General features: G+C 42.7%; 2 protein-coding genes across 3 annotated transcripts; one reads left to right on the top strand and one right to left on the bottom strand.

The window, feature by feature from the left end:
* Positions 1-35,318: 35,318 nt before the first annotated feature.
* Positions 35,319-238,421, top strand: CTNNA1 (catenin alpha 1). 2 transcript variants are annotated; one of them, XM_073356004.2, is made up of 18 exons: positions 35,319-35,465; positions 71,321-71,427; positions 78,588-78,783; positions 88,954-89,120; positions 89,886-90,005; positions 95,850-96,116; positions 100,537-100,740; positions 162,144-162,224; positions 163,014-163,166; positions 189,541-189,633; positions 203,997-204,153; positions 212,555-212,755; positions 215,769-215,920; positions 219,407-219,517; positions 223,740-223,921; positions 224,680-224,785; positions 233,186-233,320; positions 237,201-238,421. In XM_073356004.2, the coding sequence occupies exons 2-18, from the start codon at positions 71,323-71,325 to the stop codon at positions 237,486-237,488; spliced, it is 2,718 nt and encodes a 905-aa protein (XP_073212105.1). In that variant the 5' UTR covers positions 35,319-35,465; positions 71,321-71,322; the 3' UTR covers positions 237,489-238,421. The 2 variants fall into 2 exon arrangements, with proteins under 2 accessions (XP_073212105.1, XP_073212106.1); XM_073356005.2 differs by lacking the exons at positions 35,319-35,465; positions 71,321-71,427; positions 78,588-78,783; ... (2 more) ...; positions 95,850-96,116; positions 100,537-100,740 and adding an exon at positions 103,853-104,025.
* Positions 147,599-156,105, bottom strand: LRRTM2 (leucine rich repeat transmembrane neuronal 2). The gene is made up of 2 exons (XM_073356003.2): positions 155,632-156,105; positions 147,599-155,296 (listed from the first exon to the last, which is right to left on the bottom strand). Exons 1-2 carry the CDS (start codon positions 155,633-155,635, stop codon positions 153,750-153,752), a joined length of 1,551 nt encoding a protein of 516 aa, XP_073212104.1. The 5' UTR covers positions 155,636-156,105; the 3' UTR covers positions 147,599-153,749.
* Positions 238,422-243,793: the final 5,372 nt, after the last annotated feature.

A 243,793-nucleotide genomic window follows, 5' to 3' on the forward strand; every position in this document is an offset into this window, starting at 1 on the left:
GTCTCTTGTAAGGTATCATTACAAATCTTATAATCTACTGAGCGTGTTCATCCTATTTGTTTGCATGTGTTATTTCTATGTCTGGAGTTAGAATAATAAGATATGAACTTGTATTACTGATGTAAACATATTAAATGGAAGCCATTAAAGGTGCTTCAGAACCAATGAACTGTGAAAGGGTTTATTTACCTGCAAGCCTTCCTGTGTACGTGTGGGCCAGTCCCTGGGTAATGAAGAATGAGGTCTTCCAGGGACATGTGATCATGTCACCTGATACTGAAATCCATCTTAAATCTTGCACTTTTCCATTTAGAAGGAGGGGTGGGGGGGCCAAGCACAGACAGAAGATTCCCACCGTGTGCCAAAGCTATAAAAGGGGGTGAAGCAGGACAAAGGGGGTGGCAAGTCATGAGAGAACCCCTAGTTAACACCTTAGATGTCTGCTGGAACTAACAAGGACTGTACCAGGCGAAAGGATTGGGCCCAGACTAGGAAGAGATCTAGTCTGTGAAAGAAGCTCATTGGACCATCTCTGAGGGTGAGCTATTACCTGTAATCAGTTTCTTAATGTATTAGGCTTAGACTTACGTGTTTTTGCTTTATTTGGCTTGGTGACTTACTTTGTTCTGTCTGTTATTACTTGAAACCACTTAAATCCTACTTTTGTTTGTTAATGAACCAAGAGTAAATGGTTAATACCTGGGGGAGCAAACAGCTGTACATATCTCTCTACCAGTGATATAGAAGGCAAACAATTTATGAGTTTACCCTGTATAAGCTTTATACAGAGTAAAACAGATTTATTTGGGGTTCGGATCCCATTGGGAACTGGATGTCTGGGTGCTGGAGAGGTAACCTGATAAGCTGTTTTTGGTTAAAGTCTACAGCTTTGGGGGCATGGCCCAGGCCCTGAGTCTGTGTTGCAGCAGACTAGTGTGTCTGGCTCAACAAGGCAGGGTTCTGGAGTCCCAAGATGGCAGGGAAAATGGGCTCAGTGGTAATTTCAGCACACCAGGTGACAGTCCCAAGGGGGTCTCTGTGACCGAACCCGTCAAACTTTTCACTACCCCTTAAAAAAAAAAAAAACAAAGAACCTACTGTGGTTTGTTGATTCACAATGGCTGCTCTGTTCCACACCAGAGGTGGCTGCATTACTGTGGTGGGTGAGGCAATCCAATAATCACAGCATGTAAACTAGTCCTCTGGACCTTGAACAGATTTGGGATCATGGGTGAGAAGGAAAAGGTGACAGTCTCTACAGAGTGAGCTGGATTTTCTCTGTAGGCTTCTGTGGCCCCTGTCGTCATATAGCAGACTGGAAACAAATGGTGTAACAGTGTAAAGGCCAAGCGGGTCCCTATTAAGTGAGGGGTGAACATTGTGTGTTGCAGAGGTGGGAACCTTGTTGCAACTTTGCCATTAAAAAGGCCCAAACTCCCCACAATTTTTACGAGTTTTTTTTCTTACAAGTTCCTTGGGCCCTGGGTCTTGATACTGTCTCTTGAAATTGGCTTTCTTGTGTCTAAGTTTTCTGCTGTGTGTGAGCCTTTGTGATGGGGCACATAGGTTGAGTGGTGCCCCTGCAGGGCAGCCACAGCTGCCTCCCTCCCCCTAGTGCCCTACGAAGATACCCTGCCAGACCAGACAGAGGTTAAATCCCAGCAGGGGCTTCAGAGACACCATTGGTAGGGCCTCCCACCCTGAGTGGAAGCAAGCAGGTGCAGGTGGGTAGAGTTAGCTTCACACCCAAAAGGGTGGGCTGGATGCTCTCACAAGAGGGAGAGATAGGGGCTTGCTAACCAGGACAGGAAGCTCAGGCACCACAAGTGTTACTCTGTTTGGTCTTGTGCTGTTGATCCAGAGGTTAGATTGACTGGGGTGAGGCCTGCGACTCCACTGGTTTGTTTTCTTTTGGGGACAGGAGAACCCGGTCAATAAACCAAAAACCCCAGAGTGGGATTAATTTACATAACTATAGCCTCTTCTAAGGGCTCTCCAGCTGCTCAGACTGTGGCCCTGCCACAGGCTTTCATCGGCTCACACACTTCTGGGCAATGCTACCCCCCACTCCAGATATTGCTGCTGCATGTGGAATGAGTGGAGGGATGGAGATTCCATGTCATAAAAGAACTCACATAGTAGAATACCGCCTTGTTGGCACTCTCAGCAAGGAGACTGAATTACTGCCCTCATAGGGGAGTTTTCCAATTTCTGATCAAAGCACAGGGCTGAGGGGGACAGTAGAAAGCTCCAGATGCCACCCCACCTCTTCTTTGGATATCGAGAGAAGACCAGGCTCCAGGGCTGTCCATTTGTCACCTTCTACCTGCACAAATTGACTTAAAATTTAAAGAATATATATTTTTAAACTGCTGCCTAGCAACAGGTGGAAATCATCCTCAAGTGGTGTTCACGCTGGAACATAAGTTAGCCACGTTTTCAGAGACCAAAACCAGCTGCCTTATACTGACTGGGGTGTGGCATCAGAACTCATGATTTGCTCACAGCTAGGAGATATGGTGCCTTGAGTGTCCTTACTGACAAATGTTTCAAATCAGAATTGTTTTGTTCTGGTTCCCATGTGACTTGTATCAGAATGGTCCAAAGGGACTCTACAGTCCAGAATATTGGGAAGGGCCCATGCTCCATACATCTTGGAGTCCTATCACAGCTCCACTTCACCAGGCCCTGCTTTGGTAACTCGTATGGCAGTCCTGAACCAAAGGAGATAGGAATTCAATTGAAGTTATGTGGTCTTCTGCTAGGCATACAAAGATAAACGAGTCAACAAGTGCATCTCCTAAAGGTTATAATTGAGCTTTCATTTGCCTTCTGGTCCTAGAGTCCCACACAAGTCCCTTGTAGCAAGGCGTTGGCTACCCTGGGCTCTTCGTCTCAAAGCATTACAGGCCTTTTCAAATGTTAATTGGAGTAGGAACTGAGCCTATGATATTCCCCAGTATTTATACCCCTTTTGTGAAGGAGTCACATGTTCCCAAAATATGCTGAAGGATGAGGTGGATAAAGGAAGGGGAGGCAAAGGGGAAAGAGGTCATATGGCCTGTCTGATGCTAAAAGAATCCTGCTCCCAGGATCCTCCAGCGCATTCAAACTCACCAAGCTTTAGCACATTCATGCCAACCACAGTGATTCATAATAATAATTCAACAACACCCCAACAGGGGACAGAGCTGGTATGTCCAAAATGACCTTGCAGTGTCCCAAGGCTTCTTAATTAGAGCAGATATAAATGCCTTTGATGTAGATTTTGAGGATTCTGTCCTGTCACTTAAACCCCAGACTGACAGATGTCAAAAAGGCAAATGAAAGCTCAATTATAACCTTTAGGAGATGCACTTGTTGGCTCATTTATCTTTGTATGCCTAGCAGAAGACCACATAACTTAGATCAAATACATTGGGGGCTGCCTGCCCCTTTTGCTCTCCCCCATCCCAGACCCTTCCGCTCTTTTCTAATGGGCTCTGACGGGGCTTCAGATGAGAAGCCAGTTCCACAGGCCGTGCTCGGTTTAGCTGCTTGGCAGTAGTGAGGTGGCAAATACCAAACAGATGGGGAGAAGGATGGAGAGGATAAAGGAAGGAGAAGCAAAGGGACAGGGAGTGGGAGGAAAAGGAGAAAGAGGAGGGGAGACTTATGGGGATTTAAACATGTAGAACTGATCAATGAAATTGTTTTTAATTGTTCACTTTATTAATATAACTTCATAAGCAAAGTTTTATGAATGAAACAACATTCATTCATAAAACCGGTTGCCGCAATAACTGGCTAATTGAGTTTCACTTTCAATCCAATTGCTCCTTAAATCGCTGAAACGTGCACTGTGTCAACATTGTAACTTCTGTTCACTGTTTGTCATTCATTATACTTGTCTATATTGTAACTTCTATTCACTGTTTGCCATTGCTTACACTTGTCCATGTTGTAACCCAAACTCCATTTTAACTTGTCCCAAACTCCATTTTAAAATGCTCACTTCATTTTTGCAAAACCCTGCTGTAATCTGATTAGTTTCGTTTAGATGTGTGACTGAGGGATGGATGGATGATGGAATCAACCTCCAGCCCCAGCCTGTCCTGATGAAACAAGAGTAAACACCAACAGCTGAAGATGCAGACAACAGCCCTGACAAAGCAAGAAGAGTCCACCCAAAAAGGAAAAGAACAAAAGTACAATTGAAGAAACCTCAAAGCCAGGTCCCAGGCTGAAAGTCATGTCTGCAACTGATAGGTGATCAATGACACCAAACCCAGAGGCAGCGTGACACAGCAAGACCTATTGACTCTGTATTCAAACTAAAGCCTACAAAAAGGATGGGTGAGAGAGAAGATTTTGGAGGGTAACATTCTGCTGTCAACATGGAAGGGCATCAGAGCATGCCCAACAGAGACCCAGCTCTTTCTTGTGCCCGGCTTTCCTGGGCAGTTAGCCGCCCCAAGCTACAAACCCAAGCCATGAACTCAGGCTACGTTCAGGACTGGTAACTATATAGCAGCTGCAGAACATTTGGGGGGTGTGTGTGTGTATAAATTGGTATTAGATATTAGTTATTGGTCTTAAATCAAATTGAGTTATAATAAACGTGACATCTTGTCTTGTCCCCTGAAATGATCCTGGGTAGTTTTGTCAGTATAACAAACACTTGCCCCTCGGACACTCATGCTGTAGAGTGTTGATTTGATACCACCCCGGGCCCTCCAGCACTACATGGTGGGGCGTGCAGTTACCTAGGTAGATCCAAGACTAGTTATAGCTGCAGAATTCTGGATAAGAGAAATCCTGCATTTCATTGTCTACAGGGTCCATCACTTTATACCTCTAACTACAGCACCTAGGTGGTGAAAGGCTCATTAGAAACACAGAGGTTATGATGCGTCTCTCACTCGGGCCACCGTTGCCCTGGTGACTTGTCTGGAATAACTCCTAATTGTAAAAAGAAAAGGAGTACTTGTGGCACCTTAGAGACTAACAAATTTATTTAAGCATAAGCTTATGCTCAAATAAATTTGTTAGTCTCTAAGGTGCCACAAGTACTCCTTTTCTTTTTGCGAATACAGACTAACACGGCTGCTACTCTGAATCCTAATTGTAAGTGAGGCTGAGAGTCTGCAGTGATATCAGTTAATGTCACTACAGCCCAATGGAACTGGTTTCTTTGGCAGGTTTAGATTTTAATCCGTGTGTTTTACTTAAATGTTCTAAAGTGATTTGTCTCTCTTGATAAGCACGATAACACATTCTGCTGCCCCTCACTCTGTGGCTGACAAGCACTTTGGATGTATTACTGCGTTCCGCACCTTGCCCTTGTCAGCAAAGTATTAGTCCCATTTTAGCAATGGAGAAACTGAGGCACAGAGCAACTATGTGACTGGCCCAGCAGTGAATCAGATGCAGAGCTGGGATCAGACACAGTGCTAACTCATTCTTTGCATTAATTGCTACCCCACCCTCCCATTGTTATCTGAAAGGCAAAGCCCAAGTGCATGGTAACTTCACCCTGGTGGCCAGTATCACTTCCTTATATAGCAAAACAAAAGGTTGGACATAGTTTTTAGGGCACCTTGCAGCAGGACTCACTGTTAGCAACAGCCCTCACAAATTTCTTCCCTTTTAGACCCTCTCTGCAGAGAGAAAGCAGCTAGTGAATCCTCCTCCTCCCTCCCCCACTCCCGCCGTCTCTGACATGTGGCTCAATTTTTGTCAGGTTTGTGATGGTGCACACAGACAGGTGATTAGAGTGCTGTGAAAATTAACATTCTGCTCTGGCACAATTGTTTCAAGGTGGATTTGCTTCTTGTCAGTTACACTTACCAGAGAGCTCCATGTTTAGCACATCAAGGTTCAGCTATCTGCTGGCTTTGGAGGCAGTACAACTAACTCTTCCCCAGATTGCTGTGGGTACATCTTAACCAACTCAAGTGGCAGGTAGCTGAGGGCAGGTCCCACCTGTTGCCAGAGGAAGATCATTCTGAGCATGAAATTATGCAGACCAGGCCTGTTCCCAGAGATCCAACTCTGGCTAGAGTAGAAGTCTACTCCACTTCAGAGCACCTCGTTTTTGCTGCTGAGGTCCCATCTGCAGATCAGAACATCTGTTCTTGCATGCAGGCTGGTAAGTTCTAGCTCTCTTGGCACTTGGTGGGGCTATTATTATTTCCTATATTGCAGTGGGGCTGGCGGTGGGGTGAGGGGTTAAATATGGTGGGGACAATCTCAGCTATCAGATTATTTGTTTACTATTTCTGTAAAAGAATGTGTCATCGAGAACAAAATATGGCCTCGTGTTTTTAACCTAGGGCTAAGTTATAACAATGCTCTGATGGTCATAGTGATGGCTTAAGGAAGAATTTATTTTCTGATCCTGATTTTCTGTTTCTCTTCTTTTTTTCTATTCTGCACCTCACATTGCTTGGTCTCTGCACTCTGCTCTCTTTTGCTGGATCAGGCTGGGTTCACAGAGAGCAACACCCCTGCGAGGTGGGTGTGTAGCATTATCCCAATTCTACAGCCAACCAGTAATGGACAGGAAGGGATGGCTGCGTGGTTAAGGCATTGGACTGAGACTCAAGCAATCTGGGTTTAATTCCTGGATCTGCCACAGGTTTCCTCTGTGACCTTGGGAAAGTTGGCTAGATTTTCAGAGGTATTGAATAGCTCCATGTTTCATTGACTTCAGTTAGAGTTGTGTGTGCTCAGCACCTCTCATAATCAGCCTCCCTACTTGTAGTGCTCGATTTCCCTTCTCTCTTGTCTATTTAGGGTGTGCGTGCTTCGATGCAGGTACTGTCTCTTACTATAGGTCTGTACAGCACCTAGCACCACGGTCCCTGATCTCAAACGGGGCTTCTGGACACTGCCGTAATACAAATAACATCTGGTGGATTGTGCTTCAGTTGGAATTGATGTTCTTGGAACCATCCTACACCCCCAAGCTGTGCAATCGCTCCCTATGGCGATCTTATTTATATTATCCCTTTCCTCCTTTTGCCTGTGGCACTTGCGTGTTGGGCCCACTCTCAAATTAAATTGTAAGCTCTTTGGGGCTGGGACTGTCTCTTACTCTAGGGTTGTCCAGCACCCTCCACAATGGGGCTTTGCCCCTGACCTCTAGGCACTACTGTAATACAAATAAATAATAATTAGTACCTTAATTAGGAGATACCTGTGGCTATTGCTTGGCTGCAATTTGTCTCAAGTAGGTCAGTTCCATGTAATAGATTCCTACCAACCCTGGCGATTGGCCAGACTTCTTACTGCTTCTGGAGGGATATGTTAAACTGAGTGACACTCAGAATGACTCCATTATTTTGTGTTCATTCACTGCCTTGGAATGTGTCATCAAGAATCAGTCCTTTGTGTACAACACAAGAGGCTACTTCATCTAGACATGATCAAAAGATCTAGGCAGAGACAAAGCCAGAAGCAGTTACTGTAGGAATTACACAATGCATCAATAGCCACAGGACTGAGAGAGCTGATATTTGCTAAGCTCTCTCAGCTATTAGCAGATATAGATTTGCAAGTGGATTGATTATTTTGTGTTGGCTGCTCTAAATAGTTCCCATATCACTTTCAGAGAGCCCTAGAAAAGACTGTCCCAATGACTTGGAAAGAAATCAAAGTCACCAAAGAAGGTCCTGAGGGATAGCCAGCCTTGAAGGTGCATCTCAGAGCTGCCCAGACAGAGAGAACATAGGCAACTTGAGGGCCAGGCAACAAAAGTCAGACCTTGTTATGAATTTTAATGTGAACACATGAGAACATACTTGTGGTCTCAGAAGGCCTCGTTCTTCACAGCTCTGCCACTGGCCTACTAGGTAACTTTAGGCAAATCAGGTCCCACCCTGGGTCTGAGTTTCCCCATATGTAAAATGGGGCTAATGATACTCTTTTGCAAAGCACTTTGAGATCTACAGCTGAAAAATGCCATCTATGAGCGTGCCATTGTTATGTCCCCATCTTTTCTATTACATGTGCACTCATGGACAGACTCAAATTACACTTTAAATTTAATGGGACATGGTGGTGTTCTTCACTTCCTGCCCTACAAGACTGTGTTGTATTGCTGTGCACCAATAAGCAGCTGCTGCATTGTACCCTAGAGGGAAGATCCTTGGCTGGTATGAATTGGCAGAGCTAATAGAGATACAGTGATCTATAACATCTGCAGGTCTAGCCCCAGAGGTGGCTGCATTTCAGTGGTGGGGGCTGTAATTCCTGGATATAAGGAATGTCTGCACAAGAATGGGACTCTCTAGTTTAATGAAAGGTGTGACTTTAAACCACTTTAGTTGAATTTAGGCAAACACCAGTGTGAACATTCTTATTTTGGTCTGAGTGGTTTATTTTGGTTTAGCTTAAACTGATTCCTAATAAGCTCAAACTAAGCTGCAATAAACCTGACTTAAACCAAAATAAGTGTCTACACAGATTTCCCTAAATCAGTTTAAAATAACACCTTTAGTTAAATGGAACAACTTTCTCGTGGCAAGGCCTACTTGTAAAGTTCTTTGGGATTATGAGGAGCAAGAGATGCTAGTGAAATGGAAACTTTATTCTTACTGCATTTTTCACTTTCCCCAGCTTTACTGGCTGGTGCAGAAGTGGCTTTTGTTACCCTAATTCACATCAGTGTATGCTCATGTGCTTCCTCTTCTCTTGGGACAGAATTTGGTCACTTGTTTCTTCTATGCACAACATTCTGTGTGCTGAATTCTCTTATGCAGTGTGTTGTGACACACAACTGTGCTCCCCTGGTCAGCATGCAGCTGGGAAACGATTAAGGAATAGGTTTGTCCCGATATAAAACTGAGAACCCAGATCCTTAGCTGGTGGCAGTCAAAGGAGGTCCATTGACTTCATTAGTGCTCATGCCGATTCACACAGCTGAGAACCAGATCTGAAATCTCCAAATTGCCAGTAAAATGAAAAATTGGAAAGTGGAGCTAGACAGAGCTTTATAGGGCCTCTTCCTCTCTCTCTCTCTCTCTCTCTCTCTCTGTCTCCCCTTCACAGGAATATTGGAATGGCAAGGCCAGGCTGAACCAGACTCCATCTCGTGCAGTATCCTGTCTGGCAGATGCTGTGAAGGAAAGGTCGAGAAAGCCCCTGATGTTCAATCAGGCTGAGATTCACTCCTTGGATAGGGGCAGCGCAAGGTAGGACTGCTCAAAATAGGATTGAAGTGAAGCTCAGGTGGTGCCACACCTTTGTGCTGGCCTCTGCACAGGGCTGAATCTCACCCATGTGCCAAAACCTGCTCCCAGAGGACGTTTCATCCTAAGGCCCCCTGGGCAGTTGTCGGCTGGCTCAAGCTGTGGGCCACTTTTTCAGCTTGGATGGTTTGGAACTAGTCCCATTCTCCCCTGGTTGCTCCTTTTTACACTGGGAATGGCGAGTGAGACCAGCGTTCAAGGGGGCAGCAGCAGCACTGCTCTGCCTCCTGCTGACTCCAGCAGAAATGTGGTTCCATCTCACAAAGTAACACTGCAGTGTTGGCGCTGGGCTTGATCCTGAGAAACTCTGAGCCCCAGCCACTCCCTTGGCTGAGCCCCAGCCTAGGAGTCTCCAGACAGCTATCACATCCTTGGCTCCTCCCAATGGCTACTGAAACCAGGTGGGCTGGCTGGGAAGCTACTAGGGCTATAGCCCCAGCCAAGGCACCACCTAGGGGAGCTCAGATTGGAGGATCATCCAGTGCCACTGCCTGGTCCACCTATGCTATTTAAGCCAGAAGGAGGCACAGGAAGATGGTCTGAGCTACCAGGAGGTTTCTTGTTGTGGGTGCACTGGACCCTGCTCATGCCTGCCTCCTGCCCCCAACATATTCCTGGTTCCTGCTCTGCTCCTGGCTCCTGCCTTCACTCCTGTTCCCACCAGGCTTCTGCTCCATGCCTGATCTTTGCCTCTCCTCCTGCCTTTATGCCTCATCTCCAATCCTCAGTGACCAGTCCTGGCTCTGACCCTGGCCTTCAACTTCTGCCCCTGCCTCCGGCATGACTCTTGGCTTTGTCATTTTGTATCTGACCTCAGCTCTGACCCTCTGCTTCAATTCCTGATTCTGACTCTGGCTTGGCCCCTGGCTCTGGTAACTGGCAGTTGATTTTGTTGCAGACCCTTGGCTTCAGTTCCCCAACCTGGATGCCTGCTCTGTCCACTAGACATGACTCCTTCTCTGACCATTGGGCTGGACTGCCTACATCCCAGTCCATAACAATGAATGTGTTTAAACTGGAGCGGTAGGTGTATTTTCCAGCTCGAGGAGATGTAGCCATGCTCGCTCTGATGAAGTTTGCATGTGTGATGAGGCTGCCTTAACCTCAGGTAGCTTTGAGGCTGCTTAAGCCTCTAAGGAGAAGGGCCATACCAAATTCACAGTCCATTTTGGTCGATTTCATGATAATAGGTTTTAAAAATCATAAATTTCATGATTTCAGCTATTTAAATCTGAAATTTCATAGTATTATAATTGTAATCTTGACCAAAAAAGGCGTTGGGGGTGAGGGGGTTGTAAGGTTATTGTAGGGGGGGTTGCAGTACTGCTATCCTTACTTCTGCATTGCTGCTCACGCTGCCTTCAGAGCTACGCAGCTGGAGAGCACATTTCCTGGGAAATGTTGGATAAAGTGTTGGGAGGATTGTTCATTGTTCTTAAAATCCAAGGGTCTGGGTCTGTAGTCACCTAAGCAAGTTGGTGAGGCTTTTTACCAAACCTTGTCCAGGAAGTGGGGTGCAAGATTTTGGGAAGTATTTGGGGGGAAAGACACGTCCAAACAGCTCTTCCCCAGTAACCAGTATTAGTTTGGTGGTGGTAGCGGCAAGGACAAAGGGTGGAATATTTTGTACCTTGGGGAAGTTTTGACCTAAGCTGGTAAAGATAAGCTTAGGAGGTTTTTCATGCAGGTCCCCACATCTGTACCCTAGAGTTCAGAGTGGGGGAGGAACCTTGACATGGTGGCATAGTGGTGGGATTAACCTGAAATCATTTTGAGATCCAGCTGAGATTTTTTGAACTAGAAATCATAATCTAACACATACCTAGCTAGATTACTTACTAAAAGTTCTAAGACTCCATTCCTGGTCTATCCCCGGCAGAAACCAGCATATAGACAGACACACAGACCCTTTGTTTCTCTCCCTCCTCCCAGCTTTTGAAAGTATCTTGTCTCCTCATTGGTCATTTTGGTCAGGTGCCAGCGAGGTTACCTTTAGCTTCTTAACCCTTTACAGGTGAGAGGAGCTTTCCCCTGGCCAGGAGGGATTTCAAAGGGGTTTACCCTTCCCTTTATATTTATGACAGTGGTGCATGGCAAAACTGGCCCAATACATGAGACAGGAATTTAAATCCCTTAAAATGGTCTTGCTCCAGACTATGTTGTCATAGATGGGGAAGAAGTTTCCTTCTTTCCTAGCTGAAGGAGTGGCACTCCGAGTCACAGAGCTTGCAATGTAAATGTAAGGGAAGGTGATGCAAGCCAACCATAAATATAGATAAGGGAGCACAGGCTGAGAGAACTGCTCCAGGGCCATCTTTTTGGAATCATTTCAAGAGTCACAGGGTTCAAGGGAGATGAGTTTAGAGAAGTGGTCCCCAAACTTTTTACCTTTTGCCCCCATGTCCCCTTACCGCTAACTGCAGTTCCCCGTTGCTGGTGGCCAAAGTTGGGGCTGGAGCCGTGGCCGGTCCAGGCCCCAGGGCTGCAGCTGGGGGAGGGCTGGGAGCAAAACCACAGCTGGGCTGCGGCCAGAGGTGGGGGCCGAGGCTGAGGCTGGGGCTGCAGATGGGAATGGAGCCATGACTGGGCTGTGGTTGGGGCCAGCAGCCAGAGCCAGGGCTGTGGCTGAGGCTGGGGCCGTAGCAGAGCTGGGGGAAGAGCAGGGCTAGGTGCTGCTCTCTCCCTGCCTGCCGTAGGGGCCCAGCTATGCCACCTGAACATTCCTCTGCACCCCCCAAGCTGGGTGTGCCCTACAGTTTGGGGACCGTTGCTTTAGAGCCAGCAACGCCATCAGAACAGCATCCTAATATTAAGGCCACAGCAGTAGCAGGGGTGAAAGACAAGCTCCCCTGCCAGCTCCCCGCCCAGACCAGCTTTTGGCTGCCTAAGGACAATGGTGCCCAGTGGCTCCCTCTCCTCGTCCCCCACTATGTAGCAGCAGGGGTAAAAGCAGGGTTTGCCAGCTCCTCTTCACAGCCTCCAGTCCTCTGACAACTTCTTCTGAACTCTCCACCATGCTGATGTGGCCAGCTCCTTCCCAGTGCTCTGCCAGGACTCCAGATAATCCCTCTTGAAGGTAGATGCCATTGCCTCGGCCATTAACTGATTGTTGTTAAGTCGCTCATTGTCTGTCCCCAAGTTATTCTAACTATGCACCTTGGCTTATCTTCCTGCTCCTCCTTTCCTTGCTCTCTTTTTCCCACATCCCCTCAGCCCTCTCACCCCTGCTACCCCAGTGTGTCACACAAATGAGCAAAAGGAATAGAGGAGAGAGAGGGAGACTGACTCTATAGCAATAGTTAATGACTTCAACTTTTCAATTGAAAAACAAAATTAAAGAATCCCTAACCCCAGAGCCCTTCAAACCCACTCCAGCAGCCGCATAATGTTATTTACATTATCCTTGTCCTCCCTTCTCTGATCCTCATTCCTTTTCATCTCCTCTTAGCTCTCATTATGCTATACTTAACCTTAGACTGTAGTCTCTCAGGACGGGGGCTATGTCTTTTATTTGTTCTTTAAAGGGCTGTGCACATTCATGGAGCTGCATCAGTAATAATACACAATTGCATTTGCTGACAGTGAGCTGTTCGGCCTTGGAGTTCTTCCTCATCCTTGGTCAGTGAGAGATCCCTTACTGCCCTACTCCCCATACTGTAGTCTAATTAGTAAGCATTGGGTCCCTAGTAAATTCCATCTGTTCCGAAACATTTAACACACACAAAAAGGCAAGTTTAGCCTCACAATCCTTCTCTGGAGAAACTCCCACAGAGTCACTCCTCTGAATTGTTAAATCAATTAAAGCAACTCCTTTACACGTGACAGCTGTAGGTCAAAAAACCCCATGCTCTCATTCTTACCTGTAAAAATAAGCCTGTAATTAAGGACTCATCCATCCAGCATAACTGACATTCGTTAGTTGCTCATAGTTGCAATAGCAACTGTGGGCACTGTTCAAGATTGCATTACCAGATACGTGCCTGCATGAAACCCCTATTCCAACGGTGGTGCTTGCTTTGTATCTGAGGGGCATAGGTCCTTCAGTTGAGGTGACATTGACCATGTTCATGGTCTCCTTGGTTTACAGGCAACAGGCTCTAAAGTTGTTTCTCTTTCTCGCATAGTTCCTGTGATAAATGAAGGGAGGGGGTAGCTCCCTTTTATGGACACCCAGCCAGCCAGTAGCTATATAATCCCTCTTAGTAGCTGTTCTAATTGCTCTACCTATAAAGGGTTAAAAAGTCTTACTGCTATGCACAGGTAAAAGGAAGTGAGTGGGCACCTGGCCAAAAGAGTCAAGGGAAAGACTAGAACTTTTTAAATTTGAAAAAAGACCCCCCTTTTGTCTCTGTGGTTGTTCTCTTGGGAGAGGCAAAGAGGGCAACAGCTATGCTGTTAGAAGCTTGGGGCCAGGTATGAAAAATCTTCAGTATCATACCTAGAAACTACTCATCTAAAACCCCAGATATGTAAGTAGATCAGGAAATGTCTAGGAAGATGCGATTAGGTTTATCTCTTTTTATATCTTTATGGCTTGTGGACTCCTCTGTGCTAACCCCTGGTGCTCTTGTTTAGCTTGTAACCTTTAAGCTGAACCTCAAGAAAGCTATTATTGGTGCTTAATCATTGTAGTTGCTCTTTTAAAATCTAGCAATAGCCTGAGTTCCAAGATGTATTTTCTTTCTTTTATTAATGAAATTTATCTTTTTTAAGAACAGAATTGGATTTTTGTGTCTTAAGAGGTTTATGCACATGTTGTTTAATTAGCTGGTGGCAACAGCTGACTTTCTTTCTTTCTTAGCTCTTCCCCAGAGTGGGGTGGGGTGTAAGGGCTTGAGGGTACCCTACAGGAAGGAATTCCCAAGTGCGCCTTCCTGGGCTCTCAAAGGGGTTCTGCACTTGGGTGGTGGCAGCATCTACCCATCCAAGGTCAGGGAAAAGCTGTGACCTTGGGAGTTCAATACAAGCCTGGAGGGGCCAGTACTAATTTTTAGAATCATTGCGAGCCCCCACCTTCTGCACTCCAAGTGCCAGAGTGGGGAATTAGCCTTGACTGTTCCTCCAGCTGTTATGAGGCTGTGTCTCCTCTAAGAACGTAATATTGCAGGGAGTCATTGAGCCAGTTGGATACATACATAAGAAATTACAAGTGGGCACCAGGGACAATGTGTATTAAGGGGAGGGGAAGGGAAGAAGGAAGAAAAAAGGGAATGATCAGGAAAGCAAACAAGACCCTAACCAGATTATTTAACAAACACACAGTGAAGAGTATCCACCGCTACCCCCCACTGCCACCAGTGCCCAAAGTCCCTACGACCTCACAAAGCGATGCTAGTGGACTTGCTGTTAACCCTGCTAACAGTGGGGTGGGAGGGTGTCCTTGGGCAGAGGGCTATCAGATTGCCATAGGCAGCTGTGTGGGTGTGATGGTGAGAGTGTTAAACACACAACAGTAGAAGATATAGACAAAGGGAACAGCAAGATTAGAGCTTCCTCCAGATGAGCAGTTCAAACCCAGCTCCAATTCCAAGGCCAGGCCTTTGGCTGAGTTCAGGGTTGTAGCAATCAAAATCCTAGCCCCGAGGCTCTTGTTTCCTAAAGGTCTTGTACCTCACTACATGTACATGTCACTGCATGGCAATCCTTGAGGTTCTCGCAAACACAGCACAGTCAGGGCCATCAGGTCATCTCTGGAACAGAAGCCTGCAGGGAGTTAGAGGACAGCAAGCTAAAAACGGTTACTTACTTTCTTGTAACTGTTGTTCTTTGAGAGGTGTTGTTCACGTCCATTCCACATTCGGTGTGCGCACGTCGCATGCATGAGTGTCGGAAACTTTTTCCCTTAGCGGCTCCCGTCGGGCCGGCGGGGCCCCCCGAGTGGCACCACTGCGCCCCGCATATCTACCCCCGCTGGCCCGACCTCCTCCAGTTCCTTCTTGCCGGCGACTCCAACAGAGGGGTAGGAGGGTGGGTGGTGGAATGGACGTGAACACCACATCTTGAAGAACAACAGTTATGAGAAAGTAAGTAACCATTTTTTCTTCTTCGAGTGCTTGTTCACGTCCATTCCACATTAAGTGAATCACAAGCTTACCTCTGGAGGAGGGTAGGAGTCACGGAACAACTGCTCGGAGAACCGCTCTGCCAACCACTGTATCCTCTCTGGCCTGCTGGTTGACCGCGTAGTGGGTTGTGAAGGTGTGCACCGAGGACCAGGTGGCTGTTCTGCAGATCTCCTGGATCGGGACCTGTGCCAGGAACGCCGGGGAAGTTGCTTGCACCCTGGTCAAGTGGGCTGTGACCGCCGGGGCCGGAACAACTGTGAGCTCATAGCACGCCCGTATGCAGCTTGAAATCCAAGACTAAATCCGCTGCACCAACACTGGGAGGCCTTTCATCCTCTCGGCTACAGCCACAAACAGCTGTGCAGGTTTGCGAAAGGGCTTGGTGTGCTCCAAATAGAACATTCAGGGTGTGCAAGCTGCAGTGACTCGGGTCCGTATGCGGTCTTGGGAAGAACACCGGCAGACAAATGTCGTGGCCCAAATGGAATTGGGAGACCACCTTAGGGAGGAACTTGGGGTGTGGCTGGAGCTGCACCTTGGCCTTCTGAAATACTGTATATGGTGGCTCAGAGGTAAGGGCCCTCAGTTCGGACACCCTTCTGACCGAGGTAATGGCAACCAGAAATGCTACCTTCCAGGAAAGGTGGAGGAGAGAACAGGAAGCGAGGGGCTCGAAAGGGGGTCCATGAGCTTAGAGAGGACCAGTTTAAGGTTCCATGGAGGGACTGGTGGGTGGGAGTATGGGAACACCCTCTCCAACCTTTAAGGAACCGTCCCACCATTGGGTGGGAAAACACCGAGCCCGCCCAAGAACCCCGGATGGAAGGCGGAGATGGCTGCCAGGTGCACTCTGAGTGAGGACAGGGCTAGCCCTTGTTGCTTGATGTGCAGGAGGTACTCCAGGATGGCCTGCACCGGGGCCTGGCACAGCCACACCTGTCAGGGTTCACACCAACAAGGAGAACCTTTTTCACTTGACCATATAGGCCACCCTGGTAGAGGGCTTTCTACTGCCCAGCAGAATCTGCTGCATGGGCAGGGAGCACTGGCTCTCCAGGGCGTTTAGCAACAGAGTTTCCATGCCATCAGGTGCAGTGACTGCAGGTCAGGGTGGAGAAGCCGCCCGCTGTCCTGTGTAATGAGGTCTCGGTGAAGGGGCAGGACTATTGGGGCCTCCACCGAGAGCTCTAGGAGCGATGTGTACCAGTGCTGGTGGGCCCAGGCTGAGGTGATGAGGATCACTGCTGCCCTGTCCCTGCGCACCTTGAGTAGGACCTTGTGCACCAAGGGAAGCAGGGGGAAGGCATACATCAAGCCCCCTCTCCATGGGATCGCAAACATGTCCATGAGCGAGCCCTGGCTGCAGCCCTGGAACGAGCAGAACCGCGGGCACTGGGCATTGGCCCTGGTGGCAAATAGGTCTACCCGGGAAAACCCCCACCTGCAGAAGAGTGAAAGCATGACGTCCCCCCTGAGCGTCCACTCATGCATGCGATACAACCTGTGAGGGAGTCCGCCAGCTTGTTTCATACCCCCAGGAGATAGGACGCTTCAAGGTGAATTGCATGGGCTATGCAAAGGTCCCAGAGGAGGAGAGCATCGCGACAGAGTGGCGAGGAACAAGCCCCGCCCTGTTTGTCTATATAAAACATGGCAGTAGTGTTGTCTGTCAGAACTGTCACACTGTGACCTCTCAGAGTGGCGTGAAAGGTCTGGCAGGCGAGACAAACCGCCCTGAGCTCCTTCACATTGATATGGAGCGACTGCTCTGCTTCGGACCACAAGCCCTGTGTCATGAGGTCCCCCAGGTGAGCCCCCATCCATGGTCTGACGTGTCCGTCACCAGCGTCAGGTCCGGTTGTGGGGCAGCAAAGGGGATGCCTTCGCAAACCACAGGCTGGGACTGTGATCACAGTAGGGAGTCCAGCACGTCCCTTGGGGCTGTCACTACCAAGTCCAGGGGGTCCTTCCCTGGGCAGTACACGCGAGCGAGCCATGCCTGCAGAGTCCTGAGTCTCAGTCTGGCATGCCTGACCACGTGCGTGCATGCTGCCATGTGGCCCAGCAGCCGCAGGCAGCACCTGGCTGTTGTTGTTGGAAACTGGCACAGGGAGGCCACCGCTTGCTGCATAGCCCAGAATCAGGATACTGGAAGGCTTGCCCTGGCCTGCACCGTGTCCAGGACCACCCCTATGAATTCCACTCTCTGCGTAGGTACGAGTGTGGACTTGGGGACGTTGACCAGGAGCCCCAGCTCGCAGAACAATATCAGGGCTACCTCTACATGGCCCCACACTTCCGCCTCAGATCGGCCTGCCAGTCGTTGAGGTATGGGTACACCTGGATTCTCTGCTTCCGTAAGAAGGCTGCCACCACTACTATGCACTTCGTGAACACCGTTGGGGCCGTGGCTAGACCGAATGGGAGAACCGCAAACTGGTAATGTTCTTGGCCCATGGTGAAGCGTAGGAACCACCAATGTGCTGGGTGGATGGCGATATGAAAGTACGCGTCCTTCATGTCGAGGGCAGCGTACCAGTCCCCCAGATCCAGGGAAGGGACGATGGTGCCCAGAGCGACCATGGAGAACCGGGCCTTGACCAGGAATCTGTTGAGCCCGTGCAGGTCTAGGATGGGGCGAAGGCCCCCTTTGGCCTTGGGGATGAGGAAGTACCAGGAGTAGAACCCCTTCCCCCTTAGGCTGTGCGGCACCACCTCTACCGCCCCCGCCTCTAGCAGCAAGCGGACTTCCTTCTATAGGAGATGCTTGGGAGAGGGGTCCCTGAAGGGGGACGGGGAAGGGAGGTTGGAGGCAAACTGCAGCGAGTACCCGTTCTGCACCGTGCATAAGACCCAACGGTCCTGACCACGCACGGGAGAAACGGGACAGGCAGTTCAGGAAACAAAGGGACGAATCCGGTGACTGGTCTGGTACGCTGTCCTTGAGCGCACCTTCAAAAGTCTGTCTTAGTGCCTGGCTGGGGTTTGTGCTGGCCTTGGTTCTGGCCCGGCGCATTATTGTTACTATTGTTGTTGCACCGTCGCCTGTTATCCCTGCCTCGTCTACGGTAAGGCTCATGCCTATGGGGAGACTGGTACTGGCGTTGAGGGGAAGACTGTGGCTTAAAGGGCTTCCTCTGGGTCGCTGAGGTGTGCATACCCAGCGACTTAAGCATAGCTCGCGAGTCCTTGAGGCTGTGCAGCCTCGTGTCTGTCTGGTCCGAGAAGAGCCTGGACCCTTTGAAGGGGAGGTTCTGGAGCGTATTCTGGACCTCGGGTGTCAGGCCTGACTCCTGGAGTCACGCTGAGCACCTCATGACCACTCCTGGCACGCCGCATCTGCCGAATCCAAGGAGGCCTGGAGAGAGATCTTGGCTACTGCCTTGCCCTCGTTCACCCAGGCCTTGAACTCCTATTGGGAACCTTGCAGGAAGCTGTCCTTAAGCTTCCCCACCGTTGCCCAGGAGTTGAAATTGTGCCTGTTGAGGATGGCCTGCTGGTTTGCAATCCTCAACTGAAGGCCCCCAGATGAGTACACCTTTCTGCCAAAAAGGTACAGGCGTTTCGCCTCCTTGGCCTTAGGGGCCGGGGTCTGTTGTCCATGGTGCTCCCTTTCGTTTACCGCTGGGAGGTAGGCAGAGGAGTGGGGACAAGGTGTGCTCGGTGGAGCAGAGGGTGAGGGGAGCTATGGTGGGCTGCAGGAAATAACTCTGCGGGCCGCATCTGTATGTTTGAGACCCCTGCTCTACTGGTTTGTGGTGAGTCTTCATTGACTCAGCCCTCTGGCCAAGTCTGGCACTCTCTGAGTGCCCTCTGTAATGTCTCTCTATTTGTCCCTGCTCCAGAATAGAGCAGTGCCCCAGGGCTCCTTCCCTGGAGGCAATGCCTTCGCCCTCTTAGGGCCTTTCCGGCCACAGTTCTCCAGCTGGCCACTGCAGTTCAGTTCCCCCCTCTTGGGGTGCCTCAAATGTCCAGGCCAACCACTTCCCACTCTAATGGGGGGTTGGGGGTGGGGGGACCCAGGCCCACCCACTACTTCAGGTCCCAGCCCTGGGACCCTGTAGGCATCAGCTGTCTGCTGTGTCTCTTGGTCTAAGTCGCAGTGCTGTCTTCACCTTTATCTCAGGGCCTTGTCCTGATGGAGTACCTGCAACCAGATCAGGGCTCCTTCTTGCTCTTCCCAATTTCTGACAGTACTACCTCATCCAAGGTCCTGCTGCTCTAGCTCTAGCAAGGAACTGATCTCAGTCTAGCCCTGCAGCTCTTCTCATACTAGCCTGCTAGGCCCTGATTGGTTGCTTCCCACACAGCCGCTCTAGGAAGCTTGGCAGGCCTCCAGCAGGGGGCCTGAGGGCCTAGTCCACCCCATTACACCTGGGCTTTGAGGTAAGAGCTTAAAATGGTTGTTCAAGGGCTTCTTTCAGGGGGCTTCCTTGAATGGAGCCACACTTACATTAATTGGAGTTTCAGAGTAGCAGCCGTGTTAGTCTGTATCCGCAAAGCTTATGCTCAAATAAATTTGTTAGTCTCTAAGGTGCCACAAGTCCTCCTTTTATTAATTGGAGAGTTTCACTTCTCCTTGCCTGGATTGTTAAAGGGAACCCTTTGTTGCCCCAACAAAGGGGAAATGTAAGCAGCCTCAGCAGAGCCACAGTTGGCCAGAAGGAGGTGCTACAAGGCAGGTGGCCCTTTTACACCGCATAATTTAGTGTAAATGGTGTGTCATTTTGGCGATTCATGTGGGTGGAGCTTAATTTGTGGGTGAAGTTTTGATAAGTACCACCACTGTTTTTGTTCTCATCAGACCCCTGCCTTTAACTGAAAGTGTCATTTGGGAGGCTCAAAAAATGGAACCTGGTTTATCGTTAGCTCTGCATACAAGCTGTTGCATTGAAGAATTTGTAAATACCTAATTTCCAGGCACAAAATATCAATAAGTTGTAAAAGTTGCAAATATTTGCTATGTAAAGACTTTTTTCCCTAAGGGAATGTTGCAGTTTTTTGAAAAAATACATTTGTTAGGAAATTCACAGTTAGAGGTAAATGTGTACGGCTCAGTAGGCCTTCAACCAGGCCTGTAGGGCTACCAGGCAACTAACACACCCACAATACCACCCAGTAGTAGCTGGACTCTGTTCACTTTCTGCCACCCACACTCTGCAGAAATTCAATGCCACAGGAAGTTCCACCTCCAGGGAACTGACTGACAGTGGTCTTAGCGATCTCTGATTGGCTTCTTGTCCCTATATAAGGGCACAGGACATGCCTACAAATGTCCAGATAACAGAGTGTATCCCTAGCTCCTCTGTGCCTGAACTCCTGGTACTGACCTTGGCTCTGATATGGATTCTGACTTCTAGTTGACCCCTGGAACCCCCTGGTATTGACTCTTGATCTGAACCTTGGCTTAACTCTTGACTCTATGTGACACTAGGAACCCCCCTGTATTCATGCTCTATAAACTATTATAATAATCTTTATACAAAACATGCCATGTGAGGTATCATTTGAAAACTAATAACTCACTGGTCAATATTATCATGGTGAAATGTATGTTGCAACATTATATGTAGGATGTTATTAAGAACATAAGAATGGCCATACTGGGTCAGACCAATGGTGAACCTACCCCAGAATCCTGTCTTCTGACAGTGGCCAGTGCCAGGTGCTTCAGAGGGGACGAACAGAACAGCGCGTCCCCTGTCATTCATTCCCAGCTTTTGGCAATAAGAGTCTAGGGACTCCCAGAGCATGGGGTTGCACCTCTGATCATCTTGACTAATAGCCATTGATGGATCCATCCTCCATGAACTTATCTAATTTTTTTTAAACCCAGTTATACTTTTGGATTACACAACATCCCACAGCAATGAGTTCCACAGATTAACTGTGTGTTGTGTGGAGAAGTACTTCCTTATGTTTTAAACCTGCTGCCTATTAATTGAATTGGGTGACCCCTAGTTTTTGTGTTATGCAAAGAGGTAAATAACACTTCCTTATTTACTTTCTCCACACCAGTCATGATTGTATAGATCTCTATCATCTCCTCCCTTATTATCTCTTTTCCAAGCTGAACAGTTGTAGTCTTTTTAATCACTCTCATATGGAAGCTATTCCATACACCTAATCATTTTTGTTGCCCTTCTCTGTACTTTTTTTAATTCTAATATCTCTTTTTTGAGATGGGATGACTAGAACTGCACACAGTATTCAAGGTGTGGGTGTACCATGGATTTATATCAGGGGTGGCCAACCTGAGCCTGAGAAGGAGCCAGAATTTACCAATGTATATTGTCAAAGAGCCACAGTAACACATCAGCACCCCGTCAGCTCCCACCCCGCTCCAGCCCCCAGCGCCTCCCACCCGCCAGCAGCCCTGCCAGTCAGCACCTGCCGCAATCAGCTGTTTCACATGCGCAGGTGGCTCGGAGGGTGGGAGGGGGAAGCAGTGAGTGCATGGCAGGGTTGGGGGAAGGGACATGGGCCTTGGGGGAAGGGGTAGGGTGACCAGACATCCCAATATTATTGGGACAGTCCCAATTTTAACCCATTTGTCCCGATATCGGGGACGGACTGCTCACCATCACTGCCAAAGTCCCAGGGGTGGTGTGGCGGCGCTTCCTGGGGCAGCCCCTGGTGGTGCGCCCGTGCGTCCGCTGGCAGAAGCCTGCAGTGTGGGTGGCCCCTGGGCACAGCGGCGGAGGGGGTCTCTGCGTGCTGCACCAGCTCCCTCCTGCCCAATCAGAGCTGTGGGGTGTGGCTTGCAGGCACCGGCAGCAGGCAGAGAGCCCTCCACCCCACCCCACCCTAGGAGCCAGTGGGACCTGCCAGATGCTTCTTGGGAGCCACCCCAGGTAAGCACCGCCGGGACTCCCCACCACGCCCCCAGCAGGTCCCTCTGGCTCTTAGGGTCGGGAGGCGGGGGCTAGGGGGCTCTGTGGGCTGCGCTCACCTGCAAGCCCCACTCCGCGGCTCCAGCAGGTCCCATTGGTGCTTTTCCTGGCCAATGGGAGCCACAGAGCTCGCACTTGTGGCAGGCGCAGCACGTGGAGAGTCTGGAGACCTCCCTCGCTGCTCTGACCCTAGGAGCCAGAGACCTTCCAGCAGGGCTGGTGAGTGTGGCCAGGGAAAGGGGCCGGGTGTGATGGAGTAAGTGTCTGGGAGGTGTGTGTGGGGTGCTGGGCTGTGAGGGTGTGGAGGGTGCTGGGCATTGGGGGAGGTTTGTGTGTTTTGGGGTGCTAGGAAGTGCGGGTCTGTTGGGAGTTGCTGGGCAGTGGGGGAGATCTTTGTGTGTCAGGGCACTGGGCAGTGGGGGTCTGTGTGGGGCGTTGTTTAGTTGTGGGGGTGGGGGAGGGCACTGGGAGGGAGGAAGGGAGGAGAAACCTGTGCCCCGGGCTCCTTGGCTTCTGTTGGGGGCTGGAGCTGGGGCCATGAGTCCTTGCCCCTTGGCTTGTGGTGCGGGCTGCAGCAGGGGCCGTACACCCCTCTTGCAGCTTCCTAGGGCTGTGTACCCCCTCTCATGGCTCCGGTCGGGGCACATGCACCTGTGGCTCTCTTCTACCCCTACCCCCACCCCGCTCGCCCAATGTGTCCTGATATTTCACTCTTGCGATCTGGTCACCCTAGGAAGGGGTGGAGTGGGGCTGAGCAGGGGGTTGAGCAGTAGGCACCTCCTGGCACATTGGAAAGTTTATGTCTGTAGCTCCAGCCCTGAAGTCAGCGCCTATGCAAGGAGCTGCATATTAACCTCTAAAGAGCCGCATGCGGCTCCGGAGCCACAGGTTGGCCACCCCTGATTTATATAGTGGTATTATGATATTTTCTGTTTTATTGTCTGTCCCTTTCCTAATGGTTTCTAGTATTCTGTTAGCTTTTTTGACTGCCACTGCATATTGAGCAGATGTTTTTGGAGAACTAGCCATGACACCAAGATCTCTTTCTTAAGTGGTAACAGCTAATTTAGAGCACATTATTTTGTATGTATAGTTGGGATTATGTTTTCCAATTAACATTATTTTGCATTTATCAGCATTGAATTTCATCTGCCATTTTCTTGCCCAGTCACATATTCAAAACCACCCAGCCCTGCCTAGGCAAAGGTTGTTAAACAAAGGATTGTGTATAGTAAACAGTGTCCTCTAGACAGCTGGGGAGGAGATGGGAGGAGACACAAGAAATTTGCATTTCAGCCAAAACAGGTGGGGAGAAAGAGCATGGTGCTTCCTTCATAGAATATCAGGGTTGAAAGGGACCTCAGGGGGTCATCTAGTCCAGCCCCCTGCTCAAAGCAGGACCAATCCCCAATTTTTGCCCTGGATCCCTAAATGGCCCCCTCAAGGATTGAACTTACAACCCTGGGTTTACCAGGCCAAAGCTCAAACCACTGAGCTATCCCTCCCCCCCTTCACCACCAGACTCCATGTTGCTGCCTTTACTGCTTGAAATAGTGTGGGTGAGAAGGGCCATCTTGAACAAAGCCTTGAACTGAAATAAGTGATGGTCACATAAACACCACCCTATACCGGAAACCTACTGACCACTATACTTACCTACATGCCTCCAGCTTCCAACCAGGACATATCACACGATCCATTGTCTACAGCCAAGTGCTAAGATACAACCAAATTTGCTCCAGTCGCTCAGACAGAGACAAACACCTAAGATCTTTATCAAGCATTCTTAAAACTACAATACCCACCTGGGGAAGTGAGGAAAAAGATTGACAGAGCAAGATGGGTATCCAGAAATCACCTACTACAGGACAGGCCCAACAAGGAAAATAACAGAACACCACTGGCCATCACATACAGTCCCCAGCTGAAACCTCTCCAGCACATTATCAACGATCTACAACTTATCCTGGAAAATGATCCCTCACTCTTACAGACCTTGGGAGACAGGCCAGTCCTTGCTTACAGACAGTCCCCCAACCTGAAGCAAATACTCACCAGCAACTACACACCACACCACAGAAACACTAACCCAGGAACCAATCCCTGTAGCAAACCTCGTTGCCTACTCTGTCCCCATATCTACTCTAGCGACACCATCAGAGGACCCAACTACATCAGCCACACCATCAGAGGCTCATTTCACCTGCATGTCTACTAATGTGATATATGCCATCATGTGCCAGCAATGCCCCTCTGCCATGTACATTGGCCAAACCGGACAGTCCCTACATAAAAGAATAAACGGACACAAATTGGACATCAGGAATGGTAACTTACAAAAGCCAGTTGGAGAACACTTCAATCTTCCTGGACAGACTATAATAGATTTAAATGTAGCTATACTTGAACAAAAAAACTTCAGAAACAGACTTCAAAGAGAAACTGCAGAACTAAAATTCATTTGCAAATTTAACACCATTAATTTGGGCTTGAATAGGGACGGGGAGTGGCTGGCTCATTACAAAAGCAGCTTTGCCTCTCCTGGAATTGACACCTCCTCATCAATTATTGGGAGTGGACTACATCCACCCTGATCGAATTGCCCCTGTCGACACTGATTCTCCACTTGTGAGAACTCCCTTCTCTTCATGTGTCAGTAAATAATGCCTGCATCTGTAATTTTCACTCCATGTATCTGAAGAAGTGGTTTTTTACCCACAAAAGCTTATGCCCAAATAAATCTGTTAGTCTTTAAGGTGCCACCGGACTCCTTGTTGTTTTTTGTGGATACAGACTAACACGGCTACCCCCTGATACTTGCTAGATTAAGTTTTAGATGAGTGTTTTCATTTTGATTTGCTTGTAATTATTTCTAACTTTATCTCTTATACCTGAATTCATTTAATAGCTTATCTTCATTTGTTCTGCTTTATTTTTTTAATGTAAAGCAACACAGTGCTGTGTTTAAACTCAACTGGTAATGCCAATAAAAGTAGCAAACTATTGAATATTGACTTTTTACTAGATCAACGGATCTTAATATCTGGACTGCCCAGGGGAAGGCTGGACTCTGCAGAATACATGTTTTTGGGAAAATTCAGGACTGGGAGTGTGTTGGGGTCATGCTGCAAGTAGTAACCAAGGCTGGTGAAAGCCAGAGTGTGACTAGTGTGTTGCTGACAGGCAGTTGGGGTCAGAGCTGCTGGGCTAGGCTGTAGCTATACACAGACACTCAGGATGTGACCTGCCCGCTGGTAGGCTGTTTGTGAAGATCTCAGGTTGGGAGTTACAACAGCAGAGCATTGTGAGGCACCCAGGGTTGCCAGGCAGGTGGAGACACAATCCCTTCTTGGTCTGGATTGCATCCCAGAATGTGACAGTGGTGTAGTCAAAGCAGGATTTATACAAAGCTAGATATTTTAATGGAGATTTACACTGGAAGCACTGGTGGAACAGTTTTCAGTGATTCTCAAGCGTGGTGGCTGGAAACAATCAAAATAATGGTTACAGCTTTATTATTTTCTGTTTATTTTGGATAAGGCAAATAGAACAAAAGTAAAGCAGAAACATGAGTGTCAGCAAAGCACCCATGTTGCTAGAGCTGGCCAGGTTGGAGAATGAGCAGAAAGACAAAGAGCATGAACCCCAAATGTGAGAAGCAGAGATGAGAGCCAAGGAGAGGGAGGCAGAAAGGCAGCAGCAAGAAGCAGCACACCAGTGGGCCATGGAGCCAAAACAGAAGGAATCCCAAGAAAAAGAGAAGGAAAGGCTGCATGCCCAGAGCATAATGGACAAGCAGGGTCAGAATCCACCATCTCCCGGTATTCCCTCCATCCAAGGATCACCAAGCTGGGATAAGTTGTACCTTGCATACAAAGACACAGAGTTTATCAAAGAATACCTCACCACTTTTGAAAGGCTATGTGAAGTACATGAAGTTCCAGAGAATAAGAAAGTCCCCACACTGATTGAAAAACTCTCTGCTAAAGCTTTAAATGTATTTAATGAAATGCCAGTTGAAGAAGCTTTGATATATGCTGAGTTTTAAAAAGCTGTCTTGCAAAGGTTTCATGAACTGAAGTGTACAGTTGAAATTTAGAAATCTCAAGAAAAGTGTTGGCATGAGTCATAGTGAGTACGCCTATAAAATGTGTGACCTAATGAGAAAATAGGCAAAGGGAAAGGGGGCTGAGAACTATGACCAATTGTTTGATCTTTTTGCTCAAGAACGTTTCTTAAGCATCGTTCTGAGGAGGTCAGAGACACAATGGGATAAATCTTTAAAATCTGTACAGGAAGTTGTCATTCTGGCTGATTTCTTTGGGTAAGCCTGAATGTCTAGTGAGCGCAAGACACAGAAGCAGTGCACAAACCCAGTGTAAAGGGGGAACTCTGTTTTACCCCTCGGAAGAAAGAGGGTGGTTGGGAGCCCAGGCACTCAATTATTCAGAGGAAGAAATTACAATACATATTTGCATGGCATCAATAACTGAAATCTTAATGATCTTAATGAAGCCACCAATATAGAGATTGTGCACTAAGGTAGTATTTAAATCAGGTGCACCTGTCTTTGCCTTGTTCCGGCAAACTGCGTGTGCCTCTTCTAAAACAATGGGAAGCCACCAGAAAAAGGTTGGCTTTTACATCTCTGCACCAAAACCATCGATATGCAGGATACTCTCCAAAACACGTAGGGTTGTCATGTTCTGAGACTTGGAAGACATGTGGACAGAGGAACCTTGAATGGGGCATCTTGGGCGCTGAGTTATGGGCACTCTCGGGATGGTTCAAAGCAGAGGATGGACAGCACTGGAGATTTGAAAACCTGCTTCCTGCTCTGGACATGGAAGTTGCATGAGTGCTCTGGATCCAGCTGCATGCTCAGTCTTTGGGATTTTCAGAAGCCAGCTGTCATGTGAGGATATGGCACCTGATCTCTGCTGTGCATACTTGTTAGTATCACCTTCTACTACTCTGGGCCCCAAACACTCAGCAGGAAGCAGGAGCTATATAATTGTTTAGATCTGCTCTGAGCAGGGTTAGATGACACAACGTTAGATGACTAGCAGCCCCCTGGAGCCTTGTCTACACTAGTGCTCTCACCAATGGGGCTGCACAAGTATTAGCAGAGGTGGGAAATTGTTACCCGGAGCCCCTAGTGTAGATACAGCAAAAGAGACTGTACTCAGAGTACTGCCAAATGCACAAGTAGACAAACTTAAAAAAATAAAACAAAAAACACAGGGAGGAAATGTTATTTAATTGCTTTCACTCCTAGTAATTGGAGGTGTTACACGGAACAATAGCCGGTGCAACATTTTCCGACAGTGCGATTTTTGTTGTTTAATTATTATTTTTATCAAGTTGATGGTGTCCATTTAATATTTTTTCCAACTCAGGATATGAGAGATCACAAACAATACAGCAGGAGGGCAACAGGAATTTTCTTTAGATTCTGTGTTGAATAGATCTTCCACTATGAATCAAATTAAATGAGAAAGAGTTCTAAGACAAATTATCAGCAAGATATTTGAACCTGACAGCTATTGGGAGCAACCTAGGTCTGTCTGATAAGAACAACCACATTCCTTTTACTTCCCCATCAGTAGCAGCTACTTATCGGATAGATTTCTTGTTGATAATTCTCTTGTCTGAGAGCAAGAGCTCCGGAGTGTACTTATGTTGATAATTCTCTCTCTGATCACATTTTGGTAGCAATTCTTTTCACCTTGGCAACAAGGTTGTTCCTCCCTTTAGATGAAGTTTTGATTCTTAAATTGCTGCATGAGCCCAGGTTTCTAGCTTTGATGAGGCGGGAGGGCTGATTGCTTTTGTCCATAGTACCAGGCACCTTCCAGTAAGATACTGTAGTCTAGAGGAATGAACTCAGAGCTGGGACTCAAGAATACCTGAATTCTACTCCTGGCTCTAATTGATTTCCTGTGTGGCTTGGGGCATGTAATTGAACCTATCTGCCTCAGTTTCCCTCTTGGTTAAATAAGAATAATCTCAGAGACAAGGTGGGTGAGGTAATATCTTTTATTGGACCATGTTCTGTGGATGAGAGAGACAAGCTTTTGAGCTACACAGAGCTCCTGAAGGAAGTGCAAGGAAAGGTAAGATTAGGTGGGTGTGGGGGCAGGTGCACCCATCCAGCTCTTTACAGGCTCCCTATGAGTCCACATTTGTGGAGCAGTTGGGGATGTAGTGGGGTGAGACGATCTGCTGCTATGTGTAACCTCCTGACTTTCCCCCATAGAGGGAACACATTACGGCTTTACAGCTATTCTGAAACCTGGGTGGGAAGGACTCCTTCCCTCAGTGCATATCCCCAGCACCCAACTGAGCTACTTAGCCTGGACACTAAACTAAAGATCTGCCTCACAGTGAACAAGAGGCAGCTATATGTATGCATTACAGAGGCATATCATTAATATTCTTCAGTGTGTAATACAGTAGCAAGGAGTGTTAGAAAAGAGGAGTTTAGAATTGAATTAAATAGAGCTGAGAGGCAGAAAGCAGCAAGAGACATAAAGAGAATGCACTAGTCTGTGATTTGCTTGAAACTTCTCCAAGGGAAGCAATGAAAGTTTACAGCTAGCAATGGTAAAGGCCATGTATCTCTTCTCTCAGGTGGTAGAGGAAAAGAGGCTGGATTTGCACAGAGAACAAGAGAATCTTCACATTCCTCTGCAGCCTTTTTGCATCCAAGTGTTTTGAGCGTTTCCAGTGAAATGCTTAATGAGAGACTAAATCTGCAGCTGAGGTTCATTTCAGTTCCCCTCAGTATAACAATGGATCAGACCAAACTCATTTGCAGACCTGCCTCCCCCCGTCTTCGACATTTCAGATTATCAAAAGGCAGAAGAACAGAGCAATTTGACTGGTTTAGGGATTAATCTTTTAATGTAGGAGTGAAGGGATTCAGGCTGACTCAGAAGTTGTCCTAACTCTCTTTTGGAATCACTTGGCAAATCACTTCCATGTGGCACCTTGGGAAAGAATGTCAGTTTCCATGTTTTGTTACCTATTGCTTAATTGAATGTTTGGGGCTAGCTTCTACCCTTGCTTAGCTCCCATGCAACTCTATTGACAGAGTTCCATGGAACATGCTATGAAGTGTAAACAAATTTGGAGTCTTTATGGAAGGACAAAAATTATATGGATTCAAGGTGGACGCTATTTCTTCCACTGACTTCTGCCTCCTAGCAACTTGTATTTGTACATGGGTCATCCTTTTAGGAAGGAAACAAGCTTTCATGAAGTGATGAATCAATTGTATGACATTGGTTTGGGATTCGTACATTTCCTGACATGTCAGGTTCACATCGTAGCAGTGTTGTATTAACTTATCCTGAAGTAGATAAATAACCCAGTGCCATGAAGTTTGTTCTTTAGATGACACCTGGAAAACCAAAACTATCCTGTCTGCTCTGTATGGACATTAAATATCCCAGGATCCTATGGTACTTGATGTAAAAGTTAGAGGTTTTCTCGGTGTCCTTGGCCAAAATTTCCTCTTCTCCACAGTTGGCTACTGTGTCCCACACCTTTGGTGGCTTCACTTCAATGGTGCTTCATGCCCTTAGGCCATGAAGCTCTTTGGGATCTTTCCAGATAGGTGCCATAGAAATGGAAAAAAATTATTAATTAGAAGGTCAAGTAGATGCACTGTGTGGAGGCCAACTCCTCGTATTCTTAGGCTTTTGCTATGCATTGTCTCAGGTCTTTTTTTTTAAATGTCCCCTTCTCTGTGGCTATGATGATTCATTATACTAAAGTTGCGTGAACCTGAGTTGAATCCTAACTGCTCCAACTACACTCTTCAATAGTTGGCAAAGCAGCACTAAGGCTTCTCCCTGTGCCCTTTGGAATGGCATGATAATTTGTCCTTGTTTGGTTTTCACCTGTTTCCTTCAGGATGAATATGCTCTAGGAAGCTGAGGTGCATGCTATTAGCTCCTGCACTTGCTGTTGAATTAGCATTATAGATCACATCTGGGCATTTGTGTACTATTTTTTCCCCTGTGAATATTCAGCTGAAGATGATGCAGTCTGTTTGGATCAATATCCAGCTGTTTCCTTGAATTTGCACTATGGCTTATTTCTAGTAGTCTACCTTTCTTGGGGGTGGAGGGAAAGAGTTATGGGTTGGTGGCTAACCAGGTGTTTTTGTATCAGCAAGTATCATTAAGAGGAAGAATGTTCTTGTGATTGAGGCACTGGACTAAGATTCAGGGACTCGGCGTTCTCTTCCTGGTTCTGTCACAGACTCCCTCCCCTGGTGATCATGGGCAAAATTACTTACATCTGTATGTACGTCCATTCCTCCTCCACAAAATGGGAATGTTCATCCCTTCTTCACAGGGATGTTGTGAAGATAAATTCATTGATGATTGTGAGGTGCTCAGACACTGGTTCCATAGATACTGTGAGCTCACACAGCATGCACCAGAATTTCAGGTGTGGCCACTTTATACCACAGTGAGGGCATCATCAGGCCCTGAAGCCATCTAAGCTGCCTTTGGAGGATCACCCCATTCTAATGTAATCCCTCTCCTAGCAGTACACAACCAACCCAGAGATTCTTACCCTATTCACAACCCCTGCTGCTGATATAGCAAGGAAAAGGGAACTTGGGAAGAAAAAGGAGAGGGGTGGCAAGGATCCTTCTGTGATGCAACTCCTTGGCTGAATTTATTGTCCAGCTGTAGCAGTCCAGGGTACATTAGAGAAACCCTGTGGATGCTCTAAAATAGTGCAGAGCAGCAGCATGATTGGGGGAGGGCCTCTTGCCATCATCACTTATTCACCTCTGAAACTTGGACTCTGGATTCCCCCTGCCCCACATTTGCTGTCTTGCCATTAACTGATCTCCACCCCACCTCTCCTCCAGCGCTGCCCCTCTCTCCATGTTACCCACTGTGCTCCTCTCCCTCCCTTCTCTCCTTTCATCTGATTCCTTCTTCCTTTTCCCCATCCCCCTCTTTCAACCCAACCTTTCCTCTCCTGTACTTCAACACTGAGCTCCTTCACCAAACAATGAAATGAAAACATTTATTCTATAAATAAAAGATCAAATGTATATTCAACTAATGGGCGCTTACTATGCAGCCGACCACTCTAATTGTATGTTGTACCTGTTTCCTACTATATGGTCTCTTTTTTTTATTGTAAATTCTTCAGGGTAAAGATATCAAATGCCCAGCACAGTTGGGATTCTACTGTAATATAAGTTAAAAATAAACTTTGGTCTAGAAATGTTTTACTTATTGTTATAACACCTACAATTACTGTACCTGAAAGAGGCTGGAGAATGAAAGTATTTATGGTCAACTTCGCTTCCATTATGTAATAATCAGTTTCCCCTGTTTCTGGGTGTTTTTCATATAGCAAAAAGAAGAGAGGAGAAAAAGGAAAGTGTGATTACAAAACCACAAGTCTTAGGAGTGGAAACTCAGGAGCAAACGTACCATCTCAGACAACTTTTAACTAGTGTTTTGTTTTGTTTTTTAAACCTTGACTGGTTTCCAAGTTGCTAGTGTTGTTTCACTCTCGATGATGATTTCTCTTCTGGGAGTTTCTGCTGTTGTTATGGGTCTTTTGTCTGATCAACACCCTCTGTTTTATTCAGATTGATAGAGTTCCCGGTTATCGTAATCCAGGGAGAGCTATTAATCAGGAGACAAACTCCAGTCTAGTCCCCAAGGTGACTATTTTTATATCTTTTGCTTTGATTGCTGTATCTTTAAACTTGTGATACATGAACCAACAGAACTGTCACTTAATTTTCTATCCTTGGTTAGCTAAAAGGGATTGTTGCCTGCAATGTTGTGCTGATTTCTATCCAGCATTTGTCTCAAAAAGCATATGAGATAAGTGCTGAATGCAGAAGCCGGCGCAGGAGGCCAAGACATAATATTAAAAGAATTAATGAAAGAGAGTAAGCCATTGAAGTATAGACTACATTTTATTAAGAATATGTTACAGATCAAAAATAAGTGATTGGATTCCCTGGTTTGGTGCAAACTGAATACCCAAAGCCCTTAAAAATCTGTCTGTTAAAGAGCCGGTTTGTTAAGAGGACTGACAATGAACAGTTCATGCTATCTTAATAAATTGTCTCTCAGCCAAGGTTACAGTCATGGAATTAGGACCTGATCTTCTTTCCATTGACTTCCGTGGGAAAACTCAAATTGACTTAAATAGCAACAGGATTAGCCCCTTGGTGCATGGGGTCTATTTTCATTGAGGACTCTGGAATGATGGTCTATGCTCCTTTCTCTGTCCTAGGACTAAATGCTCCCTTCTCTTGGTTAAACCCATGAGAAGAGAGAAATCTGAAAACTCTTCCAGGTGCATTATCTCTTCCAGGGCCAGGGACTTGTTAATATTGGGGTGGGGTGGGAGTGGAGGGGGTCCATGATCTAAGGGGAAATCTACCTTCATCCTTGCAGAGAATGAATAGGTGCCTCCCCTGTGATGCTTCCTGGCCCCACAGCATGGCTCCCATGGGCATCTGGATGAGAAATGCTTTGTTCTCCCGCTAAATCATACAGGGCACATCTATACTCTCTTTGAGAAGTGTCTCTCTTGTTTTGATTGACATCAGCCAGACAATAGAAACAGCAAGTAGATTCGGATGACTCAGTCACTAACATGTTTGAGATACGAAAATTTAATTTAATTTAGTCACTATTACAATGCAATCATAATTTCTATAGAAACGTTCATATCAAAAGTTATCTCAAGGTGCGCTACAAAAAGCAATCAAAAAATAATTGAATATGGCATAGAAGGGGTCAGTTTCCTCACACAGTACTGGTACTTCGTGAAAAATTTTGGGAAAAAAAAGCTATTTAAAGACAACTCTTCTCATACGCAACCCTGCCAAACCTACCTCAATTAGATTAAGTCAGGTCTTAAAAGTCTGTTTTCTTCTGATGAAGGTTCTTGCTCTACGTGATTCAATTAAACATTTAAAATAGTATGCATCATTTTCTGAAATCTTCCTTGTTTGCATTATCAAAGCTTGACAATCCTTTTATGACAAATTTCCAGTATTTTCTGTATTTAAGATACTTGCATGAAAACAGGATCTTTTTGTAAAAGCAACACCGTCAAAAATATTAACATATAACATTTAGATTTTATAAAGGGAAAAAAAACAATTAACAAAACCCTGAGAGAAATAAAAGAGTTTGTGACATTTATTTTTCAAATTTCAGTGAAAAGGTTTTTAAAATGTGTGTGTGTGTGTGTATATATATATATATATATATATATATAAAACCACCACTCACTACTTTCCACTTTGTCATAAACTGTAAGAACTAAAGACACACCAAACTCTTATTATGGAATTTGAAACACATTAATCATGCCTGGTATCAGGCTTCAAGACAAGTTCAAAGCTCTGCCTATGTTTGTCAAATGATTCACTAAGGTTCAGAAACCATGTAAGTGGAGGAATGCCCAAATCCAAAAGTCCCAGTGTGAATTTTGAACACTTGGTCTGAACCATTCCAAAGCCATTACACATCTGCAAAGTTCACCTAAACCTCTTTTCTGGTTTTGGTTCCTGTGGTTTTGCACCCCCTCTCCCTGGGATTTTACATTTAAAGAAACTCAGTAAAAAACAATCTTACTGTATCTGCTTTTGTATCAGCACTGGGCTAAAGGGCAAGTTTCCCATGTATTTGATGTGAAATTTTAAATTAACCCAAATTTTGTGGAAACTGGGATCAGGTTCACTCAAAAGTAGAGATGGGCCTGAACCAAAAACCTCAAACCCAGATCAGACATGAGAAATGCACTCTTTTGCCCAGTGCTCATAGGAAAGCAGTTACAGTAAGACTGATTTTGACTGAGTTTAGCTTTATTTAAATGTGAAACTCCAAAAAGTGTGCTGTGAAACCACAGCAACCAAAACAGGAACAGAAGTTTAGGTGAATCCATACAAAACAAATCACACTATTATACATGCCTTTGCTGAGAAAGTGAAATTAAGCCCTTGAGTTTTCTTTGCCCATATGAAGATGCAGAGTGAAAGAGTATGACCAGCTCATTCAATAGTGGAATGTAGTTGGGTTTGACTAATCTCCAGTGATCCTGGATCAGAGGAGGTGTTTGAAGAATGCAAGTGTTATGTATAGGTTTATCTAAGTAATGTCCATCATTGTAGTATTGGGGTGGTGGGTTTTTTGTGTGAACCAAACACTCCAAACTTTAGGAGGAGGGTCGGAATCTGGACCTGGCTCCTGATTTGAATTTCTCCTCTGGTACTTCACACTGGAATGAGCCAAACTCCAGATCCAAACTCCTTCAGTGAACAGGAGGTTGAAATCTGAACCCAGATTAGATTCCAGCGTCATGAATGAGCATCAGTCTGTAAAAGGCTGAACCAAATCCCAGGTCCAATGTTTAGCCTGATTGCTTTGGGAGTTGAGATCCAGACCGGAACTCTGATCCATGGGGCAGGCCCCTGTCCCATCCCCCTTCAGCCTCATTCTACCTCCTTTGGTCTATCCCTCTGCAGCCAGGCACCATGATGCACCCCATTCCCCTAGGGGAGACCCTGTTGGCAGCTCCAAATCCCTGTGCTCCAGGGCCAGGCACTCTGACCACCCAAGTCTCACCCCACCCAACATCCCCTGTACCGCATCCCTCAGCCTGAGCCTTCTGCTCCCACTCCACTCCCCCAGGCCTCACCCCACCCCCTTAGCCCTCTACCCCCTCCAGGTCTCACCCCACTCCCTAGCCCACTCCCCCCCATCTCCCCACCTGACACCCCAGGCCTCTGCCCCCCCGAACTCACCCCACCCTCCGGCCCACTGCACCCTCTCCCCATCCGAGACCCCACCCCGGCTCTCTACCCCTCCCCCAATCTTCCCACCTGACACACCCCCCGGCTCTCTACCTCCCCGGCCGGGCCCTCCCCTGCTACCAGCGACCCAGGCACCTTCCTCTCACCTGAAACTCTGACTCACTCACTCTCACACCCCCCTCAGCTCTTCCTGCGGCGGCCGCTCCGCCCGCAGCCGCTTGGGCAGAGCTCCCAGCCTCTCACCTGCGCGGGGCGGGCGGTGCCGGGAAGAGCCGGCGGAGCTGCAGAGGGAGGTGCCAAGAAAAGCCGGCTAGGCCGTCGGGGGAGGTGCCCGGAAGAGCCCATTTCCTCCTCTCCAGTCGGGACGGGTGCGGCGCAGAGACAAAGCGGCTGAGGCGGCTCGGGGCTCAGGATCCACCGGCGCCTCCTTCCCGTCCGGGACCCGCAGGTAACTTCGTGGCCCGGACCCCCTCCCCTCCCACCGAGTTGGAAACTTCTCCTCCGGCCGCTAATGGGGCCTGGCCCGCGGCCCCACCCCCGGGTTACCCCTCCCCCCGCCAGCGGGCCTGGGCCGAGCAGCTTGTCCCGCCCGCCGCCGCCAGTGGGGCCCGGCCTCAGGAGCCCCCACTCCCGCTAGGCCCCAGGGCGCCTCACGGTGCTGCGGCCCCCAGGCTGGGCTGCCGCGCTCTGAGCAGGGCCCCTTGCCCCGCGGGAGCCGCGCTGCCCCAGCCCCGCCCAGGCCGGGGGGGCCCGGCGGCCTGGCGCGAAGCGGCCCGCACAGCTTCCTGGGGCCGCCTCCCACTGTTCGGGGGGCCGGGCCCCCGGCGGGGGAAGCTGCTCCCCGGCCCACGCCGGTGCTGCCCTGGGCTTGAGCCCCGGAACGGCCGTCGCCGCCTCTGCCACAGAGCCCGGGGGGAGGAGGGGGGCGCCCGGCCCCGCCCTCTTCTCCCGGGAGTCTCGGGCGTTAGCGCTGCCCCCAAACTCTCGTCGCTGGTTTTGTTTTAGGAAGTTGTAGCCGCGTTGGCCCTAGATGTGAGCGGGCCAAGTTTGGTGGGGGAATATTTCTTATAGGCCCCGCTGCTGTTGGCGAAAGAGACCCGCTTTCGAGCACACACAGCTCTTGTCTCTGTCACCAACAGCAGTGGGGCCAAAAAAGAGATTCACCGCACCCACTTTTTTTTTTTTTTTTTTTTTTTTTACCAACACGTCCCTACTCACTGTGTCCAGCTTCCCTGCTGGAGCATGAAAGACCTGCACAAACAGGAGGAAACTAACTATTGTGAGGGGCTGTCAAAGCATAAGATAACAAAATAGAAAAATACTTGTCCTTAATCTTTCAATTATAGTGATTTTTAGATATTACAGTAACGTTAGTGGGGAAAAGTTTTCACATAAATATAACTTGTTTTGTAAGCTGACATTGTTCCTTTCCAGTCTCTATGTACAGAAAATAGTCTGTTGGTACACAAGTAATCCTCGACTTTTTAGTGGGGTGTCAGATGGCCTAGTACTCTGTATCCACTTACACCACAGCTATATTTTGTCCCTACTCCCACTGATGGAAGTTGTGCTAGCTAATAAGAGGACTGGACTTAGCCCTATATGCTTAGCTCTCAAGGGCAGCAGTTGTAAGGGGAATGTGTTGGCATTGTCTTTCATTATCTGTGGAGGACTCTGTCTAGTGGATTTTGTTTTGTAGTTGAAGATGTGTGGCTGGAATGAGTAATGTTAGGCCTGTAGTCTGCCAGGCAAATACAGTGCTTCCATTAAGGCAGGAGCTTAATCGTCATGTAGGCTGCATGCCAAAATCGACACATTGCTGTGTTGTCTTGAAACTGTGAAGTGGTGTTTCTATGCTGTGTTCACTGTAAGGAATGAGAGAAAGTGTTACATAAGAAGAGCCTGCAACTCACTTTATTTTATAAAGAAGAATGGCTTGGATTGGTTTTCACTGGATTGGTTTTCACTTTAGGCATCAATAGCTTTATTTTAAGGCTGTCTTGTTGTGTAGTCTACCTCTGACTTGCAAAAGCAGTAAAACACATGAGAACTCGTGTAACTTTATTATAACAACTATGTTACTCAACAGGTTCTGGGTGGGTATAGAGCAGGGGTGGGCAAATTTTTTGGCCCAAGGGCCACATCGGGATTGCACAACAGTATGGAGGGCTGGGTAGGGAAGGCTGTGCCTCCCCAAACAGCTTGGCCTCTGCCTCCTATCTGCCCCCTTCCACTTCCCACCCCCCTCAGAACCTCTGCCCCATCCAACCGCCCCTGCTCCTTGACCCCTGACTGCCACGACCCCGTCCACACCCCTGCCCCCTGAGAGGGCCCCCGGGACCCCACCCCCTATCCAACTCCCCCTGTCCACTGACTGTCCACTGACTGCCCCCTGGGACCCCTTGCCCCTTATCCAGTCCTTGCTCCCTTACCATACTGGAGCCAGCCATGCCGCTGCACTGCCTGACACGAGCGGCAGGCCAGAGCGCTGGTGGCACAGTGAACTGAGGCTGCGGGGGAGGGGCCGGGGGCTAGCCTCCCCAACTGGGAGCTCAGGGGCCCGGCAGGATGGTCCCGCGGGCCGTTGTTTGTTCACTTCTATTGTAGAGCGTAGGGAACCTGATACAAGATGTATTTCTCTTCCAAAGTTACTTATACAATATCTGTACAGCTACCTGGTGATCCCTCTGAACCCTTCTATTTCTGGTCAGTAGTGCTGAGCTGGTCAGTTACTCCCACTGGTCACCTGCTGTCAAAATCCTTGTCTATCACTTGACTACTGCACTAGTCTCCTATCTGGCCTTGATGCTTGTGGCCTGGCTCCCCTGAAGCCCATTCAAAATGTGGGTGCAAAGATGAGAACATAAGAGTCGCCATACTGGGCAGACCAAAGGTCCATCTAGCCCAGTATTCTGTCTTCCGACAGTAGCCAATGCTAGGTGTCCCAGAGGGAATGAACAGAACAGGTAATCATCAAGTGATCCATCCCCTGTTGCCCATTCCTAGCTTCTTGCAAACAGGCTAGGAATACCATCACTGTCCATCCTGGCTAATTGCCATTGATGGACCTATTAAGATAAAGAGCAAAGGCTTGTTAGTCTCTAAGGTGTCACAGGTACTCCTTTTCTTTTTGCAGATACAGACTAACATGACTGCTGCTCTGAAAGGCTTGATTGTCATTCTCCCCTTCTCACTCTACCATTAAGTATCTTCATTGGCTTCCCCACCTCCAGTCACATCATATACAAACTTACCCTGAAAGTTCTTCTCAGTTTTGCTTATCTTTACTCAGCCAATGATTCTAGCCTTAATACCACAAGAATTATCCCATCTTCATGCATGTGGGGTAGCAAAACTTCCAGTCCAAACTTGTAAAATCGCCATATTTTCCTCCAAGTCATTCCTCAAAACATACCTGTGTCCTAGTAGGTACTGGAAACCAATCTGAAAATTACTAAGCAGGTAGTGCTTTGTAACTACTGTCCTTCTCTTGCCTAAGAACTGTGCATATCTTGTCTGTTTCCCAGTCTCTTCCTCCCTCCTGTCTCTTCCCCCCCCACCCCCTCCCCACCCCTTGTATGTCTCTGACCTGTTTTATGTGGTCTATTCGACTGTAAGCTTCTGGTGTCAGACTGTTTACTGTGTCTGTACAACATCTAGTACAATAGGCCCATGATTTGGCTGATCTCTAGGTGCTAGAATAATGTAAATACATAATGAGCTGCCTATGTCTTTGAACAAAGTTTTTTGTTTAAAAAAGGCCTCTTTTGAAAATGAAATGCTTTACATAAATGTTCTTAAGAAGAATCATTGTGTCCTTTCTCTTAAAAATATAGATAAAAACTAAAACACAAAACAAATTATCAAAGGCTATTAAAAACTTTGTCTAGTTTTATTTTTCAACCAATTCTAATAAGAATCTGAAGTGGAGTAAATGTTTATGTAAGGAGGGCAGAGTTGGGATTAGAACTCTTATCCTCACACTAATAACTAAAATATTCAACACAATTATTTTAATATTAAATGTAAAGTTTGTAAGCATCTGGAGGCCCAGAAACTAAAGTAGTGAATTAGTATATTCACTTTGGTTTCTTCTTGTGAATTTTGAGATGCTGTTAGACATGGGTAATGGCAAGAAATTCATACAGTTATGTTTCTTCATTCAGAGAAGTTCTATAGTCCAAATAAAATTAATTGAAGGATAACAGATTTAAACAAGAATATTGCATAGATCAACTATTTGAATGCCTCCCTTCTTGCAACTCATTGAGAAATTGATCTTACAAAAGAATCAACAATGGCAATGTTTAAACTAGAAATATATTTAAGTAGACTTTTAATATGAATTGAAATTAGATCCTGTTGTCAAACTGTGGTAATGGTTTCTTAAATTCCTTTCTCATGCAAGGAATTAATTGGAAATGTTACTTACCATCTGTGATGAAACTGAAGTAATCCATAGATATTAAGATAAGCCTGGAGTGAGGACTTAAGTGATGATAAAATGCTTGTTTTATCAGTAAAACAGTGTTGGATATTAAATTGAAGTTACTACAGCTTTTGAATTAACTGGACATCAAATAGAATATGGCCGGAAGAATACTTACTGAGGTGTTAACCTGAAACTGGACTGTAGGCCCAATGAATGTTTGTGTTCTTTTCTCTTGTAACACAATGCCTTTTTCTTAGAAATCCCCAAATACTTATTCTGCTGAACTTGAAAATTTATGCACGTAAGGGTTTGTCAACACAGGAAAGTTTTATACCAATATAAGCTAAGGCAGTGGTTCTCAACTCTGGTCCACTGCTTGTTCAGGGAAAGCTCCTGGTGTGCCGGGCCGGTTTGTTTACCTGCCGCGTCTGCAGGTTCAGCTGATCGCGGCTCCCGCTGGCCATGGTTCGCTGCTCTAGGCCAATGGGGGCTGCAGGAAGGGCGGCCAGCACATCCCTCGGCCCGCGCCGCTTTCTGCAGCCCCTATTGGCTTGGTGGCGAACTGCGGCCAGTGGGAACTGCGATCTGCTGAACCTGCTGTCGCGGCAGGTAAACAAACCGGCCCGGCCCGCCAGGGGCTTTCCCTGAACAAGCAGTGGACCAGAGTTGAGAACCACTGAGGTAAGGAGTGAATTGATACTGGTGAAGCTTCCAATGTGGATAGACTTTCTCATGTGGTCTAGCTTTGCTTGCTGTGCAAGGAATTCAAGGTAAACCAAAAATAGCCATTCTTATTTCAGAATAAATCTCCACAAGACCAGTTATACAGATTTAATTTTTAGCTGATACAACTTTCCTGTGTAGACAAGCTCTATGTTACTTTTCAGGGTGGATTTGATTTAAATCACTAGTCAGGAAGACTCGATTTAATCATGAATTTCTTACATAAAAGTGCGTTCTTGTTGGTTGTTATAACCTTAATACATAGTCTTCACAATTCAGAGACAGATGTACGTTTCGTTTTTTAGAAGGTATACACTATATATTTTTAAAGTGATTTATTTTGAAAACCTTTCAGATTAGTTTTACAGCTATATGAGAAAGTGAATGATTGTTTGGTTATTTCATTTACCAAAGGTAATTGAAGCAGATAGTTCACCTCCCAATGACTTCATAAATATCTCCAATTCAACGGGTTAATCATTAAAACAGGAGGATTTTCTTGCCATGGTGTATTAGGAGGAGAACATCACCAGCGCTGGTCTTGACCTGCTGCTCACAAACCAGGAAGAATTAGTAGGGGAAGCAAAAGTGGATGGGAACCTGGGAGGCAGTGACCCTGAGATGGTCGAGTTCAGGATCCTGACACAAGGAAGAAAGGCGAGCAGCAGAATACGGACCCTGGACTTCAGAAAAGCAGACTTTGACTCCCTCAGAGAACTGATGGGCAAGATCCCCTGGGAGAATAACATGAGGGGGAAAGGAGTCCAGGAGAGCTGGCTCTATTTTAAAGAATCCTTATTGAGGTTACAGGGACAAACCATCCTGATGTGTAGAAAGAATAGTAAATATGGCAGGCGACCAGCTTGGCTTAACAGTGAAATCCTTGCTGATCTTAAATACAAAAAAGAAGCTTACAAGAAGAGGAAGATTGGACAAATGACCAGGGATGAGTATAAAAATATTGCTCGGGCATGCAGGAGTGAAATCAGGAAGGCCAAATCACACCTGGAGTTGCATCTAGCAAGAGATGTTAAGAGTAACAAGAAGGGTTTCTTCAGGTATGTTAGCAACAAGAAGAAAGTCCAGGAAAGTGTGGCCCCTTACTGAATGAGGGAGGCAACCTAGTGACAGAGGATGTGGAAAAAGCTAATGTACTCAATGCTTTTTTTGCCTGCCTTCATGAACAAGGTCAGCTCTCAGACTACTGCACTGGGCAGCACAGCATGGGGAGGAGGTGACCAGGCCTCTGTGGAGAAAGAAGTGGTTAGGGACTATTTAGAAAAGCTGGACGAGCACAAGTCCATGGGGCTGGATGCGTTGCATCCGAGAGTGCTGAAAGGAGTTGGCGGCTGTGATTGCAGAGCCATTGGCTATTGTCTTTGAAAACTCATGGTGATCGGGGGAAGTCCCGGATGACTGGAAAAAGGCTAATGTAGTGCCCATCTTTAAAAAAGGGAAGAAGGAGTTATCCTGGGAACTACAGGCCAGTCATCCTCACCTCAGTCCCTGGAAAAATCATGGAGCAGGTCCTCAAGGAATCAATTCTGAAGCACTTAGAGGAGAGGAAAGTGATCAGGAACAGTCAGCATGGATTCACCAAGGGCAAGTCACGCCTGACTAATCTAATTGCATTCTATGACGAGATAATTGGCTCTGTGGATGAGGGGAAAGCAGTGGACGTGTTGTTCCTTGACTTTCGCAAAGCTTTTGACATGGTCTCCTACAGTTTTCTTGCTAGCAAGTTAAAGTCCATTCATTCAGCCCATACTATAAGGTGGATAGAAAGCTGGCTAGATTGTCTGGCTCAACGGGTAGTGATCAAAGGCTTCATGTCTAGTTGGCAGCCAGTATCAAGTGGAGTGTCCCAAGGGTCGGTCCTGGGGCCGGTTTTGTTTAATATCTTCATTAATGATCTGGAGGATGGCGTGGACTGCACCCTCAGCAAGTTTGCATAACACTAAACTGGGAGGAGAGGTAGATACGCTGGAGAGTAGGGATAGGATACAGAGGGCCCTAGACAAATTAGAGGATTGGGCCAAAAGAAATCTGATGAGGTTCAACAAGGACAAGTGCAGAGTCCTGCACTTAGGACAGAAGAATCCCATGCACCGCTACAGACTAGGGACCGAATGGCTAGGCAGCAGTTCTGCAGAGAAGGACCTAGGGGTTACAGTGGACGAGAAGCTGGATATGAGTCAACAGTGTGCCCTTGTTGCCAAGAAGGCCAATGGCGTTTTAGGCTGTATAAGTAGGGGCGTTACCAGCAGATTGAGGGATGTGATCGTCCCTCTCTATTCGACATTGGTGAGGCCTCATCTGGAGTATTGTGTCCAGTTTTGGGCCCCACACTACAAGAAGGATGTGAAAAAATTGGAAAGCGTCCAGCAGAGGGCAACAAAAATTATTGGGGGACTGGAACACATGACTTATGAGGAGCGGCTCAGGGAACTGGAGTTGTTTAGTCTCCGGAAGAGAAGAATGATGGGGGGATTTGATAGCTGCTTTCAACTACCTGAAAGGGGGTTCCAAAGAGCATGGCTCTAGACTGTTCTCAGTGGTAGCAGATGGCAGCATGAGGAGTAATGGTCTCAAGTTGTAGTGGGGGAGGTTTAGGTTGGATATTAGGAAAAAAAGTTTCCCTAGGAGGTGGTGAAGCACTGGAATACGTTACCTAGGGAGGTGGTGGAATCTCCTTCTTTTGAGGTTTTTAAGATCAGGCTTGACAAGTCTCTGGCTGGGATGATTTAGTTGCGGATTGGTCCTGCTTTGAGCAGTGGGTTGGACTAAATGATCTCCTGAGGTCCCTTCCAACCCTGATATTCTATGACCAGACAGACATTTCAATTGTTTTATTTAACTAAAACAACGTTATGTATTCTAGTTTTTTTTCTTCAACAGCAAACATATAATATTATAACAAACAAGCATATGAATTTTTGAATTTAGTTAAACATTCAAGTTTTTTTTAAATCAGGTTTGTTTTTGTTAAAATTGTTAACTAAAATAGTTAATGAAATATTAAAAAAAAATTTAAATTGACTGTGTTGGCCAGGTCAACATGAGAAACATAAAATATTGGCTTCTCAGTCGTCTTTACCTTCATTTTCCTGTTTGTTCATAACCTGGAAAAGAAAAACAAGCTTTATTGCTTTTTCAGGTCCCAAATGATTTCTCAATTTGGAATGAATTAGTCCAAAGGAAGAAAATATTCTTTCTACACTGATAGAAGGAGCTACTGCTGTTAAAAGTGAGATTATCATTTCCACCAGTTCACTGGTGTGAGTTTCTTTTAAAACATCATCAGCAAACCTGTATTTCTTGAATGGTTCTTATTTCCAAACTGGGTCTCTCTTACGCCCTGCTGCCATTATAAGTTTTCCATTCTAGTGAGAGAATGGTATGGTAGATCTCAAATCAATGAAGGGTACACTTCTGGAATATGCTGCTCAAACAGTTTCACTTTTGTTTCTACTGCCTGTCCATCTCTTCTCACATTTATCTCCAGACTTCTTCTCCTTGTCCAGATCTATTCTGCCCCCAACAATCTTCTTCTATACATTAAACTTTTTGAAACTTTGCACTTTTAGAGAGAGGTAAGGGATTGACTATGTACACAAATTTGCAGATTTGCACAGTGTTGAGGTCTGTTATTTCTCACCTCTGTATATTTATTTATTTATTTAAAAACATTTTTGCTGTTAACAAGCATGTTATCTCTGGAGACACAAATCCACAGTTTGAGAACTGCAAAACTAAGCATCTCTGAATATGGTATCTTCTAGACTGAGCACTGAGTCCCATTGGGTAGATAGAAAGATTAACCTAAATAATCTATACAGAAGCCCCTGGAATCCCATAAGATTCGGTCCCTAATCCATGAACTATTGGAACTCATTTACAAAACTTTTCTTAAACATTACATGAATATATAGTCTCATACTGTTGAATTAGAATTTGTAATCCCTATTGCATGAAGAGATATCTTTGAGCTATAATGTATCTTTAACTTTAGATTGTTTTTCCTCAAAAATCATTTGATCAAAAAAATCCAATTTAAATAAAAAATCCATTGTTTTTTTTTTTAAATTGATTTTTATCCACCCTGTTACTTTTCAGTACTTAAGTGGCTGAGCAGCTATGGAAAGAATCATTCTAAGAAATTGGGTATATTCTGGAATTGCTAAAATTGTCATATTCTGAATATCCTTTTTGAAAGGACTGGACTGTTGATTCCAAAATGTGCTTCTGTAATGTGGAAGTTTGGTAGGAGATTATTACTTCCATTTTCTTTATAACAGCCTTATGCTAGTGCTGTGTCTAGTTATATACCAGCCAAGATGATTTAAAAGAACAAGTTGCATACTTACCTTGAAATACTAACAAATTGGGAGTTTTATAGTGTTTATAACAAATTTAGTGTTATCGCTAGTTTGGAGTAACTCCACTCAATGGATCTACAATTCAGATTTTGTTCCTCAAGGATTGGTTTGCAGCTTTGGAGAAAGGTTGCAGATGTTTGAGACTACAGCTTTAAAAGTAGTAATTAGCTTACCCAATGTACAAGATTACAATTCTGTGGGTGGTTATTTATCCCAATACTTATTACTGGAGGAACTAAACTAAACAGGGAAGCTTTTGAGAATCACTTGTTGTGTCATAAAGCAATGATAAAAGTAGAGCATGGAGTTTAACAGACGAAGAATAAAAAACAAAATTTCAGATCCAGCTGCAGATTGGAGTCTTTCTGGTTGGAAAATGAGGTTACATCAGCCTTGTTCCAGGATGAACAGGGAATGTAGTGAAGACAAGACTAACATTCTTTCTGCCCCGACTACCCTTCAAGAAGAAGGAATGAGGTCAATAGTAAACTGACTTTCTGTATTGCATGCAGTACTGATAAGATACAAATAGCTTTCCTACTTACGTGTGCATGTGACCTTGCCATTCTCCAGCAGAAGCAAGCGGGTATCTTGATTTAAGTTTGACTCCCTGATTTGCCAAAGCAAGATAAAGTGTGGGTGGGAACCAGGTGTGTTGAATATGGAGGAAATCAGACAAATGACAAAAATGGAGTGATTGTCTGACTTGTAGATTTAAACCTACTATGAAGCTTTCTCTTAGTGAGAAGTTGTAGGATGTAGAAGATCAGTAATTCTGGGTTGCTTTATGCAGATGGCTTGGATGGGGGTTTTAAGGCCTTGTCTACATGGGAGAACTTATGGGTATAAATCTATTGATATGTCTCCATGTGGATGCTCTTATTCTGGAAAGGGTGCTTTTTTCCAGTTTAGCTTATACTGCTTTCAAAGTGACATAAGATGAGCTGGAAAAAGGCACTTTTTCTCCTGAGTAAGAGGGCCCAGATGGGGATTCATCATGGGGAAACTTCCTAGTATAGACAAGCCCTTATTTTTTTGGTCTTTGTATAGCTTTGTACTGTAGAAATATGTAGCTCCTCTAGGGATTTAAAGCATTCTAAAGACACAAGGAAAATGTTGTCTTTTCGTTCCTTGGCCTTATTGTCTCTCCCTGATATGTCTTCTGCTGTGCCACTTATTAATTTGTATTGCATTATGGCGTAGAAGTTTCAGACCCATTGTGCTAGGCTATTGCAGGAACCCTCTGTTATGTTTCTATCTTGGAGAATTTTTAATTTACTTATTCAAATCTAATTCTCCACTCGTTTAATATGGAATGGCTCTGAATAGTGACTGGCGAAGATCTACAGCAGGGGTTCTCAAACTTGGGGTCATGACCCCTCAGTGGGTTTCAAGGTTATTATGTGGGGCTCACAAGCTGTCAGCCTCCACCACCAAACCCTGCTTTGCCTCCAGCATTTATAAAAGTGTTAAATGTGTGTTTTTAATTTATAAGGGGGGTCGCACTCAGAGGTTTGCTGTGTGAAAGGGGTCAGCAGTACAAAAGTTTGAGAACTGCTGATCTAGAGAAGGTAGGCATCAGAACTGGCCTCTCCTGTGCTCCTACAGTTCTTAGGGAGGGAGGGGCCATATCCATGGATGGGTTTGGGGGGACTTAACTCTGCTCACTCCAGGCCTTGGTTGAGGATGTGGCAAGTAATGCAACAATGAAAGTGTAGGTATGTGTGCTCAGTCCCGCAGAGTGGATCCCTCAGGTGTCCAGTCAATAAGCCTAGCAGCTGGCAGTCCAGAAATGAGGAGCCGCTTGAGTTGCTCCCTTCTTTAGTCAGTGACCCAAAATAATGGGTGAGAGCAGAGTAAGCCACTCAGCTGCAGGATTGGGTACTTGTGTTGGTAACAGTGCCCTCTCTCCGGACGCACAGCTCAAGTAAAGAGACTTCTTTAAGAAAGAAGGCAAGGTTTGTAGTGGATAGCGTGAGAAATGTTTTTCCACTTCTACTAGGTAGGTTGTCTTATGCACCTTTGCTACTGATAGTGTGCCTTTTACTACTGTCTCACCCTGCCTTTCGTGAAAGCTTCTGCTTTCAGTGACAGGGATGTTGAAAAATGGATAGCAACTCTCCAATGTCTTCTCTACACTGAGAAAATGCATCCTATTAAATGCCTTACACACATTTTAATATAACTTAGGCAAGGACAAGTTGTGTATAAAATGACAACTAACATTTTAAGGCATGATTAACTTTAGCAAAATACAGTCTCATTAAAAATGACTTCTATATCAGAAAACTGGAGGATAATAAGTGTTGTACCTATATTTTAAAAAGGCCCTATTGGTAATCCAGGGGATTGCTGACCAGTAACCCTTACACTTGCACCTGGTAAACTGGTTGAAATAATGATTAAAAAATAGAATTAAACACCTGAAAAGTATGGCAGGGTCTAACAAGCATGGTTTGTGCAAAAGGGAATTGCATCTTGCTAATCTACTGATTGTGTTCAAAGAATTCTGATAAAAGGAGTGGATAAAGGAAAACCAGTTGATCTAATTTTAGATTTTCAAAGGGTTTTTGACAAGGTCTTTTACAAGAAGCTGCTAAAACTAAGTGCTCATGGGGGAGAAAAGTATTGTCATAAATCAAACTGTCTGGGAGAGAGAAAACAGAGAAGAAATAAATGACTAATGTTCATCATAGCAAAAGGTTAAATGTGATCCCCAATGGCTGCAGATATCCTGGAGCAGCTGAGAACACTGCATCATCCCAGACCCTGCAGCTGGGTGCCACAAGATTCCACGGTAGGTCTGTCTATATATTTATTAATAATCTGGAAAGGAGGTGAGCAGTGAGGTACTAAGAAGACTGACGTTCTTCAGAGGGATTTATAGCTGTTGAATGGGCAACATGATGTCAGATAGAAGTTCAGTGTTGATAAATGGAAAGTAATGCATATTGTATTAAAATTTGAGCTACTCATATGCCATACAGAGTTCTAAATTATTTGTGGCAACACAGGAAAGGGACCTTTGTATCGTTGTAGACGGCCTGACGAAGACTTCGATTCAATATGCTGCTGAGGTCAAAACTGGCAAACAAGGTGGTAGGATGCACAAGGAATAAGAGAGAGTAATACAGATGATGTCACAAGGTCACTATATAAATAGTAGTATACCCTCTTTCAGAACAGTGTGCAGTACTGGTCAGCCCATTTCAAAAAGGATATTGCAGACCCTGGTGACAAATCATGTGAGTTTTTCTACGCCTCTAATCAACAGTAATTGGAAAAAAATGGAATTTATTCATCTCCTTTTTAAGGTGAATAGTGGGGACATAAGTGTGTATGAAAGTGACGAATGTCATAGAGATTGTAGATCTAGCGCTTGTGTCCTCCCCATCTCAACACAAGAACAGTGGAGCATTCAGTGAAATTTAAAGAGTAATTAGTAACCGATAAAAGGAACTCATTTTTACTGAATGCCTAATTGTCATTGAGGCCAAAAATTAATAAGAATCGGGGTGGATAACAATATCCCAGTGTAGACAAGGCCCAAATGATCAAGTGACTTAGGCTTTGTCTATATTCGGGCAGGTTTAATAGTTTACAGGCATAACCCCTACTGTTCCAGTATGAGTGGTTTTTTGTTTTAGTTTCATTTGTGTCATATGGGAAGAGATTTAAAAAGAGGTAGTGAAGTAATGCAACAGTCCCTTAACGAGAATCTAAAAGTGCAGGAGTGGAAGGAGAGTAAAAGGGGGATCTGCCAGCAGAATGAGAAGTGCTGGCACAAAAGCACGGAGCTCTAGCAGCAAAGCATGGATCCGCTGATAATCATCATGGAGTGCCAAGCGGACTCGATCTAGGCGCTCGTAGCCATGCACGTGGAGCACTACCGTGCCCTCCCCCCCCCCCAGTTGTCCCAAAACACTTTCCCCAACATCCAGATTCTTATTGCCACTAGCTGCCTCAACACCTGTAGCTTCACCGCCCAGCCCTGAAAACTACAAGCCTTACTCACTGCACTCAGCCCCCATCACCATGCATTATAGCCATCCTGAAGTGTAGCACTCATTGCACAGCACTCCAGACAGGGAGGCTGAGTATGATAACAGGACATATGCAAATTTGTGATTGTTCTGTTTCCCAAGCAGTTGTTTCTTTTCAATAAATGCATTTTCTTTTCAATAAATGGATTGTTTGGCTTTGAAAACCTTCTTTATTATTGCATTAAGTAAAAGATACCTTAGCCCAGGAAAGAAACAGGCACTGCAAGTCAGCGTAGCAAACACAGATTCCTACTAACATTAGAACCACTGCACTTCACTCCCATGCAGGACACCAGACATTACTGGTGGCTTTCAGCCTCAAATTGCTCCCTCAAGGCATCCCTATTCCTTGCAGCTCCGTGCTAGGCCCCTTTAATAGCCCTGCTCTCTGGCTGTTCAAATTCAGCCTCCAGGTATTGAACCTCTGAGTTTCGTGCCTTAGTGAATCATTCACCCTTCCCTTCACAAATGTTACGGAGGGTACAGCACGTGGATATAACCGTGGGGATGTTGTCGTCAGCCAGGCCCAGCTTCCCATACAGAGAGCACCAACGGCCCTTTAAATGGCCTAAAGCACACTCCACAGTCATTCTGCACCGACTCAGCCTGTTGTTGAACCGCTCCTTGCTGCTGTCAAGGCTCCCTGTGTAGGGTTTCATGAGCCACAGCATTAAAGGGTAAGCGGGGTCTCCAAGGATCACAATGGGCATTTCAACTTCCGCTATGGTGATCTTCTGGTCTGGGAAAAAAGTCCCAGCTTGCAGCTTCCTGAACAGGCCAGTGTTCTGAAAGATGCGCGCGTCATGCACCTTTCCGGGCCAGCCTGCATTAATGTCAATGAAACGCTCCCGGTGATCCACAAGCGCCTGGAGAAAATAGAGAAATACCCCTTCCTATTAATGTACTCGGTGGTCTGATGCCAGAATTGGAATATACATGCCATCTATCGCCACTCCACAGTTAGGAAACTCATTTGTGCAATGCCAGCCACAATGTCATGCACGTTACCCGGAGTTCTGGTTCTTCTGAGCAGGATGTGATTAATGCAAACTTGCATCAACACAATTCCAGCGGTTGACTTTCCCACTCCAAACTGGTTAGCGACCGATCGGTAGCTGTCTGGAGTTGCTAGCTTCCAGATTGCAATAGCTACCCGCTTCTCCACCTTCAGGGCAGCTGTCAGTCTTGTGTCCTTGCGCCGCAGGGTGGGGGCGAGCTCATCGCACCGTCCCAGGAATGTGGCTTTTCTCATCCAAAAGTCCTGCAGCTACTGTTAGTCATCCTAGGCTTGCATGACAACATGATCCCACCACTCAGTACCTGTTTCCCGAGCCCAAAAGTGGCGTTCCACAGTTTGAGCATGTCCATGAGTGCCACAAGCAATCTTGTGTTGTATGCGTTACTCGAGTCAATATCATTGTCGGAGTCCTCACTGTCAGTTTGGATCTTAAGGAGTGACTCGACTGCCAAACATGACGTGCTGGCAAGACTCGTCAGCATATTCCTCAGCAGTTTGGGCTCCATTCCCGCAGACCGAAAGGGAAGAGAGAGCGTGTGGTACAAAAAAACCTTGAAAGATGGCGCAAAATGTGGACAGAAGCACAGGGATTGCTGGGATGCGAACCAGTGCATCACGGGGCATTGGGACAGGACCCAGAATGCCCTACCTCCTTCCCACAAGCCACAGCGCCAGAATGGGAAAAGAGGCTCTGTGGGATAGCTGCCCATAATGCGCTGCTCCCAACGCTGCTGAAAATGTGCTCACGCCAGTGCGCTTGCAGCTCTCAGTGTGGACAGACTGCAGTGCTTTACCTACTGTGCTCTCTGAGGGCTGGTTTAACTCAAAGCGCTCTACATCTGCAAGTGTAGCCATGCCCTCAGTTGTTCGTAAAGTATCGTTGAGGACATCAGAAGCTGCTGTAAAAACAGTTAAGTATTTAAAGCAGAGGTGGGCGAACTGTGGCCCACGGGCCCCTCCTGCTCAGCCCCTGAGCTCCTGGTCTGGGAGGCTCGCCCCGGCCACTCCCCTGCTGTTTCCCCCTCCCCCGCAGCCTCAGCACGCTGTGCTGCCAGCGCAATGCTCTGGGCGGCCAAGCAGCGCAGTTGCAGAGGCGCAGCCTGACCTGGTGGTGTGGGCAGCGCGGCTGTAGCGCCACCAGCCACCGGTGCCCCAGGCAGCACGGTTAGAGGGCAGGGGAGTTGGGGGGTGGGAGGGGGCAGGGTGATCGGGGGGCAAGTCAGGTTGGGGGTGGGGTCTGGAGGTGGTATGGGGACATGGAGGAGGGGGTGGTGGATGGGGCAGGAGTCCTGGGGGGGGCGCTTGTCGGGGTGAGAAGCGTGGCGGGGGGGGGTTGGATAGGAGTTTGGGGTGACACAGCCTCTCCTAACTGGCCCTCCATACAATTTTGGAAACGTGATGTGGCCCTCAGGCCAAAAAATTTGCCATCCCCTGATTTAAAGGCTTAAAAGACTGTCTCTGTATGTGGTGGTTGTATGGAGTAGAAAAGTGGAAGATGGATTTGGGCTAGATCTGTGCCAGGAAGAGCTTAGGTACTGCATTTATAGGTGCTGTAGAAACCCCTATGGTCATGTACAACATGCAAGGTGGCAATTGATGTGCTTTCCAAATCACGCACCTCCCTGAGAATACAAGCACAATTGTACATGTCCTAGTCCCCGTCTACTAACATGGATTTAAGAGCTGCTTTTCCTGTACCCGCTGTTTTGCATGCCTCCTGTGAGGAGCATAAGTCAGTGTTAGTAAGATCTAACTTCTTTGTAAAGACTTATTGCTTAATGTTGAAGGGGGTCTGACCAAAATCTTGGGAGTGACATACCTGTGCAAGCTGTTGATGCTGAACAGGATTTCAGGTCTTTTGAATGAACAGTGTTTTCTGTCATGACTCTACTTCCATTTTGATGTAGTTTTCTATTTTCTTTGTGTAGTTTGAGTTCTTTAATTGGATCAGCTAGACTTCCATTAAGTCTATAGCTGTGTAATTGACCTTATAATCAAATTGCTCCAAAACCACCTCCAGTTGCTTTGCAAATTCAGTGCCTATGTAGAGTTTTCATATACAATGTGTATTGTTTTGCTCAGTCCTCCTCACTCTAATGCACATGTCAACTTATTTAATGGTGGATGGATTCAAATATAGAGTCTGAAAATTCCTCTTCATATCATTGGGAAGCTGTCATCAAAAAAATTCCATAAGGCTTACGGGGTGGGAGAAAGCTGGCTGAAGTTGGAAAATTCTGTGGGACTGTTGAGTATTAGTGACTTTTTTTAACAGAGCTTTAATATTGTGAACACCCATACATCAGAAGTTCAAGGTGACTAAATCTGAAAAATTCTCTTGCTAGTTTTATCATGGGTTTCAGATCATTGAAAAGCAAAGTGTGAAGACCTCTCATACCACACCCCCGCCCCCCATCTTTGACCAATTTTGTGGTGCTATACTTCGTGCTTTTCTTTTCAGATGTAAAATCCCTCCCCCCAGGCATACTTGTAGCCAACAACATGTTACATCTTCTGTTCAGTCAGCCAGCTTGCTTTATATTAGTGTTGGTTCTTCTAGATGTTGCAAGCAAAGAACTAGTAGCGGACCTATGAGTCTAAAGCTGCCAGAAGGAGAATAGTCATGTTGAAGTGCTTCAGTTAATAACTAATTTTATGTTTCATTTAAGTTGATATTCTTAGTGTTGGAGGAGGTTTTAACTTATCAAGTTCATGTCTTTGCCTTTTAAGTTTTATGGCTTGATCACTAAATTCTGCCACTTTTTGTGTAAGACATAGCAGGTTGTTTCTGAATGAAGCTGACAAAGAGCTGCTGAAGTCCTGGGCAGGGCCTTAAGTCATCATTGTGACTTTTGATTATGACAATAGCATAGAAAATACCTTGCTTGCAGGAACATCAGTGATCTGCTCTTTTGCTTCAGTAGATGCTTTCATTCAGTAGCACAACTGATCTTGGAAAAAAAAATTTTCTGCACTATTCATATGACCATGAATCCTTTTGCCTTGCTATTTAACAACCCAGGATAAATTATGTTTTTCTCTAGTCCATTCAGTTGTTTCCTACCGTGTTAAGCATGCAAGTCAAATAACATACACTGATGTTTAGTGATCATTAATACTAATCACTCATTTGCTACATAAATCAGCAGCTTTCACAATTTCAGAAATTAGGTGAGGGCTTAATCTAAGTTTGAAATATAAGTGTTTTCTTTCTCTTCATAGGATACATTATTAGGTGTACCTTATGTAAGCATCTAGATTCCAGCAAACCAAATCCATCCAATAACTCGCAGCTTTGACTCCTGAGTAGTCAATTACAATTGACTGCACACTGGCAGTGCCCTTCTCCAGTCACCAATGACTCTCTATTCTCTTCCAGCTTCTGTGGAGTTGTTTAATTTTTCTTATTGTCTTCTAATAGATATAACACAAACCTTAATCTCACCACTCCATTCTTGTCAGAGTGGTTCGCTTTCATTCACAGATTGAAATTAGAATCTAGTGTTTCTGATGTCCACTTTCAAATATGTTCTGTTTCTTTAAATACTTCAGAAATTTAAAAAAATAGAAAGTGTGGTTTCAAAGATAAAATGTCATCCAGTTGCTCGTTTCCCTTGAAGTGTGGATTTTTTACAACTGTGCTGAACCATTTTTGTGGACTAACCAAATTAATCATCGCAGTGGAGGAATGAAATTGGCTCCCCATACATGCTGACTTCAAATTTAGAGCTTTAAGAAAGGATCTTTCGTATATTGTATGTACTAAAATCATGTCTGCCTCAGGAAGGCTTTGGGGTTAGCCTTTAATTACAGTAGTATTTTGAAGAATGAGGTGATGTTAACTAAAGATTTGCTGTCTTGGGCTCTAACAAACCAGATAACTTCAGTCCGTATATCTTTCTGTATTTAAAACTTCTAATAAACGTCTGGATTAAAAGACTTTTCAGCCAAAGAATGCAGTATACTACACATTCATAGTAATTTAGGAACAAAAAGGTAGCTTTAGGATATGAGTGAGGCCAATCTTCATTATTTCTAACTGCATGGCTTATAGATTGCACTTTTACTGCAGATTGAATGCTTAAGTAGATCAAAACAAAAATACCATGATTTCTTTGCTTCTTATTGCCAGTAATCCGGGTGTGTGTGTTGTTTTGTTTTTTGTTTTGTTTGGAAAGCCAAGCAAGAATTCATCTTGCAGCACTGACAGATTCTTGTACCAACTGATAAAGTTGGCTAATTTGTAGTAGAAACTTGAATCCATGTTTGTTGGTAAAATTTGCTACTCTATGGGTGTCCAAGGATAAGTCTACATGTATGGCACTGCAACGGCATAGCTGTACTGATGCAGCTGTATTGCTGCAGCATGTCTGGTGAAGATGCTCCATGCTGATGGAAGAGAGCTCTCCTGTTGGCATAATAAAACCACCTCCACAAGCGGCAGAAGCTAGGTCTGCGGGAGAAGCTTTCCCACCGACTCAGCGCTGTGCACATGAGTGCCTGTGTCAGTGTAATTTATGTCGCTCAGGGTGGTTTATTCACACCTTGAGCGACCTAAGTAATGTTGACATAGTGGTAATGTAGACGTAGCCCAGACTTCGCTTGTTTGAGGGTTGCCCTTTTTCTTTTAGGATATGTGTTCAGTTCTGATCAGCACCCAGGTTCACCTAGCTCAAGTGTGAGGAGTCACACTGCAAAGCCATACCCCAAGCTACTGGCCAGGTCTACCTTACAGACCTATAGCGGTATCCCTATGTTGCTCAGAGGGTGCGAAATCCATATCCTCTGAGCGACATAGTTATACTGACCTGATCCCTTGTGTAGACACAACTATGACAGTGGGAGAGCTGCTTCTGACATAGTTACCACCTCTTGGGGAGGTAGATTAACTATGCTGATGAAAGAAGTTCTCCCTTCAGCATAGGAGTGTCTTCACTTAAGTGCTGCTGTGGTGCAGCTGCATGGCTCTACATGAAGACAACTGTATCCTCACTAGGGCTGCAATTTCCTGTGTGTTGCTCTGACTTCTGGGGTCACATCCCACAGTTCTTCATGCTGAAGTAAGCTGAGCTGCTCTGATTCCTTCTCAGTGAATAATGGGAGAGCTTGTCTGTACTTCTGGGTACATGGGCATGTGTGTGTAACAGGGTGGCCTACTCCTTTTAAGGGCTAGGGTTCCAGGGAGCAGCTGGCCCTGTTTTGGAATGGAGCCCAGCTGGCAGGTGCTGGGAATCGTGACCCAGCTGGAAGCATTAAGTGATGGGGCTGATAATTTCCAGCGAGGGGATTTAAAGAAGTGCCCCAGCTCTGAGAGGCAGGATTTAGGAGAGGGCTGGGAGCACTCTTTCTTGTGCCTATGGAGGGAGGCTGAGGGAGGGCAGGAAAGACCTGTGTTGGGGGAAGGACCAGCACATTAAGCTATTGACATTCTTAGTTGGAGAACAGGACTGTTGCTTTTTGTTCCAATTTCCTTTTGTTTAAAAAAATAAACAGAGCTGGTCCTCCAGAATAAGGCTACAGACTGAACTGGGTGCAGCCAATTGTTTGTCCCAGCTGTTGGTCTGGTCTGCAAACCGAAGGGGAATTATGAGAAGGCATTGGACTGTCACACGCAAGTGTCTTGACCTTTTGTCCAGTCTGCAAAGTGAGAGGGTTACCAGCCCAAGTGAAAGACCATCCTTGGCTTTAACTAGCTGAGCCAGCTTGCTTGAGTTGAAAGCACCGCTAAACTCAGATGAGAGGGTGAATGTGTGAATGGAGGGTGTGGGGTTTTTTAAGGGTAACGCTTGAGTAAGAGCATGGGCTAACTCTGCAGTGAAAACATATTTGCTGGGAAAACTAATCTGGTTGCAGATCCCCTGGCACCTCTGCTAATAATTGAAGTAGCTCATTTGGCAATGTGTGGATTTGTCTCCGGTGTTAGAAGACTTTGTGGCACTGAGGTTTGTGCGGGTTTGAGCATTGCAGTGTAGGATCAAAATGCACTGGTAGTACTGAGGGTAAAAGTAGCATGCTTTTTCCTTCTGTTATGTGTAGCATGCTTTATTGTTAGCTATTTTTCACTTTTCAATCAACTATTCAAAGTGAATATCCTCTTCTCCCTCCTCTCAAAAGTAGTGTGATGCAACTAGATCTTTAAAGAAGTAGGGTGTCTTCACTTAAGCTTCTAAATATCTATTTATCTTTATGCACTCTCTCTAATAAATCTTGTTGCGTGTTTTTGTTTTTACCTCTAGTAATACCTTCACACCAAGCCAGGCTTCCCTGCATTTGGCTAGAATCCTGCTTGAATAGTTTAACTTTTGGCAACCAATAGTCTAAGAGATTAAATCAGACAGCTATTCTGAAGGACTGCAGTATGGCTTTGAATAATTAAAAGGATATGAGCATGGTTCTGTGCTCAATCTGAGGATGTCCTCTATCAGTTTAAGGGATATTTTAACCGAATGATAAACTAATACAATATCTCCTATGTTTGCTGCAATTGGACTCTCACACAGCTCCTTTAATTCTTTTGAGGCAACATGTTTATGCCAAACAAGAATGAAAAAAGCTTTATGTAAGTAAAGGCATCAGGCTATTGTGTAAGCATTTCAATTCTGAAAATGCTTGCTTTTTGTGAAATCATCATTGTTATGGTCTTGAGAGCATCTTATTAGATGTTTGAGAAGAGCATGTCTTCCACCTCCCCCATGAAAGAATTAGACCTCATGTGCATTAAATCTAACTTTAGAAACTTTGGTTGTACTTATTCTTCCCTGATAAAATGCCAAGGTTCTGATTCTTAAAGTGGAGGGTGGAAAAATAACATACTTTTAAAGTCAAGTTAAATTGTAAGTAATTTGGACCTGTAAAGGAATTACAGTAGAGAAGCTGTCAAGATCTGATAGGCCTTATCCCTGTCCTATTGAAACGTGTCTTGACGGGGAGGGGTAACACACCAGAATGTGCATAGGGGTATATGTGTGACAGGATCACATGTTGAAAAAATGCCTTTGTGTGAGGGCATCTGACTCAAAGGAAGAATGTGACAGGGTTTTCATGGGTTACTGGAGGATTTGTAGCTGGAATGATGACTTTACCTGTTGATGATGAGGGAATAAGGCAGCTGGGAGGGGGTCGGTTAAAGACTTTTTTTTTAAAAGGAAATTAAATGTAAAAAGTTGCTGTGATCAATATGACAGTTTCCTGCACTCTTTGGGAGATTTTATTGAGGGCACGTCTACGCTGGCAAAGTTACAGTGCCACTCAGAGCGCAGAAGGAAAATGGCTATTGTGTGTTCACACTGACAGCTGGCTGCGCAATAGCGTGTTCACACTTGCGGTACTATTTGGAGCGGTGCACTCTGGGCAACTACCCCACAGAGTACCTCTTTCTCTTTTGCTGTGTGGGAAGACAACAGAGGTCCCAGAGCATCCTGGGTCCAGACCCAATGCCCCGTGATGCATTGCTTCACATCCCAGCAATCCCTGTGCTTCCATCCTCATTTGGCGCTCTCTTTCAGTGGTTTGTGTATTGCACCCCCTACCTCTTTTGGGCTGCAGGAATGGATTCCAAACTGCTGACCAGTATGCTGTTTGCTCTGACCAACATGTCACGAGTGGCAGTGGAGTTATTCCTTAAACTACAAAAGAAAGAGGAGTGCAACATTGATCTCACCACGCATGGTAACTTTGACACGAGATTGCTTGTGGCACTCACGGAGGTGCTGACCACAGTGGAAAGATGCTTTTTGGGCTCAGGGAAACGAGCATTGAGTGATGGGATCATTGTCATGCACATCTGGGATGATGAGCAGTGGCTGCAGAACTTTCAGATGAGGAAAGCCACATTCATGGGACTGTGTGATGAGTTCACCTCAGACCTGTGGCACAAGGACACGAGAATGAGAGCTGCCTTGCCGTTGGAGAAGCATGTGGCAATTGCACTGTGGAAGCTGGCTATTCCAGACTGCTACTGATCTGTTGCTAACCTGTTCAGAGTGGGAAAGTTGACCGTTGGAGTTGTATTGATGGAAGTGTGTAGGGCCATTAATCGCATCCTGCTCTGAAAGACTGTGACTATGGGTACATGACATTGTGGATGGCTTTGCCCAAGTGGGCTTCCCTAACTGCGGAGGAGTGATAGATGGCACGCATGTTCCAATTGTGGCACCAGACCATCTAGCCACCGAGTACATTAATTGGAAGGGGTATTTCTCTATGGTTCTCCAGGCACTTGTGTATCTCTGTGGGCATGTCATGGACATTAAGGCAGGCTGGTCAGGAAAGGTGCATAATGCACGCATCTTTCGGAACACTGGCCTGTTCACGAAGCTTCAAGCAGGGACTTTCTTCCCGAACCAGAAGATCACCGTAGGGGAAGTTGAAATACCCATTGTGATCCCGGGAGACCTTTCCTACCCCTTAGTTCCATGGCTTATGAAGCCATACACAGGGCACCTTGACAGCAGCAAGGAGCGGTTCAAAAACAGGCTGAGCAAGTGCGGAATGACACTGGAGTGTGCATTTGGCTGTTTTAAAAGCCTGCTGGCAATGCCTGTATGGGAAGCTGAACAAGGCTGATGACAGTATTTCTGTGCTTATAGATGTGTGCGGTACGTGCCATAATATTTGTGAAGGGAAGGGTGAGATTCTGTGGCCTGCATTGTGCAGGAGGTCAGACTAGATGATCATAATGGTCCCTTCTGACCTTAATATCTATGAAGTTTCACTCAGGGCTGGACCTCTGAGGCTAAGCACCTGGAGGCTGAATTTGAACAGCCAGAGACCAGGGCTATTAGAGGGGCACAGTGCAGGGCCATAAGGCTCAGGGATGTCTTGAGGCAGCAATTTGAAGCTGAAAGCCACTAATATTTGTTGCTATGCTGGGGATTGCAGTGCTTGTAATGTTAGGAGGTGATTGGTGCACATGATGCAAGAAGGGGCCTTGACATAATTGTCTGTTGCTTTGCAGTGCTCTTTTTTTTTTTTCCACTTAATAGAATAAAGATTGCCTTCAAACAGAATTTTTTTTTTAAAAGATAACAACCGGAGGAAAGAGTCAACCAAAAAAATTCATCAGTGGGGAGGGGGATGGGGAAAGAGAAGGTCTCAAGAGGAGGAGGGGTCCTGGGACAGCTAAAGATTTGTTTCAGAGTAGCAGCCTTGTTTAGTCTGTATTCGCAAAAAGAAAAGGGGTACTTGTGGCACCTTAGAGACTAACCAATTTATTTGAGCATAAGCTTTTGTGAGCTCCAGGGATCATACCCAGCCGCCTTCTTTGGAGTACAATGCTGCAGGTGCTGTACTTCAGCAGGGCCAAACTGCAGAGGGATGGGTATTGAGTGCAAATGATAGTGGGAGTGCTGGACTGTGAGGAGGGAGGAGTGGAATGCTGCAGGTAGAAAGTGGAGCCAGGAGGTTGATAAGTGTGTTGGCTGTGTGTGTGAAGCACATAGGAAAGAGTTTTGGGACAGCAGCTGCAGGGGAGGGCCAGTGCAGAGCTGCTCGGTTTAAAGAGCTAGTATCGCCTGGAGCATGTCCACTTGGCGCTCCATAATGTTTAAGAGAAGCTCCGTGGCTTCTTTCTGGTGTACCGCATTCTCCTTTCGGTCCCTCTTCTTGCAGTCCCGCCAGTCCTTCAATTCCTGTTTCTCAGCAGCGGAGTGCATCATAACCTCACGGAGAAAGTCCTCCTTAGTTGTTCTTGGCCACTTTCTAATTCTGCGCAGCCATTCTGCCTCTGATAACAAAGAGGGAGGCTGAGCTCCCAAGGTCATCTCTGAAGTTCAAATGCAACATTTTACAGAAGCAGTATTGTTTGCAACACAGACAACACTGATTGAGGGCTTTAAAACACAGCCATGACTCTCACATCTGTCGCTAACTAGCTGACCACAGGCAATCACACATGATCCACAAGGCCCCCAAAATGGTGAGTAGCCATAGGAACAAGGTAAATTATTCTTCCCGGACCCTGCTGTACACTGGGCATGTGGTTCTTGGGGAGAGCCAGCACTATAGGGAGGGCCCCATAATCATTCCTGACCCCACACTTTCCACAGGAAGTGGTCATTATGGAAGAGATCTCGCTGCTGATGGTGAGCAGGGAATCAAGGGAGGGTCTTCTCCAAAGCAGCTCTGCAGAGGAACCTGAGGCTGTGGATTGCCCAGTATCTCCACACACATTTCCTGGAGATCTGTGAGGGAGATTCCCGTGAAGTGAGGGAGTCTATCAACAGCCTGCTCAGACCAGGCATGTGGGAGACAAACTTGCTTTCTGCAACACTCCTGCCCCCCAACAACTCGCTTCAGCAATTCCCCAAATCAGATCCACTTACCAGGGCCTCCTCTCCTGTTTGTGCTTTGCCATGATCCGACTGCTGTAACTGGCTAGTCTCCTCCAGGGTAAAAATAAAAAAGCGCTCCTGACTGCATGTATCTTTGGGCTTCAAGTTATCCTCTGGGTCCCACTCCCCCTCTTCATCCAAGATTTCCTCCTCCTGGCTTGATCCACTCTTGACTGGCATGCGAGCCAGCAAAATATCCACAGGGGCCTTTGCAGTGGAGCTGGGGTCGCCTCTGAGTATTGTGTCCAGTTCTTCATAGTATCGGCAGCTCGTGGGCGCAGCACCGGAGCAGTGGTTTGCCTCCCGCGACTTGTAATAGGCATTCTGCAGCTCCTTCACTTTTACCCTACACTGCAATATGTCCCATTCATGGCCCCTTTGTATCATGCATCGTGAAATCTGTCTGTAGGTATCAAAATTCCTACGGCTGGAGCGCAGCTGGGACTGGACAGCCTCCTCTCCCCAAATGCTGATGAGGTTCAGCAGCTCAGCATTGCTCCAAGCGGGGGATCGCCTGGTGTGTGGAGCAGGCTTGGCCACTTGGAAAGATGTGCTGAGTCCATTGCATGCATCACCCCTTCATGTTTGCTTGGACTTTCAAATTTGCAAAGGAATGTATGGGGTGAGGAGGCTTATAACTATATAAACTAAGAGCTTGTTTACACAGGCAACTTACAGCGCTGCAACTTCCTCACTCAGGGGTGTGAAAAAACCCTGTTTGAGGTGTGTGAGAAAAGGTGTGTGAGGTTATCTTTTATTGGATCACTTTTGTGGTCAGAGAGACAAGCTTTGGAGCTGTCCAGAGCTCTTGGGTCTTTCCCAGACCTGTGTAACTCAAAAACTCATCTGTCCAATAAGCGATTATGTCTCACCCATGTTATCTCTAATATTCTAGTACTGACAGAGCTACAACATTGCATAAAGGAGTTACTGAGATTCGTGGGGGTGCTAGTTATGAGCTATGAACTTGTAACCATACAAAAATCCCTTGGTGGGGTTTGAAGGATTGATCAGCTGCTGGAGCCCTTGGTGGGGGAGGGGCCTGATCTCTGGTAAGCTTATTAGTATGCATGTAAGCTGACTTGTTTTTAATGTTTTTCTTTGTAATGCTTAACGAGAGATGTGGTTGCTTGTAAAGAGCTGTGTGGTAACTGATAGCTGTGGGGCAATTATACTGTTTATAGACTCTGAGGAGAAAGCAAAGCAGGACTATTTAAGCAGTCTGACTTGCTGGGGAATTCAGTAGGCAAGGTACTGTGCAGTTTGAGAAAAATCATGGGCCTCATCCCAGGAGAGAGGATGGCTGGAGAGCCAGAAGCCTAAAAGTTGGTGCCTTTGCTGGCCCACAGAGGGGGAATACAGGCGCAGTTGCTCTGAACTGATAGTAGCTTCCCTTTTTTTTAAAAGCAGTATCAGTTTTAGAAAATTACTTGGGTAATCTTGGGTTTTGCTTCTAAGTAATTAGCAGGGGTGGCCAACCTGAGCCTGAGAGAGAGCCAGAATTTACCAATATACATTGCCAAAGAGCCAGTAGCTCCCCCTGCTCCCAACGCCACCCACCCACCGGCAGACCCACCAATCAGTGCTCCTCCCCCCTCCCCTATCCCAGCACCTCCTGATCAGCTGTTTCCTGGCATGGTAGGAGAGAGGACACTGCAGACTCATGGGAGGGGGCAGGAAGGGGTGGAGTGGGGGCAGGGCCTGTGGCAGAGCCAGGGGTTGAGCAGTGAGCATCCCCCAGCACACTGGAAAGTTGGTGCTTGTAGCTCCAGCCCTGGAGTTGGTGCCTATACAAGGAGCTGCATATTAACTTCTGAAGAGCCGCATGTGTCTCCGGAGCCACAGGTTGGCCACCCCTGAATTAGAGAAACATTTTTCTGTATTCTAGTTTATCTGTAACTTCAAATTAGTAACTTCACATAATTCCACATGGGCCTTTGGCACATCAGCAATGAAGACAAGCATGTAAAATGCAAAATTGTAAGTGAAGACAAAGTGGATGGGGGGGTATACTTCAAGGGCTGGTATAATACTTGAAACTTTCAACCACTCACTGAAACTGACTAGAGTTGTCTAGCAGGACCTGAATGCTGTGGTCTCTGTGATTTGATATAAATATTCAGTTACTAAAAGGAATAGAGTTAGTACAATATCCTGAGTGGGGGATTTTTTGTTTTGTTTTTTTATATATATTTCAGTTTGTGCTATCCCTAAATCTAGCTACTAAAGATTTCTATAATGAGAAAGCAACTTTACTGTATCTATGCTAGGGTATAGGATCAGAGCAAGGGGGACATCTGAAGGGTTTGACAGATGGGTAGAGGGAATTTGGGGTTGAATAGGAGACCTTTTAACTAGGTGAGGTCCACAGATCTTAACATTGGATTTTCAGCCTGCTTGTAGCATTGCTAGATCTTTCTGCCTCCAATCACTCAGAACAGCGGTTTATGCTGAACATCCTTGCCCAAGGGTGGGCAAACTATGGCCTGGGGGCCACATCCGGCCCTTCAGACATTTTAATCCAGCCCTCAAGCTCCCACCGGGGAGCGGGGTCCGGGGCTTGCCCTGTGCCGTGGCTTGGTGCGGCTCCCAGAAGCAGCGGCATGTCCCTGCTCTGGCTTCTATGCATAGGGACAGCCAGGGGGCTCTGCACGCTGCCCCCAGCCTCAAGTGCTGTCCCCGCAGCTCCCATTGGCCAGGAACCACGGCCAATGGGAGCTGCAGGGGTGGTGCCTGTGGATGGGGCAGCGTGCAGAGCTGCCTGGCCACACCTCCACATAGGAGCCTGAGGCGGGACATGCTGCTGCTTCCAGGAGCTGCTTGAGGTAAGCACCGCCTGGAGCCTGCTCCCTGGCCTCCTCTTGTACCCCTGCCCTAGCCCTGATCCCCCTCCCCTCCTCTGAGCCCCTCAGTCCCAGCCCAGAGCACCCTCCTGCACCCCCAACCCCTCATCCAAAAAGTTTGCCCACCCCTGCCCTTGCCTAACAGGCAGTCAAACCATTCAGAGCGCAACACTTTCTGGTGGCTATAACTGTAGCCAGGTAAGTGTTTTGAGTTAAGGGTATTATCCAGTAACCCCCTTCTCCCTGCCTCCCCCCCCACTCATCCCTCCCCATACTGCATTATTCACATGTATAAAGTAGTGCTCAAAATGGAACCAACTGTTTTTCCCTAAGATTAATTCACTTTTTATACTGAGCTCAAGAGATAGTGCTGCTTTTATTTGGGCTTAAAATACTACAAGTTGAAGCTAGACAAATTCAGACTGGGAATTATGTAAATTTTTTACAGTGAGGGTAATTAACCATAGGAACAATTTACTAAGGGTTGTGGTGGATTCTTCATTATTGGTAACTTTTAAATCAAGAGTGGATGTCTTTCTAAAAGAATTTTGCTCCAGCAGTTGTTTTGGGGAATGTCTGTGTTATAGTCTAGTGTCTGACCTGCTGTATCATAATGATCATCCCTTCTGGTCTTAATCTATGAATAACATTCAAAGGGAAAATGCTTATGGCATATGCTAGATGTGTGTTTTGCAACTGAAATATATCTAACTTGCAGAATGTTGTAGATCTACAGCTCTTTCTCTTATGCCCATCCTTTAGTAAGGGTCAAAAAAGCCTGTCACTGACTTCCAGATGGATTATCTAGTTTGAGGCATACAAAGCATGGAGTAAAATCCCTCTTTTGGTATTTGGAGCATGTTCCTATAGGGTAATGGCTTCTCCAGGGGCGGAATGTGACACATACCAGTTTCTGACAATATCCCTGGGAGACCTTACTTAGTTAAGTATGTTTGGAGTACATTGCATTAAGTGGGAGGGTTATGTATTATAGTGGGCCAGGATTGTAGGTAACCTCTGAGTGAGATGGGATGTGAACCTTGGAAAGTGGTGTTTACAATTGAATAACTTGCCAGATGGGAATGGACTTTTGTAACAAACTGTATCAAGTAGCCACCAGGGGAATGTTGAGGGAGAAATGAATGCAAATTCCTTATCTCCAGTTATGCAAATTTTGAAGCTGCATCCCGAGGAGAGGACCATTCTCTGCTGATTACCTGTTCCAGAGTCTGTGGAAGGCCCACGCTGTATAAAGGAAAGGCTAACCTATTCAAGGATGTGCTAGTTCTAAACTGATGCTGTCATGAATTTGTAACCACAAACTCTTGGTGGGGTAAAGGATTGAGTCCTATCAGAGCCCTTGTTGGAGTTATGGGGTGGTGGGGGTCACCTGTTTTTAATGGATTTTCTCTGTAAGAATAAATCTGTGACGCTTGCTTGCTGCTGGTCTAAAGGAAACTTCAGGTGAGCACAGAAATTTCGGCGGAGGGGGTTGTGGGGCATCCTGGGTCCTGTCCGAATGCCCCATGATGCATTGCTTTGCATCCCAGCAATCCCTGTGCTTCCATTCGCATTTGGTGCTATCTTTCAACGGGATGTGTACCCCACTCTGTCTCTTCAGTCTGCAGGAATGGATCCCAAACTGTTGACCAGCATGCTGCTTGCTCTGACTAACATATCACGAGTGGCAGTGGAGTTATTCCATAAACTACAAAGGCAAGAGGAGTGCATCATTGATCTCTCCACGCATTGCTTTGACACGAGATTGCTTGTACTGAGTGGTGGGATCACATCGTGATGCACATCTGGGAGACTAGCAGTGGCTGCAGAACTTTCAGATGAGGAAAGCCACATTCATGGGACTGTGTGATGAGCTCGCCTCAGCCCTGTGGCGCAAGGACATGAAAATGAGAGCTGCCTTGCCATTGGAGAAGCGTGTGGCAATTGCACTCTGTGGAAGCTGGCTACTCCAGTCTGCTACCGATTTGGTCCCTAACCAGTTCAGAGTGGGAAAGTCAACCGTTGGTCTCGTGTTGATGGAAGTGTGTAGGGCTATTAATCACATCCTGCTCCAAAAGACCATGACTCTGGGCAACGTGCGTGACATTGTGGATGGCTTTGCCCAAATGGGCTTTCCTAACTCTGGAGGGGCAATAGATGGCACGCATATTCCAATTGTGGCACCAGATCACCTAGCCACTGAGTACATTAATTGGAAGGGGTATTTTTCTATGGTTCTCCAGGCACTTTTTGTGGATCACCGTGGGCATTTCACAGACATTAAGGCAGGCTGCTCCGGAATGGTGCATGACGCACGCATCTTTCGGAACACTGGCCTGTTCAGGAAGCTTCAAGCAGGGACTTCCTTCACGAACTGGAAGATCACCGTAGGGGAAGTCGAAATGTCCATCGTGATCCTGGGAGACCCCGCCTACCCCTTAATGCCGTGGCTTATGAAGCCGTATGCAGGGCACCTTGACAGCAGCAAGGAGTGGTTCAACAACAGGCAGAGCAAGTGCAGAATGACTGTGGAGTGTTCTTTTGGCCGTTTAAAGATCTGCTGGCGCTACCTATATGGGAAGCTTGGTCTGGCGAATGACAATATTCCTATACTTATAGCCGCTTGCTTTATGCTCCATCATAATTGTGAAAAGAAGGTTGAAAGCTTCACTCAGTGCTTGACGGCTGAGGCTTAGTGCCTGGAGGCCGAATTTGAACAGCCAGAGACCAGGGCTATTAGAGGGGCGCAGCGCAGGCCCATAAGGATCAGGGATGCCTTGAGGCAGCAATTTGGAGCTGAAAGCTGCTAATATTTGTTATGTTCGGGAGTGCTGAGCTTGTAATGCTAGAAGGTAATTGTGATTGGTGTAGGCGATGCAATATGAAAGTTTACGATATTGTATGTTGCTTTACAGGGCTCTGTTTGCTTTCAGTTAATAGAATAAAGATTGCTTTCAAACCAGCACAATTTTTATTAAAAACACAACCGGAGGGGAGAGACCAACAAAAAAACACATCAGCACTGAGGGGGATAGGGGAAGGGAAAGACCCAGGAGAAGGTGGGGTCTGTGGTTAAAGATTTGTGTATGTCCAGCTATCCTAGACAACCTTGTCTTTTGGAGCATAGCGCAATGGGTACTGTACTTCAGCAGGGCTAAATTGAAGGACGACGGGTGTTGAGTGCAGTGGGTACTGGGAGTCCGCAGTGCTGGACTGTGACGGGGGAGGAGTGGAATGCCGCAGGTACAGACTGGAGCCAGGAGGTTAAGAGGGTGGTGGTGGTGTGTGTGAAGCACATGGGAAAGAGTTTTGTGACAGTGGCTGCAGGGGAGGGTGGGTGGGGAGCTGCTTGGTTTGCAGTGTTAGTATCACTTGGATCGTGTCTGCTTGGTGCTCCATAACATTCAAGAGACGCTCTGTGGCTTCATTCTAGAGCTTCACGTTCTCCTTTCAGTCCTTCTTCTCACTGTCCCGCCACTCCTTCAATTCCTGTTTCTCGGCCACGGAGTGCATCATAACCTCATGGAGAAAGTCCTCCTTAGTTCTTCGTAACTGCTTTCTAATTCTGCGCAGTCGTTCAGCCGGCGAGAACAAAGGGGGAGGCCATTCTCTCAAGGTCCATCTGTGTGTAGCCAAAACGCAACATTTTACAGAAGCAGTATTGTTTGCAACACACACAACAACACTGATTCAATGATTTAAAACACCGCCGCTATTCACATACCTGTTACTGTCTGACCCCAGGCAAGCACGTATGAGCCATAAGACCCTCAAAATGGTGAGTAACCACAGGGACAGCATAAAACAGTGTTCCCAGACCCTACTGTACACTGGGCATGTGGCTCTTGGGGAGAGCCAGCACTGTAGTGGGAGCCTGATAATCATTCCTGTCCCCACGTTTTCCACAGGCCTGTGTTCGTTATGGAAGATATCTCACTGCTGAAGGTGAGCAGGGAATCAAGGGAGGATCTTCTCCAAGTCTGCAGCTTCTGCCCTGGCCCTTATGTGACTCACCTGTTTGCAGCAATGGTTTCTCTTGTCCCATCCCCACCCCTCCAGCGATGGCAGACTGGTGCAGAAAAGTTAATGAGACAAGAAACAAAGCAGCTCTGCCAAAGAACTTGCGGTAGCAGATTGCCCAGTATCTTCATGAGAGTTCTCTGAGGCAGATTCCCATGAAGTGAGGGAATCAATCAACACTCTATTCTACTGCTCAGACTAGGCATGTGGTGGTACGCATATCATACAGACACAGCCTGCTTTCTGCAACCCTCCTGCCTTCAACTCCTCACTTCAGCAATTCCCAAAATCAAATCCACTTACCAGGGGCATCTTCTCCTGTTTGCGCTTTGCCAAGATCCGACAGCTGTGACTGGCTAGCGTGCTCTGGAGTAGAAAAGAGCTCCTAGCTGCGTGCATCTCTGGCCTCCAAGTTCTCCTTTGCCTCTGGGTCTCCCTCCCCCTCCACATCCTTGTCCAAGATTTCTTCCTTCTGGCTTGGTCCACTCTTGACTGGCATGCAAGCCACCGAAGTATCCACAGTGGCCTTTGCAGTCGAGGTGGTGTTGCCACAGAGTATTGTGTCCAACTCTTTATAGAACGAACAGCACCAGAGCAGCGGTTTGCTTCCCACACCTTGTGGTAGGCATTCTGCAGCTCTTTCACTTTGACCCTGCACTGCAGTGTGTCCTGGTCACTGCCCCTTTCGGTCATGCATTGTGAAATCTGTCTGTAGGTGGTATAATTCCTGCGGTCGGAGTGCAGCTCGGACTGGACAGCCTCCTTTCCCCAAATGCTGTTGAGGTCCAGCAGCTCCGCAGTGCTCCAAGCAGGGCTACCTGGAAAGATGCGCTGAGACCACTGCATGCATCACTGAGCAAACAGGAAGGGGACTTCCAAAATTCCAAAGGAATTTACGGGGTGGGGATGACAGTCACCTGAGGGCAGGGCAGTAGAGGTCAAACTGATGACCAGAGAGGCAAGAACAGGCATTGTGGGACACCTTCCATAGGCCAGTCGCCAGTCGACCAGGGTGTCTACACTGGCACCGTGGAACTGTACCCCTGGTGCAGAAAGCTGTACGCCTTTTGTCAGGCTGTATTTGTTTTGTTTTGGTTTTGTTAGTACAGCGCTGCAACTGTGCATTTTCTGCGCAATAAGTGGATTGGCAGTGTGTACGCTTCAGGAGTTACAAAGCAAAAAGCTGCTTTACTGCATAGAAACTTCAGTGTAGACAAGGCCTATATCTCAAACTTTGAAGGATTAGATTTTTTGTTGGTAAATGATTTTCATAGTGTACACACACACTGACCAATTTTTTCCCCAATGATAATTGAAACTTACTGGTAGGCAGAAAAATGTTACTTGAGAACTCAGTGTGTGATTTAAGGATATTTACTTTTTATATTTTGACAAGTGATGTTGGTAATTTGTCTTAACCATTATAAAACCTTAACTTTTTGAATCCTTGAACTTCTGATGTATGGGTGTTCAGCATATTAAAGCAACTGCCAACTCTACCTTTGTGCTGCTACCTTTTCTCATGCAAGAAAACCAATAAAAATCAGATACTTTATCTTAATTTGGGGATGGGAGGAGCACAATCTCTAATTTAAAATGTTGTATTGAAGAATGCACACGCACGCTTACCTGAGATTCCTTCCAGTTCATAACACTCCTCCATACCTACCTGGTGAGACTGATTAGACTGTGATGGAGTCTCAAACAGGTCCTGACTTGCAGTGTGGCTGGGGTCCCATGTTGCATCTTCCCGTTTTACCTTCTCTTTGCTGTTCAAGGCAGGGGTCTCCGTCTTGGGCTTTTTCTGAGGTATCCAGAGTGGTCTGTAGGGTGCTGGTAGGGTTTCTGCCAAGTATGGCATGCAGCCCATTGTTAAAGCAGCCCGTCTGTGGCTCAGAACCATATCTATTGTTGGCTTCGTGATATGGCTGGCAAATTTCCTTTGTGTTTACGTGGCGCTGCTGATCCCTGTTGAACCCCTTTGTACCTGGGATGCAGGCAATCTATTAATAATGCCCATCTTCCTATGGCTGGTCCATATCTATGCTTGCGCAGCTTTTTCTCTCCACAAGTGCAGGAGATCCAGTATCTCCCATCTGTTCCAGGCAGAAGTATGTCTAGTGAGTGGAGTTGTCATGGTCAGTTGGGCAGTTGCATGAGGGTGAGCTGCTACTTGTGCTTGCTAAGGTGGGCAATCAGGAAAAGGTATTTAAAAAACACGCAGGAGTTTTAAGGGGATGGAGTGGCTTCCAGTCTGTGGAACCCCTGGGCAGTGGAGCTTACAATTGTGACCAGAGCAGACAGTGTCACAGGGAATGGGCACATTATGGGACAGCTTCTTGAGGACCGCTAGGGTCAGCACAGGTTATTCAATGTCTACACTTGCATTGTGTCAACCTCAGTAGGTCAGCTGTCGCCGCATTGCTGTAAATGGCTGTTTATGTAGGTCCAAGACAAATTTGAGTAGACATATGTACAAATAGGTTGAGGCAAGGCAACTTATATCCCGTGTGACTTATGGTCCAGTATCCTGTCTTCAGACTGTGTCCAGTGCCAGGTGCTTCAAAGGGAATAGAACAGGGCAGTTAAGTGATCTACCTCCTGTCATCCAATCAGAGCATCTGGCTGTAAGAGGCTTAGGGACACCCAGGGCATGGGGTTACATCCTTGACCATCTTGGCTAATAGCCATCGAAGGACCTATCCTCCATCAACTTATCTAATTTTTCTCTTGAACCCTGTTATGGTTTTGGCCTTCACAGTGTCGCCTGGCAAAGAGTTCCACAGTTCACTGTGCATTGTGTGAAGAAGCACTTACTTTTGTTTTAAACCTGCTGCCTGTTAACTTCATTGGTGACTCCTTGTTCTTGTCAACCTAAGTGTAGTGTAGACCATGCCTCCGTCTTTAAAGTAGTCCCCCAACAAAAACTGGATAAAATTTTTCTGGTACTTCCAAGATAAATATGGGAATAAATGCTTTTTCAAGAGAAGCATGCTTTCAGGCTCACAGTATAAAGAAGCACAAAGGAGACAAACCAAAATATTTTTTTATTTGGAGGTCACGTTTAAAAATAACTATCCTACATAGGAGATCAAAGGGTGTAACGTCAAACATCAGGTATCATTTAAAGCATGGAGAGCCAGAAATTGTGACCTATGGCTTAAAAAGTAACCTGGAACTGGTCTTGCACACCTGTAAATATTTAAATACCGGGTTCCCTAGAATCAAGTTGTTGCTTATCTGTGTGTGTTTGTCTGGTTGTGTCATTGTTTTAGCAATCTGAGTACTGTCGGGAGGTAAAGCTAAAACTGGGTATTTCCTTAATTCATTTTGTCTCTTCAGCATGTTAGTTCTATTCTTGAAACCATGGTACTCTTGGAGAGATGGATCAGGTTTCTTCAGTGTCTTAGGAAAAATACCAAAGAGAATTGTGAAGTGCCACTTGACTGTTCAGTGGGGGTGTAAACATGAAATCTCTTTATGAGGAAGATGGGGCTTAGCTATGGCTTCAAGCATGTACAGTAGAACCTGAGTTACAAACACCAGAATTATGAACTGACCAGTCAATTACACACCTGATTTGGAACTGGAAGTATACAATCAGGTGGCAGCAAATACAGTACAGTGCTGTGTTTAAACATAAACTACTTAAAGGGTGGGGGGGGGAGAGTTAAAAATCTGACAAGATAAAGAAACTGTTTCTGTGCTTGTTTCATCTAAAGTAAGATGGTTAAAAGCATTTTTCTTCTGCGTAGTAAAGTTTCAAAGCTGTATTAAATCAATGTTCAGTTGTAAACTTTTGAAAGAACAACCATAATGTTCGTAACTCTGAAAAAACATTTAGGAGTTGCCAACCTTTCAGGAATGGAGGGGGTTTGTAACTCTGAGGTTCTACTGTATTCATAAAGCTGTAAAGCAGCCTTGTAGTGGGAGATTTTAAGGGAAAGCGTTGGTTCTAGCCATGAAATATTGATAAATATGGAAGTTGTACAGCAGTTGAACATTCTCAAGCTTTTTGGCTGTATGTAGCAGCATTGCTATAGCTGAATGTAAGCTGACTTTGTATTTAAACTGTTAAAAGAAAACAGCCTCAATTTGGGTTTGAGAAGTAACTGGGGGTTGGAGGGAAGCTGGTTTCTGACTCACAGAATATTAGCTAGAGACTGACCTTAGTCAAAATAAGACAAATTAACCACCAAAACACTTTTGATGGGGCACTCTGCTTGGAAATACTATATTTTAGGTAGTTGTTCTAGGCTTATTTAACCTAAACAAACGTAACAATCATGGTGTCATAACTGAAAACACAATTTTGCACTGAAATGATAAAATGGGAAGCGAATTCAAAACTGGTATTTCCAAAGGCAGTGCAAATTTGGCTTTAAGTAGTAACTATAATGTAGCACTTTCATATAATCCTTATGTTTCATTTCAAAATCAATCCGTCATAACAAAGAAGACCTAGTAAGACTGAAGTTAACTTTTTTTCCTTTCTCTCTCTCTCTCTCTCAAAGAAATGACTACTGTTAATGCAGGCAGTGTTAACTTCAAATGGGATCCCAAAAGTTTAGAGATAAGAACACTGGCAGTTGAAAGACTATTGGAGCCCCTGGTAACACAGGTAAGAAATCTGTATATCAAGCTCTCAAGTTTTTGGTAAGTTTTTCAATTTGATGATTAATCCTCATACCTTGAAGTTTGAAGTCCAGAAATGAAAACCTGGTCTGAAATAGATAGGTGGAGGGGGACGTGGGGGATCAAGAACAAAAGGCTTTTGCTCAGTCTGTTGGTGGTAAGCATACTTCTAGTCTTAATCTTAGACTGTGTTTTTTTTGCTTTTTGTCACAACTTAATATAACACAGTCCTTCATTTAATCAGAAGCGCAAAAAGCGCATATCACATTGCTGCTGAAGTTTTATTGTACTTGCGCTCAGTTTATTCTCCCCTCTGTGGTACAGGTTTTTTTTTCCCAACAAGAATCCTTTAGGTGAAACTTATTCAATTGTTCTTGTCTAAATATTGTTCTTTCTAATTGTGTCATTAGAAACCGAGATGCTGTAGAAAGTTCTGTCTTGCATTAGAATTCTGGTGGACTAAAAGCCCTTATGGTGGGAAGAGCAGCAACTGCTATAGTTAAAACTGCATAACAGCTTTCATTTGAATTCCCTGTTAGATAGAAAGCTTTTATAAGCAAAAAGCTCACTTTGGGGAGAGCAGCCAAACAGTGAAAATTTTGAACACAAGTGGTTGTTGCCTGCAGTACAAGGCAACTAGATATTTTCCTATTTGAAAATACTAGAAGCCCTTTTAATACATGTCTATAGCCAGAATTAGTTGGGAGGAGTAAAAGTTGAAATAGGTAATGGAACAAACTCTCATTTAGAAAAAGTGCCATGGTCAAACTTAGTTTTCCTTTGACACAGAACTCTTCGACAATTGCATGCTTATACTTGTAAAATGTCCACTAAACTTTTGTGTAGTGTTCAGCCACTGAAGACTTTGCTTTGTACGTGTGACTAATTACATAATAAAGTGTACTGAAGGAGATGGAGAGGATGGGTGCATACCTTGTAAGGCCTACAGGATGGAGACACCCAGTAAAGATACTTTGGGCACTCTGAAGATTTGCAGCAAAGGGTTTCTCATGCAGACCTCTTAAAGTGCATTGGGGAAAGAATTATAGTAGCATCTAGCCTGTTTAAGAATAGGGAACTTAAATAATTTTGCCAGTTTGTACAGAATGTCACAGTTCTGGAGATCTGAAAAACTTTCTTCAATGTGTGAAGGTCTGCAGATCTTGCAATCAGTCAGGTTCTGTTTCCAAAGCTAAATACCCCATCATTCATTGGCAAGAAGTAGACTTTCTACTTCTTGATGAACTTACCATTATTTTCTGTTTCTAAAGTTGTAAAATGCCATTGGATTTCCTACCATTTAGTTCTGTATCCTTGCAAATTCAGTGTCATTCATAGATTTCTCCCTTTAGGGAAATTCAATTGACATCATCAAAAGAACAAACTTTTTTTCAGGACATTCTGAGTACAGGATAATTTTCTTTCATGAGGTAGTGCAGCAGCAACAGCCTGTACCTGCAGTTCCAAGTGCTCTAAGTGGTGTGACAGGGAAAATAACCGGAAGAAGGTAAAGCAAACTTCCTCTTGCAGTAAATTTAGTGCATGAACTGAGATTATCCGTTGGTGAAAACTGTCCCTAGTGAAGGACAGTCATCACCAAAGAGGGCTTCTTACCTGCCATGGGTCCACTGATAGGCAAGTAGATTGACCTTTGAGGAGCTAGAGCCACTTCATTAGCCCTTGAAGTTTCTAGAGCATCCATTTTGTTTCCCAAAGGGAGACCTGGCCCAGGTGAAATCTGTCAGAGGTCCTGCCACTGAAGAGGAGTGTGCTCTACATCCTGGAGGTTCCCTTATGAAATATAAGCTCGAGAGTGGGCTGTTGATCATGGAGCTGTGCCACAGAAGTGTAGCTGCAGATGAGGAAGATTCCTGTGACCTGTTGTCATAAGTGAATGCTTATGCACTATGACAAAAACTGAACTTAAATCCTAAAACTTAAAACAAAAAACCCACTAGTTGTACCAGTTCAAGTCAAGAATGGCCTAAAAACTTTTGTGTAGCTAGTGTTTTAAAGCTACATGTCAAGAAGTGGGACTGTTACAGTTGAATCTTAAGTGATCAGTTTTGGTAACTTCCTGTTAAAAATATAAGAAGCTGAACAAATGGCAGATCTTGTACCTCTTCAGTTTGACATTTTGAAGCTACTTACTGAGATTACTTAGGTGTAAAGAAAACCAGAATTTATTACCCATTTTAAGCACATTTCAGAATGCTACTAAAGAATAATAGAGACCATAAATCAACAGCGGTATTTGTCTTGCCTGTTGGTAAGAGTCAAGAAAACGTCAGTTGTCTGTATCAAGGTGTATGTGCCCCAGAGTCATGTGCTTCATAGATCAAATAGTATCTTTCTGCCAGTGTCTATCAAGACTTATTTTTCCTTAGAGCCATGGCAGCTTCCTGGCTGGAAAGATTATACTTTTTTGTATTGAGAAATTTGTAAGACCCCCTGTAAGTCCTTGATCTTTTTAAAACTAGATGTACAAGCAATGGTGGATGAAATCTGTTCTTATTGGAGCACTACCAAGTAAATGGCTTTGTCCAGCGTGGTTCCACCTTTATAGTAACACTACAGATGGGATCCTTTCTGTAGGATCTGCAGACATTGCTATTGGAGGACAGTGAATTTTCAGATAGACACTTCCCTACTGGCTTTTAAATTAAACCTCTTTGGGTGCAGGGGCGAGAGAGAAGGGGGGGGGTGTGGTCACATAACTAGACTCTCATAATGCATATGCACAAAGAAGCCAAATTAAGGCTGCACAGACCACTTCAATTCTTTCATTTTCTGACTTGAGTACTTTAGAAGAACATGAAGGCTGCAAAGTAGCTCTTTTACATGTGCCTTACTGGGGCTTTTAAAAGAGCAAATTGCAGGGGGGACGACAAAAAACAAATTCTATCATGGACTTTTGACGCCCACGTGGGTGGTCATGAGGCAAAAATAAAAGCAACAGGACAGTCTGCAAAATATATTTGATGCCTGTATACCAATACAAGTATGGGGAACAAGCAGGATGAACTGGAAAACATGGTATATGAAGAAAAATGTGACTTGGTGGGATAACTCCCATGATTGCAGTACCAGCACTGAGGGATATAGCTTGTTCCAGAAGGATAGGTATGGGGGGAAAAAAGGAGGAGGGATTGTGCTCTATATCAAGAATGTATACACTTGCTCCAAGGCCCAAGAGAAAGTGGGTGGCAGACCTACTGAGAGTCTTCGGATGAGGATAAAAAGGGAAAAGAATAGCAGTGATCTTATGGTGGGGCGGTCTATTATAATGCATCAAATCAAGAAGAGGAAGTGGATGAGGCATTCTACAAGCAGGTGACCAGATTAGCGAACACACACAAGCTAATATTAATGTGGGATTTTAACTTCCCTGATATTTGTTGGATGCTTATTATAGCAAAACATATGTCCTGCAAGTTCGTTCTTGTGCAGGGGACAACTTCCTGATTCAGAAAATTGAGGCAACAACTAGGGGGTCATCCATTTTGGATATGGTGTTGATCAACAGGGATGAATTAGTTACAAATGTGAAAATGATGGGGAACTTAGTGTTGCTGATCTGATAGAATTCAAGAGCCTAATGAAAGGAGGATATGAGAACAGCAAAACAAGGACACTGTACTTCAGAAAGGCAGATTTTCAACCAACTCAGAGAAATATAGGCAAGGTCCCATGGAAAGACCAATTAGGAAGAAAAGGAGTTGAAAGGGATTGGCAGTTCCTAAAAAATGTAATACTAGATGCTCAACATCAAGCTATTCTGATGCAGAGGAAAGATAAGAGCTACAGGAGGCCAATGTGGCTGCACAAGAAGCTGGAAGGAGGGGCATGTCACCAAGGAAGGTATACATGGGAATAGCACGAGCATGTAGGGACAAAATCAGGAAAGCCATGGCAAAGAATGAGTTACCGCTGGCAAGAAATGTTAGAGACAACAAGAAGGGATTCTGCAAATGTCAGACAAAGATCGGGGATGGTGTGGATCCATTACTCAATGGAAACGGTGAGCTGGTAATGGAAGTTGATAGGAAGACAGAGCAGCTCAATGCCTCCTTTGCTTCAGTCTTTTCACAAAGAATAACGTGACTGGATAATTAGTGAAGTTACCATAGACTGTAAAGGGGGAAGGGATGCAGATCTGGATAAGTAAAGAACACTTCAGATCTTCTGACTGATTTGAATGAATTCACGTCACCACAGCTTGCTGAAGAAATTAGCTGAAGAAATCTCTTCACTATTGGCAATAATATTTGCAAACTCATGGATGACGAGAGGTCCCAGAAGACTGGAGAAGGGCAAACATAATGTCCATCTTTAAAAAGAGGGAAAAAGGAGGAGCTGGGGAATTTATAGACGCATCATCCTGACCCCAATACCTAGGAAGCCAGTAGAACAAAGTATAAAACATTCAGTTTGCGAATACCTAGAGGATGAAGGGGTAATCACTAGCAGCCAGTGTGGCTTTATTAAGAACAAATCATGCCAGACCAGCTTGATTTCATTTTTTTTGACCATGTAATTGGTTTGGTGGATGGGGGGATGCAGTGAACATAATATACCTCAACTTCAGCAAGGCTTTTGACCCCCAGATTGGCAGGTAGCGATTGATCTATCGGGGATCGATTTTATCATGTCTAGAGTAGATGTGATAAATTGATCCCCAATCACTCTGCCGTCGACCCCTGTACTCCACCGCGGCGAGAGGCAGAAGCGGAGTCGATGGGGGAGCGACAGCAGTCGACCCCACGCCATGAGGACACGAGGGAAGTTGTGTATCTTAGGTTGGAAACACCCCCCACCCCCGTGTAGACCAGGCCACAGTCCCACATGACGTGATGCCAATTTTTAAAAAGGGCTCCAGAGGTGATCCTGACAATTCAGGCTGGTAAGCCTGACTTTAGTACCGGGTAAACTGGTTGGAAAATATAAAGAACAAAAATGTCTGACACACCTAGCTGAACATAATTTGTTGGAAGAGGTCAACATGATTTTTGTAAAGGGAAATCATGCCTCATCAATCTGCTAGAATTCTTTGAGGCAGTCAACAAGCATGTGGTTAAGGGGATCCAGTTGATATAATGTACTTAGATTTTCAAAAAGCCTTTGACAAGGTCCCTCACCAAAGGCTCTTAAGCAAAGTAAGCTGTCATGGGATAAAAGGGAAGGTCCTCTCATGGATTGGTAACTGGTTAAAAGATAGGAAACAAAGGTTAGGAATAAATGGTCAGTTTTCAGAATGGAGAGCGGTAGAGTGGTGTCCCCCGGGGGTCTGTACTGGGACCAGTCTTGTTCAACATATTCATAAATGATTTGGAAAAAGGGGTAAACAATGAGGTGGCAAAATTTGGAGATGATACAGAACTACTCAAGATAGTTAGTTCTCAAGCAGACTGCGAAGAGCTACAAAAGGCTCTTTCAAAACTGGGTGACTCAAGAAAGAGATCTTGGAGTCATTGTGGATAGTTCTCTGAAAATATCCACTGAATGTACAGTGGCAGTCAAAAAAGCAAAGAATGTTGGGAATCATTAGGAAAGGGATAGGTCAGAGAAAATATGATATTGCTTCCATAGAAATCCATCATATGCCCACATCTTGAATAATGCATGCAGATGTGGTTTGCTCCATCTCAAAAAAGATATGTTGGAACTGAAAGGTTCAAAAGAGTAACAGAAATGATTAGGGATATGGAGTGGCTTCCGTATGAGGAGAGATTAATAAGACTGGGACTTTTCATCTTGTAAAAGAGACGACTAAGGGGGAATATGATTGAGGTCTATAAAATCATGACTGAAGTGGAGAAAGTAAATAAGGAAGTGTTGCTTACTCCTCATTACACAAGAACTAGAGGGCACCAAATGAAATTAATAGGCAGCAGGTTTAAAACAAAGAAAAGGAAGTATTTCTTCTCACAATGCATAGTCAGCTGTTGTGGCACTCTTTGCTAGTGGTTGTTATGAAGGCCAAGACGAGAACAGGGTTTAAAAAAAAAAACTAGATAAATTCATGGAGGATAAGTTCATCAATGGCTATTAGCCAGGATGGGCAGGGATGATGTCCCTAGCCTCTGTTTGCCAGAAGCTGGGAATGAGTGACAGGGAATGGATCACTTGATTATCTTTGTTTTATTCCCTCTGGGGCACCTGGCATTGACCGCTATCGGAAGACAGGATACTGGGCTAGATGGACCTTTGGTCTTACCCAGTATGGCTATTCTTATGTTATAACATTCTGATATTTAAGCTGGAGAAATGCAGGCACAGCAGAACTACCATTAAGTGGATGCATAATAGGTTAAACAACTTCAAACAAAGAATACCTATTAATAGAATGATGCCAGATTGAAATGACCTGTGTTTTGCTGGAACTTTCCAAAAAACTTCAGCCTGAGGCAGACATTGATCATGGAAAAATTGAGCCAAAATGGTTAAAACTTGTTTTCAGTTGCTTATAAAGCTTCACCAGGGTCTTAAAATGGAAAGTGTCAGTCAACCTTACACTTACAGGTGGTGGTAAGAACTGCACCTAGAAAAGTGATTAAATGAGAACTTGATGACAGGTTGCAGCCATCTAATTTGGCTGTAAAATCACTTTGCTTGCAAAGTCCCTCATCCCTTCAGTCTTGGACTGAAGAAAGGCTGTGAAGCTAGCTTTCTGTAGATGTGCCACTTCAATCCTGTTAATCTTTTAAAATGTTTCAAAGTCTTAAAAACGGTCCTGAACTAATTGTTTCAAACTTGGATTCTTCTTGTGTGAAGCCAAATCCAAAATAGCCCTGGCCTCTTGCTGAAATTGTAGCTTAATGATGCATAGAAAAAGATGCACCTAACTTTTAATCAATTTTTGTCTGCTTCTTAAACAACAAACCCCTCACTAAGCACTTTAGCTTAAGTTTATCATACTTGTCTAATTACAATGTCACTATGCTTCTTGATTAAAGAACCATGAAAACTGCTCAAAAATGAATTTACTGGCAATTAAGTACTGCCTACTTGAAGTCAGCATAGGTATTGCAAATATGCTTTTGATTCAGAAAATCCAAGCGATTAGGTTGATAAGCTTGTATCTTGTTTCATGTTACATATACTTATTCGGTATACATCTCAACTATAAATTATCCCTCTTTTCAGGTTACAACACTAGTTAATACCAGTAACAAGGGTCCTTCCAACAAAAAAAGAGGACGTTCTAAGAAAGCCCATGTTTTGGCTGCATCAGTTGAACAAGCAACAGAGAATTTCTTGGAGAAGGGAGACAAAATTGCAAAAGAGAGTCAGTTTCTTAAAGAGGAACTAGTGGCAGCTGTGGAAGATGTTCGCAAGCAAGGTAGGTGACGTATTTTTGTGATAACTTAAATCTGAGTTTCTCTCAAGTCTGTCTTAGCTATTCTTTCTAATGCCCATAATTTTATCTGTGTGCGTTCAGCTTCCAAACTTTGTCCTTCAATTTCCCTCCGTTTAAATATCGCTTTAGTAGTTTAAACAGCACAGGTGCCACAAGTAAATAGTCTACACTACAGAAGAGAGAAATGGATTACATTCTTTAAAGGGCATTTTCAACTTAATTTTATTCACAAAATAAACTTTCTTTAGGAGAGGTTTTCTGTAAAAGCTTAATTTTATAAAGTACAATTCTTTAAACATGGGGAATGTTTAAAATGAAATATTGCCATACCAAGGCAGAGGGCAGGAGCAGCACACGGAAGTGTGGGGAGGGACAGCTGAACTGCTCAGCAATTGATAGCCTGTTGAGCGACTCCACCCTGGTTCCAAGTCCTCACCAGCTAGCTCCAAGGGGCTGCTCTTCCCGCAAGCAATGGACAAAGCAGGTGGCTGCCAAACAGTGTTATAAAGGAGCATTTGGCAACTTTAAACGAGCATGTTCTCTAATTGATCAGCAACTTAACCACAAAACAATATTAACTGGGACAACGTTAAGTGAGGAGTTACTGTAGTTATTAGTGGTGCTGATGATGAGCTACAAATGAAGCTCTGTGCAAAGGAGGAAGAAATTCCTCAAGCTGTGTGCTAGTTGATCTTTCCACAACGTTATAGTGAGCAGTGGTAATAAAGATTGTTAAACTGTATCAATATGACTCGATCCCCCAGTTAACTTTCCAAAACATTCAGCTCTTATAGCTGAAATTTTCTGCACTTGAGTCTGGCAGTGACTCTTTGGGAACAAAATTCCTTCAGCTGTGAGCGTTCTAGAAGGGTGAAATACTACTTTCACCCTTTACGGCTTCTCCATTTCTCCTTCCTTCCCATACCATCAACAACTCAAATTAAACTTGATGTATAACTAGCGCTAATTGGGCTATGGCCACTCTCTGATTTAAAAAAATATTGATAAAGGTTATCCAAACAATCTTTTCTAATTGCTTCTGAGTGCTTATTGGGCATCTGACTCTCTTGGCCCATCCCAATGAAGTTTTGCACTCCTTGCTTTTGATGTTGCATTGCATATTGCCCTGGCATGGCCACGGGGCTAAGCTGTTGGGACAATTTGCACGAAGGAGATTGCATATTTATCACAGTGCACGTAGGCTGGATTAACAGAGCAGCAACAGCCCTTCAGAAAACTTTTTAGGCAAATAACAGTAGATGTTGGGCTCTTCTTCCCAAAATCCTGTGCTACCTTGCTCTTTCTTGTTCCTACAAAATACAGGTATCCTCTCTTGTATATTGAATTGTGTAGGGGCATGCATGTGAAGCAATTGAATGACTTGATGTATTGAAGTGTGTGTATATATAATACACTAAACTTTTTAAACTAGTCTGGCATCCTTTCTGCAGCAGGATGAGAGAATCTTATTTTGTTTTGGAGCTGTGAGGATGTTCACAGCAATTTTCTTTTGCTCGTGCCCTTTTCCTTTCTCCACCCCTTTTCCTTCCCTGCCAACTTTCCCCAAACATCAAGGTCCGATGTATTTGGGAGGTCCCTCTGCCTGATGGTGCCTAGTAAGTTTGCACACCCTGCACTAATGTGATCTCTGGGTTACATATCTCTGGGTTACATACATATATCTCTGGGTTACATAACACTTGGGCTGGCTTAGTGTTAACCTTGCATTTTTGCTTCACGTTGGGAAATCCTTGTTATCAAAGTGAACAGATGCTGGTTTTCCTGAGCCTGCATTTATATTTCTACGCATAAATAGCTGAGGCCTCTACAGAGGTAGAACATACAAGAGTCTGACCAAATCTCTGGGTGCTATTCGTTTGCAATGTTCCTATCTAAATTGCCATCTGACTTTGCTAGTTCTATGTATCTAAGACTATTATAGGGAGCTCTGTCTCTTGAGAATCTGGCTAATATACAGCACGAATATAATTCTTGTTCACTACAATTGATTTAATTTCTAAATTAACAGGACTGGTCTTTTGCCTATGTCACTGCCGAATGACAGTGCTTTGATTTTGTTAGGGACAAAATGTTATGTTGAGGTCAGTAAACTACATCTCGTCCCAATCATGGGTAAGACTGATTTAGAATGGAGAGCTGAATATTAGCATAAAATAGCTCTCTGATTCTGTAGTTGAATTAGTGAACTGTAGGTTCTCTATATTACTGAATGTGCTTTATTAATGCAATATATGGGGTCAATCTTCTACTCAAGAAATGTTGCTGTGCTACCCCAGCACTTTTTACAGAAATGGAAGTGATTCTTCGGTTGCTGTAGTAAATACTCTTCTCTGAGAGGCAGTGGCTAAGTCTTCCATCAACCTAGAAGTGCCTACACCTGGGCTTAGATCAGTTTAATTACATTTGCACATGGTTTTCCACATTGCTGAGTGATGTGGTTAAGTTGACCTAACTTTGTAGCGTAGACCAGCTCTTAAATGTTTATATTGAATAATAAAATAAGACTGGCTGTTGTGTGAGCCTCCTGGATTGTCAAGACTATATGCCTCTTTGTAGAGGTCTGCTTGAGCCTAAGTTTAAAGCCCGACCTGAACCTGAACCAAGCCCAGGAGTGTCAAATTGTTTTCATACCCAACTCATGCCCAACACTTGTAGGGAGTTAGTTTTTGCTCTGGGAGCTATGGTTAGAGGTGGGGTGGTCTATGCCCAGAGGATCAGTGTTGTGTTTTGCCCCACAGAAGCTCAGCCTGCGAGAACTGGTGAGCTTGGCCCCTGCAGCAAGGAAGCCACCTCTGTCACAGGGATCAGTGGATCCGCAGCTGTTTGCATAGATGCATATCTCTGGGATAAGACCAAGCAGCTTTGCCACCTCATCCAGAGCATCTGCTTGCCCAGCAGTGCAAGCCCAGGGTTCAGACCTCTGCATGCAGGCCTGGGAGGCTGTCACCCACCACCCCATTCATTCAAAGGAACGAAAGGGACAGGGACCTGTCCCTGATTTTCTCCCAATTGGCTCAACCTGTCAGCAACACTGGGATGCTCTACGTACTGCAGTGGTGGTACCATTACAGCTTCCACTCCCCTTTGAATCTACCACAGTTGCTCTTTGGGGAGATTTGTTTTGTAGCACTACCAGTGTCATTCCTGCTCAGAGTACCTTGCTACCAGAGGCGGGGCTGTGATGTCCCGCAGGGGTCAGAAGGGCTGGGGACTGAGGATGGAGTTGAGGGAAGGGGAAGAATATGGCGGGGGGGGGGGGGGAGTTGAGGAGAACAGGACCGTGGGGCAGGGGGAATGGCAGAAGAGGAAGGGCTGAGGAGTGGAGAGGAAAAGCAGAGGAGGAGGATAATTGACAGACGAAGTCAGAGGAGTGCTTTAGGAAGTTGGAACCACATGCACAAAGCAGGAAAAAGAAATGGCTGAACCTGAGCCCCTTAGAGGGTCGAATTTTTTTTTTCTTCATACCCAAATCCAGTACTTGTAACCCAACTGGACCCGGTGACAAGGGTCTAGGTCTTGGATCCAGCTTGTTAAAACTTTAGTACATCTTTCTGAAGGGTCATGGGAGTAAAGCTGATCCTGGATGAACTATATTTTGGTTCACATGCACAATTCATGCTGTTCCTATCCACTTCTTGTCAGCTTTATTGTGGTCATAGACCATTCTGGAGTGCCTGCATGCCAATGAATATCAAAGTGTGTAAGTATTTTTTAGAGAAACCTAGCACCCTGAGACCAGAAGAGTGGTATGAATAAACATACTTCATCTAAATTGCCATTTTGGTCCCTATTCCTTATAACTTTCACTGTATTTCTAAAATGTTATTTCTGAACTGCCTGTGTAAATTATCCTTGTCTTTGTTCATCAGAAACAATGAGAAATAGCCTCTTGTCAGTTACTTGCAGTACTTCATCTCTCTGTTCCTGGGCTACTGTCTCTAAAGTAGTGCAGCATTAGTCAGTTGGTTCAATCAGGTTCAGAGTTCTTAAGTATACAGAAGATGTACATATTTTCTGTTAGGTAAAATGTGATCAGCAGTGTCACCTTGGTTCTGTAATCCTATACCTTTTGAGTAGTATGTAATAGATAAACCTGTCTTCAGTAGTGCATACGAATCTACCAGAAAAAAATTAAATAAAACCAAACCCTCTGATCCAGTGGTTCTCAACCTGTGGCCCGTGGGCCACTTGTGGCCCAATCAGCACATAGCTGCGGCTCATGTGACATTCTCAGGATTGTAGAGGTAGTATTGGATGCGGCCCACAGTAGTAAATAGGTTGAGAACCACTGCTCTGATCTGTAACTCATAGATCTAGCTAATGTAATTCTAAAACTTTAAAAATGACCTTGAAACTCAGATCTAAGCTACAACACTTCTTCTAAAAAGGAGGTAGGTTCTTTGACAGTTCTGGCTGGTGGATATAAAGGAACTGAAGAGCGGTAACTTTATATCTTCTGTTAGTAGAATGTTGGGCTCAAGGGATATGGATGTGCCTTCTAAATGGTTCTGTGAAGATAATGTAGTTGATAAAAACAGCAGCTACCATGGTAAGCAACGCTGTAACTAACCAGCTTCTGAAAGGAGCTAGTTAATAACAATACTCCCATTTGAGAGAATATTCAACTAAACATTTTACTTGTGAATGAAGCTATTCTGAACCTGAGCAATGGGACAGATCACGTAACAAAATAAAACATAAATCCTTAATTTCCCTTGGTACATCAGAGTGATACAGTTTAGGAAGAGACTAAGGTAGAATATTTCAAAGGGACAGTGTCCAAATCCCATGGAAACTTAATGGGAGTTAGGTGCCTAACTTGTTTAAACTGTTTCAGAAAGCTCAGCTAGAGCTCTTATGGTTTAAGCAAACTGATTCTAGTTATGTCATGAGAATCACAAATTTGTAAGGGCCTCTGGTCACTTTTTGTAGGAAATAGAACAGTGTGATTAATACTGTTACTTGTAGCCAACCAGGTTTGAGAGTTCAGATTTTTCAGGCTTATTTCAAAGTGTGACTGTTTCTAAAGAGCCCATAAACATCTGTCCGATCAAGCCAGGACAACTGAAATTTTTTTAAAACCAACTATGAAGTCCTTGTTGTCTCTACCTGTCAAGGAAGGCTCAATGAGGAATGGACAAAATTCCATAATTATCAACTTGCGTTTTGTAGGCATGGGGAAAGTGAGTAATCAGGGGAGTTTTGAACAAAAGGTGGTAGCTTGGCAAGCTGCAATAGAAGGCCTTTCAGATATAGGGGACAGTATGGAAAGCCTCTTCTCACTCCATTGAACTGAGCATTGAGGGTGGTATCACTGGCAAGATGTGGGGTTGGATATGTACGCTGGGGTGGCGGTATACAGATGGGGACTTTGATATCAAACTTCTATCCTGGCCTTCAAGTGGTGGAGAATAGGTAGCCAGTGGAACAGATTGGGGGTGGGGGAATGTGAACAGTCTGAGGGAGGAATATGGAGTGTGAGAGATGGCGCCTTGAGGTGTGCAGTAATCAAGGTGGGGGATAATTGGGGCATAGTTTGCGGTTTTTAGCTGTCAGAGGCAGAAATGGCAAAAGCAGACTATTGACACAGGAAAATGATTTTGTCATTTACTTGCATCAGAGGTACACACTCTTAAACTTTTTCCTCTCCTACTATCCATCCAAAAAAAATGTGTAAAAACACTTCACTTAACATTTGGTAGATCTCATATGCAAGTTCTTGCTCTCTCCTTTTTTCTCCTCCATTTAAGAGAGTGTTACTTAAGCTCTTCAATTTTTCTATAGAGGCTAAAATAAGTCTTGCTAGTGGGCCATACTATGAAAGCTTGAATGTAACTGCATATCTTAATGTTGAGACTGAAATATGCCTGTCAGATTTAGTGCTTTCATGCATACATAGTGAGACCTTTTTCTTCCCAGCCTGAAAGTCCCCTGCGGGACTCAAATTGGGTGAGAAATACCTAAGGGCACAAAATAACTAATAATGCTAAATCTGCAACCCTTATGTCAAAATGGCATAACTAACGTTTTGTGTGTGTGTGTGTGTGTGTGTGTGGCAGTCCCCTGAGAAATATCCCCTCCCACCCCCCAAAATCAGTTTTTACCTCTTGTTGCTTTACAAAAACACTAGATGAAGCCATTGTGTTTGAAAGGGAAGGAGAACAGAGAATTAACTTGCTTAAACTTCATAGCTGCCTACTGCAGGGGTTTTTGCACCTTTTTGATGCAAGTTTGTACTGGCTGCTTTTGGATCCGCAGGATACCAAACTAGGTGGACCAGTGATCCAATACAGTTTTGCAATTCATGTGTGTCAATTTAAGATTTTTCTATCCTTAACATCTCCAGTTGGAAATGCCATAACTGGGCAGCTGTAGCTTGATATTTGGAACTGGTTTTGTTTTACAAAAACTCAAAGATGCTTCATGTGGCAAAACACTGAACGCAGCTTATTGCTTATCTTAAATATATTTGTGAAGAACACAGTGGGACCTCATTCTCCATAGTGATCAGACAGCATCCTATTCTAGGGACCATTCTGGGTGGGAGTGAGCAGGGGTGGCAGTTGAGTGCCTTGATGTAAGGTCTAATAGCCCATTTACTCAAGAGAGATGTCCAATCTTACATCATTTAATGAAATATCTAACTTTAACTTTAAAAACTCAATCCCAAAGAACTGCTTACCATTTGGAGACTCTTCCCAGGATATAACACTACTGAACTTGGTTGAGTTCAGAATTAAACTAATTCTAAGCTTTTTAATCTCAAGATTTTCTTTACACATTCCTACAAGTTAAGCTCTTCATCAGTTACTGATTTTTTTTTTTTTCTTTTTTTCTTTAGTAACCATGTCAAGGAGTAGCTGATTAAGCTCCTGTCTGAGGAAAATTGTATTTGGGTTAGATTACTATTGCTACATCTTCACTGAAGAAACTCAGTTTACTATTCCAAGTTCTGTATCATAGTCTCATAGACTGAAATCCTGGCTCCACTGAAGTCTGAGATTTTGTCACAGACTTCTGTGGAACCAGGAGTTCACAAGACTTTATCTTACAGAAGAACTTCAAATCAGTTGCAAGAGCACTGAGCACCTTTTCCACCCTCCCTAAACTTGTAACACTTAATTTTTTTCCTTCAAATTTGCAAAAATAAGCCAGACTTATATTTTAGGTATGACTGTCAATCTCTAAAGGTCTTGTGTCCCCTACCACTCCCCAAAATTCATACATGGTTTATAAAGCTGCCTATGCCAATTTTGGGGTACCTATCACCTCATACATTCAAGTTTAGCAATTGGCTTAGTGTTTAACCATTTATTGTACATTCTGGGATTCAACCCCTGGGACTAGCTCTGTCACTGATTTTTAAGTCTACAGACTAGAATGTCCATGGTGGTTTTAAATCAACTGACTGCACCAACATATGGTAATATGAAGTACTGGTGCACTGGGGAAGGCACACTTGGTCAACCTCATAAAAGCTCCCATAAACTTTGTGGTGAGTGGATATAGAAAATAGAAATCCTCAGTCTTAACTAAATGTTAGCTAGAGGATTCTGAGTTCTTTGTTAAAGTTAACTGATTGTGTCTAGATGTAAAAGGAAGTTTTATGTAGAAAGACACAAAGCATTCATGTGTACTGAATACCTTTTCTATAAATGACTAGTGTTAAATGAAGCAACATTTGATGCTCTGATTCCCAAGTGACTGTTCTCTTAACTCAAATGTAATGAAAAGTAGAGGCTGCTTTAGAAACACCTCTCTGAACATTCACAATTGCATGTTCTTTCTGTGGCAGTTGTAACAATTGAATATGTGGATGAGTGATATTAGGAAAATTCACAGCACCTTTAGGTGTCTCATGATTTATCACCTGGAAATAGACTAGCAAATTTTCTACTGATCCCCAGTGATCCACAGTCCACTGTCTGAGAATCTCTGGCATACTCTGAATTGAAGCAATTGTAGGGGCTTGAGGAAAGGAGGACAGTTGAGATCTTGAAATATGAAGAGCTCCAAGAACCACTTTTATCCCTCATAATTCCAGAAGTATTGTTGTGATCTGAACTACTTCACTGCAGGGGTAGTGTGCAGCACAGGGAAAGAAGTCTAAATGACTCTACTTGCTCCTCTTAATGTGGACGAACTGACTTTTCCACGCTTCTGAATGGCGGTGGAGTCAAACTGAATGAGGGTGTCTAATCACCGAAGTGGCTCTTGCCTCTGCATTGTAATAAGAATAGATTTGTTTTACTTAACAAGTGAAATCCATAGACTACAGTTCAAAAAGTACAGTAGGAATATCACAGTATAATTCAATTTCTTCAATAGACAACTTGCTTGTGTCACTCTTTTTTTTTTTTTTTAATCTTTATACTGTGAACCAATTTGCAGCATATTTGGTCTAAATATCAAAACATTTTGGGGTTTTAACTTCCCTGAAGAGGTAGTTTTTAAGCAGCTTTACATCAGTATTATGTAATACCCAACATACAAAGTAAACACACATTCTACTTCTAGCTTGTGAAAACTAATTGAGATACTTTTTAACAATAAGCTGTGTGGTACATTTTCAAGACCATTCACAGTTTAACTTATAACAATCTTTTCAGCTCTGTTTGGGACAGTGTGTTGTGGCTAGCATTGAAAATAGCCAGGATACCTTCTTTTTCGTCAGTGGGAAACTTCAACTGTCTGAACTGTGGTGGTGTTTTTATAAGGACTATAAATAGCCACACTGGGTCTTGACTGAGAGATCCAAGCACCTAGCTGTCATGTTCGGATTCTAGGTATTTAGAAGTAGAAAGCTTGGGCACTGAATCTGCATCATATAGCCTCTTTCTAGAATGATATATGTACAGGTTTGAGAGATTGTGGTTAAAAACCCTGGAAGTTGCTAGAGACTGCATATGAGCTATTTTAAGCTTGGTGTAGCTGAATTTAACAGTGGGATTGTTGCAGAAATTCCCCAGGGTTAGGCCCTCCTGTACCTTTTGGTAGGAATATAAGAGCCAAATTAAAGTTTTTGTTTGAGGAACTTCAGTTCTGTGTTTCCAGATAATTAAGATAATTGGCTTTTTTCAAAACCTAGACCCTTGTATACACTACAGGTTACTTCGGTACAATTGATGTTGCTCAGGGGTATGAATAATCCACACCCCTGAGCAATGTAAGTTCTATGGACTTAAGCGCTGGTGCAGACAGCATTATGTCAGCTTCTCCTGCCGCCATAGCTACCGCATCTTTCCCGTCAACTTTGAGCATCTCCACCATAAGCGGTACAGTGGCGCAACCATGTCTGTGTGGCTTTACCGATGTAAGTGCAGTAGTGTAGATGTGGCCCTAGCATTAACTGGAAGCCAGGAAATTATAGTCCTGTCTTCCCCTCTCCTCTCTTTCTCCCACGCATGTCGGGTCCCCCCCCACCCTCCGGTTTTTCTTCAGAGATAGTCAACTTGAAATTGAGCCAACTAGTTTAGATACTATATTCTACTTTTAAAACAACACTTCCTTGTGTGGATTTTAAATGTTTTCTCCCTTGTTGCTGTGTGAAAGACCCATGCAAACATGGGACTCTGACTATACACAAAGTATTTGTTTATTCAAATGCTTAGTAATCTTGGCTGTAACTTGCAGCAATTTGTAAGGGAGTGAAATTTCCGCAAGTGTATTTAAGTTCACTGTAACCCTTCAAGTTATTCTAAGCATATTTAAACATGATTAGAGACTTCATGTTGTGTGATGTTTCTAAACTTTGTAAGTTGAACCCTTGCAATACCTTCTTTACTGATGCTTTTAGCCTGCTTGCTGAAACTTTGGTAGGTTTCCCCCCCACCCAAGGTTCTAGTTCCTCTAGTTTGAAACAAAGGCTAAAACTGAACTTTGTGTGCAAAATATGAATCTAGTGTTTGTGACATTTTTAATGCTTACTGTCCACACTGGGAAGAATGAAGTGCAAGTACCTTCAGATTTATAGTAATCACTGGGTACAGTAACTGAGGAGTGAACACTTTCTGATACTTTCTAAGATTGAACCTATTCCAATAAATCCCTGATCTTTCAAAGTGTAATTCTGAAATGAAGTATGTAACATTCTAAACCTAAGAAAAGATAGTCTTGCTAATATTTGTGCAGGTGACTCAATGAAGAGTGCCTCAGGAGAGTTTGCAGATGATCCCTGCTCTTCAGTGAAACGAGGGAACATGGTACGAGCAGCCCGTGCTCTCCTGTCTGCTGTTACCCGGCTGCTTATCTTGGCTGACATGGCGGATGTCTACAAGCTACTTGTTCAGCTTAAAGTTGTAAGTGTGGTTTTTCCTCTGTAACTCAGTATTTCATTTTCCGTTGTCCAACATATGTTAGGCTTATTCTGACAAGCTGTCTTTTTTTGTGTATTGTCCCTACAACTAGGCTGTTCTGCTCCTGAGTCTGTTGCTCCCAATGCAAACTGGGTCTGTGTTGCCATTCTGTATTTGACTGTTTCAGTTGTTCTAAACATTACGCAGAAGATATTGAACTCGTATTTAGGATACAATGAGCTGTTAATTATGTGTATTATGATTCCCCAGCTCCCATCCTTATTGGAATATTCTGACACTTCTGATTGTAGTAACTATCAGTTTTATTTTGCTAAATGACTCTGCTGGATACTGTTTGGGGGAAAATTGCACAAACCTCTTGAGGACAGGAGTAACTAAAAACTAGTCCTAACTTCCTGGAAAAAAGTGGGACACTGATAGGTTTGTTGAGGTTTGAAACAGATACTTGTTTTAACAGGTGTGCCCATCCATAATACCATATGTACATACTTGCGTTAATATTGCTTTATCATACTGTGCTCTGGAATTGCCTTTTTAAACACAGAAAAATATGCAAAAGCATATTTCTTGGAGGAAAAACCCATCAGAAAAAGCAGCCCAAACTTAGTCTGCTAGCCTTTCAAGTACATAAAGTTTAAAACAAAAAACAAAAAAAAAAACCCTGCTTGTTAATTGAGCTATAAAATGTCTTGGATTTTTCTGCAAATTGTACACTGGATAGTTAAATATATCTACGCTCTCTTGTAGGTGGAAGAAGGTATCCTGAAATTAAGAAATGCAGGTACTGAACAGGATTTAGGAATACAATACAAAGCGCTCAAACCAGAAGTGGATAAGCTTAATATAATGGCAGCCAAAAGACAGCAGGTACAGTAACAGTACTTTTTTATTTGGTCTTCAGTGTCTTAGGTGTTCTCTCCCCTGCCGCCCTCCCATCCCCCCCCAAAAAAAGAAGCCAACAAAAAACTGCAACAACAAAACAACCCAACAAAAAACAAAGCAAAACCACATTTCGAAAACATGACTGGGCCCCTCTGCATGACTTCTGAGCCCAAGGCACTGCTAATAAACATTACATCTTTTGTTGGTTGCTATGCACTACACCCACAGTGTTCAAAAATTGAATCTGCATCCTAGTAAGAACTCTGTTGAGATGTACTATAGTATTTATTATAACAAATTTATAGACAAATACATTTATTTTTAATGGAACAGCCACTAATGCAGTACACACACACTCACACACACACTCACACACAATATCAGGGACTTGATTTTAAACTTATGGTTCCCACAGCAACTGTAACTTGGCAACATTGCACAATCTGTGCCGTAATATTTTGGTACTTGTGTACAAAACTATACGTATAAGTAAGGGAGCAGAATTATGGTTTCTGATAAGTAGTAATACTTCTGAGAGGGTATAGTCTAAACCACAATGTTGCATTAATATAGGTATTTGCATTTAATTAGGGTGTTTGTTTTTGGATTGTCTTATTACCTTGAGCAAATAAACGCTTCAGCAATCTCTCCACTATTTTCTAATCAGCCTCCTTTAAAGGACTTTTTTTTTTTTTTGGTAGTCAATATCTGTACATCTGAATAATTTGGTGAACGCGGCTTAATCTTAAATGTGTGTCAATTTGTTTTGCTTAATGGTTTTCCTGTCATGAGTTATTCCTATAGATTAATAAATGTCAGTTACATTGAAAAGTAAAGATGGGTGAATAGTCTTATCAGTTTGAAATGGTGTGGTCTTTCTAAATTAACTATTGCATTAGTGTTCATGCTATTTGTATGACGTAAAACTTCTAGCATATCACTGACTCTCTGTTCATATAAAGGAAGCTAGACTAAGAGACAATTGGATAATGCATATTTTAAAAATGTAATTAGTGAAGTGCAAGACATTTGCCTGAAAACAGTGTGTATATGTATTATAATAAACCTGCAATTGAGATAGGTGGGTGTTTGTGTTGCTAGTCAATCTGCTATGTGAAAGGTTTGTCTTCTGCCACATGAGCAATGTTTGTGCTCATAATGCCTCCTCCGCTTAGTTATAGGTCTTACTTGGCTTCAGTATTATCTATCCCTCCTATATTTCTGCTTGGGATGTTTACTTCACCTTCCCCTTTGCTGTAAGGTATGGCTATTAAACTTAATGTTTCTCTATCAAGTACTTATTGTCCTTCTGAGCATGATGTGACTAGAGCTTTGGGACTCTGAACTTAACAAGACAGTGGCAGAGCTCGGAAAAGAAACTGTGATAGGAGGCCGATCACTGTTTTAATTTCTTCCACTATGAGTAGTGCCTAACTGGTAGCTGACTTCATTGATTTAGTATGTTTTGCCTTTCATAAAGTGCATTAAGTTCCTCGTATGAAAGATGCTGACAAGTATTGGATCTCCTATTTATAATGGTCATACTCCAAAAAGAGTGTTTGGGAAAACTCATGCAGGCATAGTTAAATCCAAATTGGGTGTAAATTGTAGTCACTGGCATAGTGTCTAGATGGAACGAGGCATGGATGAGAGCTAGCTGGTGGAAGCTCAGTCTAAATAAAACTGAAGTGAAGCTGGTTGCTAGAGCATACATCTAGCATTATCTGACCCCCTCATTGTTTTGTTTTGTGCCCATCAAGTATTAAAGGTAGCAATCCAGAAAGTGCTGTTAAGCAACCGCTTGGCAGCAGTGTAAAAAATTTTATTACCTCTTCACTCTAGTTTGGAGATTCTTTCAGATGCAGACCTTGCTACTATCACCTCAAGGCCAGATTCCTGCAACACTGTCCACATGGAACAACCCCTTTTAAATCAGCATGGAAACTGAAGCTAGTCTGTACTGGCTTTCTATGGGTGGTGGAATTTTAAAGTTTGCTTCTGACATATAAATGCACCCTCTTGGGCTAGGTGCTGCATCCAGCTCAATAAATGATGGCTTGGGACTGATTTACCCGAGATGTTTTTCTTCCTTTGCCATACTGCTGCCCCCACCACAGTCACTGAAGGTGCTTGAGCTAGAGCCCACCACACTTCCTATGTACCCAGTCCAAAATAATCTAAACTGGTTGGGCTTCAGGGCATGCTGCAAGATCTGTTTTAGGGATGTAAATACTGTTTAAAAAGTTAACCGCTTAAACGATTAAAAATATCATCTGGGCGTGGCGGCCCATCCCGGGATTAACCTTTTACATCCCTAGTCTGCCCATTTACCTAGTCTTGGGGGATCATAAATGCACATATTTGGAAGAATGGGGAATCTTTTTTTGTTCTAGTCTGGGGAGAGACTTTGTCAAGAGTTACAAATCAGATTAAGGCCTGTGCCTGTAGAGTCCAGGGTAGGCACTGCTTTGTGCTCTGCATTTACTTAAGTCAAAGATGCGGTATAAATGTTGAAAGGGAAGTTGTAATTGTAGGTGTTAGTAAAACTAATAAAAATACTTAAACTTTTCAGAAAAAATTTAGTAGCTGTTTTGGGGAATAGATGTATGAATGAATGCTGTATGAGGCTAACAAAGTACATTGGGCATAATGGCTTATTTTTCCAGCAAATTGAACAGCTTCCTGCCTCTCACTGTTTCATTTAAATGTATGTAGACATTAAAAAAGCATCTATCCAGTGCCCTGAGTGTCTTTGCCATATATGGGGAAAAATAAAAAATGAATGCAGCTGCCTCTTTGAACATTAAAAGAGAAGAGGAGGAAAGCCACTCCAGTTGCAGACTTCCCACCCTCACTGCATGCATTCCAGCCCAATGCCTGAAAAATGTTCTACAGAAACTTTCTTATTGGATTACTGATGGCAGCTACCTGACTTATTACTGATATGCTCTGTCTATGTCTAATACTTTCTAATAGTAATAATTTTCACTCTTACTCTGCAGACATCTATCTTCATTGCCAGTAATCTCTTTATTAGCTTCCCAGTTATGCCTTAGCTTTCAGGGATGTGGTAGTCTGTGTTTGTACAGCACTTCTCTTAAATGAGGAAGGTCCTGTTTTTTAAGGAAATATAACTGTGCCAACAAAAGCCCTGGTGTAGATGCAGTTATACCAGCAAAAAGCCTTATAGCTTATTCATTCAGGACACTGGCTTAAGCTATACAAGCCAAAGAAATTGTGTCCATTAAAGAGGTATTGCAGGTATAGCTACATCAGCAACCGCCTTTAAATGTAGGCAAGGCCTAAATATCTGTGAAGATTAGAGAGAGACGGACAGGATTCACTCTGACTGGATGTGGGAGAGGAGAGACTCAATATTAGAACACCTAGGGAAGATTTTAAATGCCCAAAACAACTTCTTAAATGAGACAGAAGAAAAGACAGGGCATTTCTTGAGTAGTCAAATACATTCCTCCTTGTGCAAATCACAGTTGATTAATCTTCCCATTCTTTCTTATGTGCATGTATAAAAGGAAAACACCAAAGGATGATCTGATAGATTTTTTTTTTTTTTGGTACAGCTAGAGAATTTAAAAATTGAATCTGATCCTAACCGATAGTTCCTGACAAATGTGCATGACATCTTTAGATTCGTGACCAATATTTGTGTGCCATTGTGGGGGTGTATGTGTGTTTTTTGTTTTGTTTTTTAAACAGTGTGACCCTATCCTTGATGTGCTTTATGCAATGGCAGTGGGACTCTCATAGTCTATATGCCCAAGAGGAAAGTGTGAGTCGTCATTGTCTGAGTTACCTGTCCCCCTTTCATGGAAGGAAAACATGCCTTTTTCATGTTCCATTAGTTTTTTCTCTTTGAATACTATTCCTTCTTTCCTTTGGAAAAGAAAGCTTCAATTACTGATATGCCAGGAACCTTTCACCTCAATTACATGTAATGTAGAATGCACTCCTATATCTAGTGTTACAGACTCATTTTCTTGGAATGTATTTGGCCATACATTTAGATTAATTCAAATAAAACATGGCTTTTCACTCTGATTTTTTTCTCCATTTGAGTCTTTAGTGAACTTCAGCACTGGGGAAGGGAGGAAGAAAGGAAATATTTAACTGCAGTGATAAAGTGTTTGGCTCAATGTGGCTTAGAGTGGAAGACTTTGTATTCTGCAAGCTACTATTAGAAAAACTTATTACTACTGCTCTAAAAGATATTTAAGTTCATATACAGCAAAAATGTTCCTAGAACCAGGTGTGGGTCCTTTAAAACATCTTGAAATTACAAATGACAAACCCAAAAGGGGGAGCTTTATGGCCTTTGAATAAATGATTGAGACACTGAAAATTCAGATTTATAATTGGACTTCAGTGCTTATACACTGCTATTGTGTGAAGGATATTAGATAAGTGTGTCTACATCTTGGGAAAAGAAAGTATCTGGAATTTAGTCTGATCTCACACTTGGCAATAAAAACTAACTTGGCTCTTACCACTAATCTAAAAGAATAAATGTTACCCCTTTGAAGATTTAAGAGGAAATACTGTGCAATTATTTGAATGTAGAGTGAGGTTAAGAAAATGAAACTTGTCACTCCAGCCTGTTGCCACATAACAATCCAAAACCTATGTAACCACTGCATCCTGCTGTTTAAAGCTTATCTGCTTTCCTAAACATTAGGAATCAATACAATATGACGGATGATGTCCAGGTCTATTGTCAGTATCACAGGTCAGGGAAATTGCACCTGTATTTCTCCCTCATGGTCCTACAGAGGCACCTACATCTAGGCTTCTGGCTCTGCAGCAGTCACCTGTTTTGGTGGGGAGAAGCAGCTCTCTCCTTTCTGATGGGAGTATTTTAAGGCTGCGCAACTCCACTGTGAATTCCCCAGCAAAGTTGGACTGCCTAAAGCAGGCCTGCTTTGCTTCTCTCCTCAGAGGATATAAACAACTTAACTGTAGCAGTTACACTATCACAGCTTTAAGCAAGCACATTTCTTCTTAAGGTAAAGGCATTATAGCAAAAACATAGGGTTTTTTTTTGTTTTTGTTTTAAATTACACACGTGCTAAGAAGTTTACTAGAGCTCACCCCAACTCCAGCAAGGGCTCTGGCAGGTGAACAGTCCTTCACACCTCACGAAGGGGGTTTTCTGTGGATATAAGTTCATGATTGTCTTGGCTCAGAACAAGCACATCTATGAATTAGAGACTCACTCCAGTCCATTTTGCATCTTTGCTCTGCAGAGACTGTGAATAGGTAATTGGCCAGATAAAGGCTGGTTTCAGAGGTGGGTAATTAGTGTTCTCAACTTTCCTGGAAACTCACTCACCTGCCTGACCCATTGTTTTTAAGTCTTTTGAAGCTCATTATGTTTCCCAGTGTTGACATTAGTGCTCTCTTCCCCTTCGAAGTTAAATACAACCCCATCATCATACATACATACTTGCATTTTTAATACAATGAGCTCATGAGATACTTAGTTAATTCAGTAAGGTTTGTTCAAGATATTGCAGGAAATTGCAATATCTGTCAGTGAGCATTGAAAACAATTATCTGCTCTTATGTCAAGTAATATCTTAGCTTGTAATTTTAGAAAGCAGAATTATGAATGGTTGCATAACATCAGTCTTTATGCAACTGTTCTAAAGGTAGCCAAATTTTTATTAACTGCATGCGTGGGAAGTAATGTTGCCTAGCTGAGGTGTAGCTTCATGTTAAGGAAAGATCATGCTCCTATGCCTCTTCAGGGGAAAGTATGTAGATACTGAGTATCAGAAATGTCTTTCAGTATTGATTAGGTTTTCCTTGCAGGAATTGAAAGATGTGGGTCATCGTGATCAGATGGCTGCAGCTAGAGGAATTCTGCAGAAGAACATTCCTATACTTTACACTGCTTCTCAGGCCTGTCTGCAGCACCCAGATGTAGCAGCTTACAAAGCCAACAGGGACTTGATTTACAAACAACTGCAGCAGGCGGTCACAGGCATCTCAAATGCAGCCCAAGCCACAGCATCTGATGATGCTGCCCAACAGCAAGGAGGAGGGGGAGAGCTGGCTTATGCGCTTAACAACTTTGATGTAAGTATTGAACCTCTTTGAAAAAAGTATACCTTAAATCTGCTTGTAAATCAGTTAAAGACGAGAAAAGCTCATGGGAGTAACTTTGACAACCATGAAATTGTATTTTGAGGGAGGATAATCTGTTATCAATATATAGAGACTACTGTACTTCAGTACAAAGTGATCTTTCAGCTAGTATTAAAGGCTCCCTATTTTTGTGATCATCAAACCTTTCATTGATGATAAAATTAGAATTTATGATGACTGTAAATACACACAAGAGCCATGCTGATTTTGACTGGAGACTTGTGAATTGCCAAATTAAGAGCAAACTAGCCTTTTATAAACAAAATAAAGAGACTTAATCACTATCTTCTGGTCATGATTTTGAAATTAGTATAGCTTTAATTATTTAATACACTATAGCGTGACAGTAAATATTCTCTACTATCTAATACATTCGTGTAGTGTAGTAATAAGTAATGTGCTCTTAATAGCATGGGCTCTCACAACAATGCCACTAGCTCTTTGCTGAAAAATGTTGTATTGTGACCTTTGAGAATTATTCAGTTTGGAGATTATTCAGAGAGGAGGGGTGTATGCCATAAGTGCTCTGAGACTAGTAGAAAACTACTGTTCCAAAAGTCCAAGTGCCTGTTTAATATGACTCATGATGTGGTATCTGGGTGCACTGGGATGAAACTTTACTGGAAACTCATTCAGAATGTTCAGTATGAAGTATCTTTACTGGCACTTGTTTGTCTGTATTACTAGATGGAGGTCACCTCAATCACATACTTTATTGCATGCTTATTAGAGAGATTATTTGGGATACTAGATTAGCTTCAAAATTATTACTGATGGCAGCCTTGGTCTTGGTTTCTGTAGCTACAATGACCTTTGAATAATAAAGAAGTTTTTAGTAATATACTTCATAAAAACCTCCTTTGGGAAACATTTAATACAGATGTTTTTGTTAAGTCTCTCGCACTTCCCACTATTCAGCTAGCCTGCCTCACAGTGGCAACTGTTACTCCCCCTTTTTTCCCCTACCTCTTTTTCTTTACCCACTCTCCTCTATGAACACTTGTTCTCTTACCCTTCCAAAAAAAGGAAAACAAAATAATCTATAAAAATATGCAATAGACATGTGGCAGCCACCTTGCTCACTTTGCTTGTATATTAAATCTCTTTTCCCCCATACACTTAATCTCTAGGCTTTGCCTAAACTAGGGAATTTTTACAGAAAACTCCACCTGTAATTGGGTCAGCTGAATCGATGTTTGCAACATTCAGAAGTCCTAATATAGACTTCAGGCTCTAGCAGCTGCTTTTGGCACCATATTGATTTATAGTTGCTCTGAGTAAGTTTAATTGACATAGTGCCTGAAAATGGCTTGCCAGAGTCCGCCATCTACACTAAGGTTTCCAGTGTTGCTAATGTTTGTGCACTTGAACCAGGGTTAACAATGGTTAAAGAGGCTTCAGAGAAATTTCCAGACAAGTGTTTTAGGTTGTATCCTCTTCTACATTTAACCTAATGGAATCCTTAATCTTGACTGGCACTACTGGGTGCTAACATGAGATTGGCGATTTTATGATTAAGCTTTGTTATATAAAAGCATTCCATATTAAAGAGTAGGTTTGGGGAGATGGTAATGGTAAAACTGCACTGTAGTTCAGCCTTTGGCTTTGCTGATTTAGCTCAAATCGCTAAATGTGGTGTTTCTAGTAGGACCAAGTACCTAACTTTTTGTTCTGCTAATTTAAATAGAAGTGGCTCAAGTGTTGCATGGGTGGGCTTTATGGCCCTCAGACTTCAGCAAGTGAGTCTTCTCTTACAGTGTAGTCAGTGGCTTATTAGGCCAGGGTGAATAGCTATAATGCTTTTACATGCCTTCACTTCCCACTAGAAGAAGGGGGAGAAAGAGAGAATAGGCGTTCATTGAATCAGACCTTCATCTCTGCATGTAATTCCCTGCTAACAGCCAAGTAGTAAAATGAAAAGGAGTACTTGTGGCACCTTAGAGACTAACCAATTTATCTGAGCATAAGCTTTCGTGAGCTATAGCTCACTTCATCGGATGCATTCAATGAAGTGAGCTGTAGCTCATAAAAGCTTATGCTCAAATAAATTGGTTAGTCTCTAAGGTGCCACAAGTACTCCTTTTCTTTTTGCAAATACAGACAAACACGGCTGTTACTCTGAAACCAGCCAAGTAGCAGTGAGTTCTTGTTGTATAGACTGCTTCTGCCTCACTGTGGTATTAGAACCATAATATAACTTTAAATAAGTACCAAAAGATACAAGTCTGGTTAACTATATCTGGCTCCAGTGTAGGGTAGATAAAAATCAATGATTTTAAAAAAACAGACCAAAACACTTTTTTTTTTTTTTATTTAAATCGGATTTTGAGGGAAAAACCTATCTCATCCTGGAATAGGGATTATTAAATCTATCATATGAGGCAATATATTCATGTAATGTTTAAGAAAAGCTTTGTAAATGAATTCCAATAGTTCATGGATTAGGGACCCAATGTTATAGAGTTCCAGGGACTTCTGTATAGATTATTTAGGTTAATCTTTCTATCTGCCCAATGGGACTCATTGCTCAGTCTAGAAGATACCATCAGAGATGCTTTGTTTTGCAGGTCTCGAACTGTGGATGTGTGTCTCCAGAGATAGCATGCTTGTTAACAGCAAAAAGTTTGTAAATAAATAAATAATATATAGAGGTGAGAAATAACAGACCTCAACCCTAGTGTCCCTCTGCAAAATTGTGAACACAGTCAATCCCTTACCTCCTAAGTTCAAAGTTACAAAAAAGTTCAATGAATACAAGATTGTTGGGGGCGGAATAGATCTGGACAAGGAGAAGAAGTCTGGAGATAAATGTGAGAAGGAACAGGTAGTAGAAACAAAAGTGAAACTGTTAGAGCAGCATATTCCAGAAGTCTTGAGGTCTTTCTGAGTATAGCCTTCATTGATTTGAGATCTACCATACCATTCTCTCACTAGAAGGGAAAACCTTTAATGTCAGCAGGGCGTAAAAGATACCCAGTTTTGGGTCTCATTTATCTCTTTGTGGTGAAGAATATGTATTAAGGTTATAACAACCAACAAGAATGCCCTTTTATGTAGAAATCCATGATTAAATTGAGTCTTTCTGAATAGTGATTTAAATTATGATTTAAATCGATTTGATTTAAATCAAATCCACCCTGCTCCAGTGCCATACTGGATCAGTAGCATGTCAATAGCTTGTATTGATGGTTCAGATTTGCAGTACTACACTCTAAATGTGTAGGAAGAACACTGTAATGTGCTCTAAAGAGACCCTACGTGCTTCAGAATTCGTGTTTTTTCCACGGTATGCATCCGATGAAGTGAGCTGTAGCTCACGAAAGCTCATGCTCAAATAAATTGGTTAGTCTCTAAGGTGCCACAAGGACTCCTTTTCTTTTTGAGAATTCCTATAGTAGCCGTGGTGTCTAGGAAGAGGAAAAAGTGGCTGCGAAATGAAGTGAGTGTTCTTGGAACTTAGTCCATGTTATGAACTGACTGTCTGAATGTTAATTCAGAAGTTTCAGCTTTCTTTCTAAAGCACCAAAAATGGCGCCGCCGCGCCCCCCCCCCCCCCAATTTCCATAAAAGTTTCTGCAGTTCATTTGAAAAAGTCACATACTTTCAGACTGAAATGAATTTCTGTGATGGCATTATGACCCTTCTTCCCCCCCACCCCCCCACCCCAAAAAAGGGATTGAAAATAGATCAGCTGGTGGAGCCTTAACTCTCTCAGTATGAGCTGTGTTGCAGTAAGACTCAATTAATATAAACGAGTGATTTTGCTTGAAGATATTGACTTCTGTGATGTTTAAATCTTACTGTAAATATTTCACATCAAAACCTTTGCTTCTGAAAACAACTTACATTGTAGCCTGTTCAATTTATCCAGTCGCTTTCCTTCCCTCCCCCTCTGTGTAATCATGCAGAGTATCCCCATAGTTAATCTACACTAGATAAACTTCCAAAATCATCTTGTTTATGATGGGGGTAATTGCATTTGACAGCTGAAATAACTAAGACTTGTACAGATTGAAAGTTACCTAGAGTTCAGTAGCATAACCTGATTTATCAAGGCATTTTTAAATTTGTAATTCCTGTAACATGCTTTCTTGTGGCCAAATTTTGTTTAGCATTGTATGTTGACATTTAGTCATTTCTTGCAGTAATGTAATCCATTGGGGAAGCCTCTAAAAATTTACTAGACTACCTGGGAAAGTTTGTTCTCATCTATCACAAGCACACTTTTTTTTGGTTGTCTTTCAGGATGGAGAATGGATTTGCTGTAACTATTCCAAGACTGACTCCTTTTTGATGAAAAATGGTAACCAGTGATGTCAGTTACTGATTACTGTAAACTTTCCTTTACTAGAAACAAATTATTGTGGATCCTTTGAGCTTCAGTGAGGAACGTTTTAGGCCTTCCCTGGAAGAGCGCCTGGAGAGCATCATTAGTGGAGCAGCCCTAATGGCTGATTCATCCTGCACACGTGATGACCGACGGGAACGCATAGTTGCAGAGTGTAATGCAGTGCGACAGGCCTTGCAGGATCTACTTTCAGAGTACATGGGGAATGTAAGTATTCTAGATATCCTAATTTTAAGGTGGTTGTTTTAACTTTTATATAGGAGGACTTTAAAACTAGCAATGAAACTGTATTCCTTGATCTTAAAAAGCATCTTATTTGCATAAAGGGAATAATAATACTGAAAATGAAAACAGTGGGCCTCTTTTTTTCTTTCCTTACTCTTCCAAGAAGCTGCTTATAGCCATAAAATCCTAATTCCAGAAATTGTCTGTTTGAATGCATTCTTAACAAGTTATTGGTTTAAATTTTGTAACATAAAGAAGAATTAGAATGTAATACATAATCAGCAGAACTTTCAATAATTTGGGGATGATGGCAGGAAGGTGTTTTTCAATATCTTTTCAATTAACTTTGTATCTCTGTGTATAATTATTTTTTAATCAAATGTCTGCATTTCAGGATTGATTGTGAGTTACTTTCACTCAATTTGATCAACCATGATGCTTTAAATTCACACAGTGAGAATTGCAGTACTTTTCTGGCCCCCCAAAAATCCATTGTTAGCATTGGATTCTGAGCAGTTTGCCCTCAAGGAGTTGAAGTTTAGACTGTCTAAAATGGTTAAAGTATCTATTTGTTTTTTCTCTGTGAAGAACCTGGATACACTTATTTCAGTTATGTCACTCTGAAGATTAGATCAGCCTACATATTTTCGGGCCCATGGCTCTTTTTTCGACTGTCTAACTTTTCTCTACTTCTACCAGACTAGGTAGGAATAGAGGGTAGCCTTTTGCCATGTTGAAAATTGAATAATGGAATGTCTCCATGTTCTGTAATATTAAGCCCTGGACCTATTAACAAAATGTTCAGGAGAAGGTACTGGACTTGAGATGGCAACTTGCAGATGGCAGAATTTATTTAAATAAATGAAAACAAGTGAACTTCTTGAGGGACTGTTAAGTACCCTAGAAAACTAGATAAATGGGCTTATAGGGTGGCTGATGAAGTTAATGATTTGATAACAAAGACAAGAGAGTGTGCATTTCTGAGTGAAAAATTAACTAACCAGAGGCACTGTATTGGGGTGGGGAGTGTTCTTTTATTTCTGACCAACCCATCTAAAGGCTGAAGTAGAAGGAATCCATATATGACAAAAGTGATTAATGGCATGGAAACACCTCCAAGTGTTTGTGGAAAAACAAAGAAAGATTAGGACTGTTTAGTTTAGAGAAGATTTTCAAAATAAGTAATGGTAATGGGGAAGGTAAATAGAAATGCTGTCTTACAATATAGAACAAGGACAGTCAAACAACTGAAAGGCAAAAAACTTCTAACCATTAAAAGAGAATAATTTTTACAATGTACATTTAAACTGTGAAACTCATTGCCACTACACATTAAATGCTTGACAGAATTCAAAAATTAAGTATTTATATGGAAAATGAGAACATCCCCGATTACAGTAGCTCTGAATTTTTTTTTTTAAAGAGGGATATAAACTCTTGTATTGCAGATCAGAAGCAAACCACTAACTTATGGCACTTAGGGAAAAAAATTCACCCTGTGGGCAAGATAATTATATTATAGGATGTTTTACACCTTCATGTGAATCATCTAGGGTGGCAGCTAGATTTGAGAATACATGCCTACCAGTTGAGAACTAAAACTGTAGCAAGAAGTAAATGTCCTGATATTTTGATGGGGGAAGGATGAGGATGTTGGAATTTGGTCAGTTGCCAGTACAAGACTTCAAGGTTGTGGATTTATTTCTGCCAGGATGGGTATCTTCTTTGTTTAGCTGTGTACTGTTAACCTGTGTGGTATGTTAGTTAAAAGTATATCTTCTGAGCTGGGAAGAATGTATTCTTATTTATCTTTATTTTTAACACATTGTGAAATTAGTGATGCATAATGAATTTTTTTTTAGATCCCTGCCCTACTGTGATTATAGGCAGCCTATTTTGGAAAAATGAGATTAGAAGCTCAGTGAAATCAAGTGGAAAAAGCAATTGATAAGTCATGGTGAAAATTTGGGACACCGTTTAAAAATATATATCTCAGCTAGAAAAATCTCAAAAAATGTTTGTCAAAAAAGGAATCACATAGACAGTTTTTAATGGTGAAAAGGGAACAAAGCGCTGCTACAGAATGTAGCTTCCTTCAGTTGATGTAGACTTGTTTTTCCACAGTCTCTCCTATTAAAAAAAGGAAATTAAGGCTGCAGAAGACCATGATCAAGCATTAAGTCTTTCCTTGAATTGCACAATACTAATTGTGCATCATAAATCTGATTTGAGTGATAGAGGCAGAGGTATTGAAAAGTGCCAAGTTTTGAAATGGAAGACTGAGGTAGGATCATACTGAAAATGTGGGTTTGGGGATAGAAATGTCCTTAGGTAGACACACTTCCAGTGTTAGCCCTGGTCTACACTAGGACTTTAGGTTGAATTTAGCAGCGTTAAATGGATGTAAACCTGCACTCGTCCACACGATGAAGCCCTTTATTTCGACTCAAAGGGCTCTTAAAATCTATTTCCGTACTCCACCCCTGACAAGTGGATTAGCACTTAAATCGGCCTTGCCGGGTCGAATTTGGGGTACTTTGGACACAATTCGATGGTTTTGGCCTCCGGGGGCTATCCCAGAGTGCTCCATTGTGACTGCTCTGGACAGCACTCTCAACTCAGATGCACTGGCCGGGTAGACGGGAAAAGAACTGCGAACTTTTGAATCTCATTTCCTGTTTGGGCAGCATGGCAAGCTGCAGGTGACCATGCAGAGCTCATCAGCAGAGGTGACCATGATGGAGTCCCAGAATCGCAAAAGAGCTCCAGCATGGACTGAACGGGAGGTACGGGATCTGATCGCTGTATGGGGAGAGGAATCCGTGCTATCAGAACTCCGTTCCAGTTTTCGAAATGCCAAAACCTTTGTCAAAATCTCCCAGGGCATGAAGGACAGAGGCCATAACAGGGATTCGAAGCACTGCCATGTGAAACTTAAGGAGCTGGGGCAAGCCTACCAGAAAACCAGAGGGGCGAACGGCCGCTCCGGGTCAGAGCCCCGAACATGCCGCTTCTATGATGAGCTGCATGCCATTTTAGGGGGTTCAGCCACCACTACCCCAGCCGTGTTGTTTGACTCCTTCAATGGAGATGGAGGCAACACGGAAGCAGGTTTTGGGGATGAAGAAGATAGCTCACAGCAAGCAAGCGGAGAAACCGGTTTTCCCAACAGCCAGCAACTGTTTCTCACCCTGGACCTGGAGCCAGTACCCCCCGAACCCACCCAAGGCTGCCTCCTGGACCCGGCAGACGGAGAAGGGACCTCTGGTGAGTGTACCTTTTTAAAATACTATACATGGTTTAAAAGCAAGCATGTGAAAGGATTGATTTGCCCTGGCATTCGCGGCTCTCCTGGATGTACTCCCACAGCCTTTGCAAAAGGTTTCTGGGGAGGGCAGCCTTATTGTGTCCTTCATGGTAGGACACTTTACCACTCCAGGCCAGTAACACGTACTCGGGAATCATTGTAGAACAAAGCATTGCAGTGTATGTTTGCTGGCGTTCAAACAACATCCGTTCTGTATCTCTCTGTGTTATCCTCAGGAGAGTGAGATATCCTTCATGGTCTCCTGGTTGAAATAGGGTGCTTTTCTTCAGGGGACATTCAGAGGTGCCTGTTCCTGCTGAGCTGTTTGCCTGCGGCTGAACAGAAATGTTCCCCGCTGTTAGCCACGGGGAGGGGGCAGGGTTGAGAGGGTAGCCACACGGTGGGGGGAGGCAAAATGCGACCTTGTAACGAAAGCACATGTACTATGTATGTAATGTTAACAGCAAGGTTTACCCTGAAAGAGTGTAGCCACTGTTTTATAAAATGTCTTTTTAAATACCGCTGTCCCTTTTTTTTTCTCTACCAGCTGCATGTGTTTCAGTGATCACAGGATCTTCTCCTTCCCAGAGGCTAGTGAAGATTAGAAAGAAAAAAAAACACGCACTTATGATGAAATGTTCTCTGAGCTCGTGCTGTCCTCCCACACTGATAGAGCACAGACGAATGTGTGGAGGCAAATAATGTCAGAGTGCAGGAAAGCACAAAATGACCGGGAGGAGAGGTGGCGGGCTGAAGAAAGTAAGTGGCGGGCTGAAGACAGGGCTGAAGCTCAAATGTGGCGACAGTGTGATGAGGAGGCCGGATTTAATGCTGAGGCTGCTGGAGGACCAAACCAGTATGCTCCAGTGTGTGGTTGAGCTGCAGCAAAGGCAGCCCGAGCACAGACTGCCACTACAGCCCCTGTGTAACCAACCGCCCTCCTTCCCAAGTTCCATAGCCTCCACACCCAGACGCCCAAGAACGTGGTGGGGGGGCCACCGGCCAACCAGCCACCGGCCAACCAGCCACTCCACCACAGAGGATTGCCCAAAAAAAAGAAGGCTGGCATTCAATAAATTTTAAAGTTGTAAACTTTTAAAGTGCTGTGCTTGAAGTGCTGTGTGGCATTTTCCTTCCCTCCTCCACCACCCCTCCTGGGCTACTTTGGTAGTCGTCCCCCTATTTGTGTGATGAATGAATAAAGAATGCATGAATGTGAAGCAGCAATGACTTTATTGCCTCTGCAAGCAATGATTAAAGGGAGGAGGGGAGGGTGGTTAGCTTGCAGAGAAGTAGAGTGAACCAAGGGGTGGGGGGGGTTTCATCAAGGAGAAACAAAGAGAACTTTCACACCGTAGCCTGGCCAGTCATGAAACTGGTTTTCAAAGCTTCTCTGATGTGTACTGCGCCCTCCTGTGCTCTTCTAACCGCCCTGGTGTCCGGCTGCGCGTAACGAGCAGCCAGGCAATTTGCCTCAACCTCCCACCCCGCCATAAACGTCTCTCCCTTACTCTCACAGATATTGTGGAGCACACAGCAAGCAGTAATAACAGTGGGAATATTGGTTTCGCTGAGGTCTAAGCGAGTCAATAAACTGCGCCAGCGCGCCTTTAAACGTCCAAATGCACATTCTACCACCATTCTGCATTTGCTCAGCCTGTAGTTGAACAGCTCCTGACTACTGTCCAGGCTGCCTGTGTACAGCTTCATGAGCCATGGCATTAAGGGGTAGGCTGGGTCCCCAAGGATACATACAGGCATTTCAACATCCCCAACAGTTATTTTCTGGTCTGGGAATAAAGTCCCTTCCTGCAGCTTTTGAAACAGACCAGAGTTCCTGAAGATGCGAGCATCATGCACCTTTCCCAGCCATCCCACATTGATGATGGTGAAACGTCCCTTGTGATCCACCAGAGCTTGCAGCACTATTAAAAAGTACCCCTTGCGGTTTATGTACTCGGCAGCTTGGTGCTCCGGTGCCAAGATAGGGATATGGGTTCCGTCTATGGCCCCACCACAGTTAGGGAATCCCATTGCAGCAAAGCCATCCACTATGACCTGCACATTTCCCAGGGTCACTACCCTTGATATCAGCAGATCTTTGATTGCGTGGGCTACTTGCATCACAGCAGCCCCCACAGTAGATTTGCCCACTCCAAATTGATTCCTAACTGAGCGGTAGCTGTCTGGCTTTGCAAGCTTCCACAGGGCTATCGCCACTCGCTTCTCAGCTGTGAGGGCTGCTCTCATCTTGGTATTCATGCACCTCAGGGCAGGGGAAAGCAAGTCACAAAGTTCCATGAAAGTGCCCTTATGCATGCGAAAGTTTCGCAGCCACTGGGAATCGTCCCAGACCCGCAACACTATGCGGTCCCACCAGTCTGTGCTTGTTTCCCGAGCCCAGAATCAGCGTTCCACCGCATGAACCTGCCCCATTAGCACCATGATGCATGCATTGGTAGGGCCCATGCTTTGAGAGAAATCTGTGTCCATGTCCTGATCACTCACGTGACCGCGCTGACATCGCCTCCTCGCCTGGTATCGCTCTGCCAGGTTCTGGTGCTGCATATACTGCTGGATAAAGCATGTGGTGTTTAATGTGCTCCTAATTGCCAAAGTGAGCTGAGCGGCCTCCATGCTTGCTTTGGTATGGCGTCCGCACAGAAAAAAGGTGCAGAACGATTGTCTGCCGTTGCTCTGACGGAGGGAGGGGCGACTGACAACATGGCTTACAGGATTGGCTTCAGGGAGCTAAAATCAACAAAGGGGGTGGCTTAACATCAAGGAGTATTTCAGGCAGGACTTCACGGAGGGTTCCAATAAGAAATGGTGCACCTAAGTTATTGTTCTTATTGGAACAAGGAGGTTAGTCTGGCCTCTGATTGATACATGGCTAGATTTACCTTGCTGCACCTTCTCTGTGAGTGACTGCAGTGTGACCTAGAGGGATGAGTCCCCTAGACGGGGACGGGGGAAGCAAATGAGTACAAAACAAATCTGGTCTATTTCTTGTTGTGATCCACTCCATCTATCTTTTACATCTTTGGCTGGCAGCAGACGGTGCAGAAGGACTGCATGCCATCCTCATCTTATGGCTGCTCGGCAGAAAATGGTGCAATACGACTGCTAGCAATCTGTATCGTCTGCCTGCTCACCATAAGACGGTTCAATAGGACTGACTGCAGGACTAAAGAGAATGACCTGGTCAAGTCACTCCAAATTTAGTCTCTGCGCCCATGTCTGCCCGGGCGCTCCTGGCCGATGTGGCCAGGAGCACCTCGGACATGACTATGACGGCTACTGGTCGTATTGCACCGTCTGCTGCCAGAAGGCAATGGGTTGCTGCTACTGTGTAGCAATGCAGTACCGCGTCTGCCAGCACCCAGGAGACATACGGTGGCGGTTACCTGAGCGGGCTCCATGCTTGCCATGGTATGGCGTCTGCACAGGTAACTCAGGAAAAAAGGCACGAAACGATTGTCTGCCCTTGCTTTCACGGAGGGAGGGAGGGAACAGGGGCTTGATATGTACCCAGAACCACCCGCGACAATGTTTTAGCCCCATCAGGCATTGGGATCTCAACCCAGAATTCCAATGGGCAACGGAGAGTGCGGGAATTGTGGGATAGCTACCCACAGTGCAACACTCCGGAAGTCAACACTTGCCTCGGTACTGTGGAAGCACTCTGCCGAGTTAATGCACTTAGAGCATTTTCTGTGGGGACACACACACTCAAATATATAAAATCGATTTCTAAGAAAACAACTTCTATAAATTCGACCTAATTCCGTAGTGTAGACATACCCTTAGAGACTATTTCTAAAGACTTCTATAGCTTCTGGGATGCCTTTCAGATGCTGTAGGCATACTAGAGCTGCTCCTAAATAGTGAAAAGAAAAGGAGTACTTGTGGCACCTTAGAGACTAACCAATTTATTTGAGCATGAGCTTTCGTGAGCTACAGCTCACTTCATCGGATGCATACCATGGAAACTACAGCAGACTTTATATACACACAGAGAATATGAAACAATACCTCCTCCCACCCCACTGTCCTGCTGGTAATAGCTTATCTAAAGTGATCATCAAGTTGGGCCATTTCCAGCACAAATCCATGTTTTCTCACTCCCCCACCCCCATACACACACAAACTCACTCTCCTGCTGGTAATAGCTCATCCAAACTGACCACTCTCCAAGTTTAAATCCAAGTTAAACCAGAACATCTGGGGTGGGGTGGGGTAGGAAAAAACAAGGGGAAATAGGCTACCTTGCATAATGACTTAGCCACTCCCAATCTCTATTTAAGCCTAAATTAATAGTATCCAATTTGCAAATGAATTCCTATTCAGCGGTTTCTCGCTGGAGTCTGGATTTGAAGTTTTTTTTGTTTTAAGATAGCGACCTTCATGTCTGTGATTGCGTGACCAGAAAGATTGAAGTGTTCTCCGACTGGTTTATGAATGTTATAATTCTTGACATCTGATTTGTGTCCATTTATTCTTTTACGTAGAGACTGTCCAGTTTGACCAATGTAAATGGCAGAGGGGCATTGCTGGCACATGATGGCATATATCACATTGATGGATGTGCAGGTGAATGAGCCTCTGATAGTGTGGCTGATGTTATTAGGCCCTGTGATGGTGTCCCCTGAATAGATATGTGGGCACTGTTGGCAACGGGCTTTGTTGCAAGGATAAGTTCCTGGGTTAGTGGTTCTGTTGTGTGGTATGTGGTTGTTGGTGAGTATTTGCTTCAGGTTGCGGGGCTGTCTGTAGGCAAGGACTGGCCTGTCTCCCAAGATTTGTGAGAGTGTTGGGTCATAGAATATCATAGAATCATAGAATATCAGGGTTGGAAGGGACCCCTGAAGGTCATCTAGTCCAACCCCCTGCTCGAAGCAGGACCAATTCCCAGTTAAATCATCCCAGCCAGGGCTTTGTCAAGCCTGACCTTAAAAACCTCTAAGGAAGGAGATTCTACCACCTCCCTAGGTAACGCATTCCAGTGTTTCACCACCCTCTTAGTGAAAAAGTTTTTCCTAATATCCAACCTAAACCTCCCCCACTGCAACTTGAGACCATTACTCCTCGTTCTGTCATCTGCTACCATTGAGAACAGTCTAGAGCCATCCTCTTTGGAACCCCCTTTCAGGTAGTTGAAAGCAGCTATCAAATCCCCCCTCACTCTTCTCTTCCGCATACTAAACAATCCCATTTTCCTCAGCCTCTCCTCATAACTCATGTGTTCCAGTCCCCTAATCATTTTTTGTTGCCCTCCACTGGACTCTTTCCAATTTATCCACATCCTTCTTGTAGTGTGGGGCCCAAAACTGGACACAGTACTCCAGATGAGGCCTCACCAACGTTGAATAGAGGGGAACGATCACATCCCTTGATCTGCTCGCTATGCCCCTACTTATACATCCCAAAATGCCATTGGCCTTTGGCACACTGCTGACTGGCACACTGCTGACTCATATCCAGCTTCTCGTCCACTGTCACCCCTAGGTCCTTTTCCGCATAACTGCTGCCTAGCCATTCGGTCCCTAGTCTGTAGCGGTGCATTGGATTCTTCCATCCTAAGTGCAGGACCCTGCACTTATCCTTATTGAACCTCATCAGATTTCTTTTGGCCCAATCCTACAATTTGTCTAGGTCCTTCTGTATCCTATCCCTCCCCTCCAGCATATCTACCACTCCTCCCAGTTTAGTATCATCCGCAAATTTGCTGAGTGCAATCCACACCATCCTCCAGATCATTTATGAAGATATTGAACAAAACTGGCCCCAGGACTGACCCTTGACTCCACTTGATACCGGCTGCCAACTAGACATGGAGCCATTGATCACTACCCGTTGAGCCTGACAATCTAGCCAGCTTTCTACCCACCTTATAGTGCATTCATCCAGCCCATACTTCCTTAACTTGCTGACAAGAACACTGTGGGAGACCGTGTCAAAAGCTTTGCTAAAGTCAAGAAAGAATACATCCACTGCTTTCCTTTAGGATAGGTTGTAGATCCTTAATAATGCGTTGGAGGGGTTTTAGTTGGGGGCTGAAGGTGACGGCTAGTGGCGTTCTGTTATTTTCTTTGTTAGGCCTGTCCTGTAATAGGTAACTTCTGGGAACTCTTCTGGCTCTATCAATCTGTTTCTTTACTTCCGCAGGTGGGTATTGTAGTTGTAAGAAAGCTTGACAGAGATCTTGTAGGTGTTTGTCTCTGTCTGAGGGGTTGGAGCAAATGCGGTTGTATCGCAGAGCTTGGCTGTAGACAATGGATCGTGTGGTGTGGTCAGGGTGAAAGCTGGAGGCATGCAGGTAGGAATAGCGGTCAGTAGGTTTCCGGTATAGGGTGGTGTTTATGTGACCATTGTTTATGAGCACTGTCGTGTCCAGGAAGTGGATCTCTTGTGTGGACTGGACCAGGCTGAGGTTGATGGTGGGATGGAAATTGTTGAAATCATGGTGGAATTCCTCAAGGGCTTCTTTTCCATGGGTCCAGATGATGAAGATGTCATCAATATAGCGCAAGTAGAGTAGGGGCTTTAGGGGACGAGAGCTGAGGAAGCGTTGTTCTAAATCAGCTATAAAAATGTTGGCATACTGTGGGGCCATGCGGGTACCCGTAGCAGTGCCGCTGATCTGAAGGTATACATTGTCCCCAAATGTAAAATAGTTATGGGTAAGGACAAAGTCACAAAGTTCAGCCACCAGGTTAGCCGTGACATTATCGGGGATAGTGTTCTTGACGGCTTGTAGTCCATCTTTGTGTGGAATGTTGGTGTAGAGGGCTTCTACATCCATAGTGGCCAGGATGGTGTTATCAGGAAGATCACCGATGGATTGAAGTTTCCTCAGGAAGTCAGTGGTGTCTCGAAGGTAGCTGGGAGTGCTGGTAGCGTTGGGCCTGAGGAGGGAGTCTACATAGCCAGACAATCCTGCTGTCAGGGTGCCAAACCTGAGATGATGGGGTGCCCAGGATTTCCAGGTTAGAATATCCCAGTTCGGGGTTCCAGGGGTGTGTCTGTGCGGATTTGATCTTGTGCTTTTTCAGGAAGTTTCTTGAGCAAATGCTGTAGTTGCTTTTGGTAACTCTCAGTGGGATCATAGGGTAATGGCTTGTAGAAACTCGTGTTGGAGAGCTGCCGAGCAGCCTCTTGTTCATATTCCGACCTATTCATGATGACAACAGCACCTCCTTTGTCAGCCTTCTTGATTATGATGTCAGAGTTGTTTTTGAGGCTGTGGATGGCATTGCGTTCCGCATGGCTGAGGTTATGGGGCAAGTGATGCTGCTTTTCCACAATTTCAGCCCGTGCACGTTGGCGGAAGCACTCTATGTAGAAGTCCAGTCTGCTGTTTCGACCTTCAGGAGGAGTCCACCTAGAATCCCTCTTTCTGTAGTGTTGGTAGGGAGATTTGTGCTGGATTTGTGCTGGAAATGGCCCACCTTGATTATCATGCACATTGTAGGGAGAGTGGTCACTTTGGATGAGCTATTACCAGCAGGATAGTGAGTTTGTGTGTGTGGTTTTTGGGAGGGGGGTGAGGGGGTGAGAGAACCTGGATTTGTGCAGGAAATGGCCCAACTTGATGATCACTTTAGATAAGCTATTACCAGCAGGACAGTGGGGTGGGAGGAGGTATTGTTTCATATTCTCTGTGTGTATATAAAGTCTTCTGCAGTTTCCACGGTATCCATCTGATGAAGTGAGCTGTAGCTCACGAAAGCTCATGCTCAAATAAATTGGTTAGTCTCTAAGGTGCCACAAGTACTCCTTTTCTTTTTGCGAATACAGACTAACACGGCTGTTACTCTGAATCCTAAATAGTGTGTACTCTGACTTAAATTTTTGTGTTTTGAGGACAATGGATAAGATGATTAATTCTCTGATCGCTTGGGTTCCATCCCTAAGTGCTCTGTAAAAGGTTATGGGCATCAAGTTCTTATTGTGGTGTGGCATGACATTTTCCATTTGATTCCATGTGCTAGAAGTGCAGTTTTAAGCAGCAAGAGGTATATTCACCAGACTTGTCTGAGGCTTCTCCAGTGTCCTTAGCACCTGCTGGCATCATCATTAAGGTTCCCAACTTGACCCTAAAGCAGGGGTGGGCACACTACTGCCTGCAGGCTGGATTTGGCCCACCAGCCATTTTAATCTGGCCCTCGAACTCCTGCTGGGGAGCGGGTTCTGGGGCTTTCCCCCTCCAGCACCCCAGCTTGGGGGCAGAGTCAGGGGCCACTTCACATGGCTCCGAGAAGCAGCAGCATGGCCCTCCTCCGGCTCCTATGCATAGGGGCAGCCAGGGTCTCTCCTCTGCACGCTGCCCCCGCCCCAAGCACCGCCCCCGCAGCTTCCATTGGCCGGCAACCGCAGCCAATGGGAGCTGAAGGGGCGGTGCCTGCGGACGGGGCAGTGTGCAGAGCTGCCTGGCAGCGCCTCTGCATAGGAGCCAGAGAAGGGACATGCCGCTGCTTCCGGGAACTGCTTGCGGTAAGCATCGCCCGGAGCCTGCGCCCCTGAACCTCTCACCATGCCCCAACCACCTGCCCCAGCCCTGATCCCCCTCTCATCCTCCAGTGCACTCTCCTGCACCCCAAATCCCTCATCTGCAGCCCCACCCCAGAGCCTGCAGCCTTAGCCAGAGCCTGCACCCCTTCCCGCACCCCTTCCCACACCCCAACCCTCTGCCCCAGCCATGATTCCCCCTCCTGCCCTCTGAACCCCTCGGTCCCAGCCCAGAGCACCCTCTTACACCCCAAACTCCTCAGCCCCAGCCCAGAGGCTGTACCACCAGCCAGAGCCCTCACTCTCTGCCCCCTCTCCCCCGTCCCAGCCCAGAGCCCCCTCCCGCACCCTGAACTCCTCATTTCTGGCCCCACCCAAGAGTCCACACCCCTAACCCCAATTTTGTGAGCTTTCATGGCCCACCATACAATTTCTATTCCCAGATGTGGCCCTGAGGCCAAAAAGTTTGCCCCCCCCCCCCCCCCGTCCTAAAGGCATGAAATGTGACTGTTGCACTAAACCGAGGAGGGAATCTTGCCCCCCTGTGGCTGGTTTCAGAACTGTGGCCTCTTCATTTAGTTCCATGCATATTTCCTCGTCTTTTTATCCCTGAGAGCACCTGTCCTTTACCAGCAGTGACTGACATGTTTTCTAAGCCATCAACATCTTCCTCCATAAGCTTGGTTTCTCCACTTCACTGCAATCCAGTAGCTTCTGCATTATAACCTCAATGCCAGCTCTGGTGGAGGATAATTGCTCATTAGTTTACATAACAAATTTACAGACACAAGTGCCTGATGTAAAATAATCCATCAGGCTGCTTGTTTCACACTTGCAGTTTAGAATTTGTTCTTTGGTGGAGAAGTCTGCGGAGACTGTCCAGGGATAATGTGGACTTTAAGGAAGTACACAAAAGACATAGAGGATTGGAATTTTTCTTTGATATACATGCTGTTTGCTCAGAGATTCTCTGAGGCTAAGGCCTTTTGTTTTTGAGGCACTTTCTTCCAAGTCTTAACTTTTTTTTTTCTTAAGAGGGATTGCAACACACGCTGTCGTTAGTCCAGTTTGCAGGATTCAGCAAATAACTAGAGCCCTGCAAATCTGCGGATATCTGCTTTATATCCACGGAGCATGTTTGCAAATCGTGGATCGGATGAGGGTACAAATTTTATATCCGCGCGGGGCTCTTCAAGTAACTCTTCTTTTTAAACTTCAAGGCTAGGGTTTGTGATACTGATGTCTGTCTTTATGGGAGTGCTCTCTCACCTTGTATAGTGAATAGTTTTCCCCTTTGAAATTTTCCTTTTACTTAACTAAAAGTTTTTAGTAATAGTGCTGAGCGGAAGAGTAAGAAGAGTGGGCTAAAAACCCTGCTATTGCAGTAGGAGGACCAAAAGCTTTGGTTCAGCCTGACTGACTGGGGAGGAGCATAAACAGTCCAGCCAGGTTGTTTTTGGATGCGAGGAACTGAAGTTGAGTTCTCAAACATTGACAACTACAACTCCATCTATAACATAAAACTATCTCAAGATTTAAATAAGTTTCTTAACAGTTAACTGTGGTAGATCATTCAAATACTCCAAGTATTTGAGTCCTGGAAGGATTTTATTAAATGAAAACAAAAATGCTAAAGTGTTTGTATGTAGTTTGGCTGTCCAGCAGCCACTTACAGTTGTATCAATGTGCTATATATTCTTTCCTCTACCTCCAAGAATCCACTTGAATGATGCTCAAGTGAACGTCAAGTTTAATTTTATCATATTAAGCAAGATGCAGAACACACATTTAAGTAATTGTGTTTTACAATATGCCCAAAAAAGCACTTATTCACGATTGCCAAAATTAATACATAGATGTCTAGAGACAAAAATAAGTTGAGGCCCTTCAGTATGTCCTAACCAGACACTGTTCAGGATGGAGCCACCCTGAACCAACTGATAGTGACATCACTTCCCTTGATTGAACTCCAGTAACAAACTGTGGGGGGAAACACCCACAATACCAGAGACAGATATAATTCTTGCCAATCTCTTCCTAACACTTCAGTATTACCTGAATTTTATCCAGATTGATCTTCAGACAGGTAGTTCTCATCCATATCTCGGTGTGTCTTGCCTTTGGCCGGGCATACACCAGCATTAGTTGGAATAGGTAAAATGGGCATAGGAAACTGGATATTGTTATTCCAAAAGTACCCTTGCTCTTGCCTCCTCACTGACCCTCCTAATGGATCGAAAAGGGCAAGATGGGATTTTGTGCTGCTACTCCACACCACCGTCACCGCATAGGCCTTGTCTAAATGCAGAAACTGCACTCAGTTTAAGGGGAGGGAAGGGGGCTGTATCAGTTTAAGTAACTCAGTACTGCTTTGTGTGTGGACATTCTTTCTGTAGACTTAAACCTGGCTGACATCCATTTAGTTTGTTCTGTTATTCAGGATAAATGCTGGGGATTGTGATTGGAGGTTACCATATATATATATATGGTTGTGTGTGTGTGTGTGTGTGTGTGTGTGTGTAAATTTACATTTTTACACACACACACACACACACACACACACACACACACACACACACACCAAAAAATACACTAGACAAGTCCATGGAGGACAGGTCCATCATTGGCTATTAGCCAAGATCGTCAGGGTTGTGACACCATGTTTGCAGCAATCCTAAACCTCTGACCGCAAGAAACTGAGAGGGGAAGATGGGTGGATCGCTTCAACTGCCCTGTAGTGGCACTAGCCGCTGTCAGACAGGATACAGGCCTAGTAGACCATTGTTCTGATTGTATGACATTTCTTATGTTGGAAAATAGGCCACAGGACATTAGATGAAAACCTTATGTTAAACACCGAGGTTTTCACTCAATATGATCCGTCTTCTCTCTTCTGACTACACTGAGCTTGTAATAAACAACGATCAGTGATTTTTGCCTTTCTGTGTTGTTTAGTTACTTTGTTACTGAGCTTGAAAATTAGGGTAGGATGTAAAGCTTTAAAACATACATTAAGGCTTTGAAAATACATTAAGCATTAACACTTCAGTACTCTGAGGGGTGGGGAGGATTTGGGTATCTCTTCTTTTCAGGGACTCTTATCCCAAGGAGGTGCTGGGGGGATGATTTAATAGGAGTTATCAGTTCAGTAACAGGCACGGCATATGTCCCATGGAACATATATTTTTTTTTTATACTGGTGCAAGCCACCCAATTAAATTTTTGACACAACAGTTTGCTGCCTCTTAAACTTAGAGATAATGAACATATAGGAAGCTATTTACCATAATCACTGATCAGGCCTCTTTCCTGTTGGTTGAGGAAAGGCTGTTTAATCTGTTGCAGCTAGACACTCAGTACAATAGTGCCCATCGTGTGAGGGAATCTGAAAACTTGAGGATGGATTCAGCCAGAGTATGTGCCATTCTATCCTTGAGCAGTGTGAGAGAGATGGTAGTGTTGGATGTCTTCTCAAGAGTTGGGAAGCTTGTCTCTTTAACACATGGAGCCCTGAGGAAATTGACAAGCTAGAACGTACACAAATGTATTGGATCTTTGTGCAGTCTGTTTGCGTGTTAAAGCTTTTCAAATCTCCACTTTCCCACTTGTCCTCTCCCCCCCACAAGTGGCTCAGGTGCTGATAAATAGCACTGCTGTGTGATATAGAACATTCACTGACTGTGTAGCGCTGTCCAGCCTGACTATTTAGATTATTTGTGACATGTGGAGACTGTAAATGATTACAGTTTATTGCAGCCAAATCTTTGACCATGCAGGTGGATCAATACCTGAAAGTCTTGGAACACATTCCATCAGATCAAAAGCAGTTTCTTCAGTGTATATCAGAAATGACCGTATTGCAGAGAAACAAGGCTGCATCCTGGCAGTCAGTGCAGGCATATGGAAGGCAAGTCAAAATTAATGCTCCATATTTTAAGCCCAATTCAAGAATGCACTTCAGCAATCAACCTTGATCTTGGATCCCCTTCCTTTGGAAATTATTACAGTGTATTCTTGAAAGAATGGGAATCGAGGCTGATGGTACGTGAATGAGAGAGAGGTTATTTAATAGTAGCTGTGGTTCTTAGCCTTATTTGTTAGTATAGAACCACGCTGATTACATTGAAATAACTGGGGTCTCTGGGTTACTGCTCACCATCACCTCACTTGGAACGGTTGTATAGTGAAGGTATGTCTGTGGCCACAAAGATCATGGCATTAAGGAGATCAAACTTAAGTGCTAAGAGTTGCCTACATGTCCAGGAGAGGAAATCTGCTGCCAAAGTGCTCAATCGCTCTTCTCCTCTCCCCTCCCCCACCCCCCTTTCCTCTGTTCAGCTGTGAGCAAGAGGTTTTATTAGCTGAAGTCTTTGAATTTTTCCAAAAAGACTGTAGTATAGTAGTTTTGAGGCTTTTCTCGAAATATAAAATGCAAACACCAGTGGTGGCCAACCTGAGCCTGAGAAGGAGCCAGAATTTACCAGTGTATATTGCCAAAGACCCACAGTAATACATCAGCACCCCGTCAGCTCCCCCCGCTCCAGCCCCCAGTGCCTCTCACCCACCCGCAGCCCCGCCAGTCAGCGCCTCGTGCAATCAGCTGTTTCGCATGTGCAGGAAGCTCGGGGTGGAGGTGGGGGTGGGGACGAGGGGGGGAAGCAGTGAGTGCATGGCAGGCTTGGGGGAAGGGGTGGAGTGATGGCAGAGTAGGGGGTTGAGCAGTGAGCACCCCCTGGCACATTGGAAAGTTAATGTCTGTAGCTCCAGCCCCAGAGTCAGCGCGTATGCAAGGAGCTGCATATTATCCTCGAAAGAGCCGCATGCAGCTCCGGAGCCACAGGTTGGCCACCCCTGCAAACACAATTGGCATGGCTCATAACTTCATACTAGCTGACAAATGCCACAGCTTCCTGAGTAATTAACTTGCTTTTTGTCACAGCTGTAAATTGCTTTTACAAAAAAAAATTACAATGCTAAATTTGGTTTCTTCTTCAAAATTCTCTATTCTGTGAATTAGTCTTTTGGAAAAAAATCTTAAATTCATGCAAAATGCTAAATCCTCAGTCCTCTTAAATATACTGTAAAATAGAATTGCACTTATTAATGAAGCCGTAAACAGTGCTACTTGAGTGGTCTTTCAAAGGCAAAATGATGGTGCATGGATGGAATAAAACATAATTTTCACAGTGACTACTGATCTGTAGATACAGGATTTTAGCCTCCAGCATGATCATGCTCTCATCCTGGAAAAGTATTACACACACAACTTGACGTTTTAATTTCCCTCTTGGATGGAAAAACAAAAATCTGACATGTACATTAAACCTAAGCCATAACTCCCCTTCTTTCTTTTACCCCCTCAAAGATAGACTATGGATTTCATGTGTCTTCCTGCAAACTGCTGACTAGAAGATTGGGGTGGGTGGGTGGAGGAGAAGAGTTCAGGCACTCTTTGCATTTCTTTATAGTTGTGAGGGCATTTAGTGCTAGTAGGCAAGTGATACTCCTGTTGCAGCTGGGCATGAGGGGGAAATAAAGCATAGAGTTTTAACTTGGACAAGATCACACAGTCAGTGAAAGTCTGGAGTAGAACCCTGATCCAGAAATCCTGATTCAAAGTGCCATGCTCTGACGGTTAGACATGTTCTTATTCTACTTTTTTAGACTGAATGTTCATATGTAGCTTGTTTCCATGATGCTGATATGCCATGAATATTCTGGGTTCACTTCAAAGTGTGGTATTGTGTCCCAGGCCTCCAAGCCTACTCTGATCCTATCTCCTCGCCTAACTCTCACAATGCAGGGAATAATAAGCATTTCTTGTTACTTCCAGTAATGACCGGATTGAACAAAGAAATTTAAGGGGGGAATACTGACGGGGGAGCGTGGGGAGAATCTTGGACACATTCCTCCCATGGCCTGAAGGAAGGCTGGAGCATCTTTGGGAGAGTAATCAAATGGAACAAAGACTCCTGACCCCACTCTGTTCTTCGCAGGGTGGGAAATAATAATCTCTTAGTAACCACCTCCAGAAGGGTTTGGATCAGGGCAGAATTCCTTGCCTGTTGGCGATAAAGGGGTGCAATGTGTTAGTGTGCACATGCTTCCTTGTATACTTGGAACCATAGTCCATGGTAGGGTGGCCTCTTGTTCTTCAGCTTTAACTGTGGTTATATCTGTTTATGAATACTAAAAGCATTAGTCATCCTGTTTAAACAAGTAGTGACTGGAAGGAATATGGAAGGGAGGACTTAGAGTAAGAAAAGGATCCTGGCGGGGTGGGAGGGAAGCAGACAACAGGGGCAGGAGGGGAAGAGCAGAGAAAACAGCATATCCTATAATCACAGGCAGTTCTTTGTTACACCAGAAAATAATTGAATGTATTAATTTTTGCTCCAGCCTAGTTAAATGGCTTGAGTGATAGCTTAGCTCGGTGTACCTCCATCCCTTGCCTTTCCAATGTGCCAAACCGCAATAGTGTCTAGGCTCATGGAAATAAAATGAGCATTTTATAGTTCACAGTTCAGAAAGGTGCTTGCGTATTTGTTTTTTTGTGGGGGTTTTTTTTGGTGGTGGTCTTTGTTGGGTTAAGTTAAATGGAGAATATTTTGCTAAGATTCTAGAATGTCTCATTCAAGATTATTTGAAAATGTTTATGATCTTCTGACCTTTAAAAAAAATATGCATTATTGAAAGATCGAGTATCAGAGGGGTAGCCGTGTTAGTCTGGATCTGTAAAAGCGGCAGAGTCCTGTGGCACCTTGTAGACTAACAGACGAAGTGGGTATTCACTCATGAAAGCTTATGCTCCAATATGTCTGTTAGTCTATAAGGTGCCACAGGACTCTTTGCCTCTTTGAAAGATCAAGAACACTCTCACTGAATTGACGCTCATGGTAGAACACACAAACCCCCAAAACTATGACTTACTACAGAGTGCCAATAGTTCCAATTAGGGATGAGGTCTTGTTGTGCTAATGCCATACAGATACATACAGAGATGTGTTCCCTGCCTAGAAGTTATATTTTTCTCAAATGCTAATATTGCACAGGTCCTGTTTCTTAGTCTACGTATCAGACTGTGAGCCAAACTATTCTCCAACATGTTCCTCTAAACCAGTGGTCTCCAACCTTTTTATGCCCAAGATCACTTTTTGAATTTACAGGCAACCCAAGATTTACCCCGCCCCTTCCCAAGGCCTCACCCTGCTCACTCCATTCCCCCCTCTCTGTCGCTCGTTCTCCCCCACCCTCACTCACTTTCACCGGGCAGGGGTCTGGGAAGGGATGTGGGCTCTGGGCTGGGGCTGAGGGGTTCTCAGTGTGGGAGGGGGCTCTGGGCTGAGCCTGGGACAGGGGGTTGGGATGCAGGAGGAGTTGAGGGGTGCAAACTCTGGGAGGGAGTTTGGGTGCAGGAGGGGGGCTCAGGGCTGGGGCAGGAGGTTGGGGTACAGGAGGGGGTACAGGGTGCTGGCTCCTGCCAGGCAACACTTACCTCAGGCAGCTCCCTGTCGGCGGCACAGCACTCCCGGAAGGGGCCAGTGCATCTTTGTGGCCCAATGGGAGCATGGCCTCTGCATGCTGCTCCTCTCTGCAGGCACCGTCCCCTCAGCTCCCATTGGCCATTCCTGGCCAGTGGGAGCTGTGGGGGTGGTGCTTGCAGGCAAGAGCAGGGCATGGAGACTCCTGCGCCTGCCTACCCCCACCCCACACACATACACACACCCTCATGGGGCTGCGGGGCCGCGCTGCCCGCTTCCAAGAGCAGTGTGCGGCCGGGACAGGCAGGGAGCCTGCGTTAGTGGCAGCCCCGCTGCACCACCAGAGTTTGCAATTGTCTGGGAGAGTGTCTGGGATCAGCCAGTCGATCGTGATCAACAGGTTTTTGACCACTGCTCTAAGCTTAAGTTTTCATGAATGAACTGTACTTACTTCTAACACATTTTTTTAAAAACCTCTGAACTTCAGATTGAAGTTCACATATTATGTGATGTGTAGCCATTTGTTCAGGTTATATCCTGGAAATTGACTCGTGGCATACACACTAAAACTTGAATGTCAAGACCAACTGTTCTTGCTGTTGACTAGGTGCTCCGTTTTCATACGCAACCAGGAAAAATATTGCCTTGCCTATTCTGAATCTTTTTGTCTGTACAGTATACACCTGAGGTCCTGTCATCTGTGCGTTATTGCAAATGGGAATTTGAGTTGACATTATCTATATCCTTGACACTTACACAATGTGTGGAAAGAATTTACCAAACAAATTTTTTTTTAAAATTTTCACTAGATAAGCTTATTTTTGGCTTGATTAACTGCTAAGCATTTTTCGGGGTTCTGTGCAGTAAAAGCACTGATCTGTATTTCACAAACTGACAGTATAAAACAGTGGATCCAGGTTAACACTTATACACTGGAAAATTTTGTATTTCATGAAGATGTGGTCTAAGTATAATTCTGGATGTCATGGATCATGGTGCATGCTATGGCTTGTACCCTTCTGCAATCTTGTGTGAGTGTAACTTCCTAGTGATAGGCACTGAGCCTCCACTTCACTCAAGAGGGATTCCCGTGACTGATACCTTCAGACTGGGCCTCTAGGCCTCAGCACCCCATTTCGCACCATGGCTCGTTAAGCAGAGCCAGATTAGTTTGGTTCCCTGGAGGAGTAGTCTAGCTCTCAGAAAGCATATTCAGTGACACAATTCAGTGTTTTTAAAAAAACAAACAATTTAATTGTTAACAGGAACACTGTGGTCAAGGAAGAGTTAAAATAGCAAAGCAGCCTTATATATAGGACTCTTACCTAACCTTTCCTAACTTCTCCTTGCTTAAGTAATCAGGCTCTGCTTAGCCCAGGCTGCCTTCCTCCTTGAGTTGTAGGGAACCTTCATGTCTGCTGCTCCTATCTGTCTCCAGAGCATCTCTACCAGAGGCCTCTTCCACTTTGTCAGACCTTGTAGTTAACAGAACCCAGCCCTTTTTGCTTCAGCTGTCCCACCTTAAGGATTGATCGGGAGGATCCTTTTCCAAAGAGGGGATGCCAGGTGGGCCAGAGACAGTACTTGAAATCCTTATCACCTCTATCGCTGGTGAAGTACTGGGGGACTGAGTCAATTCAGATAATTTTCTCTTCCTGGTCACGTTGGTGGAGAGCTCTGTGCCGAAGTTAACCCTTTGAGTCTAGCTAGTTCACATTACAGAAGTAGGTGGGTAAACTGAGTCTTGCATAACATTCCTGAAAATAGTGCAATAATGCCCCATGTTTTCCACGCTGGGGAAACTGATAGCAAAAGTTCAATTTCTTCTTGCTCTCACCTCTACTCTTCCCCATTTTTGGGTCCTTGAGTTTCCTAATGCATAAGATGTTGAATGGAGAGTCCAGCAATAACTGGGCTTCATGGCGTTTAAGCAGGAATTTTCACCCTACTTTTATTTTTGTTTCATTGTTCTGATGGAATTGCAAAACTTTTTGGTAGGTTGGGGGAAGAAAGATTAAAATATGGGAGGGGAACTTAAGATTCTAGGATACTAGCAAATGTAGTGCTTTTATTTAGTGTTTCTGGCCTGCAAGTCTCCAAGGACCAGAAATCATTGAAGCTCCCATAATCAACTATGGCTGCCACTTTGGAATCACTCTTGAAGACTGAGTCCCAGTAGTCACTTGGAAGCCATTTAATGGGAGACACATTTGGGTAGGTGTACTGTCATTTTACAAATGGCTAATGGATAACATGCCAAAATCCTGTGGTGGCTTTGTTTTGGCAACTCTCTCTTTGAATGCTATACCTTGGTATAAATGGCTGTATTACTACACTTTCAATTATGTTGTCATATCTGTTGTAGGAGTCTTTAAGACTAAAGATCTTTAGTCTTAAAAAAAGAGCGGGGGGGGGCGGGGAGAATTATCAATGGACATAGCAAATGGGTAGACTATTTTGTAGTTGAGGTACTGTTCCTATGAGTACAGTCAGAAGTTAAATTCTGCATTATTAGTGGAGCAGTTCTGTAAGTAACTCCGGAAGACTGAGGATGCAAGGATTTAAGGTATGGAATTTTTCTGGCTTGTCTGCCTGCATTTCTGTCCCTTTCTACTTTCAACCGGCTTGAGGCAGGACATCTAACTTCCGTGTGATGTACAAGTTAATTACTGGATGCCTGTGTTACTTGGATGATTAACAGAGCTGATTTCAGATTAGTTTAACACACACTGTTCTGAAGGCTGTAGTAATGGGCTATCTTGAGCTAGATTTCATTTTGCTTCACTGTGGTGGGCCAGTTCTCAAAGTGTAGTCTCCAATCTGAGGCTCCGAAAGGCACTTGCGTTTTTTTTCCCCACTTCGTTAAAGTGAATCTCAGTGTTTTGTGCCCTCTGATTGTGAAAAACAGCACGAAAATCTTGATGCTGTGCACCCACATTCCTGAAATACCCACGTTGTACTCTAAAATGAGATGATTATACTTAAAATCAACAGGAAACCCAAAGAATTCTAAAATGCAGTATTCTAGCTCTTATTCAGACCAAAAGGCTTTGAAGTTAAATATCTCTCATCATGATGCACAAAATGTCTCTAGGACTAGCAATTGAGCTTTGCTGCTGAAGCAGTTTAGTGAATGAGAAATCTTAAAATGATTTAAGAACCCATCTGACAAATCTAGTGACAAATGGTAATTGCCTCAGTCTTTCTTCCAAAAGAGAATAAACCATAATATTCTGTCTTCCTGCTGTTTTAACCTATAGTGAACATGCTTTAACTCCATTGGTCATGGTACCTATGTTAAATGAGAAAAGACTGTGTTCATTAGACAGGGAAGGTAAATGCCTAGCTCTCTTAGTAGTGCTCACTCGCATCACTTCTGGTCCAAAACTCACCTGTTGGGGGATGTCGGGGACATATATTCATCTCTTCAGTAGCTTCAGAGCATTAAGTTCTGACTGCATATCAGGTGACTTTCTGTGGAAAATTGTGCAAGTTTGTTACTTAAAGGGGAAATGTAGAAAATGTAAACATGTTAATGTTTTAACTCTTACTGTGGCTTGTTTTGGTATGTGATAGTTCTGACCAGCTGTTAGGCTTTCTATACCTATAGAAGGTGGTTTGTTTATTAATAATAATAATAATAATAAAAAAAAAGCCAACTGCCTTATTTAACTCCTTGCAGTAACATAACCTTAGTGATTGTGTTGGTATTTTCTATTGTTAGTATGGGGAAATGCAAAGGAATACTGGCAGTACTGCAGTAATTGTGTTGAGTGAAACTTGAAAGTTTTTAATGGTCCCCCACTGTCTGTCTGTCATGGCAGCTTAGACTTGCAATTTAACTTTTAAATTCCCTGGTTTTGTTTGCTCATAATAATCTCCAGCTCTTTTACTTCCCTTGACATGGCCTTGTTCCAGCTCAGATGTTTCTCAAATGTTGCAATGTGCAATTGTAATCTAAGATGGTGGGGGGTTAAATTTAAGTGAATAAGTTTGACATGCATAACGTGCTTTGAGGCATTGGGATGGTGATCAGCTGGAGGGGCATAGAATACTTAGCACAAGTTAGGCTAAGTCTGTTTTTGTTTTGTGATAAGACCATGGAGTTGTGCATTTATTTTATACCTCACTAGTGACCCAGCAAACTTTTTTCTTTAAAAATAAAAATATGAAAACCTGTTACTGTAATATGATTGCATATGCAAACAGTTACATTTCTGAAATAGAGGAATCTTGCATAGGATACCTTATAAGTCACTCTACCCTAGTTTATTATGGTGTGCTGTATAATGTGCCAGTCAATAATTTACCAAATGAGTTTGCAGTTACAAGGCAGTTGAGGCAGACTGGAGAGTGGCCTTTATAGGTTGTAGTTAGCTAGTTCTTATAGTTACTGTCTGACCTTCATGCCAGTAAAATGAAATGGAAGTTAATCTGAAACTTGAGTGATGTGGGTCTGACTCTGTAGCCATGTTCAAATATGTGGTTGCATGAAGTTAATCCATAGTATTCAGTAAATGGGACTACCCTGAGTAGAGTCCATGAACAACTTTTTTCAGAGTAAATTATCCAACTAATCTTGTTTACAGCATTGTTCAGACTCGTTGAATGACTTCTTAAATGTGATTCTGCCACTGTGATCAATTATGGTTCTGATAGATTCTTGTTTACTATTGGAGATGTGCTGATTTAGAGCTTGACCATGTGAGGTGCTGAGTGCCCTCAACTCCCTTTGGTTTTGATGGAAGTTAAGGGTATTCAGTACCTTTTTATAGGGGATACTTGGCAGGGTTGGGGCTTTTTAATTCCATTAAAGGAGGGAAAATAGGGATGTTTACCTGTTAGTATGGGGTTGGTTTTAAAAAAAGACACATTCATCAAACAGGAGTTTTGTGAGGGAACTACACCTAATAAACATACTATAAACTTAGGCCAGTAACCACACCAGCTCCACAAAAAACCTGCAAAAGTAAAAAAGCAGAAGTCCAGCAGCAGCATGGAGGCTATCCAGTTGACTGTACTGAATGCAGCATGTATGATTACCTGCGTTGTAGACAGGTGTGCTTATGGTGTAAGAAGCTCATGGCCCTCAGACACAATGTGGACTCTTGAAGCCAGAGTAGCTGAACTACTCTGGCTTCTTTGAAAACTCGTGGTGAACAGGGGAAGTCCCGGATGACTGGAAAAAGGCTAATGTAGTGCCAATCTTTAAAAAAGGGAAGGAGGAGGATCCTGGGAACTACAGGCCAGTCAGCCTCACTTCAGTCCCCCGGAAAAATCATGGAGCAGGTCCTCAAAGAATCAATCCTGAAGCACTTACATGAGAGGAAAGTAATCAGGAACAGTCAGCATGGATTCACCAAGGGAAGGTCATGCCTGACTAATCTAATCGCCTTCTATGATGAGATTACTGGTTCTGTGGATGAAGGGACAGCAGTGGATGTATTGTATCTTGACTTTAGCAAAGCTTTTGATACGGTCTCCCACAGTATTCTTGTCAGCAAGTTAAAGAAGTACGGGCTGGATGAATGCACTATAAGGTGGGTAGAAAGTTGGCTAGATTGTCGGGCTCAACGGGTAGTGATCAATGGCTCCATGTCTAGTTGGCAGCCGGTGTCAAGTGGAGTGCCCCAGAGGTCGGTCCTGGGGCCAGTTTTGTTCAATATCTTCATAAATGATCTGGAGGATGGTGTGGATTGCACTCTCAGCAAATTTGCGGATGATACTAAACTGGGAGGAGTGGTAGGTACGGTGGCAGGTAGGGATAGGATACAGAGGGACCTAGACAAATTGGAGGATTGGGCCAAAAGAAATCTGATGGGGTTCAATAAGGATAAGTGCAGGGTCCTGCACTTAGGACGGAAGAACCCAATGCACAGCTACAGACTAGGGACCGAATGGCTAGGCAGCAGTTCTGCGGAAAAGGACCTAGGGGTGACAGTGGACGAGAAGCTGGATATGAGTCAGCAGTGTGCCCTTGTTGCCAAGAAGGCCAATGGCATTTTGGGATGTAGAAGTAGGGGCATAGCGAGCAGATCGAGGGACGTGATCGTCCCCCTCTATTCGACATTGGTGAGGCCTCATCTGGAGTATTGTGTCCAGTTTTGGGCCCCACACTACAAGAAGGACGTGGATAAATTGGAAAGAGTCCAGCGAAGGGCAACAAAAATGATTAGGGGTCTGGAACACATGACTTATGAGGAGAGGCTGAGGGAACTGGGATTGTTTAGTCTGCAGAAGAGAAGAATGAGGGGGGATTTGAAACACTGGAATGCGTTGCCTAGGGAGGTGGTGGAATCTCCCTCCTTAGAAGTTTTTAAGGTCAGGCTTGACAAAGCCCTGGCTGGGATGATTTGTTTGGGGATTGGTCCTGCTTTTGAGCAGGGGGTTGGACTAGATGACCTCCTGAGGTCCCTTCCAACCCTGATACTCTATGATTCTATGAACTAGAGGAGCTAAGAGAGATCTAGGGCTGGTCTACCGTGAGAACATGTATTGGCATAGCTATATCTTGTCAGGGATGTGAAAAATTCTCTCACCTGAGAGATGTAGTTATGCTGACCTAATGCCTAGTGTAGACAGTGTTAGGTCAACAGAAGAATTCTTCTGTTGGCCTAGCTACCTGCTCTGAGGGAGGTGGATTACCTGTGCTGATGGCAGAATCCTGCCTGTTGACTTAAGTAGTGACTACACTGAAGCAGTACAGCAGCACCACTGCAGCCGTGTCGCTATAGCATTTTCAGCATAGGCATACCCAGAATTATATAGATGAGACTTTCAGTTACACAATAGAACAGTCCTACCCTTAGTCTGACAGCCTCTGTACTATTAAAGAGGAAGAAGATCTGAGGGAAGGAGAACATCAAGCTGGAGCAGAGGGAAGCAATCCCATAGTTGAGACCTTCCTTCTAGATGATGTTATGGCATCCTTTTACCCCCTCGGGAGGGAATCCCAGTTATTAGGAAGAGCCAGCTAATAGTAATGGGAGTCTTATCTTCAGTAGGCTTTGTTGTTCAGCGAGTTGCACTGTGCCAACTATAATTAATGATCCAGTCTGTTCATGTTAGCTGGCTGAACAATTACTTTAATTGGGCATGGTGCCTTATTTAGCAGGCCCTCAATGCCAGGTGGCTGCTGTTTGCTTAGATGGCCTGGATTTGTACTTCATAGGAGCTTTACATACTGTGGCACTCTGTACCTCAAAGCAGCACCCTGGAACCTTCATATTCACCCTCTCATATAATTATGATACATTTCATACAAAATATGCCATGTAAGAGGTCATATGAAAAGTCATGATCTGCTGAAACCCATTGTTCTGTCCAAATATGTATATTGTTAGTGTGTATGAAGTTACGAAATTTTGTTGTATATTTGTTACTGAAATGTAGGGAGGTGAACCACTCCCAGGAGGGTATTACACTATCATTAGCAGGAGAGTTGTAATCAAGGGATTTACAATACTGTAAGAGGCCTGCCCAAGCATCACACAATAGGGGATTGCCCAACTCAGTGACTCAGCAAAGCCCACCAGGACGTGTCTGAGCTAGTATTTTCCAGGCATATGGACTGAGGATATAAAATAGAATAACAGAATATCAGGGTTGGAAGGGACCTCAGGAGGTCATCTAGTCCAACCCTCTGCTCAAAGCAGGACCAATTCCCAACTAAATCCTCCTAAATATCAAAATTGGGGCAGTGGCTTCATGATTTTGCCTTTCTCCTCCCCACCTACACTGGAAGGAACAAGAACGCTGGGAAGACAAAGACTTCAACTAAGGAGTATTAAGAACTGTAACATCTAGTGGAGTGAGAACGTCTTGATCTAAATACTGCCTAGTGTAATAAGGTTTAAGATTTAGCATATGTGCTTACCTTTTATTTTCTTTGGTAATCATCTCTGACCTTTTGTGCCTATCAGTTATAATAACTTTAAAAATCTATCTTTCTGTACTTAAAAAGTCTGTTTTATATTTTACCTAAAACCGTGTGTTTTGGTTGAAGTGCTTGGGAAATCTCAGCTCAGTTTACAAAGGCTTTTGTATGTTCTCCCCATATTGAGGGAGGGGCAGACTGGGTAATAAACTTACGCTGATCAGGCTTCTGGCCTGGGAAGATAGCACAGTTCTGGGGTGCAAAACTGGGGAGCTGGAGGGAATTGGCTGGAGCCTCTGTTGTTGGTTCATGAGTGGCTGGGAGAAGCATTCATGTAACTCAGTTGAGTATGTCCCTGCCTGTGGATGTTTGTGTAAATTCACAAAAGAAAAGGAATACTTGTGGCACCTTAGAGACTAACCAGTTTATTTGAGGATGAGCTTTTGTGACCTACAGCTCACTTCATCGGATGTACCTGCCAGAGGTTTGTAGCTTGCCAACAGCATCACAGTGTGAGAGGGAGCCCAGGTTGGTGGAACAGAGTGCCCAGCAGTCCCACAGTTCGTGCTGCACCCCAGGAAAACCCATCACACATACATCTTCCTCATCTCAGAAACTCCCTCTTCTGTTTTATGTGGGGGAACTTTTCTGAGTCTCATTGCAGGATAGTGCATGCCACATGGATTCCTTTAGTATTTTGAGGTTTATGTGCTCTTTCCTCCATCCTTTTTGTGATGGACTGTTTGCCTTGAGTGAAAGGAGAGAGGTTAAGAAGACACTCAATGAATTGTACCTTGGCTCTTTTCGGACTATAGGAGATAGGTAACATAATTGGTGGAAATTCAAAAACACGACTGAAGTTTACTGTTATAGATCTGTGCTATTTGATCAAGTTGTCTGTCTCATGCCAAGGCAGGGTTGGTCTTTGTCTCCCTTGTTGTAGATGTCAATAAACAGAGCAAAGAAAATAAAAAGTGAGTGCAGAAATCATTGCAATGAGGCAAGAGAGCAGTGCTCAAAGCTGCCCTTTCTTGCCCGGGGGCAGTGAGATGTTCTGGATTAATGGTCCCCAACATTTATTTTAAAATGCAATCATTCTGCTTCCTGTTGGACCTCTTAACTTAATTAGACTAAAAAGCTGTGGTGGTAGTGGTGGAGGGGGGCTGCTACAAAAGCAATTTAAAAAAAAAAAAGCTTATGGGATGTAATACTATATACCAATAGTCCAATTTTAGCAAACTTTATTTAGTAGATATAAATTCTTGGGGGGAGCGAAGGGATTTAAGATCAGAATTCCTTCGTTGAATTGGGAGTTGATGAATTGGTATGTCCTCATTCTCCCTTCCTTTCAATATTTCTGTAGTGTCCTAGCAGCCCAGGACATGTGTCCTTGTATGTGAGCCTAGAGTAAGTTTCATGAAAGAAAAAGCATATTCCTGGATATACAGTTCCCACAGAGTGAAACTCCTAGAAAGTACTGTTGAAATAAATGGGGAAATCAAGAACATGATAAAAGTAACCATACAGAGAAATGGCAGCAATTAAGCACTAGGTCTTGCATATCCTGAAGAGACATTCACAATACAGTCTAAAATTGCATTTCTGGCTACAAGCCTTGAACTGGCCAAGCTCATTTAAAGTTTCATCTTGAACAGCTTTCACACAATTGTAAAAATGTCGTCTGTTGCTGATTATAAAGTGATGTGACTATTTTTAAAATATGGGCTCTGCCATATGACATTTAGGAAATTCTGTAAAAGGGCAAGAATATATTTTACCTACACATCAGAAGTTTTTTTTTCCCCCCCCCAACTTCTATCCTGGAAAGACAAACTTTGCCAATATCTGCATTCCGAAGCCTCGCTCTGGCCATATTGCTCATGGCTAGTGCCTTTAGCATCCTTACTAGGCTGAGATGAAATTCATGTTCAGTTAAAATTTTTTTGTTCCATGATCTACCACACTTGATGTCATCAGGAAGATTTTCATCAAGTTACAGTCTTAGATACCTGTAATCTCTCATCTTTTATTTGCCTTTTCCACGAAGGTTGCTTATTTTTTTCCTTATTCAGGTTGTCAAAGAAAGCATTCAATAGGCAAGAAAAAGTTGTATTGGTAAAAGGGAAAATACTGATTAAAACACACTTGCCTCTGTATAAATTCAACCTTCTGCACCGTAAATAGCCAGTATTACCTAGTTTCCCTCATAGGCACATCTGCAGCACGCTTGTTACTACACTGCTGTTCCATCCCAAGTGTTACTTAATCCTAAATTGGTTAGCTGGTTTGCTGCTACTCTGATTTTTAAACAATGGGGACTACCTCAGGTGTGTCAAGCTTATACTAGATAAATATTTTAAAAATTTCTCATTAGCTGCAACAATAGTGGTCTCATTAGTTGGCTTTATAAATAATGGCATGATATTGTCTCTCTAAAGTATCATGCTATACAGGTCTCATCTTAATTCCTTTTAAATCCTATACAGTTCCTCAGTGAGTTAGTTGCTTGTTGGAGGTCTACCAGTAAAAGGAGTTTGGAGTGAGGGACATTCATGCTTGGTTCCTCTAAATAAAACATTTTCAATCATTTGTTAATTCTTGGATTGATGGTAAAGATTTTTATTATTCACGTGATTTAAAATTTGGTTTTGGAGTAAGTTTTGACTTGTGAAAGAGAGAGGGTATTTTTTTCCCTACTGTCTTGTGATAGCATTAAGGCTAGAAATCTTGAAATGCTTGTTAGCAAACGCCCCAGATAATGAGTCATCTGTTGGTGGTGCTACTTCCAAATCTTTAATAGCTTGGGCTTCCTGTTGAAGACCCTTCAGTTTCCATTTTTCTCTTCACTATCATCTGAGTAGAAGCTGTTGGTCCCTTTTTTTTCTTTTTTTTTTTTTCCTTTGAAGGATATATTCAAATAGCTTTTGTGGTTTATTTATGTACATGCTTGTAGTAATGGGTAAAGGCTATATTAACTGTCTCTGGCTTAGTGAGATTGTGGGATTGTTTTATTATCCATTTGTCTGGTCTGTCTTGCCAGGAATTTGATGGCTTTATTCCCAGATTCATAATGCATCCTCTTCCGTTTGCGAAGTGCACATTCTGCCTGGGCCTGGCTTACTTCTATGAGTTTTGCATTAGAGGTGTCTTGTGATATTCCAATTATAGTCCTTCAGACAACTTTTTCTCTAGGCTTCACATGGTGGGGGATGCTCATGTGTATGTAATGTCTACAAGAATATATATTTTGTGGCATTCTTATAACAACTTCAGGGCTTTACTTGCTTTTCATATTTCTTGCTAATGATTCAAATAATTCCTCAAGAAGAAAACCTTGAACTTTTTTTTAGTGCAGGCTACTGATTCACGTTAAAATGAAGATTTTAGTGTTAAGACTTAATTGTATGAAGAAATGCTTGTTAAAAACGCCTGCACAATTAAAAGTATGGAAATCAACAAGTAGACGAAAGGTAAATATTCAAATATTGTCATAGTTAACACAATCTCTAAATATTTCCCATTCAAAAAACCACCTTTTAACTGTGGTCTGGAATTCCCCACCCAGCCTCAAAATGGAAACTACAGACACTTACACCCACTTACGCCGCATTTGAAATATGCACTACAAACCACTGTCCTCCTGTCATTTATGCTGCCATGAACATCCTCCAGTTCACTTGCTCATTATGGGCCAAAGATATATCAACATCTTGCCTCTTATTTTCCATTAATTGATCAGAGGTTCTTTCTTCTCCATCCCAACTTCCTACTGTCACCAAAAGACCACAGCAGATTGCATCTTACCAAGAATCTTGTACCAATGTGTTGATGGGGAAAAATGAAAGAACTTCTCAGTTTGCGTTTCCGCTAGCATTGTACATAGATCTTTTGGAAGTACTGGTTAACTTCCAGACTCAGCCTTCACCAGTCAGGAGTACAGTTCAAAGGAGAATTACTATGTACTTTATTAGAGGCCATCCTTTATGGCTCCCTTCAGGAGAAGAATGCGTCCTCAAATAGAGCAGCACAATTAAGTGTTTGAACAAGAAACAGTCCCGAACATTTACAGTCTTGCTCACTGTCAATCTGTTTCAAATGTCACTTTCTGAGAGAGATCATTTTGCGAAGATGATAGCAAAGCAATGCTGGTAATACTTAGTCCTCAACTTAATTCCTCCAATAAATCTGTTTTCAGGTCTGAGCACGGTAAACCCTGCTAGTTGCACTGGTAGATCTCCTTTGAACAGTAACTGATCAGGTAACCACGTTTTTAGTCTTTTTTTCCTAGCTTCAGTATAGCTTTTGACATATAGTTGGATAAATCTGCAATCCCTGGTTAGGGGTGAAAAGAATTGCTTGTGACTGATTTCCTTCCATTCTTTGAAAGGTCTCCACAATACCGAGCAACTGCTTGTTTGCTCAGACAGCTTTGTCTCATGGGTGTTGTCACTCTCACTTAGTATCCTGAGTTTTCCCATCTGATGGAATTGAATGACTTGCTTCATAGCCGAATTACACTAGAACTTGGATATGGGCTTGACTGGCTAACAGTGAAATTAAGGTAATGCTTGTAGACTTGGCAGATATTGTATTGGCTATCTTGTGCTTGCCACTTGTTACTTAAGTTTGTAATTTAGGGTTTGTTCGGTCATCAGCTGCTCTTGAGTGCTCTAGAAATATCAGTAGTCAAGGCTGCAGCTGTTTGCTTACTAAGTGCATTGCATAGAAAGTGCACTACACCAACAGTTCAGAGGCTATACTGGCCTCTGTCTAACTTCCAGATAAACATCAAGATCCTGATTTTGACCTATAAAGCCCAAAATGGTTTGGAACCCAGCTGCCTCAGTCTGCATTTCTTTCTAAGTGATGTTGCAGCAATTGAGATTAGCAGAGATGCTAACACTAAGGGCTTGGCTGCACTTGTGAGTTACAGCACAATAAAGGAGCCCCGGGAGCACTAGCTCACTACCTGTCCACACTGGCAAGGAACGTAGCATGCTCTGACTCTGTGGCTACAGCGTGGTTTGTACTCCACCTTGGTGAGTGGAATAACGTTTGCTGCACCCCCACTGGAGCGCCGCGGCGCCAGTGTGGACAAGGTGTTGCATTACTGCACTCTGATCACGCTCCAGAAACATCCCATAATCCCCTTAAATCAAGTGACCACTCCTGTCATTGTTTTTGAATCACTGTAGGAATTTGGATATGCCCTTTGATTGCTCCATTTCTGACAGCTGGCATGCTTATCTGCTCCAGGACAAAGCAACCATTAGTGTGGAATGCTGGGGGGGGGTCCTGCTGCGGTCTGAACTTACGAGACAGCATGCAGACATGCTCTCAGCCTCCCCACCCACTCTCTCTCCCCCCACATACACACAACACACTCTCTCCTCCCCTCCCCCATTTGAAAAGCACGTTGCAGTCACTTGCATGCTGGGATAGCTGCCCATAATGCACCGCACCCAATGCCGCTGCAAGTGCCGCAAATGTGGTCACACCAGTGCGCTTGAAGCGGTCAGTGTGGACAGACAGCAGCACTTTCACTACTGCACTCTACGAAGGCTGGTTTAACTCAAAGCGCTCTACATCTGCAAGTGTAGCCATGCCCTAACAATCCTTTGGCTCAAAAGGGAGGGGACTACTGGCAGAGTATCTTGTGTTGGGTCCTCTGCTCTAGAATGTTTGGTGTGATGGCCCCAATTTGATTACCTTCAAAGCCTGCTGTAAGGCTTATGTATTTTGGGAGGAGAGTTGGCTCTTTTGCTTGGAGTGAAAGATGTGAGGATCTGTAGTGGAAGTTACTTTATATATGGTATATTTTGGAGAAATTTTGGGTACAGAGGAGGACCATACTCAGCCTAATTCTATGATGACAAGAACAGAACCTGTTCCAAGTCCATTTCAGTTTTTTTAAAATGTGTATTTGGTTCTTTAAATACTGTGGTTGATGGTTTTTTATGCCTTAGGTGGATGGATGGATGTCTCCATGAAAAACTTTTTAATATGCCCTCTGCATGAGCTGCTCTACAGATCCATATACATACTTATTTTTTCTGTTTTTGAAATAAAGGAAGGAGAGCCAAAGAGTTAGGAACTAATTTTTAACCCAGCTATAAAAGCCATTTTACAAAACTACTTTTTAGGGTGGAATAATGGTGCTTTCCTTACCTCCCTCTGCTACATCTCAAGTAATTTCTAAAATGTTTAGTGATCTTCCTCTTCCTGTGTTAGATGTTAAAAATCAGACTTATAATTTGAACACTGGTTCAACTTTATTTCTAGAGTGCCTACTTGTTTCTCGGATTCATATTTTTAGTCATTAAACTCTTCCCCACACTATGCCATCCAGTTGATTAGATCCAACATTTGCATCTTTTAGAGTACATTTTACCAAAAGTAGTAGATAAACACAATTCTCTGTCGTTCTAAAGAACATGGAACAGACATGTCAGTCTAGACCAGCGTTTTTCAAACCGTGGGTTGCAAGCCAGTACTGGGTGTGGCATGAAAGGGACTGGGTCGCCTTGCTCTGGTCAGCACTGCCTACTGGGACATTAAAAGTCCCGTGGGTGGTGCTGCCCAGCGAAGGGAGGCTACTGCCTACCTTTTCTGACACTGCGCTGCGCCCTGCAAGCGGCCAGCAGTGGGTCCGGCTTCTAGGCGGGGGGCCACGGGGCTCCACGCGCTACCCCCACCCCGAGCATCAGCTGCGCCCTCCCATTGGCCAGAGAGTCGTGCAAAGCCACTTGTGCACCTCCGCCTAGGAGCTGGACCTGTTGCTGGCCGCTTCCGGGCCGCAGTGCGGTCCATGGTGCTAGGACAGGCAGGAAGCCTGCCTCTGCACCCTGGCTGCACTGCTGACCGGGAGCCGCTGGAGTGAAGTCTGTGCCCCAATCCCCAGGCCTGAGCCCCCCCCAAACCTGGAATCCCTTCTTGCACCCCAAACCCCTCATCCCCAGCACCACCCCAGAGCCTGCACTCCCAGCCCTGAGCCCCCCCAGATTCCTCATTCCTGGGCCTCATCGCAGAGCCTGCACCCCCAACCCAGAGCCCTGATCCCTTCCTGCACCCCAACTCCCTGCCCCAGCCCAGAGCCCCCTCCCACACTCCGAACCCCTCATCCTTGCCCCCACCCCAGAACTTGCACCCAGAGCCTGACCCTCTGCCCCAGCCCTGAGTCTCTCCCACACCCCAAACCCCTCATCCCCATCTCCGTTGGGTTGCGGACATGAACACTTTTCTTCAACTGGGTCCCCAGAAAAAAGTTTGAAAACCACTGGTCTAGACAGTTAATTGCCCAGGAGTTTACATTTGATGTTGATGCTAAACGGTGATTCTGTTGCCAGTGTCGGAGAAAATATATCGAAGTATTGGGAATAAGCTATTGAGGTTTCATCCTATAGACTTTTTAAGGTATTTTTAGGCTACCTGTTAAACCTACAGGATCTAGTCACTCACTAGAATAGAAATCACACCATGGGGCTCCTGTCACTTTGAAATGGAAAATAAAAATAGTCTACTCTGGAATGTCTTACTTTGAATCTCTCTTAAAAGCTGGCACTAACCCTTCTTGCCTTGATTCAGAGATTGTCAAACTTTTTAATAGCATGTACGACTACATTCTAATTGGGGTTTCTTATAGATCACCTTTAGTCTGCACAATTGTAAATATCTCTTCTCTCGCTTCTAAACATAATAATCCTGTGGTATTTATAGCAGTTTAAATGGGGAAGTAATATTAGGGAAGTACTGAGTGATTTGTGGCCTGCAACTTGGGAACCTCTGCTAATTGAGCTATCACTTTCAGACTCTAGTCTTGTCTGACTTTTTTCTGTCTGGAGTACTACTTTAGGGCTCAAAAATGCCTGCCCACAAGGGCAGATCAAAACCATGTTGCAGCCTACTTTGGCCACAGGAGCTGAACAAAAGATTAGGCACATGTTGAAAACCCTGTGTAGACAGCAGAGTAGGATATGGGCTTTGAGTCTATGTACTCCTGAACAGTTAAGGGAAGAATTCTGGTCAGCTTTCAGGTTCACTGTTCAGAACCCTAAAGGTAGCAGCAGTGAAACCGACCTGGATTGGTAAACTTCCTGCAGCACAGGGAAGTGCAGAGTTAGTGGGCTGACTGGGGGACAATGGTGGAGGATGACCAAGAAAAGAACTGTGGAGGGAGATAAAAGGAAGAGTAGAGCTGTAAAATGTCAGAGGAGCAAACAAGTACTGGGTATTGGACTTGTTGAAAAATAACCTCTTTGAATTATTGGGGTTCTTCTATGGCTATCAGATTCTGATTATAGTATGGGAAGAGATAGGATTGTGTCTTAAACTCCAATTATAGATTGTGTCTGCAGTTGTTTTCCCATTGATTTGACAATCCAATATGAGTCTCCTTCTGCAACCTTGTACTTACTACCTAAATTAACCCTTAGAACAAGCATGCTCCGTTATAGGGTTTTAATTTGAGGGACAGGTGCAGAGTAATTCTCCTTGTTTTCTTATTGTCCTTTTTTTCCTTTCGTCCACTCCCACCTCTGTAGCTCTGTTCTTTTAAAGCTATAGAAGACCCTGTTCTCTCTGCCTAGCCACTTCTCAGGGCTGCCACCCGGCCTGCCTATGTGGGGTCACTCAGCTCCCCATGAAATACTTATTCTCCAACGTACGTAAGATTTACTTCACTCTCTTGCTGATTCCATTCCGGAGGGGAGCAAGTTGAGAAGTGGAGAAACAGCTCGCTGGAAGACTGTTTAAAAGAAGCATATTTCTTGAAGGGAGGAGGTAGGAGTTTTGGTAATATGAAGTTCAGTATCTTCTAAATATTTAGAACCTGAAGGATGAAACCATTGAACTTGATTCTCTAATACTGAACCCTTAAGAACCTGTCTTCAGGATTCCATCTCTCCCTCCTTCCAGGCTATTCAGGTTTCCTCAACTCTCAACCTTTATGATACTTATAAGTAAGGTGAAGATTTTGTCATGGTTATTTTTTGTAAAAGTCATAGACAGGTCACTGGCAATAAACAAAAATTCACGGAAGCCGTGACCTGTCTGTGACTTTTGCTGCTGTGGCCCCATGGTCCCATTCTTTCCCCCTCCACGCACCTTGTGGCTGGGAGATGCGGGGTTCCCCCTCTGCCCACGGCGGCTGGGAGCTGCAGGGTGACCATATTTCCCAAAGAGAAAACGGGACATCCCCAGCCACTCACCCGAGGCGTCCCCCTCCCCCTGCCGAGGCTGTCGCCCATCACTGGCACCCTGAGGAGGGCTGCCGCAGGAGTCTGTTCCCTGTTGCTAGAACCCTGCCAGGGCCCTGCTGGCTGCCAGCTCCAGAGTCCCGTAGCCCGTGGGGCTGAAGCAGAGAATGTCACGGAGGTTTCTGGAAGTCACTGATTCCGTGACTTCCATGACCTCCGTGACATAAACATAGCCTTAGTTATAAGCTGTTGCCATTTACAGGTTCCTTCTCTCTTCCTTCCTCCCCAAAAAGGTCATTGAAGGCCTGCGTGTGTGCTCTTATCAATAGTTTTAACACAACTTTGTTTCTAGAGCAAACTTTTCTGGAGTTCTGAGCAAAGAATATGAGAAACTTTAGATGAGATCACCTCTTCCAATGATCTTGTCTGATTTTGCCTCAAACTATCAAAATTAAACCTGGGGCATTTTGCCCGTAAGACTTCAAACCAATTTATTTTGTTTTAGCAAATCAGGGTCAAAACCTTGCTTGTAATAAATAGGTGGCTTTATTTTGGTGTAACAAGTACATAATGCAGTCATGTTGACTTTAATATAAATTTGGTTTGGACAACTGTAATCTTTAAAAGCATTTGCCTTCTGGCTAAGAAAAACTTCAATGCCCATTTTACAATTTCATTGTTTGAGGTTTTTCTCAGTGTTCTGGCACCCCTTTAAGTGTTTCTTTTTCATTGTATAACCAGATCCTTTTTTCTTCACTAATAGGAATGGTATGTTAGGGTTCAATCACTCTTGCTTTTTTTTACATACCATTACCCATCAATTCAATTAAGATTGAAGAGAACACTTTTCATTTGTTAAACTAAATACTGAAATATTAAACGACTTAAAATAATCTGAGAATCTGGTGGCAGCTGCATGTTCAGGTTTTCTGAAATACAGTTTGTAGTCTGAGTTCCTGGTTGACAATAGGTGTGAAGGCTTTTGGGGCTGTGCTGGCAATATGTTTTCACTCTTACTGTCTAGGTGCTATCAATATAGTCTCTGTAATCTTGGTAGCCTGGTTCACCTTAATGAACTGAACTATAATTCTCTTTACAGTTGTCTGTGAAGATGAGAGAGGATCAAATCCCTAATTTACCCACACAGTGTGGGAAGGAGGTCTGTCATTGATTCATTTGGCTTCTTTTTCAGAGAGGAAAGGAAGACATTACAGTAGCTACTCGGCAAGGTTTAAAACCTTAGTCATTTTTTGTTGGTAGCTAAATTTCACAGTTTCAATTAAAATAATTCCTAATTGGCTTTTCTCTTATGTTCACTAATGTAAAAGCTGGCAAGATCTATCTGTAGCTTCTGGAAATTCTTGTTCCAAATTTCTCCCCTCTCTCAGGTCTCTTGAATGTGTATCCTTGTGCCCTGGTAACCATGTAATGTGGTTTCAGCATGTCTGTCAAGAGTTCCATTGTTGATGTTCATACTTGTTATAATTTTTTTTGTTTTGCGGCAAAGGTTCTAATTTGCCTGTTCTGTTTTAACTTGGACATATTAGACTTCTGGATTGTTCTCCAGAAGATCTAACTAACTTCAGAAACCGAACAACTGCTTTTAGTAGCTTTTGCGCCATTGGATCTGGCATGAGCGTTTCTAGTTGGGTCTTCCATTCCACAGTTCTATGCTAAAAGCTGAAGAGGCTTCTTTACAAGGAATGTTTGCTTCTGTTGGGATTCCTGGGGGATGAGAAGGTGTCCGAGAAATCTGCAGATATTGTTGATTTCATGCCTAGACCTGTAGTGTAACCTAATACTGGGCACTTTGCTTTTAGGCCAAGAACTCATATTGGAATACAAATAGGACCCAGTATTTTCTGAGAAATTAGGTGGCAAATCCTGGACTCCATCCATTTGATGTTAGGGATTTCATACTGGGGTCCAAACTGTTATACCAATAAAATAAAAACCAGCAGGATCTCATTAAAGGGGAAAAGGCAAAATGCCACATTTATTGTGAATACAGAAAGAATCATAGAATCATAGAATCATAGAATATCAGGGTTGGAAGGGACCCCAGAAGGTCATCTAGTCCAACCCCCTGCTCAAAGCAGGACCAATTCCCAGGACCAATTCCCAATCATAGTAAGCAGTTAGTTTATAGCTATAACATTCCATTCAATTTCATATTTATACACACACACACACACACACACGTTCTGCAAGGTTGTTATCATAGTTACCAGCCTTAGAGTTGCTCATGCCAAGCCACTGGCCAGGTGGCCTGGACATGAGGGGGGAGCAGGGCCTTGTCAGATGCTCATGTGATGCTCCTGGAAGTTGGTTTGCAGAATCAGACCCCAAAGTTCTCACTTTCTAGAGCCCATTTTATTAGGCATTTCTTCCTATGCCAGTCTATGGGAATTGCCTCCTCATGCTGTTGCTGAATCAATGAGCAGACGAAACATTCCTGACGGCTCCGTGCTGCCAGATGTTATCTTGTTCTTTGGTTCTCGCATTCTTGAGGCTGTTGGGTGCATTCCAGTCTGCCCTTCTGGGGTCCTCTGGTTATTTCCACTTGACGCCTTCTTCAGCCGATGGACACTGCATTCTTAGGCTGGCACCTCCCTGATCATTCAGTTATTATCCACACCAAGCATCCATCCACATACATCCTCTCTCTCTATTTTAATCACAATTGTTAACAAAGCAAGATGAATACAACAAAAGGGCGGGGAGTCTATGGGTGCTGTTTCTGTTGTTACAGAGTATTGCTTTGAGTATCTCTGTGTGTGAGTAGTAGTTACAAAGAATTGCTCTGAGAACAGTCTCTGTCTTAGAATGTACTAACACAATTAGCAGCTTGCAAGTTTCACACACACAGGGAGAGAAACAGTACCAAAAACCAAGAGACCTCTTAATTAGTAATACCCTGGAATTTAAACTATGGGGAATCAAACTCATTTGTGATTTTAATACAGAACTCCTTTAATAAGATCCTGCTGGTTTTTGTCTTATTAGTATAACAAAACTGTGGTAAACTGTGCCATTAAAAGGCTTTGGCATTCTTGCTGTTTTTCTTTTTGAAAATTATTCTAGCCTTTCTGAAGTGGGGCATCCCTATTCCTGAGGATCTTGCCATTTCCACTTAAACTTCTGTACATGATGGATTGATTTAAATCACTTTGATATAAATTAGCAGATAGGAAACCTTGACTTAAAGAAAATTTAATTTTGTTTTGCATTTGTACTTTAGTTCATTTCCTAAGGAGAGGTAGATTCTCATTGGTTGGTAATCATTAAAACATGTTTTGAAACTAAATTAGCTTTTACTCTAAGTGTGGTACTACTTTTTGATAATCAGGAGGATACACTAATCAATACACATTTATTTAAGCAATTATATAGCTTAACTTAACATTCCTTTATTCAGAGTTTTAATTTTTACATTTGTTACAAAATGGTAGATGATGCATTTCCTATTAAATCATTTAATTTTTTTACTCTATTTGTATGAAGCTGCATTTGGCTGGAAATTGAAATTTAATTAAATGTAAAACCCAACATTTTAAATTTGTTTTAAACTTGCTGGATAAGAGAGTGTTATCAAAATATATTTAGTATTTGAATCTGCTTTATTAAATATAGTTGGTGAATTGAACTGCTTATTTCTGTCCTTGACATCCTTCAAGATTTTAGATCTAGTAGATCTCATTTCCTCCCACCTCATTTTTAATCATAGATTAGAAGAGAAAAACAAACTTTTCTGCTTTTTCAGCTACCAATCCATTTCTTAATTTTGAATGAACTGAACTAGTTGAATAAACTGAAATCAAGAGAATATTAGGAGTTGCCTGCAGAAGAGGTTGCTATTGTCAAATTCTGGTTCCATTTGCTTAGCCAATATGTTTCACCAGTTCAGGGTTTGACTTTCTTTAAAATTTCAGCAGCAAACATACACTATTTGATTTTCTTTATCTTTAATCATTTTAATACATCATAGTAAATTTAGGACTTTGGCTCTCATAATTTCAGACTTAATTTTAAATTGGTTTATTTTAACAAAATGTGTAACTTAAATAAAAACATCTGATTTAAAATAAAAATCCTAGATTTTGAACTTTGATTTTTAGTTTATTTTGTTTTTGTTTTTGTTTTTTGTCTGCAGTGCCCCTATATCTTTGAGGCTTCACCCTTCTAGTCTAGCCTTCTGTGGGTTAGGATCCATTAGGATCTTGAGGGAATATAAATGATTTAATTAGACTAAGAGTGTTTCTGAACTACTTTAAAGCATTCCCTGTCAGTGACAACATGCCGCTTCTACAAGGCGGTCCATGATTGAGTTCTAATTGGAAATTGACCTGGACCTAGTTTTATTTTAACGTTAGCACGTTTTTGCTGGGGGGGGGGGTGCATGTGGAAGCAATCTTACTGAAGAATAACCAAGAAATGCTGATTATATTCCATTCTACATTATGGCGTAGAGTCAAAAACTATTGACACACATAGCTAGTACACTGGTGCTGGGAGCCTAAAGTGTTTAGTTGTTGGGTGGGAAGATGGAATTTCCAAATCCATAGTGGATAATTATAGTAAAACAAAGACTTGGTTAAAATGCTAAATGTAAGTCTCTTTGCTTTCAACATAATTTTGTCCTCATCTTAGCCGATGTTTATAACTAAGCATAAGTATGAAACAGTGGAGCCTGGCAGCTGTTTCAGAGTAGTAAGTCTCTCCTGAAAATTCCTTCCTTGAATTATGAAAGCTTTTTTTGCTGAGCTTTCACTGTTTGTTCACTGCTGGTATCAAGTTACACTGTTAAAATTTAGGACTCACCATTTCTGATGTATTTCCCTGTGAATTTTGGTTTCATTACCAATCTTCCCTCACCTTGCTACAATGGAATAAATAAGTGGTCATTTAAGGCCAGAAACTAGGTTGTTGGGTTTTTTTTAATTTGCAAGATAAATTAAAATGTATGACACTCCAATTTAAAACAAGTTTCCAGCAAGCATGAAACAAATCAAAGAAATTACCAGCCTCATCTAGAGTCCTTGGTATTTAGAGACCCTGAAAGAGAAGAAGGGATAGGATAAAATAAGATGAGCTCCCCACAGAAACTTGTATGAGGAGAAGAGGAAGGGTGGTGAACAGGGTTCATGAATAGTGGGTTTGGTAGAGATGGAGAATTTGCTTTCTTAATTGTGAAAATTTGGTAAGTGGAATAGTTTGCACTAAGAGATCTGATACAGGTAAGCAGCAGAAATGTGAACTAATGATTAATAAACCTGTAGAAAAGGGTTTGTAAAGAAAAGACTATTAAAATCTACAGTAGACTGATAAATGCACCAAATATTAAACTGACTCTATTTTCTATTTCTAGCAATTATGAAATTTAAAACCACTGTCCTGTTTTCCCCCCATTTCAAATAGGAAGTAGAAACTAAAACTGTTAACTTAAAAGTTGTAGATTATGCCTGTTAGTTTTATTTAACAATAGCACAGCAGCTCTACTCTAGATCTCAAATAGTGAAGCCATTAATGAATTTATATCAGTACAAGAAAAGAGCTGCAAATAAAGCCTTGTAATACGGTTGTTTTGTAGTGTGTGAAGAAGTAGGCACTGTCGTGAATACTTACAAAGTAGGGGATAAGCTCGGCATAAATCCAAAGTCAGTGGAGTTACTGAAAAAAGAATTTAACTGAATGTAGTTGATGTCAAATATTGAAAGAGAAATATGATTGCTGTGTCTGGTAAGCATTTTTTAGCTTCACCAAGTAAACTAATATTTGAGCTATGCAGTAGTTCTCTGTGAAATAGTTGTCCAGCATTGCCATTTTTGGACCAAGAGTGATGTGTAATATGGTGTTGTTACTTTCTACATAGTTGAGTAGATTTCCCTTATACAATGAATATCTAATCTGCTAGTATTGGTTCATTCTACTCTAGCTTAGTAGTATACTTCTCGTGCACCTGGACGTGTGCTCACTGAGATCTGTGTGCCAGTAAAGTAGACATCGCTAATGGCTGACAAAATTCCAGTTGGCAGCTTACTCACAACTGCCTGATACGTTCAGAGAATCTATTAGGTATTGCCTGGGTATTATGAAAGGAAGCATCCAAATGAATGAGGAAACATGAATGTGTTCTCTTCAACAGTTACATAGAGGTTCCAGCACTGGGTGCTGTACTAGTTAGAACTAAAACTGTTTAAATCATCCTAATGACTCACATCTTTCATGGAGATCTGTTGGCTTCCACCATCTTTGTCTTCAGGTCAACAGCTTTTTGATCACCTTATGCAGTCTATTGGGCTGTCATGAAAAAGAGGAAATAAGAATCTAGAAGACTTCAGAATTCACTATCCATTTCTTTGTTTAATCTAGACTTCTTGGGTTTGAAATTCAAAGATAAGTGGTTAACTGTAAAACAGGCATCTCAACATTTTTTTCCTGCATGGGTCAGTCTGTCTTCATTCTCCATATTATCAAGCAACTGGCTGTGATTCAGAGGCATGCTGGTGGTTCACTATTGCGTCAGCAACTTTTGTCAGGCCTGACATATTCACCAAACCTAACATGCTGTTGTCATGATATATACCCAAAGAGTGGCATGTAATAAGTCATTTGGAAAACTAACTCACTGATCATAATATTCTTGTGTGAGGTATGCACAGGCTGTATACTAAAAATTATGGGTATGTGCTAGAATTATTTTCTTTACAATGTGTTTGCCAAGTCATGCAGAAGCCCAATCTGCCTTAGACCAAGGAGTTTGTACTTGTTAGTCTGACTAGCCTGATCATCAGGCAGTGACAATGAAGGCACATTTACATAAAAGGTAAATGAAGACATTAACTTGGATAGTTGGTTGTGGAAGAGTCTCTTAAATACAGGGCTCTGAACCTTAAATAAGTAAGTGAATCGACTTATTATATACAATATAATTGTATTACAAAAGCGTATCAAGTCAGGTCTTTTATGAAAGCTGATGACACACTGATCAATATTTATTTTAAAATGACTCTATTAACATTATATGAGGAATTGTGGATACTCACTGGTATTATGTTTTGAAGTCTGTGAATGAACACAAAGAAACTGGTTTTCTCCCAGACAGGAGGGAAGGCAGCTATCTACTTGTCTCCAGTGAAATTAAGCAAGGTGTGTCCAAAAACAATAGAAGCCTGAATTTCAAACTGAAGGCTAGAAAATAAAGCTCTCAATTACTAATTAATTACTTCACAAATTGCAAGGAAATAAATCTTTGCAGGTGACTTGAGCAAATAATTCATCCACCTGGGAGAAGTGGACCCTTCTTCTGGCAGTATTCTAGTTGCTTCCCAACAGGTGGAGGCAGTTGGGTTTAAACATCTTACTTCCTGTCCGCACACAAAAGACAAGGGGTTATTACCTTTGGTATCCAGTTCAGTTTGACTATGGATTCCTTCAGCATGGCTGTTCTCACTCTTCTCTATGAACCTAAAAGTAATCTTAAAAGTGAGAAATCATCCAAATGACCTCATACTATCCTCTGAGGCCCTGGTGTGGTAGTCTTATGCAAACAGACGGATTCTTGTGAGCAGGAAATTTCCTAATCAGCATCTCAGGGAGAAACTCTGACTTAGAAAATTTGTGTGGAAACACACCTGTTAAAAAGAGATGGTAGTTATAAAGACTGAGTTGGTATAAAAGTAACTCATAAAAGGAGAACCCCACTGTCATGCTGTTGCAGACTATGGTGCATCGATGCTTGTCAGGTCAAAGATGAAAGACATGCCACATCTTGTTCAGCCTGTGCTCTCTGCAGTCTAGCCTATTCATATGCCTGGCTATCGCCTCTCTAAAGATCTAGGGCTTGGTGTTGGTTTTGAGCCTAGATGAATGAGACTGACAATTTTATCAAGGTCACCAGCCCCTTATTTCCAGGATTCACTGCTGCTGTACTGCCAGTATGGGTATGTCTACATTGCAATTAAACGCCCATGGCAGCTGACTTGGGTCAAGGGGCTGTTTTAATTGCAGTGTCCCAGAGCCCAGGCTCCAGCAAGAGGAGAACTTCTACACCGCAATTAAACAGCCCCTTACCCTGAGTCAGCTGACGCAGGCCAGTTGTGGGTTTTTAATTGTCGTGTAGACATACCCTGAATGGCCCAGAGCTATATGTTCCTCAGAGCCTTCATTTTAAACTAGGTGTGCTTTTCTCTACCTGTCACCCTTTAAGCCTATTGTGGCTACCATCTTCTTAGAGTTCTGAAATCTGAAGACAGTGTTGCTAGTAATGAAGAAGACTGTCCATAGGGTGAGTGAATTAGCAACCATTTTCTGTCTGCTTTTGGTCTTTTATTAATCATTGTAAGGTGTACCGTAAAACTATACCTTCCTTTTTCCTCAGGAAATATATCCCTCCATCTTATCTATCTCATTGTTTCTGAACTGGCATATTCCTTATCTGCATGGTAGTCTTAAAATTGTCCAAATAGAACTTTAGACATGAAGGAAAATCTGCGGACTCTTAAAGTATCTGGGAAGTATTGGCCCACCTTTGCTACTTACCAAATGTAAGATGCCTGTACCTTTTATTAGAAGGCTGTGTGCTCAAGCTGAGAAAAAATCCTCAATACACTTATTTTTAAAATAGTGTAGCAGTTGTAACACTTGAAGTTCAGACTCTGAGCAATTAGGTTGGACATAAGATTTATATTCTTGATTTATAATACAGAATTAATTGTTCTTGCCTGTAAAGAATTATGACCTTTTCAGTGTTTATGATTCTTCTTGATGAATGAACTCTTACTTCCTGACTTCTTTTAGAAGACTAAGCGGCATTGAATTGGTATAAAACAATTGCACATGTCCTACATGACCAAGTGAGTATGTTGATCCTAGCTTGCAGGATGGAAAATGTGGGGAGGGAAACAGTTTTTCTTCAGTTGTTGGCTTTGAAAAAGAATCCCAAATACTCAGTTTGTAAAATACATGTGAAGAAAAATGCCTGAAAAGTTAATGTCAAAGCAAACTTGAACTGATTTAAGTGACCTACTAAGAATTTTTTAAATGGGAGTGTACCTATCGGTGCTTCTGTATGCTACATAAAGAGGGCCTGAAAGCTTATAACGTTTTTTTGGTAATCAGGAATGTCAGCTGGGTTTGTTGACAAACCTACTGGAAGTCTCAAGATGTGTATTGTTAGAGTTCAGACCTTGAATGAAGGATCATTTTTCCAAAATGCTAATTAATAATTGAAGTTAACTAGTCTGACTAAAACTCCTTTGCTTGCAGTGTTGTAGCTATGTTGGTGCCAGAACATGAAGCACACCATAGTATGTGAGGTCATAGCTTATTCTCTTTGTTCAGAAGAAGAGCAGCTCTGTGGATCCTGAAAGCTTCTCTCTTTCACCAAGAGAAGTTGGTTCAATAAAAGATATTTCATCCACTTTCTCTGCAAAACACCCTTGTTTTAATAGCTCAACTTTCACTTTTTTTTTTCCTTGCAATATCACTTCAGTACTTCTCAAGTCATCTCTGTTTACATGGAAAACTCCGGTCCTGTCTAGAAGGCTAAGGCAAGCAATTCTACAGTTTTTAGATTTTTATACATCAGAAAGAATAGAAGAGGCCACTAGTAGTTATTTGTAGCCTTCCCTATCCTTCCACAATATTGAAGGTTGCCTTTAATTGTAAAAATACGTGCTTAATGCCTCAAGTAGCCAGATTCTTGAGTTATTTTTGTGCTGAATTCATCTAAAAAAATTCTAGTGTGGTCATTTGGCCCTTTTTCAAAAAATACACCCCAGAATACATTTTCTGTATATCAGATAGCAAAGCATGACTCTAGCATCAGTAACAAATCATGTATTCTGTGCATATTTTGATTAATTGGTATTAAAGGCTTGGGGAAGGAGCTTTTAATGTTAAGGAAGATTTGTGTTGAATGTATCCCACCTCCTGTTTGTTGGGGTATTTCAGCACATTATCAGACTTGCCTCAGTTTTCAAATCACTTTTGCAGTTCTCTTTTTAAGGTGTTAGTCAAGAATTTCTAGCTAGAGATTTGGAGTTCTGCAGTATCCTTGTCAAAATTACTAGGAACAGCATTAATCATATTGTGAATAAAGTTCCTTAATTGTTACTAGTCACACATAGGAGGACTTAAATGGAAAATTCTAAGTATCCCATTTATATTTCTGTATTGATTTTAGATTAAACGTTATGCAGTTTTTTGAAGGCAGAAAGGAATTTAGGGGGTTGTTAGAGCCAACTATAGTAAACATTGATATTCTGCATTTTTTAAAAGTAGTCATTTTATTCATTGTTTTGCACATACAAACCTTTCTTTAAGGAAATATTCTCCTATAGTAAATGTAGCTACAATTAAACTATTTAATTTTTGGTTGTTTGCAAATTAAGTAAACTTTTTTCTGTCATTTTAAGTTCTCTTGTTTTAGTTAAGTACTTTTAAAGAAATTTTAGTAAGTTAACATCCTCTAACTCTGAATCTCTTTAAGCGACGGAAGAAAAGCATCTTTGTTGATTTAATAACCAGTGTTTGAGAATATCACTGCAAGTAGCCTGTACTGAGAACTGTACTGGATAATTCAAGACCGTGATAATGGGCTATGGAACTTTCTTTGAGGTCAGCAGTTCATATCTGGTTCTGCTTGGTGATGATTCAAAGTTGAGACTAAACCACCAGCACATACTATCTTTAAATGATTTGGGTTGCTTGTCCTTATTGAGTTCACAGGTGGCTCTGTCTGAATTACCCACCACCCCAATTGGCACCATTGATTGTTGATTGTGGCAATAGAGAGTCTAAAGACTGAACAAGAATAGAGAGGGAACTATTCTCTCAATCTTGCAGATGGCTACTCCAAGGTCATAGTTGAGGCATACTGTCAGTGATGTGTGGAAGGTATTGCTGTATATTAAATAGATGAGTACAAAGGGTTCTGTCTCCAGAGCCATTAATCTGTCACCTTTCATGAGCAATAACTCATATTCCCTCTGCAAGAAACTTTCTAGACTCAATAAAGAAACAGACTGCATGAAGAGTTCAGATACTCAGACTTTTTCAGTCCATAAACTGTAATTGAAAGCAACATATTGGTGTACAGTAAACAGACTGTCCGACACTTCACTACTGAGATTTCTAGGCAGTCCGCTTTGAAGTGGTGTGACTACTAATTTTACATTACCATAAAACTGGACATTTCTAGATATTTGTTTGAGAAGGCAGGAAAAAAAGAGGCAAATTCAGTTTTATGGTATACACAGTTTTAATAACAAAACCTTTCTGTACACTGCACTTCAATTTACTCCATTTTGTATTTTCACCCCCACCAGAAAATGGCTCTTTAACATGACTTGAATACAATGCATTTGGGATTCTGCTTTTTAATCTCTGGTCTCAATGTTGGTAGAAAAAGTTCACTACTCTGTTAAAATCTGTGGGTTTTTTTTAACCATTATGAAAGTTTAGTTGAAAGTGTAGCAGATGGAGCCTTTCGTATGCTTACTTCATAGATCTGAAAGCTTGTTGTTTTGACCTTATTAGGTAGTATGAGTTTGCCTACCTTAGATAGTAGATAAGATTTGATTAGATCCTAGTACCTTTCCCTAGTACTTTTCTCTAAAGAAGGTGTTTAATACAAAATATGAAATGCATGATCCCCAACTTGACTGCACAATGGCATTTAACTGTGCCACTAGCAATCAATGGATGATCATTTAAAAGAAAAAACTGACAGCCTCAGTTTATGGATAAATCTCAGTTCTAGTTCTGGAAAGAGGAATTGACATGAATGACTTGGCACTACTAATAAACCTCCCTCGATTTTGTTTTATCTGTGGGAGAAGGAAGACTCCATCCCCCTCTGAAGTGTCGTCATTGTGTGGAAATCCACTTCTTTGGAAGATGAAATCTAGTTTTCCAAATTGATTACATTAAGCTAAACAGATAAGTTTTAAACTACCCCAATTACAAAATTCAATCAACTTTCATTTCATTAAACTAGTAAAAAAATTAACTTAGGTACATTAGGAAACAAGTGTTAGTGCAGATTTCTGTCTTAAAAAGCAAGCTGATATTTCTGCTCTCAAGTGTTGGCAATAGGTGGCTGTCTTCAAAGGGCTGTAGCTTGATGTGGACACAGACACTTGAATTTGCACATAAATTAGTTTGTCATTGAAATTTAGCTTAATCCCCCAGTGCTTATGGGCCCGGGTAGCCTTACGTCTGATAACAGTATTAACCTCCTGTTGATTGAGCACTATTAAGTAGTACAGGAACAAGACTTGACTCGCCCAATGCCTTATCAGGCAGTTCTTCAAAGTTAAAAAATAAGTGGGGGAAAAAATCCACCTTTGCAGAGAAATTACTAGAAATGGGAGAGCTCGTTCTTCCTTATTCTGGTCCACTCAAGTACTATGATTTAAACTGGTTCCAGATGTTGGATTCAAATGTCACTGAGACTGAAGGTGTGTGGCGGGGGGGCCCCACAGGATGAGCAAATTGGGTGGAGAATGGAGCAGAGGGTGAGTGGGCTTTGGAGAATGCTCTAGAGGATGGCAAGCAATTCTTCAGCTGTCTACACATACATTAATTGTGTGTGTAAAAGTGCTAAGCTCTAAGAATTCCAACTAAACTTGATAGGAGCTGTGACTGCATGCAGTGCATCTGAACGTAGACTCAGCAACCAAAAGACAGAACGTAGGTCGTGGTCATTAGTCCTGCTACTGGAACACAAGTTAAACCAAGCCACCTTGGCTTGTGCTAAACAAGAAACACAAGAAATAAGTGTTTGGCAAACGAAATAAAATTATTGTGGTGATGGAGTCACAAACAATTGAATGGAAAACAATTTTTAAATCACTTGGAATTGCTCCCTCTAATGAGTTCTTGCAAAGGACACTGGCATAGCTCGCTACTTACTGCTTATTATTAGGGAAACCTGGTTAAATTTTCATTGCCAGCATTTGTTATCATCTAGATCACATGACCGCACACTACATTGAATGTAGTATTCACTGCTGGGGTCTAATGTGTGAACGTCCAACAGTCATTCGCTGAATGGTGGACGTTGACTTCTGAAGGCTAAATGCTGCTAGGGAGTGGCAATTATGTTCTGAGGCAGTTGGGAGATTAGCTTTGTGTAAAAATGGGTGATTCAGAGGCTGCTAAATCTTATCTTGTCTCCACAGCTTACATGGCATTAGATTGTGTGTGTGCCTTACTGCTTTACCATCTCTAGGCAAGGCTGAGCCTAGAGTACTGGTTCAAAAGGGGTGTGGGTGCATTGGCTGAAAGCTGGTTCCTGGAAGTCTGAGGGAGGGGAGAGTGGTGAAATTCTAGAGGACTGGATGGTTACTAATGGTTGGGGGCAAACATTGTTCTGTTTGGGTTTTGGGGCATGGCAAACAAGGGGAATGGTTTTAGACATAGCCCTGTTGACAAGGTAGGCTGGAAGCCTGCTAGCATTCCTTAATCATGACTGTAAACTATGTTAAAAATGACTGCTAATAAGGACTCATATTCAGAATTGCAAATGCAACACAGCCACATACTCCTGGGGATAGCATGACAGCCATTGCCCCACCCACTACTTCCCTCTCCACGCTGGAGTGAAGGATTTCAAGTCACTTTTCGACCAAAGGACAACAGTAGGATCTTATTGGATAAGGAGAGAACATACTCTTGTGTTAGGGGCTGTGAGCAGCAGAAATTTAGCCCTAACTTCCTGAGTGGGGATACCGCAGCAAAAGCATTTGATTACCCACCATTGCTGGAATGATCAGTGATTCTAATTCCTGAGCACATCTGTTTGCACCTAAGGCTGCACTTGCAAAGACTCTTATGAAAGCTAGCACTTCAAGGGCTTGATCCTGCCCGCTAATACCCAGTAATTTACACGACTAAAGCTAGTAAAGCTATTGTGCTTTCACAGACATGCACAGATTTTTAACAAGATATGAAATGATGCCTGCTCACATATCGGAGGGCAAGACTGAAGCTTAGATGTAAATGAAGGGCCACGAATACTTAATATTTGTAAAAGATTAAATTAAATCTTTTATCACAAGTGGTTCAATATACTTGGTGCCAGTAAATCTACTTTTTGAACTTAGATCTGGCCTCACTGCATGTGTGATTTAATCATCAGAACATCCCCTTCTCATCCTCCTCCTACCACTTCCTCTGTATGCTTAGAAGGTACTCTATATGGCTGAAAGTAATTGGGATAGTTGTAATGCAAGATAATCAGTCTGTAGTTGGGTTCTAACAGTAAATGGGTTCATTAAAAAAATTATGGGAACCTAGTCTTTACTGAATGCACTTGCCTTAATAGAATACAAAATCTTGGAGAATAAGAAAATGTATATATTTTTTTTTTCTTGCTAATTTGGGACACTACAGTTTCATGTAACATAGAATCATAGAATATCAGGGTTGGAAGGGACCTCAGGAGGTCATCTAGTCCAACCCCCTGCTCAAAGCAGGACCAATCCGCAACTAAATCATCCCAACCAGGGCGTTGTCAAGCCTGGGTAACGCATTCCAGTGTTTCACCACCCTCCTAGTGAAAAAGTTTTTCCTAATATCCAACCTAAACCTCCCCCACTGCAACTTGAGACCATTACTCCTCGTTCTGTCATCTGCCACCACTGAGAACAGTCTAGATCCATCCTCTTTGGAACCCCCTTTCAGGTAGTTGAAAGCAAATATCAGATCCCCCCGCCCTCATTCTTCCCTTCCGCAGACTAAACAATCCCAATTCCCTCAGCCTCTCCTCATAAGTCATGTGTTCCATAAAGGTAATGGGAAGCATGTGGATAGCACAAGAGAATAATTTAAAAATATTTATAAAAAATATTATCTGAAGCCCCATTTATTTATCTGAGACCTATTTCTTTTACAATAAAACATCACAATGTTGTATAGTTGTACCCTAAGTGTGTGTGTGTAAATATAATGCTGAGTTTACTAAAAGCAAACAGACTTGTGCACTGACTATCTGTTCTAAAAGTTTTTAGAAGTTTGGTACAACACATAATTAACATACCTTGAATAAATCAATAATTACAGTATGTCAACACTGAGGAATTGTTTTCTCCAGTTGTGTGCTGCTGCTAATTGTCGAACACTGCAGCATTTGACACAGAACACATTTTAAATATATATACATATTTATATATATAAATTCCCCCTTAGTCTAGTAACTTTGGTTAAAGTTTACAATATTTTGAGCAATTTTCTTTAAAATATTGTAATTTTATATTTGTGGTGTCTAAAACCACTGTGGCTGCATAGATCTCCAAATATTTACATGTAATTTCATAATAGAGTTTATAGCACATGCTACTTCTGGATAAAAGAAAATTGAGTTTCCAAGGTGAGTAAATAGCAAATAGCATAGGGCCTTCTCATCTCATATCACTGAAGTATAAAATGAAACATTTTTCAATTAAATACTTTCTAAGCTAATTATAATTTATCAACTGAACAATTAAAAAAATGTTTAACTACTTTGACTTTGGGAAGGTTGGGGGTTTCACAAGAATAGGATAAGTGAAAGCTTATATTGCAGGGGTTAATTCTGTCTCCAGAGAAACCTGTTGTGTTAGTGCATGAAAATAGCTTCTAGACAAGATGAAGAAACTGCTGTGGGGAGGACAGGAGAGGGCTTCTTCCCTCCCTAGTCCCTTTTCACTCCCAAATTGATATTTGCTTTTCGTTAAAATTTGCATTCAGAGTACTTACACATGAGAAGCTGTTGAAATACCCTTCATTCATAGTCCCAAATAATTTGCCTAAATTATTTGAAAAGCTGTGCCAATTATCAAGTCAAACCAGAGATCTAATCAGAGTTAAACACATTTAATACTTAAAATTGATTGCATTGTATCGAGTCTTCTTACATAAGCACTTGAGTACTTTCTAAGCATTTGGAGAGTCGGTTTGTAATTCTATAAAACTGCTGTATTGTAAATTTGCTGTGAGCTTTAGCAAAGGTACATTTAGGCAAGGCTGACTATCAATATGGAGGTAGGAAAACAATATTTAAAATCACCAGTCTCCAATACGCTTGAAAAATCCCCTTCCCATTCTTCTCTGATTGTAGATTTAAGAGTCAGATTATCACAAAAGGAAAATCTTCCTGCAAGTCAACCTTGAAAAGTGAACTGAGCCAACTGGAATGTTTGTGATCACATAGCTACAATGGAACAAATGTAATGTATGTTCCCTCACAGATCTCTGTACATATATCTAGCTTCCTTTCATTCAGACTATTTTCATTAGAAAAAGTAGACTATGGAGACTTAAGTATAAATATTTACACATAGTCATATAATTACATAACATGAAACATTGTACATGTTTTGAGGTGAGCATCTTTTTAGACTTTCAAACATTGAGTGCAAATTTAATATAATCATTGCTGCTTTAACACTGAAAATATGATTTTATTAAAAAAAAATTTTAAAATACTGCACCACTTCAAAAACAATGCCTCCATTAAATAGTTTGGAAAATTAGGATTTATGTCAACATTTCTAAAAATTAGAATCATATGTAGGTCCCCATCAATTTTAAAATAAGTTACTTATCTGGTTTTAATTTTTGATGACTTGTAGATATTATACTTCACATTCTTTATATGGCAGTTGCTGACACTTGCACTGTCCATAGCCATTAATGATGATGAAAGGTCCTTCATGGGTGGGTTCATATTCATTATATGGTCCTTGGTCTGACATGTTTGACATATGTAGCCGTGTTTGGGATCGGAGTTGCCTGTGGTTTTGAATCATTGAACACTGCCTAATTCTTCTTAATGTGGGAGGGCAGCATTTTCTGGAGATGAACACTATAAAAATGATAAAAAAGAAAGAAAATAATAAAGCCATTGTTCCTGTAATTACCCGCTGAGTGAAGATGGCATTGTTTGGTTCGGTGAAATGTTCTTCAGTAGTAACGACTATGCCTGCAGTAGTTGGAATTTCTTTGTCTCCCATATGGAAATTTGATGAGCTTATTCTTTTTGTATACTCAGTAGTTGGAGATCTGTAACTCGTAACCATGGATGTAACAATAGTTGATAAATTCCAGCAAAGCTGAAAACCGTAAACCGCATCTAGAATATCCTCTCCTTGGGTGTGGTCTGGGCTGTGGCACAGTATGGAGTGCTCCCACCGACCTTGAAAACCACTCAGCCATGTGGCTAATTCACATATCTTTGGACTGCATTCCCACAGATTGCTGGAGAGGCCCACTGTAGTTATGGATGTAAGTGAATTTAAGATCTTGGAATCCAGAGTGGTTAGCTTGTTGTTATCCATTAGGAGTATTTTAAGATTAGGCATAGTTTCAAAAACTGTCAAATCAATGGCTTTGATTTCATTTCCAGTCAAATCCAGTTTTTCTAAGGTGCCCCAGGTCCACTCCATCCCACATGTCAAGTTGCTAATTTTGTTCCACTGCAAGAAGAGCGTGTGCAGACTGCTTAGCCGTAGGAAATGAGCAAAATTAATCTTTGTCAGCTGGTTGTGCTCTAGGTGAAGCTCCCTCAGTTTGATTAATCCTGCAAATCCATTGCGAGCCAAACTTCGCAAGCGATTTGTGCTCAGATCCAGAAACTCCAGACTACGACAGTCCCAGAAAAGGCGGACTGGGATAGTCCGCAGGGAGTTGGAACGTAAATGCAAGGTTTGCAGCTTGCGAAGTCCATAAAACAACTCAGGATGCAGAGAGGATAACTGATTAAAAGAGAGGTCCAAATTTTGCAGGTTCAGCAGTTGGCTAAAAGTTGTGTTGGGCAAATAAAAGATTTTGTTTGAATTTAGGATTAATTCCTTAAGTTTATATAGTCCTTGAAAAGAATCTTCTCTTACTGTTGCAATTTGATTATGATCTAAGTGAAGCCAAGTAAGTTGACTGAAGCTTGCAAATTGATCCCTTTCAAGTTCCGAAATATAATTGTGCCTCAGTGACAAACCTAGAGAGCCCTTGTCAGTGGTGTTTGGCACTGAGTGAAACCCCTGAGAGTCACAGTAAAAGAGCAGCTTCTCACAGCGACATTTTGGTGGACAAGCCATGCCCAAGGCAGGCAGCAATTTTAAAACCATACTCATTGCATATAGTGCTGCCAGCATAGGAGCCCCTAATGGCCACTTGAAATGTAAGCCTGCAGAATATAATTTAGGGAAACAACAAGATAGGATATTCTTATCAGATCATGTACACTTAGAACATTATGGTGAAAGATTTCACTGCAGATTACTTTCATGCATCTCTAAAAAGCTACTTCTGAATGTAAGAACTAATAAACTTACTAAATACAGAGTACTTGGATATTGTCCTTCATACAAATCTTTATCTACATTATAATCTTCAATAAGTGACAATCTGAACATGCCTTTAAAAGGCTTCAGTTCAGAAAATCTATTTTTAGTACCTCTGTTTTTCTAAAGCATAGCTGTTCTTTCGTCATAAAAGGTATATATAAATGTGTAAACTTACCCATTCTTTTGAGTACATTGGAGGTTGCATTCAGTCGTAGTTTTAGACTCAACGCAGTGAGTCTGTAAAAGGCTCTAATGTAAGACAGCCTTTGAATAATTTACTGTTTTCTAGTGTCCTTCGATATTAGTGTAAGACTGAATCCACCATGCTCTCTCAAAATACTCCTTTTAAATTCGTTGGCTTGATTTCATGTGACAGGTCTGTAATTGTGGAATCAATGCTGAATATAAATTGTTGGTTTTTTCTTCCTCCTGTGACTGCTCAGTGGTTTTATTGAAGCTCACGTTCTTTTTCCACGGCTGTGGGTTCTTTTAATCTTAACTTGTTGATGGCAGATGGGTGGCTTATTGCTGAGAGAAGCTCCTGTAGTAGCATGAGTGCATTTACTGAAAAGCTTTTCAGGGAAACGATACAAGAATGGATTTGCTTATGCGCTGCGACCACACAGAACTGTATATAGGCTGACGTCACTTGGTGACGTTCCTTTTGTTTGGGTTTTCCAGAAGCTTTTCTGTTTTAAAGCATTATGATGCATACTGTGATCCTGTTAAACTACTGATAGAGGAAAAATCAACTGTAAGAACACTTCATCCGTACAATTCAAGGAGTAAGAATGATTTGTAATCAGTTTTTTCTATAGTACATTTTGCTTGCTATCTTCAGACAGCCTCAAGCAGTGTACAGCTAGGATTGTGAACAGTCTTTTAATCCTGGCTCTTGCTCATTTTGTATTATATTTTCCTGCACATAAATAACTTTGCACACATTGTTTGAGTAGTAATAGGAGAATGCTGATTTAGCACCAACTGGAACAGTGAAGTGAATTATCTGGCATTTTAGAGCTACATTCCTTCTTTGTCTTTAGAATGAACAAGAAGGAAAACATTTTGCTTAGATATTGCTGGAATGTGGGGAAGTGAAGCTAAGTTGTTCACATCTCCAAAGTAACAAAGAAAATAATAAACTTACAATTAAGAACGACAAATCTCTGAAAAAATAAAACTTCAAGTGTGTGAAATTCGTTTTCCTTAGAATAAATTAGATTGTCGCTACTTTCAAAATCATATTTTTCTCAACTTTTAACAAAACTGAAGATGATTGTTCCTGGGGATTGGGTGGAGGTAATGCTGTGCGCTCTGCATTTCAGGCTGGGGCTCAAATCAGGTTTGAGATCAAGTGAGGAGTTTGATGGTTCACTTTAATCACCAGAAGTTAGCTTCCTCCTCATCCCCCCACCCCCGTGACTAGAAGTTCACATTAGTTTTGCTGGGAATCTGTGCAACAGAACGTCCAGGCCAGAACAACAGTGATGTTGCATGTTTAGAATTAAGATGCACTGGTAGAACTATGTTCTTGGGAAAGCTTGTAAAGCTGTCTGCCTGTACTGTTGCTGCCAAGTCAGTGTCTCTCATCAAGAGCTCAGACATTCAATGAGATTTAGAGGAACTATACTCTTAACTAGTGTAATGCTCAAATAAATAAATAAATGCTCAAATAAATTCCTTAGTCTCTAAGGTGCCACAAGTACTCCTTTTCTTTTTGCAAATACAGACTAACACGGCTGTTACTCTGAAACAACTCTTAACTAGCTGTATGCACCCAGGGTACACAAAAATACCACTTATTTTCCATGATAACTGATAACACAGGGTAAATGAGCTGGCGAATTTTCATGGCTATTTTTTGGTAAGGCTGCTTTAACCCAGATAATGTTGTTTCTAACTTTCCTCTTCTGTTTTCTTGAGTATGCTCTCTCTTTTGATTCCTTTACCCTGTGACTTAAAGTTATGATGCAATGAGGTGCATTTTAAACTGTTACAACAGCATATTCATTTTGAGTTCCACACAGTGACGTGGAAATGTCTTCAATGCATGAACTGCAGAGAAGGAAAACCTTCATGTTAATTTTCAGAGTAACAGCCGTGTTAGTCTGTATTCGCAAAAAGAAAAGGACACGAAAGCTCATGCTCAAATAAATTGGTTAGTCTCTAAGGTGCCACAAGTACTCCTTTTCTTTTTGCTTCATGTTAATGTAAGATGGGCTTAGGGGACTTTCATACTGATAGGAAAGGTGCAAAACTCAAATACAGGACTTAAAAACAAAAAATATCCCTCCATACTTTATAATCAGTGTTACTGCTTTCTGAAGTGTTTTGTGTTTAAACAAAACTTTGTGCCTTCTTTCCCTAACTCTTCATTCTCTCCGATCCTGTAGTGAAGTTGTAATTTTGTGGCAGACTGTTTTGCCTTAAACAGAGCTATGATTTCATTGAGGCATCAAGTAGAAGTTTGGGTGTGAGAGAGAGCCATATGAACACTATAATTGACCATAATTAAGAAAATTAAAGTGTCCTGGTTGTGTATTAAATTACACTGTCTAAATATTTCCAAGTTTGCTCTAGTCCAGTGTTTCTCAAATGCGGCCACCAGGGCCTTTTCTTGCGGCCACAGCGATCTGGGCTTTGATGGGTGGGAGGAGAAAGCAGTGGCCCCTCTCAGGGCTGCTAGCAGAGGTTGGGCCCTGCCTCCCCTCCGGGGACAGAAAATCTGGAGGTGCAGACAGTTGGTGAATTCCTCACTTTCCCAGGGGTAGGGGAGGCAGGCTTCAGCCACGGGGCTTCAGGCTCCATCCACGTGGTGGCAGGCTCTGGCCCCAGGCTCACTATCCTTGCCATTGTCACTGGGTCCTGCTGCCTCCCTGCCCGCCTCCCGATTCAGGACTTAATTTGTCCCAGAGCTTCCTGGGGCTGCGTAAGTCTGCTGTGAAAAGTGGTATTAACAAACATACAAGTATCACTTTTCACAGCAGAAGACTTACCAGGTAACAAGTTTAAGAAGAAAAAAAAAAAAGCACAACCGAAAAAGCAAAAGCAACAACAACAAAAAGACAAGAACATGCAAAGCACCTTATTTGTGTTTCTATTCTGTTTAGGTCCAGTAAAGAATAGAGACAACTGGAAATTATTTTTCATTACTGAGTCTGAATAAACCCTCCATAAATAAATTACAATAATTTGGACACGTGTATATGTGCATATTTATTTGTTTTTCCTAAAGTTAATTATTTTAGGGAAAATGGTCAGTGTGGCCACCAGCAAGAGTTGGTGGCCGCACGCTGAGGCCACCAAAAATTTGTTGAGAGAACCCCCTAGACTAGATTATCATGATGGACCTTTCTGATCTTAGTCTGAGTGTGTGTACTTTTTCTGGTGGATTCCTTTACCATAGCATCCAGTTCTTCTGATAAAACCAAGGTGTAGGGTGAAACAGAATTGTTGTGAGGCCTTTTTGGTACCACTAGTGTGACTGGGAGAGAAATGCTGTTTTCCCCTTCCCAAATACACACCCTTTCAATCTTTGCTGCAAAATGTTTGCTATGGGAGAAACTAGTAGATGACACTGCTATGCATAGTCTTAAATTTTTTTCTGACCGTGCAAGCAAGTTTTCACACGACAAGTAGTGCTGTATTGTTAGTTTTTGCAAGCAGCAGGAGCTTATTCTCTGCTTTTAACTAGAATCAATTCTGGAAGCACAGTGGACCCCTGGAAGTGGACTGAGATTTCTGAAAGAAGGGACTGTCTGCATACCTAGAGACTACATGTCACTGATTTCTGAAACAGAAAGCCAACCTGCAATGTGCCAAACATTAACCACTACATGGCAGAAGAACAACATGCTCCACAAAGAAAAAGAAAACTGTTTTATTGCCTTTAGACAGTAACCCTCCTAAGCATTAGTTTAACACCACACTGGGATTTTGTAATTCTCATCTGTGTTAACCGGTACCACCAGCAACGTGCTACTGGTAGGAGAAGCAACACAATTGATCTGAAATTAAAATGAGAAGCTGTAAATTTCCAGTTTGTTAGCTTTACAAAGCACTCAAGTGACAGTACACAGGCTCTATACAATGCTGAATAAGACAGCTTTCACAGGATTTCTCGAATTTCTCTACATTTTGCCCTTCTGAGGGCTGCACTGGCAATCTGCCAGCAGCCAAAGGGCTGTATCTACTTTGCATAAAAATGAAGCATATTTCAGCTGCCCATATCTTTCAGTAAGAGATGAGGCTTGCAGAGACTACAAGTCCCAACAACCAATCCATCATTTTACCACAACCAGTGAAAAATGGAACCCTGCAAGTTGGGACCCATAGTCTTGTTGGGCCACATTTGCATCAAAGCCACAGGCTGCACTGGCAGAACTCTGGTGCAGTTTAGACTACACAAGTCTAGATTCATACATTTTAAGGCCAGAAGGGACCATGATGATCATCTAGTCTGACCTCCTGTGTCACCCAGGCCATAGAATTTCACCCAGTGATTCCTGCATCCAGCCCAGCAATTTGTGGTTGAACTAAGAGCATGTCAAGGCTATGTCTACGTTGCACTTTTGTTGGTAAAAAAAATACCCCCTCAACCAACAAAAATTTTAACAAAAAGCGCTGGTGTGGACAGCACTTTGTCAGCTGGAGAAAGCTACTGCCCCTCACTGGGGGTAGAAATTATTGTAGTAATTAGAATAATTAGTTTTTCTTCTGTATAATTTAAAAAAAATGATTTTTTTTTTTGGCAGGGGTTGGGTGAGATTTTAATGGGCTGCATTGTGATACAAGGAAGAGGGAATAGCTAAACTAATTTTTGTTCCAATAGTAACTTCAGTTTGTGGTGCTTCTTTGTCTTGTAACCACTTTGTGACACAGAATCAGTTCAGTTGACCATGGACATGACAGCTCTTGGCTATCATGGTTGGTAACTAAGGCTGGTCTATACTACAGAACTAAGTCGACGTAAGGTCGCTTACATCAACCTAATTATGTCAGTGTACACACTACAGCCTTACTCCCACAATGTAAGTGGCTTACTACACCAACATAACTCCACCTCCACGAGCGGAGAAGGGCTTACGTCAGTGTAGTTAGGCAATGCAGTGTCAGTGTAGACACTGTGGGTTACTTACATAGGCTGTTGGCTGTCATTCTTGTCAATTTCACACGTGAAATTGACAAGAAAGCCACTCACAGCTCTATCACCCCAGAGTGGGTGGAGGGCGCCCTCTAGAGCCTGGCTGCTGCCTGGGCTCTCAGTGTCCTGCGCCCAGGCTCCTGGCAGGGAGTGGGGAGCTGAGAACAGGCCACTCTTAAGTTGGTGGAGGTGCTTCTGGTGAGGACATGCACCACTGACGGAAGGAAAGCAGTGTGGACCTGTAAGTCAACCTAATATAGGTCACCTTGTTTGTAGTGCAGACACACGCGTAATAGCGGTCAAAATAAACCCAGCCTTGCTGTTCCCAGTTGGGGTTTAATCCCATCAATCACATAACATCTGTTTTATTCAGAACTCCAGATCTTTGATTAAGATTTCAAAGTTGCTGATCCAAGTCTTCCAAATCAACCTATCATTTGATAATTAGCATACACTTACATTAATGGTGGTTAATGTGTTCTTTTCTCAGCATACACACACATTAATGGTGGCTAATCTCTTCTTCTCTCAGCAGTATAATTACATTGAGCATAGTGCAGAACTTGGTAAAATTGCTTTGTGGTTGCTTAAAGGCTAGTTTAAAGCTATATACTGTATATTCAGAACTAGAAACTAATCATGTGTGTTAAGATCACTGTTAGAATTTCTTAATATAAATGATTACATTTGAGCTCAATATTCTCCTAGCCTCATATCTGCTTAATCAAAGCCAAGTTGTAACCTTCTTTCTCCTTTGCAACACTGCCCAGATCCCTACTGTACCATAGGCTCATGGAATCCACTGCTCTTCCTTACATAGGTTTTGGTTTTGAGATTGGTGTTGGATTTTTACGCTTGATATTTGTGTTGAACTTAAGTACTTTTTTTTAAGCTTTCTATATTTAAAAGTACTTAAATTGTGGCTTATGGTTTTGGCTACATGTGAATTGTCCACTATGGTTGAAGTGAAATGCAAAACTCTTTAGGGGAATGCTTCTTGTCCCATGAGTGACCACTTTGGACTAACCATTTTAGTACTTAAAATGTTTGGGTGAAGGTCAGCCATCAAATGTTCGTGTACTGTCTGTATCTTTTTATACCAATGTGAGAGTCGGAGTCATGGGCTTTCATGCTTTCTGATGGAGTCATAAGAGTTTCAGGACTTAATTATTGCTCTCATACAGGATGTGCTGCAAGTCTGAATCAGAGTGAATCAAGCACAAGAAACTGTGTGGTTGTCAGATCAATCAAGAAGGGATCTAAGACTTTGTATTTGAAGACTTTTTTGGATCAGTCTCTAGCTTAGACCTCTGAAAACCCCTCTAACTTCCCCCATAGTTCCTCTAAGAAGAAAATGTAGAGGAAGGAAAGCATGAGATGGGAAGAAACACCAATAGCCTTGTTGAATAAGGAGGTGAATCCAGAGGTCATTTTTAGCTTTCCATTGGTGTAACCTGCTGTTTTTCTTACTATTTAAAGATGTGAATACTGTCTCCTGTCCAACACAAAATATTGTATTTATCTTAGCCTCTCTTGCTTTACAGGCTGGACGCAAAGAAAGAAGTGACGCGCTGAATTCTGCAATAGACAAAATGACTAAAAAGACCAGGGACCTGCGTAGACAGGTACAGAATGAGTAAAATATTAATGTAATGTAGTAAGTGTTTATAGAAATTAGTGCAATTCTGAATGTTTCCTATTGGAAATGTTTTGTTTATCTGAGTGCTTTACGTTCTGTAATGACAGTCGTTTCGCTCTTTTTTTTTTTTTTTTTTCTTGTCTAGTTCATTGAAAGCTAGAAGCTTACAGCGCTTTGTTTGAGTGACAGTATTAGGGTTTGAATTGCAATCTCCTATAGATAACTATACAGAGAAGACATTTTAGATGTTGAATTAAAATAAAACACTTTGGACTCAAATTACAAACAAGTACACCTGTAGCAAGAGTGTGTATAATGCTAACACTTAGGGACAGTTCACTATTAAAGGGGAAAAAGTTCACTTTAAACCCAAATGTGGATGTAGCAAAATATATAGGAGAGTTGAGTTTATTTTAACTTTTCAAAATCCTTACGTTGAATTAAATACAAAAATAATGGTGTTAATTTTAATATTCAGCAGGAAAAGTGCAGATTTAGTCACTGAAGCTAAGCCAATATCTTCACATTGTAAATAAATATTAATGTGCTCAAATGGGGGGTTGCACTGACTTAACCAATTTGATTAAATTGGCGCAAAAACTGCGTGGCCAACCCGAATAGAGAGAGCCCTGGTCACACACAGCAACAGAGGGAGCAATTGCTTAACAAATATTCAAGATCCTTATCGTGGTAAACATTTTCTTGTTAAGATGCAAGAAAACAGCAGTTGAACTCTGTGCCGAAAATCCCAACTAATTTTCATTTTAATTCTTAGCTCCGCAAAGCTGTTATGGATCATGTGTCCGATTCTTTTCTGGAAACCAACGTTCCACTTTTAGTGTTGATTGAAGCTGCCAAGAATGGGAATGAAAAAGAAGTTAAGGAGTATGCACAGGTTTTCCGTGAACATGCCAATAAGTTGATTGAGGTAAGGTCATACAAACCAACTGAAGTTAACAGTTTTACTAATTTTAGCATAATTTCTAATTTTCAAACTGTTCTAGCAGTTAACACATTTTATAGTATAAATAGGCTTGGCATAATTGGATTAGATTTTTTCTAACTTCAATGATTAATATTAATTTTGTTTTGTACCCTTTTTACAATTGTTAGATATCAAGGGGAAGAGATTTGGTGTTAGGGTTAGGGCAGCGTGGAAAGTGGTGTTGCAGGTGCTTCCTGCCTAGCCGAGAGGGCCAAGATACTTGGCCTCAAGTTGCAGGGGAGGCTGCAGTCCTAGCCTGGCAGAGCAGAGACCTCCCAGCCAGGACTGCGAAGAGGAGGATGAGCCCTGGGCACGGGGTGCTGCTGCTGAATAGTGGCTGGTGAGTGAGAGAGTGGGGCCCTGACCAGCAGAGTTGCAGAAGGTCTGTCATAGACCCCCTCTCCCACTCCCATGACAGTGGGACTGCAGGCGCAAATGGGAGAGGCTGTATTGCTGCCCACGGTTACCGATAGATCTTTTTCATTGATTTCAGCATGTCATCGGAAATTGATGTTTACTGACATATATCGATTTTTAGATCGAATCCTGCCAAGCCTAGGTATAAACCTATGCTGACAGTTTTCTACAGACTAACTCACTTACGTAAGTGGTGATCAACAGTTTCTTTTTCCATAGCTTGTGTTTTTTAGTGATCACGTACAGCATAAAAAGATGCATCGTATTTTCAAACTATACTTTGAATGTTTGTAAAGTTGTAGTTTCAACCTGTGGATTTGTTGTTTGTCTGGGTATACTACACTAACTGAGATTATTCTAAGCAGAGACATAAGTAATCATTGTCTCCTTCATGCTGGTGTATTGAGTCCAAAATATATGTTGTTGTAAATGTCATTTGAAACATCTATTATTGCTAGTGAAATTGGTCTTTATGCAAAGGCTTGTGGAATGAACACTACAAATTTCTGTACAAAAATAAGAATTTTGATACAAAAACCTTAGATAAGGTCAATTTAAGAATATTATTTGAAAACATAAGTCGTCAAATGGAAATTTTTCCTGTCTGTAAGACTGTTTTCTAAGAACACTAACTTAAATCGGAGACTTATCAGTTTTAATTAAAATACATAATACAAGTCCATCTACCATAAAAGTTAATGTCTTTGGCAACTGGTATTGCAGTTAAGAAAAAAATTCAAGTTCATTCCAGGTCTTACTGCATATGTCTTAGTAATAATGACCTGCTGCCTTATTATTCACATTTAGTTTTGTGCAATATTGCAAACAAAATTATAAAGGAACATAAATCTACAGTTGTAATTGTTTACTGCTCGTGCATAGTTAGATTTTTGCCAAATCTTTAAAAGTTTTATTCTGTATATACTGTCAAATGGTCGGCTGAATGATTAATTCTCACCACTAACCTCAATTGCAGTCTAAAAAGTCAAATGCTGATCAAAATGTACTGTATAATAATCCCATTCTGCTGTTGAACTACAAATGAGTCCATGTGACTTTTAGAATAATCTTGCGTTTTTCATACAACTCTTTTATTTATTTTTTCTTCAGGAACAAGGCAGTTGTCAATCTTTCATTGATCTAACTCCTGCATTAATTCTGCAAGCCACTTTCTCACTAGTTTAAGGGACTCTTGGTACCATCGCACATACACATGAGAGACTGTAAGGTCTTTCAGCACAGGAATCACATACGGCTAGATAATGTTTTCGTTGAAATAGTTAACATATATTTAAACAGTTTGGAGGTAGTATTCATAAATAAAGCAAGGGGAATTAATTTAGACTACCAGGACTAAATTAATTTAGACTAAATTAATTTAGACTGCCAGTTTGCCCGTTAACTCTCTTCTTCGAGTGATAGCTCATGTGCAGTCCGATAGGCGTGCATGCGCCGCGTGCAAGATCGTCGGAAGGTTTTTTCCCCTAACGGTACCTATCGGTCAGCTGTGGAGACACCTGGAGTGGTGCCTTTATGGCAGTGTGTATAGGTCCCTGCCGCCTGCTCAGTTTCTTCTTACCAACAATAACGGTCATTGGCGCAGCTCAGTCTCTTGCATTCACAAGTGCCTACCTAGTTGTTCCCTTTTTTTAGTTGTATATAGTTGTTCGCTTGTGTTACATTAGTTGGAGGTCCTTCGGGGGGCTTCCCCCCAACCCAGTCCTAGTTTCCCCAGGCACCAGGGCATGCCTCGGTCGCAAGGGTTTAAGGCATGCGAGAGGTGTGCGAAACCTGTGCCCACAAGCGAGCCACATGCTGCCTGTCTCAAGTATTTAGGAGAAGGCCATCAGACAGATAAGCGCCCAATTTGCAGGAGCTTCAGACCCAGGACTAAGAGAGAGTGGGACTATCGTTTGAAGCTCCTACTGATGGAGTTGGCCCTCCGCCTACAGCTGGCACTGGAAGAGGCACCAGCATCATCGGTGTGCAGTGCCCCAGCACAGGATGTCCTGGCACAGAGGAAGGACTCCTCCAAGGAGCATGGGTGCCACTCCCCAACCTGTAAGGCCAGTGCCACCAGCTGGCACCGTTCGCAGTCCCCAGTGCCACATAAGAAAAAGAAGGCAGACAAGGGTCGTTCCCCCATCAAGAAGCTGCGAGGGAGCTCCAGTGGGGTGCGTTCCCCGGCAGAACACCCATGGTCTGGGCCTCAAGACCTGGCACCGTTGACTCCAGCCCCAATGGGAGGCCTGTCGAGACGGGTGCTGATAGACTCCCCCACTCAGAAGGATTTGGAGGCAGCGCAAGACCTCATTGCCATGATAGTGCAGTCCTCGGCCCCGCACTTGCGGGGCCCGGCACCACAAGCCCAGGCACTGTCAACAGCACTGGCTGAAACGTCTAGCCTGGCACTGCATGTGACTCCATCACTCTTTGCTGCACTGATGGCGGCACCACTTCTGGTTAATCATCATGGCAAGTCTATGATGTTGTGGCGCCGCTCACCATCTCCCTGTCCCACAGGCTGCTGCCTCCTTCTCACCAAACGAGGCGGTGGCAGGCACCACCACCCTCCCAGCGATGGACACCAAGGGTCACCAGGACCTCCTTAGGAGGGTGGCCCTAAACGTCAGTCTCCAGGAAGAGGAGGTCATGGAGGAGTCTGACCGGATGGTGGACATCCTTGTCCCTGAGGGTCCTTCTAGGGTGGCCTTGCCCCTCATAAGAACGTCCAAAACACCACTGAGGTGCTTTGGCAAACTCCCGCCTCTATATCACCTACCGCTAAAGGGGTGGAAAGACGATATTTTGTGCCACAGAAAGGGTATGAACACCTTTTCACCCACTCCCAACCGGGGACTTCGGTGGTCGATGCGGCAAGGACAGCCAGGTCCTGCGCCTAAGTCACGGGACGCTAAGAGGCTGGACCTTTTCGGCCGGAAGGTCTACTCGACTGTGGGGCTCCAGCTTTGAGTGGCCAACCAACAAGCTGTACTCAGCTGCTGTGCTTTCAACTCTTGGAGCTCTTTGGCAAAGTTCCAGGAATTACTTCCTGCTGACTCTCACAAGGAATTTAGCGCGCTCCTTGAGGAGGGCAGGGTGGTTTCCAGAACCTCCCTCCAGGCCACTTTAGACACAGCGGACTCGGTTGGACAGACCATGGCCATCGCCATTGCAGTGAGGCACAGTGCATGGCTCCAGGTCTTGGGGATAACACCTGAGGTCCAGAACACAATACAGGCCTCCCCTTCGACTGTGTGGCATTGTTCGCCCAAAATACAGACTCTTGCCTACACAGCCTTAAGGACTCACGGGCGACTTTGAAGTCTTTGAGGTGCACACCCCAGCACCTCAAAGACAGCCTTTTAAGCCTCAGCCCTTGTCCCGCTTCTACTCTGGGCCTCCTAGGCAAGACTTGTCAAGGAGATGGGGCAGAAATAATAGGAGGCCCCCTCCTCAGGCCAAGGCCAGGGCTCAGCCAAACAGCCCCGGGCCCGAAGCCAAACTTTTGAAATGCGCCCGAGGACGGAGCGTCAGCTTCAGTCTTCGATCCTTACCCCTCCCCACTTTGTGGATCGACTCTCCCACTTCTACTGTGCTTGATCCCAGATCACGTCAGGTTGTTGGGTCCTCAGCACAGTAGGGGTGGGATATGCTATCCAATTCTGTTCCCTCTCACCCCCACTTCCCTGTCCCTCTTCAGGGACCATTCTCATGAACAACTCCTCATGCAGGAGGTGCAATCGCTCCTCGCTCTAGGGGCAATAGAGGAGGTTTCTCAGGAGTTATGGGGCAAGGGATTCTATTCCCACAATTTCCCCATCTCCAAGGCCAAAGGTGGGTTCCAGCCTATCCTGGACCTGCAAGATCTCAACACATTCATAAGGAAGGTGAACAATCTCTCTGGCCACCATCATTCCTTCCCTGGATCCCAGGAACTGGTACGCCGCCCTTGACTTGAAAGATGTGTACTTCCATATATCTATTATCCCGGCCCACAGATGTTTCGTGGTCAGGGTGCTCCTGTTTGGGCTCTCAACAGCACCTCGGGCATTCACTAAGTGTATGGCGGTCATGGCAGCCTTCCTCCGCAAACATTAGGTCCAAGTACACCTCTACCCCGTTATAACACGACCCGATATAACATGGGTTTGAATACAGTGCAGTAAAGCAGGCCTCCCGTGCCCTGGGTCTGGGAGGCAGGAGCTGTGGGTGGGCACTTCTGGGGGCCCAGAGTGGCCTGGTTGATTAGTGGGGGCCAGGAGCAGCCTGCTGTGCTTCCCTCACCCTGGCCCAGCCATGTTGCTCGGGGGAGGGGCTGGGGGAAGGGATTTCTTCCTGTCCCCCCCACACTCACCAGCAGCAGGGGAGGGGGGGTCCACTTCCTGCCTCCAGTGAGTGTGGGGAGGTTGGGGAAAGGAGTACCGCGGCTGGGAGCTGGCGGAGTGGAGCAAGCTGGGGCCACGTTGCTCTGCTTCCCGCCGCGGCTGGTGAGTGCCTATGGGGGGGGGGGCAGTCGGGACAAGGAGCAGGGGGTGTGGGAAGGGAGTAGGGTCCTGGGGGTGATTAGGGACGGGGGGATCTCTGGAGGGGGCAGTCAGGGGACAAGGAGCAGGGAGGCCAAAGCAAGTTTCATATAACACGGTTTCACATATAACACGGTAAGATTTTTTTGGCTCCCGTGGACTGCGTTATATCAGGGTAGAGATGTATTCCCATACCTAGATGACCGGCTCATCAAGGCCGAGTCCCAAGCATGGGACGCACAGCACGTGTCCCTGGCCCGGGCCACATTCTACAGGCTGGGCCTCATACTGAACATGCCCAAATCCACACTGGCCCCAACGCAGCAAATAGAATTCATAGGGGCTCTCTTGGACTCCACGCAGGCCACGGCATTCCTGCCGGAGCTGCACTTCCAAGCACTCTTGGACATTACCGAAAACCTTCGCCGGTTTCCCACAACCACAGCCAGAAATTGCGTGAAACTGTTGGAGCATATGACAGCCTGCATATATGCGGTCCAGCACGCCAGGTTATGTCTTCAGCCCTCCATGTCTGTTTGGCATGGGTGCACAGGCCGGGTATGGACCCACTGGACACAATAGTTAACCTTCCCCTTGGATCACCAGAAGGCTTTACACCTGGTCTTTCAGAACCCTGGCACGGATCTCTACCACTTGATCGACAGGAATAACAGCCATCTTCTTTGTGGACCAGCCACGAGAGGGGAATGCAGTACATATTCTGCCAGTGATTTACACAGCTATTTTCTAATCTAGACAAAAATAGAACACTGTGGATCAGGAATCCTGGGTTCTTGGCTCCAGGATGGAAGTATTGTTCACTTATTGTTTACTAAAGCAGTAGCAATGCGGATGAAACTTGAATCTCTCATATTGGAGACCTGGTTCTAGTCTCAGCTCTTCCTGAAGTGACTCTGCAGCCTTTCTCTCAACTTCTTTTTATAATGGGGGAAAGATAATTGATTGCCTTCTGTGGCAGGGCTACAAATGCTTGCTCAATAAGAAGGGTTTTGAAGTGCATAGTAATAAAATACACATCAGTAGAGGTGAGATTTGAACTCTATGCCTTCTGGCTCCCTAGGCTGAACTTATTTTGTTGCATGCTCTTCTGTCCTCCTGGCAGAATGTCACTGGCATGCCCCGTGGTGCAACTAAAATGTGGAACATCCTACAAAAATCTGGCACACTTGAGAGGTCTGTGCATCACAGATAAACAATAGTTTCCATGTCCCAAAGAGCTTCAGTTGGATGCCCAATTGAGTTTGGTGACTCAGTCTCAATAGAGGGGGGAAACTAACTACATTTTATTAATTTGAGGGCTGTGTGTGGATTGCCTCACTTCCTCCTGCCACATTGGATAGCATTCTTCAGATGGCTTTCAAAATCACTAAGCTAATTTAATGGGTTAACAATCTTTTACCCTGCATTATAATGGAATTAATACAAAAAAAGAAAAATTGAGTATCAAAAAGTTATTTTGAGAACAGATATGTTAAGGTGACATAGGAGAAGTCCTGCAGAAATGAATTGTAAATTATAATGTCCCTAATTAAAAATGTAAGAGGTTACTCTTTTCCCCCTCATCTTCAGTAGCATCAGCAGTCAAACCTACAGCCAGGGTGGATTAATTTAAATCACCAATTTTAATCACGGTTTAAATCTGCAAGCAGGAAACCCTGATTTAAGCAATCATTTTAATCGTGTTTTCCATTTGTAATTTTTAGTTATTTTCTTAAAGAAAAGTTGATTTTCTTTGGTAACCAATAAAACATGTTGATTTGCAACTAAATATAGCCTTTACACTAAATTTGGTGGTGCTTTTTGCTAAATACGAGGATACGCTATCTATGCATATTCATTTTAAGCAATTATATAGCTTAACTTACATTTATTCAGATTCTTAATTTTTCCATTTTTGTTAGAAAATGAAAAATGATTTATTAGGTTATTTTTTTACTCTGTTTTGATGGAAATTCAAGTTAAGAATGCACAAAAATAGCACTTGAATTGTTTATTAAATAAAACTACCTTAAATGTGCTGGACACAAGAAAAAAGGTTTGTTTTGCATTTAAAACCGATTTATTAAAGAAAGGAAATGTAGTAGTGAATTGAACTGATTGTAAATCACGATTTTTGGAACTAGTGTATCTCATCTGTACGTTTAGGTTTTATTCATAGATCAGAAGAAGAAAAGAAACTTTCTTGCTTTTTCTACTTCCAATTGGTTTCTTAATTCTTTTGACAATAGTATCTTCTGTACAGAATGAACTAGTCGTTGAACTGAACTAGTCTCTGTGCAGAAGACACTATTGTCAAAAGATGGTTTAACACAGAGGTCAGCAACCTTTCAGAAGTGGGGTGCCAAGTCTTCTTAAATTACAGTAAATAAATGGTTTGCCAGTAATACATTTTACATTTACAGGTGCCAGCGGACAGAACCCCAGACTGTCAGCGGGCTGAGTGGGGTCTGCGGCTGGGACCACAGCTGGCAGGGACTGGCAGATGGAACTGCGGACCAGCAGCAGGCTGAGCTGCTCAGCCCGCTGCTGGTCTGGGGTTCTGGTGGTCGGCCCCGCCCAGCGCACTGCCGGCCCAGTGTTCTGTCTATCCAGGCTGGCAGCAGGCTGAGCGGGCCCGGCGGCCAGGACCGCAGGCCAGCAGTGGAGCTGCCGGGACGAGGGGCTGGCAGACTGAACCCCAGGCCGGCAGCAGAGTGCCACTGTAAATCAGCTCGCATGCCGCCTTTGGTATGCGTGCCATAGGTTGCCCACCCCGGTTTAGCATTTCAACGAACCCTGGTTCCTGGTACTTAGCCAGTGACTTCCACCTGTTCAGTGGTTTGCCTCACTTCAAAATTTGGCAGAATTATTTCTTTTGATCACATTGTCGCACTGGGAGCTCATGGTTGGCTGAATATCCACCATAACCCCCAAATCTTTGAGTCACTGCTTCTCAGGATAGTGCCCTATCCTGTGAGTATGGCCTAATTCATTGTTCCTAGAGGTATACACTTAGTTTACCCATGTTAAAACACATTTGTTTGCTTGCGCCCAGTTTACCAAGCAATTGAGATTGCTCAGAATCAGTGACCTGTCCTCTTTATTATTTACTGTTTCCCTCTTTTTTTGTCACCTGCAAACTTTATCAATGGTGGTGGTTTTCTTTCAGGTCTTGATAGACATGTTAAATAACATAAGGCCAAGAACTCATCCCTGTAGGACCCCACTGGAAAAATACCTGCTTGGTGATAATTCGTTGTTTACAATTACATTTTGAGACCATCAGTTAGCCAGACTTTAATCCATTTAATGTGTGCCATGTTACTTTTTATCTTTCTAGTTTTTAATCTGTTGTGCAATACCAAGTCAAATGTGCTGATTTGCATTAATTATCCTCTTTTAATTCTTTATTAATCCAATCCCATATTAGCTGTTCCATTATCTTGCACAGGATCAATGTCAGGTTCACTGGCCTATAATTACTTGGGTCGGTCTGTTTATCCTTTTCAGAAATTGGCATATTAGCTTTATGGATCTATCCCAGTACTCCAAAACGTACTGAAAAATCAACATTTATGATCCAACGAACTCCTCAGCCAACTCTTTTAAAACTCTTGGGCACAAGTTTTAGTTGGACCTGCTGGCTTAAAAATGTCTAACTTTAGTAGCTAATGTAACATCCTCCAGAGGTGCTAGTGGAATGGAAATAATGTTCTCCTCATATGATGAGACTGTGTATCCCCAATATAGAATAGAAATACTGAATGCTTCCACCTTTCTTGCATTTGTGGTTAGATGTTGACAGATGTTTGGCTCTGTGTGTGTGTGCGCGCACGCTTATTTTCTGTGTGTGCCGCCCTAGCCCTGCTCAGACAGCTGGCACGGCGACCTCAAGTGAACCACACAACGACCACAAGATCCGTTAAGGGACGAAAGCACCCAGCCAGGTTTACTGTTTGACAAAGTATGGGTACTAGTATTCCGCAGACTCTACCATACCACTAATACATGTATTCCTGAAACAATAGACCAGCTTAGTGAACTGCGGGTCTTTTCATTCCTCTCTAAGGCCAGACAAATACTTTTTTGAGACATTTTTATACCCCGATACAAACAAGTTAGTACTGCCCTTTGACATAGTTACGGCCCCCGATGTCACTGGTTATCACCCATTCTCTTGTACGTGTTGGTTTGATTAAAACATTTTTATTACATACTGTCATCGTGACTGTATCTTTTAGGAGGGTACAGTGTGTTCCTGTTATCCTTGGGTAATGTTTTTGTACCATCCTTGATATCGGGATGTTCTGGTACCTAATATTGGGATGTGTTTGCTTGAGCACTTTTTGACGAGCGCTTCTTAGGAATGTGTATTTGCAATATTAGCCCTCTTTTTGCCAAATTTTGTGAGCAGATTTTGCCTCATACCAGGCCTCTAATACAAGGGCTTATATTTCAGGCGCTCTTCCTACTACAGCATTATGATAATTCTACCATTTCCATCTAGAAATAGGCCAATATCATTTTCAGGGTTCTTTTTGTTCCTATTATACTTAAATTCCTTATTGCCCTTAACTCTGCTGGCCATAGATTTCTGCTGATGTGCCTTTGCCTCCCTATCGATTTTCTATCATTCCTAACTTCTGATTTATATTTGTTACCGTCAAGGCAGATACCCCTCTCTGGCACTTCGAGTGCAGAAGGTGTGGGCCTGCAAGGATTCTAAAAATTAATACTGGCCACTCCAGGCTGGTATTAAACTCCCAAGGTTACAGCTTTTCTCTGGCGTTGGTTGGATAGATGCTGCCACCACCCAAATGCAAACCCCTTGGAACCCAGGAAGGCGCACTTGGGAATTCCTTCCTATGAGGTACCCTCAAGCCCTTTCAACCCGCTTCTGGGAAAGAGCTGAGAAAGAAAACAAAGGAAGTTAGCTGTTGCTCCAGCTAATTAAACAACATATGCACAAACCTCTCAGGACACCAAAAATTCAATCTTTTTCTTAAAGGGTAAATGTTATTAAAAACAAAAAGAAAATACATCTGGAACTTAGGCTTTTGCTAGATTTAAAAAAAACCACTTACAAAAATTAAACATCAAGAATAACCTTCTTGAGGTCCAGCTTAAAGGTTACAAGAAAAATAAAAAGCATTTGGGGTTAACACAGAGGAGTCCACAAGCCAATAAAAATAAACAGAAATAAACCAAATCATGTCTTTTTTTAACATTCTTGATTTACTTACATATCTGAGTTGTTAAATAAGTAGTTCTAGATATGATCTGATGATTTTCATATCTGGCCTTCAACTTCTCACAGCATAACTGCTCCCTGAAGAACCACAACACCCAGACAAAGGGAAGTCTTTTCCCAATTTTAAAAAGTTCTAGCCCTCCCTTTGGCTCTTTTGGTCAGGTGCCCACTCCTTTTCTTTTACCTGTGGACTTGTTAATCCTTTACAGGGAAAGCAAGTAGAGAACAGCTACTAAGAGTAATTTTATAGCTAACTGGCTGGCTGGGTTCCCCTCTCTCATGTATCTCAGTTACTATCGACTTCTCCTTTCTTCCATTTATGTCTTTTATTTTTTAAAAAAAGGTTGTATTAGTGGCCTTCACTTCCCCTCCAAACCAGGTCAGTTTTTTTCAACCAGCCCAGCTGCCTTACTCAATTGTGTAATTGTGGCTTATGGGGCCTTTAGTAAGGTGTTTTTAAATGATTCCCAGTTGTCATTCACATTTTTCTGATTAAATTTTCTCCCAGCTGATTTGGATCATAATTGTTTTTTCAGCTTTGTGGAATTGGCCACTTTTAAGCTGCATGTGTAATACTACTGATCTGGACTTTATTTTGCTTCCACATTATAAATGTGATCAAACTATGATCACTTGTACCTAAGCTACCATTATTTATTTTATTCTGTGATCTGGTCCTCTTTTATATGTTAAGACAAGGTCTAATAAAGAATTCCCCCATGTTGGCTGCAACATTTTTTGAGGTAGGAAATTGTCATCTATAATGTTTAGAAATTCCAGGCATGCTTTAGTATTGGTAGCATGAGATCTGAGCATATGCCACTCAAATTGAAATCCCCTCCTGATCACAAAGTTTTATTCCTGCATGTTAGTTAGGCGCATAAGGAGCCAGTCATCCTGTTCCTTAGTGCGATTTGGTGGTCTGTAGCACTCACCAACTAATACCTCAAAACATCAATTTTTGTAATTTAAATCACTGATTTTTCTCCATTGTGCCTAAGGCAGAACCTGCTGTTTGCTCCCTAGGGGAGACCGCAGAATCTTCAAGCTTACTGTGTGACTCTTCAGTCCCCTCACTAGACTATCCTGAAGCATGGCTTCCATTCCAACCAAAGTTGTGTGTCATTGCCTGGTTGACTTTTCCTTTCCCTTCTCAAAGTGTTCTTATATGCATGTGTTATCTTAACAGCTGGACTTAGACCAGCATAACATTTGGCACAGGCCACTAAATGTCAGGAGACAACTTTGTAAAATCAACTTCAGTGCTTCGGTTCCTATTTCAAAAGTGAAAGGCCAGTAAATATTGAGAAAAGAAAGAGCTTGTGTCCACAAAATTTTTAGTAAGTCAGAAAAACAAAACCTTAAATTTGACTTTTGTCAACTGTCTTGCACTATGCAGTTTAATTGGGAGACTTATTTTAACTTTAAAAAAGGGATTGTAGTGATGCAGTTAAAAAGGTACTTTAGAAAGAAGTCACTGATGGATGCTTGCAGTAGGCATTTGTCAACTAGAAATGTCATGGACTTGACGCAAGATCTGCTGAAGGATATTTTGGGATGGGGATGTTCCTAATATTTTAAAATTTAAAAAAAGTAAAAAAAAATTCAATTATTATTTATTTTTTCCTCCAGCACCCTGGTGTCCAGAGTGTTCTGTTCTTAGATGGGATTTTACCTTAAAGCCTTTACTACAAAGAAGGCTTGATGTAAGACCAGGAAGCAGAGTTCTCTGTATGCTCTTTCAGAGGCATCAACTTCTTAGGTGAAGAGGGAACTATGCTGATTATCGAAAGGGATTACGTAGGCAGCTTTTCTTAGGGCATTAGGTTTTCACATGTAGAGATTATTTCCCCATTGTCAGGATTTACCCAGTGAGAATCAAATTATGATTTTAGTGAGAAAAAAATTCTGGTGCTTCCTTCTCCGTCAATGATCTATTTCAGGGATTAGTAAAGTTTTTCCATTTGTGACTTCAAACTCATTCACTCTTTCCCATTTCCTACAGTAACTTTCACACTTGGTCCCAGAATTCCTGCCTCAAAAAACCTTAAATGTGGTAATTTTATATACTCATCTTATTAAAAACTTTATGACTTAGGCATGAGCCAGTGCTATATCTCGATTGAATCTAGTTGCTGAAGTTGAAGGTTATTTCAACTAGAAGGGCTAGGAAATAACTTTTCTAAAATGAAAGTTTAGAATCTGTTTTTCAGTTTGTATCAGTCCTGTTGTAACTGAAAATCAGAAGTTTAAGTCACAGATGAAAAGTCATATTGAAAAGAAGCAAAATATTTGGCATCAGAAAGAATCAAATATTGACATGAAAACATGTACTTCTGAATTCTTGGACTTTAATCTATCTAGGCTCATACCACGGTCCTTACCATGGTATCAGAACCCCTACTTTCTCTGGTCAGTGAGCTACTTTATCAGAAATCTCTGAAAACCAAAGTCCCCATTTGATTTGCGATTTTGAGTTCAAAGTTAAGTTTGTGTTAGAGAAAAAAATGGCCCCAGATTCAGGGTGAGGAAAAGGCTGAGATGCACAATTCATTAATCATTTTTAATTTGTGTTTCCCAAGTTAAAGAGAGAGCAAAATATATAAAGTCTGTATTCAACCAAACAGGAGGCCAACTCCATTTTTACTCAACTAATTTAGCTATGGATAATCCAGACAGCAGTTTGAAACAAATATGTGCAGTAAATGACCAACATTTCTTTAATATATCATCTAAAATCTGATACATCTTCCAGACCAAGCTAACCTCCCTCAGCAAGCTAATTATAATCAGCTAATCCTTGCATATTAATTGATTTGATGCACTTAATATCTTTAGAACACTATCTTCTCACAGCTTTATAACTGCAAGCAAAATAAACCCTCAAAGCGTTGTTCTCTTCTATTTCTCAAAAAATCAAGATGTACAAACTCAGCACAGCATTCATACACAAATGAAAACACAGTCCTTTTTATAGTACAAACTTTGTAGCATATTACACAGCATCTGAACACTACATAGAATCATACGAGAAAGAAGTGGTTCGGGACTATTTAGAAAAGCTGGACGAGCACAAGTCCATGGGGCCGAATGCACTGCATCCGAGAGTGCTAAAGGAGTTGGCAGATGCAATTGCAGAGCCATTGGCCATTATCTTTGAAAACTCATGGTGATCGGGGGAGGTCCTGGACGACTGGAAAAAGGCTAATGTAGTGCCCATCTTTTAAAAAAGTGGAGGAGGAGGATCCGGGGAACTACAAAGCCAGTCAGCCTCACCTCAGTCCCTGGAAAAATCATGGAGCAGGTCCTCATGGAATCAATTCTGAAGCGCTTAGTGGAAAGGAAAGTGATCAGGAACAGTCAGCATGGATTCACCACAGGCAAGTCATGCCTGACTAATCTAATTGCCTTCTATGATGAGATAATTGGCTCTGTGGATGAGGGGAAAGCAGTGGACATGTTGTTCCTTGACTTTAGCAAAGCTTTTGACACGGTCTCCCATGGTATTCTTGCCAGCAAGTTAAAGTATGGGCTGGATGAATGGACTATAAAGTGGATAGAAAGCTGGCTAGATCGTCGGGCTGAACAGGTAGTGATCAATGGCTCCATGTCTAGTTGGCAGCCAGTATCAAGTGGAGTGCCCCAAGGGTCGGTCCTGGGGCCGGTTTTGTTCAATATCTTCATTGATGACCTGGACGATGGCGTGGACTACACCCTCAGCAAGTTTGCAGATGACACTAAACTGGGAGGAGAGGTAGATATGCTGGAGGGTAGGGATAGGATACAGAGGGCGCTAGACAAATTAGAGGACTGGGCCAAAAGAAATCTGATGAGGTTCAACAAGGACAAGTGCAGAGTCCTGCACTTAGGACAGAAGAATCCCATGCACCGCTACAGACTAGGGACCGAATGGCTCGGCAGCAGTTCTACAGAAAAGGACCTACGGGTTACAGTGGGCAAGAAGCTGGATATGAGTCAACAGTGTGCTCTTGTTGCCAAGAAGGCCAATGGCATTTTGGGCTGTATAAGTAAGGGCGTTGCCAGCAGATCGAGGGCTGTGATCACTCCCTTCTATTTGACATTGGTGAGGCCTCATCTGGAGTAGTGTGTCCAGTTTTGGGCCCCACACTACAAGAAGGATGTGAAAAAATTTGAAAGCATCCAGCGGAGGGCAACAAAAATGATTAGAGGACTGGAACACAGGACTATGAGGAGAGGCTGAGGAACTGGGATCGTTTAGTCTGCAGAAGAGAAGAATGAGGGAGGATTTGATAGCTGCTTTCAACTACCTGAAAGGGGGTTCCAAAGAGGATGGATCTAGACTGTTCTCAGTGGTAGCAGATGACAGAATGAGGAGTAATGGTTTCAAGTTGCAGTGGGGGAGGTTTAGGTTAGATATTAAGAAAAACTTTCACTAGGAGGGTGGTGAAACACTGAAATGCGTTACCTAGGGAGGTGGTGGAATCTCCTTCCTTGGAAGTTTTTAAAACCCTGATATTCTATGATTGCAGGTTCCATAAAATGTTGGTGTATGGAAGGATGGGCACTGAAAGTGCTCACTAATTCATGAGGCCAATAAGCAGAGGGAGAAGAAAAACTGGGCATAGGCAAAGGACTTACTTAAAATGAAATCTGAAAAGAAATAAAGACCAGAATGGAGGGAGAGAGCCTGGAACAAGCTAATGGAGAGTTTGAAATTAAATAGATGATGTACCTTTGAACTGAATCTTGAGATGAATGGGCAGTTGGTGGTGGTTTTGAGTATTCTGCTTATTCACTGGTCTTAGAAGGCAGCCATACAATGGAACGGCAGTAGTCAAAATAAATGTAGATAAACCTGAATGAATATTTTTCAGCAGAGCAAAGTCATGACAATATTGCTGTATAAGAGGATTTCTGAAGAGGTGGCAATTGGTAGAATTACAAATGTTAAGCTTTCCAGCCAAAGGAAGATGCCAAGGTTATGGGCAGTGGAGGCAAATGGGAATTAGAGGAGCTGGCATTGTTTGGGTATTAGTGTCTCTCCCTCTCCCATTCCTCCATAGAAGCAGTTCTCTTCAGTGACAGGCAGAGACAATGAGTAGGAAAAAGTCATTATAAGGTGTTACACAACTGTACTTATCAGTGTAAAAGTGTTTTTACACTGACTTTTTTTTTTTAAATTCAAGATAGGTGGAAAGCAGTAAAAGGCTAAATTACTTTCTACTCTAGGTATCTCAATCTTTTCATCCCAACAGCACTTAAATAGCTTTTTTGCATGGTTTGTGAATGGATACCTGTATGTTAATTCTTCATGTATAAGTTACCAACAATAGCTTAATGCAGTTGGCGCGTACCTGAATTTTAATCTTATTAATCGCTTGCAGTGTTGGAGTTGAGACAAGTAATGTAATCAGTTTCATTTGTAGAAGGAATTCCTCCAGTAAGTATTACTTTCTCTGTCCCTTTTTTCAGAAATGCAGTTTACTTACATTAATTAGATAGGATTTGTAAGCCACAGGTGCTCTGCATCACTGAAAATTGGCCCAATTACATAACTATAGGCACCACATTTGAAATTTTTGGCTAAAGTCCATAAACTTAATAATCTTTGCTTGCTATTCATAGGTGGAGAGAGAGAGTGTGTGTTCTGGTATCCAATTCACCTGATCTAGTAGCCACAATACATAGAAAGGTTTTATTGGTGAAAGTGATGTCTGAAAGACTGCCTCTAGTAAAACACACTGATTTTTGAATTCTTGTATGCTATCCTTCCTACATTATTAAATGTGTCCTAAATTACATTAACCAGCCCCCATGTACCATAGAAATATTAAGCAGTTGAGCGGGCAATAATGGCAGTGGAGAGAAAAGATTGACATCCCAGCCAAGTACAAGTAACTGGCTTAAAGTTCCAATACAAGGAACTACTGAAAAAGGACCATAAGGTGTGTTCATAGCTAAGACTAGGTAAGGTAGGTACATGATAAAACGTTGGCAGTCTCACCTGGCTGTAGACAGAAAGGATCATAGCATTTTTAATCTTCATGACTACCTGCACTTTTGACCCATTTCCTGTCAGAATCTGTCATATGGAAAGATGTATAGACTGCAGCAGTTGGGACTTCCTGGCATAGCCAAAGTAGACTCAAGTGTTGAGGGCCATAGAGACCATTCTAAATATGTAAGCCAAAGCACGCATACTGAAGCACTTTGACAAAGATTTAAAACAAGTGAAAGTAGAAGTCATTTTCTTTTGACAGAAAATCTGTAGAGCACAGATGTGATTTGAAATGAAATACTGCTTTCTGCACTGGCTCCCCAGACCAGTTTGTTTTGTTATAGCCAAAATAGTTCAGTGTATTGACCTATTATTCTATGAAGGTTCATATACAACGCTAATTACCGTACTATCTGATTGTTTTTTGGTAGTGCATTAAGGCAACATGACTAAACATCTCATGTGTTTTCTCATACTCTCCTCATGAGAAGCCTGTCCTTTTGAAGTGTCTCCTTTAGGCAGGATTTTAGGTTTGGGTTTTTTTTAAATAGATACCTGTATTTGTTAGAAAGTAAGGTCAAAGAAATGTGGCTTGCACTTCAAGTGGAAGATAGTGGTTTGTGATGGAGCTTAGTTCCTTGGGGTGTTGATTACACTATCTGGGACCAGTCACCAAGAGAGTCCTGTGTTCTGCTTTACTGTAGAGTTCTGTTGTGCCAGAGAGCTGTGGTTATTGACCAGTCTTCATCCTGGAGTTTAGGCAGTTGTTTACATGCCCTGGACCCAGGCCATGGAGCATCTTGAAGATCAGGACTGAGACTTTGACCTTGATTTGAAATTCTATTGGAAAACAGTGTAGAGAGAGAAGATAGGGTCAGTATGTTTGTGGTTCCCTATGTTGCTGCAGTGTTTTGTGCTGGTTAGAGTTTCTAAAGTCTGAAGGCTTCGTGCTCAGGTATATCACATTGCTGTACTCAGCTGAGCAATGAGGAAGATGTGAATAACTGAGGGCAGGTCATCCACCACCACAAGGGAACGGAGTCTCCTAGCGAATGGTGATGATAGCCTCATGTTTATGTGAGAGCTTAGAAGTACTCTCTGATTTCTAGCTGATGCTAAACTATGGACTGAATTAACCAATTGTGGATGTATACGTTCATCAAAGGAGACTGCAGACTCTTCAAAATACTTTCCTCTGTCCACCAGCATCATTTCTGTTTTGCTCAGGTTCAGCTTCAGCCAGCTGCTGTTCATCCATGAACTGATCTTGTCCAATCATTGCGCCATCTTGGTGGCAGTGGTGTGTTCATATGTGGTAAAGGATAATTGGAGCTTTGCATGTTGTTGGTTTCTTGGGTCCATGTCATTTGACCTCTTCACTTAGTAGGTGCTGAATAGGACCAGAGAGAGAATTGATCTTTGTGGGACTCGTGAAAGGGGTTTAGTGGTAGTGCAGTTTCCATCACCACTCACTTGATGTGCCTCTCCAGAAGGGACTCAAACCATTTTAATACATTATCCTGGACTCCTCTGAGACAACAGTATCTCGTGATCAGTGGTGTTAAATGCTGCAGAGAGGTCCAGGAGGATGAGAATGGATGTCTGCCCTCTTATCAGTTGACGGGAGGAGATCTGTGAACCTCACTAAAAGAGTTTCATTTACATATCCTGGTTTGAGTCTGGATTGTGCTAGGTCGAGAATGTTAGTTTCAGTAGGTGAGCTTATAATTGGCCCATGTCTAGCCTCTCTATGAGCTTGCTCAGGAATGGGGAGACTTGATGCATGATGGTTGGCCAGAACAGATATATCCCTGGTCAGTTTCTTCTAGTTGATTGGGCTCTTGCATGTGAAAAAGAGAAGAAGGGAAGATTCCTTTTCTGAATGATGTGCTGACTCTATTGTTCAGGAGGGGCACCAATTCATGACTTTCTCTCACAAGCCCAAGAAGTGCAGGGTCAGAGTCACAAGTCTTAGGCTGAAATTCCTTAAGAGTGTCCAGAACTTCTTGATGAGTGAATGTAATGAAATCTGGGAATGCAGGTGGGCTGTTGGTGTGTATAGGTAGAGCAGATCCATGCTGTCTGAGAATACGTGTGATCTCAGCCAGTAGGAGGTTCTTTCTTGCATGTGGTGCTCAGTTCTGATGCAGGTTGCAGATGCTCAAGAATGAAGCAGTTTACCACCCTAAGTAGCCCCTTGGGGCAGGTTTTGGCAGCTTCAGTGGAGGAAAATAGGAAGGTTCTTTTGGCCTGTAATAGCCTCTGTGTAGGCTTTGAGAATGAAACATCTAATTCCTGTCTGCATTAGCTTATTTGCACAAGTCCATGGGGCCGGACGAGTTGCATCCGAGAGTGCTGAAGGAATTGGCGGCTGTGATTGCAGAGCCACTGGCCATTATCTTTGAAAACTCGTGGCGAACCGGGGAAGTCCCGGATGACTGGAAAAAGGCTAATGTAGTGCCAATCTTTAAAAAAGGGAAGAAGGAAGATCCTGGGAACTACAGGCCAGTCAGCCTCACCTCAGTCCCTGGAAAAATCATGGAGCAGGTCCTCAAAGAATCAATCCTGAAGCACTTGCATGAGAGGAAAGTGATCAGGAACAGCCAGCATGGATTCACCAAGGGAAGGTCATGCCTGACTAATCTAATCGCCTTTTATGATGAGATTACTGGTTCTGTGGATGAAGGGAAAGCAGTGGATGTATTGTTTCTTGACTTTAGCAAAGCTTTTGACACGGTCTCCCATAGTATTCTTGTCAGCAAGTTAAGGAAGTATGGGCTGGATGAATGCACTATAAGGTGGGTAGAAAGCTGGCTAGATTGTCGGGCTCAACGGGTAGTGATCAATGGCTCCATGTCTAGTTGGCAGCCGGTATCAAGTGGAGTGCCCCAAGGGTCGGTCTTGGGGCCGGTTTTATTCAATATCTTCATAAATGATCTGGAGGATGGTGTGGATTGCACTCTCAGCAAATTTGCGGATGATACTAAACTGGGAGGAGTGGTAGATACGCTGGAGGGGAGGGATAGGATACAGAAGGACCTAGACCAATTGGAAGATTGGGCCAAAAGGAATCTGATGAGGTTCAATAAGGATAAGTGCAGGGTCCTGCACTTAGGACGGAAGAACCCAATGCACAGCTACAGACTAGGGACCGAATGGCTAGGCAGCAGTTCTGCAGAAAAGGACCTAGGGGTGACAGTGGACGAGAAGCTGGATATGAGACAGCAGTGTGCCCTTGTTGCCAAGAAGGCCAATGACATTTTGGGATGTATAAGTAGGGGCATAGCGAGCAGATCGAGGGACGTGATCGTTCCCCTCTATTCGACATTGGTGAGGCCTCATCTGGAGTACTGTGTGCAGTTTTGGGCCCCACACTTCAAGAAGGATGTGGATAAATTGGAGAGAGTCCAGCGAAGGGCAACAAAAATGATTAGGGGTCTGGAACACATGAGTTATGAGGAGAGGCTGAGGGAGCTGGGATTGTTTAGCCTGCAGAAGAGAAGAATGAGGGGGGATTTGATAGCTGCTTTCAACTACCTGAAAGGGGGTTCCAAAGAGGATGGCTCTAGACTGTTCTCAATGGTAGCAGATGACAGAACGAGGAGTAATGGTCTCAAGTTGCAGTGGGGGAGGTTTAGATTGGATATTAGGAAAAACTTTTTCACTAAGAGGGTGGTGAAACACTGGAATGCATTACCTAGGGAGGTGGTAGAATCTCCTTCCTTAGAGGTTTTTAAGGTCAGGCTTGACAAAGCCCTGGCTGGGATGATTTAACTGGGAATTGGTCCTGCTTCGAGCAGGGGGTTGGACTAGATGACCTTCTGGGGTCCCTTCCAACCCTGATATTCTATGATTCTATGATTCTATTTTTTTGCTGTCAGCATTCGAGTTTCTTTCCCTGTTTTCAACTGGTGCCGGGTGTCAGAAAAACGATCTGTGTGGGCAATGGGGAGGAACAGTGGACCATTGAGTCCAGCGTGTGCTGATGGCCAAGGTTAGCCATACAATGATGATGATTCACCAGGTCCTCCATTCCTTGTCCTCTGGGTATAGTGCTGCTATCTTTTAGTCTGCTTTGGAATTTGTTGAAATCAGTGAGTCTTCGTGGTTGAATCAGGATCACTGGTCTTTCCTTTGATCCATTAATCATAGCCCAGAAGCTGGAAGGTCTCTGGCCCTGCCTTGTTAAGGAAATTTCCTCACTCCATGGCTGAGCTCACATGACAGTTACGCTCCACTGAAGAAAGAAATTGTCTTTCAGTATGGGGGAGGCTTATCAGTGTAAGACACTGAGCTTTCATAGGAGCTGGACCTAGACTATAAAACTCAATACCTGAAGAAATAATGGCCACAAGCCTGGTCATGTTCAGAGCTAAAAGAAAAACTCTTCAACTTTTCTTTCCCTTGATAAATTCTACACGTACAAACGCAACTGATAAATGAGTAAAGTTATCTCCTACAGGCTTGGAAGAAAGGGTGGAGTTTTAATTTTAAATACTAAGGAGGTGATTGAGTATTACATTGATAGGGGGCATGTGAGTACCCAGGGCTCTGATTTCATTGTTTCCCTGTTTTTGCATTTCTGTCACCTGCCCAATTAACTTTCTCTTAAAGGCAATCAAGAACCTTTTTAAACTTTGACTCCAGCCTTTTGAAGCCTGAAAACGTTTTGCCTACCAATTTTTATCCCTTGTTTATAATGAAGCTTGAAATTACAATTGCTCTTGTTTTTGCACCAGCATAATCAAGTGTGCACAGCCCTAAGAATAGCATTTATTTTAGCTTTAGACCAGAGTTCCACTCAGTGTACCTTTTGACTAGTTTTTTCTATATGATTGGCAGATTAAAAAAAATCATCATGACCGTAAATGTTTAATAGGCTAGTAACTGTTTCTTGGCTTCAACTCTTAAAATGTAAACTCTCAAAGGGATCCACTGTGGAACTTTGTCCCCTTTGCAACTTATTGTATGATGTGTAAACTAATTATGGTGTGTAAACTAAGGATGGTGTGTTGGGGATGGATTCTGTTAACATTTGTGAACAATGCAGGAAAATTCTAATTGAAATGAATGTTTTGTTTTGGATTTTCGAGTTCCACGCCCTCTTCTTCATTTTTTTTTTCAGTATGGGGGGAGGGAAACCTGTTCTTGACCGTTAAATTAGAAGACTTGGGGGGAAATGGAGCGGGGGAGCTAAAAAGTTAAAAGTAGCACTTTTTTTACTCTTCTTGTTGACAAGAGTTAGGGCGTGGCTACACTTGCAGAAGTAGAGCTTTGAGTTAAACCAGCCTTTGTAGAGCGCAGTAGGGAAAGCGCTATAGTCTGTCCACACAGACAGCTTCAAGCCACTGGCGTGGCCATATTTGCAGCACTTGCATTTGGAGTGGTGCATTGTGGGCAGCTATCCCAGCATGCAAGTGACTGAAGCGTGCTTTTCAAATGAGGGGGGTGGGGTGGAGTGTGACAGGGCATGTGTTGTGTGTATGTGGGGGGAGAGAGAATGGGTTTTGGGGGCACTGGGAGCATGTCCACATACTATCTTGTAAGTTCAGACAGCAGCAGACCCCCCTCCTGTCTGTCTGTCTCACACTCACACTCCACTCATACTCCACACACACACCATTCCATAGTAATGTTTGCTTTGTCTCGGAGCAGATAAGCTGCCAGCTGTCAGAAACGGAGCTTTGAAAGGGCATATCCGCATTCCTGCAACGATTCCAAAACAATGAGAAGAGTGGCCACTTGACTAAAGGGGATTATGGGACCTTACTGGAGGCCGATCAGAGCACAGTAATGCAAAACCTCATTCACACTGACACCGGGGCGTTGCAGTTGAGGCGCATCAAATGTTATTCCACTCGCCAAGGTGGAGTACCAGAAGTGCTCTAGCTGCGGAGTTAGAGCGCTCTACATGTCTTGCCAGTGTGGACGGGTAGTGAGCTAGGGTGCCCGGGACTGCTTTAGTGCGCTGTAACTCGCAACTGTAGCCAAGCCCTTAGTGTGCTCTTGCTTTCTCTGACTTTTTATTTTTCCTCAGTCCATCCCAGTATAGGAATAGTTCTTTCAAAATTTTAGGGCTTGGCTACACTTGCGAGTTACAGCGCATTAAAGGAGCCCTGGGCACACTAGCTCACTACCCGACCACACTGGCAAGGCACGTAGAGCGCACTGACTCTGCAGCTGGTCCGCTCCTGGTACTCTACCTCGGCGAGTGGAATAACATTTTGTGCGTCCCCACTGGAGCGCTGCGGCGTCAGTGTGGATGCCCTGGTCTGTTAGTTCGCTCTGATCGGCCTCCAGAAGTGTCCCACAATGCCTGTTCTAGCCACTCTGGTCATTACTTTGAACTCTACTGCCCTGCCTTCAGTGATGAGTTGTATCTGCAAGTCCTTCAAACCTAGGATGAAGGAGCAGCGTGATATCTAAGAGCGCTCTTAATGGATATGAGCAACTCATCTCAAAGAACACCAGTTACGGAAAAGGTAACTGTCTTAGATTTGGTTTTAAAGGAGACTTAGTAATTAGCTGTATTTTATAGACTTTTATGACTCCCTACTTTATCCTTATATATTACTTTATCCTCACACAATCATTTTGAGGTCTTCTCCTTCTGTTACAGATGGAGGGCTAAAGTATAGAGACAGTGACTTGTCCAAGGTAAGATAGGAACTCTGGCAGAGCCAAGAACAAAACCTAGTTCTTTGGGGTGTCACTCCATTGCCATAACTACAAGACTGTCCTTCCTCTCAACTGTTATGTGGTCTTTGGGAATATCTGCCACAATACACCTAAGAAATATTGAAGAAGAATTTTAAATGCACATTATAGTGCAGTTTCCTTCTTGATTAGGAGCTTAGTACATCATTTACAAAACTGAGGTTTTTGTCAACCATTGTGCAAATCATTTGAAACCATATTCTTGGGTTACATGTTGCAATGGAATTTCATATATTCTGTAGTTACTTGCAGTCCCGGCAGGATAGTTATCAAGGAAGGATTACCAGCATCAAGGAGATAAGGGGAAGAAATGAATATACAATACAAAATAAATTTCTTAAAATATCACTAAGCATCAGATTTTTAATTTGATTTCCTTTTTTGCATTCAGGTTGGATACACTGTTCTTAATTCAGCAAGTTATGCTTGGAGAAGCCAGTCTCTCCCATATCTGGCTGTTGTATGCCACTCTCCAGGCAGTTCTATACAGCTTCCATTCAGTATCCACTTGTGTGTGTGTGTGTGGTGCTAGTGTGCCATGGGGGCTCTGAGGTCCTGTTCACTACTGAGAATCTGGTCATTTAATTAGGTACAGATTTAGAAGCTGAATCACATTAAAATGTAGCCCGTCGGCAATATTGCCAATCCAGTGAAGGTCCTAAAAACTTTGGGATTAATAAAAAAAAAATTTCAAGTACAAAAAATACACTGGGGGCTCTTCTTAGTTGCTTTTGCGTTCTAAATCTTTAGGGTTCAAGACTTTCTCCACAACCACGAGGGCAAGAAGCTTTTTTTTTAATGAAAGCGGAGATTCTCACAATTATAGAACTCTGCAAACTGGTGCTTAAAGAAAAATGTATCAAATGACATGCAGTAAAAACACAAGAGTTGAACACATTGTGTAGAGTTTACATTGACCAGTGGTCACTAATTTCAGCATGTGCTAGGGATAATAGACTCCCTAGTAACTCTGGAAATTGACTGTGTAAAAATGATGACTCTCTACTTCAATTTGCCAACGGTGAGCATTCAAAGTCACAGCCACTCATTTTAGTGACCAACAGTAAAAATTGTACTGTGTATTTTTTTTACTATCATTAGCTTGCTACCAGCACAGCGTGATTCTGTTCCATTTTATGCATCAACAGAATTGTTTGTTCAGCAGTTGTCTTATCTTCTTTGGGTTTTGATATGTACAATACCTAGGGGTCTAAATGGCCACCAGAATCTTCTTTGTTGATGATATGCAAGATGGAAAAGAGCTCAGGTTGATGCTCAGATTCTTAGTACGCAGGCATGGTATTTTAGGGAGAAGATCCTTATGTACAAAACTGAACATAGTTCGATAGGGAGAGGAAAAACATTGAACCATACCAAGTCATTTTTCAGAGCAGAACAGCAGTTTAAGGGATTTTTCAGTGTGCTGTTTTCACACTCAGTGCAGCCCAATAAAAATGAGCTTTTGCTAAATCAAAAACTTTTTATGCCCCTTTGAAACTACACAGTCCATAAAAACCACTGTCCCACCTGGCAGTCCGCTGAAGATTTACTCTGTCACTCTTAGCTCAATTTTAAGATGTAATTTTTTTTCGATGAAAACTAATTAAACTAAATAAAAGCTATAAGGCTAACACACCAATGATATTACTAAAAGCCGATAGAACCTGAACTCTAGTTTTGGAAAGAGCAACTTTATTACATTATCATTTTTCTTGTACATTTATGCACTTGGATGAATAATAATCTAAGATTATTCCACCACCATTGTGTACTCAGCCATTGAGAATTTGAAATGTACCGCTGATCAGGAGACTGTTTGATCTTCTATCATTCATCACTCAATTAGGAACTGAGGGTGTGGGGTGAGAAGTTTCTGCATCATGAATTTACTTTGAGCTGTAGTATTACTAATGGAAGTGGCAAGACTCTTCACTTAGGTTTATTGATATGTGATTATTATCTGTTGTCGCTGCTGCAGGAATGTTTTCTAGATGCGGTAAAGACTATGGTAAAGGAAGTGAATGAAAGGCATTGAAAAAAGTATTATCTGGCTGTAGTTCCTGTTAACTTTATCTAAAATCTTATGTATGAATAGGTAGTATACTTCAATTAAATAAGATAACTACCCCACATTTTCTCTAAAAATGTGTTTGGTTAGATATATGGTGCATTTATTGGCCTTACTGAACATAACTTGAGTTATCGTCTTTGAGATTCAGTCACTACTTTGGGCAGGTGCCTTTTGCCATTTCTAGTAGGATGGTACACAATGTTTATCTTAGTTCAGTTGTCTTTATGCTATTTTTACATCTTTCTAGGCTCAAATGTAACTGTATTGGAGCTCAAAATAAGCTTGTCATTCACCCGTCAAATAAGGAACATAATTCAACTTTAGATTTTCCTCCCCTGAGAGCAGCTCCAATATGCAGAATACCTTCCATTGCTAAAAAAACAAAATAAAAATATTCTATGCCCCTTCTCTTCCGCCCCCCCCCCCTTCTTCCTCCCCCATCCCTCCCGCACCTAAAAGGTCTTTGTTTCAAGATGGCCCACTTAAAGAGAAACTGTCAGGTTTTAGGCTAAAAATTTGATCTACTGTTTTAGCATCACAAGACTCCATGCAAATCTTGGGGAATAGTAGGTGCTCTTGAGCTCTGTCTGCACCAGTAAATACTGTTTTGCATAGATCTCGTAACTTCGGTCAGTGATTTTCTCTGCACTGTGGTGGTGGGGGATGTTATGTTTCCCAGAATCCTGCAGTTTTAAGGGAGGTCAAATTGTTAAGCTAAACTGAAATGTTTTTTATGCAATAATAGCTAATTACGTTTCCATATACAGTAGCTAAGGCACTTTCCATGCAAAGGTACTTTTTTTTTTTTTTAAAGTAGATTAAGCTTCACGGTACTACTGCAGTTGTGCACTATATATGTATGTTGTATCTTCAAACATTTTGACTTTGTATGCTCCAGCATTTTCATGTGGTGATTGTTCAGGGAAGAGGGTTTAGGTAATAAGTACTATAAGGCTTAACCCTCAGATGGTCAGCAATTTGTTCATCCCTACATTTTTAAAATAAAATAGTTGGCTTACAGCTTTTTCATTCTGATGTAGTTTATAAGTAGGAATGGGCACTTAACTGTGACTTCAAGTATCATCAATGGTGCCCTTGTGGCAACCTCTCAGTTGAGTAAATGGGAGCACTGATGACAGCCTTTCTTATTTGAATGACTATTTTATGATCTGCTGGCTTGTGACAAAACAGATGTTGCTGGTGATTGCAAAGCTGTATTAGATTGAGTTTCAAGAACTAGGAGAGCATTTCTTGAAGGCTTCTTGATCACAGAACAAAGAGGTTGTAATTTTTGCATGTTAAACAGAAATAAAAACTGCTTTTTTAAAGTTTTTTTCTCTCTCTCTCCAATATAGGTTGCCAACTTGGCCTGTTCCATCTCAAACAATGAAGAAGGTGTGAAACTAGTTCGCATGTCAGCAAGCCAGCTTGAAACTCTCTGTCCTCAGGTAATTTGCAAGCTTGAATATTTCATAGGTGTACATGGGAGGAGGGAATATCTGAAGCAGTGGAAGTGGACTGGGTATTGAAGGAAGAACAACTGGGACAGGAACTTCCCTAAAAACATATGCCAGAAGAGTTGGTTTGTGATTTTAGGCTATCTGATTAGCCTACTACTACATCTACTAGTACATAATATCAGGTTTCAGAGTAACAGCCATGTTAGTCTGTATTCACAAAAAGAAAAGGAGTACTTGTGGCACCTTAGCGACTAACCAATTTATTTGAGCATGAGCTTTCGTGAGCTACAGCTCACTTCATCGGATGCATACCGTGGAAACTGCAGAAGACGCGTGTCTTCTGCAGTTTCCACGGTATGCATCCGATGAAGTGAGCTGTAGCTCACGAAAGCTCATGCTCAAATAAATTGGTTAGTCTCTAAGGTGCCACAAGTACTCCTTTTCTTAGTACATAATATGTGACCCACTAGATTCAAATAGTTATGTCTAGACAAACTGCTAGACAGTCACTAGTAAAGATATATAGTATATATGCATGCTCATGTTGCAGAAGAATGTGGTATGAAGAAAGTACAATTGCATCTATCAAAATGAGTAGGTTTAAGATATGACCATAATATGAAATGCTAAATACTTTACATGCCCTTTACTAAGTTGCTGTAAAATGATCTTGTCCAAGTAGTAGAACTCATAAACTTATTAAAGATCCTCTTTGATAGGGAGAAAAAAAATAGATCAAACCAATCAAACTTTTGGTTAAGATCACATTTTTTTTGATTCACAGTTCTTTATTGCAACCAGGAAAACAGTAAAGCACTAGGCTGTCCTATTTAATCACCTAAGTTTTGATGTCATAAATACTTATGACTAGGTAGCAGGAGTGAACCACAGACGTTTGGTGCTTGTCAATGCTCATGATCGCTTAAAGGAAGGCCAGTGACAAATTCAGAGATCTGAAATACAGAAATAAACAATTACAAGAGGATAAGGAAATATATATTTTAAAAATATAATGTCCTGTTCATCCATTGTTAAAAGTGGAAAAATTGCATACGGATAAAGAATTCTGTCAGCTTAATACAGTGTTCTCCAAACTGGGGCGTGCCCCCCTAGAGGCGCATGAAGGAATGTGAGATGGGGCCCAGGCCGGCACCCAACCCTGCTCAGCCCCCAGGCACAGCCCCGGTCCCAACTCCGCTCCTGGCCCCAGCTGGAGCCCTGGCTCCATTCCTCTCCTCAGCTCTCAGCCCCAGTCATCGCTCTGCTCCCAGCCCCGGCTCCCGACCGCAGTTTCAGGGGTGGGGGGGGGGTTGGCATGGACAGGTTCCTTTGGGGTAAGGGGGGGGGGTGATGGAAAAAGTTGGGGGACCACTGGCTTACTATATGGGCTCAGAGGCTCTCAGTCTGGCAGTTTGGCTACATTAAAAGCAAGAAGATACTTTTCTTACTTGTAGGAAGCTTTTAAGTGAACTAAAAGTTGCTAAGTCTGGACAAATTGGCAAAAATCAGTCTTCCTAATGACTTTTCAGTCATAGATATAGATTAACATGTTCCCTTCCAGTGCACGAGTCTCCAGTTAACCAGTGCCACATTTAAAGCCTGGGGAGACCAGTTGCAATATTGAGAACTCTCTATTGGTTCAGGAAGAAACATTAGGACAATCATAACATTAGGTCAGCTGAATTCCCCTGCACTATACTTAGAGTATATTACATATTTGTAAACTACATTAAAACTTACATTAAGAGCTAGTTTATGCATAAAAAATGGAGCATTCCTAAGCACACCAATGGGGTGGAAGACCTGGTGAACAGTGTGAGCTTCCTTCCTGAAAAATTACCTTTTGAACTCATCTGAATGTTTTTCATAGTGTGAGGATGTATATTATTGAAAGTCTTCTGCTAATGTGTTAACATGATTCTGACTTCTCAAGACCAGCATCACAAAACTTCCATGTACTCTACCACGTTCAAACAAGCTTTTATATGTGTGTGAGATAGTGAAAATAAAGACAAATTCATGACGGATGTAAAGTTGGGGAAGGAACCAAAGCCTTAGTCACAGAAATTATATATTGCACTAAAAACCAAATGTATAATACATTCTTCAGAAAGATGTTGGAAGAGGAAGCAGCACATCATGGAATATTCTTAAATACTCCTGTACATAATCAGTGCTGATTATAAAGTTGTTTCTATCCATTTGCATCTGAAATGGATGAGACCAAAATGGAATGTAAGAAAGGACAACTTGCTGTAAAAATGGGAATTCTTTAAGAAAAAACTTTCTATTCATTTATCCTAGATAATCTACATTTAATTTCCACTGTTTTACATCTGAAACTTCAGGCCTCGGAACTAGTGTGCATTTTAAAGAGATTTTTTTGGTTTAGAGGTCGTAAAATTACAATGTTAGTGAGGACTTTGAGGCAACAAGCAAATAATTTACACATTCTGTAGAACTAATCGCCAGGGCTTTGGGGAGAGGCGATAGGAGAGAGTCTGACTAAGGGCTGAATCAGCAGAGTGCTGTATCTTGGAACTCCAGTACCTAAAAGTTTAAAAACTTGGAGACTTTGAGGAACAGAGAGATTTTTGTAATGTCACTAACTCAACCCACACATTCTGAGATAAATGTTTTCTGCCCTCTCCAAGCCTTTAAATAGGTCGTAAACTTACTATTGGGGAGAATGGCAAGCACTTCACACAAGAGTTGCTTTGATACTTGGAAGTTTAAAAGACTTGTTTTTTAATAACTTAGTTCTTAAACAGTTATACTAATCCTTGGGTTGGCAAACCTCTTAACTCTTTCACCGCTCCCCTTTGCAAGTTCTTCCACCCCCCACCCCATGACACTGATACCACTAGCTTTCCTGCAATCTAATATTTTCACTTCGTTCTGGAAACTCCCACAGCCCACCTCCTGACATCCAGCGTCTGCTGTCTTCCCATAAACCCTGGAAATATGTCCTTCACCTGAGCCTCTCTCAGCCCCGAACGCCAGTTTCCATCTCATCCACCTGACTCAGATACTGGGTAGCATTCTACTGGTTAAGATAAAACTAAAATGTAGCTTGTGGAAGTTGGTTAGATCTTACTGAAAGAAAGAAACTCAATCCCCCTGGAATTCAACTCTGTTTAGAAACGTGAAAATCTGTTTTTGGAGATTTTAAAATGCATTTTGAGTTAGGGATATTTGAGTAGATGATTTTGATAGACGTCAAATGTTGATAAGAATAACATGCATAACACACGTGGTAGGTGTGCAGAAAGCTAAGAGGGGAACTTGACATTGTTGTACGGCTCTTGAAAGGAAGTAGAGTTTTGGAGATACTTTGCAATGTTGTGATGTGATGCTGTTATTTAACGGCTGGACATTGACTGCTCTCACTTCACTTATGTTTGGAAAGAGGCTTGAATAGACCCAAGTAAAGCTCAGTTGCAGACTGTTATCTGAATGTTAGTGATATAGATTTAAATGTTATAAAACTAATATCTGGCTAAATTTCACTCCAGGTGGTGTCAGTTTTTGACAGCAAAGAGCCTGCTGGAGAAAGCCCCCTGCCAGAAAATTCACTAGGAACAGAAAACACTTGTGATCTCTCCTCTGCTGAGGGTCATAGGTGACTGGCTTAACCCAAAAGTTGGGGGTAGTGGGAGCTGACTCAACACATCTCCGTATGGCCTCTGCAGGAGGGAGCCCTGGTGGTACTAGGGAGCCCTGGTGGTATTAAAACTTCCCTATCTCTGAAGAAACCCTGAAAGGACAGGACGCAACATCACCTGCCCTTCCGTGGGGTCAATGCCAGCCCTGTATTAGTGCAAACGGGCCTCCTGGCCTACCTTGTGCCTCCCTGCACAGAGTTGTGTGAATCAGGCCTATTAAACAGATTTTAGCTAATTCCTGGGTAGAGTGACACTTTTTAAAAATAAATTTGGCCTTTTATCATATTAACATCTTGTTTTTAATAACTCTGTTTCACATCCTTACATTCATATTTTTGAAATGCTTGAAAAGCAACTAATTGCTTATAGATACCTGATGAAACAGATGGTAACATATGCTGATCACACCTACTGACACAGCATATAAAGGATATTAGTGTGAAAAATCCCATGCAGAGACTGGCAAATCCTAAACAAAGCTTTAAAATTTTAATGGTTTTAAAAAAGAAATCACGCACCCTGCTGCAGGTTTTTCAGCTGCCACTGTGCACATGGTTATATCTCCAGCCCACTTGTTGTCCTGTTTGGGGAAGGAGGCTTCCTCCCTCTTTTATGCCAAAGACTTTGTTACCCAAGCAGTACCTGCTCCTTTCTCCACCCATTTGAAAGGTTAGTGCATCTCCTCTAAATGCAGCAGCCAAATACCTGACCTAACCCTTCCAATGCCTAATTCAGGAGTCTTGAAGTATTCTAATGGCACTTCTGTCAAAACAGAGAATCTGAAGTAAAAGCTAAATACGAAAATAAATGTACCTAGACAGTACAGAAACTGATGATGTAGCATTTGATTAATTCAGGTTCTTTTACTCAGTAGCTCCTTGAAATTTGTTATAGGAAATGAGATTGAGTCACATATCTAGATACATGAAGACTTTTAGTATCCAAATAGAAGCAACTATAATTGCAACCATAGTAAAATAAGATAAATATAGCAGAATGGCCTTCTGCATTGTGCATATCACAACTTGATGGAAACCATCAGGTGTGAGGATGGAAAGAATTGGCAGAAGCACGGTAAGTGGGATTGACACTGTCATCCTAATTTCCCAGCTAAGGGGTTGGTCTGACAATTTTTTACAACCATTTTACTTCAAGCCCCCACACATCTGGGACCATATTTGATTGGGTTTCAGCCTCCAGCCCACATCTGTTACACTGGGGAACAGTAATGAAGGTCTTGTCTGGTCGTGGAAGTTATTTACATCAGTATATTTCAAAACATAAATCTGGTTTCACTTCATGATTATGTGTGCCAAAAAGCCCCTAAAATCTGTTAATTTAAGATCAGTTTGTTATATTGTATTTTCTCACAAGATACATATTGCTAAATCTTTTAGCCCTAGGTCAAACACTTAGGTCTGGTCCACACGAGAAAATTAGATCGGTTAAATCACCTCAGTCAGAGATGTGAAAAATCTACAACCCTGAGCTGCATAGTTAAACTAACCCGAGTCCCCGTGTAGACAGCACTAGGTCAATGGAAGCATTCATCTGTTGACCTAGCTACCGCCTCTTGGGCAGGTAGATTACCTACACTACCAGTGTCTACACTGAAGTTCTACAGCGATGCAGCTGTGCCGCTGTAGCGTTTTAAGTGTAGACAAGCGCCAAGGCTAACTAGTCAGGTCTTATGCTAACTGCTGGGCCCTGTTAGGCCTCAAGCTTATTGAAAGCCTATTTTCAATTTTATTTTACATCTTCTGTTCCTGTGCATTGTAGCTTTAATTGTTTTTATGATCATTTCCTTAAGCACCTTAGCGTTTCCTAACATATAGCTTATAGTTTGATCCCAGGTCCGAACCTCTCAAGATCTGGTCAGGGGTCAATAGGCAGACTCTCTTTAGAAGGGAACCAGTAGGAGACAAATGGGATGAAGTCAAGAAGACAGCACAAGAATCCTGAGCAGCCATTTTGCTATTCTGGGCCTAGAAGAGAGGGTGGGAAAGGAGGGGCTGAAAAGCAAGGTGGCAAGTAGCAGTAAGTGTTACTGTTGTAGACTGTTTTATAGTGGACAGAACTTGCTCTATAGACTGTAGTGTGAGAACAGCTGCTAGTTAAAAACAGACTGGTGTGCTTCAGAGGTTTTGTTTATCTTCATTGTTCTAATTCAGTGAAATGCAAAGTGGGAACAGCACAAATATTGAAAAATAAATAAGTCTATTTAAAAGTTCTTCCAGTTCTTATACTAACTGGGACACACAAATTTAAGGGCTTGTTTATTTACTGGTGTAGTTATGTCAGAACAACACCCCCTGTGGATATGCCTTTTAAAGAAGTATAATCTAAATCAGAAAAAGGCACTTTCTAATTATAAAGTAAGTATATCTTCATGGGAAATTATAGCAGTAAATTTCTTTTTTATGTAGACAAGCCCTAAGCGTCCTTTTAACTGCTATAACATTACCAGAGTAAACGTTCTAGTGTGACCGGGAAGATACTGACTACTCTAAGCCCATTGGGACAAGTAATGAATTACAGTTGAAAGCAATTAATTTTTTTGCTCACAACTTTAATTTTTCAACTGATCACTGCCAGCACATCTAGAAAAGACAAAACCTCTCATTGTTTCTTACATTTGGCTTCCAGGTGAGGTGCTTCAGTTTCAGTGCCCCAACTCATAGTCCTAGTGAAGTACACTGAAGGTTGGCACATGATTCCAACACTGGAGTTGGATGTAAATGGAGATGACTTAATTGTCATTAATATGCACATCTGTTGCACCAGTTAAGCGTGCCTTTGTGGAAGGGGGGAGGGGTTCTGGCGGCGGAATGGTAGATGGCTTTGTCCACATTTAGAGCATGCAGTGTTTTAAATTTTGAACACTTTTTCCACCCCTAAGTAAACCACCTACATTTTTCTGTAAAGCAGAGATTTTAACGCTGAAGTTACGCTTTTACAGGTGTTAAAAGCACCTGAGAAGGAGGGCTAAGCTGTTCTTGCTTTGCACGTTTTTTTTCCCGAAGTAAACATGTTGACCATTGGCTGTCACCCAAGCCTATTTTTTCTCTTTTGACTTGAGCTGAACACTTTACTTTTTCAGCCACTTGGATTGCAAAGCAGGAAAGTCGCTTCTCCATTTCCTGTCAAGCAGCAGTAAAAATAAATAGGGAGTGAGGATGTAATGCAATTCCCAAGTTTATTACAGCTTTTTTGAATTAGACACTTCCACTAACCTGTACACTTGGCTCTGATCCTTTTCCCTGAAGAAACAGGCGGCTGTCTCTCTGCTAGCCCTGGGAGGAGTCCTCCTGCAGGAGTGATGACTGACCGCTTCTGAGCTCTTATTGCTGCAGTCCCCAAATACTAACATAACTAGCTTTTTCTTCCCCCCCAAATTCCATTCCATCCTTATTTTTTCTCCCCCACGATCTTTCAGTCCACTTCTACTGATTTTCTTCCTCTTATACTGTATCTCCAGCTTCCAGCAGCCAACTTGGCTCAGAGCCACAAAAAAGCTGTACTCCTTGAGCTGGACTCCAGCAGCAGTGAAACAGACTGTGCAAGGAGAGGTGTATGTGCAAAAAGGTGAAGTGCATCACATAGGTTATACTAAAAAGAAGAATGCTGATCACTGCTTCTCCAACAGCTGCTCAGCCCAGTGCACTGTTCCCTAACACATCCTCCAATTCCCTTGGTCAGCAAACAGTTATGACCTGCTGGTTAGCCTGCTCTTCGAGCCCTCCAAAATAAATCTACAGTTTTTGTCCCATGTGACAGATGGTTCCTCTGTGTGCCCATTTTCTTCTCCTTTGAAGTGGGTGGCTGATGGCAGATTCATTTGATTTCTTTGACTGACTGTTCTGTAGGTGTGTCTGCGTTCTAAAAATGCAAATGCACATGCTTGAAAAGGGACTGTCGATACAGCCACAATCCATCCAGAAAATGTATATAGTTAAAGAAGAAGCCATGAGAGGTATTCTGCTTAGACCACAAACTGTATGTACAGAGTTAAAGGCCTGATAGCGCAGATGGAATTTGGGCATACTACTCCAGGTTGGTAGCCACCTTGTGGATGGAGATGGAATGTGCCTCAGTAAAAGACAATTGTGAAGCTACTACCGGGCCCTGCACTAATCTTTGCCAGACCTTACAAGCTGGATTTCAGAGTTTCAGCTGAGAAAGTCTTTGGCACAGAGCTTCTTCCTGGTGAGGTTTCCCCTTTAAACTTCACACTGATCCTATAGTCAGCCTTTGAGATTTCTTTGTTTTTTCTTTCATTTCTGTCTTGCTGCTGGCTACTTCCCAAGTATAAGGGTTCATAGCCATACCTGCTTGTTGGAAAGATAATCTTACCTCTCAACTTTTAATGAAGCACTTTCACTGACTTAGCTCTCCCTTTTTATGGGGGATATGTGGAAAACCAAAATCACTTTTCTTCCTGGAAGACTCACTGCCTTTTCTGAAGGGTTTTTATATAGTTCATTTTTTGTGTTCAATTTTATCAGCATTAGTATGTTAAAAATTGTAGCTTTTGAGAAAATGCTTTATCAAGGAGACTATAGGGCCTGCTTTTATACCTGTAATCACCTCCATCATTGCAGGGAAAGGTAGCTGATCAGGGTGCAAGGTTGGGTAGCTATACTTTATTCTAAGAAAAAATACCAAGACAGTTTCCTTTTTCAGAGCATACATTGTGCAGATACAAGCAGCATGTGTGTCACTGGCATTAATGTTACCTGGTTTTAATACTCCCTGAAGCATGTTTTCATGCTTGCAATTGCAAAGGGAACTAGGAGAAGGATAAATTCAGGATTCTAAGGCTCTACGTTACCAGCCTCTGTTTTGGTAGTCATGGTTACTAGCAAAATACAGGGCTGAGAGAACTTCTGGAGGGTTGCCCCTTTTATCCTTCCCTTCTAGGGTTCTTATTACTGAGATTCATGTCCGGAGAGTTGTGGATGTCTAGATCCTGCTCTTTTGACTGACAGGCTGATAATGCATTAAATAAACCAGGCCGGGGGGAACAGGTCCAGCAGTTCCTGTACCAGACCGTGAGTATAGAGTCTTGGAGAGAGAGGTTCGGCTTCCATCTTCTCTGCCAGGATGAAACACAACTGACATTAGCCTTGACTGAATAACAGGATCCTAAACATAAGACATACTGCCCTTGCATCTTCCTATTGCACATCCAGTGCAACACTGGCTACGATGAACCTCTGATTTAGTTCATACCGTAATAGTCGTAGGGTGATGAATTACAACTTATTCCTTTTAAAAACAATTGCTGAACATTTGTGAGATTTAAAAAAAAAAAAAAAAAAAGTTGGGAACCCAAATATCTTTGAAATCCATTTTCTTAGGCAATAGGAAGCTTCACTCAGAAACTTTCAAAACTCAAGAAAGAGCCATGTTCATAACAGGTTAGTAAATTAGTGTATTCAGTACACTCAAGTGTAAATTTGTCTTCATTACTTTCCTGGGGTGGAGGGAAAGTAAAACTTGTGCTTGTGAAAGCTTGTGACTGAGCACACCAGACAGAGTGCAGTCCCTTCAGTGCCATTTTTCAGCCCTTCATCTCTGTTAGGCAGCTTGCCACTCATGCTAAATTGTCATTATTTGTTTACATTACAGAACCTATCAAGCTCATTTTCACTTGTAACTTAAATCAGGATTTCAGCCCAAATCTTCAGGGCTGAAAAAGTAACATAACATACTAGTCTCCATAGCGCAATATAACTTCTCTGCATTTTTCCCCCCAATCGTTGCTAATTTCCGAGATCCCTTGAGTAAATCAGCCTGCTTCTCCTGTCTGATTCATTCAGTGCCATTATGACATGTTTAACATCATCATCACTCTGTAATTAGTGAGTTATATTTAAAGAATGGGTTGTGACACTTCTGAATGAATCAGATAGGTGGAAAAAATGGATTTTATAAAAGGAGGCGCATCTGTTGCTTACTGTTTTGCTCACAGCTTTGGGAAATAATATATAGCTTTAAAAAGGCACAGTGGAAAAAGGTATAGACCAAACTTAAAGTTAATTTGTTCCAAAGCTTGTGTTTGAAAACAAAAATCAGTATTGTTTATTATCATGGCTGTAGGAGTTTAGGCCAGAAGGGACCAGTAGATCGTCTAGTCTGACCTTTTGGATATCACAGGACACCAACACCACCCAGCAGCCAAACACTAAACCCAACAACTGAAATGAAACCAAAATATTAAAGCCTTCAGGAGACTAGACTCTTCTGTGCCTCAGACAGAAAATAGGAGGGACCAAGGTGCGTCAGTGTTCGAGGTTCCTGCAATGGCAGGAAAATGATTAAATGAGACACCCAGATAATCCTGGCAAGTGACCCACATCCACAGGCTGCCGAGGAAGGCAAAAAAAACAAACAAACCCAAGGTCACTGCCAATCAGACCTGGGGGAAAAATCCTTCCTGACCTCACATATGGCGATCAGTTGGACCCTGAGTATGTGAGCAAGAACCAGCCAGCCAAGCACCGAATGAATGTGCTCGATGCCACTTCAGAGTCCTGGCCCTTGCCACGCAATGTTTCTTCTCCAGTTGTGGCCATCCCTGATTCTTCACAGGAAGGAGATTTAAATAAAACGAAACACTGCCAAAATACATTGGGTGGGGGTGAGGGATATCCCTTCCTGACTCCTGCCAGTGGCTGGCTGAAAGCCTAAAGCATGAGCTTTAGGAACACAGACATAAATTGGAAGTGAGCCCCAGGATTGTTGAACCCTTCCTCCAACCATCACAGGCAACCTGGTCAGACAATCTCACTCAATTTGTCCAGCGTGCTCTCAAAACCAGTTAAGTTGTTTGCACCCACAGCTCCTATTAGGAGGCTGTTCAAGAATAACACCCTTCTGAAGGTTAGAAACCTCCCAATTTCCAGCCTGAACTTTGTTCATGGACATTTTATATCCATTTGTGCTTGTGCCAACATTGTCGTCTAGCTTAAATAGCTCTTCACCATCCCTAAAATTACCCCCAATACATGTATAGAGAGCAAATATATCCCTTCTCAGCCTTTTTTGCTCAGCCTTTTTTGCTCGTCTAAACAAGCTAAGCTCTTCCAGTCTCCTCTCATAAGACAGCCTCCATTCCACTGATCATCCCAGTAGCTCTTGTCTGCAACTATTCCAGTTTAAATTAGTCTTGAACCTGGGTGACCAGAATTGTACAGAGTATTCCAAATAAGGTCTTACCACTGCCTTGTCCAATGGCATTAATGCTTCTTTATCTGTATTGGAAATGCCTCGCTAATACATTCTAGGATTGTATTTGCCTTTTTCATAGCTGTATCACACTGATGGCTCATAGTCATCCTCTGATCAACCCATACACCCAGGTCTATCTCCTCCTCTGTTGCCTCCAGCTGTACTGCCTCTGCTCCTCCATGGAGCCGCTGCTGGCCACAGCTGCTCAGGACCACAAACCTCCTTATCAGCACAGAGCCATGTAGGGGCTGATGTCAAGGTGTCCCTCCCATCATGCACCCGGGTGGGCAGAGCACACCCTTTGTCCCACACTCCTGCCCCCTGAGAGTGTCCAGGGGAGAGGTCAGGACAAGGTTTGTGGCTGCTAGCCAAAACCTTTTTTAAAAAGACTAAGTATCTGGCTGAAAATAGTTTGTAGGCAAAGATTTCTGTGCGGTGTTTGAAACCCAAACATTAGAGCAATAGGACACTGAAAGTGAAATGAATTAAAGGTAGTAGAATAGATGTTTTTTTTTCCATTGTCTATGCTTAGAGAAATGCAGAAAGTAAAGCACATAAGTAGTTACCAACTACATTAAATTTCTTTACATTCTTTCATTTGTAATCAGCGTTGTCATTATCTGGGTACTCAGGCTACTTGTGGGCTAGTTTTTAAGTGGCTTTAAGCTATTAATGCAGTAGGAATCTGGCAACCTGGAGTTCATTCACAAAACATTATGCGCTAGTTGGGCCTCTGCTGCCGACGCGGGGTCTACAGTTCAAGTATCTTTTCTGACTTCATATGTGCACCTCCCTTCTGGTCTGAATACTGTTTGTCTGCCACCCATGTATGGAATACACATAGGGACCAGCACCTGAAGAAGAAATGGAAGTTCCTTACATCTAATTAAAAGCTTTTAGAGTTGTGTGGTGTCTATCTGTATTCTGCTCCGCCTTCCTCTCTGTTTTGGGTCTTACTGGATTTGCAGTAAGAAGAGGTATTCTTAAATATACAATGTTAGCTACTCTCTAGTCTTATATCTCCGCCCCTGAATAGATCATCATCACTCCCATAACCGCATTGGTCATTGGGGCACCATCATTGATGAGCAATCAACTAATTGTCTCCACCCCTGACGATTGTCTGTCAGAGCTTGGGTCTTCGCGAAGTCCATTCCTGTCCACTATTTTATGTTGTCAGTCTATCTCTTCTTCCATCTACCTCTTATCTTCCCCTGTACTGTCCCATGGAAGAGGATCTTGGATAGGCCAGATCTTGTTACATGGCTGAACCACTTCAGCTTGCGCTTCTTCACGATCATCAGGAAATCTTCATGTGACCCAGCGCATTGGGTGATGATGATGTGGACCTCTTCGTTAGTAACATAGTCAAAGTAGGAGAAGTCCAGGATTTTACGGAAGTATCTCATCTCTACTACCTGTATTTTCCATTCAAGTTCTACTGGAAGGGTCCATGTGTCGCACACATATAGAAAAATAGAGATGACCAATGCATGCAGCAGTTTCAGTTTGGATTGCAGGGAGATGTTCTTATTCCTCCAAATTGGCTTTAGCTTTGCTGCTGTTTGCGCGGTTCTTGCCAGAATTTCTGCCTGTGATTGCCCCCAAATACTTGAACTGTTTCACTCTCTCGAGCTCTTGTCCACTGACAGTGATATGTGAGCTGATCCTGTCACATTTGTTTTGATCAGCTTGGTTTTCTCTACACTGATTTCCACGCTGTATTTTGCGGAGGTTTCATCCATCGTTTCACAAGGTAGGTAAGTTCATCTTCGCTGCCTGCCAGGCCATCAATGTCATCGGCGAACCAAAGATTTGAGATTGTTCGCCCCCACTTCCCCAATGCTGACTGATCTCCTGAATAGATAGACTTAGTAAAAACCTTGTTACTGGGCTAGGAATCTCATATGCCAATTCATTCAGTATTCTGGGATGGAAATTATCTCCTTCCCCCTCACCCACCCCCACTTAGGTGCATTAAGCTAAATTTTTTTCTTTAGTGTCATATGTAGTCATTTCCATTTCTCTTCTTGGCGTCTGGTGGCAATATGGTGGGATAATGTTTCCAGCTAGTGTCCCTAAAATATGGGTAATAAAACTTTGAGACAATGCTGAATCAAGGAAAGGTTCTAAGATCAGTGTTTCTTACTGAAGTTTCAGAGGGTTTTTACTCTTGAAATTGACTGAATAGCTTGTGTAATATGTACTCTATAGTCTCTCTTTATACTCTATATTCAGCAAATTCCAACAGCTTAATTTTTGAAGTCACATTGTTTTTTTTCCTGAATAGATGGAAGTAATTAGAAGGCAGGCTTGAAGAAGCCTCTAGGGGGTTGATTCAAGAAGTGGGAGCAGTTTTGGGAGAGGTAGCAGATAAAACCGCATGAACAAACTTTCTGCCTTTTCATTTTTGGACTATCAAGGTCTTGTACAGTTAATTCCTAGAACAATTAGGCTGCTGTAAGATTTATTGGGTGGATACAGAGTAGATTTTCTTTTAATTCATCAAATTCACAGATAATGTGTAGTTCTAATTCTGGAAAATGTCACCTTTCCTGGCGCATTTCATTCCCTTCGTCAGTGTTCTGGCCAAGGTATTTAGGAAACACTTCAGATGTGTCAAGCACACCCTATCCCATCTAAAATATACCACTTCTGCTGTTACTCCTGAGGGAATTCTGCGCCAATGCGTGCATGCAGAATTCATGTCCCTCCACAGATTTCTTTGCTTCCCCGTCGTTTTCTGCAGGAAAGCAAAGTGAAGCTGCAAGCATGGTCACAGGCCCCCTCCTCAATCACAGCAGGCACCTTGTTTCCGGCACCTGGAACAACCAGTGGAGAGATTAATCACCCCATATGGATGGGGCTGGGGATGCCCAGAGGCAAGGCATGCGGGGTCATGTGCCACTGCTTGTCCCCCCCCCACTCCCTATTCCCGTGAGCACAGCTCACTGACTCTGCCTGGGTCCTGGTGCCAGTCATCTTCCCCATTGTGCTGGATGCCCTGTTTTCTGTACAATAGTGAGCGCCCGGGCGTCCCCACTGTAGCAGCTGGGGCTCTCCTGTTTAGCAGACCCACTGGACCCCAAGTCCACTGAGCCCCAAACAGCTGCACCTGGACTCCCCAAGCCTTACTACCCCAGCACCTGGACCACCCCACTGAAACCCCATATGACCCCCCACTGAAGGTAACTGGGGCTCACCTGGACCCTCCTGCAGAGTCCCATTGCCCCTGCACCCAGAACCCCCCAATGAGCCCCTGTGCATCCAGATCCCTCACTGAGCTGCCTGCATCCAGATTGCCCCACACCTGGATCCCCCCACTAAGCCTCCACACTTGGATCCTGCTGGGCTGAGCCTGCCTGCTCACACCTGAATGACTGACTGAATGTAACTTACTGATTTAACTGCATGAAATAAGAGTAAATTTTGAACATGTAACACATTTTACAGGTTATCAATGCTGCATTGGCTCTGGCTGCCAAACCACAAAGTAAACTAGCGCAAGAAAACATGGATCTCTTCAAAGAACAATGGGAAAAGCAAGTCCGTGTATTGACAGATGCTGTAGATGACATTACTTCCATCGATGACTTCCTGGCTGTTTCAGGTAACAACAAGGTTTCCTACTTGCAAACTAAACACAAACTAATAGGCGCAGTAAATGGCACTCACATAAGACAACGTTTGTCAAATGAAATTCTTTATCCCATCATGATAAATTGGAATTCTGTTTTGAAAGAGTTCAGTAAATGTATTCCTTATTTACCAGATGTCTCAAATACTTGCTGAGGCATTTGTCTACAATAACGAAACTAAAATCCATAATTCACCAGTGTAGCTCTACCAGCAGTTACAGTATAGACATAATGCAGGCATTTTTAACTCCATGTAAACACCTGAGTCCTGACTACTATAATTTCAACTGTTGCTGCTACCAGTGGAGAATTAGGGACCCAGTTTTCCTTGTACAAACAGACTGAGCATCTCAAATGCTGTGAAAGTACCAGTATTCAAAAGATGTTCATGGAGGTAAGTTATGTAGGAACTATAGGAGAGAACTTGAAGTTCTAATTTAAAAGGGAGTTAACAATAAATATGTTTGAATTCTGACGTCCTATACTTTTAATACCAACTTTGTCTTTGGGATGAGCTCATAGTCGCTTGCAAGGCAGTTGAATACCATGGGGTTCTACATCTTACATCTTCATGGTTGTTACAGTATTGGTAGTTGAAATTGCACAGCAATAGAGGTGCATAGTTCTGGGTAAGTATACTCGTTTTAAGCATAATAAGTAATTGATGGTCTCATGTTTATGGCCTGTTTGGAATATGGCAGTGAATATAAACAAATTGTAAAAATTTTCAGGGCTGTGCAGCATCCTCTTTTATAAGGCCTCCCAGCATGTGTCTGTTGTAAAACGTGCTTGGAAAAGTTCTCAAACTGCAGAAACAGTTGACTATGGCCTACTCCCTCCCACCATCTCACCCCAAGAGAGACACTGGTATTAAACTATAGGAGAAGCAGACTATATTGTTAGCCCACTGAGTTTAATTACTCTGAAAGATTTCAGGGTCTTGTTGCTGGTCTTGGTGAGTCACTAGAAATGTGAAGTACCTTTCTCAGGAGCAGTGACTGTCTGAACAAAGAGAAACAGATGACCTCAAATATGCTCTTAGCACAGAATGTCTTTGAAATACTGGAACTTGAGGGTATTGAGAGCATTCAGCAAATGGACCTTGTATTTGTATTCAATGAATTCTTAAGGAGATAGATTTGATTTGTGCAGGAGGTCAGACTAGATGATCATAATGGTCCCTTCTGACCTAAATATCTATGAATCTATGATTTGCAGCAAAGTGATAAGACTTTAAATTTTATTTTAACTTTGACAAACTTTCCATATAAAAGCAATTTACTTTATCTGTTCACACTTTCCAGCTTACATACTAGCTAACATTTCAAACCATTTTGGATAAATTAGTGATGGGGATGGTTTATTTGGGGTCATTAAATCATTACAAAAAGTCTTTTGGTAATAGACATAAGTTGAATGTAAAAGGACTGTAATACAGTGTATCTAGCAGGGCAGTTAATTGTTCTGCTCAGTGTGAAGCTGGTGCACTAAATAGGAGATTGGCAAGTGTTCATTTCAGTTAGCAAAAGAGTGGAGCACAGAAGCAAGTGGATACTTAACTCACCAATACTCCCAAGTACTTTACTTTATATGAAGACAACTAATTTTGTTGCCACTATGCTATGTTCTTATCCAGCTGGAAAATAACCAACAGCTCAAGATTATCTTGGCTATCAACACCAACCCGTGCCTGGGAACACCCTCTGCATCGGGGTTCCACTGGGCACCTTGCATTTCTGTAACTGTTGTCACAGAGCAATGAAGTCACATCATTCACTTAGTTCACTAAGGTTAATGTCACCATAGAGGCTTTAAGTGGTGTCTGGCATAATTTTTTTCATTGAGGAACTCTGAGGAGTAAACAGTGTAGATTTTGTTCTGATATTGCCGCTTTTTCTAGTGGTTTCACTTCCAAGCTCTCTGTCTCTATTGCTTTAAATATTTGTATTACATTTTATCTTTGCCGGCTTTTCTGTACCTCCTATCTGTTCACTGAATTATCAAATTACTAATGAACACACTTTGCACTCTTACGGCCAAATTCTGCCCTCAACTGAACTTGTGCAACCCCAGTTGTTAGTGAAATAACCTAGTATAAGTGAAGCAGAATTTTGCTCATGGTGCTTCAAGAAGCTCTTGAAATGTGGTACCTGGCCTTGCTAATCTTATATAAGCTTAACTATTGTTCCAGTGCCTCCACTTGAAAAGTGTAGACCACTGCGCCTCTGTAGCGGTTCAGTTGGAGGCACTGTCTATGCCGACAGGAGGGGTAGGTAATCAGTTTCGGTAATCCACGGTAGGTAGTGAGGTCGATGGAAGAATTACAAAGGGATCTCTCAAAACTGCGTGACTGGGCAACAGAATGACTAAAGTTAGAATCATAGAATCATAGAATATCAGGGTTGGAAGGGACCCCAGAAGGTCATCTAGTCCAACCCCCTGCTCAAAGCAGGACCAATTCCCAGTTAAATCATCCCAGCCAGGGCTTTGTCAAGCCTGACCTTAAAAACCTCTAAGGAAGGAGATTCTACCACCTCCCTAGGTAACGCATTCCAGTGTTTCACCACCCTCTTAGTGAAAAAGTTTTTCCTAATATCCAATCTAAACCTCCCCCACTGCAACTTGAGACCATTACTCCTCGTTCTGTCATCTGCTACCATTGAGAACAGTCTAGAGCCATCCTCTTTGGAACCCCCTTTCAGGTAGTTGAAAGCAGCTATCAAATCCCCCCTCATTCTTCTCTTCTGCAGGCTAAACAATCCCAGCTCCCTCAGCCTCTCCTCATAACTCATGTGTTCCAGTCCCCTAATCATTTTTGTTGCCCTTCGCTGGACTCTCTCCAATTTATCCACATCCTTCTTGAAGTGTGGGGCCCAAAACTGGACACAGTACTCCAGATGAGGCCTCACCAATGTCGAATAGAGGGGAACGATCACGTCCCTCGATCTGCTCGCTATGCCCCTACTTATACATCCCAAAATGCCATTGGCCTTCTTGGCAACAAGGGCACACTGCTGACTCATATCCAGCTTCTCGTCCACTGTCACCCCTAGGTCCTTTTCCGCAGAACTGCTGCCTAGCCATTCGGTCCCTAGTCTGTAGCTGTGCATTGGGTTCTTCCGTCCTAAGTGCAGGACCCTGCACTTATCCTTATTGAACCTCATCAGATTCCTTTTGGCCCAATCTTCCAATTGGTCTAGGTCCTTCTGTATCCTATCCCTCCCCTCCAGTGTATCTACCACTCCTCCCAGTTTAGTATCATCCGCAAATTTGCTGAGAGTGCAATCCACACCATCCTCCAGATCATTTATGAAGATATTGAATAAAACCGGCCCCAGGACCGACCCCTGGGGCACTCCACTTGATACCGGCTGCCAACTAGACATGGAGCCATTGATCACTACCCGTTGAGCCCGACAATCTAGCCAGCTTTCTACCCACCTTATAGTGCATTCATCCAGCCCATACTTCCTTAACTTGCTGACAAGAATACTATGGGAGACCGTGTCAAAAGCTTTGCTAAAGTCAAGAAACAATACATCCACTGCTTTCCCTTCATCCACAGAACCAGTAATCTCATCATAAAAGGCGATTAGATTAGTCAGGCATGACCTTCCCTTGGTGAATCCATGCTGGCTGTTCCTGATCACTTTCCTCTCATGCAAGTGCTTCAGGATTGATTCTTTGAGGACCTGCTCCATGATTTTTCCAGGGACTGAGGTGAGGCTGACTGGCCTGTAGTTCCCAGGATCTTCCTTCTTCCCTTTTTTAAAGATTGGCACTACATTAGCCTTTTTCCAGTCATCCGGGACTTCCCCGGTTTGCCACGAGTTTTCAAAGATAATGGCCAGTGGCTCTGCAATCACAGCCGCCAATTCCTTCAGCACTCTCGGATGCAACTCGTCCGGCCCCATGGACTTGTGCACGTCCAGCTTTTCTAAATAGTCCCTAACCGCCTCTATCTCCACAGAGGGCTGGCCATCTCTTCCGCATTTTGTGATGCCCAGCGCAGCAGTCTGGGAGCTGACCTTGTTAGTGAAAACAGAGGCAAAAAAAGCATTGAGTACATTAGCTTTTTCCACATCCTCTGTCACTAGGTTGCCTCCCTCATTCAGTAAGGGGCCCACACATTCCTTGGCTTTCTTCTTGTTGCCAACATACCTGAAGAAACCCTTCTTGTTACTCTTGACATCTCTGGCTAGCTGCAGCTCCAGGTGCGATTTGGCCCTCCTGATAACATTCCTACATGCCCGAGCAATATTTTTATACTCTTCCCTGGTCATATGTCCAACCTTCCACTTCTTGTAAGCTTCTTTTTTATGTTTAAGATCCACTAGGATTTCACCATTAAGCCAAGCTGGTCGCCTGCCATATTTACTATTCTTTCGACTCATCGGGATGGTTTGTCCCTGTAACCTCAACAGGGATTCCTTGAAATACAGCCAGCTCTCCGGGACTCCTTTCCCCTTCAAGTTAGTCCCCCAGGGGATCCTGGCCATCCGTTCCCTGAGGGAGTCGAAGTCTGCTTTCCTGAAGTCCAGGGTCCGTATCCTGCTGCTTACCTTTCTTCCCTGCGTCAGGATCCTGAACTCAACCAACTCATGGTCACTGCCTCCCAGATTCCCATCCATTCAGTGTTGATAAATGCAAAGTAACACACATTGGAAAACATAATCCCACCTATTCATACAAAATAATGAGATTTAAATTAGCTGTTCCACTCAAGAAAGAAATCTTGGAGTCACTGTGAATAGTTCTTTGAAAACATCCACTCAATGTGCAGCGACAGTCAAAAAAGCTAGCAATGTTAGGAACCATTAGGAAGGGGCTAGATAATAAGACAGAAAATATCATAGTGCCAATCTATAAATCTAAGTATGCCCACACCTTGAATACTTTGTGCAGTTCTAATCGTCCCAACTAAAAATAAATTTTATATATATATATATATATATATATATAGGGATTGGAAAAAGTACAGAAAGAGAGGCAACAAAAATGATTGGGGGTCTGAAACCACTTCCATAAAAAGTCCAATTGTTCATCTTAGGGGGAGAAAAAGACAACTAAGGGGGAAAGTGATAGAGGTCTATAAAATCATAAAAGGATAGAGGGAGAAAGTAAATAAGGAAGTTTACCCCTTATAACAGAAAAACCAAGGATCACCCAAAGAAATTAATAGGCAGCCGGGTTAAAACAAACAAAAAGCAGTACTACTTCACACAACGCATAGTCACCCTGTGGAACTTGTTGCCAGGAAATATTCTGAACGCTAAATCTATAACTGGATTCAAAAAAAGAACTAGATAAGTTCCTGGAGGATAGGTCCATCAGTGGCTGTTGACCAAGATGGTCAGGGATACAACCCCATTCTCTGGGTGTCCCTAGCCCAAGGGTGGGCAAACTACAGCCCGCAGGACCATCCTGCCCGGCTCCTGGCCAGGGAGGCAGGGCTGCCCAGAGGATTCAGGGGGCCTGGCGCAAAGCAATTTCGGGGGCCCTTTAATTAAGGGCCTTTTTAATTTTTACTCACCTGGCGGCGCTCCAGGTCTTCAGCGATGGGTCCTTCATTCGCTCCAGGTGTGTTCGGCAGCACTGAAGGACCCACCGCCGAAGACCTGGAGTGCCTCTGGGTGAGTAAAAGCACCGCAGTGGGTGGCGCCTTTTTTGTGATCGCTGCCCCTGTTTGGTCCACCTGGCTACGCCACTGGCCCTTCCATAAAAAAAAGTTGTAATACTACAGAATACTATTTTCTCGTGGGGGCCCCTGCTAGTTCGGTGTTTCAGAGCTAGTTATTTTTCTGGCTAGCAGCACAATGTTCAAATGTTAATGCTAGGTAAAAACGGCACAAGTGTACAAAACTGACATCTAACAATATCCAAACATTAGAGCTAAGACTCTCAGATCTGGGTATCCAAATTTTAGGCAGTTTTGAAAATCTCAGCCTAGGCTTTTATAACTTACTCCTGGAGGAATTCTGAGCCACTGTGCATGTCACCCACAGATTTCTTTGCTTCTATGCAGAAAATGACAGGCAAGCAAAGGTAAGCTGTAAGAGTGGTCATATGCCTGCTCCCCAACAGCGGGGGCACCTTGTTTCTGGTTTCCAGAGCAGCCGCAGAGGGGTAAATCACTGCAGAGGGGCTGGGGATGCCCCTGGGTGTAAAGTTGGGGGGGCATTGTGTCCCCAGAGGCGAGGTGTGGGAGGGTACATGTGGCTCCCCGCCACCCCCAAATTTCTGTGAGCGCAGAGCTGCCTCACAGCTCTGTCTCACTGACTCTGCCTGGGTCCTATTGCTAGTTGTCTTTCCAGTGTGTGTGCTGGGCACCCTGTATTCTGTATAATAGTGAGTGCCTGCGATGGGGCAGGGCAAGTGGGGTCGGGGGGAGGAAGAGGGATGGAATAGGGAAGGGGGATGTGGGAGTGATGGCGATTGGGGGGAAGCGGTAACCCAGCATATGGCGGCCCCTTGGCAGCAGCTGGGGCTCCCCCGTTAAGCTGGCCCATCGAACCCCCCCCAACTCGATCCGCCAGAACCTGAACCCCCACTCCCCCAAACCCCAACCAGCTGCACCTGGACCCCACCCCGCCGAGCCTCACTTCCCCCTCATCCAGACTCCCCTGCTGAGCCCCAGCCACCTTTACCTGGACCCCCTGCAGAGCCCCAGTGCATCCAGATCCCTCACTGAGCCATATTCAGCCAGATTGCCCCACGCTTGGATCCTGCTGGGCTGAGCCTGCCTGCCTGCACCTGGTGCAGAGGAGCAGGGCCCCAGGGTGTTTCTGGGGCAGGCCCAGCCCTTGCACTGTGTCATGGGTGCAGCATCACTGCTGAGTCCCTGTCCGGGGGGAGGGAGAGCTCAGGAAGGGCTGTAGGGTGATCTCCCACCTCCATGCAGCCAGTAGCCTGTGCTTCCCATTGCCGCCTTGGAGCCTACACATTTATTGACAAATAAAATTTGCAGCATTTTGCAGAATTTTAATATACTGTATGCAGAATTTTTATTTTTGGGGTACAGAATTCCCTCAGGAGTAGTAACTGCATGTTTCACTATTGTTTTTTATATGAGCATTTTGTAACTTTCTCAATTGATATTTAATCTCAGATTCCTTACTTTAAAAGCAAATACAAAAATCACAAAACTGGAGTACTTCCATTCTCTTATGAATCAGTGAATAATATCTACAGTAGAAGTCCAGAGTTACAAACACCTCGGGAATGGAGGCTGTTCGTAATTCTGAACAAAACATTGTGGTGGTTCTTTCAAAAGTTTACAGCTAAACATTAATTTAGTTAACTTAATCTCAAAGTTATATTATGCAGAAGGAAAATGCTGCTTTTAACCACCTTAATTTAAATGAAACCAGCACAGAACCTGTTTCCTTACCTTATCAAATCTTTCTTTAAACTTTCCCTTTAGTTTACGTTTAACACAGTACTGTACTGTATTTGCTCTTTTTTTGGTTTCTGCTGCTGCCTGATTGTGTACTTCTGGTTCCAAATGAGGTGTGTGGTTGACTGATCAGTCCATAACTCTGGTATTCATAACTGAGGTTTTTGTTGAAAGAATGAAGGAGCCTGAAAGCGAGAACTTCCAGATACTGTTCCATTTGATTGTCTAATTTTAAAATAGGATGTGGATTAATCATTTGATGATCTTATGTAGTAAAATTGTGATTTGTATTGTAGACTTGCATAGCAGGATTGTCCAAAGCTAGTAATGTATACTAGAAACACCTCATCCTGTTAAGAGATGTTGATCCTGTTAGAAAATTAAAAGGGTTGGATGAGTCAGAGGCAAGATGGCTCATTATCCCATCTACATACAAAGCAAGTGGAAAGGGTGTGGACTAATGAGGAAGGAATCTCAGAACAGACAAGGCTAGGTAGACATGAGCTGAACTCTCAACTCTTGTGTTGATACAACCAAGCCCTAGGACTGGGATAAATTTGTATTCCACATAGTATGTGGACTAGGATTTTGACAGCCAGTTTGGAGAGGCATCTGCCCATTGATTGCAACAAACTTGATTTAAAATATTGTTAATGCTTCAGAAAGTGTGGTTGGAGCTTATTTTAAAGAGAAGGTATTGAAGCTTCATCTGCTGAAAACTATCAGGGGGTATCCGTGTTAGTCTCTATCCACAAAAACGACGACGAGTTCGGTGGCATCTTAAAGACTAACAGATTTATTTGGGCATAAGCTTTCGTGGGTAAAAAACCACTTCAGATGCAGCTGAAAAACTGTATTTCGGGGGGGGGGTGTACGTACATACATACATACATACACACACACACACACACACACACACACACACACACACACACACACACACACACACGTCTAAATACTATTTCTTTTGCCACCAGAGAATCATATTTTAGAAGATGTAAACAAATGTGTCATTGCTCTACAAGAAAAAGATGTTGATGGTTTAGACCGAACAGCTGGTGCAATTCGTGGACGTGCAGCTAGAGTCATTCATGTTGTAACTTCCGAAATGGATAACTATGAACCTGGAGTCTACACAGAAAAGGTGTTGGAAGCAACAAAGTTGTTGTCCAATACAGGTAGGAATATAAACAGTGCTCAATACTGATGTATGGGTTCAAACAGCATACAACTACAATGGTAAATGGGTACAAACATATCCATGCAACTTACAAGAATAAGGTTTCAATTTCATAAAACCTGTGCAGAATTTCTGTTCAAAGTAGGGCTGTCAATTAATCACAGTTAACTCACACGATTAACTCAGAAAAATTAATCACGATTCAAAAAATGTATTGTGATTAATCACACTGTTAAACAATTGAAATTTATTAAATATTTTTGGATGTTTTTCTGCATTTTCAAATATATTGATTTCTATTACAACATAGAATACAAAGTGTACAGTGCTTCCTATATTATTTTTATTACAAATATTTGGACTTTAAAAATGATAAAAGAAATGGTATTTTTCAGTTCACCTCATACAAGTACTGTAGTGCAATCTCTTGATCATGAAAGTGCAACTTACAAATATAGATTTTTTTGGCTATATAACTGCTCTCGAAAACAAAACAATGTAAAACTTTTTAGCACCTACAAGTCCGCTTAGTCCTACTTCTTGTTCAGCCAATTGCTAAGACAAACAAGTTTGCTTACATTTACAGGAGATGCTGCTGCTGCCTGCTTCTTATTTACAGTGTCACCTGAAAGTAAGAACAGGTGTTTACATGGCACTTTTGTAGCCGGGCGTTGCAAGGTATTTATGTGCCAGATATGCTAAATATTTGTATGCCCCTTCATGCTTTGGCCGCCATTCCAGAGGATATGCTTCCATGCTGATGGTGCTCATTAAAAAATAACACTTTAATTAAATTTCTGACTGATCTCCTTGTGGGGAAAACTGTAAGTCTCCTGCTCTGTTTTACCTGCATTCTGCCATATGTTTCATGTTATAGCAGTCTCGGATGATGACCAGCACGTGTTTGTTTTAAGAACACTTTCACAGCAAATTTGACAAAACGCAAAGATACCAATGTGAGATTTCTAAAAATAGCTACAACTCTCGACCCAACGTTTAAAATCAGAAGTGCCTTGCAAAATCCGAGAGGGACAAGGTATGGCACACGCTTTCAGAAGTCTTAGAAGAGCAACACTCAGATACGGAAACTACAGAACCCGAACCACCAAAAAGAAAATCAACCTTCTGCTGGTGACATCTGACTCATGATGATGAAAATGAACATACATCGGGGTCCACTCTGCTTTGGATCATTATCAAGCAGAACCCATCATCAGCATGGACACATGTCCTATGGAATGGTAGTTGAAGATGAAGGATCATACGAATCTTCAGCGCATCTGGCACATAAATATCTTGCAACGTTGGCTACAACAGCGCTATGCAAACGCCTGTTCTCACTTTCAGGTGACATGGTAAACAAGAAGCGGGCAGCATTATCTCCTCCAAATTGTAACCAAGTTTGTTTGTCTGAGCGATTGGCTGAAGTTGGACTGAGTGGACTTTATTTTATTTTTCAATGCAGTTATTTTTTGTACATAATTCCACATTTGGAAGTTCAACTTTCATGATAGAGATTGCACTACAGTACTTGTATGAGGTGAATTGAAAAATACTATTTCTTTTGTTTTTTTACCGTGCAAATATATGTAATCAAGAATATATATAAAGTGAGCACTGTACACTTTGTGTTCTGTGTTGTAATTGAAATCAATATATTTGAAAATGTAGAAAACATCCAAAATGGTATTTCCATTATCGTTTAACAACTTGATTAATCACAATTAATTTTTTTTAATCACTTGACAGCCCCAATTTAAAGTTAATGGAGCTCTGTGAAAGAGGCTGCTGAATCAGGATTTTATTTTGGTTGAATGACTGGCTTAAGTCAATAATGAAGTTACTTAATGATGAACAAATGTCTTATTGATCACTCAATGGCTGAAAATACTTAATCTTTTTTGAAGAGGTCAGGGGATGCAAGTCCCAACCAATGAGCAAAGATTTTAAAGGTGGTCTTATCCATGTTGAATTATGACACAGATCTCCTTACTCTTGTTGCCACTGCAAAGACTCTGTGTCACTTTGGTCAAGTGCTAGCAGTCCTTGGTTACCAGTGACATGTAAAGCTAGATTAAAGGGGCCTGGCTCTGAAAAGGCATAACTGAAGAATTCTTTTTTTAACTCAATCTATACAGAATATCCCAGTGGGCATTAAACTTTGTCTATTCAGTCTTGTTTTCAATTTGGAAGAAATAATTACAAAATTAATATTCTGATTCAGGTGAAGTCCCTTATAAAACTTCTGTTCTCTGTGTGTTAATGGTTGTAAAAAAATATATGCCATGTTTGTACCACTTCTGAATTTGGACTTATGATATGGACTTGCAGGGTCCAGTGACTTGCGTCGCTCCATACTACTTCACAGAATTATGCTCCAGAATTTGAGCTTTTGTGTCTTTAAAATTGCAATCATGAGAGCTTGGAGAAAAAAAAAAAACCCAGACCCCAAAACCAAAGAGAGCACTGAAAAAACAAATGGTAACCAATCCAGTGTTCTATTCCTGAGTCCATGTAGAGCCTGAAACAAAAGCTGTTGAAGGTTATGAATGCCCTTCGTTTCAGTAGAGTATTAAAATGTCATTTTTAGGTTTAGTTTTAAGTTATCTCTTAAATATATCCCTGCTGATCATTTTTAGCAAATACTTCCTTCTTATCCCACAATCCCCAACTGCCTCCCATACCACTTAGGTATAGTACTATAAATCTACTGGTTTTTCCCCCAACATCCTCTGCCATGCAGATATGGAGCATATTTGAAACTAAAAATGTGGTGACATCATAAAGTAAACTGCAATTAATATCAAAAGAAAACCTGAGCTATTAACTGATTGTTAGCTTTTTTGTCTTTAATAACCTCCATTTTTAAAATTAACTGAAGCTGCGGCAGAAATTCTAGTGTCAACTTGAGTACCACAGAACTTACCAGTCTTTCATTCGAGTACATTGGGGCTGGGGGATTAGGGGCACCATGGCCAAATGTGCTTCAGTTGCTTGTTTTCTTAATTCAGTTATGCCCCGTTTTACTGAGCAAGTGGAAGCTGCTGTGGAAGCACTTAGTTCTGACCCTGCTCAGCCAATGGATGAAAACGAATTTATTGATGCTTCACGATTGGTGTATGATGGAATTCGGGATATCAGAAAAGCTGTACTGATGATCAGAGTGAGTGACTTTGTATTTCACTTATTTTTACAGCATTCTACTTTTACTTTACTAAGCATTTATTGAACTTAAGAAAATATATTGTTCCTACACAGAGTGGAGAGTATAAGATTTTTCACTGACAACTTAAGATTATGAATCTGAAAGCTGTTAATCACTTTAAAGAGGACTTCAAAATGTCTGCTGTATGTTTTAATCTTAAAATGCAAACTTCACCAAATAGGTCTGGACATCACTGATAATTAAAGCTGAAGTGCTAAACATCCTTAATAATGCATCTATTCATAATGCAATATTGCCTGCCTTATATATATGCTAAAACTAATGACCCTTGATTTAGACAATAGCAAATTAACTCTTGCTATGGTTTGACTTTATATTTTATTTAAAGAAACCTCCAATTTAATTTCTCAAATCTTAAATAAACTTTACAGAAATTTCATACCAGTTTCTTGAAGATGAGGTTAGGTGATCTGGGTATTGAAACTCACCTTGTTCTCAGGTTCTCTGAGAACCCAGGCGGCATAGATAAATGGGGGCTAGCTTGTAAGAATTTCATTTCCTTTTCTGTGCCTGCAATTTGCAAATGCAGTTAATTAAACTTGGATGTCTCCCTACCTGATAAGGAGACAGTCATCTAAATGGTATTACTTGAAGGTGCAAAAGGGCACCTGCAGTGATTTGAAGGCACAAAAAGGAAGTATCAGGCTTACATGTGGGCTTTTCAGACCTTAATATGAACCAGGGCTTAGTGATAGCAAATGGATTTAAGGTTTTCTATTCCTCTCCCCTTCTTCCCATGCCTCAACAGTGAATGTCTCTCTACCGAAGACAATTTGTGTAAGGTTGGAAATGAGCCTTTCCTGTAGAGGTTTCATATTGTCCACTGGTTCCAAATGTCTTGGTAGGTAAATTTGCAGTACGTAACCCCAGCACATCACTGACTGTAACAACCATCATGATATTCATGTGTTACCTTTGCTTGCTTAAACGAAAACCTAAGGGAGGGCAGAGAAAAAGTGAGAAACTATTGCAGTTTAAGACTCTTTGATATATACCCCCTTTTCCATGGAGCACCGTTATTAGTTGGGATCCCGTTCCCTGGACATGCTACAAATTAATTTTATTCACCCCCTTCTATGAGTCTTGTTGCTCAAAACAAGGAGGTACAGTTGCTAATTATATGCATTCAGCAATCAGCAGAGCTGGCAGTGCCAGGAATCCTGACATTTTCCTGCTGCTCGTCTGTGCTGGGGAGAAGACACGTTTATGATGATAGGATTCCATGGCTATATTGCAATTGCCAGTAGCTAAAGGCAGTTCATTCGGTGGTGACATATCAGTGACCTGAAAAAAGTCAAAACGTTAAAACACTTGATTGTTTGCGTGCTGAAGGGCTTGAGTTGTAGAACTTACTTAGAATAAAATAGAGCCCTCAAAACAGATAACAGAAGGAGCACCATTTTTACAGGCTTTTCTGTTTCAAATTGGAATTCAGAAGCAACCCTGCTCTGAAAAGGAAAGCCAAAATCTTTGTGCATGAGCAGAACCCTTTTTTCTTCTATAAAGGTAAATACTTCCCTTCTAGAGTCCATGTTGCAAGACAAAACTACACATCAGAAACCTCTCATGTATTCACTTGGATTTGTTATCTTTAATTTGGAGTACAGGAAATCACTGAGATTGGTGGGGAGTGGGAACATGGAGAAAAGGTTATGATCTGAAACCATAAAGCTGCACAGCCCTCATTGTCGTGTTAGTGTGCATTATCTCCACCGTTTCAATGGAAGAAGTTCATTAGTTTTGACTGACACTATGGTTCTGTGGTAACAGAATGAAAAGTCAAATGCTAAATGCTGTAGTTGCCTTATACCTCACATTTTCAGTTAATTCCAAGACTAAAATTAACCCACAAAGGAGCTTGTGGGGGGCAAAAATGCCTTCACTCTAATTTCTCCACTGAACTGTTAACCTGTGACAACTGATGCAAGTTTTTTCAGTGCCATTGTTTTAATGTTCTCGTCTTCATCTCAGATTTGCTCCATTTTAGAGTCAAAAGATAACCATGGATTCTTGACCTGGGTTCTGAAAGTCGGGCTGCATTCTTTCTGTCTCAGGCTTTGATAGTAATAGGTTCTGTTAACACATAGTTAACATTAGTGATACCTAAACTAGAAAAGAATCCAGTTAGCTGGGTTCTATCTGAGGCTCTAACAGTAGTAAATAATAAAAAGGTAAGTTAAGAAAGTATTGAGATATGAGTGAACATACTCGGAGCAGTCCATCTGAGTGATAAGTCTTTTGTACATAGTCCTTCAGATAATAAAATACATTTAATATTGCATCAGTATTCAGTTGTATCTCCAGGTGTTTTTGTAACCAAAAACAGTACAAACACACAAGAATATTTCCCCATTTGCTTAGAGAATAGTACCTTACATGCCTTTATTCTGACACACTAAGGTAGTAGTTCACATGCGTTCTCACATTCGTATGTGGAAATGAAGCAATCTCTTACTTAAAGTGAGGGCTGGGAAGGACACCAGGTTCAGTACGAGCTTACTTGACCAGCCTGCATTTTTGGCTAACACAACCATCCATAATCTTCCTTTGTATTGCAAGATGCCTGTATTGGAAAACACATTATAAAAATTAAATTGTAGTAAAGGAGCGGGTAAGAACTACTTACATCTTTAAACCTGTTCACAGCAAATATTGCACTCTTCAGTCAAGTTCCTTCTTACTACAGCCCTGCAAACTTGTCATAAAAATGTGGCAGCCTAGGTAAAGATGTAGTATTTTAATATAAGCAGATGTTTAAAATTTTGCTGCCGTTTCAGCTGTATACTGACAGCAGCAAAAATAAACCCCAAATGGGAATTAGGTCAGCTGAGCTTAGCCTATAACATAAAAATTGACCCTATTAACTGCAAATTTTAAGTTTTGCCAGGAGGATGGTAAGAATAAATTTTGGTTTACTGTAGCTACTGTTAACCCTGTTAAGCTTTGATTTTTAATTGTCCTAAACAGTAGAACAGCTGCTATTCTGAAATAGGCTTTAAAAGATGATTTTGGGACTTGAGTTTTGATGTGGGCTCTCTGAATAAAACAATTAAGTACAAGGTATACCTTATGTAATTTGGATTCCGTGTAACTGTCTTTTCATATAGTCCAAATCTTGAATACACTCCTTTAACCTTATTCGATGTTTAGCACACATTTTAGGGCCCTCTGCAATTACTTAACTGTAAACTTCAGGTTCGAGCAGTCAGACATATAGTCATATGAATAACATAAACTGGAGAGAATTCTGACTTACTCTCAGTTGAAAGCCTAAATAATGCACTGTAGTTATTCTGTGTCCTCCTCCTACCCCCGATGTTAAACAGCTGACCAGAAGGTATTTTTTATAGGTTGTGGAAAGATTGATTCACTTCTGTTGATCTGAATGACTTGTGATGAATTATACTTTTTTCTTCTCTTTAGACTCCTGAAGAGTTGGATGACTCTGATTTTGAGACTGAAGACTTTGATGTCAGAAGCAGAACAAGTGTTCAAACAGAAGACGATCAGCTCATTGCTGGGCAAAGTGCAAGAGTAAGGAAAATATTTTAAACATTACATATTCTACAAGAAACAGTTTAACTTGTTCTGAAAATCCAATGTTTAAATCTGTCACTTAAGAAGCCTGGTTCTATTTCTCTCTTGAAAATGCTAGGTCAGAAAACTGACATTAATCTCCATTTCCACTGCCTCAAGAGGCAGCTAAGAGAGACATTACATTTTAAAAACATCAGTGTCTGCTTTGTTTTGGGTATTCTGAAAGACCAGAATCCTCTCGATATAGATAAACTATTGTAGACTTTCACATCACAGATCTGAAATAGTTGCTCCCCTTTTTTAGGCATGTGAATTTTTGGCTGGTAAACAAGTCTATCTGTGGCAAATTGATGTGTTCTTTTTCCTGGTTGTTGGAACTGCAGACTAGAAATAGATACTGCCACAAGCTTAGCCATTTTCTACAAAAAGCCTTTTAGAAAGTCCACTGAACTTTTAAGAAAGGGTCTGCTGAAAGACAGCAGCCTCAAAAAATTATTCAAGCCAACTTCCTTTCCTATGACCGTTAAAAATGAAAGCACCAATGTACAATATTGAATAATTTAATGACTGAAAAACTAGAAATGGTATATTAAAGTAATACAGCCTTTACTGTTGCACCTTAGGTCAATAGTGTTTTATGCTCTTGGGATGATGCCACAAAAGATTTCTGGTGTTCAACACTTTTTTTAAGTCACCTAAAGCCATACAAGAGCAGTTGGTCCTTATTTATCAAATTTTTAGCACGCTTGGCTTTGGAGTCACTTGCAGGGAGTGTGTTCTTTCCCTGTAAACATTTTCTCCACTTTCCCTCTCCAACTCACTCCAAACTAAAAAAAGTTGTCAGGTATGTAGTGTACTTGGGGCACAGCCTGATATCAGGTGTCTGTCATTGTTTGAATTCCTTTTCTCCTGCTATTATAATGGAATTCCTGCTACCCAGCTCTATGGTGTTCCTACTTTTCCTGTAAGAAGGGTAGATTTGAGTTGCTATATTACATGTTGGGGGTAAACGTAACCTAATAAATCACTTCAGCTATCTGTTGTAATCTTGTAAAATTGTAATCTTCATTCTGAACTTCGTAGTAATTGGAAATACCCATGTGTAGCTTGCAGGGTGGATTGATACAAATCACCAAGTGGAAAGTCTCGATTTAAATCATCAATTTTAATCAACTTTTTCATTTGTATTTAGTTATTTTCTAAAGAAAGGTGTGTTTTCATTGGTTTATATAACCATGAAAACATGTTCATTTACAACTAAATACAGCCTTTATGGTAGACTTGGTACATCTTTTTGCTATCTAGGAGGGTATACTAGAACTATATACTTTTATTTAAGCAGATATGTAGCTTAATATTTTCAGATACTTAATTGCACATTTTAGTATTGCTTATTTACTAGATAACTTTTTTTATTATGATTTGTGTCCTGCGTCAGCATGGTACTGGAATTTAAACAAACACTTAAGATAGAATATAAAACTTCTATTAAACAAAACAACCTTAAATGTTTTGGGTAGTAAACTTCTCTAATCAAAACATTATTTCATATTTACAACTAAATGATTTATTAAAGGAAAAGAAGGGTTAACTGTAGTCAGTGAATTAAACTGATTATTTCAGTTCAGCTTGGGTAAATTTTCAAATATGCCTAAGGGTATGTCTTTCACTACCCGCTGGTTCACTGGGCAGCGATCGATCCAGCGGGGATCAATTTATCACATCTAGTCTAGACGTGATAAATCGATCCCCAAGCACTCTCCCGTCGACTCCTGTACCCAATGCCGCAAGAGGCGTAGGCAGAGTCGATGGGGGAGCGGCAGCAGTCAACTCACTGCGGTGGAGACACCGCAGTAAGTCTACCTAAGTACGTCGACTTCAGCTACATTATTCACTGAGCTGAAGTTGCGTAACTTAGATCGATTTCTTCTCTCCTCCCTCCCCCTCCCCCACACACACTGTAGACCAGGGCTCAGTGAAAGTGACTGGATCTTAAGTTCCTGCTTGCCTAAGTCTCTTGAAAATGAGAACAGTCTCCAAAGTTATTTAACCTGTCCTTCAGACTTTTAAAACTAATAGATCTCATCCCCTCGTGCCATGTATTTTATTCATAATCTGTAAGGGAGAGACCAGTTTTCCTGCTTTTTCAACTTCCAGTTGATTTCTCAACTTCAAATGAATTAGAATATTTTCTTCATTTGCACTTTCTGTGGCTGCAGAAGAGGCTACTGCTGTCAAAAGCTGGCCTAGCACTTCAACAGACATTGTTCCAGGTGCTTAGCTAGTGACTTCCACCAGTACAGTGGAGTGACTTTCTCAAAAACAGCAGCAGCAAACGTACTGCTTGAATGCTTCACCTCCAGCCCTGAAATTTATTTTGGTTGGCATGATTGATTGGTGATCTTTATATGCACATCATAGCAGCATCATTTTATTCAGCATTTATGCATCTACCCTGGTATGTTGGGTTGAGAACATTGGCAAGAAAATGAAGTGGAGTAAGGTTGTTGACCAATCTACTTTACTGCCTGCAAGTTAACTTCATTGAGTATTTCTTCAGCATCTCCTTGAAATTTTCCAAGTTTCAACAGCATCAGCAATACAGCAGCAGTTTTTCTGCAGTTTGTCCTAGGCTATGGAATTAGTATATTTCAGTATAATGAGTATATCTTCTACATTTCTCTTTAGCCTGATGTCTCTTTTTTATCATTTACTAGCATAGTAAGGCCTAGGTAGTCCATAAGAATAGTGCAAAAAGTTTATTAACGAGTTGATCCAGATTGTTCAGACAAGTCCCACGTCATCTTGAAAGACGTTGCCTTCTGAGAAGCATTCTTCGTAATGTTGTTTCATTCCGACAGCCAGGGCTTGCATCTTTGTTTGCACAGTTTGGCCACATGTTCCTTTTTTTACACAGAGGTAGAGGAATTTCTTGAAAATATTTCCAAATAGGGTCTCTTTTATGACCTGCAGCCATGACAGTTTTTTCTCTAGTTCCCTGGTGTTGAAATCAACACTAGAGTCTGCACTCTGAAGAATGTTTTCCCTTCTTCTCAGTGTCCTGCTTTGACACCAGTGTTTCTCCTTTCTGGTTGCATGCTCTGCTTCTTCTCCCTTGTTCCCTAACTCTCCCACCACCCCTATCCTCAGAAAAATAAAATAGCACTCCAGATTTTTGCTCGTGTAACCCACTGCAGTATCTTGTTTGTTTAGAGATAGAGGGAGGCCGATGAGAAGTTAATGGATTTCTGTTTGTATCTCTGTGTGTGTACACGTACGCACACGCACGCCTCCCTAGGCCATTTACTTGAAGTGCCGAGAACTGTCCAGAAATATTCATAACTTGAGAACTGAGCCAATCAGAGCTCAGCAGGGAGAAGCTATAAAATACAAGTGTGAGACCACCCAGGTGGGCTCAGTGGATAATTCTGATGAGATATATGATGGTGTCTCCTCGAGTCAGAGGCTGGGTCCCAACACCTGTGATGACTTTGCCAGTCTGTTGCAGCCAGTAGCACAGCCCTTTGGTCCCTCCCCCAGGATCAAGCCCTTAACACACACATGACCTATCGGGTCATATTTATAAAGCTTGGCCTCCAAAGTTCGATGTTTTCCTCGGTTCATTCTTTATGTAGAAGAGCAGACTTTACCTCGGAGATCTTTTAATAGAGGCTTATGGATTTATTGTAATCTTTTGAAACATTTAGATAAGTTTAGGTCAGATTTCATTTTAAAAAGGTTTATTTTCATAATGAAAAACTTAAAATAAAATCTGATTTTAATTTTAAAAAACATTGATTTTTTATCCACCCTGATAGCTTGTCATTAAAACTATTGTATTTCACACAAAAAGATAATCTGTCCTCATTCACACAACTTTCCTTTGTGAAAAGGGAAGAGAAAATACTGTCTTACACCTTAAACTTCTTTGAAGGAGTCTAGCAATTTTGTTAAACAGACATGATTACAGTTCTTGAGAAATCAACCCAGCAGCTTTCCAGGTAACCCTTATTCTGTAATGTTGGTAGATAATCATATAGTCATAAACTTTTGGTTCAAGATGAGGAGAAATGGGCCTATCAGCCCTTTAGGTCAAAAGAAGCCTATTAAAGGTTATCTGTATGTGCATCACTTTAGATTGATTATTAGTGACACTATTCAAAAAAGTCCTTTTTACAAATAACTGAATAAGGAAATATGGAAAATCACTTTATTTCAGGCTATCATGGCTCAACTCCCTCAAGAGCAAAAAGCTAAAATTGCTGAGCAAGTAGCAAGCTTCCAGGAAGAGAAGAGTAAATTGGATGCTGAAGTATCAAAATGGGATGACAGCGGTAATGATATTATTGTATTGGCAAAACAAATGTGTATGATTATGATGGAAATGACAGACTTCACCAGGTGAGTCTCTTTCACGTACTTAAACTTGTACAGGTGCTAACTTTCTCAGATGTTCATCTTCTCTCAGTAAAATGCCCTGGCCAATATAACCCTAACTTTTCTAAGTGCAAATATTTGAAATTCCTGCATTTTTACAATTTTAGCTTTGAAGTAACAGTGTTATCGGTGTGTTTTTAATTTAAAAACTACACATCTGTAAGTGTACTGATGTGTAGTTTTCAAAACTTACAAATTGTCATAAATTGACCAGATAATAAATTGGTTTGTCTGTTCACGAATCTGGCCTAAGGTTGTTTTCCTGAACATGTTTAAACTTGTCTTGTGGTTTGAAATTTAACAGTAAAGGTTTTCTTTAAGCTGAGAAGGTTTTTCTCAGGCATTGATTCCATAAAAACAAGATAGTCACAGAACATATGTAACTTCGGAAGTATTACAATGTATAATCGTGTATTGCATTGCTTGAAACAATTGGTATAAATATCCTAAAAAGCAGGGTTTTTTCACAAAACATGGGCCCTTTATAGACTTGACAAAGATGATTTGTGAACTCATTGAGGAAACTTGACTTACAAATGAGAGAGCTATTGATATGCTATAGCATGTGTGATAGCTTTCCTGTGAGCTGCTTATTTTTAATATGCAAGTCCACCTTACCCATGTGAATACAGTTCAGTTAGGGAGTCTGAAAAATGGAATATACGAGAGAAGCAACATGCTTGTTTTTGGTGCCAAAAAGTAGAATCTACTTTGTTTTGCAGAGGTAAAGGACCACTAAAAAATACATCAGATGTGATTAGTGCTGCCAAGAAAATTGCAGAGGCTGGGTCAAGAATGGACAAGCTAGGACGGGCTATTGCTGACCATGTAAGTAGTCCTTCATCTTCATAAGCCTCCATCACAACTGAGTAATTGTTCTGTGTGGATCCTTGAGAACATTTGGTTTTGGCGGCTTAAGTACTTACCTAGTTTTCTACAATCCCTTCCTGAATACAGCTCTTCTGACCTTGTTTCTCCCAACTGCTTTGCTACCCCATCAACATAAACCCCGAACGCATACAGCAAAAATACTTTTAACAGCTCATTGTTTTAAATTAAGCACCTAGTTTCTTTATATTAGCTGAAAAGAATAGAATTTTTTTTTTCATACTCGAGATATCCCCGAGTGCTTCGCAAAGCAACAATGTGACTCTCTAGGCAACACAGTAAAGATCGGTTTCAGAGTAACAGCCATGTTAGTCTGTATTCGCAAAAAGAAAAGGAGTACTTGTGGCACCTTAGAGACTAACCAATTTATTTGAGCATGAGCTTTTGTGAGCTACAGCTCACTTCATCGGATACATACCGTGGACTGTTTCCACGGTATGCATCCGATGAAGTGAGCTGTAGCTCACGAAAGCTCATGCTCAAATAAACTGGTTAGTCTCTAAGGTGCCACAAGTACTCCTTTTCTTTTTACAGTAAAGATCATTATGTTCCCAGCAATAGATCAGGCACAGCCTTGATTTTAATCTTTCTGTTTCTGCGGAGATGTTTGAGAGTAGAGTTATCAGTGAGTTATATTTGAAATGCTCCACAGGATCTCTATCTTCTATATGGATATACGGGAGAGATGGGCAGAATAGGTTTATTATTCGTGTTTTATCCAAAGAGGACCACCATTCCCACTAATATTGCACTACAATGTCAGCAGGGTAGGCAGCTGTTTCCTTATTCTGTACTTGAACTCGCCAGCTTAAAGCCCATTGGCAAGAGGACTGTCAATGGAGCTTTGCTTTGTCACAGAAATGTTAACAGGGTTTAGCTTGATCAGTCATGTAATGAACCAAGTGCTCATGTCATCCCACAAGGTATTCATACCACAGTGACAATCACAATAAAACAAAAATCTTGTTTTATCAAAAATGTTATCAGATAAGCACAGACATCTAACTAAGGCTAAAGAAATCTGTGGTGTTCATGATAGTTGGTGCTCCTGAGAGGCCCTGAAATACAAATAGCTTAGGTTTGAGGTTTGTCATTAACCAAGCTTTACTTTTGCACAGAGCTAAGTAGTTTTTTTTTCAGTCTCTCTCTCCCTCTCTCTCTCTGAATACAAATTCACAGCATGTGATTCAAAAATGAGACAAATGTTTTTATTTAAACAAGAATTAACTCTTAAAAACAATGCAGATGTTTTAATTGTTTCATCCAGCTTCCAGAGACAGTTATTGTGACTAATATAAATGTATTAGTTTTACTGAATGTTTAATATTAATAAACTGCCAGCAGCTCAATGGGATAGTATGGAAAGGCTGCTTCAGACTGTTTCCCCCCCCCCCTTCCACCCCCCTTTCCCCCACTTGTCAGCAGTGAGTGAAGATATGGCATTAAAGTGAAGAATGGGGAGATGCCACCTCCTCAGACAAGCAGGGCAAGATTTCAGAATTAGCTTGCTTTCTGAAATCTACAGTGAACTCTGTTAGCTGAAGTCTTCTGTTGTTACACATTAAAATAGTGTTCCACGCACACACTGCAGATGATGAAAAGGCCATGATGTGCTCTCACAACAAATAGACAATAAAACTCTTTAAATGCATATTTTGGATTACTTTGATTGCAAAAATCAATTTTTTTAAAAATTAACAGGTATCATGAGGAGATGGGGAGACAAGCAGGAGGTGACTGTTAGTCATATTGGCAAGACTATAACTTTTTTCAAACCCTATATTCTTCTAAAGCTTTCAGTTTATATGTTTCATTGAGTCTGCTTGCATACTCATAGGTCTTGGCTACACTTGCAGCAGCATGTAGGACATATGTAACTACATATGGCAGGGAGAGGCTTGGACAGGAGGGAAGATCTTCAGCAGCGGGGATGCTGTTCTTGTCACCTAGGCCATGCCTCTCAGTCTACGCTGCTATTTATACCTGTGGTAGCTGTGTGTGTAGTGGCTGTGCTCTGCATGTCACCATAAAGTGTGGATGTACCTATAGAAATCGGTTCAGTAATCTGTTAATGTAGAACTATTTTACAATTACAGAAGACTTGCAATACAGCTATTCCAATGGAGTGTTAATGCCTTCATATGCCAAGGGCAGGAACTGAATTAAGGGGTGCACTGTCATGTTGTGTTAACCACATGGCACTAGGTAAATCGTGACCCTCATGTTAGTGTGTCAGAAAATCCTAACTCCTGCTCTCAGATAGTTTTATAGCTTTTATGGCCTCTAAGGAAATGTGCTATTATCAAAGGTATTTCAAGTCAGCTGAAAAGTGTCAACTTAAGATTTTCCCAAAGGTGTTTCATCTTTCACTCAAAATATCAGGATTTTTTTGAATGGAGGGAATATCAGTAAGTTGCAAATACCTTAAGAAATTGAAATGATTGCAACACAATGGAGGGTCTCATAAAATTCATTCTCCTGTCTCTACCAGAACACTTACAAATCACTCTGACAATATTTCTGTTGCTCCCAATCTTTGATAGTTGTAGGAGGTACATCAATTGCCAATTTGTGAAATCACAGTGAACCAGTAGGGAAAGCTTATGCATTTCCCCAGCTTTCCAATAAAGTAATAGCAGTCTCTCCTAGCGCTCTTACATTAGGCAAGATTTTGATTATGCCTGATGCTAACACAATGTAAGGCTGCTTTTGGAAAACTGTATTCTGATGTAGGATTAGTGCTTTCTCATTTGGCTGTTGCTGCTGTGTGTTGCCAAAATGATTATCCAGTAGCAATAAACATTTTTCCTCCACTAAATGTCCTCTTACAGGTTTTGTAACTGCATGATGCAAAACTCATGTATTATGCATGTAGTGGAATTTGCTCTCTGGGTCACTGGCACAGTGTCAAGGTTTAACCCACAAAAATTACAATGTTCGGATTCTAAAATGGGGGTATCATGCTGGAAAGGAAAATGGTTCTGCCTGCCAACTTGAACCTATCAGTTGCTTTCTGTTAGTAAGTAAATTCCAATGGAGTGGCCTTGTTTTCTTTAAGAAAGTTTTGTTCCATTTCTTAGGAAGTCTTGTAAAAATGTGTCCACATTTTTAATGCATGGTGTTTTTGTCAGGTCTGTATGATTAACAGTCTGAGGTTTGAGTTTTAACAGCCAAATCTTGTTGAACTTTTCTAAGTGCCTCAGCAAGTTTTCCAGTTTTGAGCTATTGGAGGCCAACTGATGAATGTGAATGACATTGACTTCCTCTAACAGTCACAGAGATGGGTACCTCACTGATGGGAGCCATACCACAGCAGATTAATGCCCCATCTAGTCAGACAGGACACTGGACAATGGCCAATACAAGATCCTTTTGAGGGAGCTGCAAAAAATGTCATGGGAGTTAAGAATAACTTGCTCATAGTGACCATTTCTTCCTGACTCCCCCAATCAGTTAATGACTGATTTATCCCCTGAAATGTTACTTAATTTTCTTTCTTTCAGAAGTTAATTGGCTGATAAAGAAGTGTTTATTTTTTAGCAGTTTTAAATTTGCCTTTTAGTTTAATTAAAATCCTTGTTGCCATAACATGAAGGGGCAGTGATACATTGGGTGCTCCTATTTAATCTTCTGGATACCATTCCTTATCTTGTATACCTTCATCATCATGTTCACTTTCATTCATCATACTCTGTGAACTAAACAATCTCGGAACAAACCTCCCATCCCCACCCCCATGTCTGCAATCAGCTTTTAGAAGTAGTGTGACTGGAACTGAACACAGGTTTCCAGGTGATGATGATCTTTTGGTTTGTATTGTGGAATAACACCATAATACATTATTTTCTATCCCATTCCTTATGCAGCTGAACAATATTTTCTTTCTTTACATGCAGCAGCTCTCATTCATTGAGCTATCTATAGTGAGGCCAATGCCAATGTCTGTTTCCTTAATTTGGAACTCAATAAAATGCCTAAGTAGTTCAAATTATTCCTTCCAATATGCAATGTTTTGTAGTTGTGGGGCAGGTGAATGCCAGAAACAGAACCTGATTCTTTTATGTATCTCTGTCAGGGACTTTGTATGTGCCACTGGACAAATCACTTAAACCAACCTTTTTACACATGGCTACTAGTTATGTGTTGCCTATCCTGAAAATCAGGCTCAAGGTGTCTTAAAGGCTGACACTCACAGCTATAACTGAAGTCAGTGTAACCTTTGGTTACTAAGCAAGGCAGTGTAATCTGAAGGAATGTTAAGTGGTAGGAGTCAGGAGGTCCTGATTTCTAGTCTAGGCTCAAACACTGATTCAGTATGCGGCTGGGCAAGTCATTTGGTCTTCCTCTGTTTCTCCATCTGTTGTCAGTTGTTGGCAACGTTCGTTCTCTCTGCATGCTGCACCGGCTCTGGCCAGATAGCCCATACAGCAGACTTTGATCGAATTGCCCAGGAAGACCACAGACTCCGTTCAGTGGCAAAGGCACTTGGCCAGGTTTATTGCCAACAAAGCAGGGTATTAGTGCCCTATATGTGCTACAGGTACACTTAATACATGTATTCCCATCACAATGAACTTGGCTGAGTGAGTGACTGGACTTTCCACTCCCCACTCAGCCGGAGAGAGAGACCCACTCAGTGACCCCTCTTTTATACACTATTACAAACAAGTTTATGTATTGCCCTTCTGGTGTGGTTAGTTACCGCCCTTTACTTTGTACGTGTTGGTTCAATCAAAACATCTCTAGCTGTTACCCTGTCATCCTGACCTTACCCTTTGGAAGGGTCAGTGTGTCCTGTATTATGTTCAGGGAGTTAGTTTACACCATAACCTTGTATTAGAGTGTTCTGGCGCGATCCTTCTGGAATGTATTTATGTGAATACATAGTGCTTAGGAGTGCTTGTGTTTTTGAAATGCCAGCCCTGTTCATGTATCGGATAGTGAACTTGCAAGCAGGCATCTGTCTTGTAACAGGGCTTACTCTTGCTAACTTTGCTTAATATCAGCCGGGCCTGACTTTTGGTCACTTTAATTCAGGCTCCAGACATCATACCAGGCCCCATGCTTCAAGCTCTCTTTCTACTACAAGTGTGTAGCTGCCTACCTTTCAGGAAGTGGAGGATTAATTGTCTGTACAGTGCTTTATATGTTGAGTGCTATAAAAATGCTAACTGCTCTGGAGGATGCAGGTCTCTAGGTGACTGCAGCCAAACTTGAGTCACTTAGCACCCAGAACTAGTGGAGACACCTGTTGATGTTTGGCTTAATCTCTCTTGGCCTCATTATATAGATCATTTTAATTTTGGCATTTGATAACTCTTGAGTGCTCAACCCTGTAACATTAACGTCCTTTCAGTGTCTGTAATTGATAAATATGCTAAACTCCAGTATTGGTACTGAACTTTGTGACCCTTTCCTGTTAACCTTTTGCCATGTTGAAAACTGACCATTTATTCTTTTTGTTATGTGTCCTTTTGTCTAGTTGCTAACATGAAAGGATGTTAATTCTCACCTGTGACATGGGTTTCTTACCAGCCTCTCTTGAGGGACTTTGTCAAAAGCTTTTTGAAATTCCAGATTGTCAGCCAGTTCTCCTTTATCCACTATTTTGTTGACATACACAAAGAACTCTAATAGGTTAGAGAGAAACACTTTTCTTTGCAGAAGCCATGCCAGTTAGCCGTGCTACTGGCATTTTTAAAGATAACTACAATACATGCTAAACTCCAGTCTTCCTATACATTATGTGATTGTGTATATATCCTCTTCATCTCAAATGTACAGAGCATATTGTGGACTGTGGCTGCCACTCAGATGGGCTCCTCTGTTTTTCATATGGGAATGAGGCTGAGAAACACCAGAGCACTTGAATGAGGAGTACTTGTGGCACCTTAGAGACTAATAAATTTATTTGAGCATACACTTTTGTGGACTAAAATCCACTTCATCCAATGCCTGCAGTGGAAAATACAGTAGGAAGATATAAATGTACACCGAGAACATGAAAAAATATGTGGACAGAGTTGGCAACCGGCTTTGTTGCAAGGATAGGTTCCTGGGTTAGTGTTTTTGTTGTGTGGTATGTGGTTGCTGGTGAGTGTTTGTTTCAGGTTGGGGGGGCTGACTGTAAGTAAGGACTGGTCTGTCTCCCAAGATATGTGAGAGTGAGGGATCGTCCTTCAGGATAGGTTGTAGATCCTTGGTGATGCACTGGAGAGGTTTTAGTCGGGGGCTGAAGGTGACAGCTAGTGGCGTTCTATTACTTTCTTTGCTGGGCCTGTCCTGTAGTAGGTAACTTCTGGGTACTCTTCTGGCTCTGTCAGTCTGTTTCTTCACTTCAGCAGGTGGGTATTGTAGTTGTAAGATTGCTTGATAGAGATCTTGTAGGTGTTCCCCTCTGTCAGAGGGGTTGGAGCAAATGTGGTTGTATCTTAGATGTACCTATCCTTGCAGCCCTTTGCCAACTCTGCCCACATATCTATTTAGGGGACACCATCATTGGACCTAATCACATCAGCCACACTATCAGAGGCTCGTTCACCTGCACATCTACTAATGTGATATATGCCATCATGAGCCAGCATGCCCCTCTGCCGTGTACATTGGCCAAACCGGACAGTCTCTACGTAAAAGAATAAATGGACATAAATCAGACGTCAAGAATTGTAACATCCAAAAACCAGTCGGAGAACACTTCAATCTCCCTGGTCACTCAATTACAGACCTAAAATGGCACTACTACAACAAAAAAACTTCAAAAACAGACTCCAACGAGAAACTGCTGAATTGGAATTAATTTGCAAACTGGACACCATTAAATTAGGCTTGAATAAAGACTGGGAGTGGATGGGTCATTAGACAAAGTAAAACTATTTCCCTATGCTTATTTTTCCCCCTACTGTTACTCATACCTTCTTGTGAACTGTTGGAAATGGGCCATCCTGATTATCACTACAAAAGGTTTTTTTTGTTTTTTCTCCTGCTGCTAATAGCTCACCTTAACTGATCACTCTCATTATAGTGGGTATGGCAACACCCATTTTTTCATGTGTGTTCTCTCTCTCTGTGTGTGCGTACGTACGTACCTACTGTATTTTCCACTGCATACATCCGATGAAGTGGGTTTTAGCCCATGAAAGCTTATGATCAGATACATTTGTTAGTCTCTAAGGTGCCACAAGTACTCCTCGTTCTTTTTGCTGATACAGACTATCACGGCTGCTACTCTGAAACCTGTCACCAGAGCACTTGACTCTTTAAGGTCATTCAACATATTTCCATCTTGTTCTATCAGGGGAGCATGTTCTCCTTCCACAATGCACCACAAGGGCTGAACAAATGGGCTTCTCTATTGCGGTACTGTGCCCAGTAGCCACTTTATTACACAGCTAAAAAATTTATATCTGTGTGATTTAATGCAATAGCATTTGCTGAAGCACTTTCACGCCTTATCAGGAATCGAGTTACCACACTGATAAGAGGTTTGAGGTAGTCAGGACCACATATCTGTTCTTTTGGAGATATTACGTAAGAGGAATTACAGGGGTCGTTATTCACTAGTGCAAGCATTTCATTTAAAATGGAAGATCACCGTCCGAGGCACTATTCTTGATTGAGTTGCAAGTAGGATTTACAAGTGCTAACTTGAGATCCTAGGATGCAAAGTGCTGTATCAGTGCTTCACAAATGCATCTTCAGTATCTATGTGGTGTGCAAATACTATACCTGTTAGCAAAACAGGTGTAGAAAGGCTAGGAAATTTTCCAAGATCACACAACAAGGCTAGTGAAAGAGCAGATGAGAACATGAAAGTCCTGTCTCCCAATGCCAACTTTTGAGAACACATTTTGATTGCACAGTGGATTTATCATCTCTTGCAAGTCAATGACTTCTCATCCTACAATCTCAACATTTAGCAGATACTAATGTTTAATGACTTCTAAATGCAATTTTGCTGCTAGTTAATTTAGGCTTAAATAAGGGGTTTGAACTCAAATGCAAGAAATTCTTCAAAATTATCATTTGCCTTGCATTACTAGAAATATTGTGTGGCGTTAGTGGTATGTCAGAACTGTTGTACAGATATTACAAATATGTATTCCATTTTTAATATGATCACTTATTACTGCAGCGTTTCTTTATTCACTTTTTTCATACCATTTGTCAGTGAAAGTAGATGGCTGGATGTCTATAAATACATAAGATGAGTGTATTCATCATGATAGATACATAGCTGAACAAGTTAAGCTTCTTTTTGATTGACCTGTGTCAGGGTAGTTAGCTTTAAAAATTAGTATGCTTGCTTTTCAAAATTCTGAAATAACAATTTTCTATTTTCAGTGCCCAGATTCTGCCTGCAAACAAGACCTTCTAGCCTATCTACAGCGTATTGCTTTATACTGCCATCAGTTGAACATCTGTAGCAAAGTTAAGGCAGAAGTTCAAAACCTTGGAGGAGAACTGGTCGTCTCTGGGGTATGTAAGATCTGATAGTTCCATTTCATGTTTTTCTTTCTAGATTGAACAGTTTTCCCAGTTTAAGCTTTTGTGTTAAAGGCTTATAGATAAAGTGAAAGGCACATGAGTTTATATCCAAACTTTAAACCCTTGCAAGTTTTATAACTGCCTCTACTTGAAGGCAGAATAATCTTCAAACTACTTTTCAGCTTTCATTACTAGCCGATAACCCTCAGCAAGACATTTTACTATAAATTTGTAATGCTCTACCACTTTTTCCACAGGCTATTGATTTTACATACAGTGGGATTAAATCATCTTAATCAGCATAATTTTATGTACATTTCTTAATCTATCCCATGTTTTCATAGAGACTTTGAATAGGGTGGCCTTGTAATTATCTAGGGGTATTTATTTCAAAATAACTATGCCTGAAGTTAAACTTTTTTTAGTTGCTCCACTATTTGGTGACAGCTGAAAGCTGCTGTAAGGCCAACCTTATTCCTTACTCCAATTTAGTAAATGCATTCTTGTCTTCATTGTACTGCAAACTTTTTTTCCTCACTGAGAAGAATCTGCATGCTGTAGATTACATAGGAGGGAAACAGCTAAATTTATGAAATCTTTTGCCATGCTCCAACTTGTTTACTATAGTCACTTATGTTCTAATTGGGTGAAAGCAGTAAGGATGCTGGGGAGTTAATACAGGGTTTAGTCTATGGAGGGACAAAAGGGATTGGTAACTCAATACTAACAGTTGAGTCATTAAAAGTAAATTTAAAATCTGATCTTTCCTAAGGTGTTTCATATACTAGAAACCTTTATACAGTTCCTTATTTGTGCAAGTATCTTGTACAGTTTTTCACTTTACTGCTTTTTGCACTGACAAGTGGCTACTGGAAGGAATATAGGAATAGCTGCATAATAGCTTTATGTCAGAAAGAGATTTCTCTGCCACCCTCTCACTACTGGCAGCAGGACATGCTCAAACTGCCAGAAGTGAGGAACTGAGCGATAAGATGCAGCAAAACATGTGTTGCTATGTATCTGTGATGCATGGCTGTTATCTGTGGAGCTGAAGGCATTGTGGTGTCAAAATACTAGATATGTCATTATACAAGAATGTGCTCTAGGGTTTTACTGTGATTATAAAATTCCTTTTTAATTTTACATATCCTTCAGACATAAATTAGTTCATATTAGTAGGCTAGTATCTTTACTACAGTCTCCTTATTTTTAGCTCTTTTCATTGAATAAGAACATGGCTAAATGTTCCCACACTTTTTGGCCTCTACCAGATTATTGGATAAAAATCTGTGCTGTAAAAGATAGTCCACTGCCTCCCATTGAATCGGGTACTGTCTTTAAAAAATAAATATTAACAATTTGTACCCTGAACTACAAATACACACACAATTCCAGAGCAAGAATTTGGCAAAGCATCACTGAGCAACTGGAATGAACTATGGCAAAGAGAATACAAGCAGGAAAATTCAAGAATTTAGTTGCTTCCCTCCCACATGTTTTGCATAATACAGATTTTCTTCACAGTGGGAAAAATTCTGTAAAGAGCAGTGAAGATAAAAATATATTTTTCCAAATTGATGGTTAGGTTAAGGACAGCAGGTTAGATTGATTGAATGGAGGGGAGCACACCAGGGCCCAGCACAGACTTGTCATTCAGATCTGGTCACTAGCTACCAAATTGTGAGCTCCTTGAGGCAAGGGCTCTCTTAATTGGTAAAGCATCAAGCACACTGGAGCTATATAAATCATAGGGGGAGTCTGAAGTACTTATACCACTTCTGGATCACGCAGGCTGAAAACTGCTTCAGACCATTCTAGGACCTACAACAAGCAGTCTTTTGAAAAGCTGTAATTTTTTTTTTTTTTAAAGGACACAGACCCTGAGAACAGCAGGCCCTCTGAAAAAGAAATAGCCAGTTTGCTGTTAGCAGCTCCCTGAAACAATCTACTCAGTGAATCTGCAGCTCGGGTTAGACTCCAAGTGCTGCAACGTGCTTCTTAAGCAGTTTATTATCCTAAAATGTCTTGAGTTCTAGGGAGGATATACTTGATCTGGGCACTTGGAGTGCCCTTACAGTGCTTGATGTAGTTGGCCAGTCTATGCAGATGTGATGGATCACATTAGTCAATGGTTAGGTCTCTTTCAAAGCCAGGACACAGTCTTATTTTTTCAAGAGACTCCAAGAATTGCTTAGTGGCTGCACCAGTTTGCTGGCAAAGCAGCCAATATGCAGTTTGACTAGAATGAAAAGGAAGCACACAGAGCAACTGCACAACACCAAGACTGGCATGCCAACCAGTTCTTTAAAATGTAGTAATTTACCAAGAGGTAAAAATATCAGCTTAAGTGTAGTTGTGCAGTGAGCTTCCAAAAGGCAACAAGTGGTATGATACCTGCTTAATACCCAGGCTTTCAGTTAGAACAGAAATTTTCATAAAATCAAGGGTCACTAAAGATCAGCAACGTGGTCTACAGCCTATTCTGAGTGTCCCAATCAATCTGACTGTTAGTTTGCCCAGGGGGTTATGCATGTGAACTCTCAAGTGTATGTAGCTATTCCTTTTGTTATATGTATGGGCACTCGTGGCAATAAAGTAGACTTAAAATATACTGTTTTAAAATGGCAGTGAGTTATAATAGGACAGACGCATAAGCTGCATAGTGTTGGGCTCAAAATAGACTCCTAGAATTGGAGAGGATAAGCCATTATTTCAGCAAGACTGTGTGGTATTGGTCTGTCTTGATGCACACAGCCTTCATGTCCTAGATCTTGCTCCAGCTTCTTCCCTTAGTTCAGCTCTCATCTGCCCCAGTGTCTTTCTCCATTGCATTTTTGCATGTTCTTCCTTCTGCACCTCCTTGTCATAAATACAGTTCCTTCAGACTGCCCCTTCCTTTCAACTTCTCTTTAAAAAGGCCCTTGGCATGAGCAACAGAGAAGCTGAGTTCCATTCTTCTCCTTAAGTTCCCCTTTTTTTCCATAATAAAAATTGCTAAGTAAATAAACTACATTTGGGTGCCCAAATTACAGCCCAAAGGCAGCCTCTATCTATAACCATTAATATGAAGATACATCCAGCAGAAACTTGAGATCCTAGCATGTAATCCTTCATGCCATACCTGTCTGAACTGCAGCAGTGCTTGCAGGCATCTCGTGTCTCTGCAAACCACACCCCCATATGTAAAGAGGACAGCTGACATAATCTGCTCAATTTTGTGCAAATTGGGTGTGGCCCTCTACTCCACTGGTTCATCTCCTACACTGGTAATTTGGCAGGAGCTAAAATTTGGTCTCCCAGAGTATAATTTTACCCTTCATCTTTTCCTTACTCTAAAAGAACTTTGTTTTCTCTAATGCAGCTTTCCTCTCTTTAATCTTTCTTGCATGGACTTCATCACTGGCTGAAACTGCATAATAGTATCTTCCTCTTAATATGATTTAATATGCCATTGTGACTTAAATATTTACCAGTCAGCGATTAAGATATCCTCATAGCTATGATACACTTAATTGAAGTGGAAGCTGCTGTGATAGGGCATCCACAAGACTGACAGCAGGCAGCCACAAGACTGACAGCAAATAGCCAAGTACAAATATTTTAAATAGTCATAAATATGGAAAAGGCACCATTGAGAGCACAGAAATACTGCTCATTTGTCTGATGGCATGAGTCAGTTTCTCATCACCAAGAGTCAGAAAACATAGCATCATTTTTGGAAATCCTTCTGAGGGTGCCTTTAATAAGAAGATGTATTACCTTAAAATATTGTAAGAATTCTAGAAACCTCTTGCATTTGCTTAGTTCTTGCAGTGCGTAGCGAGTCATGGGCATTGCCAAACACAGATGATGATTATGATATCTATTGTAGGTGGACAGTGCTATGTCTCTGATCCAGGCTGCAAAGAACCTGATGAATGCAGTGGTGCAAACTGTGAAGGCTTCCTATGTGGCATCTACTAAATATCAAAAGTCCCAAGGAATGGCTTCCCTGAACCTTCCTGCTGTGTCTTGGAAAATGAAGGCTCCAGAGAAGAAACCTCTGGTCAAGAGAGAGAAACAGGATGAAACTCAAACCAAAATCAAAAGAGCATCCCAGAAGAAGCATGTTAATCCTGTGCAGGCTCTCAGCGAGTTCAAGGCGATGGAGAGTATTTAAAGAGAAGTTTTTCCACTACTGCTACTTCCAGAACTTTACTTTTAATATTCTAAGGATTTCAAAAGTTTACTATTCATTAAAATGTATTTACTTAATATAATTTGGATAACTTTGTTTAGATTACATGGGGAAATACTCCAAATTTATAAATTCAATCAATACAACCTCAGTCTGCAAATGTTTTAATATTAGGTTGCTTTTAGACTTCAGGGGCATATTTCTAGGTGACAATTATTTTGTATAACTGTGCTAAACTAAAATATATCCTATAACCAAAGAATCGTACAGTAACACTAATCATTAACCTTAATAGTTGGATCATATTATGCCTTTCAGTGACCGCAGTTTTACATTGTGATCAAGAGGAAAACATCACTCAAAAGAGAGAATTAAATTACTGATGGGTGCATTCATGTAGTCACATATGGTGTGTGTAGGGGATAAACTTTGTGTGTTAGAGTATGAGGATAGCAGGTGCTAGCTGTACTTCTTATACAGTAAGGCAGCAGTGGAAAAACATCTGGGAAAGTAATACACTGTTGCACACTTTTCTGACCTTTGATTTTTGGGTTTGATTTTTCTTTTTTAATTTGGAATAGAACTTTTTGTTGCATTTGTTTAAAATTGCTGTTTTCCAAGATACTACTTGAGCTGTGGGTATTAGAGCTATTTGACAGAAAATGGTGAGTCATGCCCATTAGAGCATCTTGCGGGTAAAGTATTTTCTGGTTACTTTGCAATAGACCTTTTGTTAAGGGTTTTTCATGTATGTCTTTCCAGGAGGAGAACCCATAAGAAATTCAGTAAAACATATAATGCATCATGGAGGAAACTGATTACTTTTTTTATGACACAAAATGAGAATTTTAATGCTTGGTTACAAATTACTAATGTACTTTGCCGCAGGACACTAATAAAGTTGCTTTATCAGCTGGTGTGTTGTCATGCTGTAAATTTAGCATTTTTCCCCCCAGCATTCAAATGCAAATTCATCGTTGTACTCATTTCTGATAATTGCTATGCATCCTGCCTTAGGCTTGCAAAGAAATCCAGCAATAGTGTTTATTCAGGCTACAGTTTAGATTTTACATTATTTGTGATAACTTTAGCTACAAGGTATAATTTTGCTGTCTTATTTAAATTTTATGAATTTGTTTTAAAAAAAAAAAAGTTAGTGCATTGTAGAGGTCAAAGTTTGCTTTGCTGTATTTAAAAGCACACTTTTTAAAAAAAGAAAATGACCTGTTCTGGATTTAATCATTTTGACGGTAATTAAATTTTATAGAGCCAGTCATTGATGTGTTAAGAAGGTATGGCTTGATTTACCTTGATCAACGTAGCAATTTACTACGCTTTTTAAAATAAATCAGACTTAAAATATATTCAAGGTATTGCTACTTCAGTACAAAAATGCTGATCAGAATAAGCATTTACATCACTCATATAAGTTTTCTGTAAGGATATTTTTGCTGAATTTATTCTGTTTTCCAAGCAAATTATATCTTGTCCTCTTCAATATAAGTGTACTGTCTGTATTATATAAGAGCTTTTATGCTACCCTACAAATGTGCTGCATTTATAGATACTATAGGCAAAACGGATCTGTTTTTAAAAGATGACTCAAAGTATGCCAGAGGCACTGGCATTTAAGGGTTAATGAGCTAGTTTCTTTGCAAACAGTGTGGGAAGAGTCATTTTTGTCCTTAACCTTTAAAATAATGTTATTTTAACCTTATCTGCCCTAGGCTGTTTGGTGACTCTCTCACCAAAATAAACACATTACCTTAGTGTAAAAAAATCTGATTAGCTTAAAAAAAAACTCTCTAGATGTTCAGAAAAATTTAAAGTAGTAATCTTTATTTTTATATAAAAGTTGGCTAGCTATTGTATTTTGTATGCAGAACTTATAAGTCATTAAGGTAGCAACAAATTTCAATATAGCCACAATTGATTTAAATTTAATTTGAAAATCCAAATCAAATGCCACGAAGCCAAATTTAGCAAGAGGCTCAACTAGTCCTTCGTATGGAGGATTAAAACAAGCTAGAGTGGTTTAAGGGTTACACCTCGCAAGAAGGCAGGGATTTCTCAGAGAGGATGGGGGAGAGAACTCAACAGTTACTGAAGTTAGAGTGGGGGTGACTTCTGAGAGAGGAGGGGAGAGGCTATGAAAACTGGAGGGCAAGTTAGAACTGAATAGGGATAGGAATCTGAATGCTTGTGTGGTTAGGCATGACTTCCAGGCCTCGGTTTTACAAATGCATACTCAGCACTGACAGTCCCAGCAGTATCATGGGGACTGTGCCATCTACTGCCTAAGGGCTTCTGCAGAAGCAGTATGGGCCTCTAGCCAGTAGAGGTTGTTACACTGAGCAGTTGGGAAGCAGGTTTGGAACTGCCTCTCTCTCTCCATGCCTCAGCTGCATCCCCAGCTGGTAGAGTGCAGAGGAGGGAGCCATTACCAGCTGTACAAAGATGGAGTGAGGCCTACGAAGAGACAGGATATGCCCTGTGTGCTCCACTTCACAAGAGGGTGAGTTGCCTCCTAGAAGTGGGGCTTTCCATCCTCCCCATGGAAAATGGTAGAGGAATGTAACAGATCACTGTCCCTCCCATTTGTCCCCTCCAACCCCTTCCTAAAAAAACAAAGGTGAGAGCAGGTAGGGGTATGGTGGACTACAGGATTTTATACAAGCCTCGTAACAGCCAAACCTCTTGAAGCCTCAAGTTAGTCTAGAATTGACAATTCTCCATCGTAAGCACATCCTTCTGATTCCTTGGGAACTAGTAGCTTTCAGGATCCTGGCTTGTTTGAAAGATCGTCCTGGGAAATTTTCCTCACTCCCCAAATTAGACAAATCTGAGAGGGCTGAATTGCTTCCTGGAATGTGTGTTGAGGACCCATAGCATTCTGGAGGCCCACCAAAGAGATCTGGATCATATAAAGCTCTAAAAGTCAAGGTAGGAGGCTGAGGCAAGGAAAAGGATTCTAGCAGACCTGGAGTAAAGTGAAACTTACCTCGGCCCTCTTCCTAGAGGTAGAAGATGAGGGAGAGATGAGAAAGGGAAAAGTTTGAAGTCCAGGAAGACACAAAGTTTATCTACAAAGTGGAGGTATGTGATAAAATGCACATGGAAGAACCAACTTTTCTAGTTTCTAAAGTGGTTTGCCTGTCCTGGTAGCTTGTGAGTACCTACACCGATCGCCTGCCTCTGCAGTAGCTGAGAGTCCATGAAGTGCCAGATGTCACTGAGGCTTTTCCAGCTGACCACCAGCTCTTTGGAACAGAGCAGTAGATCAGTGGGGGGGATTCGTCCTCCAGTAGAAGCCAATGGAGACCAGCTGAAGGATTATAATGGGGCCTACTGGAGTTTCCAGTCTGGAAGGCAATTTTAGAATTGAATGGGGATAGGAATTGAGCAAGTGTGGACAGATGGGGAAGAGAATGGAGGTGAGCCCCATTCAGTAGTGTAGGCTGTTCTTTTAAAGGGCTCAGACAGCATGGTGATGTGGTGCCTCATGAGCACTTTGTTCCTGGTTGCGAGATTTATAGAGTGTGGAACTAGCCCACTGCGTAACTAGTGGCCTGCTGTTAAAATCTGATGCATATCTTCTTTCTGAGAGAGCTGCATCATATGCTGTAGTCTATTCCGCTGTGTTATCTAAGGCAGGGCTGACGACTCTTCTTAGCATATGCACAAAGTGCCTCAGGTGGCACGTAATCTGGATTAATCACTGAATTTTGACACAGGCAACATTGTCTCAGTGGATGGTGCACCTGAGTGGGAGTTTTGTGAGGTCCTGATCCCAGTTGTGCTATTGAATGGCTGCATGACCTTTGGTAAACTGCTTTCTTTGTACCTCTGTCCCCAAATTTAAAATAGAGATAATGATCCCTTCACTACATAAGGCTACACACTTAGACATGACTTTTCTAAAGAACAGGTCCAATTAAATTGAAGTATTCTTAATGGTTGGTGTGAGAAAAAAGTCTAAGTAATGAGATGACTTAGTTTAATATTGCATTGAATCTGGTTTTCAATTTTTGTTATGGGATAAACAGCTAAATGTTTTGTTTACAAAGACTTTGCTCTCATATGGTCACTGCTCACCCTGATGAGGCTTGTCTAAACACAAATGTCCACCAGCTTCACAAAGATCTGTGTTTTTGATCGATTTAGTTAAGCCAGTGCAAACTCCTGTGTAGTCACAAGTTGATTTACATCAATTTAGTTTAGGTTAATTCAATTCAATTGATAATGGCCAGTTGTAAACTGGTGCAAAACCGCAGGGACACAAGTAACTAAAATCAGTTTTTAAATCCATTTACATTGGTGCAACTTTTATACATTGATCAGGTTAAATCTCAAATGCTTTAGAGGGGTATGCAGATGAGATTACAGCCAGCTGCCCTTACCCTGGACCCTGAGAGGTAATGTTGAGCTGATACTGCCCCCTGTATTTTAAGGTAGAATTCAGCTGCTGAAAACTCGGCATATCGGAATAGCTCTGTATTGAAATCAAAACTTCCTATGTTACTACATACCTTGGGAATTAATCACATCGATGGCTGAATCAAGTAACACACAAGTTCCTTCTGCTGAAGGATTCCAAAGCACTTTACAAACTGTTCACTGGTAAATGAACTGAAATTCAGTCACCCCTGTCACTGCTCCTTGTAATAGCTCGTTGCCTTAATTTCTCTGTGTGCTTTTATCTCTTGACTACTCCAACTTTGCTGTGAGCTCCCCAACAAGCTCCTTAGACTCCAGAATTCTACTTTCTCAAGTGTTTGTTTTTAAAACTCCTCCAGTTGGTTTCAAGTATTTTGGTGCTCTCTCCTCCCCTCTTTGCTTCAGCTCCTTAAATTGCCATGCTCTTGCTTCTTCATAATTGGTTCCCAGTAGATCTGAGTGCCTTCTCATGGGTAGCTTTTGCGATGTGCCACACCCTTCCAGGTTAGCTGTCTTATCGACACTCCATCTCACTTCAGATCTTACGTGAAGCCTCTCAGCTTGCTTGCCTATGCCTTTGCATTCCCGCTCCATGGTGTTGCAGTTGGCTTTGTAAAGAGTTTTGGGATGCAGTTTATAGGAGAGATCTAGTACAAAAGCAATGAATGTAACGCAGACTGCAGATGAGGATATCCTGGTCTAAAAAACCAAATGGGTTTAGTGAATGACAAAAACATGCTCCCTTTGCCAGCTGCATGTACTGAGATGTCTATAGAGAACCTGCAGGACAAGCAGGTAGGCTCCAGTTCAGCAAGGTGCTTAAGCATGTGCTGATTCTAAGTTCATGAGTACTCCTATTGACTTCAGAAGGGAATGTTGCTAATGCTTCTGATATCTGGTGTTTTTCTTAAGAGTCCCAGCTCTTTGAGTCAGAGGATTACATGACTATCTCAGCTTCAGTTTTTAAAAAAATTGAGTATTTGTCCATGTGGATCTCACTTCTGTTGCACATGCATCTCATGCTGTTCTTGAACAGCTTACATGCATCCAAATGTCTTATTCGTTCTTTTCTAGCCCTTGTGATTGTGAAGAAAAGCTTGAAAATGTAACCCCTGGAGACTCATCTCATGACTTCTGAAGGCGTGGTATATCTCCCTGCTAAGTAATAACATAAGGAGTCCAGTCTTATTAAAGTAAATGTTCTCGTTATTAAAGCAAGCTTTATTTACAGAGCTGATTCAGCAGCAGTTAATATTCTAGCCATTTGCCTCCTCTACGCTGTTGCCTCCTGCAACCCATGGTCCTCCCTCCGCATTCCTTGCAGGGTGTTGCTACACTTGGGATTGATAGTACTGCATAAGTACCAGATTGGGGCTATGGGGCTGCCTCAGCACCATTAGGGGGGCAATGCACTCAGAGAAGGGCGGAAGCAGACCAGTTTCTTCTACACATCAGTAAGTGTTGGGAGCTGGTTACAGGCAGAGGGCCAAGTGCCTGCTGAGGCTGATCGTGATGGTGTCATGATTAGCAGCCATAGTTACAGTGTGTTTGGAAACATCATATTTAGAGCCACCCATGACGCGAAGTACTTCCATGTGCAGTTAGAAGGTACAGTATAGTCCAAATTTCCACATTGCATCAATGACGGAATGATTCTTTCCTTCACACAGTTGCTGTTTCTATGCCATCTTTCTCATATCTTTTAAATCCTGGATGAGAGTGAAATTTTTCTAGTAAGTGAGTAAGTATCAAGTTAAGGCAGCTAGATGTACGCCAATAAACCTGATACCATAGTATCCAACATGGCCTCTATTTCATTAAGCACCAGGTGGGTAGAAGACTGGAAGCCT

This window comes from Lepidochelys kempii, chromosome 8, assembly GCF_965140285.1.
Source record: "Lepidochelys kempii isolate rLepKem1 chromosome 8, rLepKem1.hap1, whole genome shotgun sequence".
Classification (NCBI taxonomy): Eukaryota; Metazoa; Chordata; order Testudines; family Cheloniidae; genus Lepidochelys; species Lepidochelys kempii.

Bases quoted from the DNA above. Each gene is read 5' to 3' on its own strand.
- CTNNA1 (XM_073356004.2), top strand. From the start codon at position 71,323: ATGACTACTGTTAATGCAGGCAGTGTTAACTTCAAATGGGATCCCAAA. The intron at 162,225-163,013 runs GTACAGAATGAG...TTTAATTCTTAG, and splicing joins CCAGGGACCTGCGTAGACAG to CTCCGCAAAGCTGTTATGGA. The intron at 189,634-203,996 runs GTAATTTGCAAG...CACATTTTACAG, and splicing joins TTGAAACTCTCTGTCCTCAG to GTTATCAATGCTGCATTGGC.